This window comes from Dipodomys merriami, unplaced genomic scaffold, assembly GCF_024711535.1.
Source record: "Dipodomys merriami isolate MVZ:Mamm:240054 unplaced genomic scaffold, mDipMer1.0.p SCAF_16, whole genome shotgun sequence".
NCBI classification, from domain to species: domain Eukaryota; kingdom Metazoa; phylum Chordata; class Mammalia; order Rodentia; family Heteromyidae; genus Dipodomys; species Dipodomys merriami.
In genome coordinates this window covers 4,106,090-4,340,000 of record NW_027202937.1, presented here as the reverse complement: position 1 = coordinate 4,340,000, position 233,911 = coordinate 4,106,090, and the positions used below count along the sequence as shown (strand labels likewise).

Sequence of the window (233,911 nt, the reverse complement as noted above, 5' to 3'; positions counted from 1 at the left end):
GCCTTGAGTTCAAGGCTCTGGGTGGGGATGGGGAGAAGGAAACACTAGGAGCATTTGGAGAAGCTACCTGTTTGGGATTAAAAGGAGCACTCCTTTAGGATCATCCTGCTTCTGTGTCTTCCTCCTTCAGAATCTTCTAGAACCGAGGCGAGGCATGTCAGAGGGATCCAAACAACACATTCAGGGTAGGAAGGAGCAATCAGGGAGCGTTCAGAGCTCTGAGGAACCCCACAGCTGAAGGGGAGTGGGGGGGGGTGAGGAAGGCCCCACCCCAGCTCGAGGCAGGAGGAGGTTTAGAGGAAAAAAGACATAACCTTCCTTTTTCTAGAAATTCAAAAGCCCAAGCCATCATGGCTCCCTCCCTTCTTCCCCGCACGTCCGCATGGAATCCCCCAGCAAACGATGCCAATGTTTAGCCCTCCCCAGCCACCACCACCTCCACCGGGACCGCTTCAGTTCAGACTGGTGATGCCATCCTGGACGGGGTCCCCTCAGAACCAGCGCGTGGTGTGACCCAGTCCCACATCTACCATCCTTACTTAAGATGAGGCGCGTGTGTATGTGTGTGTGTGTGTGTGTGTGTGTGTGTGTATGCGTAGGGCGGGGCCCCTCCCCTAACATGCTAACATGGCTGTGTGTGTGTGTGTGTGCGCGCACGCACGCGCGCGGGGCTCCTCCCCTAACATGGCTGGGTCCCCTGGAAGCAGCAGAGCCTAGGACAGATTCTTCCCAGACACCTGTCCATTTATGAGGAGAGGAGAAAGGGGTGAAGGTCTGAGGTCTACAGGAGGTTGAGGTTCCCCGCACAGGGAGGGGCTCTTGGGCCAGGAAAGGGCATGTCCTCTCTGAACCTAGCTGCAGATGGAGGCCCAAGATGGGAGGCCCAGGATGGGAGGCTTTCTGTGTGAAGGAAGCCAGGCTGTCTTCTGTGCTTGGTGGGGCACATAGGCAGAGGGCTGGGTGGGGGGTGGAGGAGTCCTGTGGCACCGCACCACGGGCTATCACTAAACTCCAGGGCTGGCCCTCTTTCAATGTGTGCCCTGAGCTCCAGTGGTACTAGCAGCTGTGGGAGACACAATTGGCTTGATGCACAGCTTCCCCTGCCCCCCTCCAGGGCAGCCAGGATCCAGAAGAAAGGTGTTTCCCAAACAGAAAACAAAGACCCCCAAATAGTCCAGACTTTGCCACCTAGCAGCTGTTCAACCTGGGGCTGCTCACTCAACCTCTCTGAATTCAGTTCTGCAGGGACTGAGGTGAGCCGTAAACAAAACGAGACTCGCATATGAAAACATCCAGTGCAAGGCCTGGCAGTTACATAAGGGGCCTACTTAATGCTATTCCTTCCCTCCCTCCCTCCCTTCAGCCTCAGGCCTCAGGCTCTCTCAGCACTCACTAATAGAAACAAGCCCAGAAGCTCCAGAATGTTCCCCAGCCAGAAGGTTTGCAAAGCAGGATAACAAGAGCCACCCCCGGCTGGTGAGAGAGCGCTGGAGCTTACAAACTTGTGGGGCCTCAGATCACCCCCAAATGGGAAGCTTGTGACAGATTTCGAAAAGAATGCACGCACAGGGCAGGCTGCATAGCACTGCATAAAGATGGAGTCCAGCCCTTCTGGGGGGCTCAGGGTGGAGGCAGGGGCGTGGCCAGCCCACATTCCAAAGCACCTCTTTCTCTTCCTCTCCCAGGATGCTCCCTGTCCCGAGCTCCACCCAGGCACACCCAGGGGAGGGATCTGTGTCTGACTGCAGGGAGATACTCTGGTTGCCCAAAGCCAGCCTAGGTCACGTGGTCGCTCACCAGGAGATAGCAAGAAAAGCAGAGCATTCTGAACAGCCACCAGGGCTCCGGGGGACTTTGGGGACACCACTTCTCAGCAGAGAGACTTGAGCCCAGAAAGAGGAAGTGTCAAGCCGCCAGCTTGTTGCTGGTCCAGTATGTTTCCCTGGGTGCCTGAGGACTCCGTGGTGGAGTCCTCCTACTGCAATGTGCCATTTTGTTCTCAGAAATCCCATCTGGCGGGCTGGGAAGGTGGCTCAGTGGTAGAGCGCTTGCCTTGCATGCCTGAGGCCCTGGGTTCGATTCCTCAGCACCACATAAGCAAAAAGAAAAAAGCCGGAAGTGGCTCTGTGGCTCAAGTGGTAGAGCACTGGCCTTGAGCTGCAGAGCTGAGGGACAGTGCTCAGGCCCAGAGTTCAGGCTCCAGGACCAGACCCCAGCCCCCCCCCCCCCCCCAAAAAAAATCCCATCTGGCTATGGGTTCATTCTTTCATACGGGTCCTGACAGTGTGGGGCTCTGGAGATTCAGCTGGGGGTGGGGGGGGGGTCCTTTTCTTTTTTCTTTTTCTCTTTGTTTTCTTTTTCTTGGCTGGTCCTGGGTCTTGAACTCAGGGCTCGGGCACTGTCCCTGAGTTGTTGTTGCCCAAGGCTAGCACTCTACCACTTGAGCCCCAGTCCCACTTCTGGTGGTTAATTGGAGATAAGATTCTCATTGGAAGCTGGGAAGGTGGCTCAGTGGTAGAGTGCTTGCCTAGCCTGCATGAAGCCCTGGGTTTGATTCCTTAGTACCACATACACAGAAAAGGCCAGAAGTGGTGCTGTATCTCAAGTGGTAGAGTGCTAGCCTTGAACAAAAGAAGCTCAGGGACAGTGTCCAGGCCCTGAGTTCAAGCCTCAGGACTGCCAAAAAGAAGTCTCATAGACTTTCCTGCCCAGGCTGGCTTTGAGCCATGATCCTCAAATCTCAGCCTCCTCACTAGCAGATGTGAGCCACCAGTACCCAGCTTAGCTGGTTTCTTTTCCTTTTTTTTTTTTTTTTGTTCTGAGTCTGGAACTTGAACCTGACCCTTCCAACTCATTGGCTAGTGCTCTGCCAACGGTGGCTGACTTATTTCTAAGTGCAGCTAAGTGGGGCCTCTCAGAACTCAGAGCTCAGTCTCCCCCGTAGCTGCAGTTAAGCCTGTTTCTGGACAATGTGCTTAGGGGAAAGGTGCTGATAAATACTTGGTAATGAATAACCATCCACATCATTTCTACTAACAACACACACACTATTATGCCGACCACCACCACCACCGTCTCAGATTCACCTGCAGCTGAGTCAAGACCCTGGTTGCAACCCTCCTGGGAGGCCAGCCCCATAGTAAACTCAGCCACCCCCATTTTACCATTCACCCCACTTAGCACCTCTCCCAAGTGCTTCCCCACACCCTGCCCAAGGGAGGTTCTAAAAAACAAAAAAAAGACTTATTTAGGAAGAGCCAAACCCCAAACTTCACTGGTAAAAATGAAATCGCACCAAGGTTCTGTAAAACCCCTCCCCCTTGGTATAGAACTGAGATCAGATCAACTTCCCCAGACCGGCCCTCCTCATTTGGAGGTATACATTGGTCTATATCTGTCTTGGAGAAACAGCAAACACTTCCAGGAAGATCTGCGAGTTCAGTGTTTCGGTGTCGGCTGTACAGAGATGGCCTCGGGCGTGTCTTACACAACCAGGGGATAAAAAAGATTAAAGCGCATGCTTTCAACTGGCTCAAAAACTTATTGAAGGTTTGAAGACATTTATGATCCTGATTTATGGATGGAAGACCCTGGATCATGGACCCAAAGGAATGAGGGAGAGATTATCAGTAAAACAAAACTAAAATAAAAGAGGAAGAAGAACAAGACTCGCTGGTATGTGAGATGTTCACAAGACTCGCGTGCCTGGCCGGTGAGAGAAGCAAATTATATAACACAATCCGTGGGACCACAGGAGCTACTATAAGCTGAAATCAAGCTGGACTTACACAAGCAGTTGGGATGGCCCAAACTAGGGCTTCAGTAGAAATTTCCCAGACCACACACAAACACACAGACACACAGACACACACACAGACACACACACACACACACACACACACACACACACACGTATGCACAGTCTGGCCCATGTGCTCTGCCTTCAGCAGGGCTCTGGTGCTTCAGGGTGGTTTTTCTTGATTTTTTTTTTTCAAGTGGCTCAGTGACTAATGGGCATCTAATCTCTGAGAAAGAAAACTGAGACAGGGGCTGGGAAGGTGGCTCAGTGGTAGAGCACTCGTCTTGCATGCTCAAGGGCCTGGGTTCAATTCCTCAGCACCACATAAGCAAAAAGAAAAAAAAGCCGGAAGTGGCGCTGTAGCTCAAGTGGTAGAGTGCTAGCCTTGAGCTGAAGAGCTGAGGGACAGTGCCCAGGCCCAGAGTTCAGGCCCCATGACCGGACCCAAAAAAAAAAAAAAAAAAAGAAAAAGAAAACTGAGACCTTAAAAAAAAAATTAAGGAAAGCTAAGGATGGGCTGTAGCTCAGGGGTAGAGCACTTGCCTGGAATGTACAAAGCCCTGGGTTTGAACCACGGTAACATAAACATAGAAAGATGATAGATGAAGCCAGGCACCAGTGGCTCACGCCTATAATTCTAGCTACTCAGGAGGCTGAGATCTGAGTATTACAGTTCAAAGACAGCCTGAGAAATAAAAGTCAGTGAGACTCTCTAATTAACTACTAAAAAAAGCCCAGGCAGGAAAGTCCATGAGACTCTTATCTCCAATAAACCACTAGAAAACTGGAAGTGGTGCTGTGGTTCAATTGGTAGAGTGCTTAGCTTGAGCTGAAGAGTGAGGGACAGCGCTCAGGTCCAGAGCTCAAGCCCCATGACCAAAAAAAAAAAAAAAAAGCCTGAAGCAGAGCTGTGACTCAAGTGGTAGAGTACTAGCCTTGAGCACAAAAGCTCAGGGATACCAACCAGGTCCTGAGTTCAAGCCCCAGGACTGGGACCAAAGTAGGGAAAAAAAGGTGACAGCCAGATAAGTAAGCCCAAGATTACACTAGTTAGAGACCAAATCAAAACCAAACCTACTACCAATTCTGCTCAGGTTCTGTTGGCTTTTCTTTTCTATACCTAGGGCATGGACTTTTCTGGTTTTGCTCAAGGCTGACACTCTACTAATTGAGCTACAGCGCTGTGCCTGGCTTTTTGGTGGTTAACTGGAGATAAGACCCTCATGGACTTTTCTGCCCAGTTTGATTTTGAACTTCGATCTTCAGATCTCAGTCCCTGAGTAGGTAGGATTACAGGTGTGAGCCACGGGCTGCCCAGCTTCAAGGGAAACGTGAAAGAACTTTGAGACTTGAAAAATACCAAAACAAAGACTTTGGCCATGCTTCTGCAGTGTTCATGTGTTTGTTTTTGTGCTGCCAGGCAGGGACTCCACCACTGATGTGCAACCCCAGCTCAAAGCCTGTTGGAGAGGTCAGAGCCCTGACCCGGCACACAGCTCCTCTCAGAAGAAAGCCTGGGACAATCCTGGCTCTTCAAATGTCTACCTCCACTGCACCTGCCTGCCTGCCTGATACACAGCCATCCATTCAGAGGGCTTCATTGCTCAGCTGGGGTTTGGGCTAAGGTATGACCCAATCTCTCTCCCCCAGACACTCAAGCAAAACTCACCACAGCTGGCCTTGGCATGGGAAAGGCTCCCCGAGTCTGGTCCCCTCCAGGGGGGAGCTGAACCCCCCCCCCAGACAGCCCTCCCCTCCGTTCAACTGCTTCCAACTCCTTAAATAATTCCACTCACTCTTCAATGAATCCTTCTGGGGGAGCAAAGAGTTCAGAGAAGACCCCAGGTCTGAGTTAAGAAGGTTGGAGTCACGGCAGAGTGCCAGTGATGCCCACTGGTTACAGCAGCAACGTGGGAGGCTGAGATCAGGAGGAATACAGTTCCAGGCCAGCCACTGGAGAAAAAGTCCAAGCGACTTTTCAACTCATTCCAACAGAAGAAGCTGAGTGTGGTGGTATGCACCTGTCATTATAGCCATGATGAGATGCCCAGGGAGGAAGTGAGACCCCTATCTCAAAAATAGCCAACACAAAAAAGGGCTGAAGGCATTTTGTCCATGGTAGAATGTCTACCTGGAGAGCATAAGACCTTGAGGAAGGGAGAGAAGGAGGGAGAGAGGAAGGAATGGGCGTGGGGGGAAGCTGGAGTCACATCGGCCATTCTGGAGATGCAATCCCTTAGACCAGCTGGGTGGCACCCGGGTCCCAGTGAAAAATCACCTACTCTAATTGGCAAAGGAGAGGTGGGGAGGCGGGAGTGGCCAGGGGAACGCCTCCTGGAGGAAGTGAGATCTGAGTGGGGTCTCCAAAACCAGGTTCAACTGGGTCAAGTGGAGAGGAAGTGGGAAGGCCATCCTGGGTGGGTGGGGCCCCTGAGCTGGGGGGCGGGGCTGAGCCCCTGATGCAGTGAGAAGGTGCAAAGTTCCCTTGGAGCCCATCCACCCAAGCCGCTTACAGGGCTGCCGGAGTAGGCCCAGCACCAGCACCGTGGCCACAGCTCCTGCCACAGGGGCCGCTGTATAGATCTAAAGAGAACACAGGTTCACCCTAAAGGACAAGGCACCTGCACCCCTGAGACGGTCTGTTATAATTACCCAGTGGCCAGCCTGCCGACGTGCAGGGCATGCTCCTCTTTTATATTTTTGTCTGCCATGGAGCTTGAACTCGGGGCTGGGGCCCTGTCCCTGAGCTCTTTCACTCAAAGCTCGATACTCAATGCACCCACCTGGCGCTTTCCTTTATTGGCTAGCTCTCTACTTCACTGAGTCTCACCTCCAACCCCCAAAACTGGGCCTTGAAGGTTGGGGTGATGAACTCTGGGGGAGACAGCAGGAGGGGTAAAGAGGGCGTGGCGAAGTCAGAAGCACAGTGGACGGGGCTGGGCAGAGCACAACTCCATGGGGGAAGAAAAGCAGAAAGGAGCCAGGCGAGAGGCCGGGTCCCCATGGGAGAAAGTAAAGTCTGGCTTCCTCCAAAGTCAACAAGCCTCACCTCCCCAAAATACTAAAGGTCCAGTGGCCAGACGAGGCCCCTGCTTGTGCCGAAGGGGCCGTCTCAGCCTGTCGCTGGCTGGGTGTGGCCTGCAGAGCTGGGGCCCTGAGCAACAGAGGAAACCCTCTCCACTGGCGTGCTCTTGCTTGGAATTCTGAAACTGCATGCTCACGGCTCTCTCTCGCCCGAAAGCCTTCTCCTTTCATAAGCCGATCTGCAGCAAACGCCAGGAGAAGCTAAGTCTTAGCAGCCAAGGAGCCATTTAATATGGGGGCTTCACGGAGATCCTCTGTTAAACAGGCTTTGTGTGAGGGATCTCAGGAGCAGGTCTGGGACTGGAAGGGACGAGGAAGGGAGAAGGGGAGGGGAAGGGGGTGGGGAAGCGATCTTGCATGGGCACACCATCACTACCCCCCAGGACAAAGGACAGAGGGCTTCATGGCCAGCCCCCCCTTTTTTTTGGTCAGTCGTGGGGCTTGAACTCAGGGCCTGGGACTGTCCCAGAGTTTGTTTGTTTTTTGTTTTTCTTTTTGCTCAAAGCTAGCATTCTACCAACTTTAAGCCACAGCACCACTTCCAGTTTTCTGATGGTTACTTGGAGATAAGTGTCATGGACTTTCCTGTCCAGGCTGGCTTTGAACCATGATCCTCAGATCTTAGCCTCCTGAATAGTTAGGAAGACAGGCATGGGCCACCAGTGCCCGGCTATGGCCAGCCCTTTGAAGACTTTTTTTTCTTGCTCACTTTTAAGAAGTTGAGACCAATTTAAGCTCTTCAATTGCAGAACCCATTGGCTTCTAATATTCTCAAGGTGGTACGGCCATCAACATTACCCACTTTCATCATTCCAAAGAACGCACAGGCCCTCACCTTCCATTCCTGCCTTCCCTGGCGATGGCTTCCTCTCGACAGATTTGCTCATCCTGGCTATTTCATAGAAATGGAATCATACATGTGGCCTTTGTTTTCAGTTCACCCATTTGCAATACACACTGTACCAAGTTCCTTTTGTATGGCAAGACAGTTCTATTGTATGGCTATATCACATTTTGTTTCTTTATCAAAGATTTGTTTTGTGTGTATGTGCATGTGTATGTGCCAGTGACTTGAACTCAGGACCTGGGAGCTGTCCCTGAACTGTTTTGCTCAAGGCTAGCACTCTACCACTCGAGTCACAACTCCCTTTCTGGCTTTTTGCAGGTTAATTGGAGATTAGAGCCTCATGGTCTTTCCTGCCCAGGTTGGCCTCAAATCACAATCCTTACATCTCAGCCTCCTGAGTAGCTAGGATGACAAGTGTGAGCCACCAGCGCCTGGCCTCATCAGCAACTTTTTTTTTTTTTTTGGGGGGGGGGTCCGGTCATGTGGCCTGAACTTTGGGCCTGGGCGCTGTCCCTCAGCTCTTCAGCTCAAAGCTAGCGCTCTACCACTTGAGCCACAGCACCACTTCTAGCTTTTTTCTTTTTTGCTTATGTGGTGCTGAGGAATCGAACCCAGGGCCTCATGCATGCAAGGCAAGCACTCTACCACTGAGCCACCTTCCCAGCCCCTCATCAGCAACTTCTTAAAAGGAAAAACAAATGATGCTCTCAAAGTAAAATTCCTCTAGTCCCCTTGGGCAACTGGGACAGCATCCCTGCCCCGCCTCCCACATCCTTTCTCTCTGCAGCCATGGATATGGACCAACCTTCCCGCCCGCTACGGGTGGCTTGCCAAATACAGGAGCTCAGGCCAGCCGCCCTGAATCACACAGGCTACGACAGAACAACTCAAATGTCTCGGAAGGGAACTGGGAAAAACCCTGAATATGTGTCTTTTACAACCCCAGGTTCTGGAAGCATGAGAAGGAAGCGGTTAGGGCAGAGCTGGCTTCATGGGCATGTGACCTGCAAAGCCTCACAGGGCCCCCTAGGCTTGAGTTTAGTTGTCACTGTCACCAGCCTGAAAGTCTTCATCATTTTCAAACAAGGGGCCCCTGCCAATCATGAAGCTGGCAAGAGGCCAACTGACAGGGCACAGCTCCCCAGGAGGGGGAGGGGGGAAGGGGAGCACATAACCAGAGAGGGGCCTCAGGTCTACAGCTTCTAAATCGCCTGAGGCCACAGCTTCCTACCTGAGGCTTCGTGAGATGCTCCAATAAGACCTTCCAGAAGCGGAGCACGCTACAGCCCACATGATCGCTGGAAGTGACATGGGCTCAGACAATGGACTCAGACTGAAACTCCTTTCATCTCGTGATCACTTATAGGTTAAGCCACAAAGAAAAGGGGGGGGGACCCCACATTAGCTAAAGCAACCGGCACTGAGAACACTTTATAAACCTTCAACGGTCAACCTTTATTTGCAGTGAATCCAGGAAGTCAAATTTGCACCACTGAACAGCCAGGCTCACACCTGTAATCCTAGTCGTTCAGGAGGCTGAGCTCTGAGGATCGAGGCTCAAAGCCAGCCCGGGCAGAGAAATCCATGACACATTCTTATCTCCAATTAATCTCCAATACATCACCAAAAAAGCTGAAAGTAGAGGTGTGGCTTAAGTGACAGAGCACCAACCATGAGCGAAAAAAGCAAATCCAGAGCACAAGGCCCTAAATTCAAGCCCCAGTATGCACATGCGTGCATGTACACACACAAACACACATGCATGTACATAGGTTACGCCCAAATCTTGATGTTTGATCCAAAGAAAGCCATGAATCTACAATGCAGACATCCACAGGCTGTCAGCACCAGAAGGGACCCCAGAAACAACCCAACTCAGTTGTGTCCCTTGAGGCCAGGCTCCTCAAAACCTATCTGCTCCCCTCATGCCAAGGCCAACTCTCACTCTATGGATGAGGAAGATGGGGCTGTGATAGAGTAAGTAACGGCCAAGGCCACCAGCCAAAAGGATAGGACCAAAACCTAGAGGCTTTGGCTTCCCCTTCCAGCCTCCCAATGTTAGGAGACCAACATTCATCTATCCAGTGTCTAGCACCCTCCAAATACACTGTCCAAGTCCTGAGTGCAAGGTTTCCGATCCTTGTCTCTGTCCCTCAGAAAATGGAGTCTACTAATGTAGAGACATTTACATTCACAAAGCAGAAGACAGAGCCTGCTTTTTCCACAGTTCCATCATTTGCCAAAGTCTCAGCAGCTCCAGGGCAGGATTCTGGGCTTTGCTAGGTCCCAGTGATTTGTCTACACTGCCTTTTGTGAGGAGAGTGAGGTTTGGCACTTGTGTTTTTCATGCCAGGTACCCCTGGAACGACTCTCAAATTGCTATCCCCAAAAAGATACACACAGCCAGGCGCCTGTAGCTCATGCCTATAATCCTAGCTACTCAGGAGGCTGAGATCTGAGGATTGCAGTTCAAAGCCAGCCCGGGCAGGAAAGTCTGTGAGACTCTCATCTCCATCAGAGATAAACCATCAGAAAACCAGACGTGACGCTGTGGCTCAAGTGGTAGAGCGCTTGCCTTGAGCTGAAGCGCGCAGGAACAGCGCCCAAGCCCAGAGTTCAAGCCCCACGACCAACAAAAAAAAAAACAACTTCCTTCACCAACTTCTCAGAAACTGTCTATAGGACTGTCTACAGACTGTCTTTTTTTTTTTTTTTAATAGGTCGTACCCACTGGCTGTGCCCATTTTATAGGCTGGTGGCAGAGATTGAAGCCAAGGAGAAAAACACCTTAGGACCCAGAGCAGGGAACCCCTCACCACAGCCCACACCCCAAGCCCAGGCCGCCCCCCCCCCCCGCACCACAGCACTGCACCCTCAGCTTCTGCAAGGAGAGCAGAGGCCGAGAAGCAGGGCCCTTTCTCCAGCAGAGGCGAGGGTGTGTGGCAGGGATGAGGTCGGAGGCCATGAGACCGACTGGCTCAGCACAGAGCCCACTCCAGACACCAGGAGGGGCATCTGAAAGCGTCCCACTGACCACCCCCACCCCCCAATCCAGTGCACGGGCATAGCTCAGCAAGGAGTGGCACAAAGGCTTTCACGGCTGATGCTGCTGACATCATCATCACCATCACCATCATCATCACCACCACCACCACTGTTGCCACCAGGGTCGCCATCACCACCGTCGTGGTTATTACCTTCATCACCACCACCACCACCATCACCATCAACAGCATCATTATCATCACAATCATCACCAACAATAGCGTCAGTGTGACAGTCATCATATTCATCATCAGCATCAATAATCACCATCCAGAGCATCAACATGATCACAATCACCACTATCACCACTATCACCACTATCATTATCACCATCTGCAGCAGCAGCAGCACTAGCTTCCCTACCCTTTACAGGCACTGTCTTAAACACTTCCCATACACTAACTCGGTTGCTCTTCCCAGCAATGCTAATACCATCGCCTCTTGTACACCAGTCAAGGAGGTCTGCCTGCCCACAGCCTGTCTAGAGAGAGAGAAGACATTTCATCCAGGAGCGCAGTTCCAGAGGTGTGCCTGTAAGCCTGCCCCCTCTTGGCCCCGCCCCTGCTTGGCCACACCTCCCTCTGACGGCCAGGGGTATTTTTATTTGTTTATTTATTTATTTTTGGCCAGCCCTGAGGCTTGGACTCAGGGCCTGGGCACAGTCCCTGAGCTTCTTTTGTTCAAGGGCAGCACTCTACCACTTGAGCCACAGCACCACTTCCAGTTTTTTCTGTGTATGTGGCACTGAAGAATCGAACCCAGGGCTTCATGCGTGGTAGGCAAGCACTCTACCACTAAGCCACCTTCCCAGCCTTCTTTGGGTATTTCTGTGGATTCCGCTGAACCTCCCTGGTTGAATGTGGCAGTCGGGAGGATTACAGCACTCTGATCACCACTGGGAAACTGAGGTGCTAAGATTCAGGAGAGATCCATTAGGGCCCCACTCTTCCAGCAGCAGTTATCTGATGAGACAACTCCTGCCTGCTGGGGTCTAGAGTATCCTGAGCAAAATGCTGACCAAAGACACGATAAGAAATTAATTAATTAGTAATGATGAACAAATAAATAAGCCAAAAAGGAGAAAGGTAGGAGGAGGTGGTTAGGAAAGCCAGAACACACAGTGTAAGACTTACTTTTCCATGCTAGTAACCTTTCAACTTGAATTCTCCTGATGATTTCCCTCAGCCTACAACACCTTTCAGGTCACTTCATCTCCCTGGAAGCCCCCAGTCCCGCTGTGACTCACAAGTGTCCCAAACATCCAAAAGCCAAAGCAATCAGTGACATCCTGAAGATGACTTTTTTTTTTTTTCAGATTAACACGTACACCTACTTCTTGTTTTACCTTGGGGTGTTTTGTGTAGGGCTTGCTAGGCATTTTCGGGGTGACACGGAAGCCTCTGCACTACAGGGCATCATCTGCCCTCCACCCCCTTCCTGCTAGTAGCCTTCTTTCTCCTCTTCTTTCCCTGCCCCTCAATGTGACAACCAAAACGTCTCCAGACAGTGCCAGATTGCTCCTTGGCAGGGGCAAAATGACTCTTAGGAGATCTCCACTGCTTGAAGTTTACATTAAAAAAAAAAAAAAGTATGTGAAGCATGGAATGGGAAAATATAAATGACAGATTGTTTAAAAATAAATGTCTCCTACTTTTCCAGACCTCACAAATTTGAACACTGTCAGTGTAACTGCCATGCTTAGTTCCAGAGAGTCTGCCTAAAGCTGATGTTCCAGGGCTGGGAGCCCCTCACGTCCTTCCTCTCCCAGGCCCATCTTCCTCCTGTGCACAGCACAGGTAGGTGCTGGCTGGTTGGCAGAGTCTGGGGGCTCCCAGCTGGGAAGTACCAATATGACCTGAAAGCTATTAAGGACCAGAATCGAGGGCGCTAGCAAGCCTTGGAGGAAGCAATGGCCACACCCACAGAACACGGCCACTTCCACATCTCCAGTGTGGCCCCTCCACAGCATTCTGTAATCCCTGGATCAAAGCATGTTGACAAGAACAGAAACACATCAGAGACACCAAATCGAAAAGACTTCCCCACAGAAAAACAAGGAGAGGACAACTTGTAAAGAAAATGTTTGTTGAACTTGTTTAAATAAATAAATGAAAGATGTTGAACCATACTCGTGAAAAAAAGTGCAAATGCAAAGTAGCATGGACACCCATTTCCATCCATCAGGTTGGCAAAGATAAAAACCTGTGATAAGTCAATGGTGTTTGGGGCAAGGACGTGTCATTCACGGATGGTTTGAGCTGCTGCCACCTTGGGGGGGGGGGGAAATCCCTTCACGTATCCATCAACGTCACAAACGTGTGTGCTGTGCTTTCCCAGTCATTCTGCCTCCAGTGACTTCTACAGGGCTACTGTACATGGGCAAAATGGCACAGGCACCAGGCTATTCTCAGCAGCGGGATGGGCACTGAGCAAAGACTGGATTGGAACCAGCGAGGGGTGGGGGTTGCTTTCATCACACTTCTGCAGGGCCAGAAAAAAAGAAGACTCTATCTATCTGGGACAACTTTCAAGGTCTACAGTAGGGTAAAACAAGCAAGCCACAGATGGCATAAACTATGCCAATTATTTTTAAAATACCATGAGCCTGGGTGCTGGTGGCTCATGCCTGTAATCTTAGCTACTCAGGAGGATGAGATCTGAGGATCCCTGGTTCAAAGTTAGCTTGGGCAGGACAACCCATAAGACTCTTATCTCCAGTTAACCACCAAAAGCTGGAAGTGGAGTTGTAGCTCAAAAGGTAGAGCCTCAGCCTTGAAAAAGCCAAAGCACAGCACCTAGCCCTGAGTTCAAACCCCACTACCAGCATGCACACATGTGTGCATGTGCACACAAACAAAATTATGTATTCATATATGGAATTATATGCACAGATAATCTTTGTAGATACTCTTAAAAGATAATAGTAGTGGTTACCTCCAGAGAGAATTGGGCAGGGTATGAGGCACTTCAGAGGTTATGTAATATGCAAATTTTATACCCTGTGTAGGTACCATTCAATTGATCAGCCAATCACAAGCAAGCAAATAGGAAATTAAATCATTACTCCTGTTCTTTCATCATCTGTGTGCAAGCATGCAACACAGGCCACTTTCACTTAAATTCTGTTTTCACAAGTATCTATACTTGGCAGTTCGAATATCCTAGAAGTTTTCACTCAAAAGTAGCAAGATCACTATAGCCAAAAGAAACTCATTAGTTTCCTTCTTCAACTTCTTCTTAGCTGGGCACTGGTAGCTCATGCCTGTAATCCTAGCTACTCAGGAGGCTAAGATCTGAGGATCACGGTTCGGAGCCAGCCCAGACAGGAAAGTCTGTGAGACTCTTATCTCCAATAAACTACTTAGAAATAGCAGGAAGTGGTGCTGTAGCTCAAGTGGTAGAGCGCAAGCCTTGAGCACAGGGAGGCTCAGGGACGGAGCCCAGGCCCTGAGTTCAAGCCCCAGGACTGCCATTCCCCCCAAAAAAGAGTTCTTTTTAAAAAGCAGAGTGCCATGACTCACGCCTAGAATCCTAGTGGACTCCCTACTCAAGAGGCTGAGATCTGAGGACCAAGGTTTGAAGCCCCACGAACCAGAAAATCTATGAGACTCTTATCTCTAATTAACAATCAAAAGCCAGAAATGGACAAGTGGTAGAGCACCAACCTTGAGCTAAGGGGCAGTGCCCAGAACCTGAGTTCAAGCCCCACAACCACCCAAAAACAAAAAACAAGCAACAACAACAACAAAGGGACAGCACCCAGACCCCGAGTTCAAGCACCAATACTGGCTAAAAAAAAAAGGGAAGGTTCTTCAAAGCATTATCCTCAACGCTACCTGCCCGTCATGTGAGCATACACAGCTGCTGACCTGGTTGGCTACCATGGAGTTAACTGGACAGGGGAGCAGAATCCTTTAAGGGGTGCACTGTCAATCAGCAGCAAGGGCAGGGGACCCCCACATTCTTAGGAACACCCCAAAGCGCCTGGACTGAGGCTCACTAAGGGGCTTGGCCCTGAAACCTCCAGGAAGTGGCAGGAACCTCTGGTGAACATCCGGGTCCTCTGGCAGCTCCGCCAGCGGCTCCATTGGAATGGCTTTTTCCTCAAAGGTGCTGCCAACATCACTTTTTTTTTTGGGGGGGGGGAGAGGTCAGTCGTGGGGCTTGAACTCTGGACCTGGGTGCTGTCCCTCAACTCTTCAGCTCAAGGCTAGCACTCTACCACTTGAGCCAGAGGGCCACTCCTGGCCTCTTCTGTTTCTGTGGTACTGAGGAATTGAACCCAGGGCCTCATGCATACGAGACAAACACTACCACTGAGCCACCTCCCCAGCCCTGCCAACCTCACTTTTAAACCTACCCCCCGTCCCCTACACACACTGCCGCTTCACCATAAAATAACTCTTCCAGTTGAAGCTGTAAATCAGCATTTGTCAAGTTCTAAATTGGGCTACAGCAATATTTATTCATCAAAGGATAAATCTTCCCCACACCATCATAAAACTGCCTAATAATTTAATGTGCTATCATTCTTACCTGAAACATGTCAAATAGTACCCTGAAAGAGGTTATGTGGTTTAGAGTTGGCTGCGGTTAAGTCTATAGTGTATTAAACAGTTCATATTTTTTAATTCCCTCCGGGAAGGGAGATACTATCCAAAACAAAGCCTATACAGAGCAGTAACTTTGAAGACTCCCAAACATCTGGTTTAGGGTAAAGAAAAGCAGATTCACCACAGAATGACTCCTCTAATCAGTGAGAGAGATTATTAAAAAAAAAAAAAAGCTGGGGGGGGGGAATGGGACAGAGCTCAGGTATCTATGCCTGTGATCCTAGCTAGCTACTCAGGAGGCTGAGATCTGAGGTTGTGATTTGAAGCCAGCCCAAGTAGTAAACTCTGTGAGACTTTTGTCTCCAATTAACTACCCCTGCCCCCTCCTCCCCCCCCAACACAGAGCCAGAAGTGGTGCTGTGGCTCAAGTGGTAGAGTGCTAGCTTTGAGCAAAAGAAGCTTAAGGACAGTGCTTAGGCTCCGAGTTCAAGCCCCAGCATTGGCACAAAAAGAAAAAAAAAAGACCAACAAGACAAGATGGTGAAGTGGTAGAAGAAAAGGGTGAAAGTGCACTAAACTTGCTTGGAGCAGTAAGCTCTCCAGACTTAGTGAGCACATGGGAGCAGATGTTTACTCTTCCCACAGTAAGGACCAAATGAGCAGCAAGCATGCCCTTAGATCGAGATGTCCAGTCTGCAGTGACGCTTGGGGCTGGAAGTGCTTTGCAGTGGTGAATTTCTGGTCTATGGAGAGCTGTTTTCCAAGGGCCCTGGTATCTGGCCACTACTCTACTACTTCCACATCAGCACCCCAACATGACAAGCAACGATCTATCTCCAGACACTGCCAAATGTCTCCAGCCCAAATCAAGCGCATGCAGAGATTGCAGCTTTGTTGTTTTTTTTTTTTTTCTTTGTTAAATTGTGGGGCTTGAACTCAGGGTCCAGGCACTGTCCCTGAGCTCTTTTGCTCAAGGCTACTGCTCTACCACTTTGAGCCACAGCGCCACCACTGGTTTTTTTGAGTGGTTAACTGGAGATAAAAGTCTCAGGGAGACTTTTCTACCTGTGCTGGCATTGAACCTCAATCTTCGGATCTCAGCCTCCTGAGTAGCTAGAATTACAAGCATGAGCCACTGGTGCCCGGCTGGGAATCTTAGCTCTGCGGTCCAAAATGAAGCAGGCAAGGGGACAGGACCCCCCTTCCATCTGATGTAAGGAAAGGCAGAAATGAGAGGCTAGGACTGGTTCACACTTGCCAAACCCTCCCCACTAGAGTCTAAAGTCGGCCTGAGGCCAAAGCAGTCATGCAGACTCCCTCCTCCTGCCTCCAGGCTGCAGCTCTCCTTTCCCTTTCCATCCCTCCCCTGTCCCCCACCCCCAGCCTTCATCTGTCATTACGAAGTTACCACCCCACCCCCATTTCCTTTACCCTTTCTCCACAACCTTGTGGTTTATTCGGGCACAAGAACATGGTTTAGGCTGGCACATTGGTGGTTAATGGCAAGGTGGGTTTCGGAGCCGCAAATACTATTAATTCCATGTTCAAATGCACTCTGTCTGGGGGTGGGTGGGAGGGAGGGCAGAGCCCTCCCCACTGATCTTCTTGAAGTACTTAAGCAATCAGATACAGGAAATTGCTTTTTAATTCATGTTCGTGTCCAGTGATCTATTTCCACAAGGACACACACCAAGCCACGTAGGAGCTGTCCAGCCTTCCAGGTACCAAAACCAATGGAGAGATCATTGAGCCCTGGCTGAATTTGAATAAACGTCCATTACAAGTTTCAGCTTTGATTTTCCTGAAGAGTATAAAAAAGAGGAAGGAAAAAAAATAACCTTTACTCACTGCCACTGGTGGTTCATACTTGTAATCCTAGCTACTCAGGAGGCTGAGATCTGAGGATCATGGTTCAAAGCCAGCCAGAATAGCAAGGTCCCCATGAGACTCTTATTTCCAATTAATCACTCGAAAGCAGAAAGTGGTGCTGTGGCTTAAGTGGTAGAGGGCTAGCCTTGAGCACAAAGAGGTTCAAGGACAGCACCCAGGCCCTGAGTTCAAGCCCCACAACCAAGAAGAAGGGGAGGAGGAGAAGGAAAAAGGGGAGGGGGAGGAGGACAAGGAGGAGGAGGAGGACGAGGATGAGAATGAGAACGAGGAGGAGATATCCTTATTAAGGCAGCATTGAAATCTGGTTTAGATGAAATATATCTACCAAGAAGGCTGGTCATGTCCAACAACCGCCCCCCTCAAAAACGCGGAAAAGAAGAAGATGTGCAGCGGGGCGCTGGTGGCTCATGCCTATAATCCTCGCTACTCAGGAGGCTGAGATCTGAGGATTGAGGTTCAAACTCAGCCTGGGCAGAAAAGTCCAATAAACCACCAGAACACCCAGAAGTAGAGCTGTGGCTCAAGTAGTACAGCTTTCTCCTTGAGCTGAAGAGTTCAGGGACAGTGCCCAGGCCCAGAGTTCAAGCCCCACAACTGACAAAAAAGGAAGAAGAAGAAGGAAGAGGAGGAGGAGGAGGAGGAGGAGGAGGAGGAGGAGGAGGAGGAGGAGGAGGAGGAGGAGGAGGAGGAGGAGGAGGAGGATGACGAGGAGGAGGAGGTGGTGGTGCTTGGCCACCTCAGTGTCAAGGCCACACGCTGACCACTGACTACAACCAAACAGGTGCAACCAGCATCGTGCAAACCCACTTCTCCATCTGCTTTTTCCCTGCAGGCTGGTACCCCATCGCTTGTACCATGCCTCTAGTTCTCTGAATTCTTGAATCATTAAAAAAATAAAATGCAATCTGAAATCCAGCCAGGCATTGTAGTGCATGCAGTGTAGTCTCAGCTTCTCAGGAGGCGAAAGTAGGAAGATCTTAGTCTAAGACCAGCCTGGGCAAAAGCATGAGACCCTATCTGACAAGCCAACCAGAAGTAAAGAAGGCTTAAGAGTATGCCCCAAGTGGTAAAGTACCTGCCTAGGAAGTGTGAGGGTGAGGGCCTGATTCAAATCCTAGCACCAAGCAACAAACGAACTGATCACTCTTACTAGCACAGATGTGGCTGTGGCACCAACAGACTCATTCCAGCTATCCCTACATAGTGAACTGAACTACAGCTAAGCAGGCCCAAGAGCCAAAGTGGGCCTCTGTAAGAGGTGCTTCCTTCCTTGGGACCAGGCTGCTCTTTAAATGAGAAGCTAGTTATCCCAACTAGTGACCCCTCTGCTACCTGGCTAGCTGTCAACTCAGGCCTGGCTGGGGGTAATAGGCCATTCCTAGAAAGAGACACTTTCCAGGGAACCTCCACAATATTGGAGATGAACTACTCCATTGTGTGTGTGTGTGTGTGTGTGTGTGTGTGTGTGTGTGTGTGTGTGTGTGTGTGTGTGTGTGTGTGTGTGTGTGTGTGTGTGTGTGTGTGTGTGTGTGTGTGTGTGTGTGTGTGTGTGTGTGTGTGTGTTCTGTTCCCCAAGAGCCCAAGCATTGTTTTTCAGTTTTTTGTTTTGTTTTGTTTGCTCAAGTTTGAAGTTGGTATAGTGCTCAAGGCTGGCCCTATACCGCTTGAGCCACAGCTGCATTTATGGCTTTTTGGTGAATAACTGGAGATAAGAGTTTTACATCTTTACTGCCCTGGCTGGCTTCAAACTTCAATCCTCAGATCTGAGCCTCCTGAGTAGCTAGGATTACAGGTGTGAGCCACCAGTGCCTAGCTTCTCTTGTTTCTTTAACTCCTCAATAGGAAAATAAAATAAGATAGAGGCAGAAGTATGGGGACAGAACTCCAGTTTCCCTCCTGTCCTGGTGTCTAAGAAAAGCCAAAGAGGACGGAAGACTTACAGAACTTTCCCAGATCCTGGTTGAATAGAGCAGGAGGAAGTGAGCGGCAAGGGCTGAGCTGACATTTACTTGTGGGACTTTTGGCTGGGTGGGGGCCGGGGCACAGCTCCTGCTCGCTCCACCAGGCCTCTGAGGAAGAGGAGCCGTTTAGAACAACAAAAGCATTTAGATGTACATTTGAAGAAAGCTCTATGATTTTAAAAAGGAAAAACAATTTAAAAGGTCATGAGCCCTCTAAGTGTACCCCATGAGCTTCTCACTTCCTGTGCTCTCCTCATCGAACTTGGGTGCGTGTGTGTGTGTGTGTGTGTGTGTGTGTCAGAGAGAGAGAGAGAGAGAGAGAGAGAGAGAGTAGGGGTTTGAACGCAGGGCCTGGGTGCTGTCCTTGTGCTTTTTAGCTCAAGGTTAGCACTCTACCACTTGAGCCACAGCTCCAATTGCAGCTTTTGGCTGGTTAATTGGAGATAAGCGTCTCATGGACTTTCCTGCCTGGGCTGGCTTCAAACACGATCTTCGGATCTCAGCGGCGCGAGCCTGTGGCCCCCAGCCACACTGGTATTTCCTGAAGCCTGCGTTCACCCCAGTGGCACAGTGAGGTTTCGGTGGGAGGCCTCGCGGAAGGCCGGGATGAGACTTGGTACCGTTCTGAGCCACGGGACTGTACGAAAGCCAGAAATCACAACCGCCTGACCGCCAGGAAAGTACACACACACCCCCAAGTTCATTGCCTCCTGTCAACAGTGGGGTGCCAGGAAAACCCTTGTGGGGGAGTCTGACTTTGTGGGGAACACTCTGTGTGGGCAAGGGCCACTTAACCACCAGCTAAGAGTGGGTGGCTTAGAACCGGGAGCCAAGCACAAAAAAACTACACTGCATCCACAGACTAAGATACATCTGGTGAGGAGACGCAGCCCTGATGTGATTTACTGAGACCGTCCCAGCTCATCCCCAAGCCCCCCACACTCCAGCAGCACTGGCCTGGTCCTGCAACGCTCCGTGAGTGGGACCCCAGTGAACGTCCAGCTTAGCATAAGGGTCCGAGCAAGAAGAGACATACACAGGGACACTATTTGGCCCATTTATTACCAGTTACATAGGAATCCCCTGAGACTGAGGCCTGGGGCTTAACATCTTCCCACATAAGCATGAAGTAGATGCTCAATAAATATGATTCGGCCACACTGGGCATGGAATGCAGGAGGAAAGGAGGGAGGTCCTAAAATACTCTCCTCCTGTTAGATACCAGATTCTTCCATCTTCTACAAGTCTGCTCAGGGGATTCAGCATCCTGTCTTCTCCAGCCCCTCTAGTTCCTGACTGCCCAGGGTTAGGGCTATCCTTAACCTATTTTGTGCCTAACCCTAGCTCTCAGTGCATCTGCCTTGATTCTCTAGTCAGAGATAAAGAAATCAAACCTCGGAGTCAGGATGGTGTTGCTCAAGGTACAAGCCTGAGAACAGAGGACTGGGGTACCTCTCTATAAACATGGTTCCCTCCGGTGGCTTTGGGAAGTCACCCAGCCTTGTACCCCAGCCTGCAACTGTGTGGGTCATGAGACACGGAACTCCAAGAAGCCATTGGTCCTGTAATCTCTTGATTCTAAAGCAACACATGGCTCTCAGCACTATAAGGCAATAAACTGGCCAGGTACCCATGGATCACGTCTATAATCTCAGCCACTCATGAAGCTGAAATCTAAGGATCACAGTTCAAAGCCAGCCCAGGCAGGAAAATCCATTATCTCCAATTAACCACCTAGAAGCCGAAAGCAGAACTGTGACTCCAGTGGTGGCATGCTAGCCTGGAACATAAAAGCTCATGGATAGTGTCAGGCCCTGAACTCAAGGCCCAGAAGCGGCATAAAAAACAATAATAAAACAATGAATTAATTGGATTTTCATAGTTGAAGACTGAAAAATAAACCTCTAGGAAAAACACTATTCTGAGTAAGGGCCAGGAGTTCAGGCCTCTCATACCAGCCTGCATCCCCCAAAGAGCTTAGCAAGATCCCCCAAAACTCCATCTCTCCTACACACATGTGCATAAGCAGACATACCCCAGTAGCACCTTCCTGCCCCCCACCTCCAGCAGGCCAGCCTCAACCTCAGGCCTGGTAGGAACAAGGGACAGGGGGCTCAGCAGAGGACACCAGGATGACACGGGCATCCTCTCGGGGTCACACAGCTTCCCAGGGATCCCCTAAACATGACTATGGGCATCCACCCATTCTAAAACATCAATACTGCAGCCAAGAACGGAACAAGTTCAGAAATGATGTCCAGAATATGTTCCGGATTCAGATAGAAAGTCAAGTCTATGGCCAGGTGCTGTGGCTCACACCTGTAATCCTAGCTCCTCAGGAGGCTACAGAAAAAGCCAGAAATGGAGCTATGGCTCAAGTGGTAGAACACTAGCCTTGAGCACAAAAGCTCAGAGCCAGTGTATAGGCCTAGAGTTCAAGCTCCAGGCCTAAAACACGTGTGCGTGCGCACACACACACACACACACACACACACACACACACACACACACTGTCTATGGAGGCTTAGGAGGTCTGTCTAGTCTCTCTGGCCTTGCCCATTACAAAATGCAAATGCTAATGATACTAATAATACAAATAATTAGAACTCAATTCAACTTATTTCCATGTATACTCAGGCTGAAAGTGGATCACACCACTGGTCCTGATTTGCAAATGAAAAAAATCTAGCTATTTAATCATTTTTAAGAAAATGTTTTTGGAAAGGAGAAAAGGGGGAAAAATCCTTTGCTCTGTGCTCCACCCTCATTCAGTGAGAAGTAAAAATAAAAAAGCAAACCTTCCCCCAACACGCTGTGCTTTAATGAAAGCCGATCTTCACTCCCACCCACCCCAGCCCACTTCGTTTAAATTTAGGCAGCCACCAGGCGAACTGTACCCAACCACGTGCTCTGAAAATAAAATCTTCATCTGTAACCCCAGCACCTGGTCCAAAGAACACAGGCCAGGCCAGACCGGTAAGGCGGGGCAGTGACCCAGAGGAACCCTGCAGGTCAGCTCTCTCGGGCAGCAGCGCGGCCTGTCTGTGTCCGCCACCCCTCTGCAAAGTCACAGTGGCCAATGGAAGGACCCATCAAAGGCCAATACAATGGGGTTCCGGGGGTCCTGGCATTTAGAGGGGCAGAGGGACAGGCAAAGCGCGCACGCACACACACACACACACACACACACACACACACACACACACACACACACACACACACACACACACACACACACACACACACACACACACACACACACACACACACACAACCAGACAGAGAATGAATGGCAACCACGCTGGAGAATTTGGTTTCATATTTGGCAAAAGCAGGGAACAGGGCTGAGCCTACACTGGGCTTTAGGGAAGAGAGCTTTTATCAGATGATGTTGCTACAGGATTCAGCTAACCCCAAGTCCCTACTTTGTTCTTTCTCCTTCAACAATTGACTTGCTACATGGGATCTGGCCAGAGAAGAGGGTAATTCCTAGATAGTAAAACTCTCCCGTTTTCTAGACCTGGGTGAGAAAATGGCAGCCTACTTTAAGGGTTCCTTCAGGAGTCTCGGGCAGCTCGCCCTCACAGGAACAGGTCAGTACCCAGCTTTTCAAGTCCAAGGCGTGAGATGCACTGGCAAAAGGGGATAAAATATCCACGCTGGGCATGGTGGTATGTGCTAGTTACTCAGGAAGATCTCGAGTTCAAGGCCTGTCTGGGCAAAGTTAGCAAGACCTGATCTCAAAAACAAAATACAAGCCGGGCGCCGGTGGCTCACGCCTGTAATCCTAGCTACTCAGGAGGCTGAGATCTGAGGATCGCGGTTCAAAGCCAGCCCGGGCAGGAGAGACCGTGAGACTCCTATCTCCAATAAACCACTAGAAAACCGGAAGTGGCGCTGTACCTCAAGTGGTAGAGCGCTCGCCTTGAGCTGAAGAGCTGAGGGACAAGCGCCCAGGCCCAGAGTTCAAGCCCCACAACCACCAAAAAAAAAAGAAGAAAAAAAAAAAATACAGGACTCAAGAGGCAGAGCACTTGCCCACCATGGATGAGATTCTGGGTTCAATACCTAGTGTCAACAATATTGAGAGCCAGGCCCTTGTGGCTCAAGCCTGTAATCCCTAGCTACTCAGGAGGCTGAGATCTGAGGATCACAGTTCAAAGCCAGCCTGGGTAATCAAGTCCATGAGACTCTAACCTCCAATTAATTACCAAAAAAGCTGGAATTGGAGCTGTGGCTCAAATGGTAGAGTGCTAGCCTTGAGTGAAAAAACAAAACAAAAGTCAGCAACAGCACCTAGGCCCTGAGTTCAAGCCCTAGGACTGGCACGCGCACATGTGCACGCGCGCACACACACACACACATACACACACACACACATTTGCAACTCAAAGAGAAGAGTTGCTTAGCAACGTATCACCCCAGCTGCATAAGTGGGACTCTGTGCTCATGGGTGCCAAGGCTTGAGCCCGCACTGCAATCTGTAGGCACGGATGGACCACTGGGTCTGACTGACAGTTCCCACATCACTGTGGGGGTAGGCACCTGTAATTCCAGTCCTCTGGTCCTGTCCCCTTGCCCAGAACCTTCCAGACAAGTTTGTTCCCAGTTCCTCCTCTGTGGAGATCTGTTCTAAGGATTCCATCAAGAGTCCAGAAAGAGCCAGAGAAAGGAAGTTTAGAGAAAGCAGAAGGAAACACAGCTGGAAGCTCCCGGCCAGGGCCTGACTCACCAGCATCGGGAGCTGACTCTTCCAGACTCCCCTCAGGCTGTCCTAAAACCCACACCTTCCAGGTGTCACAGCCCTACGTCCCCGACCCTCCATGGCAAATAAAAGTCAGACATGGCAGGCACTGGTGGCTCACACCTGTAATCCTAGCTACTCGGGAGGCTGAGCCATGCTGAGAGCCTCCATGAAACTCTTATCTCCAATAAACCACCAGAAAACTGGAAGTGATGTTATGACACAAGTGGTAGAGCGCTCACCTTGAGCTGAAGAGCCGAGGGACAGCGCCCAGCCCCAGAGCTCAAGCCCCACAACCAACCAAAAAAAAAAAAAGAGTCAGATATGGCTGGGTGCCCACAGTAATCCCAGCTACTCAGGAGGCTGAGATATGAGGATCAAGGCTCAAAGCCAGTTCAGACAGAAAAGTCTGAGACTCTTATCACCACCACCACCACCATCACCACCTCACCACCACCACCACCACCACCACCACCACCACCACCATCATCATCATCATCATCATCATCATCATCATCATCATCATCATCATCATCATCATCATCATCATCATCCACCCAAAAAAAAAAAGCCAGAAATGGAGCTGTGACTCAAGTGGTACAGCACTAGCCTTGGGCAAAAAAAGCTCAGGGAAAGCCAGGTGCTGGTAGCTCACGTAATCCTAGTTACTCAGCAGGCTGAGATCTAAGGATCTTGGTTCAAAGCCAGCCTAGGCAGCAAAATCCATGAGACTCTTATCTCCAATAAACCACCAGAAAACAGGAAGTGGTGCTGTGGCTCAGGTGGTAGAATGCTAGCCTTGAGCTGTAGAGCTCAGGGACAGCGCCCAGGCCCAGAGTTCAAGTCCCACGACTGACAAAAAAAAAAGCTCAGAGACATTGCCGAAGCCGTGAGCTCAAGCCTCAAGACCAGCATCCCTCACCCCCCAAAAATAAGTGAGATAAGCCTATCAGTGATAGGCTATCCAGCCTAGATCCCCAAGGTAAGGACAGGACTGGGAATAATAAATACTTTCGATTATACTTAAAAATATGGCAGATCACGCATGCTGCCCTGCCCCTCCCCTCCCCCCCAGCCCAGCTTCCTGGTCTGCAAGGTGGAATGGCAGAGGATGGAATTTATTCAATCCCTCGGCAGCCTGGGATGACAGGAGGAGGATTTTGAGTTCCCCAAGAACTGGAAGGTCCCAAACGTTGGAAACAGAGGATGAGCACAGGGCCCTGGGGTCCCCTTCTTCTCCTCAGGCCCCCACAGCGGAAGCTGTGGCCCTCACCCACAAGTCCCTTGGGCTGTCCTCATAGATAATGTAGACCACAGAAGTACTCTAGGAAGACAATACACACACACACACTCTCTCTCTCTCTCCCCCTCCCTCCGTCCCCTCTTTCTCTCAGTGGTATCTGAGTGTAAACTCAGGGCTTTGTATTTGCTAGGTAGATACTCTACCACTTGAACCATGCCTGCCCTTTTTGCTTTAGTTATTTTGAGAACGGGGCCTCACATGCATGCCCTGTCCAGCCTGGACCTCGAGCCTCCTTCCTACACCCCCGAGTAGCTGGGGTAACAGGCACACACCACTGCCCCGGCTCAAGTTTGTTGTTTTTTTTTTTTACTTTTTTTTTTTTTTTTTTTTTTTTTGCCAGTTCTAGGGCTTGAACTCAGGGCCTGGGCGCTGTCACTGAGCTGCTTTTGCTCAAGGCGAGCGCTCTACCACTTGAGACACAGCACCACTTCCGGCTTTTTTTGTGTATGTGGTACTGAGGAATCAAACTCAGGGCTTCATGCATGCTAGGCAAGCACGCTACCACTGAGCCACATTCCTAGCCCCCTTACTTTTTTTTCTTAAGCCCCAGAATCACAGACCCCAAGATAGCGAACACAGATTTAAAAAAAAAAAAAAAGAAAAGAAAAAAAGACAAGATGCCGTTGGATTCTAAGATTAACTGATCTGCAGTCCTGGAATGATCTTGCAAACTAAAATTATACTGCATGGAGGAGAGGAGAAGGGGAGAGGAAGAAGGAGGGAATGGTAACAGGAAGTGAGCTAACAGGAGTGGGACCTCCTGAACTGCACTTCCTGGGGTGTCAAAACTATTTACTAAAACTCTGTCAGGGAATCAAATGACAAGACAGGGGCACCTGAGAGCTGGCCTACTGTACCAGTAGAGCAGACACTTAGTACATGCAGGTATCTGGCTCCAAAGAGAGTGTAAGAGAGGAAAAGCTGTGCAGGCCCGGGATGCGGAGTTCAGTACTGATCTGTGCAATGGTGATTCATTTTTTTTATACCATTGCCCAACTTCCACTAAAGCCGAGGCCGCCTTTCAACAAATCGGATTTTTCACCTGATCACTTCAGTTAAGCACATTCGCTCTGACCTTGTTTTAGGGGAGGCAGATTTTATGGGAGCCCTCAGCAGATCACACAATGACAAGAACAGACTGAGAGTGCATTCACTGGGCTGTGCAATGCATGCTGGTTTTGAAATTTCCTTTTTTTTTTTTTTGGCCAGTCCTGAGGCTTGAACTCAGGGCCTAGGCACTGTCCCTGAGCTTTTTTGCTCAAGGATTGAGCTCTACTACTTGAGCCACAGCTCCACTTTCAACTTTCAACTTTTTGGAAGTGTATTTGAGATCAGCGTTGTGGAGACTTTCCTGCCTGGGCTGGCTTCTACCCTCAAATCCTCAAACCTCAGCCTCCTGAATTGTTAGGATTACAGGCGGGAGCCAGCACGCCCGGTTCCAGCCCTCAGTTTTGAAAATAACTCTAACATAATGGGTCCAAAATTCCCAAAGTTCAATTGATTGCCTTCATCACAAAAAGTGTCACCCCCTAATTCAGCCCTGGCTCCCCACTTACTAACTCAAATTATTCCTTTCAGATTTCACAGGCCAGCATGGCTTTATCTGATAACAAATCTGTTCCATTCAACAGAAGGAAATTCAGCCAATGCTGCCAGCCCAAAAACTTCTCCTCTATTACAAATGCGTTAATGACACACTCAAGAAGCAAGGCATATTACTGACCAGTTTGGGAAGGTCATAGGTCAAAGACACCTGCTCCTCGGGGAAATAACATATATGATGGTGTGTGATACACCAGCCTGATGGCAGAATGGCAAGAAAACGGGGGGGGGGGGCACCTGGAGGGCCCCCAGAAAACATGACCAAAATGCCTCTATTGCATCCACCCAGCAACTCTGAAGGAGGGTCCACACACACACACACACACACACACACACACACACACACACACACACACACAAGGGTCCACACACACACACACACACACACACACACAAGGGTCCACACACACACACACACACACACACACACACACACACACACACTTTTTGCTATTTTATTTTTTGCCAGTCCTAGGGCTTGAACTCTGGACCTATACCCTGTCCCTGAGCTTCTTTTGCTCAAGGCGAGTGTTCTACCACTTGAGCCACTGCGCCACTTCTGGCTTTTTTAAGTAGTTTTCTGCAGATAAAAGTCTCATGGAGTTTCCTATCTGGGCTGGCTTCAAACTGCGATCCTCAGCTCTCAGCCTCCTGAGTAGCCAGGATGACAGGAGTGACCCATGGTGTCCGGCCAGCCCTCTGGCTACTCGACTCCTCCACCTGACGCTAACCGTGAAGTGAAGTAGGTCAAAGTGTTTTGCAATATCATTCTTTGTAGCAAGTATTTCTCAAATCCAGTGCGGTGAGGTTTGCACCCACCGTGTTTGAGGTACTCTGGACCGGAGTGTTTCAGCCTTCTGAGTTCTTCACATTCTGAATATTTGACCAGCATCATCCCTTGCACATTCCTCATCTGAAAACCTAATATCCAACATATTTTTTGTCTTGTAGTACTGGCGTTAGAACTCAGGTCCTTCCACTTGCTGGGCAGGCACTGTGCCACGGACTGTTTTTCAGCTAGGATCTCTTCCTACCAATCCAGGATTACAGGCGTGCACCATCATACCCAGTCAAAACAATTAATTTATTGCTATTGTTTTGTTTTGTTTTTTTGTCGGTCGTGGGGCTTGAACTCTGGGCCTGGGCACTGTCCCTCAGCTCTTCAGCTCAAGGCTAGTGCTTTACCACTTGAGCTACAGCGCCACTTCCGGTTTTCTGATGGTTTATTGGAGATAAGAGTTTCACGGAGTTTCCTGCCCAGGCTGGCTTTGAACCATGATCCTCAGATCTCAGCCTGTAATAGGCGTGAGCCACCAGCACCCGGCATGCTATTGTTATTATTATTATTATTCAGCTTTAACAGGTAGGAAGTTCTATCCCTTGTGGCAACCTAGATGAGCCTAGAGGACACACAAGGACAAATCCCCTGGGGCCTCATGTAGATGGCAAAATGAAGGAGTCCAGACTTCGCCGCGCTCCAGTGTACAAGTGAACCAGCCTCACGCCGCGCGGGCCCCGGTCTCCCCTGTCCCCCGCCTGCCCATCAGATGCTCAGACCTCAGCCCCATGAAGGCAAGAAGGAGCTCAGAAAGTGCCTTGTGTCTGCCAGGGTCAACTTTTCTTTTTCTTTTTTTTTTTTTTTTTGTCGGTCGTGGGGCTTGAACTCTGGGCCTAGGTGCTGTCCCTCAGCTCTTCAGCTCAAGGTGAGCACTCTACCACTTGAGCTACAGCGCCACTTCCGGTTTTCTGGTGGTTTATTGGAGATAGGAGTCTCACGGTCTCTCCTGCCTGGGCTGGCTTTGAACCGCAATCCTCAGATCTCAGCCTCCTGAGTAGCTAGGATTACAGGTGTGAGCCACCAGCGCCCGGCCTAGATGGTTTGTTTTTGATAGTAGGTTGTTTGGAGACTTAAAAAAAAGTCCAGAGGAAGAGAAATGAAACAGAACATAGACATTTTCTAAACTAAAACAAGAATGAGGAGGAAGCAGATCCCTTGTATGGGTTTCTCATTACATCAAGAGTCAAATTTTAGTAATGAGCCCTTGTTGTGACGTCCATTGCGACTCAGTGATCAAGAAGAAAGTACAAGCCCGCCTACAATGAAATCCTGTCCCTCCACACCCACACCAGGGTCTGTCTCTCCCCCTTACCACTGCAGGGTTGGAGCCAAGACCCAGTGCCTGATCACAACTGTAAAGGAACCCAACTATTTGTGGCTTCAGTGATGGATTCCAGGCAAATGCAAGCTTGGCATAGTTGTCTTAAACAGCACTGATGGCACACACCTGTAATCCTTGCTACTCTGGAGGCTGAGATGTGAGGATCACAGTTCAAAGTCCAGGCAGGAAAGTCCATGAGACTCTTATCTCCAATGAACCACCAAAAAGCCAGAAGCATGGCGCAAGTGGTAGAGAACCAGCACCATCCTTGAATGAAAAAGCTGAGTGACAGCATCCAAGCCTAGTTCAAACCCTAGTACCAGCACACACACACACACACACACACACACACACACACACACTCACACACTCACACACACCAGAAAAAGGAAAGACAAGTCTCTAGCTTTGAAGCATTGCTTTTATTTATTTAAAAAAAAAATTGGGGGAGGGGGGGTCGGTCATGGGGCCTGAACTCTGGGCCTGGGCACTATCCCTCAGCTCTTCAGCTCAAGGCTAGCGCTCTACCACTTGAGCCACAGTGCCACTTCTGGCTTTTTTCTTTTTGCTTATGTGGTGCTGAGGAATTGAACCCAGGGCCTCAGGCATGCAAGGCAAGTGCTCTACCACTGAGCCACCTTCCCAGCCCCCTTAGCTTTGAATGGTCTAAACTCAGGAAACAAAAAAATGAGTTCTTTTTATAAAATTAATGAATTAATTGCACACACACACACACACACACACACACACACACACAGGATCCTCACCCAAGACCTCAGCATGGGGGACACAGCAGTGTTGCACGCCACTCCTGCTGGAGCCCATGTCTGCCGGGCACCCGAAAGCTTTACAGTAAATGGTGACTCATCCGGGGCAGCCGCCCTGGGGCCCGCCGTGTGAGGAGCCCGTTTGTTCCATCCACATGAAAGAAGGGCAGGGAGACTGACTCAAACCGAGACCCCCGTGCCCCTGCTCGGCAGCCGGGCTCGGCAGCCGGCCCAGACTCAGACTGCAGCTGCCCTGCTCCTGGGGCCCGAGGTGGGGAAGGAGGAATCCACATCTCCCAGGGCCACCTTCTTCAACAGTCCCTGGGAGGGAGGGAGGGAGGGAGAGAGGGAAGAAGGGAGGGAGGGTGAGAAAGGGAAGAAGGGAGGGAGAGAGGGAGGCACACAAAACAGGGCACATGGCTCGTGTTTTGCCGGGCTCCATTATCCACCTGCTTCTTCCTGCCCACATTCTTCTCCCTGGCCCATCCACATCCGGGACTCCACACAACATCTGTGTGCAGATGCTGCTCGCCTGACCTGCCGCTTCTGCCTGCAGGCGGCCCCTCCAAGTCTGAAAGCTCAGCTCCACCTCCTGCAACCTCATCACTGGTGGCCCCCCACCCCACCCCAGGCCAGGGCTCTTGATTGTCTTTGCCAGCAGCACCCAGGGACATCGAGTCACCACATAAGAAGTTTGGGGTCACCAGCGGCGCACCCAGGAATTGTTGGGATTCGCCTTTCACCCCAGCCCACAGGAACCAGCGGCCTCCTGGACTGCTGCTGCGGCCCACTCTGGGGTGTCCATTCCCCCTATAAGGGGCCCCTCTTTCCTCACCTGTGCATCCCCAACCCCAGCCTGAGCAGAAAGGCACACACCACAGACACACACCTCACCCCACGGCCTCTGGTGATTCACAGCCTTGGCTAGTGCAGAAGCCCCACCCAGCCTCTTTCCATGGTCCTCTCTGCCTGGGAACACTCCCCCCCCCCAGCCTCCCCTTTCCCCCTCTAGGCCATAAATGCTATAAAGCTGAACAGAACAATTCAGACAGCTCTGCATTCGCTGTGGGACCCAGGGTTGTGTCTGGAGTGCACAAACTCAGGGACACTTTGACAAAAGCATCTGAAAGCATTTTAAGCCATTCACACAATAGAGAGGTTAAGCCATTTGACCTTGAGGAAACCAGGGCTTGAGTTCAAGTCATCCACTCTCAAGAAGAGGAGGTCAGCTCTTGAATTGCTTAGGCCTTCACTTGTCCCAGGATACCAGGCGTGCGGCTGACTTCCTCCTCTCTACCTCCTCAACTTGTCCACAAACCAGACTTCTGGAAAGGCCCAAATCAGGATAAATCTGAAACTGCTGAACAGAATGTTCTTTTCAAGTCTCTTGTCTTTCTCTCTGGGGTCCTCTAAGTCTGAAATGGAAGGGCACAAACTTCTTTGCTTAAACTTTGAGGGTGGGGGATTCAGCCCCTCGCAAGGCTGCTGGCTATGGTTCTGTGGGGTGCCTTGTTCAGGGGTAGGGTCTGCCTCTCCCATGGTTGCATGTGGAAGAGAATTTGCCCAAACGCCAGACCTTCTGCCGAAGAGGGGACAAGCCAAGGGGGCCCAGAGAAGCCAAGAACTCCTCTGATATAATTTGTGTCACTATCACCTCCACTTGGGCTGGAGACAAGGGGGCTAGAGAAGAGATATGAGATTTGCCCCAAACCACAAGGCCACGCAATGACTCAGATTCAGCCCCATGCGGACGCACGTCTGCCAGGACTGTCTCGCTGCCACAGCGCGGTGCCCTCCTTTCCGTTTTTTACTATCAGAACTCTGCTCCCCCATGCTTCAAAAGCCCTGCATTACCTAACAGAGGAACTTTTTTGTGTGCTATGTGGGGGGAGGGAGTAATCAAAAGCACAGGGCACCGGTGGCTGACACCTGTAATCCTAGCTACTCAGGAGGCTGAGATCTGAATCGCCAGCCTAGTTTGCTTTTTGTTTTTTTGTCGGTCACACAGTGCTTGAACTCTGGGACTGGGTGCTGTCCCTCAGTTCTTCAGCTCAAGGCTAGCTGTCTACCACTTGAGCCACAGCACCACTTCCATTTTTCTGGTGGTTTTATTGGAGATACGAGTCTCATGGACTTTCATGCCCGGGCTGGCTTTGAACCTCAATCCTCAGATCTCAACCTCCTGAGTAGCTAGGATTACAGGCATGAGCCACCGGCGCCCAACTTTGCCAGCTTAGTTTGAAGCCAGCCAGTTGGAAGCCTGCCTAAGCTAAGAAAATTGTGAACTTCAAAAAGCCAGAAGTAAGGCTGGGAAGGTGGCTCAGTGGTAGAGTGCTTGCCTTGCATGCATGAGGCCCTGGGTTCAATTCTTCTGCACCACATTAGCAGAAAAGGCAGGACATGGCACTGTGGCTCAATTGGTAGAGCAAAAAAAAAAAAAAGTTTCTTTGTTTTTTTTTGTGCTAGTACTAAGGCTTGAACTCAGGCCTTGTGCTCGTGTTTAGCTTTTTCTGCCCAAGTCTACTTTCTGCCTCTTGAGCCATATTACTACTTCTGCCTTTTTTTGTTGTTGTTATTTGTGAGGCCTGAACTCTGGGCCTGGGAGCTGTTCCTGAGCTCTTCAGCTCAAGGCTAGCGCTCTACCACTTGAGCCACAGTGCCACATCCTGCTTTTTCTGCTTATGTGGTGCAGAAAAATTGAACCCAAGGCCTCATGCATGCGAGGCAAGCACTCTACCACTGAGCCACTTCCAGTTTTCTGGTGGTTAATTGGAGATAAGAGAGTTATAGACTTTCCTGCCCTAGATGGCTATGAACTGCGATACTCAGACCTCAGCCTCCTTAGTAGCTAGGATTACAGGCGTGAGCCACCAGTGCCGGGTAAAAGAAACTTTTTAACATCTAGAACTTATACATGATATGAGACTTAATGCTAAATTCATTTTCTCCCCATTGTTAGTTTTACCAAGAGCTAATTCTTGTAAGATTACTTTTTTTCCCTATTATCACCAACTTAGCCATTTACAAATGCATTTTGTTTACTTTGATCTTCCAGTTTTCTGCTTTATCTTTACACAATTGTTTTAATAACTCCTGCTTACCTGCCTAGTTTTCTTAGAGAAACCCCGATGTTAAATGACTTTCAAAGTTGTCTGGCTCACACCTGTAATCCTAGCTACTCAGATGAGGCTGAGGTCTAAGGATCACAGTTTAAAGCCAGCCTGGGCAGGAAAGCCTGTGAGACGTTTATCTCCAATTAACCAGCAAAAAAGGCAGAAGTGGAGCGGTGGCTCAAGGGGCAGAGCACCAGCCTTGAGTGAAAAAGCTCAGGGACCGTGCCCAAGCCCTGAGTTCAAGCCTTAGGACTAGTGAAAAAAAAAAAAAAAGAAAGAAAGAAAGAAAAAACAAACTTTCAAAGTAGCTAGGTACTTGTGGCTCACACCTGTAATTCCAGCTACTTGAGAGGCTAAAAATGAGAGGATCATGATTTGACACCAGCCCAGGTAGGAAAGTCTGAAATATCCTATCTCAACCTATCGCTAGACACAGTGGCATTCACCTGTCATCCCAAGCTATACGGGAGGCTAAGATTGGTGAGATAACAGTACGAGACATCCTGGGCAGAAAAGTACAAAAAACTCTCTCCAAGAAGGTAAGTTAGACAGAGTGGTGTGCTGCTGTGTGGACTGGGCAGTTCAGATGTGTGTCAGACAGGAAGTGAGACTTTATGCTAAAAAATTAAGGAGTAACAAATAGGACTGGAGGCATGGCTCAGTGGAATTGTGCCAGCCTAACAAGCAGAAGGCTCTGAATTCAAAACTTAAGTACTATCAAAAAAAAAAAAAAAAAAGGGCTGGGAAGGTGGCTCAGTGGTAGAGCGCTTGCCTTGCAATGCATGAGGCCCTGGGTTCGATTCCCCAGCACCACATAAGCAAAAAGAAAAAAGCCAGAAGTGGCGTTGTGGCTCAAGTGGTAGAGCGCTAGCCTTGAGCTGAAGAGCTGAGGGACAGCACCCAGGCCCAGAGTTCAGGCCCCACAACCGGCCAAAAAATAAAAAAATAAAATAAAAAAGGATTTTCAGGGGCTGGGAAGGTGGCTCGGCGGTAGAGTGCTTACCTTGCATGCATGAGGCCCTGGGTTCAATTCCTCAGCACCACATAAGGAGAAAAAGCCAGAAGTGGTGCTGTGACTAAGTGGAGAGCACTAGCCTTGAGCTGAAGAGCTGAGAGACAGTGCCCAGGCCCAGAATTCAAGCTCCACGACCAACCAAAAGAAAAAAGGGCTTGCAAAGCATCCTGACATTTGATTGCGCATCGTGTTTTCCTAATTATTTCCACTATGAATTTTTTTGCCATGCTTTATGAAGTATTTTGCTGGAATTTTCATTGCCAGGGCACAAAAATTGAGACACAAACACTCTGTGGAATATTGACCTACTCATACTTGAACTTCTGTTTTGAAGTAGCCAGAGAGGACTTACCAGACTTGGTAACTTTCAATAGAAATTGTGTCACTTGTAAATAGCGATATTTTTATCACTTCCTTCCCTATACCAATCCTTCTGGTTTCTTTTGGTTCCTATACTGTGATGACACGCATCTGTTAAACTTTGTTAAATAAAAATTAGATAAGGGGCATTTTGGTTTAGTTCCTGTTTTCCAAAGCGTGCGTCCAATACTTCTGCAGTTCGTTATCTGCCTGTCCCCAGTAGAGCTTGCTATATACAAGCTCAGAAAAGCGGGCCTTCATCACATTCAACACTAAATCCCTGACTCACCTATTTTCAATTTTAGGATGCTTTATGATGCATAAGTATTTCCCATGTTTTTTCTCATTTCCATGGACAAAGTTCATTCATTCAAACACTTGTTGAGCACCAATTATATCCCAAACTCTGCACTAAATACTGGAATCCCAACCTTTACAGGTCCTATCTATTAATGTGAGTCTCTTGTTTCCAACACACTTTACCTTTCTGGGGGAAGCCTCGTCTGGTAATTTTTTAAAACTTCCTTTTACTTAGCCAAAAGGTCAAGAAGCAATTCAATACGTGTGTACGTGCGTGCACGCATGTGCACGCGCACGTGCACCAGTACTAGAGCTTGAACTCAGGGCCTGGGCACTCACTGTCCCTCAGTTTTTTTCACTCAAGGTTGGTGCTTTACCACTTGAGCCACAGCTCAAATTTCTAGCTTTTGGCTGGGTAATTGGGAGACAAAGAGTTTCTTGTATTTGTCTGCCAGGGACTTTAAACCTCCATCCTCAGACCTCAGCCTTCTGAGTGAGTAGCTAAGATTACAGGCATGAGTCACAGATTTTGTTTTGTTAAGCAACTTTTGTTGCTTTATTTCAAAGCATATAGAAAAAGTGTAAAAGATTCACTTTTCAGGAGCTTGTTAGGCAACTTTAAAATGCATCTGGAACATTAACAGACAAGAATATTATGATACAAACTTTCAAGACTCAAATGTCACCTCTTCCATGACGCCTCCCCAGCCTTCAAATCTTTCTGAGGTAGAAGAGTTTGGGACTCCCTCCTCCGAACACCTCGGACACCCCCCTTTCCATTATCAGCACACCTGTCTCAGGAAGCGCACAGTGAGTATGTGGTCAGGCGCCTGTCCCCTCAGGACAATTCCCTGGGGGACAGAGGCCTGGGGACATCACCTTGAGCACCACAGCCTATGGCTGGTTCTTGCTCAGCTCAGCATTTCCTGAGCTGTCAGGTCATTCATGTATTATCTCGTTGATGATTTGGAGCGAGTGGTTTTACATGAGATTGTGGTGTAATTTTTCTTCTGGGATCAGCAGGGCACAGGGCACAGACAGTCAGGCCCAGGTCCAAGCACACACAAATGGCTGTGGTATGGAGCTCAGGACTCCTGTCCCAGGGGTACTGGCAGGCTCCAGCTGCAGCTTGGACTCGCAGAGACATCTGGGAAGGGGACGTTCATGATGCCATGCATGATGCACACAAGCGGCCAAAACCCTGTGATGGAGGCAGGTGAGTCTCAGCCACACAGGCTCAAGAGCATCTATCTGTCACAGCTGTCTGCACTGGGCAAGCTCAAAGCCCTGGGAATAAGACTCATCATGCTATCTGCTGATAATCCGCACACACTGGGCACCAGCTCAGTGCCTCCAGCCTCCCTTCAAAGATGTCTGCTGTCCCATGTGCCAAGAAACCAAGGCCCAGAGAAGTTAAGTAATATACCCAGTCACCCAGCTAGCAAGTGGCTGAGCTGGGATACCAGACACGGTGCTGTCCCTGACAGAGGCCCAGGCAGGGCCTGGGTACCAAGCACGTTAGCAGAACAGGAACCAACCCACAAGCCTCTTAGGAGAACTGAGACTTTGAGAAGGAAACTGGACACAGGAACAAGCCAGGAGATCAGAATCCAGGCCGGAAAGGATCTGAGTCTCTACTTCCTCAGACCAGGCAGGACTGAGGGCGGAGCCTAAGGCATGGGCAGGGCTGAGCTGGAAGAAGTCATCATCAAGATGCTAAAGGCTTGGCCTTGCCTGGTAGGCGCCTCTCAGATCTACAGACTTCAAGGGGGACCAACCCCAGGCAGGCTTCCCACCACCCTGGAAAACACCAGCTGAGCTTAGAAATGGGCGGAGCGCTGGCATATGAAGAATCTTGGCCTCGGGTTTCCTTATCTGTCAGTAACTAGGCCTGGACCAGATGGCTTCGGTGTGTACTGTTGATTCTCATGTAGCAAGTCTTACTCTTTTTGGGGGGGTGGCGGTGGGGGTAGGGGAAACAGATTATTGGATTTGAACTCAGAACTTTGTGACAAAAACATTCTATCACTTGAACCATCCTCCAGCCTTTCTTGCTTTGTGTTTCAGATAGGGTTTGGCTCTTTTTTGTGACTGACCTTGAACCATGATCCTCCCATTTCTACTTTTTCATAGCTGGGATTACAGGGATATGTTACCATGCTTCACTCAAGAGTACCACTTCAGTGAGGTGTCCTGGGAGCTGTGACCTGTTTGGGGGAACAAAACATCTTTTTCCCTTTGGGGAAATGGCGAGCTTAAGGTCAAGCCAGCCGAATACTCAGCTAAGCCAGAAGACTTTGGATGGCACTGAGGGTCCCAGATATGCCTGAAGAAATCCTAGACACATATCTTCTTCTACTGCCTCAGACCTTCTGGAAAGTGTGTGGTCCCCAGTTGAAGCCAAAACAAATGATGAGGAGACTTGGGCACTGCTCTTTCAATTCACTACCTTAAAGGAAACCAGTATGACTGTTTTTTCCTTCTGGAAAGTTCTGGAGCTAGAACCCAGGGCCTTGCACACCTATAGCAAGTGCTCTAACACTGAGTCACACCCCTGGCCCCCGGGGTATGTCTTTTATTATTGCAGTATTTGGAGTGCTAGGTTCTCTGGATGCTGGGCCCTTGGTCCTCGTTGCCTGAGAAGCAGAGGAAGGGCAAGATTCATTTCCTCCCATTTATCGCTCCCTCTCATCTGCAGCTGGCAAAAAACAGACGCTGGGGCCTCCCTCCCACATGGTGCTGAGAAGCAATGCTACACTTGGACTGATGTAAATTCATGCAAAAAAGAAAGAAAAGAAAAAGAAGATGCCAGGTGTTGCTAGCTCAAGTCTGTAACCCTAGCTACTCAGGAGGGTGAGATCTGAGAATCACTGTTCAAAGGCAGCCTGGGCAGACAAATCTGAGGGATCCTCATCTCCAATTAACCATGAAAACGCCACGAGCAGGACTATGGCTCAAGTGGTAGAGCGCTAGCCTTGAGCACAAATAGTTAAGGAACAGCATCCATATCCTGAGTTCAAGCTCCAGTATGTGTATACACACACACATACACACACATTTTACAATCGCGACTCAGCTCACGTTAACAAATATGCAAAATCTGCAGAACTAAAACCAGATAGTGTTCTGTGTTTGACATTGTCGCCATATGCTAGGTTGATTTTTTTTTTTTTTTTTTTTTTTTTTTTGCCGGTCATGGAACCTGAACTCTGGGCCTGGGCGCTGTCCCTCAGCTCTTCAGCTCAAGGCTAGCGCTCTACCACTTTGAGCCACAGCACCACTTCCAGCTTTTTCTGCCTATGTGGTGCTGGGGAATCGAACCCAGGGCCTCATGCATGCAAGGCAAGCACTCTACCACTGAGCCACCTTCCTAGCCCCATGCTAGGTTGATTTACTGAGCTGTTTATGGTCTTTTTTTTTCTTTTTTTTTTGTCGGTCATGGGCTTGAACTCTGGGCCTGGACACTGTCCCTCAGCTCTTCAGCTCATCAAGGCCAGCACTCTACTACTTGAGGCACAATACCACTTCTGTCTTTTCCAGTGGTTTATTGGAGATAGACTCACGAGCTTTCCTGCCCAGGCTGGCTTTGAACCACAATCCTCAGATCTCAGCCTCCTGAGTAGCCAGGATTACAGGCATGAGGCACCAGCTCCTGGCCTGTTTATGGTCTTATCAGGCCAGGTTTTATTTAGTACTTTTCTTATTGATAGATATTTACGTTGATGTGATTAATTTCACCCTATCACAACTATATCCCACAAACACTGTGCACATGTGAGTTTTCCTAAGAATGAAACTGTTGATTCCAAGAATATGGGGATTTATCATTTAGATAAACATCACAGATCACCTTTCAACCCAATGGCATTCACCAACTCTTACCAACTCAGGAAATTCTTTTCCCTGTACACATATATCAAATGCTTCCATCTTTTCTGATCTGATGGGTAATACAGTGTCTGGTTACTACACAGTTCTAGCTTGCATATTTTTTTTAATCATAAGATTGTTCCTCTCATCCATTCAAAAGCCATTTGTACTTTTCCCCTGTAAATTTAGGTTCATGGTCTTTGCTCGATTTTCAATTAAGTTAATGACCCTTTTTCTTTATTTCTAAGAGCTCTTTGTTTGTTAAGAAAATTAGTTCCTTTTATCTTATGGGTTGCAAATATTTTCCTCTCAAATTATCAAGCACCTTTTGATTTCTGTTTATGCTGTTTAGCTCTCACAGTAAGTTCTCATTTTCATGTTGTCAAATTTTTCAGTCTTTTTGCTTTAAGGCTTTTAGACACGCCAAACTTAGAGAGGTCTCTATTGAGATGATAGGAAATTGCTAATGCTTTTAATACTTTGATATTTTTTTAATTTAAGTTTTTAGTCTTTTTTTTTTTTTTTTTTTTTTTGTCTGTTGTGGGGCTTGAACTCTGTCTGGGCCTGGGCTCAGCTCTTCAGCTCAAGGCATGCGCTCTATCACTTGAGCCACAGCTCCACTTCCACTTCCGGTTTTCTGAGTCTCATGGGCTTTCCTTGCTTGGGCTGGCTTTGAACTGTGATCCTCAGATCTTAGCCTCCTGAGTCGCTAGAATTACAGGCATGAGCCACTGGCTCACTCCTGGCTTTAGTTTCTCTTTGATAGACTTATTTTGATCTAAGGCACAAATGAGTGACCTTGCTCATTTTTTTTCTTACTAGTTAGCTACCTGGTTGTGAAGATCCTATATTTCCTCTTGCATCTGAAATACTGCCTATACTACAAATCATACAAACACACAGACACAGACACAGACAGACACACACACACACACACACACACACATCTATTTCAGAGCTCTCCTGTTCTATTACTTGTCCAGCCAATCAGCAGCCGATCAGTATCTTAATTATTCTAGTCTATAAAATGCTTACTATCTGTTAGAGCTGAACCCTCTCCATCCTTTTCTATCCCCCATACTTTTCATGCATGCTAATTTTCCACATGAACTTAGAATGGGCTTTTCTACTCTCAAAATAATCCTACTGCTAATTTTATTGTCATCACATTTTAAATGTATAGGAAAAGAGACACTTTTATAACACTGATTTCTAGCCAAGCCTACATTATCTTCGAGTCTTTTATGTCCTAGGCTTGCATTGATGTTCCATATAATTGTATTATAAACTTATAACTAGATATTTTATCCCTTTTGTTACTTACAGAAGTGAGATTTCTTTTTTTTTTCTCCCATCCTGTTGTCTGGCTGGGTATTTGTATAAGAGAATTATTAACTTTTGTGCATTAATGCACATCTAACAACCTTACTTACTTCTGATTTGTCTTTTAATTTTGCTCCCTACCTTGACTTTTTTCTTTTCCCCTGCCAATTCTGGGCTTGACCTCAGGGCCTGAGCAATGTCCCTAAGCTTCTTTTGCTGGCTGTCTTCAAACTGCAATCCCTAGATCTCAGCCTCCTGAGTAGTTAGGATTATAGGCATGAGCCACCAGAGCCTGGCTTCCTCCTACTTTTTATACTTCCTACCTTTATTTCTCTTATCTAATTATACCAGTACATCCCTGCAGGGCAGGTTATATAACTATGGTGTTTAATTGTGCTTTTAATGAGCATGCAATCCACTGCTTACCATTTAAATTTTAAGCAAAACTTTGGCCACTAGCTTGACCAAAATGTACTTTCTCATATAGAAATGATTCCTATAAAAGTTGGCATTAGATTCTGGGTACTGGTGGCTCTGGCCTGTAATCCTAGCTACTCAGGAGGCTGAGATTTGAGGACTGTATTTGAAGCCAGTCCAGTCAGGAAAGTTTGTGGGCCTCTTATCTCCAATTAACTATCAAAAAGCCAGGAATTGGGGCTGGGAAGGTGGCTCAGAGGTAGAGTGCTTGCCTTGCATGCATGAGGCCCTGGGTTCAATTCCTCAGCACCACATAAGCAGAGAAAGCCGGAAGTGGGGCTGAGGCTCAAGTGGTAGAGCGCTAGTCTACAGCTGAAAAGCTGAGGGACAGCGCACAGGCCCAGAGTTCAGGCCCCTCGACCGACCAAAAACAAAAAAACAAAAAAAAAAGCCAGGAATGGAGTTGTGGCTCAAGTGGTAGAACATAAGCCTTGAGCACAAAAGTTCAGAGACAAGCCCAGTGGCTCATGCCTGTAATCCTAGCTACTCAGGAGGCTGAGATCTGAGGCTCATAGTTCAAAGCCAGCCCAGGAAGGAAAGTCTGTGACACTCTCATCTCCAATAAACCACTCAGAAAACCGGAAGTGGCACTATGGCTCAAGTGGAAGAGTGTTCACCTTGAGCTAAAGAGCTGAGGGGCAGTGCCCAGGCCCAGAGTTCAAGCCCCATGAAGTGGGGTGGGGAACTCAGGGACAGAACTCAAGCCCCATGTTCAAGCCCCAGGACTGGCACACACACACACAAAAAGTTGTCATTAGAAACAGATACTTTAGGGGCTGGGAAGGTGGCTCAGTGGCAGAGCACTTGCCTTGTATGCTCAAGGCCCTGGGTTCGATTCCTTAGCACCACATAAGAAAAAATCCGGAAGTGCACTGTGGCTCAAGTGGTAGAGTGCTAGCCTTGAGCTGAAGAGCTGAGGGACAGTGCCCAGGCCCAGAGTTCAGGCCCCATGACCTAACGGACCCAAAAAAAAAAAAGAAAAGAAAAGAAACAGATACTTTATCTTTAACAGACCATTTCAACATCTTATTCTTCTCTATAGATCCTTTAATATGGTGACTATTTATTCATATAAATCCTAAAATTACCCCATTTGGAAACCTGTGTGACCATGGGGTTCCTTCAGTGGGCTGCTGGGCCCTGTTGGCTAATTAGATGATTAGAATTTTCATCTCGGTATTCAAAACGGAGGCCATTCTATAGTTTCTGGTGCCCACACTGTGCTTTTATCACCTTTTGTTACAATTGCTTCATAAAAAGAACCTTAAGTACTCTTTCTCTGATGCAGGACAATCTCAATAGCATCAGAATCACCTGTATCTTAATAGCTTGGAAAAAAATCCTCTTTTTTTTCCCTGTGAAGCCATCTGGTCCTAGGACCATGGGAAAGGGAGGCGCCGTCCTAACAGCGCTGGCATCTTCCTTCCACGGTAATGGCTCCTTTTGCTCTATATTCTATTCTGGTGTCTTTTTATTTTACTTTTATCTTTTAAAAAAACCAAACAAAACAATTACTCTCATGTTCCAAGAATGATTTCCAAATGGATAAGACTCTTCCAGCTTCACTTTAAGAAACAAACATTGCCTCCACCCCAAACCTTGCTAGGATGACGCTCAGATGGCCTGAGCCCTCGTGTCTGCAGCCCTATTCCCCACCGCTCCTTCATGCCACCTGACTCACATACAGAGCGGAGGATCGGGACTGCAACAAACCAGACCCACAGGCCCTCCCTGGCCTTCAGGGTCCTGCCATCTGAATGAAGGAAATGTCAGCATCGGCCCAAGACAACCAACCACTAGTCTCCGGTATCAAGGCCAGAATGCCCACGCTCCCAAGAGTACAGCGGGGAGCGATCTAGAATCATGGGGAGGAGAAGCCCCTGGGAGCCAGGAAAACCCTCGGTGGGGGCGGGGAGGAGCTGACGTGTGCCTGGCTGGGAAAAGGCGAAGGGAACAGACAGCCCGGAGTACACAGGCTTCGGAGCCTCCCTGACAGGGGTAAGCCATGGGACAGGAGGGCATGGGAGCCATGTGGGCTCGGTGCCTGAGGTGACAGGAAGGCAGGGGTGTCTTGGCCACGCCCCCTACATTCTAGGATGCCAGACTTGCATTCAAAGAAATGACCGGCTGTGCCAAGAACTCGGGTGAGCTGGGGGCGCGTAAAACCACAACCCTGTGCTGATGCCACAAGTGAAATGGAAACACACACACACACACACACACACACACACACACACACACACACACACATATCCAGGCTGTAATGACAGCCCAGCAACTGGGATCCTCCAGCTGTGTTTAGCACTATCCAATAAAAACCACCTGGCTACCCATTTCTAACCCCAGGGGACGGGAGTGCTGGCCCGTGCCTCTCCCCGTCCAAGTGCTTCAGACCACGTGCACATTTCCATGCGCAGCTGCGGGTGGAGCCCGAGATTCTGCCTTCCTTCCTAATCAGCTGCATGACCCAGCCCATCAATAGGACACTGCTGATTTGGGGACCAGACTTTGGGCCGTAAAGAGCTAGATGATTCGGAGGCTCTGGTAGCCTCATGGACAGCATAGTGAGCAAACTTGGGCTTGTCTGGAATCTATAAAGTCCAGTGCGCGAAGGAAGCAAGTCAGGTTCTATTGGTCAGTGCCAGACAGAGCAGCTTAAAGCCATTAGCAAGTGGAAAGCGCCCTCCCCCCCCCCCCAGTATTTCACAAGTACTCTCTAATTACTTTGGTGTTGCCTCTCACAGCAACCCCAAGCCAGATCTTTTTAAGTGCTGATGCCACTAATCAAGTCATAAAGCCTTAAAGCATCATATAATTAGCCTTGATAACAGAGCATAAAACAAACCTGGAATGAGCATTGGCTGGCTTTGCCTCCCAGCAGAGGCTGGCAGTCAAGCTCCCATGTAGGTCGTAGGTCAAGGGAGAATTCATTTACCCAGTGAGAGTTCCACGTGTTGGATGGGCTCCCCCGTCCCCCAGGAAATTGATCCCCCCTTCTCATGAACCATCCAAGAGGATTCTCAAAACGAAGGTGACCAGCCACAAGTGCCAGCAGTTAAGCTTCCTGTCCCCCATCTCGTAGGAAGAGGTTATCTTCTCCCCACTCCTGCTATAATCCTTTCCCCTACGTTGCTTTCTTAGGGGCCATGAGACGCTTCAAGGAAGCCATGGCTCAATTCCAAAATCAGATGGCCCGTGTTTGGAGCTGCATGCCTCTGCCGATGGAGATGCTCGAGGACAGAGCAACAATTACAAAACATCTCCAAGCCAAACACTGGAGCTCACACCTGTAAATCCTAGCTGCTCAGGAAACTGAGATCTGAGGATTATAATTTGAGGCCAGTCTGTGCACAAAAAAGTCCACGAGACATTCTTATCTCTAATTAACCGCAAAAAGCTAGGAGTGGAGGTATGGCTCAAATGGTAGAGTACCAGCCTTTCACAAAAAAGCCAATGAGAGCCCAAGGCCCTAAGTTCAAGCCCCCGTACCAAAACACAGACACACAGCACAAATAAGCATGTTCAAAGGCAGAATCAGAGCACACGTTTAGGTGACCCACAAAATTATACCACACATGCCAACTCATCAGGAAATCAAATGGCTAATGCATTCACAAACTCAGCAACCTCAGTGAACTTGAGGGGTGGGGAGAGGAGATGTGTGAACCGATGTTCATGCAGCCACCACATGGCAGATCACCAGTGATCTGGAAAATTCCTATACCTATGGCCTAACCAAGTTATAAAGCCTAAAGTATTATATCAGGATATCTAATCTACAAGAATATAACTAAGGACACAGCCCAGAGTGGGCCCTGGATGGACACAGGCAAGCACAGTGGTGTTGACAAAGCACTATGTGAGGAAAAAAAATTAACATACCTTCCAGAGGCCGTGGGTAAGTCATTCACACAATCCACACTGCAAATTGTGTGTGCGTGCACACATATGCCCACACATGCACACATGTACCAGTACTGGGTCTTGAACTCAGGGCCTGGGCACTGAACTTTTTTGCTCAAGGCTAGCACGCTACCACAGCTCCACATCCAGCTTTGTTTGGTGGTTAATTGGAGAGGAGTCTCTCACAGTTCTTCCTTCCTGGGCTGGGTTGAAACCCAATCCTCAGATCTCAGCCTCCTAAGTAGCTAGGATTACAGGTATGAACCACCAGCAGTGGGCCACCCATTGTGAATTTTATTGCTAAGACCAGAACTCAGGTTCCCCAATGACTAAATGAAGGTTCTTTCAACTAAGCCACACTTCCCCCACCTTGTTACTTCTTCACACACAACACCTTCTTTCTCTCAGGAACCTGAAGAAGCTAGGGCAAAAACAAGTCACATCCCCTCAGCAAGACTCGTGCCTAAAAGGAAGGGGTCCGTGGGTAGCTTGTTAAGAGCCTTTCGACTCTTTAATAGAACTGATGGGAAGTTCTTCTTACAGTTGGAGAGAAGACAGCCCTCACCGCGCCCCCCCCCCATCCCCCCAACCAGCCACAGCCTGTCTCATCTTGCTCTGCCCAGGGAAGGAGGATGGGCTGGTCCAGGAAACAGATAAGAAGCCACAGGCGGAGAGGAACCTGCCCACCAATGGTCTCCTCCAGTCCCCGGTCCCCACGGAGCTGCCCCGGCCCACACGAGAGGAGGAAGAGCCGGCCCAGCTGCCTCTCCAAAGCCTGCCAGGGAGAATTCTTGATCAGAGTTTTGTAGGAGGGTTTTGTTGTTTTTTGTTGTTTTTTGTTGCTGTTGTTGTTGTTGCATTGTGGTATTATTCCCTTCTTCAAAATGTGGTTTAAAAAAATTATACAAGCTATAAAACTAATTCATGTCCATCACAGAAAAACAAATCAAAAGCACATTTTCATTTTTCATCAACTTGTGTTAGTCCTAAAATGATGCAGATTCTTTACAGGAAAAAAAAAAAAATGTATCCAAAAGCTTCTTAAAAAGACCCCTGGTAAGCCGGGCGCCGGTGGCTCACGCCTGTAATCCTAGCTACTCAGGAGGCTGAGATCTGAGGATCGCGGTTCAAAGCCAGCCCAGGCAGGAGAGACCATGAGACTCCTATCTCCAATAAGCCACTAGAAAACCGGAAGTGGCGCTGTAGCTCAAGTGGTAGAGCGCTCGCCTTGAGCTGAAGAGCTGAGGGACAGCGCCCAGGCCCAGAGTTCAAGCCCCACAACTGCCCAAAAAAAAAAAAAATAAGACCCCTGGTAAACAGACCTAAACCTAGGAGTGAGGAAACCAGCATTTCAATGGCAAAGCCGAGAAATCCAAACTGTTGAAGAAACCTTCCAGCAGCTGTTCTGAATTCCTTCAGTTATGATCCAGGCCAGTCTCACACTGGACATGGCTCCCTGTCCCGAGCTGCTGGCCACCCTGACTCCACTAAAACACTCTCTGCTGCTTCAGTCCTTGGTGTGTGTGTGTGTGTGTGTGTGTGTGTGTGTGTGTGTGTGTGTGTGCGTGTGTGTGCATGTATGTGTGTATGTATGTGTGTGTGTGTGTGTGTGTGTGTGTGTGTGTGTGTGTGTGTGTAGTTCTTCCTGCAGGGGTTTTGTTTTTTTTATTTTCTATTTACATATTTTTGTGTGTGGGCTTGAACTCAGGGCCTGGGCACTGTCCCTGAGCTCTTTTGCTCAAGATAGCTCAGGCTCCTAAGTAGCCAAGACTATAGGCGTGAACACCAGCAACTGGCCCTTAGATTCTTTTGCTCAAGGCAAAAGCCCAGAGCTTCACCTCCGGTTTTTTTTTTGTTTTTTTGTTTTTTTGTTTTTTTTGGAGAGGGGAGAAGGCAATAATTAGAAGGTAAGAGTCTCATGGACTTTCCTGCCCAAGCTGGCTTTGAAGTGTGATCCTCAGATATCAGCCTCCTGAGTACTCAGGGTTACAGGCGTGAGGTACCATCACAGGCCTGATTTTTTTCAGGTGAACAGGATTGCATGAACTTCACCTACCTAGGTTAAATTCCAGGATCAGCTTCTCACATACTCCCTGACCCTAGAAAAGTCACTTCCCCTCTTTGAACTTGAACTTTCCTCATCTATGAGATAGGAACAGAAACACTTACTTCAGAGGGTTATTGTGAGATTGTTTTTTTTTTAAGTAGGAAAAGGAGTTTATTGCTAGCAAGGCTGACAGGTGACCTCCCCCCCACCCCATGGGAGAGGAAGAAAAGGCCAAGATATATTTTTTTCTTTTTTTTTTAAAGACAGAGCACTGGTGGCTCACACTACCAGAGGCTGAGATCTGAAGATGGGGATTCAAAGCCAGCCCAGACTGAGAGTCCCTGTGAGATTCATCTCCAGTGAACCGCCAAAAAGCCAGAAGTGGAACTGTAGCTCAAGAGTTAGAGTGAGCACAAAAACTAAGGGACAGTGCCCAAGGCCCTGAGTTCAAGCCCCAGTTCCAGCACAAAAAAAAAGAAAAAAGAGGGAAAGTGAGTTTCAGTATGCAAATGTGAGCTGAAATCTATAACCAAAGAGCTCCCTTCTTACTCATCTCAGAAGCAGCTCTGCCTGCCAACTTGGGGACCACAGGCCTCCTGGCCCTGGCCCTCTGTACAGCCTTCTCAGCAAAGGTAGAATCGACAAAGTCGCACACCTAGGTACCAACCCAGCCCTGAAGAGTTGAGGCCTGCTAGCACCACTCTGCCTGGGCAGGAAGCCCGGTTTCCCATATCCTATCTGTACTTGCGGTTGTTAAAGATGCATTTGTGGTAATAAAAAAAAAAATGCACACACATATACCTAGTGTCAGTACTCTGATGGGTAACATTCTGTAATCTGGGTTAAGAAAAAAAAGTTTCCAAAGCAATGACAGAAAAAAAAAATGTCTACTCTGCCTTCCGACTCCTCCTTCGCCTCTGCAGATCTCATCACGGATTCATTCAAGAGGCCTGTGTGGCGGCTTCACCTGCCACATAGCACAGGGTTTCACGGTCCAATCTGTGCCCCTAAATAATGTACTTTGGGAGTTCTAGTTGACTTTTATTAACTTAAAATATGTTTACAAAGAACAAAAAAAGCCAAATGTAGCAGCTCACATCTGTCACTCCAGAGACTTGGAAGGCTGAGATCCAAAGAATTGGGACTTGAACTCAGAGCCTGGGCACTGTCTCAGCTCGATTTGTTCAAAGCTACGGCTCTACCACAGCACCACTTCTGATTTCTGGTGATAATTAATAATTGGAGATAAAAGTCTTATGGACTTTCCTGCCCAGACCAACTACAAACCATGATCCTCAGATCTCAGCCTCCTGAGTAGCTCAGTTGAGAATCCATTTCAACCAACAGCTGGACATAGTGATGCATACTTAGGATCCCAGCTACACAAGAAGCCTAACTATGAAGATCAGAGGGAAAGGGTCATACATTGTCCAAAAAAAGAAATGGAGCCGGGCGCTGGTGGCTCACGCCTGTAATCCTAGCTACTCAGGAGGCTGAGATCTGAGGATCGCGGTTCAAAGCCAGCCCGGGCAGGAGAGACCGTGAGACTCCTATCTCCAATAAACCACCAGAAAACCGGAAGTGGCGCTGTAGCTCAAGTGGTAGAGCGCTCGCCTTGAGCTGAAGAGCTGAGGGACAGCGCCCAGGCCCAGAGTTCAAGCCCCACGACCGACAAAAAAAAAAAAAAAAAGAAATGGATTCATTACCTGACTTATGTAACTATCAACCCTCTGTATATCACCTTTGTAATAACAATAAAAAATAAATAAAACTTTTAAGAAAAAAATGAGGATCACAGTCCATACTAAGCCTGTGCAAAAAGCAAGACTCTACTCACAACAATAATGATGACCATAATAAAGTGGTAGCGTATCTGCCTGGTAAGTACAGGCTCTGAGTTCAACATTCCAATACCAAAAGATTAAAAAAGAAGTTAAAGGCAGCATGCAGTAGGGTCTTGCTTGCGTAGATCCTGCGTGCACAGATCTCACATGCCCTGGCAAAAGTCACTGGTTGCATTTTGCTGCCAGATACAGACCCAGGTGAACTCCATGCTTAGCCCACTCTCCTCCCGAGGGGCATCGGTGTCTAGGGCCGTGAACACTACTTCTGAGCATGCTCAGCACCCACCTCCTTGAGCCCACTCAAACAAGCATCCCTTGGGCATTATGTACATGGGAGTGGAAAGGCCGGGACACACGCGCACGGTACCATACCCCGCCCTGGCAGCCCATGGAGCCCATAGGATTCTGAAAGGCAGACGCCCCCCAAGGACCTGCAGTTCCCCGAATCCTAATGAAACCATGGCATTACAAACAGAGAGAGATCCTCTCCCCGCAGAATTCCTGGCTCTTCTCTTTCACGGTCTGTCAGGGACTACATCGTGGGGTTATTTAGTTCAGGCTTACACATAGCCTGTTTTCACCACCAGTGTGTGTGGCACAGCTTGCCAGGCCTCAGAGCACTGAGTGACTGAACCCGGAAGTAGCTGAGGAATGACCCCAAGGGTCTTGGGGTCTTGATCTGATTTTAGTAGAAACCTGGGCCGTACATCAGGGTCTGGTCTCTGCAGCTGAGAAATCCTGGGGGCAGAGAGCCAAGAAGTAATGAGGCAGAACCTCTATATTGGAGCTCACGCCTGTAATCCTAGCTACTCAGGAGGCTGATAGCTGAGGATCGCAGTTCAAAGCCAGCCTAGGTGGAAAAGTCTGAAAGCCTTCAACCAGCAATTAACCAGCAGAACAGTGGGCTGAGCTGAGTGCTGGTGGCTCACACTTATAATCCTAGCTGTTCAGCTAGGAGGCTGAGATCTGAGAGTCACCATTTACAGCCAGGCCAGGCATAAGATTCTTATCTCCAATTACGAATTATCACCAGAAAACTGGAAGTGGCACTCAAAGCTAGAGCCCTAGCTTTGAACAAAAAGAGCTCAGAGACAATGTCCGGGCCCTGAATTCAAGCCCCAGGACCGACTAAACAAAGGTAGGTTGGTGGCGTACCTCAATGGTAGAGTACCAGCTGAGCAAGCAAGGCCTGGAGAGTGCAAAACCCAGAGTTCAAGCTGGGGAGGAAGGGAGAAGAGGAACAGAGAGTAAAACAACTAGTGTTAGGAATAGCGAACCAGAGAAAACCCACAGTCAGAGTGGAATCCCATGTACACCCTTCTCCACGCAGCTGGCTACAATCCTCCCCTGCCCCTGCTTTTCCCCTCCGCCCAGCATGGGGATGCTTCTCCCCCTCCCCAGCCCCCACCTCAACTCCTCAGAATCCAAGCCTTGCACCCCACCACCCCTGCACTGGGGGAGCAGAGCAGGGACAACCTGCTGTCCTCCATCCATGTGCTCAGACATCTCCCTGGCTGCAAACCATGGGCGTGACCCCTCCGGTGGCAAGGGCATGACCCTAGTGCAAGAGAAATCTCATCTAGGTCTGCCCAAGTTGACAACAGAGGGGTAGAGGTTCTACAGAAAACCAGGGCTCGGGCTGGGAAGGTGGCTCAGTGGTAGAGCGCTTGCCTTGCATGCCTGAGGCCCTGGGTCCCATTCCTCAGCACCACATAAGCAAAAAGAAAAAAGCCGGAAGTGGCGCTGTGGCTCAAGTGGTAGAGCACTAGCCTTGAGCTGAAGAGCTGAGGGACAGCACCCAGGCCCAGAGTTCAGGCCCCACGACTGGACCCAAAAAAGAAAGAAAGAAAGAAAACCAGGGCTCTCCAACTCGGAAAGGTTTTGTTTTGTTTTTCTTTTGCACTGGCATTAGAAACAAACATCCAAGTCCCCAAGGGGCTCAACCTCCCCTTGACCCAGCAAGAAATACTATGTAGCTGCGAAAATTATGCATCCCAGACCAGGCCCCATGGAAAGAGGCAAATGGGATTACTGAGTGCCACCCACCCCCAATCGGGTAAAAAGAAACAAAAAGTAACACACACCAAATTACCACTTGTACACTGTGCCCACACAAACAGGCAATATAAATAGAATGAAGGTTTTTTTGTGTGTGTTTGTTTTTGTTGTGGGGCTTGAACTCTGGGCCAGGGCGCTGTCCCTCAGCTCTTCAGCTCAAGGCAAGCGCTCTACCACTTGAGCCACAGCGCCACGTCCGGTTTTCTCTGGTGGTTTATTGGAGATAAGAGTCGCACAGACTTTCCTGCCCCGGGCTGGCTTTGAACGGAGATCCTCAGATCTCAGCCTCCTGAGTCACTAGGATGACAGGCGTGAGCCACCAGCGCCCAGCTAGAATGGAGTTTTCAAAAGAACTTTCTTCCAAAAAGTTACTTTAGGTCTCCAATACAGACCTTCCTCCAAAATAAAGCTAAAGGTCAACTACTTATGACAAATGGTGGTTTAAAGCAATGCAAAGTATTAATTGTAGAAAGAATTAAAGCTCTATGACTTCCGGTCATGTAGCTATCTGCCAATGAGCGGCCTCAGCAATGGTGACCACTGGGCTTCTTTTGGAAATAGTTTGCAACTGGGTGCAGGTGGCTCATGCCTGGAATCCTAGCTACTCAGGAGGCTGAGATCTGAGGATCCCAGTTCGAAACCAGCCTGGGCAGGAGAGCCCATGAGACTCTTATCTCCAGTAAACCAACAAAAAGTCAGAAGTAGAGCTGTGGTTCAAGTGGTAGAACACCAGACTTTTGAGCAAAAGAGCTAAGGGACAGCATGTAGGCCCCAAGTTCAAGTCCCAGGATAGGTACAAAGAAAACAATTTACTCAGAGCACACGGAAGCTCAGCTCATCAGGAGTGTAAACAACAACTGCTCTTCTGCTCTAAGGCCAAGTTGGGACTTTAGAACAAAGCATAGCCCACAAGGCTAAAAAGATCCACACAAGCCCTTTCCGGAAAGATTGCCAATTCTTCCCATTAAGCCTGATATACTGCATAGGATAAATAATACAACTCAAATTAATAAATTCAGTTTATACACTCATTGTATACATTTAACAGCTAGGTACATTATGAGGTTTATTTGCTTTAAATAAATCTAAACCAAGGTAATCGAGCAGAACCTTAATTACCCAGGGCAATGAATGACTACATGAGAGATGCATTCGCTTTGATCTTGGTGGAGACAAATGACACTTGAGTCACGTGTCCTCTGGAGCCACGTATGGCGTTCCATAGCCAGTGGCTGGGCCGTGGAAGGCCCGGCCCACCAATAAATAAGGAAGCAGTAGAGTCTTGAGTAGCCTCATCTTCTGAACAACCAAGCTAGCGGCCTAGAGTCAACCAGCGTGAATTCACCTTGTTTCATTCCTGTGTAACTTCTGGTGCAGTTTGTGCCCCAGTAAACCACTGCAGGAGCCATTATTCTCCTCTCCATTTATCAGTGCATCTGCATTTTAATGGAACTCGTGATTTTCCTTCTGCACACTTGCCTTCCCGAGGCTGGGCATCCACGGGTAGCTTCGGCTGCTCGCCGTACCCCCGCCACCCCCATATCTGAAGACAGAGGAGAGAGGAAACGAAAGGAGGTGAAACTCAAAATTGGTTGGCATTGCTACCGGCAGATGAGATGTAAAGATTGGGGCTCAAGGTGGGTAGAGGGGGAAGCCCCAGCTCTTTAGAGAGGAGGCTCTCATGGGGCACCCCTCTATCAGGATCCCACATCACCCACCATTAATTACCCCTAGTCAGGCCCTGGAGGCTCACTTCTGTAATCTTGGCTACTCAGGAGGCTAAGAGCTAAGGATTGCGCTTCAAAGCCAGCCAGGGCAGGAAAGTCATGAGACCCTTATCTCCAATTAAACACCAAAAAGCCATACCTGGAGTTGTGTGGCTCAAATGGTAGAGCGGCAGCCTTGAGCAAAACAGCTCAAGGAAGGACTGGGAATATGGCTTAGTGGGAGAGTGCTTGCCTAGCATGCATGAAGCCCTGGGTTCGATTCCTCAGTACCTGTACACAGAAAAGGCCAGAAGTGGTGCTGTGGCTCAAGTGGTAGAGTATTAGCCTTGAACACAGAGAGGCTCAGGGACAGTACCCAGGCCCTGAGTTCAAGCTCCAGGACTGGCACAAAAAAAAAATATACAACTAATTGTGCCATGCTGGCCCTTTCCATGTAAACATCCAAGAATACTACCCAGCTCCCTCCTCTGTTCCTGCTGAAACCCCACAGCTCAATGGAGACCAAGCCTCAGCTCTGAGGCCTAGAACACATCTCAGACCTCCATCAGCCAAGTGGGCCTGCCCTCCTTTGAACACCGTGAGGATGGATTCATTTAGGAAAATATTTAGAAAAGAACATTAGGAGCTGCTGTTCATCAGTGCACACACCAGTCATCCTAGCTACTCAGGAGGCGGAAATCTCAGGATCACAGTTAGAAACAAACCAGGGCAGACAAATCCAAGAGACTCTTCTCTCCAATTAACCAGCAAAAGGCAGGAAGTGGAGGTGTGGCTCAAGGAATAGAGTGCCAGCTAGGTTGAAAAAAAAAAGAAAAGAAAAAGAGTGCAAGGCCCTGAGTTCAAGTCCCAGGACCAACTGGTAAAAGAAGAAGGCTGAGCCTTTTCCTCTTCAGCTCCCTCCCCCATCCACATGCACTGCTCCCAGCAGACACAGACAGAGAAGTGCGACCTAGTGAGACTCTGGGCCACTGGGCACTTCTGAAAGTGTCCCCAGTTCTCTAAGCCCAGACCCAAAGAGTCTTGGAGCAAAAAGAAGCTCATGATATTCAGCAGTCACTGAATAAGTGCTATTGCCCAATGGAATGAAAGCACGCAGAATTCTAAAAGAAAGACCATTCCCTTGATTCCTCCTGTAACCCCAGTCCTCCCAGGGAACCATTCACACACCCCCTCCCTACTTCTCTCTCCTCCCTCCCCTCCAGCCTTCTCCTTCCTGTCTGACTCCAGCCTCCCCGGCCAGGCCTGCGGGCAGGCCGGCTGCTCACCTCACCCCAAGGCTGCAGGCCAGACACATGACAGCCAAAGAGAAAGGCGTGGGGTGCAGAGGACGGGGGAGGAGGCACCGCCATGGCCGCCTCCTCTTTCTCTCTTTCCCCGGGGCCTTCGCTCTGTCAGATTTTGAAGTCTAATGAGTTTTGTTTCATAACAGTCTTAAATGAACTGGAAGAGGGAAGGGGATGACAATGATAAAAATCTTAATTAAAAAAAAAATTCCTACAGGCAAAAGAGATTTTTCCAGATCCTAAGACGTGATGAAGAGTCTCTGGAGCTGAGGCCCCGCACAGCCTCCCACACAGCTCCCCAATCACATCCACAAAGCACCTACTACGCGCCGCTGCGCTTTATACCACAGTGGATGCGCTTAAAAATCCTAGCGCACGCAGACCAGTACTAAAGAGAGGAGCACAAGTTAAAGTGTTGGGAAGGGGTTTGGATTTAGAACACAGAGAAGTCGAGGACTCAGGGAGAAGACAGGCCAGGTGCTGGTGGCTCATTTCTGTCATCCCAGCTGCTCAGGAGGCTGAGATCTGAGGATCAGTTAGAAGCCATCAGTTAGACGCTCATCTCCAATCAGCCAGCCAAAAAGCCAAAAGTGTAAGTGTGGCTCAAAAGCACCAGCCTCGAGCAAAAAAAGCTAAGAGACAGGCCCAGGCCTTGAGTTCAAACCCCAGCACAAGGGGGAGAGAGGAGAAGATAACAGCAATGGTAAGCGGAGACCAGGGAAGCCATGTAGAGACAGAGATAATCTGAAGAAAGACTTGCAAGAGGAGTCAGAACAGCAGCACGGGTGAGTATTGAGGCTCGGGAAGAGAAGGCTGATTGTGCAAAGGCCCTAAGGTAGGAACAATCCAGGAACAGCCAGAAGGCAGGAGAAGGAAGTGAGGACAGGCAGCTAACAGCAGACCTTGGTACAAAGGCAAAATAAGGGCGAGGTTTCCAGACTCGGACTTTGCTTAGTCTTAGACTTTCATCATGGCTGAGGGCTGGGGGGATGGGGGGGGGGAGGAAGGGGGGATGCAGGTGTCCCTTCCATTCTCTGCCTCCTTATCATTTCTTCTGAAAACCTCTATGTTTATCATTTAATAAACTCCCCTCAAAGCCATCTCCCACAAAGCACTGTTGGACTAACCACCACCATTCAGAAACTCAAACAGCCCAAAGAAAAACTAGCAGGTGCCACACAGACCGCACCGGCAAAAATCAAGGAGAGCATCTTGTCTCCTTCCAAGAAGAAAGGAACAGAATCTTCGTCTATCATGAACCATGAAGCTGTAGCAGATATTCAGAAATAACCAAAGATAAAGGAGAGTCTTTTTTTTTTTTTTAGGGGGGGTCCAGTCATGGGGCCTGAACTCTGGGCCTGGGTGCTGTCCCTCAGCTCTTCAGCTCAAGGCTAGCGCTCTACCACTTGAGCCACAGCGCCACTTCTGGCTTTTTTCTTTTTGCTTTTATGTGGTGCTGAGGAATCGAACCCAGGGCCTCATGCATGCAAGGCAAGCGTTCTACCACTGAGCCACTTCCCAGCCCCTCTTTTTTCTTTTTTTAAGTCAGTCATGGGGCTTGAACTCTAGGCCTGAGTGCTGTCCTTCAGCTCTTCAGCTAGCGCTCTACCAGTTGAGCTATAGCACCACTTCCGGTTTTCTGGTGGTTTATTGGAGAGATGAGTTTCACGGACTTTCATGCCTGGGCTGGCTTTGAACCGTGATCCTCAGATCTCAGCCTCCTGAGTAGCTAGAATTACAAGCGTGAGCCACCAGCGCCCAGAAGGAGAGTCGTTTTATTCAGCAATTTTTCTTTCTTGAGACAGTCCAAAAACTTCAAGCCTGTTTTGAAAAACAAAGTTGAGTCTGGTGCCAGTGGCTCACGCCTGTCAACCTAGCTACTCAGGAAGCTGAGATCTGAAGATCACAGTTCAAAGCCAGCCTGGAAAGTCCTTGAGACTCTTATCTCCAGTGAACCACCAGAAAGCTGGAAGTAGCACTGTGGCTTAAGCAGTAGAGCGCTCACCTTGAGCCGAAGAGTGCAAGGACAGTGCCCAGGCCCAGAGTTCAAACCCCATGCCTGACAAAAAAAAAAAAAAATTAGCGGTCAAGAGGAAAAAAGAAAAGGATGATGGGCAGGCAAGGAAGCGGGCAGGGAGGAGGAGACCAGGAATGGGCACCAGAAAAGGCACACAGAATAGAGAGTAGCATATAGAATAGAGCGATCAGCAATGACAGGGCAGGATGATAAAAGAAGGTTCAAGAACAGGCCTTTGTCTACACCCCACAGATTCAAGACCCAAAGTATCAGCCCTTAATCATTTCAACCCACTGCCCTATGGCTGCCCTGACATTCCAATTAGGAGGTGAGCCCTCTATTTACTTGTCTGTAGATTTTGGTTTGGAGTTTTAGATAGGAATCTTAATACCTAGCCCAGGCTGGCCTTGAACTTATGATCCTTCTGGCTTTAGGTTCCCAAGCAGTGAATACAACTCTGTGTCCTTAAGTGACAGAACTAGAGCAAGTGTGAAAGACAAAGTTGAAATTATCCTTATTTTCTAAACCATAAAGGCACAGTCCAGACAGCACCAGCCAGGCAAGCCAGGGGTGAAAGCAGGAATTCCTTGCCACGACCCCATACCAACTTCAGTACAGGCACCTGTACAACCTCACAGAAACAAGGTGTAATGTGAGCCTTCTCACCTGAGCCCCAGTGCCAACAGTAATGCCTGTCAATGACACCTGCTTCCCCAAGCTGTTCCCACCTTCAGGTCCATACCTCAGCAATGACACTGCAGAGGATAAAGCAAAAGCAAAAACAAGCCACATGCTGGTGGCTCACACTTGTAATCCCAGCTACTCAGGAGATCTGAGGACCACAGTTCAAAGCCAGCCTAGGCAGGAAAGTCCATGAGACTTTTATCACCAATTAACCACCAGGAAAACCAGACGTGGAGCAGAAAAACCAGATGTGGAGCTGTGGCTCAAAGTGGGAGAGTGCTAGCCTTGAGCAGAAAAGCTCAAGGACAGAGATCAGGCCCTGAGTTCAAGCCCCCCCCCAATCAGGGAGGGGAAGTGGGGGAAGAGTCCAATAAAGAGGATAGTGGAGAAACCCCAAAATAAGCAGAAGGAAGCAATGATAAATTAGAACCAGTATGTTAAAATGGTAGCCCTTAAATCCACAAGATCCAAATCCAGGCTGGGAAGGTGGCTCAGTGGTAGAGTACTTGCCTTGCATGCCTGAGGCCCTGGGTTCGATTCCTCAGCACCACATAAGCAAAAAGAAAAAAGCCGGAAGTGGCGCTGTGGCTCAAGTGGTAGAGCGCTAGCCTTGAGCTGAAGAGCTGAGGGACAGCGCCCAGGCCCAGAGTTCAGGCCCCATGACCAGACTCCCCCCCTCCCCCCCAAAAAAGAAGATCTAAATCCAGAACACTCAGCTCAGCTCTGAGACTGCAGAGCCATATGAGCTTGGGCAGGGGCTCACCCTCCCCTGCCTCGGATTCTTCTCCCTCACAATTCCCCATAATTATGTCTAGGAGCTCTTTAGGAGAATTAAAACCAACATCACTCAGCAGGTAAAAGAATACCTGGTAACCGGGCGCTAGTGGCCCATGCCTGTAATTCTAGCTACTCAGGAGGCTGAGATCTGAGGATCCTAGTGCAAGGAAAGTCCGTGAGACTCTTCTCCGAACCACCAGACAACCGGAAGTGGCTCTATGGCTCAAGTGGTAGAGTGCTCACCTTGAGCCGAAGAGCTGAGGGACAGCGCCCAGGCCCAGAGTCCAAGAACCACAACCAACCGGAAAAAAAAAAAAAAAAAAAAAAAAAAAGAATATCTGGTACACGGTATACATGTAAATATTTTTCAAAATATACTTGCTTAGCAAGCTCCAAGGCCCTGAGTTCAATCTCCAGTACTGTTATAAATATATAACCATAGTTTTTGTTTGTTTTTCAAAAGACAAATGTACCAGTAGAAAATGAAACATACAACTTGTGGGTGGGGACAGGAGGGAAAAACTGGGAGAGAGGGAGGGAAGGGATAACACTGTCCAAAAAGAAATGTACTCAATTAATCTGAACTATGTAACTGTAACCCCTCTGTACATCACCTTAATAATAACAATTTTAGGGCTAGGACGTTGGCTCAGTGGTAGAGTGCTTGCCTTGCATGCATGAGGCCCTGGGCTCGATTCCTCAGCACCACATGAGCAGAAAAAGCTGGAAGTGGCGCTGTGGCTCAAGTGGTAGAGCGCTAGCCTTGAGCTGAAGAGCTGAGGGACAGTGCCCAGGCCCAGCGTTCAGGCCCCACAACTGACTAATAATACTAATAATACTAATAATAATAACTTTAAATATTTTAATTTAAAAAAAAAACTTCTTGCCTGGTGTCAATGGTTCACACCTGTAATCCTAGCTACTCAGGAGGCTCAGATCTGAGGATGACAGTTCAAAGCCAGCCAGGGCAGGAAAGTCTGTGAGACTTTTTTTTTTTCTTTTTTTTTGTTTGTTGGTCATGGGGCTTGAACTCTGTGCTTGGGTGCTGTCCCTGGGCTCTTCAGCTCAAGGTGAGCACTCTACCACTTGAGCCATAGCGCCACTTCCAGTTTTCTAGTGGTTTATTGGAGATAAGAATTTCACAGACTTAGCTGGGCGCTGGTGGCTCACGCCTATAATCCTAGCTACTCAGGAGGCTGAGATCTGAGCAACATAGTTCAAAGCCAGCCGGGGCAGGAAAGTCAATGAGACTCCTATCTCCAATAAACCACCAGAAAACCGGAAGTGGCGCTGTAGCTCAAGTGGTAGAGCGCTCACCTTGAGCTGAAGAGCTGAGGGACAGCACCCAGGCCCAGAGTTCAAGCCCCACGACCGACAAAAAAAAAAAAAAAAAAAGAATTTCACAGACTTTCCTGCCCAGGCTGGCTTTGAACCACGATCCTCAGATTTCAGCCTCCTAAGTAGCTAGGATTACAGGCATGAGCCACTGGTACCGACTTTTGTAGGCTCTCATCCCCAATAAACCACCAGAAAACCTGAAGTGGCACTATGGCTCAAGTGGTAGAGTGCTCACCTTGAGCTAAGAGCTGAGGGACAGTGCCCAGGGCCCAGAGTTCAAGCCCCATGACGAACAAAACAACAACAAAAAAAACCTTTCTGAGCAATGTAAGAAATAAATGGTAAATAGCAGGGGTTTCTGGACAGTACATAAAAACATTTATTACTGACTCATATTTTCAGTTCTGAATCTTGCTGTTCCATACCTAGAAATTCATGAATAAAGTGAGAATATTTTCTGCTGAATTATTTCTAATAGCAAATGATGGGAGATGAATGATCTAAGTATCTGACAAGAGGAAAATGGCTGCGTAGATTAGAAGTCATAAAAGGGGGCTGGGGCTGGGCACAATAGCTCATGCATGTAATCCCCACTACTTGAGAGGCAGAGATTGAAGGACCAGATTGGACCAAAAGGTTAGTAAGCCTCCCTCTCAACCAATGATTGGACATGGTGGCACTTCTCTGTCACCTCCAGCAACACCCTTGGGCAGCCTCTAGAAAATAACCAAGAAAGGGGGTGAAGGCATAGTTCAAATGCACAGGGCTTGCTAGGCAAGCTGGAGGCCCTGAGTACAAACCCTAGTACTGCCAAAAAAAAAAAAAAAAGAGGGACTAAAAATATTTAAAACTACCTAATAAAGGCTTTTTTTCTTTTTGGTCGGTCATGGGTCGTGAACTCTGGGCCTGGGCGCTGTCCCTCTGCTCTTCAGTTCAAGGCGAGCGTTCTACCACTTGAGCCATAGCACCACTTCTGGTTTTCTAGTGGTTAACTGGAGATAAGAGTCTCAAGGACGGGCTGGAAAGGTGGCTCAGTGGTACAGCGTTTGCCTTGCATGCATGAGGCCCTTGGTTCGATTCCTCAGCACCACATAAGCAGAAAAAGCCGAAAGTGGGGCTGAGGCTCAAGTGGTAGAGCGCTGGTCTACAGCTGAACACCTGGAGGACAGCCCGCAGGCCCAGAGTTCAGGCCCCACAACTAACTGGCTCTGTACAGAACAGATACAAAATGTAGGTAAAATACAATAATAAACTCGCCACCTATAACTCATGCCTGTAATCCTCGCTACTCAGGAGGCTGAGATCTAAGGATCATGGTTCAAAATCAGCCTAGGCAGGAAAGTCCATGAGACTCTGATCTCCAATTAACCACCAAAAAGCTGAAAATGGAGCTGTGCCTCAAAGTGATAGAGTGCTAACCTGAGCACAAAAGATCAGGGACAGCGCCCAGGCCCTGAGTTCAAACCCTAGGACTGGCACAAAATAAACAAACACAATATAAGTGACAGCAGGGTGGAAGGACTTGAGGACACGCTCCCTCAGGAAAGGTGAGCACTGTGAGGGGAGCACAGTTCCACACCTCCCAGACACTCGCCAAGTTGATGCGAGATCCACGGGGAACACAGAAAACAGCAAGCCAAAGCTGACAGAGCTTGCACTGAGAAGATGAAAGACTAACGTTTAGAGCTCTGCGGACACCCACGATCTGAGAACCCCAGGATCCCAGAGACAAGGAGCCACACAGAAGTGAGCCTGGACTTCTGCAAACAATCTTCCCTGAAGACACTCGCTGGCACCCTAGACACGTGGATGCAGGGCCGGAAGCCACGGCTCCACGCGGAGAGAAGCTGTTTATACATGACATCTTAAGCACTGATTCTGAGACTTCTACACTAGCAGGCAAATGAAACAGAAATGTAAGTTACCAGGGAAGAGGGACCCTCATCAAACCCCTAGAAAGTAAAGATCAGCCATAACTGCTTCAAAGTCACTCAACATCCCGAACCTCTCGGCGTTTTCCATGTAAAATGTCTAGCATGCAAGCAAAATCCTGTGACCTGACATGTTACACAACAGGACTGAATCAAAAGACAAAAAAAATGCCATTACTAAAAGCAAACCCCAAAGTAGATCTAAATATTGGGCTTACCAGACAGAACATTAAAACAACAATAGTTTTGATACTCAAGATAATACAGGACATTTTAGAGAATTTCAGTGCAAATGACTGGATCCTTAAATTATTTTGGACAATTCCTTTGAGTGAAATAAAATAACTGAAATGAAGAACTGAAGATGAGTTTGGCTGCAGGAAGGAACAGAAGAAATGGCTGGGACCTGTGGGGAGAGGGCCCAATAGAAAAACATACTCATTCTGAAACACAGGAGCTTCAGACTCATGAGCTCCAAAAAGGCTCTAACACATGCATCAAGAGAGTGCGCAAAGACAGATAATGGAGCAAAGCAGAACATGACAAAGTCCCCCAAAGTCTCCAAAACCAACCCCCAAATGCTAAGCTATGATTTTTAACATCTCTCCAAACTCTAGGAGTGATATATAAATAGGGGAGGGCGGGAGGGAGAGAAGAAGGGAGGGAAAGAGAGAAGAAGGGAGAGAAGGAGAAGACTGGGAGGGAGAAAGGAAGGGAGGAAAGGAGAGGAAGATTGGGAGGGAGAAAGGAAGGGAAGGAAGGATGGAGGAAGGGAGGGGAAAGGGAAGGGAGGGGAGGAAGGGAAGGGAAGAGGAGGGAAAGGGAGGGGAGGGGAGGCTAGCCAAGTAGGAAAAAGATCAATTTTCAAGGTTACACTGACAGCTAACAGAAATGAAGAAAGCAGAGGAAATAGAATCACAAGCATAAAGGGTGGAAAGAGAATAAGAGGAAATGTTCCACATGCGCTTCATCTCTTCCAAGCCCCATGCATGTGGATGTGACCATCTCAAGAAGAGTGAAAGTTTAGGAAGAGAAAAGTGACTTTCCAAAGTCATGGAGAACATTGGAGCTCTCTGGGAGATCCTCCTACCCCCTAAACATCCCACCAATCAGGGCAGATCCACCAGCAATGAGCTGCAAACATTTGGGGAAGTTCACCAGGAAGTATTCTGTGACCACACACACACATTCTCTCTCTCTCTCTCTCTCTCTCTCTCTCTCTCTCTCTCTCTCTCTCTCTCTCTCACACACACACACACACACACACACACACACACACACACACACACACACACACACACACACACACACACACACTCAAGTGCAGGTCCAGCCAGAGGGCCTGCGCTGACCTCTCCCTGAGGCTGGTCAGAGTAAAGTATAGCTTTGCGTTCTCAGGGAGGGCATTTTTCACATCTTTTATTTTATTTACTCTCTAGCTTTCAATCTGGAAAGCCAGGGTGCTAATGAGAAGGGAAGGGATGGACAGGAAGCCGCCCAATGACTGTGCCCCAGCAGGGAAGGGCAGAGCCCTGGCCTCTTCTAACAAGATTATAACACCTAACCCGGGTGCTCCTCAGAATGACAGCTCCGTCCTGAAGCCAGAGAAAGATTCTCTGAGACTCTCCCAGCTCTCAGCCCACATTCTGCCAGGTCCTTAAAATCTACCAGGACACAGAGAGCGCGCCACTAGCCAATTCTGGACCGACAACATAGCCCGATAATCATAGTTCACGATCAATAAATACAGTGAGTGATCATTTGCAAACTTAGCATACCCGCTCCACAACGTAGCCCTTGCGTATTCTTAAGCAAGTCACTGAAAAGTCGCAAGCCTCAGTTTCCCCAAACATAACGTAGGCAGGCACCCCTCCCCCCTATCCCCACTGCTTCTTAACAACAGTGAGAAGAGAAAGTGGTTAAATTATCTGCACAAGGCCCGACACCCAAGTAAGTTCTCTAAAATAGTAGCTACTTCTATTAACTGGGTCTGGACCCCTAATTCTGATACCCTAGGGATATGCAAATTCATCTTCCCCCACCCCCCAGCCAGGCTGCTCTCTGGGATGCAAGAGATATAATCCAATCTCTGACTCACAGTGTATTGCCAAAATTCTCCTTTGAGTTCCCAAGAGAAGAATTTATTTTAATTCTCTCTAACTTGAAAAATTACACAGTCCTTCCTGCATTTTTTTGGCAGGGGGGAGAGGGTTGAAAGGGGAGTGAAATCACAACATCCAGCCAGCAGCTTTAAAAGAAAAAAAAGGTTACAAACTGAATGGGAGAAAGGCAGGCAAAGGCAGCTTGGGAGGGGGGGCGGGGGGCGGGAGATGAAGACAATCCCCCCTGAGTTTCTGCTATTATTGAATACCCCAACTCTCAAAGCAGCCTGGCCACCCCCCTCCTCCACCCCCTCCTCCACCCCCTCTTCCACGTGGGCTGAGCTCGGTTAATGAGAACCCGCGCGAGCTCTGCCTACATTACCACAACAATGATGTCCCTGTTGTATTTTTACATGCCTGCCGCTTTATCGTAGCAGAAGTAGACATATATTTTCAATAAATCCCTTCTCCTCTGGCCCCTCCCAGCTCTCCCCGGAAATGTTGTTCCTTGGCCCCCCCCACCCCCACCCCACACCATCCCAACCCCGCAGCACAATGAGTTTCACTAATCAAAACAGAAAGAAAAAGAAAAATGGAAAAATCACAGCTGCTGCAAAACAGCACCGGCTACAAGGCAAAGCCCTCTGCATTTTACTGCGAGCAACGCTGCTGCCCTCCCCCCCCCCATCACCCCCTCTCTTCTCAGAAATCTTACGTAGAGTTGCTCCAAGGGGAAGGAGGAGGGTGGGTGGGTGAAGAAATCTAATATTCCCTCTCTTTCCTATTTTGACTAAGCCAGCACAGACAGAAATATAGATAAGGCCTTGAATAACTGATTTAACAAAATGTCACTTATTAAAAGGGTTGGGGGATGGGACATCATTTGCATTGGAGAGCTCAGCTAAAGCACCGGGGCTTAAGGCTGCAAAGATGAGGGAAATATGAGGGAAAGGAAATATTTCTCTGGGCAGATCTGCCTCAGCGGCTGCGAGGTCTAGGCCTGGTAGAAAAAGAGGCCTAGATTTCTCCCTCCAACAAGAACTAAAGGGGAGAAAACAAGAGATGAGATAACAAGGGGAAAAAAATTAAACCAGCTGATTCTTATATAAGGAAGCTTTTTTTTTTTTTTCCCAGCACTCACCAGCAGCTAGGCTCGCCTGGCTAAATGCTCAGACTACAAAACTGAAAGGGCCCAGCAGCACACCCCTTCCCAGCTCCCAGTCTAGTCCACAAGGCTGACCCTAATAACCTGACAAGGAGAGTTCCAGAAGCCAAGGGCAGCAGAGGCCCAAGGTTCCACAACCTTGACCCCAAGGCAGCCCCTGGCCCCCGATGGCACCCACAGGCATCCAGAAAGTCTGCTGGCTCCCAAAGACGCCCGCACCCTTCAAAAGACAAGAGGCCCCCCTGAAACGCACTCAGGTTCCTCTTGAAAAGCCCTAGCTCGCACACATCACCCAATTAAGAAAGCAAAAAGGAAGAGCCAACCCCAAGAGCGAAGAAGCAGTCTCATTATTCTATCCTTAGGTTGACTATTAAGGGAGTTTGTTAGGTCCCAAGGTAAAAAAAAAAAAAAAAAAGGCAAAACAGGAGAACTCAAACCACACCCCTGTTAACCATCCTTGGGTAGCAACGCTGGCTTGTTCTTTTCCTTTTCTATAAAAGCTTTCAAAGACTGCACATATGAAGCAGGGAACCTCGGTTATGGCCTCGGTTATGAGACCGGGTTCCTGAGGAGGGAGCCTCCTGTGCTTTGGCCCCTTGAATCTCAAATTCTCAAGTGTGGAATGGACGCTTGAACCAATCCCAGCCAACATTTCCCAGGCCAGCCTTCCAACCCTCAGAGCTATTTCACTAAAGGGATTGCCCAGCGCTTAACCCCAAACAGAAGGTGGCTAAAAGCAGACCAGGAACAGCGGGAGAGCCTGGTGAACACTGGGACAAGAAGCTTCGGGAAGTTGGAGGAAGTGGATTGCCAGATTTTATATGTGAAAAGGAGACAGGCCTGTGTACGACGCGTTTACAAAGCACTTTCCGTACATTATGTGACTCTAAGAAGGGAGGCGACAGATGGTATCACCCTCCTGTTACAGATGCGAGACACACTCGCGGGCTCCCTTATCCAGAGCCTCGGGGCGATCTTCAGACTCCCTGTTCGCCTACCCACTTCCCCACGAGGAGCCCGTGGCTGCAGGCTGCTCAGGTCTGCCGGGCCTAGGAGATATTTTCATGAGAGGTAGCCCCGCAGGACAGGTAGCTCTTTGCCTTCATTTTATTTTTGTCAGTCGTGGGGCTTGAACTCTGGGCCTGGGCGCCGTCCCTGAGCTCTTCAGCTCAAGGTGAGTGCTCTACCACTTGAGCCACAGCACCACTTCCAGTTTTCTGGTGGCTTATTGGAGGTAAGTCTCACGTTTATTCCTGCCAGGACTGGCTTTGAACCACAATCCTCAGATCTCAGACTTAAGAATAGCTAGGTTTACAGGCATGAGCCACTAATACCAGGCTCCGAAGTGTCTTTTCTATCTTGCCAACTTATGAAATATTGAACATATACCATCCTCCATAAGTCTCTCTCTCCCTCTCTCTCTCCCTCTCTCTCTCTCTCTCTCTCTCTCTCTGTCCCTTTCTCTCTCTGTATCTCATTCACATTTCAATAACATCTTGCTGATGGTGCCTATACTTTTATCCCTTGCCCAGCTGCTTCGTTTGGCCCTGGGCACTCAATCGGACTATGCACACGACATCTCCACCTTGAGTCTCACAGCCATCCTACGGCTGTGGTACTCACATAGAACCATCTCGATTGTGCCCCTCCCTCTCGTGGTCCTCGTTCATCTTAGCAGGTAACATCACCATCTGTACTTCAGTTTCCCCGTATCCCTTCTGCCCATCCTCACCCCAACCAAAGCCAACAGCAACCCCACAATTCCACCCAGTGTGTATCTCATGCCCACCAGTGCTTCTCCAGACACCTCTGACACTTCGCCTCTCCAAATCCCCACCCCATACCAAGACTTGAACTTAGCCTCACACTTGCCAGGCAAGTGCTCTATCACTCGACTCAAGCCTTTTGCCTTTGGTTCACTTCCCAGATAGAAACTGGTGTTTTTGCCCATACCAGCCTGAGATGGAGATCTTCCTATCTCTGCCTTCTAAGTACATGGCCTTCCAAATGCTGCTTCTTCCTTTTTAATTTTCTCTTTTGGTTTTTGTTTTTGTTTTTGCCAGTCCTGGGCTTGAACTCAGGGCCTGGGCACTGTCCCTGAGCTGCTTTTGCTCAAAGCTAGTGTTCTACCACTTGAGCCATGGCACCACTTCCAGTTTTTTCTGTGTATGTGGTACTGAGGAATCGAACCCGGGGCTTCATGCATGCTAGGCAAGCACTCTACCACTAAGCCATGTTCCCAGCCCCTTTTCTATTTATCCATGCTTCTTCAGTAGCAAACGAATGCTACAAAGGAGTTTCATTGTGATGTACTGTGATCAAATTAACTCCTTTACTCTTTGATAAATCCCTTCTCTCCTTTCATCGTTTTTTAGTGGAGTTGTTTAGCTTTTGTGCTGGGGCTAGAACTTGAACTCCTGGTCTTGCACTTTCCCTTATCGTTTTCCGCTCAAGACTGGTGCTCTCCCATTTGAGCCACAGCTTCACTTCTAGCTTTTTGGTGGTTAATTAAAAAGAAGAGTCTCATGGACTTTCCTGCCCGGGCTGGCTTCGATCTGTGATCCTCAGGCCTCAGCCTCCAGAGTAGCTAGGATTCCAGGCATAAGCTACCAACATCAAGTGTTAGTGGGTTTTGTTATGCTATTTTCATTCCAAAAACTGCTTCTTTACCAGGTCTTCCACACCCCCTGCCCTATCTCACTCTCCCCTTTTCAGAAGCAATCTGCTTTAAGGGTGAGTAGGCCGTTCACTTCCAGCTCCAAACTTCCAGTGGCTTTCCACTACCATAGAAAAGAAATTCAAACTTTCCTGAGTTCCAGCGTTTCCAGACTGCCCTGCCTGTTGGGTTCCCGGGCTGCCCCGCCCCTCCCCCTCAGCTCCCAGGTCCAGGTGCTTCATTTAGCTCCTCCTCCATCTGTTGTTCCTTTTGTCATTTCATCAGGGCATTTATCACAGTTTACTAGGGAGATTTCTTTCTGCCCCTAGACTGTATGTTGGCCAGGACAGATGGATAGAAAGGGACACAGTGCCTAGCAATAAGTAGCTGCTTAATGCATGAGTGAATAAATCAGGCCTCCTTTTAGAGGAATGAATACTAGGCCTCAAACTTGCTAGGCAGGCACTCTACCACCTGAGTCAGGTACACAGTCCTTTTTGCTTTAGGTATTTTTTTTCTGGTCAGGCTAGGATTTTTTGTTGTTGTTGTTGTTGTTTGTTTTTTGAGGTCTGGTCATGGGCCTGAACTCTGGGCCTGTGCGCTGTCCCTCAGCTCTTCAGCTCAAGGCTAGTGCTCTACTACTTGAGCCACAGCGCCACTTCCGGCTTTTTTCTTTTTGCTTATGTGGGGCTGAGGAATTGAACCCAGGACCTCATGCATGCAAGGCAAGCGCTCTACCACTGAGCCACCTTCCCAGCCCAGGCTAGTAAGTTTTTGCCCAGGTTGGCTTGGATCCCAATCCTTCTACTTCTGTTTCCCTCTTCTTTTTTTTTTTTTTGGTCAGTTGTGGGGCCTGAACTCTGGGCCTGGGTGCTGTCCCTCAGCTCTTCAGCTCAAGGCAGGCACTCTACCACTGAGCCACCTTCCCAGCCCTTCTGCTTCCCTCTTAAATCAGAAGCACAGGTGAACCACCACATCCAGCTTTCTTGATGTTGTAATTGAGATGGGGGTCTAGCTTCCTACTAGGATTACAGACATGAGCCAGGATTACAGACATGAACCACTGTACCTGACCAAACAGGACTGCTCATGAACGGACATGACTGTGATCTCATTCTGTGACCCACAGCCATTCACGCTCAGAGATTCTTTTCCTCTACCCCCTCGCCCCAAAAAAATTATGTTACCACACCAACAGTCCAAGAGTTCAACATACTCCACTCCAGTTTATTGTCAGTTTATTGCCTTCTATGAGGAAAACTCCCAAACCATCCATTTCCTCATCCAAATTACTAAATTCAAAGTCCTGCAAAAAGCTACTCTAACAACTTGAAATTCTTAGAAAGTATCACACAGGCATTTTGTTGTTCTTTAAGTTAAAAGAAAAGACTTACTAAGAGAGCCACAGGGCAATTTACTTTATGAAAACTATACTACTTTTTTCTTTCTTTCTTTCTTTTCCGTCAGTTGTAAGGCTTGAACTCTGGGCCTGGGTGCTGTCCCTCAGCTCTTTAGCTCAAGGCTAGCGCTCTGCCACTTGAGCCACAGCACCACTTCCAGTTTTCTGGGTTGTTTGTTGGAGATAAAAGTCTCATGGATTTTCCTGCTTGGGTAGGCTGGCTTTGAACCGCAATCCTCAGATCTCAGCCTCCCGAGTAGCTAGGATTACAGGCATGGGCCATGGCACCTGGCTGTTGTTTAATTTTTATCACTACCAGGATTTGAACTCAGGGCCTTGAACTTGTTTAACTTGCTTGGTTGGGTCCCTACACTTGAACCATGCCTCCAGCCTAGCTCTTTGGTATTTCATTGGAGATAGGTCACCTGGATTTTTCTCCCAGACTGGCTTTCAGTTGCAACCCTCCAGATCTTAACCTTCTAAGTAGCTAGAATTATATGCATTAGCCACAGCTAATCATACAGTTTTATAAGGTCAGAAATTGCTTGGGAAGGTAGCTCAGTGGTAGAGTGCTTGCCTTGCATGCATGAGGACCTGGGTTCAATTCCTCAGCACCACACGAACAGAAAAAGCCGAAGTAGTACTGTAGCTCAAGTGGTAGACCTAGCCTTGAGCTGAAGAGCTGAGGGACCTCACCCAGGCCCAGAGTTCATGCCCCACGACCGAAGGGGAAAAAAAAATCCCACAATTCAGACAAATCCCAACTGCCTACCTCTGAATTCTCTGCAGTAAGTGGACAGGGCCACATAGAGCTTTTAGGGTCCCCTTCTCTTCCCAAAAGTTATCTGCTGCCTAGAGATAACAGATCAACTGACCAAGCATGTCACCTGTTCATCAGTTGGCTGGAGAGAAACTTCTTTTTTTTTTTTTTTTTTTTTTTTTGGTCGGTCGTGGGGCTTGAACTCTGGGCCTGGGCGCTGTCCCTCAGCTCTTCAGCTCAAGGCGAGCACTCTACCACTTGAGCTACAGCGCCACTTCCGGTTTTCTGGTGGTTTATTGGAGATAGGAGTCTCACGGTCTCTCCTGCCCGGGCTGGCTTTGAACCGCGATCCTCAGATCTCAGCCTCCTGAGTAGCTAGGATTACAGGCATGAGCCACCAGCGCCCGGCCTTTTTTTTTTTTTTTTTTTTTTTTTGTCGGTTGTGGGGCTTGAACTCTGGGCCTGGGCGCTGTCCCTCAGCTCTTCAGCTCAAGGCGAGCGCTCTACCACTTGAGCTACAGCGCCACTTCCGGTTTTCTAGTGGCTTATTGGAGATAGGAGTCTCACGGTCTCTCCTGCCTGGGCTGGCTTTGAACCGCGATCCTCAGATCTCAGCCTCCTGAGTAGCTAGGATTACAGGCGTGAGCCACCAGCACCCTGCTGGAGAGAAACTTCTAAAATGAGCTCAAATTAGTTTTTGGTGACTGGGATTGTTCTCCCCTCCTCTCTCTACTTTCATATTCTAATTGGCCAATTTTTGTCAAAGTCAGTAGGAGACTTTCCTTAGTAACTCCTTGTAGCTGATGATCAAGAGATTTTTCTGGAATGTCAAAATACAAATCCATTTTCTCCATGAGAAGGACAAAAGCAGAAGTTAATAAACTCCCTGGAGTCCATGAAGCAATCAGGCCGTTGGTCCAGGAAGATACTAACGCTCAAAATCTCTGGAGCCTTGCCTCGCCCACATTATTTCAGAGCCAGAAAGGAATTTGGGGATCGAATCATGTTGTTTTTTTTTTTTTAATTAAAAAAAAATCCAAAGTCAGGGGCCAATGGCTCATGTCTGTAAATCCCAGCTACACAGGAAGTTGAGATCTGAGGATCACAGTTTGCAGCCAGCTCAGGCAGGAAAGTCTGTGAGAGTCTACAAAACTATCTAAAAAGCCAAAAGTGAATCTGTGTCTCAAGTGGTAGAGTGCTTAGTCTTGAGCAAAAGATGAGAGATAGGGCCTAGGCCCTGAGTTCAAGCCACAGGATCTACATCAAAAACAAAAACAAAAGCAAAGCCTTTCTATGCTTACAAATTGGTACCTTCGTGGATTTTTCTAATTGGGACAGGTTCCCCAGTCTTTAGGCATCAAACCACCTTTTAAATATTCCTCATTAAGCTGGCGCTGGTGGCTCACGCATGTGATCCTAGCTACTCAGGAGGCTGAGATCTGAGAATCCTGGTTTGAAGCCAGCCCTACCAGGGATGTACATGAGCCTCTTATCTCCAATTAAACAACAAAAAAAGCCAGAAGTGGAGTTGTGGCTCAAGCTGTCCTGTGCTAGCCTTGAGCAAAAGAGCCCTGACCCTGACTTCAAGTCCCAAGGGGGGGGGGGGAGAAAGGGGGGGAATCTCATTACTTCACAAATACTGTAAATTTGAGCCAGTGATTAGGCCCAAGACAATGTTATCACTTTCTGATTCACCAACCTTACAGAGAGGATCCTTATGCCTTCCCAAGGCTTTTTGATATCATGATCAACTTACCCATCAATGTAAAAGGCAAAGAAAATTAGAAATATGCTTTGCCTTTGTGCCCACATATTTTATTATATAAGCACCAAAGAACATCAACCTGTCCCTTTCTCTACAACCTAAGCGCCAAACTCAACAAAAACCAAAGGCCCACACAGCTTAGAGGAGGCAAAATTGAGTACTTTCTACCCAGTTCACAGAACTGTTTTCACAGCAAGCTCATAAATTCTACATAGTACCATCACACATCCGAAGCCTGCTTACCAAGCAGTGAAAGGCCCACATTCACTATGAACCTGTAAAAATTAATCTTCTCAATGCTTAGAACCAAAAGGAAACGGTTCTCTTTTTTTTTTTTCTGAGATGTCAAGCTGACTTCTAAACAATCCCTTGGCAAAAATGGACATGCCTACCAGGGCGGGGTCCAAAGAGGCGTGTCACTCCCAGTATCAATTCCTATAAATCAAATCCTCACAATCACCACAATATTTTTTAAAAGAATGAATAATGATTCATGGGCTTTCAAATTTTTATTACCCCATGAACATTCTCAGTAGAAAAGAAAAAAAAAGCAACTGTAACTTGATTAATGGCCAAAGCAAGACAATAAAATAAATCTCATAAATATAAGAGGAAGGAAAAAAAAATGAATGACTGCTCTTGGCTTTGAGATTAAGAATGTAAATAATTCCACCATGGGGTCTTCACAAAGATTTCCTTTACCTTCCCTGCCTATATACCAACCAGACTCAAGATTTTCATTGGGTCCAAATAATAACGAATTTGTTTAGTAGACACTTTCATTAGGAATATATGATAAATGGCACAAATATTTAATTCCCAATCAACTCAGCTCTGAAACTGCCAAATAGCCAACCCTTACATCTTGAAATCGGATGGTGGGAAAGAAAAGGAAAAAAAAAAACACTATCCACAATAAGTAACATACAGAGAGATTTGGTTTTTCTTTCCCTTAATCCATTTTTTCCCCCTGCAAGAACTGATCGGGTGTGCAGAATTGGGGGAGGCTTACCCAACTTCCACTAACCACACTGGTGGCCATTTCCCAGTCCTACTGACCATCCCTGGGCTGGACCCTCTGGTGCTAAAATAACCCTGGCGAAGCGCAACTCCCAGAACCATCAAGGTGCCTGACAGCTAAGACCTACAGTTTCTCCTGCAAAACCCAGCAGGCAGAGAGCCAGGAAAGCAGAAGCAAGGAGAGGCAAGCATTGCTGGTTAACCAGTTAAGTGCTGAGTTCTCTGGCTTGTTACCTTTGGGCATGAAAAATCCAACTCTATCACACAGCTCCTTGCAAGAAGGCTGGGACTGACTGGGACAACTTCAAACTCCTTCTCTTCCAGCTCCTGCCTCCATGCTGGAAAAGACCACACCATCAGCTCTCAGGAGGCTGCTGCTCATTTACTGACCTCCTGGGCCAGGCCTGGCCGGCCCAATCCTCCTTGACTCCCGTGCACACACAGACAGCCCAGGCCACGCTGGTAGCAAGCACTTCAACACCTTCACTGGCCAAAGCAGCGTTTTGTCTGGCGAAAGAGTTTCCGCGAAGCTGGTTCTGGCAGCCTGGTGGAAGGCACCCCGACGAGCCAGAGGGGGGTGGCTTTTTAACCGGAGGGGGGGTAGGCGCACATGCTCGGGCCCAGGGCCGGGGAGGCCGAGGGGGCACTGCCTGCCAGGTGTTCTGAGCTTTCCAGCCACTGAGGAGTGGTGAGGTTGGATTGTAATGTCTCTTTTCTTTAAGACCACCAAGCAGTAACTTCCCACTCTTTCAAACTGAAGTTGGATGAGCCAAGGAGAGGTGGGGGAGGTGGGGGGGAGAGGCAAGTTCACCTTCTTACACGCTTCTCTCACCTGTGGGGGGGAGCACCCAACCCCCACCGAGCCCGCAGATGCACGTCAAGAAAAAAGAAGAAGAAAAAAAAACCCACCACCAAAAGGCACATCCCCAGGGTCCTGCGGTTTCTGGGCTGGAAGAATGAAGGCTTTGTAACATCACCACCTTCCACGGCCAACACACCTCCAGCCCCAGCCCCATCCTCACCCCCGGGAGCCGGGGTGGCCCGTTACAGCGCCCACCCACCCCTCCCCCGGGGGCTGGGATGCGGGGTGTGCAGCCCAAGAGAGGGAGCGGGGAAGAGGGGCAGCAGCCGGGGAGAAGGCCCCGCGGCTCCCAGGAAAGTAACCGGGGCGGCCGGGAGCCTGGTCCTCTGCCCCCCCTTCTCCCCACCCCACCCCCACCTTCTCCACCGAGCAACCCCCGGAGCCAACTCATCTCTCTCTTTTTTTTTTCCTTTTCATAATGAAACTTAATAAGCTTTCTGCCTTACCTTGGCTGTTTCTGCAACAAGTGCACGGGCAATCGGACCAGACCGGTCTCCACTCGGGGGGCGTCGTCGCGGGGGGCGAGCAGCGCTGCTGGGGAGTAATTTCAATATTAATTTATGTCAGCCGCCTTCTCAGCAGCACTACTCACTTACAGTACTGTCCTCAGCCTGTAAACAAATATCGCTCCGCCAGGAAACATACTCCCCAGATGCAAGCCCCTCTCCCCAGCAGGGAGCCTGGGCCCTCCTCACCCTCACACACACCCCAAAAATACCGTGCGCCCCACTCACACACACACACACACACACACACACAGTGGCAAGCTCAGGATTCCCAAAGCACCCACCTTGCCACCCCAGCAAGAAACTTACTCGGTCGGTCTACGCCTCCACCCTCCCTCCAGGAAATCTACTCTCCATATGCATTCAGCCTCCCCGCAGGAAATCTGGTCCCCCCTCCCCCTGCTATATACATGCACCCTTTCCCTCCCTCCCTCCCTTCCCTCCCTCCCTCTCTCTTTCCCCCTCCCCACGCGCCCTCCCCGGCCTGAAACTTACTCGCCAGCCAGCCGGCGTGCAGGCTTCTCTCTCTCTCTTTCCTCTCTCTCTCCCCCAATCCTGGAAACTTACTCCTGGCTACCAGCGCCCACCCGGCCTGCAGCCCCTGCCGGCCCCGTTCCCCCAGCCCGGCTCCCCGGCCTGCCCTCCAACCGCCTGCAACTCCAAACTCTCCGCATCCAGCCTCTCGCCCTCCCCGATAGAAATTCGCAGGGCCGGGCTGCGCGCGTGCACCCACCCTCCCCGCCAGGAAACTTACTCCCGTCTGCACGCACCGCCTCCCGGCCATCGCTCCGAGGGAAGGGGTGTGCGCGCAGGGGGGACAGGAATACAGATGGACCGCTCGCCCCTCCCCTGGTCGCAGCCCACTCGGGCCCGCGCCAGCGCTAACCTGGCCTTACCTTGTGCGTGGCTCCCCCACGCCCGCCCCCGCCCCTCAGCCCCCCGATCCGCTCCCCAGCACCCCCTCCTTCACCCATTACCCACCCCTAGCAACCGTTCCCAAGCTCCTCTCGGCCTTTTTTTAAAAAAAAAAAAAAAACCAGGATGCAAATTCCTCCCCTGTCAGCAAATCGACTGTCAAATTATTTTCTTGCAAAAGGAGAAAGGCGGGGTGTTGGGGGGTGCACAGGAGGAGAAAAAAAAGAGGGGGAGGCGGGGGAGGGGAGCGGGGCGGGGAGGGGAGGGGCGGGGAGGGGAGCCGTATCCCTCCGCAGAGCCGGCTCCGGCCGCGGGCGGGGAAGCAGGAAGTAAGGTGTCGGGCGCCCGGGCCGCGCCGCCGGCCGGGGTCCTCCCGGGGAGCCCCCCCCGCCCGCTCCCACACCACCCCCCGGCCCCCCGGGAAGCCGCGCTCCGCGGGGCGGCCGCGGGCCTTCGGCGCATTGTTCGGCCGCCTGCCCGGCGGGGGCAGCCCGGCGGGGTTGGCGCGCTGGGCGAGTGCGGGCGGCCGCACCTTTTGTCGGCGGGAGGAGGCTGGGGCCGCCGGGCCGAGCTGCGACCCCGCGCCGGGGAGCGGGGTGCGGGAGGGGGGGAACCTGTCAGCCCCAGGGCGCCGCCGGCTTGTGCGGCGTGGCCGGGAAATCGAGGCCCGGGCCGGGGCAGGATGGCTTCCTGCGTGGCCGTCCCGGTTACTGTAACGCTCGGGATCTGGGCTCTGGTTTATGTACAGATGTGCAAAGATGCCGAGGTCCAGGCGGGGAGCGGGGCCGGGGGCCGGGGGGGGGGGCTGGGGCTCCGGGGAAGGGGGCTGGGGGGGCGGGGAGCGGTCTCCATCTGCGCCGCGCCGCGGGCCGGGGCGGGAGGGAGGGCGCCTGGGAGAGGGGCCGGGGCCGGCGGCGGAGGGCGGGTGGGCGCCGGGGGAGGGGGCGCGGGTGCGGGCGCGCCGCTCGCCCCTCCTCGCGCGCCATGACTGTGGAACGTGGTGCCGGGAGGAGGCCGGCCGCCGCCCGGGGCTGCTCGGCCTCGGTGCGGAAACCCGAGCCCGCGGCGCTCCGCGCGCTGTCCCCGCCTCCTTCTCTGCGGGGGAAACCGCGGCACCCAGCCCCGGAGCCGCGGGGGGCGGGGGGGGGACAGGGCGCGGGGCGGAACGGCCGCCAGCCGGGGGCTCAAACCCCGGCAGCCCGGCCGGGCGCAGCTGACGATCGGTCCAGGTGTGGGGAACCTAGCCGGGGACCCCCCAACATTTCCCGGGGCTTCTGGCCCTAGGAAATGTAAACCAGATGTGGTTCGGCTACATCGGCCCCCTGGCACCGGGTTCGAGGGAAGGGCTCGTGGTGGGTTTTGTTGAGATTTTTTTTGCATGAGGGGAGCGCTGCACCCCGTTTTAGTGCGCCCCCCATCCATCCGTGCGCGCTGCGGACCCCGCCGCCGCCCCCTCACCCCACTCGGGCCCTGGGTGTGGACGGGGCGGGGAAGGCTCACACGGGCGCTTAAAGCATGAGGTCATGGGCGGGGGAGTCGGCTGCCAGCAGCCGCGAGGATTTCGTGTTTTTGCGGGGTAACGGCTCTCCATAGTTCCGTGATGTCAAGCCCTCCCGCCTAATTCTACCAATTCTGCGGCATCTGGACCACGGAGCCCTCCTCTCCCTCCCACCCCCCCAAAAAAGAGGGGGGACGCTGGGCTATTGCGCGTGTGGCCGGCGTCCTCCCGTACCCAGCTCTTCCCCAGAAAGCCCGGGGACTGGGCCAGTGAGGCTCACCCCAAACTCAGTCTTCAGTCATTGCTCGTCTGGATTGCGCCGGGCCAAGGCCTGCTGGTGCCACCACCACACCACCCTTCTTCCCAGGCCAGAGCCTCGCCCCCTCCTCCCAGCCTGGACACCCCTGTCATGGCCTTTAGAGTAAGGCCCGGGTCCAGTGCATTTATCCCTGCAGGGCTCCGCCTGGCTTTCCCTTCTCAAGTCCTGTTGTGCTTTCTTTGTTTAAGGAGTGGGGATCCTGAACCCTTCCCCGGCCCACCACCTCTCACCAACTCCTGCTAGGAACTCGGAGAAACCCACGTAAGGACATCCTCATCTCTCACTAAGACCGACAGCCAGGCTTGAGCGCCTCTGCTGCGGGAGGCGGGGCGGGGGGGGGGGCAGGGAGGAAGGGGGCTCACTTGAGACCTGGGGAAAGCACACAGCTTAGAAACCTCTATCCCTTCACCCCTGCCCCTCACCTAGAGCGAGCCACCGAGCAGGTGAAACCTTTTGCTCCGCAGCTCTTCCCTGGGGCAGTCAGAGAACCCGAGCAGATAAGGAAAGTAAGTAAATGGCTCCTGGGTAAATGCAGAAATTGACCTCTGAGGCTTTAGAGCTCCTGAACCGGAAATGGGGCAGAGGATTTGGGATCTGGCTCTGGGGGCTATTGTTACCACACAGCCCAGGGCAGTTTGTAACCTTCCCTTTCCATGCACGCCCATATATACACTCCCCCCTCCCCCAGCAGAGCGGAGGTCTAGCTAAATGGTTAGCCTTGGGGGATCTGAGCTCTAGCAGGTAACTTAAGCTCACTTGGTTCTGTTTCCTTGCCTGAAAATGGGACGGATTGGCGAGGCTGAGTGTCATGTTAATGTAAGGGTTAAATGAGTCAATATTATAAACCTGAGAAGAGCTAGACAGGCAAGATGTTGATTATCTGTGAATGGAGTTGCCTGCTATGCCTGCCCCCATTTCCCAAGCAATTAAGTCCCCAGAGCCTTAACTGATTCAAGCAAAAAATTATCTACAGACCCAAAAGCACGGATAAATGCAAATAAAGAGTGTAGTTGGCCAATGAGATCAACCCTTACTTAATGGGTGAGTAATTGAACTCTCCCAGTCCTGCTTGGGGAATTTTAGAATAAGAATCAGAGGGAGGATGGATGATATTAAAGTATTACCTCACATCTTTGAAATCCGAGTTGGACTGAAAAAGTCCCAATGCTGGTGCAAAGCCCACCCTCCCTCCGTGATGGTGATAGTGATGGAAGACCCCATAGGGTCTGATCCATTAGATCCTGATCTTTCATTCCGGCATGTTTCCCCAAGATTTTGGGAGGAAGTGCTGATTCTGGAGCTTGAACTCAGAGCCTCGCACTGTCAACTTTCTTGCTTGGTGTTCTTATCACTTGAACCATGCCTCTTATCCAGCTTTTTGCTGTTTAATTGTGAAGATGGAGTCTTGCTGGCTTCTAACAGATCCTCCAGGTCTCATGAGTAACTAGGATTGTAGGCATGAACCACTATCACCTGGCCTAAAACACTTTTTTTTGGCGGGGGGACGGTCATGGGGCTTGAACTCTGGGCCTAGACGCTGTCCCTGAGCTCTTCAGCTCAAGGCGAGTGCTCTACCACTTGAACCATAGCACCAGTTCCAGTTTTCTGGTGGTTAATTGGAGATAAGAATCTCACGGACTTTACTGCCTGGGCTGGCTTTGAACTGTGATCCTCAGATCTCAGGTAGGTTTACAGGTGTCAGCCACTGGCACCTGGCTAAAACACTTTTCAAAGGTAATTTTCGGACCTGGGGATGTGGCAGAGTGGCAGGAAACTGAAGTCTAAGGATTGAGATTAGGATTGACATTCAAACCCAGCCAGGGCAGGAAAGTCCAATTAATACCCACCCCATCCCCCCCCAAAAAAAGTCAAAAGTGGAGCTGTAGCTCAAGTGGTAGAGTGTTAGCCTTGAGCAAAAGAAGCTCAGAGACAGTGCCAGGCCCTGAGTTCAAGCCCCAGGACTGGCAAAAAGAAAAAAAAAATGCTGAGAAAGAAAACAAATGATGAAGCAGCTGAGTTAGTGACACAAAATGATCAGAACTTTCCTCTGCAGTAAAATTCAGCATCTATTGAACACTTTTTAGGTTCCTGGCTGTGCTGCATACTAGACATGCATTTTTATTTTAACTTAATCAGCTCCCATATCATCATCATCATTATCCTCATTTTACAGATGCAGACTGAAATGAGGCTCCAAGAAATTATATAACTCGCTTCAATTTGCAACCAGGCCAACCTGAACCCAAATCCACTCCCTTCACTACTGGCTATCTCAGTCTCTGCAACACAGGGAAAACTACTAGAATTAGGAGCTGGGCAGTTCCCAGGCCCCTCCTACTGGGAGGGCTTGGACTCACTTGTCAGGTGCTGGAGGAAATTCCCAGCTCATTGCTTGTTCCCTCAGCCCCTCTGCCAGAACTGTCAAGCTGGGTTCCTTCATTTGTTTGTAGTTAGATCTAAGACCTTTCTGGTCCCTTTCAGCCATCCAGACTGTCATTAGATTTCCCAAGAGAAAGACCATTTCTGATGTTACATGGGTTATTTACCTATCTCAGGAACAAATAAGTACTGAATGGAAATGTGACAAATTCATAGCTGGAAGAAATTGTTTTAGGGCCAGTGGGCATTCTTTCTGTATTGTGCTAAGGGTAATTGTTTCTGGAGTGAAACAGTCGAAATTATCTTTAATCTATAACCCATTTGGAAATGAAAATGTGTCCTCTTTGAGAGAAAATTTGCATTTGAGGGAAAATACAAGGCAATATATTCGGTAATTCTTAAAAGACATGGAGTCCTCCAGATTATTTTATTTTTTTTTGCCAGTTCTGGGGCTTGAACTCTGGGCCTGGGCACTGTCCCTAAGCTGCTTTTGCTCAAGGCAAGCACTCTGCCACTTGAGCCATGGCACCACTTCCAGCTTTTTCTGTGTATGTGGTACTGAGGAATTGAACCTAGTGCTTCATGCATGCTAGGCAAGCACTATACCACTAAGCCACATTCCCAGCCCTGATTCTTTCTTTTTAATGTGTGTGAAAGGTAGAGCATCTTAAGTACTGGGGAAGTTGATGGAGAAATAGAGTGAAAGAGCATGTTTGAAGACACCATACCTGCTTCTGCTTGCCCAGTGATTCAGGGGGAAGCCTGGAGAGGCAACAGGGCCAAAGGGAGGGGGTAGATCTGGGTGTGACCCGAGTCTCTGTTGCAGAAGAAGGCACAGGCATCTCAGGTAAGGAAAACCCTGGAAACAAGGGACTGTAGGATCTTTCTCCAGCCCTCGCTTCTTTGCTGTCCTTGAGTCTGTAAGAACCAAAGCGATGAAACTAAAACATTTATAGAACTGTTTTAAAACCAATAAAGCAGCATAATATACTGTCACTCCCATCAACCCAAAGTCTTCTCAGGATGGTGTTGAGAGAGTTGGCCTTACTCAAGACTGGAGGCCCAACTGGGCTTTGTTTAGTAATATGAAGAGATTGCTATCTGGGTTCGGTCATGTTCCTAGCCAGAGAAAAAACGTTTCTAGCCAGAGAGAAAACGGGTTCCAGGTTATGAAGAGGTTCTCAGTTTAAGTCATTTTTTTTGTAAATGCAGGATATTTAGTAGATTATCCAGTAGCCCTTCCCCCCACCTAGACCCCCAAAAAAGCCATCAACTAGTTTAAATCACTACTGAAAAAAAAAAAATGTTTGGGCTGGGAAGGTGGCTCAGTGCCTTGCATGCAAGAGGCCCTGGATTCCATTCCCCAGCACCACATAAGCAGAAAAAGCCGGTAGTTGCGCTATGGCTCCAGTGGTACAGTATTAGCCTTGAGCTGAAGAGCTGAGGGACAGCGCTCAGACCCAGAGTTCAGGCCCCATAATCCACAAAAAAAAAAAAAAAAAAGTTTATATGCCAAAGATAAAACTAGCAGCTCATCCATTCTCCTACCCAGCCCCCACTAATTACTAATCTACCTCTTCTTCTCCATTTAGTGGGTCAAGATAGTTCATAAAAATGGAATCATCTAACATGACTTTTTTTTTTCTTTTCTTTTTGTTGTTGTTGGTGGTGGTGGTTTTGCTTGAACGCTGGGCCTGGGTGCTGTATCTCAGCTCTTCAGCTCATGATGAGCACTCTACCACATGCACCACTTCCAGTTTTCTGGTGGTTAATTGGAGATTAAGATTCTTATGGAGGGGCTGGGAAGGTGGCTCAGTGGTAGAGTGCTTGCCTTGCATGCATGAGGCCCTGGGTTCGATTCCTCAGTACCACATAAGCAAAAAGCCAGAAGTGGCGCTGTGGCTCAAGTGGTAGAGCGCTAGCCTTGAGCTGAAGAGCTGAGGGACAGCGCCCAGGCCCAGAGTTCAGGCCCCACAACCGGACCCAAAAAAAAAAAAAAAAAAAAAAAGATTCTTATGGACTTTCCTTCCCAGGCTGGCTTTGAATCTCAATCCTCAGATCTCAGCCTCCTGAGTAGCTAGGATTACAGGCATGAGCCACCAGCACCCAGATGTGACTTTTATTTCTAACTTCTATCTCTTTTTTTTTTTTTTTTTTTTTTTTTTTTTGCCAGTCATGGTGCCTGAACTCTGGGCCTGGGCACTGTCCCTCAGCTCTTCAGCTCAAGGCTAGTGCTCTACCACTTGAGCCACAGCACCAGCTTTTTCTGCTTATGTGGTGCTGAGGAATCGAACCCAGGGCCTCATGCGTGCAAGGCAAGCACTCTACCACTGAGCCACCTTCCCAGCCCCTCTAACTTCTATCTCTTAACCAATATTCTCAAGAGGCAGCATTTTATCCGCTCTTGCTCCTTTTTTTGGGGGGGGGGAGGGTCGGTCATGGGGCTTGAACTCTGAACCTGGACACTGTCTGTGAGCTCTTCAAAGCAAGTACTCTACCACTTGAGCCACAGCACCACTTCCAGTTTTCTAGTTTCACAGCCTTTCCTTCCTGGGCTAGCCTTTCCTTCCTGGGCTGGCTTTGAACTGCGATCCTCAGATCTCAGCCTTCTGAGTAGCTAGAATTACAGGTGTAATTCCACTGGCACCAGGCTCTTCTTCCTTTTATGGCAGAATAATAATTTCATTGCAGCCAAGCACCACTGGTTCACACCTGTAATCCTAGCTACTCAGGAGGCTGAGATCTGAGGATCATAGTTCAAAGCCAGCCCAGAAAGGAAAGTCCATGAGACTCTTATCTCCATTAAACCACTCAGAAAACCCGAAGTGGCATTGTGGCTCAAGTGGTAGAGCCTAGCCTAGAGCTAAAGAGCTCTGGGACAGCACTGAGGCCCAGGGTTCAAGCCCTATGACCAACAACAACAAAAACAATTCCATTTCATGGATTATTCCTAATCTTATTTTTCTGTGTGTATATGCATGCACATGCATGTGCATGTGTGTGCCAGTTGAATTCAGGGGCTTGTACCCTGGCTTGATCTTTCATTCATGATTTCACTCTACCACTTGAGTCACTGTTCCACTCCTATTTTTTGCTGGTTAACAAGATAAGAGTTTTATGGACTTTCCTGCTCAGGCTGACTGAACCCTGATATTTGGATCTCTGCCTGCTGAATAGCTATCTGCCAGCACCTTGATCTTGGACTTCCTAGGTTCCAGATTATAAGAAAACAAATTTCTATTCTCTTATTGTTGTTTTGTTTTTGTTGGTCATGGGGCTTAAACTGGGGGGCCTGGTCAGTGTCCCTGAGCTTTTGTACTCAAGACTGGTGCTTTAGCACCAGGGCTCCACTTCTGGTTTTCTGGTGGTTAATGGGAGATAAGAGTCTGAAGGGCTTTCCTGCTTGGGTTGGCTTCAAATAGTGATCCTCCGATCTCAGCCTCTTGGGTAGCCAACAGTGCCCAGCTAAATTTCTATTTTTTATAAATTATCTCAAGCTTTACGGGGAGCTTATATACACACAATGGGCTCCATTAAAAATAAAAATAAAAAAAGCTGCCTACAGTAAGACCCAAATCATGGTAGAATCAAAAGGAAGATGAATCCTAGAAAGGCAATTTACAAATTAAGCTTTCAAAATGAATCTTGTAAGCTGGACTCTGGTGGCTCATGCCTGTAATTCTAACTGCTCAGGAGGCTCAGATCCAAGGATCATGGTTTGAAGCCAAGCCAGGAAGAAATGTTTATGAGATTCCATCTCCAAAACTAACCTGCAAAAAGCTGGTGGTAGAGCACTACCTAAGCAAACAAACCAAGCCATCTTGAGATCCTGAGCTCAAAACTGGTACTAGTGGAAAAAAGAAATCTCGTAAAACCTGCAAAAGTTTGTAGTTTGTGCTTTTCCAAAGGGAAAAAAGCAAACTGAAAGCCCAGGTGAGGCTTCTGAGTTTTTGTTTTTTCTGGTGGCTAATTGGAGATGAGTCTCATGGACTTTCCTGCCTGGGCTAGCTTTGAACCAGGATCCTCAGATCTCAGCCTACTGAGTAGCTAGAATTACAGGTGTAAGCCACCAGCATCCAGCGAAAGTCTGTTTTAAACTTGGCATAGAAGAGGTTATTCACACATAGCCCTATGGTAACTTCCCTCTCTCAGATGTTCTTGCTTTTTAAAAAACCATCTAGGTTTCATCTTAAGATCCAGAATATCATCACTAGCAATATATTCTTTATAACTGATCTTGAACAAAAGCCATTTGAAAGCCCTGGGCTGTTTGTTGTAATGGAATTTTCCTCATGTGAAAAAATAAGCACTGCTGTTATATTATTAATGGTATTTCATCCCTTTTTCCACCCCGTTGACAGTTTTAGTGTCATGTTGGTACGATTTATTCTACACAGTGATTAGAATTCTTCTATGCCACATTTCCATCTTCTTTCTCTAAATTGGAAGTGTTGGTCCAACATTTAATAAGACTTGAACTAGTTAGCTTTGTATTCAATGAGATGAGAACCACCACCATCTCTCCCCACACACACACACTTTCCAGAGTCCCTGTCCCACCCCCCAGTCTCTATGTTTGGGAGGTCCTAGTTAGTTATTTGGGCAAATGGATGGTTATTCTCAGCAGTAAAAATGAGCAAATTATGTGAAGCCACCCATACCTCAAAAAAAGCAGAGAATGACCTCTATTTGACCTTGAAGAGGAAAGTTCCCTAACAGACAAAACAAGCTGTAAGCCAGAGAGAAGGAGAAGAAGATTGCTTACTTTCTGGTTGCTTTGTTTAAACCGGCCTCCTCTCTGGTTTATAATCCTTTATGAGAACATAGTAAGAAGGAGCAGTTTAAGGTCTGTTTAGATCAGGGATGAATGGTGAAATAAACAATTAATATTTAGAAAAGGGAATCCATAGGCCTCTTTTTCCCAAATTTGTGACTAATAACTTTGGACTGTGGACTTAAGCTTCTCATGCACTTATTTCTCTTACTGTTGTTGTATACATATTGCTCACAATAAAATTAAGGCAAGTCATTGGAGTGAATCTTGTAATCATTTCTACCATGTAAATCTGGAACAGAATACAGAAGCCTCAGTTCCAGGAACTGGGAAGTGAACTCAGAACTCACATTTTATCCCAACAAAGAAGTTTTATAACTTTTGTCTTGGATGATTTATAAAACTCAATGTAGGGGGGGGCTGGGAAGGTGGCTCAGTGGTAGAGCGCTTGCCTTGCATGCATGAAGCCCTGGGTTCGATTCCTCAGCACCACATAAGCAAAAAGAAAAAAGCCAAAGTGATGCTGTGGCTCAAGTGGTAGAGCGCTAGCCTTGAGCTGAAGAGCTGAGGGACAGCGCCCAGGCCCAAAGTTCAGGCCCCACAACTGGACCCCCCAAAAAAACAAACAATATAGGGGGCTGGGCATGTGGCTTAGTGGTAGAGTGCTTGCCTCACATGCATGAAGCTTTGGGTTTGATTCCTCAGTACCACATATACAGAAAAGGCTAGAACTGGCACAGTGGCTCAAGAACAATGCTCAGGAACAGTGCTCAAGCCTAGAGTTCAAGCCCCAGGACAGGCAAAATTAATAATAATAACAACAATAATAATATAGGCCAGACCCAGTGGCTCACATCTGTGATCTCAGCTACTTAGAAGAAATCAGGAGGACAGTGGTTCTAGGTTGGCCCAGGTATAAGGTTTGTGAGACCCCATCTCAACAAACATGCTCAGAGTGGTAGCTCACAGAAACTATAGAGAAGATTGGTGTCAGGCCATCACTGGCCAAGGAGAAATGAGATTTCTTCTCTGGAAAAATAAACCAACACAACAAAGAGCTAGGAAATTCTGGTACTGGTGGCTCATGCCTGTTATCCCAACTACTCAGGAGGCTGAGATTGAAAGCTGGTGGTTCAAAGCCAACCCTGGCAGCTAAGTGTGAGATTCTTATCTGTAATTAACCACTCAAAAACCAGAAGTTGAGCTGGGGCTCACAGTGTTAGCCAGGAGCAAAAGAGCACAGGGACAGCACCCAGGTCCTGAATTTGATCCCCATGACTGACAAACAACAAAACACAAAAAATGAGGTGTGTGGCTCAAGTGGTAGAGTACAAGGCCCTGAGTTCAAACCTCAGTACTGCTGCCCCTCCCCAAAAAATAATCAGTCAATAGTCCTTTCTAGTCTATGATTCCATTATATCCCAGCCCAATGGCAGGTTGAAATGTTCTTCCTTCCCCAGGCTGAACTGCACAGTTCAACTGCTGGGCTTCCATGCAGGCTGCTGCCTTTTCTGAGATGTCCTCCCCATTGCCCATGCTTATAAATCCTACTCCACCTCAAAGGGAGTTCAAATCCTGGCTCTTTCAGCCTTTCCCACACTACCTTGGCCCCTTCTCTTTCTCCTCCCCTGCCTGGCCCTTCCCAGGTATTATTGTCTTTTCAAGCCTTCATGTTGTTTCCCAGGTACATTTTAACTTCCCAAGACAGACATACAAGCTGTCAACAACCAATAATTCATTCTGCCCTACTTTTTCAAGTAACAAGCCCCAGTTATCCAGGGTGGCCTCGAACACATGAAAATTACATTTCCTGGGGTTGGAGGCGTGGCTCGGTTGGTAGAACCCTAGACATTGAGCAAAAAGCCAGAGGTACCAAGTTTGTGTCCCAGTCTCAGACCAAAAAAAAAAAAAAAATTACATTTCCTAACTTCTCTTGCTGAATATATCGAATATGTTAATGTAACTAAACTCAGGAGAGCAAGAGAAATGTTTTCTGGAACTTCCACAAAGATTACTAAATGGGGAGGGGTGAAGATTCAGCTGCCAGGTGAACCCCTTTTGGCTTCCCACTTCCTGCTGTCTGAAGTAAAGAGGGGACAGCCAGAACTAAGGGAACTCTCTTGGGCCACAAGGAAACCTTCAAGATGGAAGCCACTGGCGAGGGATAATGGAGATGAGCACAGGACTTTGTGAAGCTGCAATTCCATCCCTGGACCAGCTCCTGTATACTTCTTTTCTGCAAAAGAATAAACCCTTTATGTTTAAATCAATGATGTTTCATGCAGACAGTGTTAAAGTCAGATCAGCTTTTTAAATCATTGTATCCCCAGCAGTGTCCAGCACAAAACATGATAAATTCTCAAAGAGCTCATTTACTAAAGCTTGAAATATTTTCCTTCTGACCCACACCAGTTCTCATACTGGTAAGTAATAGAATTCCTCTCTTAAAAAAAAAGCCGGGCGCTGGTGGCTCATGCCTGTCATCCTAGCTACTCAGGAGGCTGAGATCCAGCCTGGGCAGGAAAGTCCATGAGACTCTTTTTTTTTTTTTTTTGTCAGTCGTGGGGCTTGAACTCTGGGCCTGGGCGCTGTCCCTCAGCTCTTCAGCTCAAGACGAGCGCTCTACCACTTGAGCTACAGCGCCACTTCCGGTTTTCTGGTGGTTTATTGGAGATCAGAGTCTCACAGTCTCTCCTGCCCGGGCTGGCTTTGAACTGCGATCCTCTGATCTCAGCCTCCTGAGTAGCTAGGATGACAGGCGTGAGCCACCAGCGCCCGGCTCTCCATGAGACTCTTATCTCCAATAAACCACTAGAAAACCGGAATTGGTGCTGTGACTCAAGTGGTAGAGCACTCACCTTGAGCTGAAGAGCTCAGGGACGGACAGGGCCCAGGCCCAGAGTTCAAGGCTCACGCCAACAAAAAAATATCAGTATCTATCTATCTATCTATCTATCTATCTATCTATCTATCTATCTATCTAGATATAGCTATAGATATATACCCATTGCCAGGCACTGGTGGCTCATACCTGAAATGCTAGCTACCCAGGAGGCTAAAATCTGAGGATTGAGGTTGGAAGCCAGCCAGGAAAATCTGTGAGACTCTTATCTCTAATAAACTATTCAGAAAAAGCTGGAAGTAGTGCTGTGGTTCAACTGGTAGAGCACAAAGAGACTCAGGGACAGCACCCAGGCCCAGAGTTCAATCCCCAGGACGAGGAAAAAATATATATATATATGCATTAATCTGCACCAATCACAAAAGATAATGTGGTTCAATGTTTGGAAGTCTAGCAGAAATACCAAAGTGCTTCTGGCCATCCAATCTAGGAACCACTCTGATGATGTCCCAGCCAGTGTGGCCCCTGCTTATCTCCCATCTGTGCTGGGGGAAAACAAACATTTTCCAATGTTCCTCTATCTCCTCCCGTAAATGTCCTTTATTGAGAAAATCCTTGTTAGGAAAGATTCTTCTGTTAAGGGATTTAGTTATAGGGTTTCCAAGCTTTCAGGTAATATATCAGTTAGTATGTCTTTTGTTTCTTAATTAAGCTGGCACCAGTGACTTATATCTGTAATCCTAGCTACTCAGCAGGCTAAGAATCCAGGTTTGATGCCTGCCCACGCAGACAAATCCAAGAGATCTTCATCTCTAAATAACCAGCAAAAGGCTGGAAGTGGAGATATGGCTCAAGTGGCAGAGTGTCAGCCATGAACAATTTAAAAAGTGGTTTGAGAGTCTGTGAATGAAAAGAATTCAGTGGCACAAAGGTGACTAGATTCTGAGGTGGGGAAGAGTGGAAGAAAGATGAAACTACCAAGAATTTGAAGTGGCCAAGAGAAGCACACGGCAGAAGAAAAGCAACAAAAACGCTCATGAGGAGGTAACTGGCTCTCCAGTTTGGGAAAGGGAATCTGAAAACTGCAACAGCCATCATCTTGAACTCTGAAAGTTCTTTTCTCATGGAAGGTCTCCTGAAGGAAGCAAAGCTGAGATCTGAGCATCATGGTTCAAAGCCAGCCCAGGCAGGAAAGTCTGAATAGTTTATTGAGATGAGAGTCTCACAGACTTTCCATCCTGGTCAGGCTTCTAACGGCAATCCTCAGGTCTCAGCCTCCTGAGTAGCTAGGATTACAGGCATGAGCCACCAACACCTGCCTTAGGCATACCTTTTGATGGTCCTATATCCATCAGAAAAGGTTGGAAAGATAGCAGTAACGGCTCTTCATTTGAACTTACCACACACTTGAGGACGTGGTTTACCACCTGCAGTAGTCAGTAGTCAGTAGAAACCAAGTTCTCTTACCCTACAAAAAGAGAAGAGTGCCATAGAAAGTGACTTCATTGTTGAAATGGACTATTTGTCCATCAAAATCTACCCTGTCAATCGATATTCCACCACCTAGCTATAACCCAATCTTAACAAAGCTGCAAGAAATCATCCAAGTATACAGGAAGTTGAATCAACAAATTCTGGACCTAGATGCATAAATTAGAGTGAAAGATCATGAGTGGACAAAGAAGGTAACATATCTCCTTCAAAAACTAACTCTACAAGCCAGGTGCCAGTGGCTCACGCCTGTAATCCTAGCTACACAGGAGGCTGAGATCTGAGGATCACGGTTCAAAGCCAGCCCAGGCAGTAAAGTCTGTGAGACGCTTTTTTTTTTTTTTTGTCAGTCGTGGGGCTTGAACTCTGGGCCTGGGCACTGTTCCTCAGCTCTTCAGCTCAAGGCGAGCGCTCTACCACTTGAGCTACAGCGCCACTTCCAGTTTCCTGGTGGTTTATTGGAGATAGGAGTCTCACGGTCTCTCCTGCCCGGGCTGGCTTTGAACCGCGATCCTCAGATCTCAGCCTCCTGAGTAGCTAGGATTATAGGCGTTAGCCACCAGCGCCCGGCTTGTGAGACTCTTATCTCCAATAAACCACTAGTAAACTGGAAGTCACACTGTAGCTCAAGCAGTAGAGCGCTCGCCTTGAGCTGAAGAGTACAGGGACAGCACCCAAGCCCAGAGTTCAAGTCCCACGACTCACACACACACACAAAAAAACAAGTCTACAGTAAAGGATTTTAGTGAGAGTGAAGAGGAAGAATCATGAGCTAATAAAACTATGATAAGAATGGTTAATGAAATAAAGCAAAAGATGTTTAAAGAACTGGACATGTTCAAAGAGGATTTAAACAAGAGAATACAACCAATCACCTGAATGAACTAAAAAAGGTAATGCAAATATGAGAGAGGAATTCAATAAAGAGATGGAAAACTGGAAAAATGTCAAACTGAAATTCTAGAATTATCCAAAAAAAAAAACAAAACACCTCAACTGAAAGGCTAAGTAATAGAACTGAAGAAATTGAAAACAGAGTATCAGATGTTGAACATAAGGAAAAAGAATTGGATCCAACAAAGATATTGGAAAAGACTTAGAAGATATCTAGGGATATCTTCTAAGTGGCTGCTGAGATCTGAGGATCAAGCTTCAAAGCCAGCCTAGGCAGGAAAGGCCGTGAGACTCTTATCTCCAATTAACCACCAGAAAACCAGAAGTGGTGCTGTGGCTCAAATGGTAGAGCTCTCTCCTTGAACTGAAGAGCTCAAGAGCTCGAGGACAGCGCTCAGGCCCAGCGTTCAAGCCTCAGGACTGACCCCCCCCCCCAAAAAAAAAAAAAAGATGTCAAGGGAACAACTCAAACTCAATCAAAAGAGGAAAACAATGGATGATGGGGATAGATGAGGAAGAAGAAACAAAAACTAAAGCCATTGGGGACCTATTCAACAAAATAATGACAGAAAACTTCCCCAACCTAGAGAAAGAGTGTCATACAGATGACAGAGGCTTATGGAACTCCAACTGGGAAGGATCAGAAAAGAAATATCCCTAACCACATTACAGTGAAAACACAAAATACACAGGATAAAGAAAGAATATTGAAAGCTGCGAAAGAGAGAAGTCATATAACTCACAATGGGAAGCCTATTATAAAAGAGCAGAGTTCCCAACACAGACACTAAATGCAAGAAGGGGATAACAAAAACATAATTCAGGGTCTTAAAGACACCTGCTCACCTAGGCTACTTTACCCAATGAAGCTGATCATCAGAATTGATGGAGAATTGATTGCTTGCTACCTCCTTCCAGTAACTGTAAGGGAAGCAAAGAGGACAGACCTGTATCTAGTCTTATATTGCCTTTTCTGCTTACCCTGGGTATTCTGGGTATTTTGTTCATTTGTTGTTGTTTTATCTTCAGTAAAGTTGATTGCACTTTTTGGTCCTATTTCTTTGTGTTTTGTTTTGTTTTGTTTTTGTCCATCATGGGGCTTGAACTCTTGGCCTGGGCGCTGTCCTTGAGCTGTCCAGCTCAAGGCAAATGCTCTACCACTTGAGACACAGCACCACTTCCGGCTTTTTCTGCTTATGTGGTGCTGAGGAATAGAACCCAGGGCTTCATGCATGCAAGGCAAGCCACCTTCCCAGCCCCATGAAGAATTTTAAAATACCTTAAAATTGCCTTCTGTGAGTTGTATTGTATCTCCTAGGTGTTTGTCATTTCTTTCATTTTGTGTGTCTCTAATGAGCTCCATGAACATCCTTTCCTTCACAATTCCCTGCTTCCCCAACTCTGGGAGCTGTTGCTTGCCACCTCCTTCCATAACTGTAAGGGAAGCAAAGAGGACAGACCTGTATCTAGTCTTTGGAATGTCTTGACTCCTCTCTACTTCTGCTTGATGCCAGTAGCTTTCTAAGATGCTGCCTTGCCTCCTGGTCCAAGAATTTCTTCCTCACTCTCAGGGAGCAGATATTTCTGTAAGCTATTGTATGGTGCAGAGTAGGAATTAGGGAAGATAAGGGTTACCTGGCTTTTGCTAGCAATGTGTCCTCCTGAGTTAAATAACTTCCTCTAAGTTCATTTTCACCCAGAACTTGATTTGGAAATAATAACTTTATACATGTAATCAAGTTAAGATGAATTAATATTGGATTGGCCTGAACTGCAATATGATCTTACAAGAGGAGGAAGATTTGGACCCCAAGACAAACACACGGAGAAGAAAGCCATGTGAAGACAGACAGAGATATATGTGTGAAGCAAAGCCAATGATGCCGGGCTACTGCAGTAGAAAGGTAAGTAACTTGGGTGTTCAGGAGCCTTGAGTGTCTAAACTCCAGAAATCCCAAAAGAAAAAAAGAAGGGGAGGGGAGGGGACAAGAGGGAAGGGGAGGGAAGTCTCACATGGGGAGGGACCATGGGGAGGGGAGGGGAAGGGAGGGAAGGGGAGGGAAGCTTCAGAGGACCTGCCTTGTGCTCTGAGCTCTGCCACTGGCCATCAAGGATCCCAGGCATCATTTCTTCATAGGGTTTGGTTTCCTCACTGGTGAAATGAGGTGATAGCTCTGGTTACAGATTCTGTAAATACATGACGGGGTATCACAGGACCAGGTGGCCCTGAAGCCTCACTTGGCTATGGGGGCTACTTACAGAAGGACCTCTTTGTTACTCCAGGGATTTGGGGAAATGTCCACTTTTAATCTTTTCTTTTTTTCTTTTTGTGAGTGGATGGGTCCTGAGACTTGAACTCAGAACCTCAGCAGTGTTCCTGAGCTTTTGTGCTCAAGGCTAACGCTGTATTACTTGAGTCACAGCTCCACTTCTGGCTTTTTGGTGAAAGTCCATGAGACTTTCCTGCCCTGGCTGGCTTTGAACCTTGGTCTTAAGAGCTCAGTCTTCTGAGTGGCTAGGATTACAACCATCAGGGCCCCATTCAACTTTTATTCTTTTTCTTTTGGCCAGTTCTTGGGCTTGAACTCAGGGCCTGGGCATTGTCCCTGGGCTTCTTTTGTTTAAGACTAGCACTCTACTAGTTGAGCCAAAGCACCACTGCCGGCTTTTTCTGAGTATTTTATTGGTGATAAAAGTTTCCCAGGGCTGGGAATATGGCTTAGTGGTAGAGTGCTTGCTTAGCATGCATGAGGCCCTGGGTTCGATTCCTCAGTACCACATACACAGAAAAAGCCAGTGGCTCACACCTGTAATCCTATCTACTCAGGAGGATGAGATCTGAGGATCACAGGTCAAAACCAGCCTGGGCAGGAAAATCCATGAGATTCTATCTCCAATAAACCAGCAGAAAACCAGAAGTGGTGCTGTGGCTGATGTGCTAGAGTACTAGCCTTAAGCTAAAGAGCTGAGGGACAGCGCCCAGGCCCAGAGTTCAAGCGCCACAACCAAAAAAAAAAAAAAAAGGTCTCACACACTTTCCTACCTGCCTGGCCCCAAACTACCATGATCCTCAGATCTCAACGTCCTGAGTAGCTGGGATTACAGGCGTGAACCACCTGGCACGTGGCTGACTTACTCTTTTAATTCTTGTCATCCATGAAATCAATCAAAGGAGACAATTCAGATGAACGTTTTCCTTTACACCAATTCTATGAGACTGATATTTTAATAAACATTAAACTAATAAATGATGAGATAGCCTTGGAAAATTTTAGACACATCCTTCTGAGCATTTTTTCAGGAAATAGGCTTTAAATGGGGGAAGAAAAAAATGTAAATCTGCTTAAATAACTACATTTTACTTTAAAATTTTTTTTAAATCTCCTAAAAAAGTACATAGTGAGGGTTTCCCCCTCGTCTCCCCTTTGATCCTCCAGTCAACTTTACATCTGCTAAAGCAAGCGCTGGAAAATGTGCCTTGTGGCCGCAGCCCAGACCAGGAGGCTGATCAGAACAAGTGGCTTTTCTAACCACTTTCTTGTTTACGTGGTTTTCCTGATGGTCACAAAATACATTCGCGCATCCTGTGGGATGAAAGGGTAGGTGGCAAAGCTGGCCACCAGTGTCAGCCTCTGCTTTTCCACAGTGGAGACTGGTGGCTGACACCTGTAATCCTAGCTACTCAGGAGGCTGAGATCTTCGGATAGGGACTTGAAGCCATTGTGGGCAGAGGAATTCCAGAGACTCTGATGTCCAATTAACCAGAAAAAAAAAAGCTGCAAGTGGAGCTTTCCAAGAAGCATGTCCAACTTCCCAAGAGTTGCCCAAATGGCTAAGAAAGAGAACCCAGACCCAGAGTTCAAGACCCCATAAGGGCACCACAAAAAGAAACAAACAACAACAAAAACCACAAGACAAAACAAAACCCTTGGGCAGGGCAGGGCTGTGGGAGTAAATAGACTCCGGCAGTGCCTACCTGATTTTACGCATGCATGTTCCACTCACGGGCTGCATTCCTTCTCATTTCTCTGTCTTTGGGGATCTGCAATCTAAAAGAAGACTGAGTCATCATTGGGCCACTTCTTGTCAAGATTTAATCCCTTAATGTAAAAGAGAATTAAGCAAGAGGATTAAGAATGCTCAAATAAGATTCATTACTGAATTATTAAAAATTAAGCTCTGGTTTAAAATAACCTAAGAGGAGATGAGAAGAAAGATGGAGGGAACACAAAACCTCCTTCACATGGATCAAGTCCAGTGGGAAGTGACCAGCAGACTGAATGCTAGCCCTAAACCTCTTCATTCAGACACAGTCCATGTATCTTTCTTGTGTGTGTGTGTGTGTGTGTGTGTGTGTGTGTGCTGGTCCTGGGGCTTGAACTCAGGGTCTCACACTGTGGAATGTAAATCTCTGCTATTTATTTGTTTTTGGTTTGGTCATGTGATAGTTTGGCCAATAGACTTTTTGTAGGCTTGGCAGGGGCAAAGGCCTGGGCTGGCCTTGCCAGGTTGGGTTGGCAGCCCAGCCAAGGTAGCCAAAACGAGACACTCTTGAAGTTGACCCGAACCCAACCCAAGGCCTGAAGTGGTGCAGCCAACCCAGAAGGGACAGAAACAAATGTTGACAATCAGTACCAGAGATGCGGGACCATCTGTATACTCAGCTTTCTTGCAGCCACACCAGTTTAATGACAGATGACATCTCAGAAGCAGACTGGAGGAAAAAGTCTCTTTCTCTCTCTCTCTCTCTCTCTCTCTCTCTCTCTCTCTCTCTCTCTCTCTCTCTCTCTCTCTTAAGGTCTCTAAGAACTGCTCAGTCTCTCCCTGGGACTTCCTATTATATATATAATTGGGGAGGCAGGGGCCTGAACTCTGGGCCTGGGTGCTGTTCCTCAGCTCTTCAGCTCAAGGCTAGTACTCTACCACTTGAGCCACAGAACCACTTCCGGATTTTTCTGCTCATGTGGTGCTGGGAAATCAAACCCTCATGCATACAAGGCAAGCATTATACCACTGAGCCACCTTCTCTGCCCCTCCTATTATATATAGAAAGATTGGGTTTGGTTCTTTGTTGTTTTTTTGTTTTAGTTTTCTTTAAATGAAATCACATAAACATTTATTGCTTACTTTGTAGCGTCTGTTTTTACACACAAAGAGGTAAACTGTCCTCATTTTTTTTTTAATTTTATGTATTGATCAGTCAATTCAGCGTTACCTCACTACTTCAGAATTGTGGTTAATAACCTCATTTCTACTAATACAATTTCCCCCATCATACTATTCTTTTTCAAAATAATTCTACTCAGGAGGTTGAGACTGAGGATAATGGTTCAAAGCCAGCTCAGGTAGGAAAGTCTATGAAACTCTTACTACCAACTAACCAGCAAAAAGCTAGAGGGGAATTGTATCTCAAGTGGTAGAGTGTTAGCCTTGAATAAAAAAGCTCAGAGTCTGCCGGGCGCTGGTGGCTCACGCCTGTAATCCTAGCTACTCAGGAGGCTGAGATCTGAGGATCTCGGTTTAAAGCCAGCCCAGGCAGGAGAGACCATGAGACTCTTACCTCCAATAAACCACCAGAAAACCGGAAGTGGCGCTGTAGCTCAAGTGGTAGAGTGCTTGCCTTGAGCTGAAGAGCTGAGGGACAGTGCCCAGGCCCAGAGTTCAAGCCCCACGACCAACCAAAAAAAAAAAAAAAAAAAGCTCAGAGTCAGTGACTTCAACCCCAGGAGCGGTACAAAGTGCCAGAAGTAGAGATGTGCCTCAAGTGTTAAAGCACCAGCAAATCTTTAGCAGGAAAAATTAAAGTGATAGTACTAGGCCTTAAATTCAAGCCCCAGCACTGGCACTAAAAAAAAATAAATTAATAATAATAATAATTTCCTTGAGTGGGTAGTCAAGCAAATAAGCTTTAGAATCAGTTTATCTTCTCCCAAGGGGGGAAAAGATCTTGGCATTTTGATTTAAATTGCATTTGATTTGTTAGCTAATTGGGGGGGATTTATCCTTACCATATTGAATTGTTTAATTTAGAAATGTGATCCTCTGGGTCCTATTTATGTTCATTTGTTTGGAGCTGAAAGTACACTCTATAGTTTTTTCTCAGAAAGATCTAACTACAGAATTCTGTAAAATGCTAGAAGATATGAGGGTGGGTTTTTGTTGTTGTTGTTGTTGTTTTCAAATTCCAGGGAGCCTCAACTAGGAGTCAAAGACCTATGTACTTGTGCCACTTAACACTTGAAAAAAGTCAGGCTCAGTTTTCTCAACTGGATTTCTTTCCAACTTTGTTTTCCTGGGTCTCAGGAGAGCCCAGGAGGGAGTCCTATGGACCCCAGGGGTTCTTATTTTGTTGACATGACTGGCTAATTGGGCATGTACCCAGCAGGGATTTTTGCCACATAAAATAATACGAGCAACTAAGAAACAATGAGTATCCATACAGTGTGCTGCTAGTTGTTGTTGTTGTTGTTGTTGCTGAGATGGAGGGTGGGGGGGGGAGTGGAGGTGGGAGTGGGGAGGTACTATCCCAGCTGGTTGTTGCTCAGGCTAGTCTCTTAACTCCTGGGCTCTAGGCACTAGATCTTCCCAAGTCAACCTTCAGAGTAGCTGGGACTACAGGCACGTATCACCATGATCAGCTGCCCTACTGTCTTGCTGTGTGTGTGTGTGTGTGTGTGTGTGTGTGTGTGGTGTATGTGTGTGTGTGTTTCCTGATGTTTAACGTTCAGGACTAACATGGGGGAAAGCCCAGGTCAAATCAGAATGGATTAGTTGTTGCAGTTGTCAGGCTTCATCTTCATACTCTCAAATGCTAATTCCGGGGTTCTATGTGGGAGGGAACGAGTTCATGTTCAGGGAATACTGTCTAGTCTACTAGTGGATTCCATTCATTCATGGAATGACAAGGAATACACACACACTGAACTGCTCTAAGAGGCCTCATGGTGTGTTGGGGGTCACAAGAGAGGGGTTGGTTGGACTAGAGACTAATGTGGATGCTTGAGGTAGACTTAAGAACTGGAATCGGGGCGCCGCTGGCTCACGCCTATAATCCTAGCTACTCAGGAGGCTGAGATCTGAGGATCGTGGTTCAAAGCCAGCCTTGGCAGGAAAAGTCTGTGAGACTCTTATCTCTAATGAACCACCAGAAAACCAGAAGTGGCACTGTGGCTGAAATGGGAGAGTGCTTGTCTTTGAGCTGAAGAGCTCTGGGACAGCGCCCAGGCCCAGAGTTCAAGACCCAGGACTGACCAAAAACAAAAGAACTGGAAGGATTTATGTGGGATGGGGTTCCCCATGAGTGTGAGCAAGAGCAGACCAGAGGTACTCAACTAATGAGGGGCCCTAGGCTGCGTACAGGTAGGACATTTACCAGCATCCCATGTGAACATGAAGCTCACGTGTGACCATTGGAAGATGGAGAAAGCTATCTAAGAGGCTCCCCCAGAACACAACCACACCGCGTGAACAGCGCACAATCCCTGTTTCTCTTTCTCCTTTGCCTGCCAGAATTTCAGAGCTAAATTTAGTGCCCAATCTCAAAGACCAGTTTCCATTTATCCATTCTACTTCCCTTAATTAGACATTGTTCTTTCGTATCCTGAAAGATCTTAGCTTGCATTTCTTTAACACACTCTTGCCGGAATATCAGAAGACAGAGCTGTGGCTCAAAGGGGTAGAGCAACAGCCTGGAGCGAAAAAGCTAAGAAAGGGCACCATACACAGGGTCTGAGTGAAGTCCCAGTATCAGCAGATACGAGAAAAAGTAGTACTGTGTTCTGGTCCTTTGTCTATAGGGATGATAGACAGTCCCCATTTACCTCCATGCTGAGCATTTTCTCTGCACCAAGCCTTTCATTCAGTCCCTCTAGTGACCAGAGACAGCTCTGCAGCCTTTCACCGTTTTGTGCTCTTGATAAAGTTCTAGTCCTATTTTGGGTAATTCACCAAAAGGCTGAGATCTGGGGATTCTAGTTTGAAGCTAACCCAGGCAAGAAAGACCCCCAATGTCCAATTAACCAGCAAAAAGCCAGAAGTAGGGATGTGGCTCAAATGGTAGCACTCCAGCTTTCAGTGAAAAAGATAAGGGACAGGGCCAAAGCCCTGAGTTCAAGTTGCAGTACTGGCACATGCATGCATGCATGTGCACCCATACAAACACACACACACACACACACACACACACACACACACACACACACACACATCTTCAAAACCTCCTTGTCATGCTATAAACTTGGAAAAAAATTGTCACAGTCACCTAGTTCTCATGGATACTATATTGGACTCTTTCTAGAATCTTCCATGCAGTGTTTTCTCAGGCCATAAATAAGCTGAGAGACAGCATTAGGTCCTGAACTAAACCAATATCCACCATCTTCACCATTAACCCAAGCCAGTGATTGTTGTTGGGGAGCTCATGGCCCCCCAGATGCAAAGAGGCTTCCATATAGCCCCTTTGTGAAAGTGTCTCTCAAACTCCAGCAGAGACCACAGAAAGAACCCTGGGGCTTTGGGTACAGGAGTAGAAATATCTTTAATTTTGTACTATTTTATCAGGCTTGTCTTGTGTTTGGCTGAAGGAAAACACAGTCTGGTGAACTAAATTCTTGCCCAAACAACACAATTAACTTCCTCCTCCTCCTTTTCCTTTTCCTTCTCCTCCTTTTCCGGCTCCATAAAGCTTCTAAAAAGTAAATTTTACATCTTCATTCAACATTACTTTTGTGCCTGCTGAGACCACAACTTACAAAGCAGGCAGCAGGTGAGTTTATGTAGTGGCATCGTCTTCCTTGCAAGCTCAGACTTGATTTGGAAAGGATGCACAGCCAATCAGGGCCAGCACTGGACATCATAATTTTTTTAATTCCTCGCCAGAGAATTCCAATGCTGTTAAGTTAAAGCACAAGAGACAAGCTGGGCGCTAGTAGCTCATGCCTGTAGTTCTAGCTACTCAAGAAGCTGAGATCTGAGGATCGTGGTTCAAAGCCAGCCCAGGCAGGAAAGTCTATGACTCTTATCTCCAATAAACTAACTATTCAGAAAGCCGGAAGTGGTGCTGTGGCTCAAGTGGTAGAGTGCTACCCTTGAGCAAAAGAAGCTCAGGGTCAGTGCCCAGATTCAGAGTTTAGGTGCTAGGACCAGAAGAAAAAAAAAAAAAAGCACAAGAGCACAGAGCAAGCTTTCAGACACATTTTTATAGAACTAGTATTAATTTGATACCAGAATCTGAAAAATGCCACATTAGAAAGAAAACCACAGACCAATCTGAATCACGAATGTGGATTTTTGTTGTTGTTTGTCTGCTAGTTCATATGGGGTTAACCACTCGTACCTGTCATCCTAGCAATGTGAGAGGCTGGAACTGAGATGATCGAGGTTCCAGCCCATCATACAACCAAGAACTGGGTGAAGTGGCACATGGCTATCTTAGTTAACTATATAGGGGGCTGAGATAAGAGGATTGCAGTTCTAGGTCCTGTTGTCTGGGAATGGCAGCTGCCACTACTAGAGAGAGAGATTCACTGGCTTTGCCAGTGAGTTCACTGCTGCCCTGTGCACGGGGAGGGGTAGGGAGAGAAGAGCTCTGAACTGGAGATAAGAATTTCATGGACTTTCCTGCCTGGAGCTGGCTTCAAAACGTGATCCTCAGATCTCAGCTTCCTGAGTAGCTAGGATTACAGGTGTGAGCTACCAGCACCCAGCATGTTCAATTACCCACAGTTGGCACTCTACCATTTGAGACACATGCCTCCAGTTCAGTGTTTTGTTGAGTAGTTGGAGATGGAGTCTCTCAGACTTTTCTGGCTGTGCTGGCTTGGAACCATGATTTCAGCATCCTGAGCTATAACTGGACATACAAGCGTGAACACACAGACTTGTATATATTCTTTATAGAAAGTCATTCCCCAAACCCCACTGTTAATGATTAGGAAATGATACTGATGGGCAAAGCTCTTTTAGATAGCTCTAAGGTTGCCAATAAAATACATGACCATTTACTTAAACTTGAATTTCAGAGAATAAACAGTTTGCATTATGTTTCATGTAATATTTGAGACCTACAATAAAAAAGAATTCATGCACCAGGCACCGAAGGCTCATGCCTGTAATCCTAGCTACTCAGCAGCTAAGATCTAAGGATCATGGTTCAAAGCCAGCCCGGACAGGAAAGTCTATGAGACTCTTATCTCCAATAACCATCAGAAAACCGGAAGTGGCCCTGTGGCTCAAGTAGTAGAGGGCTAGCCTTGAGCTGAAGAGCTGAGGGACAGCGCCCAGGTCCAGAGTTCAAGCCCAGGACCACCACCAACAACGACAACAAAAAGTATTCATGCTAAGTGGAGGTGGCTCATGCCTGTAATCCTATCTACTCAGGTGGCTGAGATGTGATTGCCCAGACAGCAGAGTACATGAGACTTGTCTCCAATTAACCACCAAAAATGCAGAAATGGAGATATGGCACAGGTGGTAGAGCACCATCCTTAAATGGAAAAGGCTAAAGGATAGCTCCCAAGTCTTGGGTTCAAGTCTTAGTACACATACATACATACATACACACACACACAGAGTATTCATTATATCTGAAATTTAGATTTAACTGAATATCCTCGTTGGTACTTGCTAAATCTGACAACCCTATTTTTAGTTAGTTTGCTTTCGTTTAGCCAGCAATTACCCTGCAATCCTCCATAGTTTAATAAAGCATACTTTCAATAAGTGGCCTAATTCAGTATTGAAGTTACTCCTTATAACAATGACATATTAATTAGAAGTAATTCAAAGACAACTGTGCCTGAAGCCCTATTTTCCACTGATTTTTTTTTAACTTAGTAGGAAGTACTATCAATTATGGGGAAATTCAGGGACCCTCAAAGCTACAATTTGGTTGTACTTTGAGTCCCCAGAGAAATCTATTCTGGACTAAGCTTTGGTTCCTTAAGTCCTCTCACATGAAAAAAGCAGGCTTGGATATTGACAGCCATCTTGGTGGTTGGAGTTAGCAGCCCTACATTTATGTATCAGACTACTAGAAGGATAAGCATTTGTGTAGGTCTGAGCCATCTATAGCTTGGAAGTCTTGGTGTATGTGTGTGTCGGGGGGGGGGCGGTTGTGGGGCTTGAGCTCAGGGCCTGGGTGCTGTCTCTGAGTGCTTTTTGCCCAAGACTAGCACTCTGCCACTTTGAGCTGTAGATCCACTTCAGGTTTTTGAGTGGTTAATTGGAGATAAGAGTCTCATGGGCTTTCTGTCCTGGGCTGGCTTCAAACTGTGATCCTCAGATCTCAGCCTCCTGAGTAGCAAGGATTGTAGGCATGAACCACTGCCACCTGTTTTTATGTATTTCTAATTTTCAGGCTGGATGGGTTTAAAGCAAATGCAAACTCCATTGTTTTTTTCTTATTTACTTATTTATTTATTTTTGTCAGTTGTAAGGGCTTGAACTCAGGGCCTGGGCGCTGTCCCTCAGCTCTTCAGCTCAAGGCTATCGCACTACCACTTTAGCACAGCACCACTTCCGGTTTTCTGAGCGGTTTATTAGAGATAAGAGTCTCAAGGACTCTTTCATGCTGGAGGCTGGCTTTGAACCATGATACTCAGATCTCAGCCTCCTGAGTAGCTAGGATTACAGGCGTGAGCCACTGGCGCCTGGCTGTTTTTGTTTTTTTTCCTTTTTTTCTTTGTTTTAAAATGCGGACCTAGAGCTTGAACTCAGGTCCTGTAGCACTGAGCTTTTGTACTAAAGAATATATATATATATATATATATATATATATATATATATATATATATATATATATATATATATATATTTTGCACTAAAGAATATTGATCTACCACTGGAGCCAAAGCTCAACTTCTGGCTTTTTGGTGGTTTAAGTGGAGATGACTTTCACAGACTTTCCTGCCCACGCTGGCTTTGGATTGTTATCCTCAGATCTCAGTCTCCCGAGTGGCTAAGATTACAGGTGTGAGCCACCTGCGCCAGGCTGCAAACTTCTTTGTGAAAGAAGAGGAACTCCAAGGATAGGAAAACTCAACAGCCATCTCCGCACTGTGGAAGCCAGCCCTGCGCTGGAGCGCCCCCTGCAGGCACCTAACATAATTGCAGAGAAGCGTGTCTGATCACTGCTGCCCAGTTTGTTGCTCTACATCTCTGTCAGTCATTTCTTTTTTTTTTGTCGGTCGTGGGGCTTGAACTCTGGGCCTGGGCGCTGTCCCTCAGCTCTTCAGCTCAAGGCGAGTGCTCTACCACTTGAGCTACAGCGCCACTTCCGGTTTTCTGGTGGTTTATTGGAGATAGGAGTCTCACGGTCTCTCCTGCCCGGGCTGGCTTTGAACCGCGATCCTCAGATCTCAGCCTCCTGAGTAGCTAGGATTACAGGCGTGAGCCACCAGCGCCCGGCTTTTTCTGTCAGTCATTTCTGAAATGGCTCTGGTTGGAGATTTCTTACACCCTACCTGGAGGGGGCATCTGGAAAGGAGAATATGAGTCTGATCCCAGTGAACCAGAGAAAAGGCAGTATTGGAAATATAATAATAATGAATTCAAATTCTTGGACTGTGGCTAGTGTTTAGACCACTGGCTAGGCTGCTGGCCTTTTTTGCCTGCTTGGGGAAATGCTGTAGAACTGATGGAGGGAGGGGAGGGAGGGCAGTTCTGATGAAATAAAAAAAAGTTCCAGCTTCCTTATATGGATGCTTTGATTTCTGGGTAAGAATCCCATAGAATAGAGCCGTAGATGTGCTAGGAAAGATGAGGAAGCGAACATGTGGATTGTAAACATACATCAAGTCTTAGGAGACTCTGCAGAATAGAGCATTCTTGATTCCTTAGCCTCAGCTTTGGAAATAATTTCACAGCTAGTGTGACTCTAGAATGGGTTGTAATGCTGGGGTGCTCATACCTATAATCCTAGCTACTCAGGAGGCTGAAATCTGAGGATCGTGGTTTGAAGTCAGACCAGGCAGGAAAAGCTGTGAGACTCTTATCTCCAGTTAACCACCAGAAAACCAGAAGTAGAGCTGTAGTTCAAAGTGGTAGAGCACTAGCCTTGAGCAGAAAAGTTGAGAGACAGCCCAGGCCTTGAGTTCAGGCCCCAGGACCAAAAAAAAAAAAAGAGGTTTTTTTTGTTTGTTTTTTGGTCGGTTTTGTTGGACTTGAACTCTGGGCCTGGGCACTGCCCCTCAGCTCTTCAGCTCAAGGTAAGGGCTCTAGCACTAAAGCCACAGTGTTTTCTGATGGTTAATTGGAGATAAAGAGTTTCACTGACTTTCCTGCCTCAGATCTCAGCCTCCCAAACAGCTAGGATTACAGGTGTGAGCTATTGGTGCCTGGCTTCGGTTGTTTTTGGTTTTTTTTTGTCTTTTTTTTTAGATTAAAAATATTTATTACAAGCAGATTCATAAATTATATTTTATTATCTTCAAGTAGTCATACAAGGGGTTATGGTTGAACGTGTTGGCTTATGAGTACAATACATCTCCATCAGTGTCACTCCTTCCATCATTTTCTTCCATCTCCCCTAACTCCACCCATCCCCTCAATTTTCCTAGTTTCATAGGATATATAAGAATGGGTTTGTAGTTGGGCAGGGTGGCTTATACCAGTCATGCTACTCAGGAGGCTGAGATCAGGAGGATTATGTTTTTGTTTTTTGTTTTGTTTTTTGGTCAGTTGTGGGGCTTGAACTCTGGGCCTGGGCGCTGTCCCTCAGCTCTTCAGCTCAAGGCTAGTGCTCTACCACTTGAGCTACAGAGCTACTTCTGGTTTTCTGCTGGATTTTTGGAGATAAGAGTTTCACGGACTTTCCTGCCCTGGCTGGCTTTGAACTGTGATCCTCAGATCTCAGCCTCCTGAGTAGCTAGGATTACAGGCATGAGCCACTGGTGCCTGGCTGAAGATGATGGTTTGAGGCCAGCCTGGCAAAATATTCATGAGATTCCATTTCAACTAATAATAAGCTGGACATAATGGCACATATCTGTCATTCTAGTTTCATAGGAAGCATAGGATTATGGTACAGATGGGCCCAGGAAAAAAAGCAAAACCCTATTTAAAAAATAACAAAAGTAAAAACAGTCAGGTTACACCTGAAATCAATCCTAGCTATTAAGGAGGCTGAAATTCAGAGTGCTGAGGTTTGAAGAGGAGAAAGGTGTGAGAGATGAGAGAGTGAACCCAAGAAAGAAGAAGACAGAGGAGCAAATGGGAGCTTGCACATAAGAAGGAAGGAAGGAATCTTAAAGTACGGAGGCAGGAAATTCTACAATGTGCCAGCATCTAGCTATTGAGGATCACAATTTGAAACCAGCGTGACCAAGAAAGTCTCGGATTAACCACCAAAAAGCTAGAAGTGGAGCTGTAGCTCAAATGGTAGAGAGGCTAGCCTCAGAGACAGTGCCCAGGCCCTGACTTCAAGATAGCACTGGCTCACGCACACAGACACACACACAGACACACACACACACACTTTTTTGAAAAGGGAGAGGGAATCTGGATGCTGTTTACCTTGGCTACTAGTAAACCATGAAGGTATGATGGTTCATGTTACATTCAGACGACAGGAATAGAAGGCAATTCATTCATTCTTTTGACAAGTATTGAGGGCTCTCCATATACCAGACTTTGACAAGTACTTCAAGATCTACCGTGAGTGCTGGGCACTGTCTTTTGATCTTGGGAAGCAAAAATGAACAACTGGGATTATAAGACAAAACAAAACAACAACTACGACAACCAAAACGCCTACAGGTCCCACATGATGTTGCTCTTTCCTAGCTCCCGCTAGCAGGTGGACTACAACTCCCGTGATGCTCTCCCGGTTCACCCTAATAGGGCGCCACCTCTCGGCCGGCCGCGGACTACAACACCCAGAATGCTCTGCTCCCGCTCCTGGGTGTTGGTGCCCCTCTCCCGGCGTGGGACGCGGTAGTGGCCAGCGAGAGTGCCAGGCCCGGGCGGCCCCGTGTCCTTCGCCGGGTCAGGGACGAGGCAGTGACTGGACTTCTGGGCACTGAGCCCGAGCGCGCGCGCACAGGCGGCCGGCGTCCCAGCTGCCGGTTCGCGGCCCCCCGCACTCCTTCTCGAGCTCCTCCCGCGGCCGCCCGGACGGCCCCGGGGACTTGACGGGCCTGGGGCTGAGGTGACGGCGCGGCCTCGGGGGCCGAAGCCAGGCTGCGGCCCACGGACGGCGCCCGCGGCGGTGGCGCCGGGGCCGGAGGAGGAGGAGGAGGGGGAGGAGGAGGAGGAGGAGGAGGAGAGAAGATGGCGTCGGAGCTGGAGCCCGAGGTGCAGGCCACCGATCACAGTTTGCTGGAATGTTCCGCCGAGGAGACCGCGGGGGTGAGTGAGTGCCGGCGCGGGGCCGGTTCTGTCCGGCCCTCGAAGGCCGCGCCCCGAGGGAGGAACGGACTCCTGGAAAGCAGCCGGGCCCTGACTGGCAAAAACAGCCGGGGAGGCCGCCGCTCCTGCCCGTCGCCACCCGAGCCGCGCAGCGTTGCAGCCGCCTCTAGTCCACTTCCCCCTGCCGCCGAGCGAACCCTCGGCGCTCCCATTATCCCGCTGTCCCCGCACGCTCCGGGAGTCCCCGCACATGCGCCTTTGACCTCTAGGACCGCTGGTGCGGGAGCCGAGGGAAGGAGACGACTTCTAGGGTACCGTCTCCCCTTGTTACCTCCCTGCTTTCGGGTCCAGGGTCGGCTGGAGCGGCGCCTGCCCCGGCAAAGCACGTCACCCCAAGCGAGCCCCAACTTTGTTGGTGGGACTAACTCAAAGCACCGAGGAATCCCGACCGCGCGTCCCCTGGTTTTCCCCTGTCGGGCGTATTTTTGCTGATTTGTTGTTGCTGCTGCTGCTGGTGGTGGTTTTTGCGCTGATTTCTTTAGTGGACCACGTTGATGTACATATAGAAAGTAGTGTCTCGGCTCGTCTACCGAGCATGAAAATGTAATAGTGGAACCTGGGAGATTAAAAAGGGAAATTATAATCTTTCTAGGAGTTGGGCAGAGTTGGAAGGAGAACAGGCGTTATGTAACTTTGAGAGAGCAGCTTTGGTTCAAAGCCGTAGCACCAGCCATTGAGCCCCAGACTTAGACCATGGAAACTTCATAAGTGTCCTGGGAATCGTCTAGTATCGGTGGCAGAGTGCCTCCCTGCTTCAACAGACGCGCAGGTAGCGTTCCCCAGTAAGGACGGGAATCTCCCACCGTGATGATGAATGGACCCGAACAGCTTGGGCCAGACCACTAAGGCCTCCAGTTTAAAAAGCTCCTAGGAAGGCTGTGACCCAACAAAAAATGTGCAACGGGGGGGGGGGGGGGGGGGGGGGAGGGCACTAGTTTACTTGTTAAATCTTAAGTCTTTTTAATTTTTCCCATTTATGTTCTTGGCATTGCACAACACGGGGATTCTCAGCCCCCATCTGCCTTTCATTTATCAAAGAAATTTGAAAAAGAAAATGAAAGTGGCGTTGAGTAAGCAGGAGAAAATAGTAACAGCTGTTTTTGTTTGTTTTGCTATCCGTGTGTCTTCTAATTTGATAATTATTTGCCTCAAAGTAGTTTTTGTTGTGCAGTGTTGGGTCTGGCCCTCATTCGCACAGTTCAAGTAATCAAGTAGAGCATCTTCAGTTTGTTGAGGTTCCAGCGGAAACCAGTTATAGATATACTCCGTGGCCTCCTCTGTGCTCTGGAGGACATTGCTTTTGGTTCTTGTACACTGAAAATTTCCAGTAGATATGGTGGGGAAACTAAGGGAAATGGAGCACAGCATTATTACACTCGAACTTAACTTTTTGAGTTTTCAAGGTCGAAATCTGAGCTACTTTTTGCTCTATTTACTTTTTTTTTTTTTCCTTAACAATATTAAGTCTCTAACTCAAGGACTGCTTGGCCTTTTGGCTCATGGCTAGCACGCTACCACTTGAGCTACAGCTCTACGTTCAGCTTTATGCTGGTTAATTGGAGATAAGAGTGTCTTGGAGCCGGGCGCTGGTGGCTCACGCCTGTAATCCTAGCTACTCAGGAGGCTGAGATCTGAGGATCGTTGTTCAAAGCCAGCTGGGGCAGGAGAGACCTTGAGACTCCTATCTCCAATAAACCACCAGAAAACCGGAAGTGGCGCTGTAGCTCAAGCTCGCCTTGAGCTGAAGAGCTGAGGGACAGCGCCCAGGCCCAGAGTTCAAGTCCCAGGACCGACCAAAAAAAAAAAAAGTGCCTTGGATTTGTGTGCCCAGGCTGGCTTGGAATCTTGATCTTCAAATCTCAGCCTCCTGAATATCTAGGATTACAGGCTTGAGGCATTGGTGCCTGGTTTGTTCTGTTTACTCTTAAATGGCTTTCTCAACAAATATCAAAGTACAGTTTCCAAATAAAAGATGCAAACTAGTACTCTTCCAGCTATATAATCTAAACTGACATTACCATATATGACTATCTGATCTCCAGAACTTTCACCTTGGGCTCCAGCATAGCCCTTTATTATAAATGAAAATTTTAGAGATAACTAAAAAAAGCCATTATGCGGAATTAATTTTTAAAAAATTTTGGGGCTGGGAAGATGGCTCAGTGGTAGAGCGATTGCCTTGCATGCCTGAGGCCCTGGGTTCGATTCCTCAGCACCACATAAGCAAAAAGAAAAAAGCCGGAAGTGGCGCTGTGGCTCAAGTGGTAGAGCGCTAGCCTTGAGCTGAAGAGCTGAGGGACAGCGCCCAGGCCCAGAGTTCAGGCCCCACGACCGGACCCAAAAACAAAAAAACAAACAAACAAAAAAATTTTTTGTCGGTCCTGTGGTCTGAATTCAGGGCTTGGTGCTGTCCTGGAGCCTCTTCATGCTCAAGGCTAGCGCTCTACCACTTGAGCTACAGCACCATTTCTAGCTTTTTTGAGTAGTTTATTGGAAATATAAGTTTCACGTGGACTGGCTTCAAACCATGATTCTCAGATCTCAGCCTCCTGAATAGCTAGGATTACATGCATGAGCCACTGGCGCCTAGCTTATTGCAGAATTTAGATCTCTGTAATTGGTACTGTTTAAGACCACTTCCATGTAAAATTACCCAATGAACACTGTCATTAGCACATTTCACACATTTTATCAGGAGGAAAACCACTTTGTCGTCTTAATTATTTTAACTAGTATGCCTTTCAAATAAAAGCATTGAAGCTCACTTGATACTACTTGTGAGTTTAGGGTAGTACTCTGGTCCCCACTCTCTTTTTTCATGGTAGATTAGATTCGTTTGATTTTTTTTCCCAATGCTTCTTGATCTTTTATTTTTTTATTTTTTTATTTTTTTTTATATATTTTTTTTGGTCCAGTTGTAGAGCCTGAACTCTGGGCCTGGGCACTGTCCCTCAGCTCTTCAGCTCAAGGCTAGTGCCCTACCACTTGAGCCACAGCGCCACTTCCGGCTTTTTTTTCTTTTTGCTTATGTGGTGCCAGGAATTGAACCCAGGGCCTCAGGCATGCAAGGCAAGCGCTCTACCACTGAGCCACCTTCCCAGCCCCCTTTTTTTTTTTTTTTTTCCATTGGTTGTTGGGCCTGAATTTGGCCTGGGCACTGTCCCTCTTCAGCTCAAGGCTAGCATTCTACCACTTGAGCCACAGTGCCACTTTTGGCGTTTTCTGCATATGTGGTACTGAGGAATCAAACTCAGGGCCGCATGCATGCAAGGCAAGCATCTACCACTGAGCCACCTTCCCAACCCTTGATTGGTCATATTTTATGCCACGTTGATTATATTATGTTCCAATGGGTGATCAGCAATCAAGAAGTACATGTAGCTGGGCGCTGGTGGCTCACGCCTGTAATCCTAGCTACTCAGGAGGCTGAGATCTGAGGATTGCGGTTCAAAGCCAGCCCAGGCAGGAGAGACCGTGAGACTCCTATCTCCAATAAAACCACCAGAAAACCGGAAGTGGCGCTGTAGCTCAAGTGGTAGAGCGCTTGCCTTGAGCTGAAGAGCTAAGGGACAACGCCCAGGCCCAGAGTTCAAGCCCCACGACCAACAAAAAAAAAAAAAAAAAGAAGTACATGTACTGGCTTTCCACAGGTATAAAAGAAATGTTTTTGCACAGTTGTAAACCCAGCATTCAGGAGGCTGACGCAGAAGGATTATGTTCTAGAAGCCTGTACTACATATCAAGACACTATTTCAGAAAAAGAAAAAATAGGGGGCTGGGAAGGTGGCTCAGTGGTAGAGCACTTGCCTTGCATGCCTGAGGCCCTGGGTTCGATTCCCCAGCACCACATAAACAAAAAGAAAAAAGCCGGAAGTGGCTCTATGGCTCAAGTGGTAGAGCACTAGCCTTGAGCTGAAGAGCTGAGGGGCAGCGCCCAGGCCCAGAGTTCAGGCCCCACGACCAAACCCCCCCCCCAAAAAAAAAAAAAAAAAAAAAACGTTTTTAGGTAGTTTTATATCTATTTTGGTAATTTTTGGCTTTAAAATTTTTGAGTTTAATAGAGCTAAAACACTGTACAACTCAGTGGTTTTTAGTATATTTATAATGTTGTATAACTTATCACAATCAATTCTAGAACTTCTTGTGTCCTTTAAAAGAAATGGTACATCTAATTGTGATCCCTGTCTATGTTCCCTTAAACTCCCTGACTCTAACCAACTACTAGGTTTTGTTTGGTGGTGGTTGTGGGGTTTGAACTCTGGGCCTGGGGGCTGTCCCTGAGCTTGTCAGCTCAAGACTAGTGCTCTCCCACTTAAGCCATAGCACCACTTCTGGTTTTCTGGTGGTTAATTGGAGATAAGAGTCTCACAGACTTTCTTGCTCAAGCTGGCTTTGAACTGCGATCTTTAGATCTCAGCTTCCTGAGTAGCTAGGATTACAGACATGAGCCTCTGGTGCCCAGCTAATATGTAGTCTTTTGTGGCTGGTTATTTGGCTGTTTTCAAAATTCATCCATTTATCCATATTGTACTTCATTTTTAAATTTTTTTTTTTTTTGGGTCCAGTCGTGGGGCCTAAACTCTGGGCCTGGGCACTGTCCCTCAGCTCTTCAGCTCAAGGCTAGTGCTCTACCACTTGAGCCACAGCGCCACTTCCGGCTTTTTTCTTTTTGCTTATATGGTACTGAGGAATCAAACCCAGGGCCTCATGCATGCAAGGCAAGCGCTCTACCACTGAGCCACCTTCCCAGCTCTAAAAATTTTTTTTGATAAGTGTTAATTCCATTATATGGGTATACCAAGTTTTATACATTCACTAATTGATACTTGAGTTGTATTCATGTCCTTTTTTTTTTTTTTTTTTGCCAGTCCTGGGGCTTGAACTCAAGGCCTGGGCACTGTCCTTGAGCTTTGAGCTTCTTTTGCTCAAGGCTAGCACTATACAGTGCTTTTTCTATGTGGTACTGAGGAATCAAACCCAGGGCTTCATGCATGCTAGGCAAGCACTCTACCACTAAGCCAGATTGCCAGCCTGAGTGTCCATGTCTTGTATATATGAATATTTGTGTACAAATTTTTTTGTGTGCACACTTTTCTCTTGACTATAAACCTAGGAATGGAATTGCTGGGTCATATGTTAATAACTCTTTTGAGGAATTGCCAGACTGTTTTCCAAAGTGGCCGCATCATTTTATGTTCCTAAGCAGTATATGATGTTCCAATTTCTCCACATCCTTGCCAGCACTTGTCTGTGCTTTTGATTAGATGCATTCTGTAGGGTGTGAAGTGCTTTCTTGTGATTTTTATTTGCATTTCCCTCATGATTCATGATGTTATATCTTTTCCTGTGCTTATTGCCCATTTGTGTATCCTCTTTGCTCATTTTTCAGTTACACATTTTGGTTTTTATTGCTGAGTTTTTTAATAATTATTTTGTGGTAAACACTTTATACAACTCTTTTTTTTTTTTTTTTTTGGATCCAGTCATGGGGCCTGAACTCTGGGCCTGGGCGCTGTCCCTCAGCTCTTCAGCTCAAGGCTAGCGCTCTACCACTTGAGCCACAGTGCCACTTCTGGCTTTTTTCTTTTTGCTTATGTGGTACTGAGGAATCAAACCCAGGGCCTCATGCATGCAAGGCAAGCGCTCTACCACTGAGCCACCTTCCCAGCCCTTATACAACTCTTAATATAATTTGCCTAGCATTTTTCTTAATATAGTTCTCTAAACTTGGTTGAACACTACTAAGTGCTATTTTCTGATTAACTTGCATCTTGCTTAGCCTTATTTTAAAGCGAAACAAGTGTAAATAATATAATTTTAATTGGCTATAGAATATTAATTAGATACAGTGATAAAAAGACCAACCTCTAGGATTCTTTCATTTTTGCGTCTATGGTACTTCTTTCTGTCCCAAAGCTTAAATTCAGCATTTGGTAAACAGAAAGCTCCTAGAGACGTTGTCATAACATGTTTACCTCAGTGGAATGAGTTGACAATTTCTTTACTTCCCTTTGGGGGACTAAAAGATAGTAAGTGCACGTTACTCAGGCACTCAGATGTGATCAGTACGGGTGTATGAAATAAGGACAGATGATTATGGGGCCAAACTAGAATCTCAGTAAGTTTTCATGTTGAAAATACTCACACTCAGCATATGTTAGAGCTAATGTGAAAAGCTATATACATTTTTTGAGAGGTATGTGAGTGTTATCCTGAAAGGTAGTCACACATTTTTCTGGCCTTTTATATGAAATATGTAAACTTAATCAGGTTTAAGTTTCTGTAATGGGACCTAAATCTGTGAGATGAAATTTAAGTTTTTTGTTTTTTGGGGGGTCCAGTCGTGGGGCCTGAACTCTGGGCCTGGGCACTGTCCCTCAGCTCTTCAGCTCAAGGCTAGTGCTCTACCACTTGAGCCACAGCGCCACTTCCGGCTTTTTTCTTTTTGCTTATATGGTGCTGAGGAATTGAACCCAGGGCCTCAGGCATGCAAGGCAAGCGCTCTACCACTGAGCCACCTTCCCAGCCCCTTTGCAGGTACTTTGTAAAGGGAGACAATACTTAAAATCTTTGGATTGTCTCCTGGGAAATACTGCTTTTTGTTGTTGTTGTTGCTTTGTTGATTGTGGGGCTTGAAATCTGGACTTGACCCTGAGCACTTCAGCTCAAGGCTAGTGTTCTACCACTTGAGCCACAATGCCACTTCTGGTTTTCTGGTGGTTAATTGGAGATAAGAGACTCACAGACTTTCCTGCCAGGGCTGGCTTTGAACCGTGATTCTCCATCTCAGCCTCCTGAGTAGCTAGGATTACAGGCATGAGCTACCCAAACCCAGCTGAAATGCTGCAGTTTTAGGCAGCATTTTCTAGCTTTCTACTTAAACCAGACACAGAAGTTAGTAATATGTAGAAGATGGTTTCACCTCAAGTATAAAAGTGTACTATTCTCATTTACAAGCTTCTATTCAGTCCCTGAACTTAAATAAAAATTTTAGCTGTGTAGAGAGTTCTTCTCAAACATGGAATTGAACAGGAAGTTTATGCCACCTCATGAATATTTAAATTTAAGATCTACATGTTAGTTTTAGAAGGAAGTACGTCAGCTGAAGATTGTAGTAACAGGATGAAGAACTACTGACTTTGACCTCTGGTCTTGACATCACTTGAACACAGGTTTTCTTTAAAACAAGGATGTGATTGGACTTTAGATAACCCATAAATAAACAATAGATGTATGAGTTGTTTTGTAGTTCAGTTAACTTCATTTCAGAAGTAGGTCATTTATTTTGCATTTTCTTTCTTTCTTTCTCTTTCTTTCTTTCTCTTTCTTTCTCTTTTCTTTCTCTCTCTTCTCTCTTTCTCTCTCTCTTTCTCTCTCTCTTTCTCTCTCTCTTTCTCTCTCTCTCTCTTTCTCTCTCTCTTTCTCTCTCTCTTTCTCTCTCTCTCTCTCTTTCTCTCTCTCTCTCTCTCTTTCTCTCTCTCTTTCTCTCTCTCTTTCTCTCTCTCTTTCTTTCTCTCTTTCTTTCTCTCTTTCTCTCTCTCTTTCTCTCTCTCTTTCTCTCTCTCTTTCTCTCTCTCTTTCTCTCTTTCTTTCTTTCTCTTTCTTTCTCTCTCTCTTTCTCTCTCTTTCTCTCTCTCTCTTTCTCTCTCTCTTTCTCTCTCTCTTTCTCTCTCTCTTTCTTTCTCTCTTCTCTTTCTTCTCTCTCTCTTCTCTCTCTCTTTCTCTCTCTCTTTCTCTCTCTCTTTCTCTCTCTCTTTCTCTCTCTCTTCTCTCTCTCTCTCTCTTTCTCTCTCTCTTTCTCTCTCTCTTTCTCTCTCTCTTTCTCTCTCTCTTTCTTTCTCTCTTTCTTTCTCTCTTTCTTCTCTCTCTTTCTTTCTCTCTCTTTCTTTCTCTCTTTCTTTCTCTCTCTTTCTTTCTCTCTTTCTTTCTTTCTTTCTTTCTTTCTTTCTTTCTTTCTTTCTTTCTTTCTTTCTTTCTTTCTTTCTGGTTCTAGGCCTTGAACTCTGAGCCTGAGCTCTTCAGCTCAAGGCAAGCGCTCTACTACTTGAGCCACAGTGCCACTTCCAGTTTTCTGCTGAGTAGCTAGGATTACAGGCCTGAGCCACCGGCACCAGGCTTTATTTTACATTTTCTGATTTCAGATTTTTTCCTCTGCTGAGAGGCAGGATAACTTGTAAGTTACACAAAACATATAGAAAAATAAAACCTAGGCACTGTTGGCAGAGGAGTCAGGGATAAATGGCAGAGTGAAAGGAAAGACTTAAGGAAATGGCATGAAGGCTGACTTATCTTACGATATGGTTAGTTTTTAGAGACTGATATGAGATCCATGCTGCAGGCCTGGGTTTCCTTTTTTCTGCTCTCATGTAAGCCATATGGAAGAGCTTTCTGGGAAGTCAGTATTATGTGACAGTAGTCATTCACTTGCCACTTTTACTAAATGCTTACTGAAGCCTAGTTTTAAAGCTAGGGGAATGCGGAGGACTGAGAAAACATTTTGTAGGAAATGAAACAAATTGAGAGCTGATAAATAATTAGAAAATAGCTTTGCAAAGCAGAGAGAATTGTCAGACAGGGCAGGTGAAGACTGAATATAGGATGAAGACTGAGGACTTTGTAAGCCATGGCAGTAGACTTGACATGCTTAAGTGCAGTGGAAAACTGACATAATCCACTTAGTCTTTTACAAAAATTATCCTGGTGAGGTTAGAAAACAAAGTGCAGAGCAGGGTGAGGTGGCTTACACTTATAATACTAGCTCATGGGGAGGCTGAGTTTGGGAGGATTGCACATTAAGGCCAACTCAGGCACAAAATGTCCTTAATAAAAGTCTGGGCATAGTAGTGTTTGCTTGTATCCCATCCATGTGGAAGCATAACTAGGACCATTCAGTTCAGGCCTGATTAGTATAATTTTTTATTTATTTATTTTGTCATTCGTGAGCCTGAACTCAGCTCAAGGCTAGCGCTCTACCACTTGAGCCACAGTACCACTTCCAGCTTTTTCTGCTTATGTGGTGTTGAGGAATCGAACCCAGCGCCTCATGCATGCAAGGCAAGCACTCTACCACTGAGCAACCTTCCCAGCCCTGATTAGTCCAATTTGAGACTCTGTTTGCAATAGCAAAAGGCTGGGACGTGGCTCAAGTGTGTCAAGCACTTGCCTTGCCTAGCAAGTGGTGTGAGATCCTGAGTTCAATCCCAAGTACTAAAGAAAAACCAACAAAACCAGATTGCAGAGAGGCAACTAGTGGGGGTCCCAATTAGGACTTTATTGGATTACTAGTGATGAGGGTGAAATTTGGACCAGGTTAGTGTAGGTTACAGCTTCAGAGAAAGAAATGGATAGCTTCAGAGAAAGAAATGGATAGCTTCAGCCGGGTGCTGGTGGCTTACACCTGTAATCCTAGCTACTCAGGAGGCTGAGATCTGAGGATCGAGGTTCAGAGCCAGCCGGGGCAAAAAAGTCCGTGAGACTCTTATTTCCAATAAACCACTAGAAAACCAGAAGTGGCACTGTGGCTCAAGTGGTAGAGCGCTCACCTTGAGCTGAAGAGCTGAGGGATAGTGCCCAAGCCCAGAGTTCAAGCCACATGACCGACCAAAAAAAAGAAATGGATAGCTTCAAGAATTATTTAGAAGTCTTTTTTGCCAGTCCTGGAGCTTGAATTCAAGGCCTGGGCACTGTCCTTGAGCTTCTTTTGCTCAAAGCTGGCACTACTGGGTTGGGAAGGTGGCTCAGTGGTCGATCCCTTGCCTTGCATGCCTGAGGCCCTGGGTTTGATTCCTCAGCACCACATAAGCAAAAAAAAAAAAAAAAAAACAGAAGTGGTGCTGTGGCTCAAGTGGTAGAGCGCTAGCCTTGAGCTAAAGAGCTGAGGGACAGCGCCCATGCCCAGAGTTCAGGCCCCACGATTGGACCCCCCCCCCAAAAAAAAAAAAAAAAAGCTATCACTACTACTTGAGCCACAGCACCACTTCCAGCCTTTTCTGTGTATGTGGTACTGAGGTATTGAACCCAGGGCTTCATGCATGCTAGGCAAGCACTCTATCACTAAGCCACATTCCCAGCTCTTTTTAGAAGTCTTAACAAGACATGATGGATTGGATATGGGGTGATGAAGAAGGAAGATTTCTAGGGCTTTCTGGTTGGATGTCTAGACAGATGCTAAAATAGGGAAATAGGATGAATAACAACAGATTTTAGTGGGGGAGGGGAAACCATGATTTGAACTTTGAGTGTATTGATTGGTGCCTGTGAGATATCTTAAGTATACAGGTAATTAAATGCCAAAGTTTGAGGGAACAGAAATGTACCTTTTTGTTTGCTCTTTAGTGGGGAGAGCAAAGGTGAAAGGGCTTGGTCGGGGGAGAAACAAGGTATATCTGATAGGACAGATCTGTGGGCCATATTTGTTCGTGTGTGCACCTGTGTTTGTATATGTGTGTATGTACAGTCACTGAGAAATACCTCTATATTGGCTAATAATGTTCACTTTCTACTTTTATAGGCAAAGTTGCATGAGAATCTCTATCACAAGCAGAGTAACATTTGACCATAGCATTAAGAGAGAAGTCAAATGAGCTTATGTCTATATAAAGCTAATGTCTATATAAAGATAACTTTTTTGGCTGGGCACTGTGGCTCAGAGTTGAAGAGTACTAGCCTTGAGCAAAAAAGCTCAGGGACAGCGCCCAGGCCGTAAGTTCAATCCCCACGACTGGTAGTGGAGCATGAACTCAGGACCTGGGGGCTGTCATTGGCTTTCGCGATAGAGGCTGGGATGCTGCCACTTTTGTCACAGCTCCACTTTTGGCTTTTTTGGTCACTCTCACAGACTTTCCTGCTATGCTGGCTTTGAATTTCAGTTCTCAGACTCCTCTGTGGCTAAGACAATAGGCGTGAGCCATTGGGGCCCAGCTATAAGGATCTCTCTCTCTCCTCTCTCTCTCTCTCTCTCTCTCTCTCTCTCTCTCTCTCTCTCTCTCTCTCTCTCTCTCTCTCTCTCCTTTGCTCAAGTGCTCTAGCACTTTGAGGCACAGTGCCATATCTGGTTTTTTTGAGTGGTTAATTTGGAGCTAAGAGTCTCAAAGGGTCTTTTCTGCATTGGCTGGTTTCAAACCGAGATCCTCAGTCCTCAAGCCTCCTGAGTAGCTAAGGATTACAAGTGTGAACCACCAGTCCTGGACTTTCTTTGTTGTTTCTGATTTTTATTTTTATGCCAGTACTGGGCTTAAACTCAGGGTCTGAGTACTGTCCTTGAGTTCTTTTTGCTCACGGCTAATACTCTGCCACTTGAGCCATAGCTTCACTTCCAGGTTTAATTGGAGCTAAGAGTCTCATAGACTTTGGGCACTGGTGGCTCACTCCTGTAATCCTAGCTACTTAAAAGGCTGGGATCTGAGGAGTGCAGTCTGAAGCCAGCCCAGGAGGGAAAGTTTGTGAGACTTGTACCTTCCATAAACACCCAAAAGACTTGAAAATAGAGTTATGGCTCAATGGTAGAGTGCTAGCCTTGAATGAAAAAAGCTCAGGGGCAGCATCCAGGTGCTCGGCTCAGGTCCCAGTACCAGCATAAAAAAAAAAAAAAGAGTCTCAAAATTTCCTGCCCAGGCTGACTTTGAACCTCTTATCGTCAGATCTCAGCCTCTTGAGTAGCTAGGATTACCAGTGTACACTACCTGTACCCAGCTCTTGTGGTTATTTTTTCCTACTGTTCTAGAAGGTTGCTTTAAGAGTCATTTTGCAGAGAGCTTGTTACATTTTAATTTTATCCACACTTTAAAGTAGAATTGAAAATTTTTACTTTTATACTTAACCACCAAATATTTGGCATTTGAATAGCTTCTGATATACAATGATGTTATAAACAAAATCAATGTTCGTTCCTTCCTTCCTTCCTTTCTTTTTTGTCGGTCGGTCATGGGGCTTGAACTCTGGGCCTCAGCTCTTCAGCTCAAGGCTAGTGCTCTACCACTAGAACCACAGAGTCACCTCTGGTTTTCTGGTAAAAAAAAAAAAGAGTCTCAAAATTTCCTGCCCAGGCTGGCTTTGAACTATGATCCTCAGATCTCAGCCTCCTGAGTAGCTAGGATGACAGGCGTGAGCCACCAGCGCCCAGCACAAAATATTTCCTATTTATCATTATTTTTAGACCTAAAAGAAAGTTGGACATAACAATTTATTGACATTGCTTAAAACCATCTTTTCTGTCTCTCTTTTTTTTTTTTAAAGAAATGGCTGCAAGCAAGTGACCTCACTAAAGAAATCTATCAGCATTTAGCACACTATGTACCCAAAATCTACTGCAGGGGGCCCAACCCACTTCCCCAGAAAGAAGATATGCTGGCACAACATGTTTTGTTGGGACCAATGGAATGGTACCTTTGTGGTGAAGATCCTGCATTTGCATTTCCAAAATTTGAACAAGCAAACAAACCTTCTCATCTTTGTGGTCGCGTGTTTAAAGTAGGAGAACCTACATACTCTTGCAGGTATGCTATCATATTTTCTAAAAACTTTTTCCTTGACTTCTAATTTTGTTTTTAATCTGAAAACTTAAAACTTTGTTTTATTTGTGAAATAGAAATCAACATTTAAATAAGTTCTTACCACAGATACCTACTGTTTAACAAATAAATGTGGTTTTTGTTTTGTTTTGTTTTTGTTTTGTTTTTGAGCCAGGTCATGGGGCCTGAACTCTGGGCCTGGGCGCTGTCCTTCAGCTCTTCAGCTCTACCACTTGACCCACAGCACCACTTCCGGCTTTTTTTTCTTTTTGCTTATGTGGTGCTGAGGAATCCAACCCAGGGCCTCATGCATGCAAGGCAAGCGCTCTACCACTGAACCACTTTCCCAGCCCCTAAATGTGTTTGTTTTTTTTTTAAGTTGTTTTTCTTTTTGGTTGGTTGTGGGGCTTGAACTCTGAGCTCTTCAGCTCAAGGCTGGCGCTCTCCCTCTTGATCCACATTGCCACTTCCAGCTTTTTCTCTTTATGTGATGCTGAGGAATCGAACCCAGGGCCTCATGAAAGGGAAGCAAGCACTTTACCACGGAGCCACCTTCCCAACCTCACAAATAATTGTTAAGTGAACATTTGTGGAATGATTTTTCCAGATGAAGAATTGGTTTGTCATCAGCATTCCAGACCCTGTTGTATGCTTTCTTCCTCTCCCATAATGAGCTGCCAGCTTGAGCTCACAGTGCTCACCTCCTTGCCATCCTTAATGTTCTTCAGTTACAATGATGCTTTTGATCAAATGGCCCACATTTGGCTAGTAGGGGTCTGTCATACTAGCTTCTTAGTGCTTTTCATTAGCTTTGGGTGCTTCTTCCCTTGCTGGTATAATGCAGATATCCACAGCTATCTTTGTAATTGTACTTGCTCAACCCACATGTATAGTCATCATTTCTCTAAGGAGTTTTCTCTTCGTTGAGAATGATAATTAGAATTAAGGTCTGGATGCTACCTGTACTTATTACTACTAGGAAGACTTAACTTTGTTTAAAAAAAAAAATCTTCTTAGGTGATAATTGCATATAGAAGAGAGGAGATTTGTTAAGTGCCATGTCCCCTTTTTGGTTCTCCATTCTTATTTCCCAGAACTAAACAAAGGGGAATATATTACATATACTGGAGTAAATTTTCTTTTTCTCTATTTAGCAAGAGTTTGTCATCTTTCCTTTCAGTTTAGCTAGCTAATATCCCATTGTGTGATTCTACTATTGGTAAGAGGAATTGTTTGTTTATGCTTGTCCTGGGGTTTCAACTCAAAGCCTGGGAACTGTCCCTAAGGTTTTCTGCTCAAGGCTAGCACTCTACCACTTGAGCCACATCTTGCTTCTGCCTTTATTTTGGGTAATTAGAAATAAGAGTTTAACAGACTTTCCTACCAAGATTGGCTGTGAACCAAGAATCTCAGATCTCAGCTTCCTGAGTAGCTAAGGTTACAGGCATGAATTGTTGGCACCCAGCTGCATTAATTATGGTGTATAGTTATGGTGGCTCACACCTGTAATCCAATTAACCAGCAAAAATCTGAAAGTAGACTTGTATGTGGCTCAAGTGGCAGAGTATCAGGCTTGAGCAAAACAGCTAAAGGAAAGCACCCAGGCATTGAGTTCCAACTCTAGTATTGGCACTAAAACAAAAGAACATTTTTTTTTTTTTGCCGGTCATGGGACCTGAACTCTGGGCCTGGGCGCTGTCCCTCAGCTCTTCAGCTCAAGGCTAGCGCTCTACCACTAGAGCCACAGCGCCACTTCCGGCTTTTTCTGCTTATGTGGTGCTGAGGAATCTAACCCAGGGCCTCATGCATGCGAGGCAAACACTCTAGCACTGAGCCACCTTCCCAGCCCCAAAAGAACATTTTTTAATGTAAAATTTAAAGTAAGATAATTTGGTTAAAGCCTCTGGGTATTCCTGGTAGTCTTTTACTTTTTATTTTTTATTTAGCATGGTGAAACACTTAAATCTAGGCTGCTTTTGTGTGCTATTACCAGAATCCCTTTGTGTGTATTACTGATGTTTAGAGCTATAGTAGATCTAATTGAACTTCATAATTTACAGATAAGGAAGCTGAAGCCCAATTGTTCCAGCACTGTCCTTTTATTTCTTTTAAATAATACCTCTATTCTAGCACTTCTAGGATGGGTTCTAAACTGATGTGTTCTAAACTGAAATATTCTGTTGTGAAATAATATTATCTTACAACACTTTGATTTTTTTTCTTTAACTTTACAGAGATTGTGCAGTTGATCCAACTTGTGTTTTATGCATGGAGTGCTTTTTGGGAAGCATTCACAGAGATCATCGATACAGGGTTAGTAACATCCAAATAACAGCTGTTATTGAATTTTATACTAGAGTCTTCTTTCTTTTTAAAACCCAAGGATTGAACAAAAAATAGAGGGAGAATGATTGTAGAAGAAATGTGTACTTTGCAAAATGTAGCACAGTGGATGGATGCTGCCCTTGCAATCACAAGGCCCTAGGTTCCATTCTCAGTACCATGACAGAGGCATGCAATACAATTAAGAGAGGGCCCAGATCCAGCATATGAAACAGATCGGCATATAAAACAGATTAAAGCTGTCCTGTTTCTGCTACTGGAACTTGAAGATAGAACACGAAGCTTCAGAAGTTAGGGAACAATTATTTGTTGGAACTCTCTACAGTGATCATAAAATGATAGAGGAGGATTATTCCTATGTTGCTTATAATTCAGGAGTCCTGCTGGATCAGCCCCCTCCCCCCCCCCTTTTTTTTTTTGTTAGTTGGGAGCCTGAACTCTGGGCCTGGGTGCAGTTCTTCAGCTCTTTAGCTCAAGGCTAGCACTCTACCACTTGAGCCACAGTGCCACTTCTGGCTTTTTCTGCTTATGTGGTAAGGAATCGAACCCAGGGTCTCATGCATACAAGGCAAGCACTCTACCACTGAGCCACCTTCCCAGCCCCTCCCATTTATTTTTTATCCATCCTACCCAAATACTGATGATAATGAAGTAAAACATACAGTTGAGCCTCTTATATTCTCATATGTCTCTTTATTCTCATAAAATGCTAAGAGATTCTGTTTCTTTTAAACTGCTTTACCTATCACTTGGTAACTAGAACAAGCACATAAGCCCTAGGGTGGCATTGTCATTTTTTCAGATGGCTGCTTACCCATCTTTCGTGGCATATACCTGCAACCCTTGGGAATAATCAAAATTTATAGGATCATATTAATACACTGTGATGCAAAGTGCATGAAATATTTTTTGGTAGAATATAGTAAGACTTTTTCTAAAAATTGTTGTATCTTATTCCCATAATTAAACTCTTCCTCATGGTACTTTAAGAAAAGCAGCTGGGGAAGCCGGGCGCTGGTGGCTCACGCCTGTAATCCTAGCTACTCAGGAGGCTGAGATCTGAGGATCGCGGTTCAAAGCCAGCCCGGGCAGGAAAGACCGTGAGACTCCTATCTCCAATAAAACCACCAGAAAACCGGAAGTGGCGCTGTAGCTCAAGTGGTAGAGCGCTCGCCTTGAGCTGAAGAGCTGGGCCTGGGAGCTGTCCCTCAGCTCTTCAGCTCAAGGCTAGAGCTCTACCACTTGAGCCACAGCACCACTTCCAGCTTTTTTCTTTTTGCTTATGTGGTGCTGAGGAATCAAACCCAGGGCCTCAGGCATGCAAGGCAAGCGCTCTACCACTGAGCCATCTTCCCAGCCCCATCCACTTTTATATTTCTTGAGCCCCTGTTACTTATTCTTATAAAGAGTAGATTTTTAGAGTTTGATAAGAAGAAAAAAGCATTTCTTTGAATCAGTTATTTTCTATTATAATATCACTACCTGGTAACATACACAGCAACATTATATCAATTTAGCAAAAACCCACCAGGAAAACCCTGTGGCCTTCATGATCTTTCCTAATTCAGGAAACATGGCATTTTTAAAATAGCTGTAGTTTATTCAACACTTCAAACTTACTCATTTTGAAATTACTTGCATTTCAAAATAAACATTATAATCAGCCTACAGACTTACATTAAATAAACTTTAAAACACTGTGAGGTTTGACATTTTAATTTTTTTCCTCCAGAGAAATGAAATATGTAAGGAGCATTATTTCCTTGGGCCTGATACTCTTATTATTTACTATCTGATAGCCTTCAGTAAATGGTTATTGATAAGTTCCTTTATAATTTTTTTTCAAGATGACAACATCAGGAGGTGGAGGCTTCTGTGACTGTGGTGATACGGAAGCCTGGAAGGAGGGCGCTTTTTGTCAAAAGCATGAAACACACACTTCTGAAATTGAGGAAGAAGAGGTAAGAAGGTTTACACAAAGTTGTTTCTTTTTTTTTTTTTTTTTGTCGGTCGTGGGGCTTGAACTCTGGGCCTGGGCACTGACCCTCAGCTCTTCAGCTCAAGGCGAGCGCTCTACCACTTGAGCTACAGCGCCACTTCCGGTTTTCTGGTGGTTTATTGGAGATAGGAGTCTCACGGTCTCTCCTGCCCGGGCTGGCTTTGAACCGCGATCCTCAGATCTCAGCCTCCTGAGTAGCTAGGATTACAGGCGTGAGCCACCAGCGCCCGGCACAAAGTTGTTTCTTAAGGAAGTACTAAATGTTTAATGTAAGGCACAGATGAGCACACAGTGTTGCTACTGCTGACAGTGATCGAGTATACTTTACAAATTCTAGAAAGTCTGATTTCATTTTTGTCTGGTTTAATTTTGTTTTAACCTCATATGAGGGATTTTTCAAGTACTAATTTATTATTGAAAGGATTGTTTTTCCTGATTGTGTAGACTAGGTTAGTGTTTGCATATTTATGTTATGAATAAAACTAACGAATTAGTTGCCAATACTAATCATTGCCTCCTAGTGATGGAACCAAGTGTAGAGATAGTTCAGTGAACGTTATCTCACACCGGATGGAAATGTGGTTTCCTTTTTTGTGTGTTTTTTTTGTGTGTGTGCGTGCGCACACACACACGCCTACATGCACACTTGTAGAGTATGTGTACATAACTGGCACTTGGGTTTGAACTCAGGACCTCACTCTACCACTTAAGGTGTGCCTCCATTTCGTTTTGTTGGTTAAATGGAGATAAGTCTCAGATTTGTCAGCGTTGGCTGACTTTGAACCTCAGTCCTCAGATCTCAGCTGTTGAAAGAGTATATCCTCCAGGTACTTGACAGTTTATGAAACCTCTGAATTCTGCCATTTCAGAGTTCCATGAAGAGACATGAAATCTTCCAGGAAAAGTCTATAAAGTATTGAGAGGGACTGGGAAAGTGGCTCAGTGGTAGAGTGCTTGCCTTGCATACATGAGGCCCTGGGTTCAATTCTTCAGCACTGCATAAGCAGAAAAAGCCGGAAATGGTGGTGTGGCTCAGGTGGTAGAGCACTAGCCTTGAACTGAAGAACTCAGGGACAGCACCCAGGCCCAGAGCTCAGGCCCCACAAAAAAAAAAGTATTAAGAGATAGCAAACAGGGCTGGGAAGGTGGCTCAGTGGTAGAGCGCTTGCCTTGCATGCCTGAGGCCCTGGGTTCGATTCCTCAGCACCACATAAGCAAAAAGAAAAAAGCTGGAAGTGGCGCTGTGGCTCAAGTGGTAGAGCGCTAGCCTTGAGCTGAAGAGCTGAGCTCAGGACAGCGCTCAGGCCCAGAGTTCAGGCCCCACGACCGGACCCAAAAAAAAAAGAGATAGCAAACATACTTTCATTTTTTCCAACCTACTTGTGTTCTCTTAGAACGTAAGTGCCTTAGATTTTCCTAACATTACATTTACTATAATAAATGAGTAGATTTTGTTCAAACCTCCCATCTCTTCACTACAGGAATAATTCTTTATAATCTTAAGTTATGGATTTTTCAAAAAGTTAAAATGTTTAGGTAGGGCTTGAGGTTATGACTCAGTGGTTAAGTGTATGATTAGCATGCCTGAGGCCCTAGCCAAGCCCCAACACATGCACACACACTATTCTATACTATACTGCTCTAGTAGCACTGCTGTAGCAGCAAAAATGACCATTTTGCCAGGTACCAGTGGCTCACACTTGGAATCTAGCTACTCTGTTGACTGAGATTTGAGGATTGTGTTTCAAAGCCAGCCCAGGCAGGAAAGTAATAAACTACTGAGAAAAAACTGGAAGTGGTGTTGTAGCTCAAGGGTAGAGAGCTGGTTTTTGAGCACAAAATGGCTCAGGGACAGTGCTCAGGCCCTGAGTTTGAGCCTCAAGACAGCTAAATAAATAAATAAAATGACCAGTTTGTGATTGTCCAGTATGCTGTATTTGTTTTGTTTTGTTTTTTTTTGGTCTGGTTGTGGGGCCTGAACTCTGGGCCTGGGTGCTGTCCCTCAGCTCTTCAGCTCAAGGCTAGCGCTCTACCACTTGAGCCACAGCGCCACTTCCGGCTTTTTTTTTCCTGCTTATGTGGTGCTGAGGAATCGAACCCAGGGCCTCATGCATGCAAGGCAAGTGCTCTACCACTGAGCCAACTTTCCAGCCTGCTGTATTTGTTTTTATTATTCTTTAGAGATAAGGTCTTGGTATCAGGGTGACCTTAAACTCAGGATCCTGCTGAGTACAAGAATTATATACACCACCACACCTGGTATTAGGATGAACTTTTTTATTTTAATTAATTACATCTAGAATATTCAGTAGAAAGGAAACATCTGTCAGGCCAAGGGATTGTGTAGTTTTGACCCTGTAGTTTAGAATTCTCAAGAATTGTAGTTATTTCTTTTTGTCCAGACCATTAAGTTTCTATAAATCTTTTAGTTCTTTAGTCTCTGGATGCTTTGAATTATGGGATGTAATTTAAGAAATGAATTGATTATTTGGTGAGGCTATATTGCTGAGTTATAGTTTTCAATTTTGTTTTGGTGTAGTTTGAGTTACTATTACTACTTTTTTTTTGCACTAGTCCTATGTCTTGAACTCAATGTGCTGTCCATGAGCTTTTTATTTTTTTGGGGGGGGGGTCCGGTCATGGGGTCTGAACTCTGGGCCTGGACGCTGTCCCTCAGCTCTTCAGCTCAAGGCTAGTGCTCTACCACTTGAGCCACAGTGCCATTTCTGGCTTATTTTTCCCTGCTTATATGGCGCTAAGGAATCAAACCCAGGGCCTCATGCATGCAAGGCAAGCACTCTACCACTGAGCTAATTTCCCAGCCCCGTCCATGAGCTTTTTCGCTCAAGCTAACACTCTTACCACTTGGGCCACAGCTCTACTTCCAGCTTTTTGCTGGTTAATTGGAGATAAGAGTCTCAAGGACTTTCCTGCTTGGGCTGGCTTCAAACCACTATCCTTAGATTTCAGCCTCCTGAGTAGCTAGGAATACAGGCATGAGCCACTGGCATGTGGCTTTTATGTAATTATTAAGGAGGCACTACTGGTTATTTCTGAGCACAGCTGGTTTCACCATGTTGATGACTTCACACCGCTAGGATAAATAATAGCCTGTATGAGAAGAATTTATAGGAAAAAGGTGCTATAATAATTTGAGTTTGGTTTTGCCTGAGGAAAGTAAACCAGCCTTTATGGCCTACATTCCTTGACTTTAGAAGTGTGTCCCTTTTTTGTTGTTGTTGTTCGTCATAGAGCTTGAACAGCTTGGACTCTGTTGCTGACTCTTTTGCTCAAGGCTCTACTTCCTGTTTCTGATGGTAAATTGGAGATAGGAATCTCACAGACTTTTCCTGCCTGGGCTGGCTTTGAACTATGATCCTCAGCTCTTAGCCTCCTGAGTAGCTAGGATTATAGGTGTGAGCCACTGGTGCCTTTTTATTCCACCTTTCCATTTGTTTCCCCTAGGTTGCAAGAACACGCAAAATGGAAAGGATGGGGGAGAATGACAAAAGGGATGACATTGAATTGATCAAGATGTATTCATAAACTTATGTGTTTAATAGCAACTCCTTTGTGCAACTGCTTAAGATAATGAAATAAAAAAAATTTTAAGGAAGTGCTAACTACTGTTCCCATAATGTTGGCCCATAACTGCTTTCCTAGTTTGAGAAATAAAAGCTAGCTAGTTAGTTAAATAAATACAGTGCCTAGGCTTAAAGCATTTATATTAAAAGCTATATAAAATGGCTTTGTAACTTTGACTGAAAGATAAAGTGTAAATGTACATTTAAATATTTCCATTTTTGCATTTAGGGCTTTGTTTACTATTTTGTCGCTTGTGCAAAGTTCCCCATTAACATACATGAGCATTTTATTCTGCTGAGCGACAGTGAATGCATGAGTGGCTCTTATAATGTGACTTCTCTTTGAAACTGCCAAAATGACATAATCCCATAAAACTAAATATTGCTTTTGGAAAATATATTTTTTGGGGGGGGAATCCGGTCATGGGCCTGAACTCGGCCTGGGCGCTGACCCTCAGCTCTTCAGCTCAAGGCTAGCGCTCTACCACTTGAGCCACAGCGCCACTTCCAGCTTTTTTCTTTTTGCTTATGTGGTGCTGAGGAATCGAACCCAGGGCCTCATGCATGCAAGGCAAGCGCTCTACCACTGAGCCACCTTCCCAGCCCCTGGAAAATATTTTTTGTTTGTTTAACCTACAGATGTGGGATTAGAATATAAAGCTAGAAAAATAGTTTGGTGATAGATTTTATAGATCATGAAATACTATTCTAAAATTGTTTGATTTATTCATTAGATGTTTGTGTGCCATTGACTATTTTAATTCAGTTGATTCAAAATTGAAGTTTTGGGCTGAGAAGGTGGCTTAGCAGTAGAGTGCTTGCCTTGCATGCATGAGGCCCTGGGTTCAATTCCTCAGCACCACATAAACAGAAAAGGCCAGAAGTGGTACTGTGGCTCAAGTGGTAGAGTGCTAGCCTTGAGCTGAAGAGTTCAGGGACAGCACTCAGGCCTAGAATTCAAGCCCCATGACCAACCACCTCCCCCCCCTCCAAAAAAAAAAATTAAAGTTTTTCTGAACAAAGTGTTTTAGTAAGTTTCATTCAGAAGGTGTTGAATAATGGCTTAAATTGAAAATTGAAGCTGAGAGACTGTCCTCTATTAAGTGCTTTCAGAGGACTGGGTAGAATGAGAAATTTAAAAATTATTATGTATTTAACAAGATTTCATTCTTGTTTTTCTATCGTTTAGGATCCTCTTGTACACTTATCAGAAGATGTGATAGCAAGAACTTACAATATCTTTGCTATTGTGTTTCGGTATGCAGTAGACATATTAACCTGGGAAAAAGAAAATGAATTGCCTGCAGATTTAGAGATGGTGTAAGTATAGATAATGTATTCTTTAGGTGTATGGAATGCCTCTTAACTTTTAACTTTCAAAAAGCTAGAAATTGCACATGTTCATGGTATTTAGCAGAACGATAACTTAGATATTATAGTTTTTAAGTAAGTATAAGCCACTTAATTAGTTAAAGTTGCTCTTAATTGGATGGTTTGTCACTCCATGTGGGGCTTTTTGGTGGTTATTTGTAGTTAAGAGTCTTACACACGCCGGGCGCTGGTGGCTCACGCCTGTAATCCTAGCTACTCAGGAGGCTGAGATCTGAGGATCGCGGTTCAAAGCCAGCCCGGGCAGGAGAGACCGTGAGACTCCTATCTCCAATAAACCACCAGAAAACCGGAAGTGGCGCTGTAGCTCAAGTGGTAGAGCGCTCGCCTTGAGCTGAAGAGCTGAGGGACAGCGCCCAGGCCCAGAGTTCAAACCCCACGACCGACAAAAAAAAAAAAAAAAAAAAAAAGAGTCTTACACACTTTGCTGCTTGGGCTGGCTTCAAACCAGGATCCTTAAGATGTTAGTCTCCTAAGTAGTTAGGATTACAGGTGTGAGCCATCCGTGCCCAGCTGTAGACATATTTTGTACTATTTTAAGACTATAATTGATTTCATATATAAGCAGTTTCTTATTATATGATAAAATTGTTAAGTAACTCTATAATTATGCTTTTGTGTGATACTAGATATGCACCATCAAGACCTTGTACTTAGTATGCAAGCACTATACCAACAATTGAGCCATATCCCCAGATCTTAATAGATTTACTTTTTTTTTTTTTTATCATTTATCCTATATTGAAAAATGAATTCTTTGTTATAAGTAAGTCTGAGATTTGAATAAATTCTTGATCATGGGGTTTAAACTTAGGGCCTAGACTCTATCCCTGAGCTTTTTTGTTCAAGGCTAGTGCTATACCACTTTGAACCACAGTTCCACTTCCAGTTTTCTGGTGGTTATTTGAAGATAAGAGTTTGATGGATTTCCCTGCCCAGGCTTCAAACTGTGATCCTCAGATTTCAGCCTTCTAAGTAGCTAGGATTGCAGGCAGGAGCCATCAGCACCTGGCACAAACTAAATATTAACCATTTTGATTTCCATTGTAAAATTTATTTAGTACTGTACTTTCTTACTGTACATCTTCCTCTGATTGTGAACCAGTTGACAGCTGGTCCTGACTTTAGGTCCTACATCATTTCTCCAGCACTTCTCTGAACTCCCAGACACATTAAGTCATGATCTGTATCCAGTTCACATAGAGTTATTGTTTCAATATTTGCTTTCTCCACTAGACTATTACTGTAATGTTATGGGACATAGAGAACACAACCTATTTACTGATAGGTGCCCACTACAGGTAGCATGTTCTGTGGAACAAAGTATACTCTTAAAATTTTTTGGTGGGGCCAGTAGGGATTTGAAGTGTATTCTTTTTTTTTTTTTTTAAATTGTGAAAATACCATACAGAGGAGTTACAATTACATGGGCAAGATAATGAGTACATTATCAAGCATTGTTGCCTCCTCCTTTGTTTCCCCTTCCTATCCCTTCCCATCTCACCCCCCCCAAGTGTATTCTTAATAAATAAATCAACCTAGAACAAAATAGTGCATAGATAATCCAATAGATAATAAATAATGCAACCCATGTTTAATGTTTTGTCCCACAGAGAGCAGAGTGACACCTACTATTGCATGTTGTTTAATGATGAAGTTCACACCTATGAACAAGTTATTTATACTCTTCAGAAAGCTGTGAACTGTACACAAAAGGAAGCCATTGGCTTTGCAACTACAGTAGATCGAGACGTAAGTGATTTTATAGTATCACCTAACACATTTGAATGATTTTTGTTTTTTTGTTTTGTTGGTCATGGGGCTTGAACTTGGGTCCTAGGCACTGTACCTGAGCTCTTTTGCTTAAGGCTAGTGCTCTATCACTTTGAGCCACAGCTCTACTTTTTTTTTTTGGAGATAAGAGTCTCTTTAGGCCAGGTGCCAGTGGCTCATACCCATAATCCTAGCTACTTAGGAGGCTGAGATCTGAGGATTGCAGTTCAAAGCTAGCCCAGGCAGAAAAGACCATGAGACTCTTATCTCCAATAAAATACCGGAAAACTGGAAGTGGCGCTGTAGCTCAAGTGATACAGTGTTTACCTTGAGCTGAAGATCTGAGGGACAGTGCCCAGGCCCAGAGTTCATGCCCCATGTCTGACAAAAAGTCTCTCGGACTTTCCTGCCTGGGCTGGCTTTGAACTGTGATCCTTAGATCTCAGCCTCCTGAGTAGTTAGGATTATAGGCATGAGCCACCAGTGTCTGGCACATTGAATGTTTATTAAAATGTTTCCCCAGTAAATTTACTTAAATATTTACTAGGTTATTTGTTTTTATTTTATTTGAATATTAGCTATAAGCTACAGCCAGATAGAAAATTTAAAAAGAAATATATAGTTGTCCTCTTCTTACAGTAATAAAAAACAGTCAGATATAAAAAGAGAAATTACTGAAGCCTACTGAAATAAATGTCATATTGTTCAAAGAATTATACTTAGTAATGGCTTTAAAAGTTTAGGATAGCTTTGAAAGAAAACTTTATTATTCCTTGATGGGTAGGGTGAATGTGGTAAATACCAAAAATTGATTAGAGCTTGGTGTGGTGGCCCAAACTTTTAATCCCAGACTTGGGACACTAAGGCTGGAGGCTCCTAAGTTCAAGGTCGGCCTGAGCCATGTTAGTGAAATGTTGTTGCAGGATAGAAGATAAAAAAGTTGACTGAAGTTAAATTTTCAAATTTCAAACTTATTGATGTAAATGTTTATCAATATTAAATAGAATATTTGAATATCTTTACAGGGGCGTAGGTCTGTTCGATATGGAGACTTTCAGTATTGTGAACAAGCAAAATCAGTCATTGTGGTAAGTAGTTTAAATTATGTCTATATTTTATTAGCTTAAAATAAGCTACATATTTTAGCATTTATGAAGTATTTTTATGCCTTAATGAATATAGAACTAATATCAACTGAAAACCATGTTTAAAAATGATATATATTCCATTATTTTAATTTCTTCAGATAAGATTGATAGGACTGGGAATGTGGCTTAGTGGTAGAGTGCTTGCCTACCATGCATGAAGCCTGGAGTTCAATTCCTCAGTATCATATATACAGAAAAAGCCAGAAGTGGCACGGTGGCTCAAGTGATAGAGTGCTAGTCTTGAGCAAAAGAAGCACAAGGACAGTGCCCAGACCCTGAGTTCAAGCCCCAGGACTGGCAAAAAAAAGATAATAGAAAAATGAATATTTAATATCTTTTCTATCTTCTTATTTGGTCATCAGAAGAGTCTGAAAAGATGCTTTGCTTTTTGTTAATAAGATTTCACACTACCTTTTAGGAATTAAATTGGCCTCTAGTGTCAAGATGAGAATTGCAGGCAAGATGTTTCTTGTTAAATTATGGCAAAATGCACTGCATGTCCTGATAGCATTTATTGCATTATTTTCTTCTTTTTTTGTTGGTCTTGGGGCTTGAACTCAGTGCCTGAGCACTGTCCTTTAGCTCCTTTTGCTCAAGGCTACCTCTCTGCCACTTGAGCCACAGTGCCACTTCTTTTTTTCTGGCGGTTTATTGGAGGTAAAAGTCTCATGGACTTTCTGTTCTGGCTGGTTTTTACTCATGATCCTCACATCTTAGCCTCCTGAGTACCTAGAATTACAGGCATGGGTTACTGGCACCCAGCTAAAAGATTTTTTTATCTGTTCCATGTAACTACATTTTATATCCTTATTCTTTTTAAAAATAATTTCACATATTATAAATATAGTTAAATATACAGGCAAATACATTAATATATTCAGGTAAAAAGAAAAATTGACATGTGTGTCCACACTGTACCTTGTTTTTCCCCCTGGGTTGTTTCTTCTTAATTCCCTACAGAAAACTAAACTAGTCGGGGCTGGGAAGGTGGCTCAGTGGTAGAGTGCTTGCCTTGCATGCCTGAGGCCCTGGGTTCGATTACTTAGCACCACATAAGCAAAAAGAAAAAAGCCGGAAGTGGCGCTGTGGCTCAAGTGGTAGAGCGCTAGCCTTGAGCTGAAGGGCTGAGGGTCAGCACCCAGGCCCAGAGTTCAGGCCCCACGACTAGACCCCCAAAAAAAAAAAAGAAAACTAAACTAGTTTACCTTTTTTTTTTTTTTGCATTTTACTTATTAAATATCTGTTGACATTGTATGTATTGCTACAGCTCCACTTACTGGATTTTAGTAGTTTGTTACAGATAACAAACAGTCTCAGACTTTCCTACTCAGACTGGCTTCAAACCTCAATCCTCAGATCTCAGCCTCTTGAATAGCTAGAATTAATTTTTTTAAATTTTATTGTATTGTAAAGATGCTGTACAGAGGGTTACAGGTACATGAGTAAGGCAATGAGTGCATTTCTTGTAGATGATTGTTACCCCTTCCCTTGTTGTTGTCTCACTATCCCTCCCCTCCCCGCATAATTAAGTATTCTTAAGAACCCAAAGTGGTGGCTAACCCCTGTAACTCCAGTTACTCAAGAGGCTGATAGCAAAAAGATGGCAGTCAGAAATCAGCTTGTACAAAAAGTTTATGAAACCCTTTTTCATCTAATAGCTGAGTACGGTGGTACATGCCTGTCATCACAGTTATGGCAAGAAGCATAAAATAGAAGAAAAGCTAGACTGTCTGTTAAAAACTACCAGTGTAAAAAAAGGTTGGGGCGCTTAGCAGTTTTGTTTTTTGTTTTTTTGGGGGATCTGGTCGTGGGCCTGAACTCTGGGCCTGGGCGCTGTGCTAGCTCTTCAGCTCAAGGCTAGCGCTTTACCACTTGAGCCACAGCACCACTTCCGGCTTTTTTCTTTTTGCTTATGTGGTGCTGAGGAATCGAACCCAGGGCCTCATGCATGCAAGGCAAGCGCTCTACCACTGAGCCACCTTCCCAGACCCAAGGCAATACTGTTTTAATGATTCTGTTATGTTTTTTCTTTTGCATTTGTTACTTCATATTCTTCAATAGTATCTTCAATTTTTAAAAAGTACCCTTGTATTTATAATGCTTGGTAGGTTTGTTTAGGAATGAATAAACATGTTAGTGATACAGAATAGTCTACAAAAAGTTCTTCCTGTGCAGAAATGTAGATGACTTCAAAAGGGCATACTTCTTAGCTATGACAAGAGCCCCAGGTAGTAAAATAAAATGGAAATATAAACAGGTAATATTTATACATATTATATGTTTGTATTTATATAAACATTTGTATAAACATATTTATGTTATATAAAAATAATATATAATATATAAATGTGCTTATATAATGTGTATATTTTTATATTATACTAATATAAGTAACATATTTGTATATAACTATATAAATATAAAATGGTGTTAGCCATAATAGGTAACAATATGGAAATTCCTAAAAAATTTTAAACCACAATTACCATATGAAAGATTTGCAAGAGTTGAAAAGCATAGTCTCAAAGAAATTCATGTAATCCAAGTGTCTGTTGACAGAAGTATATAGAGGCAAAATGCAATATATATGTAGAGTATTTTTCAACATTGAAGATGAGACAGTGCTACAAGTATATCACCCTTAAATATAGACTAAAAGCTGTAAGCCAATATTGATGACAGTAATGATAACATAATTACATCTGTACAGGGAAATTAGTTAAATAAGTGTATACCTGTTAATATATTAATTTAGTGGCTGGGGAGGTTAGCTCAGTGGTAGAATGCTTGCCTTACATGCATGAGACCCTGGATTTGATTCCTCAGCACCACATAACAGAAAAGGCCAGAATCAGCACTGTGGCTCAAGTGGAGGAGCACTAGACTGGAGCTGAAGAGCTCAGGGACAGCGCTCAGGCCCAGAGTTCAAGCCCCACAACTAACCAAAAACAAAACACAAAAGAATATATTAATTTATATGAGCTGGGTACTAATGGCTCATGCCTATAATCCTAACTACTCAGGAGGCTGAGATCTGTGGATCACGGTTCAAAGCCAGCCCGGGCAGGAAACTCTGTGAGGACTCTTATCTCCAATAAACCACTAGAAAATCAGAAGTAGTGCTGTGGCTCAAGTGGTGGAGCGCTGGCCTTGAGATGAAGAGCGCAGGGAAAGCGCCCAGGCCCAGAGTTCAAGCCTCATGATTGACAAAAAAAAAAAAAAAAAATTATATGAAATGGTAACCCCTCTATACAACACTTTGATAATAACAATAAAATTGTATATTAGCTGGGTGCTAGTGTCTCATATCTGTAATTCTTGCTACTCAGGAGGCTGAGATCTGAGAATTATGGTTTGAAGCCAGCCTGGGCAGAAAAGTCCCCATGAGACTCTTATTTCCAATTAACCACTCAAAAACCAGAAGTGGTGCTGTGGCTCAAGTGGTAGAGCACTACTATCCTTGAACACAAAGAGGTTCAGACACAGTTCCTAGGCCTTGATTTTAAAGTACCACAGCCACCAAAAAGAAAAAAGAAAAAGATAGAAAGCAAGCCTGAACATCTAAACCATTTGTAAGTTGGTATGAGAGGCTTTTAAATACACAAGCAAAGTTTCAGGTGATTCAGAAGTATGCCTTATCATTGTACATGAGACCTAAGATTCCTTCTAGAAAATAATGGTTGAGCCAAGTAAGGCAAACTTTTAGAGTGGTACTTTTATTACACATACACTTGAAATTCCCCTATGGTGATGGTGTGTTTATAATAAATAAAACATTAACTTGTTTCTGCTAATAAAATAGCCTTTTTAAGTTTTTTCATCTTGTCATTTCTTTTTAAGAGAAATACCAGTAGACAGACAAAGCCACTCAAAGTCCAAGTTATGCATTCGTCTCTTGTTGCACATCAGAATTTTGGTTTGAAAGTTCTGTCTTGGCTTGGAAATATTATTGGATATTCAGGTAGGTTTATAATAGCTTGTGGTATTTGATTATCAAAAAATGATCTATCATACAACCTTCCAAAACTGTTTTTGGAAAAATTGTCAAATAGGATGATTTCTTTTATTTCATATTTTAATATTAAAAATACTCAATATTTTTATTCATAGACTATAAGAATGAAACACTTGTGTTTACCTGAATTTGTTCCACAGGGTTTTTGACATATTCACACAAAGAACTCTCTGTTCACATAATGTAGGAAGCATTTAATTAAACTACTATAAACAACTTTATATGTTAATGCAGTATAAATCTCAATGATTGACCAAAGAACCTTTTTTTCCTAATGGAGCATTCTATGGAACTCTTTATGCATTACCTTCATTATCCAGCTAAATAAATTGGATAATGCTCTTGAATTAAAACCTAATGATAAATTTAAATTATAGTGCACTAATGTTGGTACTTTTTTGTGGGTTTTTTTTGGCCAGTCCTGGGACCTGAACACTTGGTCTGGGTGCTATCTTTGAGCTTCGACTCAAGGCTGGCATTTTACCACTTGCCCACAGCACTACTTCCAGCTTATTCATGATTAATTGGAAATGAGAGTCTCACAGACTTTTCTACCCAGGATGGCTTTGAACTAAGGTCCTCAGATTTCAGCCTCCTGAGTAGCTAGGATTACAGGAGTGAGCTACTTTTACCAGGCCATCATGCTATTTCTTAAGAACATTTTAATACTATGTAATGGTTAGTCTTTAGTCCTTTACATGACAGATTTTTATTAAAGTTTCATTTTTTATTTTGTATGCTTGCAGTAGACTAAAACCAGTTATTTAAATTATAAAATATAGGATAAAGCAATGCTAAAAGTTTTGGCTATTTTAATGTTTATTCTTATGTTTGAAGAGCCTTAGAAAGCTTAGAAGATGAAAAAAGTTGTCTTCCAACACCTCTCATGTGGCAGATCCACACTAAATTTTTTTTTTTTTTTTTTTTTTTTTTTGGGTCCAGTCATGGGGCCTGAACTCTGGGCCTGGGCGCTGTCCCTCAGCTCTTCAGCTCAAGGCTAGCGCTCTACCACTTGAGCCACAGTGCCACTTCTGGCTTTTTTTCTTTTTGCTTATGTGGTGCTGGGGAATCAAACCCAGAGCCTCCGGCATGCAAGGCAAGCGCTCTACCACTGAGCCACCTTCCCAGCCCCACACTAAATTTTTTTATGTGAACAAAAAACATTCTGTTTAACATTAATAAAATATTCTGGCCTATATTAAATACAGAGGTCATGCATTTTTTAAATGTTAGCATAATTTTATATTTTACTTTTCTTAAAATATGGAGTATACAACAATTTTACCCTTCAATTGCTAAAAGAACAATAGTGTTTTGGTAGATTTTTCCTTGAATTCAGTTTATTAAAGCATAAAATGTCATTGCCTTTCTAATAGACATTTTACAAATAAGAGTTGTCAAAGGGTGGGAATAAGAGTTGGACATAAGTCGGACGCCAGTGGCTCATGCCTGTAATCCTAGATACTCAAGAGGCTGAGATCTGAGGATCACGGTTCAAAGCCAGTCCAGGCAGGAAACTCCGTGAGACTCTTATCTCCAGCAGACCACTAGAAAAACCGGAAGTGGTGCTGTGGCTCAAGTGGTAGAGTGCTCGCCTAGAGCTGAAGAGCTGAGGGATAGCACCCAAGCCCAGAGTTCAAGCCCCATGACCGACAAAACAAAAAACAAAAAAAACTTACACATATTGTTGAAATTGGAATTTTTGACTATTTTGTGAAAATAGTTTATATATCCACTTCTTCTAAATTTTACCTTCATTAAGACATGTAAAACTCCAAGGGTCCAATTAAACATACAATAAAATGTAATTTTGTTTTAGTATTTGAAATTTCTCTTATTATTACTGAATATTTTATTTAAAGATGGTCTCCGCCGGATTTTATGTCAAGTTGGATTACAAGAAGGACCTGATGGTGAAAACTCTTCTCTGGTGGATAGACTGATGCTTAGTGACTCCAAATTATGGAAAGGTGAATCTCATAACTACTCTAGTTTCTCATTTGGGAAGGTATTTAATAAATATATTTGTTCCTTTTTAAATTAGCATTTCCGGCTGAGGAGTAGGTTCAGAAAATTGCAAAGAGAAAAAAAGAAAAAAGAAAGAACCAACCCTTTAAGGGTTGGAGGATGGGGGAGGAGGATTGGGTGGGGGCCGAGGGGGAGGGTGGGAAGGGATGGGAAGGGGAAACAAAGGAGGAGGCTACAATGCTTGATAAGAAAGGTACTCATTATTGCCCATGTAATTGTAACCCCTCTGTACAGTATTTTCACAATAAAAAAAAAAAAGGGTTGGAGGCATGGCTTGGGTGGTAGAGTACCAGCCAATGATCTAATATTCTTATCTTCCTAAAGGTGCCAGGAGTGTGTATCATCAGTTGTTCATGAGCAGCCTCCTTATGGATTTGAAATACAAGAAACTATTTGCTGTTCGATTTGCAAAAGTAAGTGTTTTCTCAGTTTTGAAGATTAACAATAGAAGTTATATATGAAATACCTATAACCTGTGGTCATACCTAGGCTTCAGACTATTAGCTTCTAATATGTCAGTACATTGATTTTAAATTCCATGAAATTTCATAAATAATCTTTGTATCTGTTATTGATAAAGTTGTAGAAGCAAAACTTGTTTGTCACTTCCCATAAGGTAATAAATAAATATCTATCTGTGCAGGGTTTATTATAGGACTTGATAAATAATTAAACCTATGCCATTATGAATCAATAACATTGATTCTGTTAAGTAAAATTCATTTGAGTAAATAGCAATCATAGTTGAAACAACATGTTTATTGGATATGATTAGGGATCAAGGACTCCAGGTGGTTGACTTAAGTTCTCCTTTTAAACGGCATATGATTAAGCTAATTACTTATTCTTTGTATGCTTTGAATTAGGAGTTCTTAACCAAAGAAGCATGTAAGAATCATTTGGAGAGCTTTTTTTTTTTTTTTGGGGGGGTCCAGTCATGGGGCCAGAACTCTGGGCCTGGGTGCTGTCCCTCAGCTCTTCAGCTCAAGGCTAACGCTCTACCACTTGAGCCACAGCGCCACTTCCGGCTTTTTTCTTATGTGGTGCTGAGGAATCGAACCCAGGGCCTCAGGCATGCAAGGCAAGCGCTCTACCACTGAGCCACCTTCCCAGCCCCTCATTTGGAGAGCTTTATCAAAATACCTGTTGTGTTCTATTCTCAAAGTGTCCTGAAGCTTCACCAAGAGTGGGGTCCAAACATGCATACTTTGCAGGAGTCATCAGGTGATCCTGATGTGCATCTAGAAGTGATGGGAGTCTGGCTTCATGGTGGACAGTGTGATGTTGTTGGGGATTGCCCACAGTGTACATGACATCCCAGGATTTTAGTAGCTGTTTATTCACTATTTAGCCTGCTAAACTGCTGTTATGCCCCATTAGATTTAATATTTACACAGGATTCCACAGATTCCACAGTGATTGAAGATTTGTACAGGATTTAATTAGTAGATATCCTGCTCATCACTGTGTCACTCTGTAACATTTCTGCAGCACTTTCTTTTCATGATAGTCCTTAAACATTTGGTTGATGTGGATTAGAGGTGAATTTCCCCCTTGTTGTTTAGAATTACCAGCATTTGCAGAGGGATTTTATGGAGGATGATCACGAGCGAGCAGTGTCGGTGACTGCTCTGTCTGTCCAGTTCTTCACCGCACCTACCCTGGTGAGTAGTGATTGCCTTTCCTTTGTAACTGATAGCTGGCACTCCTTGCCTTGTTTTTGCCTTCTTAATAGAACTATGAGCGTTTGCAGAGTGATTATGTGACAGATGACCACGACAGAGAGTTTTCAGTCGCAGATCTCTCGGTTCAGATATTCACAGTTCCTTCTCTTGTAAGTACTGAAAGACTGGAACTTTGTCTTCCATTAACAGAAGTAAAGCTTTAAAGTAATAGAGAAGAGCTGTGTCTTCCTGAGAAAGGTAATAATTTACTAATAGCCCATCAAACATCATACATCTTCAACCACACTAGAACATATCCTTGAATATCAAAGAAATTATTGGGAGAACTTCATGTAAATTTTATTTAACTTTTTAATCCTTATTTTCTCATAATACTTTCTAAAACTTTATTTTTTTATTAGCATACATTAGTTGTACAAGTTGGGTTTCATTGTGACATTTCCACATATGTGAATAATGCATCTCCATCATCCTCACCCCTCTATCACTCCCTTCTCCCTTCTTCAGTCAGTTTCAGCACGTTTCATTGTTCTATTTTCATACATTCAATGAAATCTACATGGACCATATTCATCCTCATGCACCCTCTTAGCCCTCTCCAGTACCACTTCGGCCAACTTATTTTACTTTCCTGCCCTTTTTTAAAAAAAATGTGCATTAATTGCGCTAAGGGGTTTCTCTGTGTAATTCAGATATGTATGTATTATATCTTGTTCAAAACAACCCTTTTTATTGCTTTTTCCCTGAGCCTCTTATTGATCAACAGGTTTCATTGAGGTTCTTTGTACTGTCTTCATACATAATTATACTGTATTTTGAGATTATTCACCCTCAGTCTTTTTCTATCTTCCTCAGCCCTCTACATAGTCTTACAGTTAAAATCATGTTCTTTGTATATATATTTATATATATGTGTGTGTGTGTGTATGTGTGTATCTTTTAGTTCTAGCTTCCACTTGTGAGGAAAAATATGTAATATTTGGCTTTTTTTTATCTTGGTTTATCTCACTCAACATAATGTTCTCAAATTCCATCCATTATCCTGCAAATTACATAATTTTATGTTTTCCTTATGTCTCTTAATATTTCATCATATACATTTATTATATTTTCTTTGTCCATTTACCTGTTGTTGGTCACTTTGGTCCCTAGAGGTTTTGAATTGATGAGGTAGTATTTAGCTGGTTTATTTTTAACAGTATCCTTGACATTAAATACAAGGGGTAGCTAAAGTGATTGAATCACAATGATTGGCTGGTCTTCTATTAAACATTAGTAGCTGCTTCCTGAGTCATCATTATGTTTTACCATAAAAATAATTAAAAATTATACTTACTTCATTTAACAAATTTGTCAAGTACTTATTAGGCGTAGTTTTAGGCTTTAAAAATACATTGGTGTCCCAGGTACTGGTGTCTAACAACTATAATCCCAGCTACTTAGGATTCTGAGATCTGAAGATCATGGTTCAAGCCATCACAGACAAAATGTGAGAGATTAATTAACTAGCATAACTCTGGAAGTGGAGCTATGCCTCAAGTGGTAAAATGCTAGTCTTGAGCAAAGAAAGCTCAGGGACAGCACCCAGGACTGGAATTTTCTCCCTCCCCCCCCCAAAAAAAAATGGTGGACAAAACATATGATTCTTGTTCAACCAACCATAGTGGGAAAGAGTTTTATACATAGTGGAACTGTGTTACAGATATCATATGATCATTGTCTACTTTTTTTTGGTGCTGGACTGGTACATGAATCCAGGGCCTAGATCAGTTTATGACAGAATAAACTACATGTACTAGGATGTAAAGCAACATCAATATACTACTCTCAGGCAAAAATGTTGCTGAGAACAAAAAATGTCAGCTGAATAAACTGAAAAATGGCTCATTTCCCTTGACCAAATTTCTTGTCACAACAGAAAGGAAGCAGTTGTCGGCTGCTAGCCTGTGGACCTTGGAAAGAACTGCCTTAGATTATGACATGCATCTTTTACTTACCGCAAGCAGGCTACCACGTGCTTTCTTGGAGGATGGAGTCCAGGCTCCCAGTCAGCTTTTAAATTGCTGCACATGAAAATGGGGATCAGTCTTTTGCTGTGGTGGTTGAAAGGGTTTTTGGGTTTTTTTGGTCTTTTTTTTGTTTTTTTTTTTTTTTGTTTTGTTTTTTTTTTTTTTTTAGTTATTCCTCTCCTTTAGCTGCAAAGAATAAGTTTTATTGCTTGATGGGCATTTTCCATATGGACCCATTGGTCTTTTAGTTAATTAGACCTTCAGCTCCAAATCCACATTTATATCCTCGTGTAACAGAAAACCTGGGGAAACTTGCCACCATGTCACTTCTGGCTGTTTGCTGGCTAATTAGAGATGGAGTCTCTTTGATTTTTTTGCCTGAGTTAGCTAAAATGCATCTAATAAACATCTTCTGAATAAAGTATAATATGAATAAGTATACCTAGTAATAATTACAAAGACTGAGGGAAAGATAGATGAACTGCTGTGTGACAATCTTTAAAATATATCTAATGAAAAAGTACAGTATTTATAATATACTATCCTTAGGGGGAAGAAGATAAAATTATGTATGTCCACTCTTACATATTTATTATGCACTTTATCTGTATTATATGTGTGTATTTATTTGGTGCAGATCCTAATACTGTATGTATATCACCCGTGGAAGATATGTATAAGAAATGGCTGGCCGGGTGCTGGTGACTCACACCTACAATCCTAGCTACTCAGGAGGCTGAGATCTGAGGATTGCAGTTCAGAGCCAGCCAGGGCAGGAAAATTCCTGAGACTCTTATCTCTAGTTAAATGCTAGAAAACCGGAAGTGGCTTTTTTGCTCAACAGGTAGAGCACTTTGAGCTGAAGAGCTGAGGGACAACGTCCAGGCCAAAGTTCAAGCCCCACAATTGACAGAGAGAGAGAGAGGAAAGAAAGAAAGGAAAGAAAGGAAGGAAGGAAGGAAGGAAGGAAACTGCTAAAAGGGTTTATATTTGGGTGGTAGACCTCAAAGCTAGTCAGCTTTTTTACATTTGGCATCATTTATGTATATGTATTCAGAAACACATAGATATATTCATGGAAACAAAAGCAAAAATAGAAACAAAGGCAAAAATAAATCTGAACTAGGGAGTTTAAGCAGAAATACAATTTCCTGCTGGATTCTAGAAAATCAGTAACAAACTTCTATATATTCTAGAATAACTACCATATCATTATAGGCATCCAAATGTCTGTTAAGGAAATGTTGCTGCCTGGTTTAGATCCCACACCCTGAATTTTCTTTGAATAAGGAGTCTTGCTTCTGTTCCTCATTTTGTGGCATCTTTCTCACATCTATGTCATTGTTGCTTCATACATAGGGTAATTGGAGTAATTGTTACTTAAAAATACCCAGTCGTTCATCTGACTTTATACATTTATATTGGAAAAAAGTTTAAACCACTGTGCTAAACAGTGTTTCTGGATTTTTTTAGCTTTGTAGGAAATGTTTATTACCATGCACTCTGATACACTTTGTTTTAGGCTCGAATGCTTATCACAGAAGAAAACCTGATGGCCATTATCATTAAGACTTTCATGGATCATTTGAAACAACGAGATGCCCAGGGCAGATTTCAGTTTGAACGATATACTGCTTTACAAGCCTTCAAGTTTAGGAGAGTGCAGAGCCTTATTTTAGACCTCAAGTAAGTTTTTGTTTAATTATCACACTTACAGTATGTAACGCACAAAAGAAGTCAATGTATATGTTCATTGTTCCTGCTCTCTTTCTACTCAGGTATGTATTGATTAGCAAACCAACTGAGTGGTCAGATGAGCTGAGGCAAAAGTTCCTAGAAGGGTTTGATGCCTTTTTGGAATTGCTAAAATGCATGCAGGTATGTATAAATTGATACATTTCTCTTCCCTTTTTTTTGTCATTTATGACACTAAATACATCTTTTTGCTTTTCATTTTTAAAAAACTTATTTTTTTTTTTTTTTATGTGGTACTGGAGGAATTGCACCCAGGTCTTCATGCATTGTAGGCAAGCACTGTATCACTAAGCCAGCCCCTTGTTTTACATTTAAACACATTTTTTTTTTTTTTTTTTTTTTTTTTGTCGGCCGTGGGGCTTGAACTCTGGGCCTGGGCGCTGTCCCTCAGCTCTTCAGCTCAAGGCGAGCGCTCTACCACTTGAGCTACAGTGCCACTTCCGGTTTTCTGGTGGTTTATTGGAGATAGGAGTCTCACGGTCTCTCCTGCCCGGGCTGGCTTTGAACCGCGATCCTCAGATCTCAGCCTCCTGAGTAGCTAGGATTACAGGCGTGAGCCACCAGCGCCCGGCTTTAAACACATTTTTAAAGGATGAATTTGAGGGGATAGAATTTGGATCAAGAAAAACCTCTGTAATTGAAAGTTCTCAGGGTTAGAACAATTAAGATTCCAACAATGGTCTAGTCATATCTGTTCAGTGATTCTTTTTGTTACCATTAATGCTGTTTCTTTAGAAGTTGCAAGGTTTTTGTTTGTGTTGGGGGTTTTGTGGGAGTTTTACATGTTCCTACTTGGAAGAATAAAGTTATTTGAAAAACTGCGGTTAGGACTGGGAAGGTGGCTCAGTGGTAGAGCGTTTGCCTTGCATGCCTGAGGTCCTGGGTTTGATTCCTCAGCACCACATAAGCAAAAAGAAAAAAGCCAGAAGTGGCGCTGTGGCTCAAGTGGTAGAGCGCTAGCCTTGAGCTGAAGAGCTGAGGGACAGTGCCCAGGCCCAGGCCCAGAGTTCAGGCCCCACAACCGGACCCCCCCCCCAAAAAAAAAAAAAAAAAAGAAAAACTGCTGTTATTGTTTTCTTGTGCTGGGTGGGTCAAATACAGACACTGCATGTAATAAGCAAGCACTGTACCAATGAACTACACCTCAGCCTCTTTTTATTTGCTTGTTTTTGTTTTTAGTGTTTTAAATGTGATACTTACATAATAGAAAGGAGGCCTTCTTCTGTTTAGTTCTCTTTTTCTGAGATGTACCTATTGGAGTTGGAGGTTTGGCTTAGTTAATAGAACAGCAGCCAGTGAGCAAAGTGTCTGGTACCAAGTTTGAGTCCCGGTCTCACAACAAAAAGAAAAAAAGAGATGAAATATACCAGTGTACAAAACAGGATCTACAAGGAAAATGAATCTATAGTCAACCATTTTAGCTGTAACAATATAGGAGACATCTAAAAATCTGAGTAAATGCTATTATGAACCATCTGCCTTGCTTTAAGAAGAGGAATAACCAATGTTGGTCCATTTTCTTTAGAAACCATCTAGTTCAGGCTGGGAATGTGGCTTAGTGGTAGAATGTTTGCCTTGCATGCACGAAGCCCTGGGTTTGATTCCTTAGTACCACATAAATAGAAAAAAGCAGTGACACTGTGGCTTAAGTGGTAGAGTGCTAGCCTTGAGCAAACAAAGCTCAGGGAGCTGGGCACCAATAGCTCACACCTGTAATTCTAGCTACTCAGGAGGCTGAAATCTGAGGATCGTGGTTCAAAGCCAGCCCAGGTAGGAACATCCGTGAGACTCTTATCTCAGAGTTCAAGACCTACAACTGACAAAAAAAAGAAAAAGAAAAAGAAGCTCGGGGAGAGTACCCAGGTCCAAAGTTCAAGTTCCAAAACTGGCAAAAAAAAAAAAAAAAAGAAAAAGAAAACATCTAGTTTCCTGTTAGATGGTAGTTCATGGGTGTTTTATTTTACTACTTTGTTTTTTCAACGTTTGAATACTTAAGGTATTCTATATTCTCTATTGTTTAATAGTTCTGCTATACCAGGTGAGTTAAGCTAGTTCTAAGAAAGTGATACTCCTTTTGTATTAATAGCTCTTTATCTTATTCTTGAGCTTTTGGTTTTTTTTTTCATTCAGACATTGTGAAAACTTTTAACATATTAACGACTTAGATATAAAAACTGTACTATAAAGCTGGGTGCTGGTGCTCATGCCTGTAATCCTAGCTACTCAAGTCGCTGAGATATGAGAATTGTAGTTCAAAGTTAGCCCAGGCAGAAATATCCATGAGACTCTTTTATTACCAATAAACTACTCAGAAAAAGCTAGACGTGGAACTGTAGTTCAAATGGTAGAGCACTAGCCTTGAGCAAAAGAAGCTCAGGGATGGTGTCCAGGCCCTGAGTTCATGCCCCAGGACCCGCATACACGCAACACACACACACACACACGCACGCACGCACGCACACGCGCCTGTATTATAATATGTTTATAAGTTCAGTATCATTTATAAAGCCTGGTATTGCAGTTCAGTGGTAGAACATGTATTTTGCATACATAGTGCTCTGGGTTTGATCACCGTGTACACACACACACACACACACATACACAGCCTATCAGGTTTTTCCTATCTTTTTTCTTCTATTATCAGTAGAGTTAAAGAATTTGAAGGCTGGGAATGTGGCTTAGTGGTCAAGTGCTTTACTAGCATGCAAGAAGCCCTGGATTCAGTTCCTCAGAACCACATAAACAGAAAAGGCTGGAAGTGGTGCTGTGGCTCAAATAGTAGAGTGCTAGCCTTGAGGAAAAGAAGCTCAGGGACAGTGCCCAGGCCCTGAGTTCAAGCCCCCGGACTGGCAAAACAAAAAAACAAAAAAAGGAATTTGAAGGAGTACTGAAATAAAATATTGAATTATTTAATGTGTGAGACATACAGAAGAATTCCTTTAAAATCATTCATTCTAAGCTGGGCATCTGTGGCTCACACCTGTAATCTTAGCTACTCCGGAAGCTGAGATCTGAGGATCACGGTTCAAAGCCAGTCAGGGCAGAAAAGTCCGTGAGACTCATCTCTAATAAACCACCAGAAAACTGGAAGTGGCGCTGTGGCTCAAACAGTACAGTGCTCGCGCGCAGGGACAGCACCCAAGCCAAGAGTTCAAGCCCCACAACTGACCCCCCCCCAAAAAAATCATTCATTCTGCATTTACTTTTTTTAACAGCATGTTATATAAAGTCATAAAAAACTATGACTTCTCATATTGCTTGAAGCTTCCCACTAAAACTCACCTTTTAAATATATATTTTGCCCCATGCCCCATTTATGTTTTTATAATTAGTTTATGTTTTTTCTATAGTATTTCTTAGGTTTCTATATAAGAGAAAGTTTATGATTTTAATTCTTGTAAAACTTTTTACTTTAAGGGAATGGATCCAATCACACGTCAAGTTGGACAACATATTGAAATGGAGCCAGAATGGGAAGCTGCCTTTACACTGCAGATGAAACTAACACATGTCATTTCAATGATGCAAGACTGGTGTGCTTTAGATGTGAGTTTGTTCTAAGGGCCGGGGACGTGAGGACAACAGAGGGACAGACAGAATCCTAAGTACAGTATGAAGAAATCTAGGGGGAGTTTTCTAGCTTAGCTCATAGAGCAGCATTGTTTTCCCCTTCCATCCATAAATTCAATAAAAGTGTCAACATTCAATAATTCTAAAACCTTAGGGGAAAACCTTGAAAAATAGAGAAGGAAATAATCTACATTCTCTTTTTTTAATGTAAGTATATTCCTTTTTTCCATAACCATTTCTAGAATTTGGACATATAAATACAGTGGTTTATAAATTTATCCAAAGCCAGGCATTGGTAGTTCATACCTAGAACTCAGGGCTGAGGTCTGAAGATCGAGGTTTGAAGCCAGCCTGGCCAGAAAAAGTCAATGAGATCCTTATCTCTAATTAATCACCAAAAAAGTAAAAGCCAGAAGTAGAGCTGTGGCTCTAGTGCTAGCTTTAAGCAAAAGAAAAGAAGCACAGGAATTGTGTCCACTTCCTGAGTTCAAGCCCCAGAACTGGCATGAAAAAAAATGTAAGCAGGGCATTGGTGGCTCATGCCTATAATCCTAGCTACTCAGAAGGCTGAGATTTGAGTATCACAGTTCAAAGCCAGCCCGGGCAGGAAAGTCTGAAACACTTATCTCCAATAAACCACTAGAAAACTGGAAGTGGTGCTGTGGCTCAAGCGGTAGAGTGCTCACCTTGAGCTGAAGAGCGCAAGGACAGCGCCCAAGCCCAGAGTTCAAGCAAAAAAAATCTGATTCTGAGGGCAACTACTTCTATTCTGTAATGAGAAGGCCTGATGTTCCTTGAACTGTGAAAGGTCTGGAGCACAGAGTGAAGGCAGAGAGGAAGACAGGCCTGCCTGGCTTCACAGGGCCTTTGTGGCTTGGAAAGAAGTTGGAATTGTATTCTAATTAAACTGGGGCACCATCTGGAGCCTGTCAGGAGAGTGATATCTAACATATGTTTTTAAACAGGGAATTTAGTAGAGAGATGTTGGCATTACTTTGGAGTTACTGAAGAGAGAAGAAAGTGGCTACTTTGAGGGAAATTTTGAAAAGTAATTGTCAGCTTGGTAATTCACTGAACACAGAAATGTAATAAAAGAATGTTTAATAACTTCTAGATTTCCACAGCTTTATTGTCAAGAAGTACCATTCACTAGCGGGAAACACTTAATGGAAGAAGGACCAGGTTTGGGAGGGGAGGATTAACTTTGTTTTTCCCCTTGTAATTTAAAGTTCTTACTTATCATCAATATAAGTTGTGGTTGTAGGAGGTGCTTTATTCAATGTTGTAGTAACACAATCTTGTGTAACTTACACAAAACCTTTTTTTTTCTTTTTAAAGGAAAAAGTGTTAATTGAAGCTTACAAGAAATGTCTTGCTGTATTGATGCAGTGTCATGGTGGTTTCACTGATGGTGAACAGCCAATCACACTGAATATTTGTGGACATTCAGTGGAAACTATCAGATACTGTGTTTCCCAAGAAAAAGTTAGCATTCATCTCCCAGTTTCTCGTTTACTTGCAGGTAAAACAATTCCCCTAAATTTATCTTTTTTTTGGGGGGGGGAGGGGCTTGAACTCTGGGCCTGGGTACTGTCCCTGAGCTTTTCAGCTCAAGGCAAGCGCTCTACCACTTGAGCCACAGCGCCACTTCCTCAGTGCTTGTTCTCATGGGTGAAGAAAACCTCTTGCCAGGCTTGAGCAGGTGGCCGTGCAGACTGTGAATCTAGGGCTAGTGTCTGGTACAATGGCCGGGGGGGGGGGGGGGGGGGGGGAGGGTGTCTCTTTCACACGTTAAATGGAAACACAGGACTGCTATAATATGTGTAAGTTGTTTTGATAATTACAGAACTACATTGCTGTGTTTGTGTGACTTCCATTTTTACTTCTGGATGTGTCACCACTATGTGTTAGGATTTGTGATTAAGACCTATTTAAAATGTCCCTTCCATACAGACTCATTAGAATAGCCACTGAAAAACTTTATTGGTAGATATAGTTTATTTCATATCAATTGGTGTCCTGAAAGGTTCTCGAAGATAAAAATAAAAGTTGAGCCAGGTGCTGGTGGCTCACACATACAATTCTAGCTACTCAGGAGCCTGAGATTGAAGCCAGCTGGGCAGGAAAGTCTGTGAGACTATTATCTCCAATTAACCACCAGAAAACCAGAAGTGGAGCTGTGGCTCATAGTGGTAGAGCAGTATCCTTGAGCACAAAAGCATAGGGACAGTGCCCAGGCCCTGAGTTCAAGCCACGTAACCAACAAAATAAAATAAAAAATAAACTTGAGTATTTGAGTGAAAGTTAATTTATACTAATGTTTGTTCTTCCATCAGGTTTGCATGTATTATTAAGCAAGAGTGAAGTGGCATATAAATTTCCAGAACTGCTACCTCTAGTAAGTATTTCTGGCTGTTAAAAGTTAATACTTGTCAGGTGTTAGTGGTTTCACACCTGTAATCCTAGCTACTTAGGAGGGTGAGATCTGAGTATCATCCTTCAGAGCCAGCTGGGACAGGAAAGTATGTAAGACTCTTACCTCCAATTAACTACCAAAAAGCCAGAAGTGGTATTCAAGTGGTAGAGCATTGGCTTTGAGCAAAAAAAGCTCAGGGACAGCCCCAACAGCCCTGAGTTCAAGCCCCAGGACCAACATGCACAAAAAACAATAAAATAAAAGTTAATAACTATTTATTACGTTCCTTGTATGTATGAACTCAGGGCCTCTCATGTACGTGTGTGTGTGTGTGTGTGTGTGTGTGTGTGTGTGTGTGTGTGTGTGTGTGTGTGTGTGTGTGTGTGTGTGTGTGTTTTAACTTCAGATAAGGTCTTAATTTTGCCTCAGCAGGCCTTCACTGTGATCCTCCTACTCAATTCTACTGAATAGCTGGGATTACAATAATATATCACCATGCCCAACTTTTTTTTTGTCAGTCGTGGAGCCTGAACTCTGGGCCTGAGCCTGGGCTCTGGGCCTCAGGCTCTTCAGCTCAAGGCCAGCACTCTGCCACTTGAGCCACAGCCACTTCTGGCTTTTTCTGCTTCTGTGGTGCTGAGGAATGGAACCCAGGGCCTCATGCATGCAAGGCAAGCACTCTACACTGAGCCACCTTCCCAGCCCTCTTTTGTTATTATGTATGTGTCTCACTATCTTTTTGCCTAGCCTCAAATTATCCTCCCAATTTCCACCTAAGGGGTAGCTGAAATGGTAAGCATGAGCCACCATGTCTGGCTATTAATTGAAATCAGATTGAAATAAATTTGTTAGTCTGAGTTCTCCACAAAAACAGCCAATAAGGGTTCTGGTGGAGCCTCATGCAATGATCAGAACTGGCAATGGAGTTTGCAAGCTGCCTGGCACACTGGGAAGGCCCAGAAAAGACTTGATATGGCTGTCACAAGTACAAAGGCAGTGATCATGAACCTGTTTCAAGGCCTCCAGGTGTTCTTTTTATGGAGGAGAAATCACCTTACTTAGATATTTCTCACATTGGGCTAGGAAGGTGGCTCAGTGGTAGAGCGCTTGCCTTGCACGCATGAGGCCCTGGGTTCAATTCCTCAGCACCACATAAGCAAAAAGAAAAAAAAAAGGCAGAAGTGGCTCTGTGGCTCAAGTGGTAGAGTGCTAGCCTTGAGCTGAAGAGCTGAGGGACAGCGCCCAGGCCCAGAGTTCAGGCCCCACGACCTGATTCCCCCCCCCCAAAAAAAAAAAAAGATATTTCTCACATGTAAGAAACACCTTCACAGCAACATTTAGATGGTATAAAACATAAATAGAGTGCCAATAGCTTGCCCAGGTTGACACAGCATTAACAGCCAGATAGATCTGTGAATAATTTTTTTTTTGAGGGGGTGGTCCGGTCATGGGGCCTGAACTCTGGGCCTGGGCACTGTACCTCAGCACTTCAGCTCAAGGCTAGCATGCTATCACTTGAGCCAGAGGACCACTTCCAGCTTTTTTCCCCCTGCTAATGTGGTGCTCAGGAATGGAACCCAGGGCCTCATGCATGCAAGGCAAGCGCTCTACCACTGAGCCACCTTCTCAGCCCCAGATCTATAAATAATCTTAACCTGTGTTTTACAGAAACCTTTCTCTGTGAACAAACTTTCCTATGATGTTGATTTATGTGTGTGTTTTTTTTAATGTGCAGAGTGAACTTAGTCCACCCATGTTGATAGAACACCCTCTTAGATGTCTTGTTTTATGTGCTCAAGTACATGCTGGAATGTGGAGAAGAAATGGCTTCTCTCTAGTAAATCAGGTATGTTTTTAAGTCCTATGGAGGGTGTTCAATCTACCCATTAGCTTCCATGCAGGTTGTAGTGGACTCAGTCATTGAAAGTTCAGTATCTGTATTACAATCATTCAAAAAGACAGATATAATGATAAGAGGGTTTCTTAGGACTTTCATAGTTTATCCAGAAATATTCAAAAGCATGTACATATGTGTGTATTATATGTCCATATTTAATTAAATATGATGGAACATGAATCAAACTAAATGACTACCTAGGAGGAAAAGGAAAGGAATAAGGAGAAGAAAAAAAGAAAGAAGATTAATAACTTTGTAATACATTGCAAGTATATATGAGGGCAGCATAGAGAAACTCAGTGAGAGCTGCTGACAGTGAGGGATGGAGAAGGAAAAATACACTATGATAATAGGTGGGCTATAAAAGGATGGGTTGGGCTGAGGGGAGGATGAAGGCAGTTGAATGCTGTCCAAATAGAGTATTTGCAACTATTAAAATGAAACAATGAATGATGGAGGAGTTGAGATTGATTGGGTAGTATAAACATGTAGAGATTAACAGTGAAGTGTGTCCTTCCTGAACTGATTTATACTAATTAAAAAAAAAAAAACTAAAAGAGAAATGTCTAGGAATATAATTCAATAAGTAGCATTGTGATCATATAGTTTGATTCCCAATTAAATGTCAATATAATACATATGCATGTATATTATACTTATTAAAAGTAATAGTAATAGTAGTTGGGTTTTTTTTCTTGTTTTTTTGTTTTTTTGGGGTTTTTTGGGTTTTTTGGGGGTCTGGTCATGGGCCTGAACTCTGGGCTTGGACGCTGTCCCTCAGCTCTTCAGCTCAAGGCTAGCGCTCTACCACTTGAGTCACAGCGCCACTTTCCGGCTTTTTTTTTCTGCTTATATGGTGCTGAGGAATCGAACCCAGGGCCTCAGGCATGCAAGGCAAGTGCTCTACCACTGAGTCACCTTCCCAGCCCAAGTAGTTAGTTTTTGTTTTTGTTTTTCCAGTCCTGGGGCTTAAACTCAGGGCCTAGACACTGTCCCTAAGGTTCTTTTGCTCAAGGCTAGCACTTTGCCACTTGAGCCACAGCACCATTTCCTGCTTTTTCCATTTATGTGGTACTGAGGAATCAAATCCGGACCTTCATGCAAGCAAAGCCAGCACTCTACTCTAAGCCACATTTCCAGCCCCTAACAGTAGTTTTGACTTTGACTTGAAATACAGACTTGGATAGTGAATAATAAAATTCCAATTTTGGGCCAGGTATTGGTGGCTCATGCCTGTAATCCTAGCTACTCAGGAGGCTGAGATCTGAGGATCGGTTCAAATAACTGGCTCTTATCTCCAATAAACTAATCAGAAAAAGCTTGCCTAGCATGCATGAAGCCCCTGGTTTGATTTCTCAGTGCCACATAAGCAGAAAAAGCTGAAAGTGATGCTGTGCTCAAGTGGTAGAGCCCAGGCCCAGAGTTCAAACCCCAGGACCAGCAAAAAAAAAAAAAAAAAATAACAACCCCCCAAACCTCTAGTTTTATTTTTTCAATTACCTTCAGTTAAAGGATAAAATATTTCTAAATTGTATACTTCTAAATTGAAGTATAATTTTTAAAATTAAAAAAAATTTTAAACCTCATCAAGGCTTAGTATGGACTTGTCCCCCATTCTTGGAAGTGCTAGCTTTCCTGAAGTAGCAGTCTTATTTGTTGGGAGACCAGGGGACTATAAAGTGTAAACCTCAGTGACTACTGACTGGATACCTAGTTAGTATGTAATGAGGTGGTGTTGTCAGTTGAGGAGACCACACATGCATGTGCACTTCCTGTGGAAGTGGAGAGGAGGGAGCTGGAGCTATAACAGCCTATTGCCCAGTGTAATTCTTTTTTTTTTCCCTCCCCTTTTAGATTTATTATTACCATAATGTGAAATGCAGACGTGAGATGTTTGACAAAGATATAGTAATGCTTCAGGTAATGAATTAAAAACATTAACTTAATATCAGGCACTGATGGCTCATGCCTGTAATCCTAGATACTCAGGAGGCTAAGATCTGAGGATTGGGGTTTGAAGCCAGCCTGGGCAGAAAAGTCTGAGATTCTTATCTCCAATAAACTACTTAGAAAAAGCCAGACATGGCTCTGTGGCTCAAGTGGTAGAGCTCTAGCCTTGAGCACAGAGAGGCTCAGGGACAGTGCCCAGGCCCCCAGTTCAAGCCCCAAGACCTGCAAAAAGAGAAAGAAAAAAAAATTAAATTATGGTGAGTCTTGCTTTTTTCCACCAATGTTAATGACTAAAGCTTCTGTGTATACATGGCTAAGAGTTTCTGCAACATGGCTAGATTTCCTCACGTCACAGATAGAGTATGTTGAAAATAATTGGTCTTCCATACCTGCTTCCTGTCTTAGGCTCCCTGCTTTAATGAATTGTTCTACAGCCTACCAACTTGCTAAAGTCAGAAACCTGAGAGCCACCCTCTAATCATTGGTTATCCTCTAGTTATTTCATTTTAAATCCTTTAAGTTAATTTTAAGGTCCATGATACTTAACTATGTTAAGTTTCTTAAGTTTACCAGCCCCTCTTTTAAGACTGAAAACTGCACATTATTTCTTTTGCTCCCTAGATTCCCCCCTGACCCTCTTTGATTCGCCTAGCCATATTACTTCCCAGTGTTTCTTAGTATTTAGTTTGGTATCATTTTATTCACAGATCCTTCTGTGACATATTAGAACTTGGCCTGGTAACTCTTTTGTGAGGCACTGTTGGACCCTTGGGTGTTCTCTGATAGCACTTACAACCTTGGATTATTTGCTTTTCATCCCCCAAACTGTGATGGTTGTACCTCATTCCTTTATCTTGTCACTGGGCTGATGTTGTAAATACTTTTTTAAAAAAGCCAAATTTTATATATACATATATATGTGTATGTATATGTATATGTGTGTATATATATATACATATATATATACATCGATATATATATGTATATATATATACATTAAAAAAAAAATCTTAGCTTAGTTCAAGACCAGATCAGGAGTAAAAATCCATGAGACTCCCATCTCCAAAATAACGAGCAAAATCTAGGCTGGAGGTATGTAATGCTAGCTGAGCAAGCAATCCAAGCAAGCAGTAGGCTGAATTCAAATCCTGATACCAGGAAAAAAATACATATATAGTGCTTACCACAAAATACAAGAGAGCTTGGTAATAATTGAATATGATGGATGTTTAAAATACTAGAAGTCGAGTCGACATTTCTCAGTCTGTAGAGTGATTACCAGGCAGTTTGAGTCCTGATGGAAAACTTTGGAACCAAATTCACAAGAGTAAATTATTTCAAAGTATTAAAAGGAAAGTTTGGAGAAAATCTGTAATCCTTGTTAGTAGTTTTAGGTTTTGGAAGGTTTTTTGCCTTCTGTTTTGTTTTACCAACTTAGATTTTTGTCAACTAGAAGTAGGGATTGGGACTAAAAGGGTTTCCATCTTTTGGGAGGATTGTTGACCAAGGAAGCTCTTTTCTCTTGTGCAAATTAATTGTACAGTGTCCCCTTTGACCTTCCTCTTTTCCTTTATCTGAAACAAACAAAAAAAGACAGGTGTCTCCATGATGGATCCCAACCATTTCTTGATGGTTGTGCTCAGCCGCTTTGAACTTTACCATATCTTCAGTACTCCAGAGCGTGGGAAAAGGTTCAGTTCTGAGGTCACCCATAAGGTAAGCACCAGTGTCCTGAGACTACAGCATATCACCAAGAAGCACCAGGCATTCTGTGTGTGCATATGAGTCATCTGGAAGTAGGGGGCATGTACATTCTCATCACTAACTTTATCTCCTCTACTTGCAGGATGTTACTCAGCAGAACAATACTCTAATAGAGGAAATGCTCTACCTCATTATAATGCTTGTTGGTAAGTTGAGATTACGTTGCATTTTGGGGTAGCAAATAATTCAGATTTCTGAGAAGCATTTCTTGTGAGAAGGTACACTAAGTTTTAAGGGAAGGAAATTGGAACATCTTTTCCTCTCCTTGAGTTTGTGTCATATTGAGAATGACAACACTGCTTCAGAAAGAGCAGAGGGCACAGCTGCAGCAGCAGAACAGCTACCTGGAAGACTTTGGGAAAAGGGAAGAGAGGGAACAGAATTTAGCAAGCAAGGGATAGCACATGCGGAAACAACTTTCTGTCCCTTTAAATCTTAACTCTCTCTCCAAGGTTTTATGATGCCCAAGTGTCTTCTTGACGCCAATGTGATCTGAGTTAATGGAGACCTAAGCCAAAGATGTGGGTTTCATTTCTTGCCACTTGTGTTTTCAGTCCTACCTTTGTCTCCTCTCTTCCCATTCTTTTATCCCTTACCCTCTCTCCCTGCTGTTTCAACCCTTCTGTAATACATAGAGCACAGAGTCCTGGTTACTGAGAGGAGATGGCATGAAGCTGTCAGAAGGTGATATCTTGCTTGTTGCTAGATAGAAGAGGGTGGAGTGGAAGCAGTCTTGAATACTTTTGTTCTGTCTCACCATTCCAAGCCATCCTGCAAAATTGCCTCTGAGTGCTCTGAACTTGCCAGGAGCCTGCCCCCTGGACTGACTTAAAAGTGTGCTAGGAACTGCTTTCTCCCTGGTTTGTTGCCGAGCCACTTGTTTATTGTTTTCTTATGGCAGAGATGTAAACAGAGGAATATATTGTATTGGTTGAACTAGAGGTATATGCCATACAACTGTACTAATTGTGTACAATGCCCTGTTCTTTGTTTTCTTTTTTGGGGAGAAGGAGGTTACTGGAGTTTGAACTTAGGGCCTTGCACTGAGTTGCACCATACACAGCTCTACCACTTGAGCCACACTTCAAACCCACACTTTCATTTTTGACAGGAGAAAGATTTAGTCCTGGGGTTGGACAAGTAAACGCTACAGATGAAATTAAGCGGGAAATTATTCATCAGTTGAGCATCAAGCCTATGGCTCATAGTGAATTGGTGAAATCTTTACCTGAAGATGTAAGTACCTACATTTTTTAAAAAGAAAATTGTAGTAATGTCTTCCTATTAGCGCACTGTGAAAAGAGTTACTTCTTTATACTTTCCCACAGTTGTAAATTCTACAGTTTTTAGGGTGATTGTAACTCCATTTGTTCCTATGAAAAGTAATTAGAAGAAGAGAAGCCTAAAGGGATAGAAGTGGAAAGCACGTAGGACTAGAATTGTCTACAGTAAAGCCTTGAAAGAGATGGGCTGGGAAGGTGGCTCAGTGGTAGTGCACTTGCCTTGCATGCCTGAGGCCCTGGGTTTGCTTCCTCAGCACCACATAAGCAAAAAGAAAAAAAAGCCGGAAGTGGTGCTGTGGCTCAAGTGGTAGAGTGCTAGCCTTGAGCTAAAGAGCTGAGGGACAGCACCCAGGCCCAGAGTTCAGGCCCCACGACCGGACCAAAAAAAAAAAAGAGATGAGGACACTGTGAGCAAAGGAAACCTGGACCTTCGAACTAAATGTGTCCACTTGAGAGAGTAGCAGGGTTTTAGTTCCAAGATCCATTGCCTATGGAAGCTTCAGACCCTAATATTGGGGAAGGGAATGAGAACTCCCCTCACTTGCTTTGACTAACCTGAACCAAGTTTTCTAAAGCTTTTCCTAGCCAGGCATCCAAAAATCCCCTTAAAAATGAACACTGATGGGGCTGGAAAGGTGGCTCATTGGTAGAGCGCTTGCCTTGCATGCATGAGGCTCTGGGCTCGATTCCTCAGCACCACTTAAGCAAAAAGAAAAAAGCCAGAAGTGGTGCTGTGGCTCAAGTGGTAGAGCGCTAGCCTTGAGCTGAAGAGCTGAGGGACAGTGCCCACGCCCCACGACTGGACCCAAAAAAAAAAAAACAAAAACGAACACTGATTCATTTTAGTCGATGCAAAATAATAGTCACAAGGACATTGTGGATTGAATTGCAACCTATTTTTCAACTCTAAGGCCTTTCAGAAACAACTCTTAGAGTTGAGACTGTATGCTGGTGCCAGTGGCTCACACCTGTAATCTTAGCTACTCAGGAGGCTGAGATCTGAGGATCGAGGTTCAAAGCCAGCCCGAGCAGGAAAGTCCATGAGATTCTTTTTTTTTTTTTTTTTTTGGTCGGTTGTGGGGCTTGAACTCTGGGCCTGGGCGCTGTCCCTCAGCTCTTCAGCTCAAGGCAAGCGCTCTACCACTTGAGCTACAGCGCCACTTCCGGTTTTCTAGTGGTTTATTGGAGATAGGAGTCTCACGGTCTTTCCTGCCCGGGCTGGCTTTGAACCGCGATCCTCAGATCTCAGCCTCCTGAGTAGCTAGGATTACAGGCATGAGCCACCAGCGCCCGGCATCCATGAGATTCTTATCTTCAGCTACCCACTAGAAAACCAGAAGTGGCATTGTGGCTCAATTGGTAGAGCGCTAACCTTGAGCTCAAGAGCTGAGGGACAGTGAGTGCCCAAGCCCAGAGTTCAAGCCCCACGACCAACAGAAAAAAAAAAGAATTGAGCCTGTATTTTCATTGAGGCTTTTCAAAATTGTCTCCCAAATTTGAACCAAAGATCAAAACTTCAAAGCATAACATTTATTCTTCTGAGATTTCCACCTATTTTACCCTGTTTGATGGGACTATTTCTCAGATACTCAACCATTATGCTGTGTCCCCCTAACAGCATTTGTCTTCATGAACAGGACCATTGGAAGCAGTGCTTCTCAGTCAATGACAGTTTGTTCCCTGAGGAACGTTCACACTGTGTCTACTCTGTGCAGATTATGGGCTGCTGTGGTGTTGAGTGGGGACAGGCCGGGCTGCAGTATGTAGGCTAGCATCACAGCCAAGAATCATCTACAGGTGTTTTGTTTTGTTTTGTTTTGTTTTTTTTGGGTCCAGTCCTGGGGCCTGAACTCTGGGTCTGGACGCTGTCCCTCAGCTCTTCAGCTCAAGGCTAGCGCTCTACCACTTGAGCCACAGCGCCACATCTGGCTTTTTTCTTTTTTCTTATGTGGTGCTGAGGAATCGAACCCCGGGCCTCTGACATGCAAGGCATGCGCTCTACCACTGAGCCACCTTCCCAGCTCTACAGGTGTGAACTATCAAGCACTACTTTTTTTTTTTTTTTTTTTTTTTTTGGTCAGTTGTGGGGCTTAAACTCTAGGCCTGGGTGCTGTCCCTTAGCTCTTCAGCTCAAGGTGAGTGATCTCCCACTTGAGCCACAGCGCCACTTCCAGTTTTCTGATGGTTAATTAGAGATAAGAGTCTCATGGACTTTCCTGCCCAGGCTGGCTTTGAAACTCCATCCTCCGATCTCAGCCTCCTGAGTAGCTAGAATTACAGGCATGAGCCACCAGTGCCTGGCTTACTGCTTGTTTTTTTAGATGATTTCTCACTAACTTGTTTTGTCCCAGTTGGCCTTATTCTACAATCCTCCTGATATCTGCCTCTTGAAGACATCGGATTAAGGGAATGTTCCAACACACTCTTTTGTAGTTTTTTTTTTTGTTTGTTTTTGTTTTTTTTTGTCGGTCGTGGGGCTTGAACTCTGGGCCTGGGCGCTGTCCCTCAGCTCTTCAGCTCAAGGAGAGCTCTCTACCACTTGAGCTACAGCGCCACTTCCGGTTTTCTGGTGGTTTATTGGAGATAGGAGTCTCACGGTCTCTCCTGCCCGGGCTGGCTTTGAACCGCGATCCTCAGATCTCAGCCTCCTGAGTAGCTAGGATTACAGGCGTGAGCCACCAGCGCCCAGCTTCTTTTGTAGTTTTTAATTCAGAAGATGAATTGTGAATTGTTACCTAAAGAAGCAGTTATCACTTAACCTACATTTAAAGAAGAATCAAATTTAAAACAGCATTTTTAAGGTGGTGTGTGCTTTTTGTACCATGATAGCAACTGTATTTCATAAACATTTGACCAGAGAATTCGTTAATAATACTTTCTATTCACATCTTGGAAGTACTGTTTTACTGATAAAAAAGAAATTACCATGACTTTTTCACAAATGTTGTAACTATTTTATATAAATTTTTTTTATAAAAAATGAAGTAACAGGGGCTGGGAAGGTGGCTCAGTGGTAGAGTGCTTGCCTTGCATGCCTGAGGCCCTGGGTTCGATTCCTCAGCACCACATAAGCAAAAAGAAAAAAGCCGGAAGTGGCGCTGTGCCTCAAGTGGTAGAGTGCTAGCCTTGAGCTGAAGAGCTGAGGGACAGCGCCCAAGCCCAGAGTTCAGGCTCCACGACTGGACCCAAAAAAAAAAAAAAAGAAGTAACAGGTCTGGGAAGGTGGCTCAGTGGTAAAGCGCTTGTCTTGTGTGCCTGAGGCCCTGGGTTTGATTCCTCAGCACCACATAAGCAAAAAGAAAAAAAAAAGCCGGGAGTGGCGCTGTGGCTCAAGTGGTAGAGCGCTAGCCTTGAGCTGAAGAGCTGAGGGACAGCGCCCAAGCCCAGAGTTCAGGCCCCATGACCGGACCCAAAAAAAAAAAAAAAAAAAAAAACGAAGTAACAATAAATGGAAATTTCAATCAAATACAGGAGAGAATATATAAAAAATTTTTTTTGCTTTAAAAAGCTGGGCACTGGTGGCTCAGGCCTGTAATCCTAGCTACTCAGGAGGCTGAGATCTGAGGATCACAGTTCAAAGCCAGCCTAAGCAGGAAAGTTGTGAGACTTTTTTTTTTTTTTTTTGTGAAAATACTGTACAGAGGGGTTGCAATTACATGGGCAAGATAATGAGTACATTTCTTCTCAAGCATTGTAGCCTCCTCCTTTGTTTCCCCTTCCCATCCCATCATCCCCCTACCCCCTCCATGAGACTCTTATCTACAATAAACCACTAGAAAACGAAGTGGTGCTGTGGCTCAAGCAGTAGAGCGCTTTCCTTGAGCTGAAGAGCACTGGGACAGCACCCAAGGCAAATTCAAGCCCCATGACCAACCAAAAAAAATTTTTTTGTTTTTATATTTTGTGTTTTCATTGTGTTTAGAAGCTCTTACTGACATTCCGTATGGTGGTGATTTTCTTAAAGTATTGATTTGGGATGAAGAATGGACGCTTAACAAATCAGTCTCCAGCTGGGTGCCAGTCATTATACTGAGGAGCCCTCATTCTAGGAAGTGGATAGTAACCTGTGTGTTCACAGAGTGGCTGTTAGCGTTATTGGGGTGGGATACCATGTGCCAGTGCTAGCTAGTACTTCTGTTGTTAACCTGAGCTCATTTCTACTCTAGGAGAACAAGGAAACTGGCATGGAGAGTGTAATTGAAGCAGTTGCACATTTTAGGTGAGTTTGCTTCCTGTTACTTGTAGTTTTGTGGTGTTTTAATAGTTGTTTTTTCTGTTTGTTTTTTTTCAATTGTTTGTTTTTTTGATTGATGAGCTGAGAATGAATATGTTGCTTTCACTGGCATTTTCAACTTAGAATTCTAAACTAGATTTCTTATTGACATTTTTAATCTTAGGATCTAACCCTTCATTTCACCACACAGTTGCATTATGAGGGTTATCATAGCATTCACAATAGGTGTTCATACTTCATGGTTTCAATTATTGTAATTAATTTAAAGCAGTGATTTAAGTATTAAACCTGCTTTGTATTAAAGTTGCTTTCTTTGGGACCAGGCATGGTGGCACACATCTATAATCTAAGCTAGATATAGGAGGACCAGGGTTTGAGGCCAGCTCGGGCAAAAGTGAGCAAGACCCTTTCTCAACAAATGATCCAGATGTGATGGTATATGTCTGTAATCTCAGGGCTCACAGAAAGCTTTGTGGGAGGTGGAGGCAGGAGGATCACAGTCTGAGGCCAGCCCCAGGTAAAATTATAAGATCCTATTTGAAAAGTGACCTAAGTCAAAAAGTGCTAGAGGCATGGTGAAAGATCATCTGTCCAGCAATGGCAAAGCCAAATTCAAACCCCAGTACCACCCAAAACATTTGTGTCCATTTGAATGAGACAACCTAAGTGTGAGATGGCCTCTGACTGCTGCCTTCATTATTCTGTTTCCCCCAACCAGTAAGCTAGTTTAAAGTTGTTAAAGCAGTTTCTTAATCCTGCTTTTTCCTTGCTCCCATCCAACTACAGTGTCTTTACTTTTATTGATTATAAAGATAGTACATGCAAAATAACTAATAAAGAAATAAGGAAGGAAGGAAGGAAGGAAAGAAAGATGGTACATGCTTTTAGAGAAAAAGCAGAAAGGTAGGAAGAAAAAAGTCTCACCATAATCCAACCACTCAGGTGAGTTCTACTACATTTAGATAATTATTCTAAATTATTTCTATAACTTATCTATACACGTATAAGGGGGTAGGAAGATATATACTTTAACAAAAATGGGGTTATGTTTATTTTCCCTCTCTGGATTTTTCCCCCTTTTTTGTGGGGCTAGACATCAAAACTCAGGGCCTTGTGCACACTAGGCAAGCACTTTATCAGTGAGCTCCACCCAAGTAAACTTTAGTGGGGTGTTCCCATGTTTGTGGTCTTGGGGGTTTTGGGTTTGTTTTACTTGTTGGTCTGCGTGGGTCGACTTCACCCTTTACTTCTTTATAGTTGTACTTTAATAGATTGAACCTCTCACTGTTGATGGCCACTGCACTTGGCAGGTTTTCCCCATTATCAACAACAGGAATTGAATACCACTGTGCTTATGTTGGTATGAAAATGTTTCTTTGGTGGCTGGGAAGGTGGTTCAGTGGTAGAGTGCTTGCCTTGCATGCCTGAGGCCCTGGGTTCGATTCCTCAGCACCACATAAGCAAAAAAGAAAAAAGCCGGAAGTGGCTCTCTGGCTCAAGTGGTAGAGCGCTAGCCTTGAACTGAAGAGCTGAGGGACAGCGCCCAGGCCCAAAGTTCAGGCCCCACGACCAGACCCAAAAAAAATAGAAAATGTTTCTTTGGGAACTTGCTAGGTCAAAAGGAAAGCATATGTTAGGTTTTGATTTGTATCTTGAAACATCAGTTTACCCTCTGCTACTTTGCCAGTGCTTTAATATAGACACTTTTTTTTTTTCCTTGAGGGAGAGGGTGATTGATGTTGGTGATTGAATTCAATGTCTTACCATGAGCTCTACCACTGAGCTACTCCTCCAGCTTTATATGCTGACTGGCAACAAAAATGTAATATTAGTTTATTTGAATGAGTCTACCTACCAGTGAGGCTGAGCATCTTGCTAATATGCTTGTTGACAGTGGTCAGTACAACTGTTTGACCTGTCTTATGCTCCACAGCATGAGCACTGCTCCTGAGGCTTGAACTCAGGGCCTGGGCGCTGTCCTGAGCTTTTTTGCTCAAGACTAGCACTCTACTACTTGAACCACAACTCCACTTCTGGTTTTTTTGGTGGTTAATCAGAGTTATAGAGTCTCATGCACTCTGCTTCCTGGGCTAGCTTTGAATCATGATCCTGAGAGTTCAGCTTCCTGAGTAGCTAGGATTACAGGCATGAGCCACTGACATCTAGCTCTCCATAGCGTTTTTATGTGTTAGATATCTCTGGTCCTTCCTGATAAACTAAACAAACACATTTGCTATTGGACTTTTTGGTGTTTTTTGCGTAACTGACACAATGTTTTAAAGTATTTAGAATGTTTTAGAATATTTTTCTGTAGTATTTGGTTTCTTTTTATACTCTAAATGAAGGTTCTTTAAAACTCAGTATTGTTTCTGTCTTTTCTACATAAAAATAAAACTTACTGCAAACATCTTCGAGTCTCAAAATAGTGAAATTAGCATTACTTGCATTTTGATGCTTGGAGATGTAATCTGTGTTACCTATTAGGCTTTTAATTGTTGGAGTTACATGTCTATTCCATTAATTTAGTTACATGTCTATTCCATTCATTCCAAACTGGACATGCTAGATTAAAAGGATCACAGAAAGCTTTGGATTGTAGTGCCAAGTTAACCACAGAAAATAGTTTCAGTGGTTGGAGGCATGGCACTAGCCATGAGTGAAAGTAACAGGTACTGAGTTTGAGTCTTGGTCTTGGACCTAAAAAAGAAAGAAAATAGTTTCAACTGAGCATCTACCAGCAGTATATGAGAACAACTTTTGCTGTTCTAACATCTAAGATTCTCATGCGTTAGTTTGTGACTTTAATCGCAAAGGCCTTTTTTTCTTAGGAAACCTGGATTAACAGGACGAGGCATGTATGAGCTGAAACCAGAATGTGCCAGAGAGTTCAACTTGTATTTTTATCACTTTTCAAGGGCAGAGCAATCTAAGGTAATTGCAAAAATTAAATGTAGTGGGAAATGATTGGATTTGTTTTTCCTTGAAAACTTTATTGCATTTTACAGATTGAAAAAAATTTTTTAAAGATATAAACAAAAGAAAGTACAAATTACTTAGAAAACCACTGTTTAGATCTCCCACACAATGTTTTATGTACAAATAGTTATGATTTATGTAATTATATATTAATGTCTATTTATATGCAATATGTATATAAAATGTTGTCTTTTAAAAACCAATGTTTGAGGGCTGGGAAGGTGACTCAGTGGTAGAGCACTTGCCTTGCATGCCTGAGGCCCTGGGTTCAATTCCTCAGCACCACATAAGCAAAAAGAAAAAAGCCGGAAGTGGTGCTGTGGCTCAAGTGGTAGAGCGCTAGCCTTGAGTTGAAGAGCTGAGGGACAGCGCCTAGGCCCAGTGTTCAGGCCCCATGACCGGACCCAAAAAAAAACACAATTTTTGACCTGTACTATAATAACTTTTCTGTTTTCTACACATTTCAGAACAGTTACTGTTTAACATACTTTTCCACAAGGATTTATGCTGTTTTGCTAATCATTATTAGATAGTTAAATTTTGTCTTTTATTGGTTTTTAAAATATATTTTCAATGAATGGTGTTAGACATGGAACTTTTATTTATTTAGTTTTTGATGCATGTCAAAGAATCCAAACTTAATTTTTTGGTTTTAGTTTGTATATATTTTCATTGAATTTTAAAGCAACAAGAACTCATTTGAAAATCTAGTGGAGAAAAAAAATTAAGGGTGATATATGGATTTAGGGAGACCACAACACTAAAGGTAAAAATTTTCTAAAATCAAAAAGTAATGGAGTGGCTGGGAATGCGGCTTAGTGGTAGAGTTCTTGCCTAGCATAGGTGAAGCCCTGGGTTCAATTCCTCAGTACCACATAAACAGAAAAGGCTGGAAGTGGTGCTGTGGCTCAAGTGGTAGAGTGCTAGCCTTGAGCACAGAGAGGCTCAAGGACAGTGCCCAGGCCCCCTGAGTTCAAGCTCCGGGGCCTGAAAAAAAAAAAAAAAAAAGTAATAGAGCAGAAATTGATTTATGTCACTATGAGATACTGTTTTGTATTACAATTTTTGTTTAAATTACTTTCTTTTTTTAATTAGGCAGAAGAAGCTCAACGGAAATTGAAAAAGCAAAATAGGGAAGATACAGGTACTTTTGATCCTTACCTTTCTAAAAATCTCATTTGAGTTTCTTTGACCTTGCCATGCATTGTTTTCTATTTATCTCGATGGTTGTCTCTGGTGAGATAAATAGAAGTTTCCATTTTTTAAATTAATATAAAGACCACTTGTTCTGACTCACCCTGGGATTAATGGTTTTATCTCAGATCTTGAGACATTTCTAGGGAAAACAAAGGTTTTCCTTTGTACTGCTGCTGTACTATGCAGCTGTTTATGCACTTGACTGGCCTTGAGTGCTAAAGACTTCTTACAGTCTATGTGAATGAATACTCTGAATGGCAAGCCTCAGAAGTATGGAGCAGGGGAGTTTATTTAAAGGTGTTTTGTAAAGAGCAAAATAACTCTCTTTCCTAGCACTTCCACCTCCAGTCCTGCCTCCGTTCTGCCCTCTGTTTGCAAGTTTGGTTAACATTTTGCAGTCAGATGTCATGTTGTACATTATGGGAACCATCCTACAGTGGGCTGTAGAACATAATGGCTGTGCCTGGTCTGAATCTATGCTGCAAAGGGTGAGTTGGATGCAACTTCCTATTTATATTTCAGTGGTTTTCATTAAAAAAACAAAGTATTTTGATACAAAGATAAAACTTCTATACATAGAAACATTAGGACTCCAATCTACTTTATTGCCTCAATTCATAATATACTATGTTGTTATTCTTTTGGTGTCTATCAGTGAAAGTGTGTGCCAAGCAGATTTTTTTATACTACATTATGATTACCTTCATCCCATTGGCCAGTGTATCTCCCCATCATTGGTCTTGGCCTTTGCATAGATAGTACTCAGAAATAGGCATGATATGTTAGCCAATGTGTTCACTTGGGTTTCTCCCTTAATTGTCTCAAAAAGAATCTTGAGTTGATCCCTATTCATATCTTAAAATCAAACAAATGAGCCTGATGCTAGTAGCTCACACTTGTAATCCTAGCTATTCAGGACGTTGAGGTCTGAGAATCATAGTTCAAAGCCAGCACAGGCAGTAAAGCCTCTGAGACTCATCACCAATAGCCATCAAAAAAAAGCTGGCAGTGGAGCTGTGGCTCAAGTGGTAGAGTGCCAGCCTTGAGCCCAAAAATCTCAGGGATAGCACCGAGGCCCAGAGTTCAAGCTCCAAGACCAGCACAAAAAAAAGAAAAAAAAGTGAATAAATGAAACTTGGACTATTAAGTTCCTATGACAAAAAAGTAGTAAGTTTGAACCTCATTTAAATATTACTTATAACTTTAATGTAAGTCTTTCCTACATCATCTCATTGAATTGACAAAATACGCCATGGATAGATATTAACTCTTCCATTTTAGAGGTGAGACGTCCAAGTTTCAATGAGGTTCATGTAACATTCCTGTTACGATGTAGCATGAAAGTTGACATAATACCTGTGCAGCTAATAGGATGCCTACTCTGTGCCTTACTGACTGCCAGGCACAGTATTTGTAACCCTCAGAACTCTAGAGGGAAGTGGTTTATTTCTAGGTTAAAGATGATGACTTCGTCTCAGAGGGGTTCCCTGCAAGCATATAGCTTGAAAGCAGTAAAGCCAAGGATTCAAATGAAGGCAAGCCTTCCTCCACAGCTTCCATTCTTTGAATTGTCTCAGCAGGTTTAAGTATTTCATTGGGTAAGGTGTATGTATACACCCCTCCCATTTGTGAATGTATTTAAGTTGTGCTGTGGTACCTTGGAGACTCAGTGCTATGTGAGAAACCACTTGTGGGCAGTGATATATTGAGGGAAAGTGAACAGTGTTTATCTTGTACATATGTTTATTTTGTTCTGGCTAACCTAGTTCGTCTGGTCTCTGACAGCTAACTAGTTTCCATATATGGAAGAAAAGATACAGAGACACCACTCACTATCACCTTCAAAACTTGGAAGCAGGATAAAAGCAATAAAAATTCAAATAGCCCAGTGTAGTTACATGTTTCCTAAGAAGTTTCTAGGAACTTTTTGTGAGATATATTTTAAAACTACAAGCAGGGCTGGGAAGGTGGTTCAGGTGGCTCTACCTGAGAAGGTAGAGTACTTGCCTTGCATGCATGAGGCCCTGGGTTCAATTCCTCAGCACCACATAAGCAAAAAAAAAGTCAGAAGTGGCGCTGTGGCTCAAATGGTAGAGTGCTAGCCTTGAGCTGAAGAGCTGAGGGACAGCGCCCAGACCCAGAGTTCAGGCCCCACCACCGGACCCCCCCCCCCCAAAAAAAAAAACAAAAACAAAAACAAAACTACAAGCAAATTGGCATTAGAGGAAATATATTTCTATCTCAGATTATTAAGGCCTAGTTTAGTACTGAGAGATGCCTTAAGTGGTTATAATTTGGCCACTGATTATTAGATGATTTTTTTTCAAGGCTGCAATGTAGGGATGAAATAAAACTGAAAATAATGAATTGTAGGAATTGCCTAGTTATCACACCTGGTGATAACTAACTATCCTAAGTATTTGCACTTGGCATTTCATGCTGATTTTTTGTGTGTGTGTGCCAGTCCTAGGGCTTGAACTGAGGGCCTGTGTACTCCCTGAGCTTCTTTTTGCTCAAGACTTGCTCTACCACTTGAATCACGGTTCCACTCTTTTGGTAGTTTATTGGAGATAAGAGTCTCATTGACTTTCCTGCTCAGGCTGGCTTTGAATCTTGATCCTCATCTCAGTCTCCTAAGTAGCTAGAAGTATAGGCATGAGCCACCAGCACCCTGACTACTAACTGTTCTTTATTAGACTATGAACCTCCATCATTTAGTTTAATAAAAGTTAGGACTTAGAATAGTTTTTATTAAATTTAAACTTTTTATTTTTATGATAGTGAGTTCTTGTGATATTTTGTACGATTTATTTTTTACAAAAAAAATTATTTAAAAAAACCATTTTATTTGAGGTATTACACTTGATTGGGATGGCCCTACAAGAAGAAAAGCAGCACTTAGAGAATGTCATAGAAGAGCATGTGGTAACATTTACCTTCACTCAGAAGATTGCAAGTATGTATTGTACACTTTGTACTAAACAAAACATACAATAATATATCTGTAACCCCTGTTACTGGAGAAGTTCTAAATGGGTACTATTGAATGTTAGCATTTGTGGCTATATTTATTCATCTGTGTATTAAAGGTACTTTATTAGGTCCTGATATAAAAATAGGTTCTATGCATACTTAAGATGCACACTTTTTTTTTTTTTTTTTTTTTTTTTTTTTGTCGGTCGTGGGGCTTGAACTCTGGACCTGGGCACTGTCCCTCAGCTCTTCAGCTCAAGGCTAGTGCTCTTCCACTTGAGCTACAGCACTACTTCTAGTTTTCTGGTGGTTAATTGAAGATAAGAGTCTCATGGTCTTTCCTGCCCAGGCTGGCTTTGAACCAGGATCCTCAGATTTCATCCTCCTGAGTAGCTAGGATTACAGGCATGAGCCACTGGCACCTGGCCGGATTTCTACTTTTTGCCAAAATTCTACTTTTTACGGTGTTTTATTTGTTTGTTTTTTTATTGTTTTTATTTTTTCTTTAGTGGTACTGGTGATTGAAGTCAGGGCCTTACATAAGTCTTTCTTCTTGGGCCAAGACCTCACTTTCGAGTAGATGTGTGCTACTTATGTTGGCCTCAAACTATGGTCCTCCTATTTACATCTCCTAAGTGCCTGGAATTAGGCATATGCTACCACATCCTGCCTCTTGTATTTGTTTTGCTGCTCCTATTTTACCATTTTTGGTCACTGGCAGTCCAGTTAAGTTTCCGTGTCCCTTCACAAAGCCATTCTTTTCTGGCCCAAAAGATGTGTTTTCCCAGCCCACATCAGCAATCTGCCATTTTTTCAGGTTATTTATAAATTAATATGTTATGGTAGGACTATATGAATTCAGGTTAAAAGGATTATTTTGGTCACTTTATTCAGTGATATTACTTCCTAAACGACTAAGTACAGTGAAAATACAGTTTTCTCTTATGGAAATAAGAACTGGGATGTGCTAGCTGCAGTTTTGTGCCTTTTTTTTCTCTGCTTTAGAGCCTGGGGTAGCACCAAACAATTCACCTAGCATACTGGCTATGCTGGAGACATTACAGAACGCTCCCTATCTGGAGGTCCACAAAGACATGATTAGGTGGATACTAAAGGTAACAATTCCCACATTGTTTTTTTTTGTTTGTTTTTTTTGTTGGTCATGGGGCTTGAACTCTGGGCATGGGCGTTGTCCCTGCACTCTTCAGCTCAAGGTGAGCACTCTACCATTTGAGCCACAGTGTCACTTCCGGTTTGCTAGTGGTTTATTGGAGATAAGAGTCTTATGGACTTTCCTTGCCCGGGCTGGCTTTGAACCGCGATCCTCAGATCTCAGCCTCCTGAGTAGCTAGGATTACAGGCATGAGCCACCGGCGCCCGATGACATTGTTCTATTTATTTACTGTTTATTGAAATAAATAGTATGTCATGATAAAATTGCATAGCTTTGGGATAATTGATACTTTTTTCCTTGTAGATGTACAATACTATTAAGAAGATAAGGGAGAATTCATCCACCAGTCCTATGGCAGATACAGAAGGAGCCATAATGGAAGAGGTATAAATATAATAGTACTGAAAAAACACAGCAAGTGCAGTACAAATTCACTTATTTGTAATAAGTTATCAGTGGATATTCTCATACATTTGAAATTCCAGTTTTTTTAATGTTCTACTATTTATTAATCTGTATTAACAAGGTAAGATTCTTAAAATTTAATATGATAGAATAGTTTCACTTAATATTATAATTGTTTTTACTTTGGAAAAAAAATGTGCATGTAGTATATAATGGTCTAATTGAATGAAGCATAATTTCAGAGTTCCAGAGACAAAGACAAAGCTGAGCGGAAGAGAAAGGCTGAGATTGCAAGGCTGCGCAGAGAAAAGGTTATGGCCCAGATGTCTGAGATGCAGCGGCACTTCATTGATGAGAACAGAGAGCTCTTCCAGCAGACATTAGAACTTGATGCCTCCACCTCTGCTGTTCTGGATCATAGGTAAACAAAGTCATAATTGAATCTCAGGAACAAAGTTTCTTTTCCTTACAGTTGGTGTTCTTGTTTTTGTTTTTGCTTTTGCTTTTGTGTGCTGATCCTATGGCTTGAACTCAAGGCCTGAGCTCTGTCCCTGAGCTTTTGTCCACCAGGCTAACACTCAACCACTTGAGCCAAAACTCCACTTTTGGTGGTTAATTGAAGATAAGGAGTCTTATGTACTTTGATGCCTAGGCTGGCTTTGAAGCTTCATCCTTAGATCTCAGCCTCCAGAGTAACTAGGATTACAAGTGAGATCCATCACAATCTGGCTATAGGTTCTTTTTTTTTTTTTTTTGTCATTCCTGGGGCTTGAATTCAAGAACTAGGTGCTGTTCCTGACATTTATTGTTCAAGATTAACATTCTACCACTTGAGGCACAGGTATACTACCAGGTTTTTGGTGGTTAATTGAAGGTAAGTGTCTCATGAGACTTTTCCTGCCTGGACTGGCTTCAAATGATGACACTTAGGATTCAGCTGTCCAAGTAGCTAGAATTACAGGCATGAGCACCAACACCCACTTTATTTATCTACTTAATTGCCAGGCCTCTGGCTTGAACTCTGGACCTGGGAGCTGTCCCTGAGCTTCTTTGGCTCAAGGCTAGGGCTCTACCACTTGAGCCACAGTGCCACTTCCAGCTTTTTCTGTGTTGTTTATTGGAGGTAAGAGTCTCATGGACTTTCTTGCCCAGGTTGTTTTCCAACCGCGATTGTCAGATCTCAGCTTCCTGAGTAGCTAAGATTACAGGCTTGAGCCACCAGCACCTGGCAAGTACCCACTTTACAGGTACATTTTTATTTATTTTTTTTATTTTTTTTCCAGTCCTGGGGCTTGAACTCAGAGCCTAGGTGCTGTCCCTGAGCTTTCTTGGCTCAAGGCTAGCACTCTACCACTTGAGCCATAGGCGTTAGCCATCGACTCCTCACGTGAGTAGTATTTTCTACAAAAGATTTTGGCCTTCCTTAAGGAATAGATGCTTTAAGCTCAGCATCTGTCATTAGTTGCATATGGGTAGTGAGGATTAAAGAAAATGGCTCTAACACATGAGAAAATCTTCAGGCAATTAAAAATGCCCTTTGCAGGAAAATGAATGGAACTAGAAAAAATCATTTTGAGTGAGGTAAGCCAAGAGCAGAGAGACATAGCACATGGTCTCCCTGATACGTGGATGTAAAATTCAAAATGCAAGGAGATATGACAAAGTAAACAGGACTCAAGAAACAAAGGACCTCTACTTAATTTTCGTATCATTTCTAAATACATTGGTTTCTCAGTGTTATTTTCATTTTTATTTTAATAAAAATGAGGTGTATTTTATGGCATATAGATTAGAATAGTTGATATGCCCAGAATACTTTTCTTTTTCTTTTGTTTTTAATTCTGTTTTATTGTATGGGAAGGGATGGGAAGGGGAAACAAAGGAGGAGGCTATAAATGCTTGATAAGAAATATACTCATTATCTTGTCCATGTAATTATAACCCCTCTGTACAGTATTTTCACATTAAAAAAAAAAAAACGGGCTGGGAAGGTGGCTCAGTGGTAGAGCACTTGCCTTGCATAGATGAGGCCCTGGGTTTGATTCCTCAGCACCACATAAGCAAAAAGAAAAAAGCTGGAAGTGGCGCTGTGGCTCCAGTGGTAGAGCGCTAGCCTTGAGCTGAAGAGCGGAGGGACAGCGCCCAGGCCCAGTGTTCAGGCCCCACAACTGGACACCCCCCTCCAAAAAAAAAAAAAAAAAGCAAGGGCTGTACAACCAAATGTACAGGAGTATTGCAGACATGATAAAAAAAAATTCTGTTTTATTGTAAAGATGCTGTACAGAGGGGTTACAGTTACATGAGTAAGGCATTGTTACACCTTCTCTTGTGCTCCCACTATAAAGTCCCTAGACTATGTTCTTGACCTCATATATGGTATATATATGTGCACATCTGAGGGAAGCTAGGAGGGCTAGAATCAGAAGGAAACAGGAAAAAATACAACAGTGGGGCCCATTAGCTGCACTGGACATTGATGAAAATGAACTAAGCAATTCAAGGGTAGCGATGGGAGGGAGGGAATGAGAAGGAAAGAGGGAACATCTTACACTAAGCAAAAGGAAAGAAATGTACGTATCACCGATGTAGAAGAAAATAGTTGTATTGTTAAAGTTTATAGAATTTATAAACTTTATAGACCATGATAATGAGAATTTGCCTTGTGAAGGTTAAAATGTATTTGTGTCTTTAAGTATCACTATCCCACAATACTGTGCAATTTGTGAAAGTTATGTAATCAATCTCATTTTTTTTTTAATGCCTGATGGGGCTTGGGAATATGGCTTAGTGGTAGAGTATGCTTGCCTAACATGCATGAAATCCTGAGTTCAATTCCTCAGTACCATATAAACAGAAAAGGCCAGAAGTGGCACTGTGGCTCAAGTGATAGAGTGCTAACCTTGAGCAAAAGAACCTCAGATACAGTGCCCAAGCCCTGAGTTCAAGCCCCAGGACTGGCAAAAGAAAAAGTACCTGAGCTATTATATGCATACTGAGCTATGTGTATTCCCGAGCTATTGTGTTATGAGTATCTAGAAAGTCCTTAGGTTCATTGATTATATTTATAACCTTTTATATTACAGTCCTATGATTTCAGATATGACGTTTACAGCATTGGGCCCAGCACAAACTCAGGTCCCTGAACAAAGACAATTTGTTACCTGTATATTGTGTCAAGAGGAGCAAGAAGTTAATGTGGAAAATAGGGCAATGGTTTTGGCAGCCTTTGTTCAAAGATCAACTGTACTATCAAAAAACAGAAAAAAAAACATTGAGGATCCGGGTAAGTCATGACAAGGTTATTGACTGCCATTTAGTGTGGTTGGGTCACTTAGGGAGATTTTATTTATTTGATAATTACTCCATAGGGTTGGTATTATATTTAGCCAGAACATAAGCAAGAATTGTTCACTTAATAGGGAACCACATCTGAGATGCTAAGTCTGAGTCATGCAGTTGTATTCCTCCTCTCCAGTTTGTTTTCCATTTGTTTGTGCCCATGTTGACACCTGTTGAACTTCCTGAGGAAGTTGTCTGAGAAATTCCCAAAGCACCTCTTTAGTCAGAACCTTTCACTTGGAGGATGTGAATTTTCCCTCAAAGGGAAGTCTTCACAGTATGACTGAAGTACCCTATTTATGAATAATAACTTTTAATATTTTTATCTTAAAGTTATTTAAGGCCCCGTGCCAGTGGCTTATATCTGTAATCCTAGCTACTTAGGAGGCTGAGATCTGAGGATCGCAGTTTAAAGCCAGCCCAGGCAGGAAACTCCGTGAGACTCTTATCTCCAATTAACCACTAGAAAACCAGAAGTGGCGCCTGTGGCGCAAGTGGTAGAATGCTCACTTTGAGCTGAAGAGCTGAGGGACAGTGCCCAGCGCAGAGTTCCCACCCCACGACTGACCAAAAAAAAGTTATTTAAACTAGATGTTTAAAAACATTCCAAGGGCTGGGAAGGTGGCTCAGTGGTAGAGCGCATGCCTTGCATGCCAGAGGCCCTGGGTTCGATTCCTCAGCACCACATAAGCAAAAAGAAAAAAAAGCCGGAAATGGTGCTATGGCTCAAGTGGTAGAGCGCTAGCCTTGAGCTGAAGAGCTGAGGGACAGTGCCCAGGCCCAGAGTTCAGGCCCCATAACCGGACCCAAAAAAAAAAAAAAAAAAAAACATTCCAAGCCAGGCACCGGTGGCTCATACCTGTAATCTTAGCTACTCAGGAGGCTGAGATCTGAGGATCACAGTTCAAAGCCAGCCCTGGCAGGAAAGTCTGTGAGACTCTTATCTCCAGTTAACCACCAGAAAACCAGAAGTGGCACTGTGGCTCAAGTAGTAGAGCACTTGCCTTGAGCTGAAGAGCTGAGGGACAGCGCCCAGGCCCAGAGTTCAAGGCCCATGACCGACCAAAAAAAAAAACCAAAACATTCCAAGTCAAAAGTTGTTTCTCATTCATTAATTCCTGAAGAAAAAAGCTTTAGCTGGCAATAAGTGAATTTTTTACTATAAAAATTGGCACCAGCCGGATGCCAGTGGCTCACACCTATAATCCTAACTACTCAGGAGGCTGAGATCTGAGGATTATGGTTCAAAGTCAGCCGGGGTAAGGAAAGTCCATGAGACTCTTATCTCCAATAAAACCACTAGAAAACTGGAAGTGGTATTGTGGCTCAAGCAGTAGTGCTTGCCTTGAGCTGAAGAGCTCAGGGACAGTGCCCAAGCTGAGTTCAAGCCCCATGACCAACCAAAATAAAAAAAAAATTGGCACTAGAATGAAAGCTTCTAACCAGCCTCTAATCTGATCTGTCATGAGCCTAGATATTTCATTGTCACTTTGTCATATGGTAGGTATGGTTATTTCTACACAAGTCATGTGTCATTAGACAGCTGCTTGAGAGAGCATATCCCTTACTGCCAAAACATCCTTTTTTTTTTTTTAATTAGAGCATTGAAACCCAGCTTTGAATGTGTTGAAGTCAGTCTCATGACAATTACCTGTTTTTATTTTGAGCTTAGTGCCTGATGGAGAGAAGTAGACTATTTCATTGACAAAGACTGGATATGTTGTTACCCTTGGTATTCCTGGGGATTGACTTCAGGAACTCCTAGTGGACACTAAAGTCCACAGATAATCAAATCCTTAAGTCCTTATATAGTAACAAGTTTAAAAGTCCTTATTAATGATTCCACAAATTTAAAGAAATTAATTTAATTTTTTATAAGAAATTAAATGCTTGTTTTTGTTTTTTGTTTTATAATGCAGAAAAATATGATCCATTATTCATGCATCCTGACCTGTCTTGTGGAACACACACAGGTAGCTGTGGACACATTATGCATGCCCATTGTTGGCAAAGGTAATATATATTCTTCATAGTGGTCAAGAAAAGCTTATCTGAAGGCTCATAGTTGAATTTTTTTTTTTTTTTTTTGTTGGTCGTGGGGCTTGAACTCTGGGCCTGGGTGCTGTCCCTCAACTCTTCAGCTCAAGGCTAGCACTCTACCACTTGAGTCACAGCGCCACTTCCAAATTGAATTTTTTTTTTTTTTTTTTTGGGTCCGGTCGCGGGGCCTGAACTCTGGGCCTGGGCGCTGTCCCTCAGCTCTTCAGCTCAAGGCTAGCGCTCTACCACTTGAGCCACAGCGCCACTTCCGTCTTTTTTCTTTTTGCTTATGTGGTGCTGAGGAATTGAACCCAGGGCCTCAGGCATGTAAGGCAAGCGCTCTACCACTGAGCCACCTTCCCAGCCCCCCAAATTGAATTTTTAAGTAAAGGAAATTCCATTCTAGAAAAAAGAAAAAGAACTAACAATATTGAACAAAAAATATGTATTTTTGCCTAATCACAAAAAATGATTTGATATGTTAACAAATCGTTGGAAACTTTAGAATATGTCAAATTAGTGTAGCTTTGTAGCAGTCTTTTTGATCCCTCAAACAAGTAAGTGAATCTGTAACAAACTGGAAGAAGAAAGGGGTTTTGGGGGTTTTTTTGGTGGGGGGTTGCTTGTCTTGGGATGCTGTCCCAGGATTTTTGTGCTCATGGTTACTACTCTACTACTACTCTACTACTTGAGCTTCAGCTCTGCTTCCTGCTTTTTGGTGGTTAATTGAAGATAAGAGTCTCCCAACTTTCCTTCCCAGCCTGACTTTGAATCATGATCCTGAGATATCAACCTCCTAGATAGCTGGGATTACAGGCATAAGCTACCAGTGCCCAGCTAAGAAAGTTTTTATGCTTTTTTAAAGTGGGATAAATCATAAATAAGTGAGTAATGTCTTTTTCTAGATCCAAGGTGAACTGCTCTTGATTACAAAGGTGTTGGTGCTTTGTTGCTTTCAACATTGCCTTGACTCCCTGTACTAAAATGAAAAAACCTTGAACATGTTCAACCTTGCTACTTTCTGTGCTTCTGCAAAAGCAATGCCAGTACTATTCTAGAAATGTACTCATGGAGTAACCCAAACAAGTAACCCCACTAAGCCTGCAGAATTGAATGGATCAAAATAGCAGTAACAGATTTCTATCATTACTTTTTTTTTTTTTTATGGGTCAGTCATGGGGCAGGAACTCTCGGCCTGAGTACTGTCCCTCAGCTCAAGGCTAGTGCTCTACCACTTGAGCCACAGCACCACTTCCGGTTTTCTGGAGATAAGAGTTTCATGGCTTTTCCTGCCCCAGCTGGCTTTGAACCGTGATTCTCAGATCTCAGCCTCCTGAGTAGCTAGGATTATAGGCATGAGCCACTGGCACCCTGCTTCTATCATTACTTTTGAAATGCTTTTTTGCCAGTCAGTCTGCTTTTCATTTTCCTGCCTTAGAACCCCTAATATAGTTTGATTATTAAAACAACTAAAAAAAAAACATAGTGCCACTGTTTTTTTTTTTTTTTGGGGGGGGGAGGGGTCCGTTCGTGGGGCCTGAACTCTGGGACTGGGTGCTGTCCCTCAGCTCTTCAGCTCAAGGCTAGCACTCTACCACTTGAGCCACTTCCGGCTTTTTTTTTCTGCTTATGGGGTGCTGAGGAATCGAACCCAGGGCCTCAGGCATGCAAGGCAAGCACTCTACCACTGAGCCACCTTCCCAGCCCCGAAAACAAGTAATTTAAAATGTTGAAATTTGTATCTTGTTGGAATAAATAACCACTGACTTGATTCTGACACCTCATGTTCTCTCATTGTGAAGGTATTTTGATTCTGTTCAAGCTAAAGAACAGAGAAGGCAACAACGACTACGCTTGCACACAAGCTATGATGTAGAGAATGGAGAGTTCCTTTGTCCCCTTTGTGAATGCTTGAGTAATACTGTTATTCCTCTGCTGCCTCCTCCAAGGAATATTTTTAACAGGTAAATCTTCTTCTTCACACCTATTTTTAATAGTTGTTTTTCACCCATAAATAATATAGAACATAATAAAATTCTGGTATTCATGATAAACAACTATCTTTATCTGTAGGCCTCTTTCTTTCAATCTCTCTTTCATACATTTCAAAGATAGAGGCAGATAGAGCAGTTCTTAGAGGGCTGGGACCATGGCTTAGAGGTAGAGTGCTTGCCAAGCAGGCATGCTCTGTAACACATAGAAAAGGCTGGAAGTGGCACTGTAGCTCAAGTGGTAGAAGTTTAGGGACAGTGCCCAGGCCCTGAGTTCAAGACCCAGGACTGGCAAAAAAAAAAGGGAGCTGCCGGGCGCTGGTGGCTCATGCCTGTAATCCTAGCTACTCAGGAGGCTGAGATCTGAGGATCACGGTTCAAAGCCAGCCCGGGCAAGAAAGACCGTGAGACTCCTATCTCCAATAAACCACCAGAAAACCGGAAGTGGCGCTGTAGCTCAAGTGGTAGAGCGCTCACCTTGAGCTGAAGAGCTGAGGGACAACGCCCAGGCCCAGAGTTCAAGCCCCACGACTGACAAAAAAAAAAGGGGGAGCTTTCTTTGAATAATAATTATTTGCAATTTACTGGCCAAGAAATGCTTTAGGAATCAATGTTCAAAAAAAAAAAAAATGTAGCCAGTCACTGGTGGCTCACCCTTTAATCGAAGCTACTCAGGAGACTTGAGATCTGAGGATCATGGTTCCAAGCCAACCCAGGCAAGAAAGTCTGTTTCCAACAGAAAACCACAAGTGCCACTGTGGCTCAAAATGGTGGAGTGCTAACCTTGAGCACAGGAGCTCAGGGACAGTGACCACAACAACAACAAAAATTGTATTATTTAAAATGAACCAATCCTGGGGCTGGGAAGGTGGCTCAGTGGTAGAGCACTTGCCTTGCAAGCCTGAGGCCCTGGATTCGATTCCTCAGCACCATATAAGCAAAAAGAAAAAAGCCAAAAGTGGCACTGTCGCTCAAGTGGTAGAACGCTAGCCTTGAGCTGAAGAGCTGAGGGACAGCACCCAGGCCCAGAGTTCAGGCCCCACAACCGGACCCCAAAAAAATAAATAAAATAAAATGAACCAATCTTGCCATTTCCTAATTTTAGGAAGCATTTAGTTAATAGGACTATGGAACGTGTTTAACATAAGAATTTGATCTTATCCACTATTAAGACCTTAATTTCCTTTCCAGTTTAGAATTGTGCTATCTACCTTAATACATGCAAACCCTAGCTCAGCTTCTCTTATCTGAAATCCAAAATGTACCTAGCTGATGCTTGTAAAATTTCAAAATTTGAATTTTGCATTTTCAGATTGGGGAAGCTTAGCAATAAAGTCTGTACAAGTACTCCAAAATCAGAAAGTCTCTGAAATCATTGCTTCTTTTCTTGTTGCCCCCCAAAATACAGTAAAGCTCAGCCTCTACTAATTGAAATCTTTTTTGTTGTTGTTTTTGTTTTTTTGGGGGGTCCATTTGTGGAGCCTGAACTCTGGGCCTGGGCCCTGTCCCTCAGCTCTTCAGCTCAAGGCTAGTGCTCTACCACTTGAGCCACAGCACCACTTCCGGCTTTTTTCTTTTTGCTTATGTGGTGCTGAGGAATCGAACCCAGGGCCTCAGACATGCAAGGCAAGTGCTCTACCACTGAGCCACCATCCCAGCCCCTAATTGAAATTTTAATCCTTGATTTCTGTGCGGTTTCTTGGATTCAGTCCAAACCAAACTCATGTTTTGTACTATGTTTTAGAAGTCTGTTACTTACAAAGTATTCTTTTTCTCTTTTTTTTTTTTTCTTTTGTCAGTCATGGGACTTGAACTCTGGGCCTAAGCACTGTCCCTCAGCATTTCAGCTCAAGATGAGGACTCTACCACTTAAGCCACAGTGCTACTTCCGGTTTTCTGGTGGTTTATTCAAGATAACAGTCTCATGGCCTTTCCTGCCCGGGCTGGCTTTGAACTGTGATCCTCAGATCTCAGCCTCCTGAGTAGCTAGGATTACAGGCATGAGCCACCAGCGCCCGGCTACCAAGTATTCTTAAAATATTACTAAGCCAGGCACTAGTGGCTACACCTATAATCCCAGGTACTCAGTAGGCTGAGATCTGAGGATGGTTGGAAGCCATCCCAGGCAGAAAAGTCCATGATAATTTATCTCCGATTAACCAGCAAAAAAGCTAGAAGTGGAGAGGATTAGAGAACAGAAAAGCTCAGGGACAGTGCCCACACCCTGAGTTCATGCTCCAGGATGGTTGGGGGGGGGGGGGGAGTCGGGGAGGGAATGACTAGATTGTGATGTAAATTCATGCTCCTAATCCTAGTTTATAAAATGAATTTGAACTAAGAAACCAGTCATTCTTAGATTAAGGATTAAGCAAGTAAGGAGAAATGATCTTTGGTTGAATTTCACCTGTGACTTGGTAGTTTAAGTATGTTTTGTCTTACTCTTCAGAGACATTATTGCATAGTCCTAAATGAGGAGTTATAAAAATAACAGTCTTTGGAATCTGACAGAACTGAGTTTGAAGGCCAAGTTTGCCTCTTATGACCTTAAGCTCTAAATTTCAGTTTCCCCGTCTGCAAAATAGGGACAATAATACATAGGATTATACTAAACATTTACAGTAAAGCATTTATTAAGAGCTTATCAAGCCGGGCGCCAGTGGCTCACACCTGTAATCCTAGCTACTTAGGAGGCTGAGATCTGAGGATCATGGTTTAAAGCCAGCCCAGGCAGGAAAGACCATGAGACTCTTATCTCCAATAAAACACCAGAAAACTGGAAGTGGTGCTGTAGTTCAAGCTGAAGAGCGCAGGGACAGCGCCCAAGCCCAGAGTTCAAGCCCTACCACCGACAAAAAATAAAATAAAATATAAGAGCTTATCAAATAAGCAGTTAATAAATCTTGGATGTGGTAGTAAATGTGATATTTAAAAAATTGTAGTAGATTCCAATACTGAAAGAAATGCCAGGGGCTGGAAATGTGGCTTAGTGGTAGAGTGCTTGCCTAGCATGCATGGGTTTGATTCCTCAGTACCACATAAACAAAGAGCTGGAGGTAGTGCTGTGGCTCAAGAGGTAAAGTGCTAGACTTGAGCTGAAGAACTCAAGGACAGTGCCCAGGCCCCGAGTTCAAGTCCCAGGACTGGCAAAAAAATTTAAAAAAAAAAAAAATTTAAAGCCATTTTTCATATCCGTTCTGGATTGCCCTTCCCCCACTGCTGGTGATTGAACCTTCACTCTCATGCTTTTCAATCAAGTGTTCTATCCCAGTGTATATCTCTAACACACGTTCTGTTTCAGTTGTTTAGTTTGGTTTTTTTCAGTAACATTCCCTCTGACCTGTTCTCAAATCTTTGAGATGTCTAAAATATTATACTCATGATAATTTAAGAACTCTTTTCTATCTTAAACTAAGCAACAATAGTAAAGTGCTAAGTATTCTCTGTAATCTTTTCTAGGAGGTTAAATTTTTCACATCAACCAAATCTGGCTCAATGGATTAGAACAGTATCTCAGCAGATAAACGCGTTACAGGCTCTTAGGAAAGAAGAAAGTGCACCTAGTAAGTTCTGGTATCCTCTTTTCTTTTTGTCCCCTAAAGCCTGAGATCTTCCGAAAATAAGATCCAGAATAAATTTGTTTTAAAGTATTACAAACCTTGCATTAAAGTCTTTTATTTAAGCCAGAGGTAGGTATTGCCTTTAATCTTAGCAGTCAGGAGATTAAAGCAGGAGGATCTTTGAGTTCAGTCTGGGGTATATAGAATGTGTAGAGAGATCCTGCCTCAAAAAAATTTTTTTTTTATTCTTTTTTTTTTTTTTTGGTCAGTCATGGGGCCTGAACTGTGGGCCTGGGCACTGTCCCTAAGCTTGTCAGCTCAAGGTGAGCACTCTCAAGACACAGCGCCACTTCTGACTTTTTCTGTTTATGTGGTGCTAAGAAATTGAACCCAGGGCCTCATACATGCAAAGCAAGCACTCTACCACTGAGCTTCCTGCTCAGTCCCCGATTCATTGTAATTTTCTTTTGTCCTTTTTTTTTTTTAAAGCAGTACTGGAGCAGTGCCTAGGTACTGTCCCTTAGCTTTTTCAGTCAAGATTGGTGCTTTACCACTTGAACTACAGTTCTACTTCTGAGTTTTTACTGATTAATTAGAAATAATAGTCATCCAGACTTTACTGCTCCTAGCTAGCTTTGACCCACAATCTTCAGATCTGAGCCTCCTGGTGAGCTAGGATATTTTGTCTTTTTAAAATAAATTTGTCTCTTATGCATTAAATCATCTTTCTAGTTGTTTTTTTTTCTGGTTTTTTTTTTTTTCTTTTTGTCTGGTTGTGGGGTTTAAACTTGGCCTGGGTGCTGTCCCTGAGCCTGTTTGTATTCAAGGCTAGTGCTCTAACACTTGAGTTACAGTGCCACTTCTAGTTTTTGAGTGGTTTAGCTGGAGATCAGAGTCTTATGGGGACTTTTCTGCGTGGGCTGGCTTCAAACCACAAACTTCAGATCTCAGCCTCCTGAGGAGCTAGGATTACAGGTGTGAGCCACTGATGTTTGGCCATATTAATCTTTATTCTTAGAAAACATATAAGGTCTGGGAATGTGGCTTAGTGGTAGAGTGCTTGCCTAGTATGCATAAAGCCCTGGGTTGATTCCTCAGTACCACATAAACAGAAAAAGCCAGAAGTGGCGCTATGGTTCAAGTGGTAGAGCCCTAACCTTGAGCTGGGACAGTGCTCAGGCCTGAGTTCAAGCCCAGGGACTGGCAGAAAAAAAGAAGGAAAACATATAAGTGCAAGAAAAGTTTATAATAAATGCTTTTCCATTCTGCTGAAGTGCTAGAGAAAGGGAAATGTGAATGCGACTGAGTGCTAAGTGAGCTTTAATTCAGTGTCTGAGTCATTTAATCGTAGGCAGCGCCAAAAACTCCCCAAGTCAGAAGTGGCTCTGTAGCTCAAGTGGTAGAGCACTAGCCTTGAGTAGAATTGCTGAGGGACAGTGCCCAGGTCTAGAGTTAAAGCCTCATGACCAACCAAAAAAAGAAAAAACTCCCATGTCTCATCTGCCACACACTGCCCTGATGACCTGTGGGAAATTACTATGAGCAGAAACAAAATACCGTGCTCTTGGTGTAGTGGTTAGACTGTGAGAAGGAACTTTAATCAGCCAAACACCAGTATTTGTTATACTTTATTGTGAACAGTATATTATGCCTTTTTTTATAACTGGCAAGTTTTCTCAAATATACTTATTTCCTGCATGGCTAAAATATATAGAAATAATGTATAATACCGTATACTATAGAAAAATTACACAAAATGCTTGTTTTTATAGATACTGCCTCTTCAGAAAATTCAGAAAACATGAATGACTTACAGCTTCCAGAAGGATTCAGGCCCAGTTTTCACCCTAAGTGAGTATATCATTTCATTTTTTTTTTTCTCTCTCTCCATCCTGGGACTTGAACTCTGGGCCTGCGCACTGTCCCTCAGCTCTTCAGCTCAACACTAGCGCTCTACCACTTGAGCCACAGCACCACTTCTGGTTTTCTAGTGGTTAACTAGAGATAAGAGTCTCACAGACTTCTCTACCTGGGCTGGCTTTGAACCACGATCCTCAGATCTCAGCCTCCTAACTAGTTAAGATTACAGGCATGAGCTACTGGCACCCGACCTATTTCATTCCTTTTAAATTTGGCCCATTCAAAATGAAAAATAAGTCAGTGATTATAAGAAAATCATTTGGCAAGCTAGAAACCAAAGTGTAAAAAAATACTGATGTTGAATTCTGAAGCTTAAGCATTATGTAATAAAAGAATCACGTGACAGTTTGAATCTCCCTCCTGTATAGCCAATCAGCTGCACTCCCCTGATCTGCTCATGGCCACCTCAAGACACTTAAAGCCACAGTCTGGCTTCCCCCACCAAGTCCTTTATTTCCTTCTGATTTACACCTTTACGTTTATGGACTAACCAGTCTTAGTTACCAATACCCAAAAGCAGAAGGAAATGAAGTACACAGGGGTGAAGCTATTTGCTCAAAATCACAAAGCTAATAAGCAGTGGTATTGGGATCCTAATCAAGCATTCCTTTTTAACAATTGGCCATCACTAAAACAGAGTTGAAATACTCTGTTTTTGGTTTTCTGTGTGTGTATTTCAAATTTATTCTTCCCCTGAATAGTGTTGTAGGCCTGTTGGATGCCTAATTCAAGCACTTATGCCACTTAGATGATCTTTCTCTCCTGAAGTCCTCCTTCCCACACACAGCTTCTGCCCTCCTGTACCAGCCAGGACAGTACATTGCTGTCACCTTGAGATTTTCTTCAGTCATATTCCCTCTTTTGCTCACCATACATCCTTCAACAGGCTCCTCAGAAAGGATACCTGAATATTAAATTTTTTGTGGGATTTTTGTTGGTGGTGGTGGTCAGGTGTTTCATTTACTTTCATGCTGAAGATTAAACCTAGGGTCCTGCTATACCACTGAGCTCAACACCTAGTCCCAAATTTTTCTTTCTGTTTGTTTGTTTCTTTCTTTCTTTGATGCTTTCTCTAAATATTTATTGGTCCTTGGGTAGCTATTTAAAAATAGCTCATTTGGGCTGGGAATATGGTTTAGTGGTAGAGTGCTTGCCTAGCATACATGAAGCCCTGGGTTCAATTCCTCAGTAACACATAAACAGAAAAATCTGGAAGGAGTGCTGTGGCTCAAGTGGTAGAGTTCTAGCCTTGAGCAAGAAAAGCTTAGGGACAGTGCCCAGGCCCTGAGTTCAAGCCCCAGGGCTGGCAAAAAAAAAAAAAAAAAACTCATTTAACAGAAGAAAGCTAATTGGATACAGATAGGCAGATATTGATAACTTGTGAGCCTCACAGTAAGGTGATAATCTATGGCAGTGGGTATGTACTGCTGATATTCCCAGGCTGGGAAGAGAAAGTGTCAGGGTTACCACAGTTTGGTTTGTAGACTTTGCAAATGTCCCATTTTAGTTCTCTGCTTCTCTGATAATCCAGAGAGCATCTAACTCTTAACAGTTCTCTTTCTCCCCTTTCCCTTTTCCTATAGCTGTCTCTGAATACATGGTAAGTGGTTCAGTTTCAACACAGGAAATAACTGTTTAAAAAAAGCCATTTAAGCCGGGTGCTGGTGGCTCACACCTGTAATCATCCTAGCTACTCAGGAGGCTGATATCTGAGGATTGCGGTTCAAAGCCAGCCCCGGCAGGAAACACTGAGACTCCTATCTCCGATAAACCACCAGAAAACCGGAAGTGGTGCTGTAGCTCAAGTGGTAGAGAGCTCGCCTTGAGCTGAAGAGCTGAGGGACAGCGCCCAGGCCCAGAGTTCAAGCCCCACAACTGACCAAAAAAAAAAGAAAGAAAAGAAAAAGGCCATTTAAAGCTGGGCGCTGATGGTTTATGTCTGTAATCCTAGCTACTCAGGAGGCTGAGATCTCAGATCACTGTTCAAAGCCAGCCTGGGCAGGAAAGTCTGTGAGACTCTTATCACCAATAAACGACTCAGAAAAAGTCAGAAGTGAGCCAGGTGTCAGTGGCTTATGCCTGTAATCCTAGCTGAGATCTGAGGATTGTGGTTCAAAACCATCTCTGGCAGAAAAATCCATGAGACTCCTATCTCCAATTAACCACCAGAAAACTGAAAGTGTCGCTGTGGCTCAAGTGGTAGAGTGCTCACTTTGAGCTGAAGAGCTCAGGGACAGCATCCAGGCCTAGAGTTCAAAACGCAGGACAGACAAAAAAGAAAAAAAAGCCGGGCGCCGGTGGCTCACGCCTTTAATCCTAGCTACTCAGGAGGCTGAGATCTGAGGATCTCGGTTCAAAGCCAGCCTGGGCAGGAAAGTCCGTGAAGCTCTTATCTCCAATAAACCACTAGAAAACCGGAAGTGGCGCTGTAGCTCATGGTAGAGCGCTCACCTTGAGCTGAAGAGCTGAGGGACAGCGCTCAGGCCCAGAGTTCAAGCCCCACAACCAAAAAAAAAACAAAAAGAAAAGAAAAAGAAAAAAAATCCAGAAGTGGAGCTATGGCTCAAGTGGTAGAGTGCTAACCCTAGCACAAAGAGGCTCAGAGACAACACCCAGGCCCTAAGTTCAATCCCCAGGACCAGAAAAAAGAAAGCCATTTTATTACACATTGTTTTAAACTAATCCTATACATGTTTGTTGCAGGAACCCTTATTCTGAGAGCATAAAAGAAATGCTAACAACATTTGGAACTGCTACTTATAAGGTGGGACTGAAAGTTCATCCCAATGAGAGTGATCCCCGTGTGCCCATTACATGTTGGGGTAGTTGTGCCTACACTATCCAGAGCATAGGTGAGAGATTGACTCTGACATTGTACCTCTTCACATATTTAGAATCCTGGGTTTGGTTGGGGGGAATTGGGATTGTCAGCTATGGGGCTTGAACTCAGGGCCTGGACACTGTCCCTGAGCTCTTTTTGCTCAAGGTTAGTGCTCTACCACTTTGAGTCATAGCACCACTACAGGTTTTTGTATGGTTGATTTTGCCTGGGCCAGCTACAATACAAACTGCGATCCTTTCTATCTTAGCTTCCTGGGTAGCTAGGATTATGGGTGTAAGCCACCATCACCCGGCTAGAATCCTGTTTTAACTGTTTAAAGTGGACAAAAAATATAAAGAAATAATAAAAGGGCTTAATGGCAGGAAATGTCAGGTGTAGACAGAATATTAGTCTGGCAGCTTATAAACTAAATACAGCAATAGAAAACTCATGGAGGTGGTTGCTACAAATATTTACTAGTTGAGGAATCTGTTCATTTTTACTTCTCATTCAAAGATAATTGTTATGAAATGATTTTAAAGATTATCAAATCTGACAATATTGTACTTTATGCAGATTTTTTAAACTTTTTAGAAAATAGTAATAAATACAACATAAAATTGACTATATTAATCATTTTTAACCCACAGAAAGAATTTTGAGTGATGAAGATAAGCCATTATTTGGTCCTTTGCCTTGCAGACTGGTAGGTTCTGTATGGGTTCTGGTAGGTTTTGCTTCTTTTAAACATACAGACCTGAAGTCATTTTTGTAATTGAGAGTTCGTTCTTTCCAGAGTAAAACACATATTCTGTAAAGATGTTGAAGAAGTAGTATTTGTGGTTCAGCTTTTCTACATAGATTTCTAGAAGACACTATACCTCTCTTTCATACAGAGCTGTTTATTAAGCACTTAAAAAGATGCAGAAAAACTCAAAACTGTTTTCTTAAAATTTTTGTGTGTATGTACCAGTACTGGGTGGCGTTGTAGCTCAAGTGGTAAAGCGCTAGCCTTGAGCTAAAGAGCTGAGGGACAGTGCCCAAGCCCAGAGTTCAGGCCCCACGACCGGACCCAAAAAAAAAAAAAAAAAAAAAAGTCTCGTGGAAGGCTGGGAAGATGGCTCAGTGGTAGAGTGCTTGCCTTGCACACATGAGGCCCTGGGTTCGATTCCTCAGCACCACATAAGCAGAAAAAGCCAGAAGTGGCACTGTGGCTCTGAGTGGTAGCCTTGAGCTGAAGAGCTGAGGGACAGCACCCAGGACCAGAGTTCAGGCCCCACATCCGACAAAAAAAAAAAGAGTCTCAAAAAAAAAAAAAAAAAAAAAAAGAGTCTCATGGACTTTCTTGCAAGCGGTCTTTTTGAACCAGCCCTTTGAGTAGCTAGGGTTATAGGCCTGAGCCACCAAGCTCTCAGCAAGAGAGATCTTTTCTGTTTCAGAGAGATCCAGTGGCATGGTGGCAAAGAGATAGCCCTTGTGTATTCAGCATCTACTCATTCTGTTTTAGAGGCAGTTATTATAGATGTCACAGATTCATGTCCATATCCCGGAGAGATATTCCATTGTGTGTTCACCTGTGCTTTGAATGGCTCCCTAAAAGAAGAGGACTACTTTATGGATTGGCTTCTTTGATAAATATATCAATTTCTTTATTTCAGGATGACTGTCTTAGGTCAATAACAAGATTCGCAGCAGCACATTGGACAGTGGCATCACTTTCAGTGGTTCAGGGACACTTTTGTAAACTTTTTGCCTGTAAGTATCCATACATTTACAGCACATATTATGGTTATTTCTCATCTTTGACAATTCTTTTTACTAACAGTATAATTTCTTTCAGTTGTGAAGTATTTATAGGACTTTTTCTTATGAAGCTTTTTTTTTTTAATTGATCATGGGGCTTGAACTCTGGGACTAGGTGTTGTCCCTCAGCTCTTCAGCTCAAGGCAAGCACTTGCTCTGCCACTTGAGCCACAGAGCCACTTCCGGTTTTCTGGTGGTTTGTTGGAGATAAGAGTTTCACGGATTTTCCTGCCAGAACTGGCTTTGAACTGTGATCCTCAGATCTTAGTCTCCTGAATAGCTAGGATTACAGGCATGAGTCACCAGCATCCAGCTCTTATGAAGCTTTAACTCAAAAAATTCATATGTATCCTCAAAAGGATAAGTTTAAAGCTAGACTTTGTGGATTTCATTTTATATTGCCATGTGAACTATACTTCAGGTTTTTCCTTAAATCTTTAGCACTGGTGCCTAATGACGGCTATGAAGACCTTCCTTCCATTTTAGACATCGACATGTTTCACTTGCTGGTGAGTGTTGTACCATTTGTTTGATGTTCATCATATTCCATAACTCTCCTTGGGTTTGGTGAGTAGTGAAGAGATAACATCCTCCCTCACTAATTCTGTGTTTAATTCTTTTATGAGGAGCCTCAGAAAATAGTAGTTGGGTCCTGGTGTCTCAACACCTATAATCCTGGCTACTCAGGAAGCTGAGATCTGAGGATTGTTGTTCAAACCCAGCCCAGGCAGGAAAGTCTGGGAGACTCTTACCTCAATTAAGCACCTCAAAACCAGAAGTGGAGCTGTGGCTCAAGTGGTAGAGTGCCTTCTTAAGCCCAAAACCTCAGGGACAGCGCCCATGCCCTGAGTTCAAACCTCAGGACCAGCACTCACAAAAAAAAGTAAGGAACTCAGTTGACAGACTTGATCTGAGTGTTTTTGTTTGGTTGGTTGGTTTTTGTTTTTTTGTTTTTTGTTTTGTTGTTCATGGGGCTTGAACTCTAGGACTAGGTGTTGTCCCTCAGCTCTTCAGCTCAAGGCAAGCACTTGCTCTGCCACTTGAGCCACAGAGCCACTTCCAGTTTTCTGGTGGTTTACTGGAGATAAGAGTCTCACGGACTTTCTTGCCCGGGCTGGCTTTGAACTGTGATCCTCAGATCTTAGCCTTCTGAGTAGCTAGGCTTACAGCATGAGCCACTAGCGCCCAGCTTGATCTGAGTGTTTAGACATCTCTTCCCAGGAAGAAAATAGAAATGTGCTCATCTATGAGAGGAAGTGATTATATTCTGTCTAATGTTCTGGGTTTGTTGTTCAGGTGGGCTTGGTGCTCGCTTTACCTGCACTGCAGTGTCAAGATTTTTCAGGGACCAGCCTCAGCACGGGAGACCTTCACATTTTCCATCTGGTTATTATGGCACACATCGTTCAGATCTTACTTACCTCGTGTACAGGTAACTCCTGCCTTCTTGTGTCAGCATCTTGGAAGCACTTGTGTTTTCTCCATTTCAAAAAAGTATGAAGAGGAAAAAGATGTTTTGATGAGAATAATAAACTAAACAACTTGCTTTCTCTGTATATCTTCATATAGAAAGTTTTAAATTAAAATTTCTGCTGTTAAAATCCTTTATCCATTGGGCTTATGCCAAAATCCTAGCTTCTAGAGAAGCTTAATTCTGGAGGATCATGCTTTCAGCCTGGGTAGAAAAGTCTGTCCAAAATATCCAGCAAAAAGCTAAGCTGAGCCAGGTGCTGGTGCCTTATGCCTGTAGCCCTAGCTACTCTAGAAGCTGAGATCTAAGGATCACAGTTTTTTGTTTTGTTTTGTTTTTTTGTCGGTCATGGGGCTTGAACTCTGGGCCTGAGTGCTGTCCCTCAGTTCTTCAGCTCAAGGAGAGCACTTTACTGCTTGAGCCATAGCGCCACTTCTGGTTTTCTAGTGGTTTATTGGAGAAAAGAGTCTCACAGACTTTTCCTGCCCAGGCTGGCTTTGAACTGTGATCCTCCGATCTCAGCCTCCTGAGTAGCTAGGATTACAGGCGTGAGCCACTAGCGCCGGGTTTCAGGATCACGGTTTAAAGCCAGCCCAGGTAAGGAAGTCCATGAAACTCCTATCTCCAATAAACCACCAGAAAATAGGAAGTGGTGTTGTGGCTCAAGTGGTAGAGTGCTAGCCTTGAGCTGAAGAGCTGAAGGACAGTGCCCAGGGCCTGAGTTCAAGCCCCATGACTGACAAAAAAAAACTAGGCTGGAGGCATGGCTCAGAGTGCCAGTCAAGTAAGCAAGCCAAGAAAGTAGTAGGCCTCAAGTTTGTACTCCAGTAATTGCCTTGCTCAAAAAGTATTTTTCTCTTCCTTTCTTTCTTTTTTTTTTGGTGGTCGTGGGGCTTGAACTCTGGGCTTGGGTGCCATCCTTGAGCAAGGATAGCACTTTACCACTTGAGAGATAGCTCCACTTTCAAGGTTTTTTTGTTGTTGTTGTTGTTTTTTCTGTGATTAATTGGAACTGAGACTCAGACTTTCCTGCCTGGGCCTGCTTTAAACCGCAATCCTCAAATCTCAGCCTCCTGAGTAGCTAGGATTATAGGTATGACCCACCTGCACCTAGCTTGTTCCTTTTTTTTTTATTTTACAAGTTCATTAATATTTGAGTAGCATAGTAGTTTAACTTCTTTAGTGTGTGTGTGTGTGTGTGTGTGTATGCGTGTGTGCGTATGCGTGTGTGCGTATGCGTGTATGCGCATGTGCGTGCGTGCGTGCGCGTGTGTGTGTGTGTGTGTGTGTACACTCATGCATGCGCCTGCACCGGTCCTAGAACTCAGGGTCTTAGACACTATCCCTTGGCTTTTTTTTTTTTTTAAGTTGATCATTGGGCTTGAACTTGGCCTGGACACTGACCCTGAGCTCTCCAGCTCAAAGGAGCACTCTTCCACTTAAGCCACAGCGACACTTTCAGTTTTCTGTTGGTTAATTGGAGATAATAGTCTCATGAACTTTCCTTACCGGGCTGGCTTTGAACCATGATCCTCAGATCTCAGCCTCCTGAATAGGAGGCTAGGATGGCAGGCATGATCTCTGATACCCAGCAGTCCCTAGGCTTTATTGCTCAAGGCTAGAACTCTATCACTTGGGCCATAGCTCCACTTCTGGCTTTTCTTAGTGGTAAATTGGGGATGAGTCTCATAGACTTACCTGGTAATCTTCAAATCTTAGCCTCTGAGTAGCTAACTCCTTTGAATTTTATGTTTCAAACTATCACTTAGGCATTTGGTAATGCCCTGTAAATTCATCATTATTATGTTTTCATTGAAACTTCCTGTTTATCAAACTTTTTATTTTTTCTTACCAGTCCTGGAGCTTGAACTCGGGGCCTGGGCACTGTCCTTAACCTTTTTTTTGCTCAAGGCTAGCACTATACCACTTGAGCCACAGCACCACTTCCAGCTTTTTCTGTTTATGTGGCACTGAGGAATCAAACCCAGGGCTTGCTAGGCAAGCACTAAGCTACATTCCCAACCCTTATCAAGGTGGTTTTTGTTTTTTGTTTTGTCTGGTTGGTTTTTTGGAGGGGGTCAGTTGTGGGGCTTGAACTCTGTGCCTGGGTTCTGTCTTTGTGCTCTTCAGCTCAAGGCAAGCACTCTACCACTTCAGCTACAGTGCCACTTCCTGTTTTTGGTGGGTATTTTTTTTGGGGGGGGTGGGTAGGGGAGGTCTGGTCGTGGGGCCTGAACTCTGGGCCTGGGCTCTGTCCCTCAGCTCTTCAGCTCAAGGCTAGCGCTCTACCACTTGAGCCATAGCGCCACTTCCGGCTTTTTCTTTTTGCTTATGTGGTGTTGAGGAATTGAACCCAGGGCCCCATGCCATGCAAGGCAAGCATTCTACCACTGAGCCACCTTCCCAGCCCTTTCTAGTGGTTTATTGAAGATAAGAGTTTCACAGACTTTCCTGCCTGAGCTGGCTTTGAACTGTGATCCTCAGATCTCAGCCTCCTGAGTAGCTAGGTTTACAGGCGTGAGCCACAGTCGCTCGGCTTATCAACATTTTTTTAAAAAGGTATTTAGCGCCGGGAGCTGGTGGCTCACCCCTGTAATCCTAGTTACTCAGAAAGCTGAGATCTGAGACTTGCGGTTCAAAGCCAGCCTGGGCAAGGAAAGTCCATGACACTTATCTCCAGTTAACCACCAGAAAACCGGAAGTGGAACTGTCTAGCCTTGAGCTGAGGAGCTAAGGGACAGCACCCAGGCCCAGAGTTCAAGCCCCACAACCAACAACAACAAAAAAAGTATTTAGGGCTGAGAATGTGGTCTAGTAGTAGAGTACTTCCCTAGTATACCTCAAGCCTTGGGTTCCATTCCTTAGTACTACATAAACAGAAAAAAGCCAGAAGTAGTGCTGTGGCTCAAGTGGTGGTAGAGTGCTAACTTTGAGTAAATGACGCTCAGAGACAGTGCCTAGGCCCTGAGTTCAAGCCCAGGACTGGCAAAAAAAAAAAAAAATGATTTTACCTGCCTCGTGTTGGATGGCTCAGTACTATGTTCACACTTATTTATGAGACTGTTTCATGTTATATAAAAGTGTATGGATATAGATGAGAGCTTGACTGATCGGTTCTTTTGACAACAGTCATACTAGGAAAACAGTGTTACTGTTTGCTTATCTTTCAGAGGAGAATGGCATGGATCAAGAAAATACCTCTACAGAAGAAGAATTGGCGGTTCTTGCTATATATAGCACCCTTCACCGCTTCACAGGAAGGTGCGGCTACCCTCTTCCCAAAGCATCCTCCATTAGTAGTCAGGCTAACTGAGAAGAGAGTTCATTTGTCAGTTAAGAGAACTGCTATCTATGTATAAGAGAACTATGTATATAGGAATTCACTTGAGAAAACTGGAATTCTCTGAGAGAAGAATAATTTCATACCAGTCTTGCTACATGGATTTGCTATGGATCCCTTCATTTTCTCAGGGACCTGACACAGACTAGTGAATACATTAACTTTGAAAAACTGCCTTTCTGAAATATATGTTGTCTCCTTAGGAACTGAGAGATGCAAATTAAATTGGCGTTATTTCTAAGTTAATATCCAAGAGTTGCAGATATGAAGTAAAATTACTGTTCTCCAAGGGGCTGGGAAGGTAGCTTAGTGGTATAGTGCTTGCCTTGCATGTTCAAGGCCCTGGATTGGATTCCTCAGCACCACATAAACAGAAAAAGCCAGAAGTGGCACCATGGCTCAAGTGGTAGTGCGCTAGCCTTGAGCTGAAGAGCTGAAGGACAGAGCCCAGGCCCAGAGTTCAGGTGCCACAACCGATCAAAAAAAAAATTACTATTCTCCATATCATTGGATTTCTACTCCCTATTCTGTATGAGTATAGTAATTACATTTTGGTACAGCAGTCTCACTTACACTTAACTTCTTTTTTGGGGGGGTAAGGAGAGCAGTAGAGGGCCTAAGTGCTCTCCCTGAGGCTTTTTTGTTTAAGCTTAGTGCTCTACTACTTGAACCACAGCTTCACTCTTGGCTTTTTGCTAATTAATTGGTGACATGTGTCTCCAATTAACTTTGAACCACAATCCTCAGATTCAGCTTCCTGAGTAGCTAGGATTACAGGTGTGAGCCACCAGCACCTGGATATACTTAGGTTCTTAACAGTGTATGTCAAAAACTTATAAAAATTCTTATTCTTGCAAGGCAAAGTGGTGCACAGCTGTAATCCCAGCACTGAAGAGACTGAGATAGGAAGAGGATCATGAGTTTGAGGCCATCCTCACCTACATTGTGACTGTATCAAAACAACTAACAAAATGTTTGTTCTTTCACTAAATTATCCCATTTGGGGAACCCACATTAACAAAGTAATTTTTTTTTTTTTTTTTTTGTCGGTCATGGGGCCTAAACTCTGGGCCTGAGCACTGTCGCTCAGCTCTTCAGCTCAAGGCTAGCGCCCTACCACTTGAGCCAAAGTGCCACTTCTAGCTTTTTCTGCTTATGTAGTGCCTCATGCATGCAAGGCAAGCACTCTGATGCAAGGCAAGCACTCTGCCACTGAGCCACCTTCCCAGCCCCAAACAAAGTAATTTTTTAATTGTTATTGTAAAGGTAGTATACAGAGAGGGGTTACAGTTAAATAAATCAGCTAATGAATACATTTCCTTTTGAACAGTGTCACCACTTCCTTCATTTTCTCCCAGTTTTCCCTCCTGAACCCTCCCCCAACAAAGTGATTAACATATAGGAAAATGTACAGGCATATAAAAATATACATTCTGACACTGCTTGTACAAGGGAGGATTGGAAGTATTCTAAGTGTTTATATATGAGGAAATCATTTGGTGTAAATTGATGTATTCTGATGTATTAGGAACATATTTAAAATTAGGTCAGCCAGGCACTGGTGGTTCACACCTATAATCCTAGCAACTCAGCAGGCTGAGATTTGATGATCGAAGTTCGAAGCCAGCCCAGGCAGGAATGGCCGAGAGACTCTTTATCTCCAATAAACTACTCAGAAAACTGGAAGTAGTGCTGTGGCTCAAAACTGGAAGTAGTGCTGTGGCTCAAGTGGTAGAGCGTGGGGCTGGGAAGGTGGCTCAGTGGTAGAGCCCTTGACTTACATGCATGAGGCCCTAGGTTCGATTCCTCAGCACCACATAAAGGGAAAAAGCTGGAAGTGGCGCTGTGGCTCTAGTGGTAGAGTGCTATCCTTGAGCTGAAGAGCTGAGAGACAGCACCCGGGGACAGCACCCAGGCCCAGAGTTCAAGCCCTACAACCAAACCCCCCACCCCACCCCCCCACCAAAAAAAAAAAGTCAAGGAAGTGGTTCTGTGGCTCAAAGTGGTAGAGCAATAGCCTTGAGTGAAAAAGCTCAGGGACAGCACCCAGGCCCTGAATTCAAGTGCCACAAACAACAAAATTAGGTCAAATGGTGTTCTATAAAGCATGTTAATCTGAAACTTTATATAGTTACAAATATGTAAGATAAATTAGTGTGACAATAGCCAAAATAATACTAATATAAGATGCTAAAATAATTGGTGGGGTTTTATCTCAGGACCTCACACTGCTTTTTCATAATTTTTTTTTTTTGGGGTCCGGTCGTGGGCCCTGAACTCTGGGCCTGGGCGCTGTACCTCAGCTCTTCAGCTCAAGGCTAACGCTCTACCATTTGAGCCACAGTGCCACTTCCGGCTTTTTTCTTTTTGCTTATGTAGTACTAAGGAATCAAACCCAGGGCCTCAGGCATGCAAGGCAAGCGCTCTACCACTGAGCCACCTTCCCAGCCCCTTTCATAATATTTTTTATGACTATATTACTCTTGGAAATCTTAACAGTATTGGAGACTATAGCACTATTTAAACCTGACATTTTCTAAAAACCAGGGCAACTATTAGCCTGTTAACCTGCTTCTATATGCACCATCGACTTCGAATCTTGGTCACACCATGCTTTATCTAACAAGATCTTTTCTTTCTAGATACCCTAATATTGTTCTCTTTTCCAGTGCCTTGAAAGAAATATCCTCTGGCTGGCATCTGTGGAGGCGTGTTAAAGCTGGGATCATGCCATTCCTCAAGTGTTCTGCCTTGTTTTTCCATTATCTTAATGGAGTTCCACCTCCACCCGAAATGCGAGGTAACTTCTTATTTCTTTGGAAATGTAGAAAATTACCCAAGCAGTTGAGAATAAAGGTGATTAACACAATTGAAAGCTAAAACCAGGCATTGGTGGCTCACGCCTGTAATCCTAGCTACTTAGGATGCTGAGATCTTAGGGTGCTAGTTCAAAGCCAACCTGTGCAGGAAAATCCATGAGACCCTTATCTCTAATTAACCACTTAGAAAGAAACTGAAACCCAAATGTGGAACCTGTGGCTCAAGTAGTAGAGAGCTAGCCTTGAGGGGAAAAAAAAGTTTAGGCTCAGACCCAGGTCCTGAGTTCAAACCCCAAGTCTGGCACACAAAAATAGTTTACAGTACAACTAGTTGACTGTGGTAAAGTTGAATTAAAGAATGAGAGCCATTTGGAAAGGATTGTGTATGTGTATGTGTGTGTCTGTATCTGTGTGTCTGTGTCTGTGTTTGCACCTTCATTTGGATCTCAGTAAGTGTACTGTTCAACTTCTATGTTCTGCTTTGTGAAACACATTGCTTATAAAACTCTTAATTTTATTTTTAGCTGTTAGATTGTCCCGCATATATAATTTATAAATTGGGTCCCTCAGAGTTTTTTAAAGTGAAAATGAACAGCTTTAAATAATTCTTAAGTTAATGGCATTAAAATTCAGTATAACACAATTGTATATAAATCTGATTTTAAATTTAAAGTTGGTTTGCTATTCCACATTTGTTTTCCAGGTTCTCTGTTGGTTTATTTAATGAAAGTAGCATAAACCTAATGCCTGTGTTCTGACAGTGCCTGCACTGGTTGTAGGATGCATGCATGTAATCCTGCTCTTAAAAGTTTGTTGTCTGGGCTGGGAAGGTGGCTCAGTGGTAGAGCGCTTGCCTTGCATGCATGAGGCCCTGGGTTTGATTCCTCAGCACCACATAAGCAAAAAGAAAAAAGCCGGAAGTGGCGCTGTGGCTCATAGTGGTAGAGCGCTAGCTTTGAGCTGAAGAGCTGAGGGACAGCGCCCAGGCCCAGAGTTCAAGCCCCACAACCGGACCCAAAAAAAAAAAAAAAGTTTGTTGTCTGTCTTCTATGCTATTACTTGTCCAGGCAATAATAGCAATTGTGCTAAGTCCACCTCTCATGATAAACCATCTTATATTCTTGAACTGCTGTATTGTTTTCTAGGCTAGGGTGCCAATATGCCATCTGTATATTTTGATGTTCACAGTGAGGTAGATGAGCCTGAGACACCAGGAAATTGTGGCCTCACTCCATTCTGCCCATTGTCTTGTGTGCTTTGAATGAATTTCTGTTGTACTTTTTTTGAAGCTTTCCTATTGCTTCCCCCCAGAGAGAATGTACTTAACTGTTTTATATATTCTCTTTCTGTCTGCAGTTTCTGGAACAAGACACTTTGAACATTTGTGTAACTATCTTAACCTACCAACCAACCTCATATGCCTTTTTCAAGAAAATAGTGAGATAATGAATTCACTGATTGAAAGGTAATGATTATTTACCCTACTGCATTATATTGACAAGATATATGAAACTTTTTTTTTTTTTTTTTGGTCGATCATGAGGCTTGAACTCAGGGCGTGGGCACTGTCCCTCAGTTCTTTTTACTCAAGGCTAGCATTCTGCTACTTTGAGTCAAAGCTACAACTTCAGGTTTTCTGGTGGTTAATTGGAGATAAGAGTCTCAAGATTTGCCTGCCTGGGCTGGCTTTGAACCCTGATCCTCAGATCTCAGCCTTCTAAGTAGTTGAATTACAGGTGTGAGCCAGCACTTTCGTTTTTTTCATACATGACAGAATTTTCAAATAACAAGCTAGGTCTGTTTCAACACAAAATTTCTGTTATAAGAATTAAGATTTGTAGCCGGGCGCTGGTGGCTCACGCCTGTAATCCTAGCTACTCAGGAGGCTGAGATCTGAGGATCGCGGTTCAAAGCCAGCCCGGGCAGGAAAGACCATGAGACTCCTATCTCCAATAAACCACCAGAAAACTGGAAGTGGCGCTGTAGCTCAAGTGGTAGAGCGCTCGCCTTGAGCTGAAGAGCTAAGGGACAGCACTCAGGCCCAGAGTTCAAGCCCCATGACTAAACAAAAAAAAAAGAATTAAGATTTGTTAGTTAAAGCTTTTGGCTTTGGGGTTAGATTTTTGCCCAACTAGTGAATAACATGAGTAGATTCGCAGGGAAAGAACAAAATACTATCATATGTTTATCTCCTTATGTACTTACTTTTTTTATTTCTGCTTCCTGCATAATTGGAATGACACTCAGCTTATTGAGTTGATAGTGGGGTCACTAACTTTTTTTTTTTCCAGCCCTGGGGCTTGAGCTCAGGGCCTGACCACTGTCCTTGAGCTTCATTTGCTTAAGGCTAGTACTCTACCACTTGAGCCACAGTGCCACTTCTGGCTTTTTCTGTTTATGTAGTTCTGAGAAATGGAACCCAGGACTTCATTCATGCTTGACAAGCACTCTACCACTAAGCCACATTCCCAGCCTTGTACTTATGTACTATGTATAGTACATGCTTAAAACTTAAAGTATATTCGAGAAACTACAGTCTTCAGGAATTGGTCTTTCAACTGGGTCAAGTTAGTAACTTGAATTAAGATATATAGCCATTTACCCACAAAATGGACAAAATACTTTAAAAGCATTTATCTAAGTAGCTAAGATGGACCAAGGACTTGGACATTCCTCCAAAGAAGATACACAAATATACTGGTGTAGGGCAGGGTATGTGGGTTAGTGGTAGATTGCTTGCCTAGCATACATGAAGCCCTGGGTTTGATTCTTCAGTACCACATAAACAGAAAAAGCCAGAAATGGTACCTGTGGCTCAAGTGGTAGAGTAGAAAAAAGAAGCTCAGGCCCTGAGTTTATCAAGCCCCAGGACTGGCAGAAAAAAAGAAAAAGAAAAATCCACTAGTGTAATAAGTACATGAAAAGATGGAAGCTAGCATGATGGAGCATGCCTATAATTCTAGCACTCAGGAGACAGAAGCAGGAGGATGGTAGTTCCTTGGCTTCAAAAAGCCAAGCGCTACAGGAGTATATGGTTAAAATGGCAAAAAAAAAAAAATATATATATATATATATATATATATATATATATATGGAAAATATGGCATTTCTCTGTGTTTTTGAGGAGGGAAGCATATTAAAGGTTATTTTTCTTTTATTAGCTATTGAGAGGGAGGACAATCTTGTTCTAGCACTTTAAAAAAATGGTTTTTTTCCCATTTATATTAAAGTTGGTGTCATAACGGTGAAGTTAAAAGATACCTACAAGGTGAAAGAGATGCAATAAGGTAAGTTAAAAGTAATCATAGACTTATTTGGGGTGGGTGGCAGAGTCAGGGAAGATGCCCGGGATGTAAGTGCTAGATTTCCTGGAAACTGACTTCCCCACACTTGTCTTTCCAAAAACAAAAACGAAAAAACTTGTTTTGCCACTTACTGGTGGCTCATGCCTGTAATCCTATTTACTCTTGAGGCTGAGATCTGAGGATTACCTTTTGAAACCAGCCCAGGCAGGAAAACCAGTGAAGCACTATCTCCAATTAGCCACCAAAAAGCCAGAAGTGGTAGCTTCAGTGGTAGAGCTTGGTAGAGAGCTAGCCTTGAGCAAAGACACTCAGGGACAGCACTCAGGCCCTGAGTCCAATAAAACTCTAGGACTAGCACCAAAAAGGAAAAAAAAGAACCTTGCGTGCGCGCACGTGCGTGCGTGCGTGCGTGCGTGCGTGCGTGCGCTTCGGTTTTAGGTCTAGAACTCAGGGCATCATGCTATCACATGGCTTTTTTACTCAAATTTGATGCTTTTGTTTTTTGTTTTTGTCGGTCATGGGGCTTGAACCCAGGGCCTGAACACTGTTCCTGAACACTCTTTTGCTGAAGGCTAGCACTCTACCACTTTGTTCCAATTCCCCATCCCACCCCTCCAATCCCCCCCCCCAACTCCCTTCCCCCCCCCCCCCCCATGGGGCTTGAACTCTGGGCCTGGGCTCTGTCCCTGAGCTCTTCAGCTCAAGACAAGCACTCTACCACTTGAGTCACAGCAGCACCATTTCCAGTTTTCTGGTGGTTTATTGGAGATCAGAGTCTCATTGACTTTGCTGCCCGAGCTGGCTTTGAACTGTGATCCTCAGATCTCAGCCTCCTGAGTAGCAAGGATTATAGGCGTGAGCCACTGGCACCTGGCTTAGTGTGTTTTGTTTTGTTTTGTTTTTGTAGGTCCTGGGGCTTGAACTCTGGGCCTGGGCGCTGTCCCTGTGCTCTTCAGCTCAAGGCAAGCACTCTACTGCTTGAGCCACAGCAGCACTTCTGGTTTTCTGGTGGTTTATTTGAGATAAAAGAGTCTCATGGAGTTTACTGCCCGGGCTGACTTTGAACTGTAATCCTCTGATCTCAGCTTCCTGAGTAGCTAGGATGACAGGCGTGAGCCACCAGCGCCCAGCTTAGTGTATTATTTTTATCTTATTTTTTATTTATTTTTTTGGGGGGGGTCCAGTTGTGGGACCTGAACTCTGGGCCTGGGCGCTGTCCCTCAGCTCTTCAGCTCAAGGCTAGCGCTCTACCACTTGAGCCACAGCGCCACTTCCGGCTTTTTTCTTTTTGCTTATGTGGTGCTGAGGAATCAAACCAGGGACTCAGGCATGCAAGGCAAGCCCTCTACCACTGAGCCACCTTCCCAGCCCCTAGTGTATTTTTTTTGGGGGGGGATCCGGTTGTGGGGCCTGAACTCTGGGCCTGGGCGCTGTCCCTCAGCTCTTCAGCTCAAGGCTAGTGCTCTACCACTGAGCCACCTTCCCAGCCCCCTAGTGTATTATTTTTAAAGGAAGCAAGTTTTATTATATTTTGGGATGCTTTAAGTAGCATAGTTCTAGCCAGGCACTGGTGGCTTACACCTGTAATCCTAGCTACTAAGGAGGATCTGAGGATCATATTCAAAGCCAGCCCAGGCAGGAAAATCCATGAGATTTTTGTTGTTGTTGTTGTTGTTGTTGTTGGTTGTGGGGCTTGAACTCTGGGCCTGGGCACTGTCCTGAGCTCTTGCTCAAGGTGAGTGCTCTATCACTTGAGCCATGGTTCCATTTCCAGCTTTTTCTTACATGGTGCTGAGGAATTAAACCCAGGGCCTCATGCATGAAAGGCAAGCACTCTACCACTGAGCCATGCTGAGAGCCTCCATGAGACTCTTATCTCCAATAAACCACCTGAAAAACCGAAGTGGTGCTGTGGCTCAAGTGGTAGAGCACTCACCTCAAGCTGAAGAGCTGAGCGACAGCATCCAGACCTAGAGTTCAAGCCCTACAACTGTCAAAAAATAAATAGTATAGTTCCTCATCTAGGTTTTTCTTAGTTCTTTTTTTATTCTCTCAGTAACTACCTTTGAACAGTATCAAATTATGCCAAATTATTTTCTTCATTTATTTCTTTTTGTTGTTGGTGGTGGTGGTGGTGGTAGGGCTTGAACTCTGGGCTTGGGCATTGTCCCTCAGCTATTCAGCTCAAAGCAAGAGCTCTACCACTTGAGCCACAGCACCACTTCCGGCTTTTTCTACTTATGTAATAATGCTGAGGAATGGAACCCAGGGCTTCATGTATGCAAGGCAAACACTCTTAACACTGAGCCACCTTCCCAGCCCATTTATTTCTTGTATTCTACCCTGATTCTGTAGTAAAGGATCCTGTTGGGTGTAACACAATGAGTACAAACTTCCTTAAGAAAACTAGAGGATAAGTTGGGTGCAGTGGCTCACACCTGCAATCCTAGCTACTCAAGAGATCGAGACCTGCAAGATAGCAGTTTGAAGCCAGCCTAGGCAGAAATGCCTGAGAAACTCCCACCTCCAGTAAACCATCAAAATGCTAGGCTAAAGACATGGCTCAGATGATAAAACACCATCCATGAGTAAGCCAAGCAAGTATGAGTTGAAAGTATGAGTAAAGCCAAGCCATGAGTTTAAACCTCAGTATCAACAAATGAAAAATGCTGCAGAGATTTATCTACTTGGTCTGCTTTCATACATCCATAAATTACAACACTAATTTTATTAGCCTGAACATGAAATTTTAATTTTCACAAAGCAGTTAAATATTGTTGATTTGAATCTTGTAGTCAGAAAAATCTTGAATAGTAGTTCTTAGCTTGAGAATACAATACTAAAGCCACCACCTCCCAAAACTATTTTTCCTACAGTTGGTGTTCTGACTCTTAGTTGACTCTGGTATGGTTAGGAGCTACTGTCTCCTGGCTGTCAGCGGCAGTCTGTGCTGAGCAGGCAGGTGCATGCAAAGTGCCTCACACTGACAGTGGACCTCAAACCTTGGATTTGGGCCTAACATTTTTCTGAATGAGCTAGTCACATTATCAACATGGGTGGCTAACTCTAAAAAAAACATGTCTATTCTACTGTCTTCTGTTCCAGCTCATCTCACCCCTAGTAAACATATCCTATCTACGATTCCTCGAGTTCTGTGGTCTAGGTAACAGCTAAGAATGAATATCCTGGGGCTGGGAAGGTGGCTCAGTGGTAGAGCACTTGCCTTGCATGCCTGAGGCCCTGGGTTCGATTCCTCAGCACCACAAAAGCAAAAAGAAAAAAGCCGGAAGTGGCGCTATGGCCCAAGTGGTAGAGCGCTAGCCTTGAGCTGAAGAGCTGAGGGACAGCACCCAGGCTCTGAGTTCAGACCCCACGACCAGACCCAAAAAAAAAGAATGAATATCCTCATCTGCCCCTCCTCTTCTTCCTGTAGCTAATGAGCTAGTTTAAGAGGGTCAGGGGTCTGCACCATTGCTGCTGTCCTTATCACTTACTGTGAGTGCAGTCTTTGGTGTTTATTCTAGCTCATACCACATGCTAGCAGGTGATCTTAGAGTCAGCTTTTGTTTTGACTAAGGGTAACACTGTTCTTACAATATGATTTCATATTAATGGGTTGGGAAGGTGGCTCAGTGGCAGAGTGCTTGTCTTGCATGCATGAGGCCCTGGGTTCAATTCCTCAGCACCACATAAGCAGAAAAAGCTGGAAGTGGCGCTGTGGCTCAAGTGGTAGAGCACTAGCCTTGAGCTGAAGTGCTGAGGGACAGCGCCCAGGCCCAGAGTTCAGGCCCCACGTCCAGCCAAAAAAAAAACAATTTCATATTAATGGAGTTCTTTGAATTTTTACTTTTTTCTTTTAGCTATCCAAGAGAATCTAATAAACTGATAGACCTTCCAGAGGATTACAGCAGCCTCATTAATCAAGCATCCAATTTCTCGTAAGTTGAGGGATTTGGTGATGGTTCTTTGTTTTGTTTGGGTCAGGAAATGTCTAAAATAGCAGTACTTCCTGTTACTGCCTTGTGAAAACATCATTCTCCACCATGTTTCAGAGCACAGTACAGGATGAGAGGTCATGGGGGCAAATTTCATGAATGATGGGTTGGGAATGTGGCTTAGTGGTAGAGTGGTTGCCTAGCATGCTTGAAGCCCTGGGTTTAATTCTTCAGGACTACATAGACAGAAAAAGCCAGCAGTGACACTGTGGCTCAAGTGGTAGAGGGCTAGTCTTGAGCAAAAGAAGCTCAGGGACAGTGCCCAGGAATGGCAAAAAAAAAAAAAAAAGTTTGATGAATGAAGAAGGCTTATCTTAGTAACAGTTGCCCTTTTTTTTCTTGCTTTCTTGCTTTTTTTTTTTTTTTTTTTCTTTTTTTGTCAGTCATTGGGCTTGAACTGAGGGCCTGGACGCTGGCTTTGAACCACAATTCTTAGATCTCAGCCTCCTGAATAGCTAGGATTACAAGCATGAGCCACTGACACCTAGAAATAATTGCACTTTTAAAGTAATAAGAATAACTTTTAATGTATGTTTAACTGTTCAATGCACAAGTGACATTAGGAAGAATATAACACTGTAAGAAATGGAACATTACCTAGACAGTTGATGTCGCTGGGCATCTCCTCTCTGTTGCAGACAACCACTGCTCTAAGTGGCATGATGAGCATTCCTGTTCTTCTAGATGTTAACTCGTAGGTTATCTTCCTATGCAGCATGTTACTGTTTTATTTAAGTGGCATTTAACCATACATGCTTTATACCTGTGTTTCACTGCATTATTTCTAAGATTTATCTAGATCATAGAAGCTTTAAGTTTTGCTTTTGCTGCTACCTGGTGTTTCATTACATGCCACCGTTTATATTTTCATTAGTTGTTGATTTCTTGGATGTTCTCATGTGGTTTAGATGTGTGCATATGAGATGTTCCCCAGACTCTATTATGGGACCACACAGTGTATGTATTTGGCTCTTCTTAATAATGTGGTTATTTTCAGGGTGGTTTTCCACCATAAGGTCCCCAGCCCTTCTTTGGAGCAATAACTTGTTATCTTTGTCCCATGGAGGTGTCCAAAATCAGGTGGCGATAAGAGCAGAGCCCCAACTCTGTGCCTTGTGTGTGGAAGTCTTCTGTGTTCCCAGAGCTACTGCTGCCAGACAGAGTTGGAAGGGGAGGATGTAGGCGCCTGCACAGCTCACACGTACTCCTGTGGCTCTGGGGCTGGCATCTTCCTGAGGTAAGGACCTTCGGGGGCTTCTTAACTATGGCTCTGCTCAGTTTGTTCCTCTTGAACAATTGACACAGAAATGACAGCATTGCGAAGACTTTGGAGACTGCCGTTCTTCATGCTTGCTTGTAGAACATGAGTCATTGCTCACGTCTCACATTGGGTTTCTGGCCACTGTCATTTCTTCCCCCACCTCTGTCCACAGCTGATCATTCTGTTCTGTTTCCTTCATGTTTCCCTCTAATGTGACACTTCCAGCTGGACTCCTTTCTCCCCTTCTGTCATGTTCTGGCTTTTAGATTTTTGCCTCTACCCATACGCCACAAACTGGCATGTGTTTGCTGGTTCAACAGTGTACAACAACAGATAGGAATTTCTGTGTAGTAGGCATTGAGAATGGGATATTTTCCAAGTAGACCAGACTCCCCACCCTGAGGTTGGGGCTGTAGCTTAGTGGTAGTTGAATATTTAGCATTCACGTGGCCTTGAATTTCATCCTCTGCCCTTAGAGCTCATTTTCAAATGAGAGACAAATATATGAAAAAGACTGAGAAGAATTTAGGCAGGGAGGTGTGTTGGAAAAGAGGGGTCAGACAGAGGAGCTTATGAAATGGGAACCAAGGAGTAGAACTTTAGATCTGGGGATAACTCCCTAAGAATATGATCTTCCTTTTTTTTTTTTTTTTTGGTCCAGTCGTAGGGCCTGAACTTTGGGCCTGAGCGCTGTCCCTAAGCTCTTCAGCTCAAGGCTAGCGCTCTACCACTTGAGCCACAGCGCCACTTCCGGTTTTTTTCTTATGTGGTACTGAGGAATCAAACCCAGGGCCTCAGACATGCAAGGCAAGCGCTCTACCACTGAGCTACCTTCCCAGCCCCAAGAATATGATCTTCCAATGAAGAGCTAAAGAAAGGAAGGCAGCATCCAGGGAGGACCACTAGTACCCAGTTGCTGGTGTGGAGTGCCTGCCCTGTTCAAGACAGACTGGGGTCTCTGGGATGGTGTACACAAGGGAGAACTGGGCATGATGGGACCTAGTGACATGTGTGGTTGAGATGTTTAGGGTTTGAAATAGAAATGGCCTGAGTCTGAACTCCTCAGACTCTCTTCTTGGTCAACACAGGGTCGCTCTGGGCCCCAATCATTTCCTAAACAGTAAGTTCTCACTGAATATATAAGACCTCATCCCATTTGGAACTGTGTACAAATCTTAGTTACCAATGTATAATTATATGAATCTCTCTACAGAGTTCGTGAATGTCAGGTGCTATTTTTAGCCGGCAAAACCAAAGGCTGTTTTTACTCTCCTCCATACCTTGATGACTACGGGGAGACAGACCAGGGACTCAGGTAAAGGCCTGTCCTGGGTGAGCCAAGCAGGCCTGCAGTCGGCCTGGGTGTGTTACTGTGTACTTTTTTCTAAGAAGGGGACCTGGCTGCCCGCCTTGTTGTTCTTCCAGCCTTGAAATTTCATGAGGATGATGAAAGCAACTTGATTCCATTTGTCCTCTAAAGATTGGTTTGAATTGCCACATAGGCCCACACCGTCCTACCCTAAGCTGGGGAAGCTATCTGACTCACATGCTTTTCCAGAGAATACCTAGGTTCTTGGGGTTCATGATGCTCAGAGTTGTGTTTGTCTTCCTGCGAAAGAGTTAGGATCACTGGGAAGTGGTGCTGGGGCTCAAAATGGTAAAATGCTTTTGCCTTGAGCAAAAAAGCTCAGGGACAGTGCCTAGGCACTGAGTTTCAAGCCCCACAACCAACAAAAAAAAGTAAACTTTAACTGGTGACTTACGCCTGTAATCCTAACTGCTTAGGAGGCTGAAATCTGAGGATTGTTGTTCATAGCCAGCCTAGGCAGGAAAGTCCGTGAGAAAAATGGTGCTATGTTCAAAGTGGTAGAGCGTTAGCCTTAAGCAAAAGAGCTCAAGGATAGCGCCAAGGCCCTGAGTTCAAGCAAATGATTGGGGGGCGGGGGGAATTGAGGTCACAGATTCAGCATCTACAGAACAAAATTTCATGGCATCTGAGGCTTAGGCACTTCTACTCTGGAAGCTTCTAGTGGTCACACGCAAAATGCTAGCAATTCATTGAGTACTGTTAAAGAACCTGTTTTACACCTTCCCTTTTGTCCAAAAGAAATAAGAACCTGGGGCTGGGAAGGTGACTCAGTGGTACAGTGCTTGCCTTGCATGCATGAGGCCCTGGGTTCGATTCCTCAGCACCACATAAGCAGAAAAAGCCGGAAGTGGGGCTGAGGCTCAAGTGGTAGAGCGTTAGCCTTGAGGTGAAGAGCTGAGGGACAGTGCCCAGGCCCAGAGTTCAGACCCCACAATCGACAAAAAAAAAAAAAAGAACCTGTGATGTAACATGTCTGCCCAGGATTGAGTAGTCAAAACTTGAGGTCTAGAAAACCAGGCAGATAATTCGAAGATCTGTGTCCAGGTACTTGGGTGGTGGCTATGCCATCGTGCCTGGCTCTTCCTACCGCCCTGAGGAGTGTGAGCAGCTCAGGGAGACCAACAAAGCTGCACTTGGGGGTTAAATTAGACTCAGCACTCACATTTGGCTGCTGCTGAAACCTGTGGCTGGAAGATCACAGTAATTCTCCTTTCCCTCTCTCTTCTGCTCCCCTTGCCCCCGTCCTGTTTTTACATTACCCATAAAAAGAACAACACAGATTTTAGCCTCAACCCAGCCCTCCAGAACCCTCAGCTCACTTCACACTGAGTAGAGGCCAAGTTTAGGTACCTCCTCTTCTCAGCACATGTCAGCTGCTCATCAGCTCCCCATACCAAATCTTTTCTCTGTGTGTGTGTACAGCCACTTACAGAACAGAGTGTTGCAGAGGCTCTAAAACCAGTTAATTTGTACTTTTCCTCAACCAGGAAGGATTGGGGATGCTAGGTGAATAAAGCATGCATCCTGAGTAACATTTGTCTTCTTTCTAGACGAGGAAATCCCTTACATTTGTGCAAAGAACGATTTAAGAAGATTCAGAAGCTCTGGCACCAGCACAGCATCACAGAGGAAATTGGCCATGCACAAGAAGCAAATCACACACTGGTTGGCATTGACTGGCAGCATTTATAATCCCTTCACTACCCAAAACATTGGAGTTTTGTAACCTAGATGGCTTTTCAAGAACAAAAGTAGAAATATGTTCTGCTAAAGTCTAAAATAAATTCTTTATTTAAACTTCCCTTCCCAGTTTTATTTTTATAGTTTGTGGCTCCAGGACTGAGGAAAACGTTGCTGTCAGCAGATATCCTTGCACTGTTGCTCTGTCCCTCAGATGTCACTGCCTGGTTCCTAAATTCCAGAGAAGAAAGAACTTCCCTTCCTGGACGGGGCATTGTCCCTCTAGGAGTCTGACCACCATGACCTGCCAGTCTTCCACACATTTCCCATCATTGGTCCTGGTGAACTTGGGGCTGACTGGTGCTGCTTCAGCAGAGGCAGGAAACTAGGCTCTGTGGCCCATCAGGATCAGACTGTCTGGCTCCCCTCAGCGCTGGTGTTCGCCTCTGCTGCCAGGACCCTACCTCCAAAGCAAAGCCGTTGAATTTGAAGATGGGATTCCCTGCGCTGCGTGGTTCGGACGCGCTCAGGACCTGTGCAGGAGTGCCTAGGGAGGTTTTTTACAACCTGTGGAAGGTTGGCTTTTTTGGATTATTTTTCCTATTTTTGCCAAGACCTTGGCTTTGAGAGAAAAATTTGCATAAAGGGCTTTTTGGAAACAAAAGAGGAATCTCCCAGTTTTTCAGACAGTCAACTTTTCTGTTCTTTCTAAGGTTGAACCCAGAGCATCTTAACTCAGATGCTAGCACAACATATGAAGGCAGTTTTTGAGATTCCCCACCCACTGTACATGTCCTACTGCTTACCTCTGGCTCCCCTCCTATACTCCTGGGTCAGTCTGCACACCCAGGCATTTGATTCTTTTTAAAGATGTCATTCTTACTGAGAGGTGCCTTTCTAGAATGTCAGCTGCTTAGTCATATGACTCCCAATCTGATCACACAGGTACTTTTGTGTGACACGTGTGCTGGGAGCTTGAATACATCTACAGTGACACCAGACTTAGCACAAGAATTTTGAGCCTTCCCCCCACATCCCCATCCTAATGCTTGAAAGCTCACAGCCCAGGCGCTACCCCTGAGCTTTTTTTACTCAAAGCTAGAGCTCTACCACTTGAGCCACAGCTCCATTTCCAATGTTTGGGTAGTTCATTGGAGATAAGAGTCTCAGACTTAACTTCCTGGGCTGGCTTTGAACCATGATCCTCAGATCTAGTCCCTGAGTAGCTAGTATTACTGGTGTGAGCCATCAGTGCCCAGCCCATTTTGAGCTTCTCTTAGCATGGGGCAGAGTCCAGCTGAATGACACGTGGCTCTTGGATTTTTTAACAAGTAGCCCTTTGACTTGGCTTTTCTGAATCACATCTCCAAGTTCTGATCCTCTCGGCTCTGCACCATCAGACCAGTGCCAACCTGAGGATGAAGGAGCCACATCTCTCCAAGGCCGTGTGTGAGAAGCACAGCTTAGAGGCCGGATTCATTGCTTGGCACTGCTGGATTGCTACATGCAGCTCAGAGGAGGTCCACCAGGATAAAAGTGCGGATTAGAACCCATAGCTCTCCCTGTTCCTGACCTTTCATTTATCCACGTCAATCCTTAGGACAGTGAATGGCATAATGTTTATCTTCACCCTTGACACGTGCAGTTTCATTTTGGGTTTTTTTAGCTTGTAAGTTCAGCTAATTAAAGCTTTTCTCTGCTCACCTTGCTTAAACTAAAACCTTAAGACCAGGACTCTCCTGTGAGGGGACATTAGCATTTTCACAAATCATGAAAATACTGCAGCATTAGGGCCTGAGTCCACTGAGGCCTGGAGTTAGCGGGAGTTGCCCTGGATCCTCAAGATGTCAGAGAGCCTAGGGTGAGTTACCCTGAAACAACATCACACCTTTTGATTTCCTGATGTGAAGCTGCTCATCTTCCCTACCTGCTGAAGCATCTTAATTTTATGATTTGTTCCGCATGTTTTATGTTTATTGTAGAAATGTTTATATAACAAAACTTGCCTTCCATATCAGGGAAAATCATATCTGTTTAATAAATTGGCTATAACTTTTCATATCTGTGGACAACTTGTAAAATTGGGAATGTACCATATGTAAAAAGTTTAAAGATACCCAAATAAATGCTTTAGATGTTGACTTTACTCTGAGCTGGCCTGCATCTTGCTGTTTTGTTTCTCATACCTAACCGCCACAGCAGCATTCCCCATATCACCTTGCTGCAGAAAGTGGGACATCTATATTAGTGTGAAATTTAAGAGGCTTATATTATTAGTGTCAACTACAGCCACTTAGCCAAGCCATCCTGACCTTCCCCAAGAAAGCTTAGTCATTACTTCTGCTGATTAAGTTCCATATTCTTCGTCTGTGACAGCTTGTGACTGTTTTGGACCATTTCTGGCTTCAGCTCACAAGGCAATGAGGTACTCTGACGACCTGCCCCAGATGTAAGTTCTGCTGTCTGTACCCAGTGACCTTGATCCTCCACACTTTGGGCCTTTGAGACTTGAAGGAAGCTGTGTTCTGTTCATAAGGAAGTCGTTGCTTGTGAGAGTATGCGCTTCAGAATCCTCTTTAAAGGAAAGCATCCGATAAAGATTGAGTTTCCTTCCTGCTCTTTCCCACTTCCTTGTCCCTAAGGCTGTCCCAACTGACTTTGAGCCCCTCCCACCCGTTCCTTGCTCATTCCCTGCTTTGGTTTCTCAAGCAGGTTTATTGAGGTGGAGTTTACGCTCAGGGGAGGTTAGCCCTTGTTAACCTGCACTTCTGTACCTGCTGACAAGGGCAGCCAGCACAAGTGAGAGATCTTACAGTTCCGTCATCCCAGAAGGTTCCACACTGCCCCTTGTACTTGGCTTTTGTTCCTGTCCCGACTGTGGCTCCCAAGTGTGGGCTGCTGTCCCTCAGCCTCCTGCAGAGTGTTATTTAAATGAAATCTCAGGAACCTTCCAAGTCTGCCTCATGGCTGCTACCCAGGCAGGCCCTGGTAAAGGACTTAGGACGCATTTGTGACTACTGCTACAAGCATACCTATGCAGGTTTTTGTATGGCCCTAAGTGTTTGAGGAGACAGCTGCGGCGTGTGTGAGCACGGCATCCTTCCTGCTCCCAACACTGCCAGCCAGCCCTGTCTTCACCTACGAGTGGGTGAGAGGCCCTAATCGTCATGGTGCACCATTGCCCCAGCTAAGCTGCAAACCTGCTGGCCTGGCGTAACAGGTGCCCAGACTGGAGGAGCAGGGAGCATGCCAAGCAAGTGGCTAAGCTCACTAATCTGTATTGAGGTCACCTGGGATTTACCTGCCCACACTCAGCCTTGGGCATGAAGCATATTGCGAGAAGTCATAAATTGTTGAGCTGAGGCTACAAATTCCAGATTATATAGTTTCTTATGTGACCAACCAAAGCTATCACCATTGAATTTTGGCGGTGGGGGGGAGGTTGGCAGTGCTACCTTTTGAAAGGTCTCATCATGCTTGACTGGCACTCTGCCACTTTAACCACACCTCCAGCCTTGCTTTTTGCTTTTTATTTCAGAAAGGCAGCCTAGCAAACTTTTCTGCCTAGACTGCCTTCAAACTACAGTCCTGCAGATACCAGCCTCCTGAGTAAGGAGGATTGCAGGCAGGAACTGCAAGTGTTTGGAAAACTGGAAGTGTGGCAGGCAGAGGGAGGATCTCGTCTGAAGCCAAGCTAACAGGAGTCTTCATCTGAAAGTAAACTAAGGGCTGGGAATGTGGCCCAGCGGTACAGTGCTTGCTTAGCATTCATAAAGCCCTGGGTTCGGTTCCTCGGTACCACATACACAGAAGTAGTACCTGTGGCTCATGTGGTAGAGTGATAGCCCTGAGCAAAGAAGCTCAGGGACAGCACTCAGGCCCTGAGTTCAAGCCCCAGAACTGGCACACAAAAAAAAAGCAAGCGGATTAGGAGTATGACTTGGGTGGTATAGCAGGTAACGAAGTGTGAGGCTCTGAGTTTGATCTCCAGTACCACAATCTGTCAGTTCCTGGGCTAGGGACACAGCTAAGTAATACAGCACTTACCTGCCCTACTTACAGCCTAGGACTAAAGGAAAGAGCATCTTCAGGCAGTCTCTAGTACTTAACTCAGCCCAAAGCTAGGGTCAGTTGATAAAACTAAGATTTAACCAAGCTCCTTGGGAGAAATGAATACCCCACAAGCCCTAGGAAAAACCACAGTCAGGCACAAGGAAGAACCCCCTTCTGGGGTACCAATTGCTCACCTGTAAGCTACGCAGGAGGATCATGGCTTGAGGCTAGCCTAGGCAGAAAGTTCATGAGACGCCTATCTCGACAGAAAAGACTTGGGCATGGTGGCACATGCCTGTCATCCTAGCTACAGTGGGAAATGTCAAAATGTGAGATTTTTTGCCTCAAAAATAACCAGAACAAGAAGAGCTGGGGCCTCTTGAGTTCAAATGGTAGAGCAACTTCCTAGCAAGTGTGAAGCCCTAGGCTCAAACTCCAATATCCCCCAATAAAGGGAATAGACAAATGACCCGTACTGGCTACCTGAGGCCAGGTATAGTGAGTTCCTCCAGCGGGTGCTCTGTATTGGAGGCTGGATTCAGGTACTCAGATTGCTCCTCGTTGTCTAGGGTGTGCCCTGCCCCTTGGACATTCAGATCCAGACTTGGGGGGGCGGGACGGGGGGAGTGGTGATGCTTTGGCCCAGGCAGAAGGGAAAACTGCACTTGGTGCTAGGATGGGAACCCAGGGCCTCACACATATTTGGCAAGCACTTTACCCCACCCAGCCTTAGTTTCGGATTTCTTTTAATCATGAAGTTAAAATTACATTAAAATTTCCATTCTGACTCCAATTCTACTAAATGTGAGCTATTTAGATGACCCAGGAATCAACTTCTTGTAGAGGAGGGGGCAGGAGGAGAGGCTGGTAACAGTTACAACCCTCCAGGAAGGTTCTGTGTGTATGTGTGTGCGCGCTTGCGTGCACACACACATGTGCACGTTGGCACTCTGGCTTCAATGCAAAGCCTGGGTGCTGTCCCTTAGTTATTTTCAAGGCTGATGATGCTCTACCACTTGAACTACAGCTCTACTTCGACTTTTTGGTGGCTAATTGGAGACAAAGAGTCATGGACTTTCCTGCCCGGGCTGTCTTCAAACCAGGATCCTCAGACCTCAGCCTCCTGAGTGCTAGGATTACAGGCGTGAGCCACCGGTACCTAGTAAGTTGGTTCCTTTTAACAAATCCTAGGTAGAATTCAGTACCCTGTGCTACATGCTGTTGAATGGGCTAAGACGGTCATTTAACAAGTGGTTCGCGTGCAATAGAATTTTTAATATGTTACACAACAGTTGACAGCGCATTCTCACATCCAGGCCTGGAGGAACACTTTCTCGAGGCTTCTCAGCACTCCTGAGAGATGGCAGGAAGCTAGGGGCCCTTCGCTGGAGAGGGCCAATCTGGCATTTCGGGAGGGTCATTCCTTGGTCTGAGACTCAGACATCTGAATAAACATGGGACCAAAGTCTGATGGGATGTCCAGATATCTTCAACCAGATCTACGTGGGAGAATGAACCCCGGGATACTCTGCAGGCCGCACCAGGAGTCTACCTTCTCTCTACTGGAGAGACTGCAGCCCCATAGCCTGGTCCCGAGCAGAGGTAAGTGACAGGCGCTCCCCTTCCATCTTCTGCCTCTTGCCTGGCTTTGACCTCTAGCCAAGCGGGTCACTTGGTCTTATAAATGTTCCACTGGTGAAATGCTGAGCCCTGCCTTCCTCTGGTCCCCCCTGACCTGGCTGAGCTGAAATCATGCTCTCCTTGCCCTGCAAACTTGCCTGTCTTCTGCCAGAGAAACAACACTCACCCAGGTGCGAGGTCAGAAAGACAGGCTGTCCCGGAGAGTCTGCCCTCATCCAGAATCATTCAGAAATAGTGTGCTGGAAGGGACACTCCTTGAAGAGTCAGGCTCCTCAGCTGGTGTCCCCAGGAGGCCTGGTCTCCAGTGTGGACTCTCATGTGACTAACACTCCTGGACAATAATTGTAACCCAAGGCTTCCTAAGAGAAGCCACAGACAATTGATCACTCAAGAGGTGGAGGGTTGCTGGAACGTTCCAACAGCCCATAGTTTACTCTGGGAAAAGTGACTGAGGCCCTGAGAACAGAGCACAGAAGCAGACTTTTCTCTATTTTTGGTGGGTGAAAGTAATCCTCACCTCAAAAATTCTCTTGCAAAAAGCCGGGCGCCAGTGGCTCACGCCTATAATCCTAGCTACTCAGGAGGCTGAGATCTGAAGATCGTGGTTCAAAGCCAGCCCAGGCAGGAAAGTCCATGAGACTCTTATCTCTAATAAACCACCAGAAAACCAGAAGCGGTGCTGTGGCTCAAGTGGTAGCGTCTAGCCTTGAACTGAAGGACAGTGCCCAGGCCCAGAGTTCAAGCCCCATGACCGACCAAAACAAACAAAAATTCTCTTGCCCCATACTAGAACATTTCCTGTAGAACTGCCTTCCAACATCAGGCATTCATCAAACAAAATGGCCCAGGCTGTCTGTATTGGCATTAAAAATAATAATAAAAGTATTGATCGATGGTGGTTTGCACCTATAATTCTAGCTAATTGGGAGGCTGAGATCTGGAGGATCATGGTTTGAGGCCAACCTGGGCAAAAGAAAAACGTTTACTAGCCTCCATCTCCAAAGTAATCAGCGAAAAGCAGGGCTAGAGCCATGGCCCAAGTGGTAGAGCACCAGCATAGAAAGCACAAGGCCCTGAATTCAAGCCCTAATACTATCAAGGAAACAAAGACAACATGGCCATTACATTTTTTTTAGACTTCCCTGTGTTTATGGGTCCCGGGATGATGCTTTGAAGGTAGAATGAAACATTTTGGAGCTTAAAACAGGCAAACTCTAAAGGGGGAACACCCCGGATGTGGTCAGTGGAATGGGTTTCGCATGCTAAGAGGTGCGTCCTGGACTGGTCATCCTCTGTTCCCATGTCAGCGTGTCCACCATGAGGGCACACACCGGGCAGAGGGCCTGCGGGGAAGTCCACAGGACTCACTTGCCACTAGCTTTAGGGACCTGGGACTTGCAATCCCACCATCCAGAGGGTCTGTCGGACGGCCAGCCTTCCCGGGAGAAGCAGACGCTGAGTTGGACAAGGGGGGGTTCCACATTTCCTGGAGTCCGCTACTCAGTGTTCAGGAGGGGAGAGGCCCCGGGGCCGTCACCCAGCCTCGGGGGCCGGGCCTGCATCTGCGCCTTCCGCTTCCACCTGGTTGCCTTTGCCCAGCTTTTTCAAGCTCTCCAGAAAGGCCTTCCAGGTCTCGGGCACGCTCTTCTCCAGCAGCCAGCCCTCACTCTCGCACTCGGGGTCCTCTGGGTTGGACACGCCTTCCAGGGCCGTGTGCAGGTACCGCAGCCCGGCCGTGATGCTCACCTGGGAGACGGGATTGGGGGGGGGGGGGGCGGGGGAGAAGCAGACTTAGATGCTAGAGTCAGAGCTGGGAGCCACCAGCCTGTGTCTCCCATGGCCCAGGAAAATACCTAAACAAAGGGCGACACCACGATGTCGGCATTGGTGACAGCCTGACCCCCTCACCCTCGCCTGGCCCCAGTGCTCAGGGTACCAGCCTCCTCTCCAGCCTCATCTAGGAATCCCCACTTCTCCCACTCCATCCACCAGGGCTTCTGTGGGAGCCACAGCCCTCCTGTCCCCACTCAGTGCTTATACCCATCCACTGTTATCTGTCAAGAGTATTGTTGCTTGGGCTGGCCATGGTGACTCACGCCTGTAATCCTAGCTACTCAGCCGGCTGAGATCTGAGGATCACAGTTCAAAGTCAACCCAGGCAGGAACGTCCTTGAGACTCTTAGCTCCAATAAACCACCAGAACATCCGAAGTGGAGCTGTGATAGAGTTCTAGGCTGGAGCAAAAGAGCTCAGGGACAGTGCCCAGGACCTGAGTTCACACCCCAGTACTGGCATGAAAACTAAAGTCAGCTGTTTTCTGCAGGCTTTATGGTGGAGTGTGGTTTCTTTCCTTGCCTGTTGTTTGGTGAGTGTGGTGATGAATGGATTCCAGTAATGGATCATGTGGATCTGTGCGCTAGCATTCATTGTGGCAGCGGATGCCAAGAATGCCTGGCTCGGAGCCCAGCCTGGCACTTGTCTGACCATGCCCTTATTCTCCAGTTTGCAGATTGCAGATGGCACAGCCTCTCACCTCCTGTGCCCGCCCCACGCCACAGAAAACGCGGCATGCTTCTTAACCTGGTAAGCTGTTTCTGCTGTGTTCACCCATTTCCACCAAGGACCAGGTTGCACTCTGTACTTCCTGTGCGAATGGACCCAGCTGCTCTCCAGGAAGAACGGCCGACCCTTGGTGCATCTCATTTAGCCAGTACCCCAGCTCCTGGAGCACGCCCAGGGGCACAGCACCTCAGTGAGGATCTGCTCCTTTAATGCTCTGGGAACCATTTATCATAGCAGCACCTGAGGACAGCACCTGACCAAGTTTTGGATTTGGTTATTATCAGATGGAAATTTAGGAAACTATTTTGGTTTGGTTTTGTTGTTTTTTGATGCCAGTCCTAAGCCTTGAACTCAGGGCCCGGGAATTATCCTTGAGCTTTTGTGCTCAAGGCTAGTGCTCTACCACTTGGGCCACAGCATTACTTCTGGTTTTCTGAAGATAAGAGTCTCAAGGACAAGCCGGGCGCTGGTGGCTCACGCCTGTAATCCTAGCTACTCAGGAGGCTGAGATCTGAGGATCGCGGTTCAAAGCCAGCCCGGGCAAGAAAGACCATGAGACTCCTATCTCCAATAAACCACCAGAAAACCGGAAGTGGCGCTGTAGCTCAAGTGGTAGAGCGCTCGCCTTGAGCTGAAGAGCTGAGGGACAGCGCCCAGGCCCAGAGTTCAAGCCCCACGACCGACAAAAAAAAAAAAAAAAAAAAAAAAGAGTCTCAAGGACTTTCCTGCCTGGGCTGGCTTTGAACCAGGATCCTCAGATCTCAGCCTCCTGAGTAGCTAAGATTACAGGCGTGAGCCACTGGCACCAGGCTTAGTAAACTATTTTAACAGTGGGAAAAGTCACCCCTTCCAGGAGGTCCTCACAGGGAGGCTGTCCGCTCTGGCTTCTTGGCTTTCCTGAAGGAGACGTGCCGCAGTGTGAACTTCACAGTTGGTCATGGTCCTCCCTTTGGTTTGCTTTGGTTTGATTTGTGCCAATATTAGGGCTTGAACTAGTGCCTCACACTCTTGCTCAGATTTGTGCTCATAGCTGACACTACCACCTGAGCCATGCCTCCAGTTCTGGTTCATAAGTGAGATGTTATCTCCTGACTGGCTCAAGGCTAAGGTGGAATACTGTCACAGGCCTGGGCCCATGTGCCCATCATCGCTCTCTCCACTAAAGGCCTTGGGGAAGTCAAGGGGCATTCACTCTGTACCTGGGAGCCATCCTAGTGAGCCAGGCTCCTAGAAAGCAGTGAGCTGAGACACAGCCAATGGGACTCCATTGCCCACTGATTCTGTTCTCCTAGCGGGTGGGCAGGGTCTGGTCCTAAGCTAGCAGTAAACTGCTCTCATTGGACTTCCTCACCCCCTAGACTCCGCCGTGAGGAGTGAACAACCAATAGAGGGTAGTGAATGTGCTCTGCTGGTCGCTAAGTGTACAAAAGCCTTCCTGGTGATCCGCCCCCCCTAGATGTCTTGAGATGAGTGGCAGCAGCCACACCCACAGCTCCTCCTATGAAATCTCAAGGCACTGAAAGCTTGAACCTCCATGGAATCTCCTTCCACAGGAAAAAGTTTCTCTGCCTAATGTTTCTGAGCATGTGTATTTGGATTCTAGAGTCTGGATTTTCTTTGATCAAGTGTACCTACCTGTCAGGCACTGGTGGCTCATGCCTGTAATCCTAGCTACTCAGGAGGCTGAGATCTGAGGATAGTGGTTCAAAGCCAACCTGGGCAGAAAAGTCCACGAGATTCTTATCTCCAATGAAGTACCAGAAAACTGAAAGTAGTGCTGTAGCTTGAAGTGGTAAAATACTAGCCTTGGGCAAAAAAGTTTGGGAAATAGCTCAGGCCCTGAGTTCAAGCCCTACAACCAACAAAAATAAAAATAATAATAATAATAATACAGGGCCGGGAAGGTAGCTCAGTGGTAGAGCGCTTGCCTTGCATGTATGAGGCCCTGGGTTCTATTCCTCAGCACCACATAAGCAGAAAAAGCCAGAAGTGGTGCTGTGGCTCAAGTGGTCAAGCGCTAGCCTTGAGCTGAAGAGCTGAGGGACAGTGCCCAAGCCCAGAGTTCAGGCCCCACGACCACTACCAACAACAACAAAAACAGAGACCCTAGATGCCATGCACTAGTAGCTCCTGCCTATAGTCCTGGCTACTCAGGAGTCTGAGAATTGAGGTTCAAAACCAGCCCTGAAGGAAAAGTTTCTGAGATGCTTATCTCTAATAACTAAAAAGCCAAAAAGTGGAGCTATAGCTCAAGTGCCAGCCTTGAGTGGAGGAAAAAGAAAAAAAAAAAAGCTATGTGACAGAGCTCAGGCCCTGAGTTCAAGCCTTAATACTGGCACACACACAAAAAAGAAGAAGTAGTAGTTTGAATCTAGTGCTCTGAGTCTCCCAGTACCTTGTCTTCTATGGGCTTGTGGGCTGTCATTCAGCACCTAGAACAGCGCCTGGCATGTGATTGGTGTTTGAGAATTCTCCCTTCCGTGAATGAATGAATGAATCAATCAATCAATCAATTCAATTCAATGCATTCACTGGGAGCCTGCTACGTGTCAAGTTCCAAAGCTGCAGAGAGAGGAACTAAGCCTTATAGACAGCACACGAGGAAATTAATTAGCATGTCATACTGGTCAGAATCTCAAGCAGCACAAACCAAATAGCTCCCATGTACTGAAGATCCCAGTGTACACATTACTGGATGCATTGTCCCCAAAGCTCAGTGATATCACCCTCATTGGCCAGAGAGGCTAAGCACCCGGCCAAGGCCTTCTCGGAAACGGGAAGCATGGGACAAAGCTATAAGACAAGCTAAATTATAAGCCAAACATTAACTCTTTCAAAGTATGTGGGGTCGGGCTAGGAAGTTGGCTCAGTGGTAGAGTGCTTGCCTCGCAAGCATGAGGCCTTGGGTTTGATTCCTCAGCACCACATAAGCAGAAAAAAGCCGGAAGTGGTGCTGTGGCTCAGTGGTAGAGCGCTAGCCTTCAGCTGAAGAGCTGAGGGACAGCTCCCAGAGTTCAGGCCCCACAAAAAAAAAAAAAGTATGTGGGGTCATTTCTATGAGATGCCAAGAATAGATGGATGCACAGAGCACTAAGGAGAGCTGGCGGAGGGCTGACAGGGCGGTGGAACAAGGAACAACTGCTGGAGAGGCGAGTGTGTCCCTGAGTGCTAGGAATGTCCTGGCATTAGCTTGAGATGGCACTTGTGTGATATTGTGAGTGTGCTCAATGTCACTGAATTGTATGCTTTAAGTAGAAGTTTTATATTAATTTACTGAAATAAAGTAAGCTGGGAATTGGGGGCTCACACTGGTAATCCTCCCTCCTCAGGAGGCTGAAACTTGGAGGATCAAGGTTTGAAGCCAGTCCAGGTAGAAAATTCTGCAAGGCTCCATCTGGGCTGGCGGCTCAAATAATAAAGCACCAGTATTATATGCAGGAGAGCTGAATGAGAACTCAAGGCTCTGAGTTCAAACCCCAGTTCTGACCCAGAATTAAAGTGATGGAGCTGGGCATTGTGGTGCATACCTATAACCCCAGCTGAATGGGAGGCTGAGGCAGGAAGAACATGAGTAGAGACACTGAGGTTCAAGTCCAGTGCTCTGACCTACAATGAAGCCAGAGGCTGGGCTGAGGCCTGGCCCCACACCACTACACTGAGTGGACCACAGGCCCCCTCTTCCACATCCAACCGGCCTACCTCCAAGAGCCAGACCAGGAGCGTGGCGACGCCCATGGAGTTCATGAGGCTGCTATAGTAGCTCAGCAAGGCTGCCCTGCAGCCGCGCAACCAAAGGTTGAGCTCCTCGGTCTGGTGGTCGTAGCTGTAGTGTGCTGAGTTGTTGGTGAGCTGGTACTGGATGCAGGGCCGTGGTGAGCTGGGGTTACAGCAGCTGAAAGGGACGCCATCCACCAGGTACCGCCCATCCACATTGCTCTTGATGCGGCTGCAGGACAGACAGACAGCCTGAGTCAGCCTTCCCAGACTTCTCACCAGGCACCAGCTCCTCATAACTCCAGAAAACCTGCATCTTAAGCCGGGCACCAGTGGCTCACGCCTGGAATCCTAGCTACTCAGGAGGCTGAGATCTGAGGATCATGGTTCAAAGCCAGCCTGGGCAGGAAAGTCTGTGAGACTCTTATCTCCAATGAACCACCGGAAAACCGGAAGTGGTAGAGCACTCTCCTGGAGGTAGAGAGCTCAGGGACAGCGCCCAGGCCCAGAGTTCAAGTCCCATAACTGACCAAAACCAAAAACGAAACAAAAAACCCCGCATCATTACTCCCGCACTTGCTCATGCATAGCCACTGAGCGTCAGCCCGTTCTTGGCACCGCAGATGGAGGGAGGAGCACACAGCCGTATCCCTGCCTTCCTGGAATGTATGTTCTAGAAGGCAGAGGCTGGTAAACCAAGAGGCAAATAAAACCCAGAAACGGAGAAATCTTACCCTGCCACACCAAGCACCCATGGCTCATGCCTTGAACCTAGGTACTTGGGAGGCTAAAATTGGAAGGATCACACTTCGAAGTCAGCCTTGGAGGGAAAAAAAAAGTTTGCAATCCATCTCAATCCATCTCAGTCCACCTGCCACCCTGAACTATGCGGGAGGTGAGTTTGGGAGATCACAGCCAGACCAGGCAGAAAAGTCTGGAAGACTCAGCTGAGGGAATCTGAATGTTCACCTAGGAAGCCTAAATAGGTAGGTAGATTATGGCCCAGGCCAACGCTAAGCCAAAAAACAGGGCTGGAGATGTAATTCAGAGGTAGAGCACCTGTCTAGCAAAGGAGAGTCCCTGCGTTCAAAACCCAGTACTTCCATTTAAAAAAAGGATCTTTGCAGCCAGGCACCACTGTAATCCTAGCTACTCAGGAAGCTGAGATCTGAGGATCATGGTTCGAAGCCTGGGCAGGAAAGTCTGTGAGACTCTTATCTCCAATAAACTACTCAAAAAAGCCAGAAGAGACACTGTGGTTCAAGTGGTAGAGTGCTAGCCTTGAGCAAAAAAAGCTCAGGTACAGCATCCAGGTCCAGAGTTCAGGTCCCAGGACTGGGATGTTTGCATCTGTGAGGATGTGGTCTTGTTTTTGTTTGTTCATTTTGGTGTTGGTCCTGGGGCCTAAACTTAGGGCCTGGGAGCTCAGCCTTAGGTATTTCACTCAAGGCCAGCATTCTCCCACTTGACCACAGCTTTACTTCTGGCTTTGTGGTAGTTAATTGGAGATGAGTCTCTTGGACTTTCCTGACTGGCTTCAAAATGTGATCCTCCAATCCCAGTCTCCTGCAGAGCTGATCATGTGTTTCTTTAGAGAACACCACACATGGTGCAGAATTCAGAGGCGCTCCAGCAGGCCTCAGCATGGCTGTCTGGTGTCTGCATGACAAAACTTACCCAGTTGCACACCTAAGATCTATGCACGTGTTGTGTGGGTGTTGTCTAAGTGACAGAGCTATGCAAGAGTCATGCACTACTCAATAGCAGCAGACATGCACAACCCAAGATTAAAAACCATGAAACTGTTAAGTAAGGTTTTCAGTGGTGCTCACTGGCATGGTAATCACACTCTTTAAAATTCTGTCCAGGCTTAGGAAGGTGGTGGCTTAATGGTAGAGTGCTTGCCTAGTATGCATGAAGCCCTGGGTTCGATTCCTCAGTACCACATACACAGATAAAGCCAGAAATGGCACTGTGGCTCAAGTGGAAGAGTGCTAGCCTTGAGCAAAAGCAGCTCAGGGACAATGCCCAGGGCCTGAGTTCAAGCTCCAGGACCAGCAAAAATAGATACATAAATGCTGTCCATATGCTGGAGACATGGTCTGAGTGGTAGACTAACGGCCTAGCAGCATGAGGCCCTGTATTCAAACCCTAAAAAAAATAATTAAAGTTCCAAACATTTCTTTGAAACTGGCACCAGTGGCTCATGTCTTTAACCCTCTCTTTAGTAATCTGAGAACTGAAGATCACAGTTCAAAGCCAGCCCGAACAGAAAAGTCCATCTGTGAAACTCAGCTCTAATCACCAAAAAGCTGGAAGTGGAGCTGTGAATCAAGTGGTAGCGCCCCAGCCTTGAGGAAAAAGGTAAGGGACAGTGCCCAGGCCCTGAGTTCAAGCCCCAGGACCTAGACACACACACACACAACTTCATCTTTTCACTACAATGCAAGCCTCCCGTCCTGTCCCTCCGCTTCCAGGGCCCGCCATGATGATGTCACTTGTGGACAGGAAGCTTGGGCTCGGGTTCTGCAAATGTTAGGTTTCCCAAACCAATCCATGGCGTTTCTGCTGGGTTCTACCCATTCCGTACCCAAGGATGCTTGTGTTCTTCCCCTGTGCTCACTCAAGCATGGATGTTAGTTATTGTGCATGTAGCAAATATTTCCAGACAGTGAATTTCCAGAGGCCACTGTGTGTGTGTGTGTGTGTGGGGGGGGTGATCTGTCTAGGTCCCTGCAGTCGATCTCCCTCGGGGACGGGAGAGTCTCTCCTCACAACCGCACCCACACAGCTCCTACATTTGAACATTGAAAATCTAACCAGGTGCTTGTGACTCATATCTACAGTCTCAGTGATCTGCGAGGCTGACATCAGGAGGAAACCTGGCCAGCCCAGGCAGGAAAGCGAATGAGACGCCATTTGATGGAAATACAGTGAGCGTGGTAGTATATGCCTGTCATCCCAGCCACAACGGGAAGCCTAAATAGGCTGAAGGATAAGCATGCACCTGGGTAGGAATGGAGTCCTTACCTAAAAAGAACCAGTCCAAAAGGGCTGGAGATGTGGCTCAGTGGGAAAGCACCTGACTAGCAAGCGTAAGGCCCTCAGTCCAAACTCCAGTACCACCAAGAAAAATTTAAAAGGTACCTAGCTTGGTATTGTTTTAATTTCCATTTTGTACTTTATGAGCCAAGTAGAGCATCTCTCTCTCTTTTTTTTTTTTTTTTTTGGTTGGTTATGGGGCTTGAACTCAGGGCCTGGGTGCTGTTCCTGAGCGTCTTTGTGCTCAAGACTACTACTCTACCACTTGAGCCACAGCGCCACTTCCAGCTTTTGAGTGGTTAATTGGAAATAAGAGTCCTACGGGGATTTTTCTGCCCTGGCTGGCTTTGAACCGCAATCCTCAGATCTCAGCCTCCTGAGTAGCTAGGATCACAGACGTGAGCCACCTCCAGCACCAGACCAGGTGGAGCTTCGTTTGACATGGCCCATTGCCTACAGAACAGATGGCTGGGCACAAGGACACTGGGCAGGGATAAGCGCAGGATGACCCAGGGTTGACTCCTGCCCCGCCCCCTCCCCTGAAAGGCCAGTGACATTGCAGGGACCCAGTCACTTGGGAGTGGGTGGCACCAGCTGGCCAGCTGTGGGGCCTGTCCTTGAGGGCACCTGCTGTGGGCGGGTGTGGCCAACACGAATGAACTGTAGCTTGTTCCGTCTCCCAGGCAGTGCCGTGGGTGCAGGGAGAGCAGAGTCCAGTCTGGCCAGCGCCCGGGTCAGTCCTGGGCCAGGGCGGGGCAGGGAGGTCTTCAGCATGTGGCGCTGGTTTTTTTTTTTTTGTCGGTCCTGAGGCTTGAACTCTGGGCCTGGGCGCTGTCCCCTCAGTTCTTCAGATCAAGGCCAGCACTCTGCCACTTGAGCCACAGTGCCATTTCCAGTTTTCTGGTGGTTTATTGGGGCTAAGAGTCTCATGGACTTTTCTATCTGGCCTGGCTTTGAACCAAGATCCTTAGATCTCAGCCTCCTGAGTAGCTAGGATGACAGGTGTGAGCTACTGGCGCCCGGCTATGACTCTTTACTTTCTTCATGGCCAGCTGCCCTGGCCATATGTAATAGAACTGAATCTCAGGATGATCCCTCCATCTGGGACACACCTGTCATCCTAGCTACTCAGGAGGCTGAGATCTGAGGATCACGGTTCAAAGCCAGCCTGGGCAGGAAAGTCCATGAGACTCTTACCTCAAAAAAAAAAAAAAAAACTACACAAAAAAAGCCAGAAGTAGCAGTGTGGTTCAAATGGTAGAGCACTAGCCTTGAGCACAAAGAAAGCAGGGAAAGCACCCAGGCCCTAAGTTCAAGCCCCAGGAACAGCGTGTGTGAGTGCGTGCGTGTGTGCGTGCGTGCGTGTGTGTGTGTGTGTGTGCGTGCATGCGTGTGTGTGCGTGTGTGTGTGTGTGTGTGTGTGTGTGTAATGATTCCCTCCCTGCCACTCCCAAGAGCAGCCCACACACTGGCCTTCAGGCAGGGCCTCGCTCCCCGCTCTTCTTTCCTTTCTGACCGGCCAGCCGCCCCGGGCCTGCTTGAGTGCCTGCCGCCATGCCCCCTAAGTCACATTTGTGAACAGTGGGGTTCCACACTCTGTGTGAGGTGGCTGTGCTGGCATCCACCTCATGGTGGAAGGTCCCCTTCTCCACTCACAGTCCTCTGGCCAGGGCCTTGAAAACCACTAGAAGATTCTACACTAGAGGAAGTCAAAGAACCAGAGCCGCCCAGACCAGGTGGCCGCACCCCTGACCTCAGATGGAACTCTCCAGAGCTTCTGGCCTGGGCAAGGTGAGGTTTCCCCTCCCAGTCCCCGCAAGCTGGGCCTCCCCCGCCGCTCCCCCTGTCCCTCAGCCAGGGCGAACCTTGAACTCCTGCCTCACCCCCCGCGTGCCTCACGTGTCGGCCAGGCCTGGAGTGGCGAGGCGACGCTGGCAGAGCCCTGAGCGGCCTCCACCCGGGGCTGGCCTCACCCCATGCTCTCCTCGCCAGCCTCCTGAGGACAGGCCACCCGAGCTCCCCAACCACAGGCCATGTCCTCTGAGACTGTCGGGTTCAGGCCGTGGCTTAGGTCTCCCTCCCCGCTCTGCAGTGCTCCGGGCTCCCTGAATCTTTGTTGTTGGTGGTGGTGGTCATGGGGCTTGAACTGTGGGCCTGGGCACTGTCCCTCAGCTCTTCAGCTCAAGGTGAGCGCTCTACCACTTGAGCCACAGCGCCACTTCCAGTTTTCTGGTGATTCATTGGAGATAAGATTCTGGGATTACAGGTGTGAGCCACCGCGCCTGACCTCTCCATGCATCTTGCACATAGCCACCCAGGCTCTGTCAGTGTCTAGTGTTTTCCTGTTGCAGAGGAGGCTGGGAGGTCCGGGGAGTCGCCCTTCCCCAGCTGTCACTCACCTGGCCTAGGCGGGGTTGACGGGTGACTCATCACCCCTCCCACTCCTTCCCAGCAGTCTTTCCTTATTGATGTATTGATTCACCTGCTAAATTTGCTTCTTCAGGAGAAAAATCTGACAGAATGCCTTGTGCAGGCCATCTGGGGCGGGGCCTGCGCAGGACGCCGCACTAATCCTTTCGTGGTTGTTTTGTTTACTGAGTGTTGCTAATGTAGTTTAGCTGGCCTCCAACTCTAAATCTTCCTGCCTCCTTCTCTGAAATGCTGGGATTATGGGCTGTTTTACCTGGCTACAAGAAGGCTTCACCTTGCTGAAGACCCTGCAAGTCCCAACACCCCCCCACCTCCCTCCCCCCCAGCCTCAAAGAGAGCAAGTTTGAAGGCTGGGAAACAGCCGCTGCTGTAAATAGCTCACCACTTAAGGCGCTCTGCTCCGGAGGCTTTGTCTTAAGAGGTCTGGGAGGCCCTAATCCGTGTTGGAAAGAGGGCAGGCTGTGAGTAAACAAGGTGACAGCCCTGGGGGGAGGGGGGCTATTTTCCAGAGGTGTGACACCTGAGAAGCGGGGCCCACCTCCTCCAAGCTTGGCTCCTCTCCAGGGAGCCCCAGCCCTAATGTAAGTCCAAAGGAAGGTTTGAGAACCACAGACCTGTCCCCTGACGCCCGGCTCGCAAAAGGGAGATAAATGTACTTATTCTTCCGTGGAGCCTTCTGGAGAGCTGGTTCTGTCACATAAACTCATGAGCGGGGTGTGGTGGCTCACACTTATACTCCTAGCTATTTAGGATGTTGAGATCTGGAGGATCATAGTTCAAAGCCAGCCAGGACCAAAAAAGTAGAGACCCCTTTATCAAACCATAGCTTAGCACAGTAGTGAGTACCTGCCATCTAAGATGCTACACAGGAAAGCATAAATGGGAGGATTGAAGTCCAAGCTGGCCCAACCAAAAGACCCTATTTAAAAACTAACAAAAGCAAAAAGGACCGGACACTTGGACTGCTCAATGTTTAGACTCCTGCTTAGTGAGAGACTCTGAGCTGAAACTCTCACACTACCAAAAACTAACACATTAAACAGCGTTGGGAAGGCAAAAGCCAGAAACTCCTTCCTAGAAATTCAGCTAAAGGGAAAATAAGAGAAGTGAGACGGACAGGAGCAAATCAGAGCGACTGAAATGCTGGCCCAGGACGCACATTCATTCCTTGGAATAGGACGCAACCACTAAGCGGGATGGTGGCGAACGCTGTGCAAATGTTAGACGATCAGATTGCAAAATAGAACACCTGGCTGCATTTCTACTATAGTTACCCCTTGCGATTATGAAAATAGGAACAAGACTGAGTCGAATGTGGAAACAGCCATGCCTGGCTTGAATTTCTTTTTCCTGCTTGTTTTTAAATATTGTCATTATATGTTTTGTGAATTGAGGGGAGGCGGGACAAAAAAATTGAGGCACTTATTTGTGGGGCTTTGAGGCACAGAGGGAGTTGGTCTTTGTTCCAGCCTGGTGACTAGCACTGAGAGCCTCACATTTGCTCAGCTTGCTTGTTCCTAGCGGGGGCTCTATCACTGGAGACTGCCTGTTTTCTGACTCATAGGAAATAAAGGCTCTCAGACTTTTCTTCCTGGGCTGGCTTGGAACCGCAGTCCTCTAAATGTTAGCCTCCTACTAGGAAGAATTACAAGCATGAGCCACCAACTCCTGAATGAAGTCGTTTCAATTATACTAAATATTTGCTTGGAAACATGCTTGAATCCACAGGTCACTGGAGTGGAAGGACTGGTCATCTCCTCACTAGGAACAAAGGGGCGTGGGGTTGCACAAGTAAAATAAGTCAGTGCCAGGTACTGGTAATCCTAACTTATAAGAAAGAAGAGCCAGGAGCCGGTGGCTCATACCTGTAATCCCAGCTACTCAGGAGGCTGAGATCTGAGGATTGTGGTTTGCCCAAGAAGGAAAGGTTGTGGGGCTTGAACAGGGCCTGGCTTGTGTCCCTGAGCCTCTCTGTGCTCAAGGCTAGCGTGCTACCACTTCTGGCTTTTTTCTGAGTAGTTTATTGGGATAAGAGTCTTAGGGACTTTCCTGCCCAGGCTGGCTTCAGATTGTGGCTTCAAACCAGCACCTGGCCCATGAGGCTCCTCCTCCTCCTCCTCCTCCTCCTCCTCCTCCTCCTCCTCCTCCTCCTCCTCCTCCTCCTCCTCTTCTTCTCCTTCTCCTTCTTTTCCTTTTTCTCCTTCTTCTCCTTCTTCTTCTGCTTTTTTTCTTTTCTGCTAGTCCTAGGGCTTGAACTCAGGGCCTGGTCACTGTCTCTGAGCTTTGCCTCAAAGCTAACATCCTACCACTTGAGCCACAGTGCCACTTCCAGCTTTTTCTGTGTATGTGGCACTGAGGAATCAAACCTATGTCTTCATGCCTGCTAGGCAAGCACTCTACCACTAAGCCACATTTCTAGCCCCTGTGAGATCCTTGTCTCCAGTATATTACCAATTAAGTTGGAAGTGGAGGGGCTGAGAAGGTGGCTCAGTGGTAGAGTGCTTGCCTTGCATGCATGAAGCCCTGGGTTTGATTCTTCAGCACCACATAAGCAAAAAAGCTGGAAGTGGTGCTATGGCTCAAGTGGTAGAGCACTAGCCTTGAGCTGAAGAGCTGAGGGACAGCGCCCAGGACCAAAGTTCAGGCCCTACAACTGGCAAAAAAAAAAAAAAAAAAAAAAAAGCTGGAAGGAGTTGCAGTTCCAATGATAGAGCTCTAGCCTTGAGGGGAAGAAGCTCAGGGGCAGTACCCAGGTCCTGAGTTCAAGTCCCCAGGACTTGAAAAAAAAGTATGGGGGTGAGGGTGGAAATATGTCAGTGCCTGTCTCACCAGACCCTGAGTTCAAACTCCAGTATTGGTCCCCCAGAAAGAAAAAAGAGGATTGTGTTTAAATGTCATAGTAAAAATACAATTAATTTATCCTAATAAAAATATTTTAGGGGCTGGGGATGTGACTTAGTGGTAGAGTGCCTGCCTAGCATGCATGAAGCCCTGGGTTCGATTCCTCAGTACCACATAAATGGGAAAAGCCAGAAGTGGCGCTGTGGCTCAAGTGGTAGAGTGCTAGCCTTGAGCCAAAGAAGCTCAGGGACAGCGCCCAGGCCCTGAGTTCAAGCTCCAGGACTGGAATTAAAAAAATGTTAATGGCAGAGTAGGCTTGTCTAGCATGCCAAGCACCCTGGATTTGATCTCCAGCACTGGGGCGGAGGGGGGTGGGGAGAAGAGAAAAAAGAAAAGAAAGAAATAGAGCTTCAGTAAAGCTTTCTGAAGAGCAAAGAACCTTGGCAGAGGAACTGATGAACCTTTCCCTTTCCTGCGCCCCGGGCCCTGGCCGCTCTGGGCTGCTTCCTGCCCCTGGCCGCAGCCCCTCGAAGGGCAACTGAAATAAGTCTCAGCGGTGGCTTGTGCTGCGCCTGCGGGCCTGTCCCCTCGAAGGGCGGAGCCCTCCACAATCCTCTCCTCCTGAGATTTGCGGCCATAATCTCCATCCTCAGACCCTAAAACCCCCGTGGTGACCTTCACGCGCACTGCCCTTTCCACCCCAGCGGCTCAGCCAGCTCTTTGGGGCTCAGTCACATCTCCGCTTCAAGCCATCTTCTGCTGCTCATGTACCCCTCAAGTTGGAGTCCCCCTTGGGGTTCACCAGACTGCCTCAGAGGGAAAATTAACTGAGATGTCAGCCCAGGGCTGTGTAGAGCTGGACAGAAAGAAGAGGGAGAGAGAGCGCCCCAGGCTCAGGCAAGCTGTGCTGCCCTGGGGAAAAAAAAGATCCCTCCTGATACAAGATAAGAGTTCTGGTAGAATCCAAACCCAGAGCCCTCCATGGGTTTCATTTGCCATATGCCAAGAAGGCTTTAGGAATATTTCCTTGTGTTTCAAAAGTAAACACCAACTGGCATTAAATGAGCACCTACTGTATACCAGGCTCTAAGCAGAGCTAGGATCAACCTGTTCCAGAACCATCCCTTGAAAGGTGGCCAAGCAGAGGCCTCGAGTTGCCAGAGACCTGCTCAAGGTCACCAGCTCATTCATTCACACACCAGGAATTCCACAGCAGCTGGGGCTGTCCTCACCCCTGGCCCTATCCAGGGAGGAACGGTATGGACCGGATTGCACGGGATCCAGGAAAAACTCCTTGGGAGAAGGGGATGGGGTGGAGAGGTTGGGAAACCGGGGAACACACCAGGAAGTGTGAACTAGTGGGCTAACCTCACCTCTTAGGCCTGAATAAGACAAGTAGTAAATGTCTGGGCACAGCCTCCCCCCTGCAGTCTGCCCCTTCCCGAGTGGATCTCCCTCCTGGAGCCGCCTCTGAGGGCCATTTAGACAACTGCCCCCTTTCCTGTCATCTCAGCCAGATCCTAGAGGGAATCATCTACAGCTGCCATTTTCAGGAGCCCCTTCTAAGTTGTGCTGGGTCCCCATGGTCCCACATTTATTTCCCTTCCTCCCCCAGACCCCTGGGCTGGACTCACTCTTTGACCTCCTTGGAGGAAAAATCCAGGTAGCGATTACTGATCCACTGAATTTCAAACCAGTCCCGGAAGCCATTGTTGCCGCAGCACTTGAACTCGATCTGCAGCAAGTCGATGGTCTTCTTCATGAAGCAGCGGCCCGGCGTGTCTGTGTCCCGGTAGTACTTCATGCCGTTCCGCAAGCCCGTGGCCAGGGTGCTCTCGAGAGAGCCACGCAGCACGAAGCAGCAGAGGGCCACGAGGAAGAGGAGGACGTTGAAGAGGACACACACCGCCAGGTACACCTTCAGCCACGGCTTCCACTTGGCATACTTGGCAGGATCCAGGGCGTCGTAGCAGATCTTGCCAGCCAGGGAGTTGAAGACGCAGGACAGGAGCCCCACCCCAATCAAGGAGTTGGGGACAAAGTGACTCTCGGAATTATTCATCACCTCGCTCCTCTTCCGCAGTTCAATCTTCAGAAACAGCCCGAGGCTGAAGAGGATGATGCCAGCCAACACCGACAGCCAGTTCAGGAGCCACAGCCCCTGGGCCAGCTTCACCCGCTTCTTCTGATCGAACTTGACCTTGAGCAGAGCCATCTTTGTCAAGCGCGGGCCGGGTGGTCTGGCGCGCACAGCCCCTGCTCAAAGCCTCTGTGAGCTCGGGCTGGCCACTCAGGGCCTTGGAATGGGAGCCGATGGTCTGAGCTGCAGGGAGCTGTCCCGAGGGTTGCCCATGTTGGGGGCTCCCCTCCCCAACCTAGGACCCCCTGTTGACTGAGTAAGCGCTGCTAGCAAGGGCTGGTCAGGGTGTTGTTCCTTCAGCTCCCTTCCAGCTAAGCAGGGACTGCCTGAATAGGGCAGATTACAAATGGGATCCTCAAGGTTCTTGCTAATCTCTTTAACCAGCTTCATCCCATTAGATAAAGCTGTGCGGGCTCAGAACACCAAGGAGCCTCGGTGGACACGTGGAACCAGAGAGCTGTGAAGGCAGCTTCGGCAATCAAGAGCAGAACATGGGAAGCTGGCCCCAGGAACGGATTGCCCCTGGTGGACTGGCTCCGGGACAGCCTGTCCTGAAGGCCATTTCTCAGCAGTGACTTCAAAATGTAGAACTTTCTTTCTTTCTTTTTTTTTTTTGTCAGTCATGGGGCCTGAACTCTGGGCCTGGGCGCTGTTCCTCAGCTCTTCAGCTCAAGGCTAGCACTCTATCACTTGAGCCACAGTGCCACTTCTGGCTTTTCTAGCTTATGAGGAATCGAACCCAGGGCCTTATGCATGCAAGGCAAGCACTCTATCACTGAGCCACCTTCCCAGCCCCAAAATTCAGAACTTTCTGTGGGAGGAAAGGCATCAGAATCCAAATTTAAAAAGAAATGAAGCGGGCTGGGAAGGTGGCTCAGTGGTAGAGCGCTTGCCTTGCATGCATGAGGCCCTGGGTCTGATTCCTTAGCACCACATAAGCAAAAAGAAAAAAAGTGGTGAGTGTGACTCAAGTGGTAGAGCACTAGCCTTGAGCTGAAGAGCTGAGGGACAGCGCCCAGGCCCAGAGTTCAGGCCCCATGACCGGACCCCCCCCCCCAAAAAAAGAAAGAAGTGAAGCTGGCTCTGTGGCTTAGTGGTAGAGTGCTTGCCTAGCATGCATGAAGCCCTGAGTTTGATTCCTTAGTACCACAAAAACAGAAAAAGCCCAGAAGCAGTACTGTAGATCAACTGATAGAGTGCTAGCACTGAGCAAAAGAAGCTCAGGGACAGTGGCCAGGCCCTGAGTTCAAGCCCCAGGACTGTCAAAAAAAAAAAAAAAGAAAAAAAAAAGGAAAAAAAAAAAGAAAAGAAAAAGAAGAGAAGAAAGAAAGAAAGAAAGAGGAAAAAGAAAAAGAGATGGTATGGCTAGAAGTGTGGCTCAAAGTGGTAGAGGGCCTGAGCTCAAACTCCATCTCCCTTAATTAAAAAAAGAAAGAAAAGAAAAGGGAGGAAAAATTGTCATAAAAATCTTGCTTAGTGGCTTAGTGGTAGAGTGCTTGCCTAGCATGCATGAAGCCCTGGGTTTGATTCATCAGTACCATATAAATAGAAAGAAAAAGAAAAAGCTAGAAGTAGCGCTGTGGCTCAAGTGGTAGAGTGCTAGCCTTGAGCAAAAGAAGCTCAGGGACAGGCCCAGGACCTGAGTTCAAGCCCCGGGACTGACCAAAAAAAAAAAATATCCTGAGATCCTGAGCTGAAATCCTGATATTCACACACACACATACCCCACAAATCCACAATCAGAAGATCAAAAATCAGCATGGGTTCAGTTTTCTGGAAAAGCACCTGCTTAACATGTGCAAGGCCCTAGGTTTGATCTTCAGCACTATAGAGACAGAGAAAGGGAGAGGGAGGAAGGGAGGGAGAGAGGGAGGGAGAAGCAGGAGAGAGAGGAAAGAGGGGAGAAGAAAGAGGAGAAAGGGAAGGAAGGAAGGAAGAAAAAAGAGCCAGGCACCGGTGGCTCACGTCTGTAATTCTAACTACTCAGAGGGCTGATCTGAAGCCAGCCTTGGCAGGAAAGTCGTTAGACTCTTATTGCCAATAAATTACTCAGAAAAAGCTTTAAGTGGCGCTGTGGCTCAAGTGGTAGAGCGCTAGCCTTGAGCACAGAGAGGCTCAAGGACAGAGACCAGAGTTCAAGCTCCAGGACTGGCAGAAAAAAAAAAAAATCTAGGAAAATAGGCCAAAGACAGAACAAGTAATTCATGGCAAAACTTAGAAAAGTCTAATAATCTGGAAATAACCTCAGTAGTATGCAGGGAAATGCAAATTAAACAGTAGCAGCTCAAATTTGATCTATTCCCCTGAACACATGTCCAAATTCTGTCACTAAAGAGTTTAAGATAGTGAAAATGGAGATGTGCATACTCGATGAGTCTACTTTGTGTGTCTGTGTGTGCTAGTCCTGGGGCTTGACGTCACCGCCTGGGCCCTGTCCTTGAGTTTCTGCTCAAAGACTAGTGCTCTACCACTTGATCCTTACCTCCACTTCTGGCTTTTTTGGTGGGAAATCGGAGATAAGTGTCTGCCCAGGCTATCTTCAAACTGTGATTCTCAGATCTCAGCTTCCTAAGTAGCTAAAATTATAGACGTAAGCTACTGGTTGTAAGGTCCGCTCCTGGATGGCGAGCAGACTCCACCCTCCTCGCAGCAAAGTCTCCACCCAGTACCTGCGTTACCTAGGCAACTGGGACACCTGGAAGAGGTCACATCTGAATTTGATGTGGCCACACCTTTCCCCACCCATACCCTACATAAGGGCTAGCCCAGGCCCAGACTCTCCCCCTTTTTCTCTCTCTGTTCGTTTCTAGCTCTTGCTGCTCTTTTCTTGCTCTCTTGCTCTCTCTCTTTCCCAGCCACGTGGCGTGCCAACCTTGCCTGGTCCCAGCAGGTCTACCCCTTACCTGAATACCACGTGAGTGCTACTGTTCTTACCCCTCTCTCTGCTCTTTTCTCTCTCTTTCCTCTCTTCCCAGCTCTCTCTCATTCCCAGGCCTTTCCCAGCCACGTGGAGTGCCACCCTTGCCTGGTCCAAGCAGGTCTACTGAATAAACCCTTACCTGAATACCACGTGCGTGGTACAGTTTCAGTTCTTACTCGGTCACCTCTTTTTAAAAACCTAACACTGGTATCCAGTTTAGTTTGTAATTTTTTAATTATTTCTTAGAGCCAGTTTAGATTTACACAAAGTTGAAAAGAAATGCTGAGCTTTCATAAATTCCCTCACCCCAACCAGTTTCCCCTTCAGTAATAGCTTGCATTGGTGTAGTCCTGAGAGTTTTACCAAACACATAATATCCCATACCACCATGACCATATCACACAGAACATGGTTCCTCTGCTCTAAACGCCCCTGTTCTTCCTCTCACCCCACTCTCTCAGGTCTCAGGCCACCGCTGGCTCTATCTTTTCCAGGATGTTTTGCACTTTGAATTATTATATGTGTCTTCCTCCCCTGATTTTTCTCTCCACATACAATCTTTAGTCAGATGCTGGTGGCTCATGCCTGTAATCTTAGCTATTCAGGAGGCTGAGATCTGAGAATCTTGGTTCAAAGCCAGCCAGGGCAGGAAAGTCCGTGAGATTCTTATCTCTAATTAACCACCAGAAAACCAGAAAGGCACTGTATCTCAAAGTGGTAGAGGGGCTGGGAAGGTGGCTCAGCGGTAGAGTGCTTGCCTTGCATGCATGTGGCCCTGGGTTCGATTCCTCAGCACCACATAAGCAGAAAAAGCCAGAAGTGGCGCTGTGGCTCAAGTGGTAGAGCGCTAGCCTTGAGCTGAAGAGCTGAGGGACAGCACCCAGGCCCAGAGTTCAGACCCCACAACCGGCAAAAAACAAAAACAAAAACAAAAAATCAAAGTGGTAGAGTGCTAGCCTTGAGCCAAAAAGCACAAGGATAGTGCCCAGGTCCTGAGTCCAAGCCTTACAACCAACAAAAAGAAGTCTCATGGACTTTCCTGCCCAGGCTGGCTTTGAAACATGATCCTTAGGTCTCAGCCTCTTGAGTGGCTAGGATTACAGGTGTGAGCCACCCGTGCCTGGTGCCTAGCTGAGGATGCATGTGGATGAGAGAAAATCAGAAGAGGAAGACACACTTGATGAAGGAAACCAGAGGAAAAATTTAACTAGGTTTTCTAGAATAACTGGATTAGGACACACTCATCTTTCTCTCCTGACCCCAAAGTTGAGAAGCAATTAGTCCAAGCCTGTGGACGCCCCCTAGTGGCCCAACCAAGAATGGCTTTAACAGATGAGAGATGGTTACCTTGTGTCCAGCCAGCTTCCCTGAGGATGTCAAGTGATCAACAAAGGTAAGAGAAAAAACAAGCTCAGCCAGGCAGCAGTGGCTCACGCCTGTAATCCTAGCCACGCAGGAGGCTGAGATCTGAGAATCAAGGTTCAAAGCCAGTCCGCACAGGAAAGTCTGTGAGACTCTTCAATTAACCACCAGAAAACTGAAAGTGGCGCTGTGGCTCAAGTGGTAGAGCGCTCGCCTTGAGCTGAAGAGCTCAGAGATGGGACCCAGGCCCAGAGTTCAAGCCCCAAGACCAACCCCCCCCCCCCAAAAAAAGAGCAGCTTTGAAGGCTTTCAGTATCTAAACGTGGGAGAAAGGCCATGACTCACCTCCCTCCCCTCTCAAAGATGATAGCTTTTAATTCTTTGGGCCTGTTATATTACTGGGGTTTCACCTCTCCTTTCTCTATATGGTAGTCATTTGTCTCTTTAAAGTTCTTGCTCTGGGCTGGGAAGGTGGCTCAGTGGTAGAGCGCTTGCCTTGCACGCACGAGGCCCTGGGTTGGATTCCTCAGTACCACATAAGCAAAAAGAAAAAAGCTGGAAGTGGCGCTGTGGCTCAAGTGGTAGAGCACTAGCCTTGAGCTGAAGAGCTGAGGGACAGTGGTCAGGCTGTCACAACCAGACCCCCCCCCAAAAAAAAAATAATCAAGTTCTTGCTCTGACGTCCCTCCTCTTGAACTCTGGCTTTGCGGAGATGAAGGCGTGATTCCAGCACACTGGAGAGTCATGCGCAGTCCCTGCCCCTCCGGCTCTGCCAGCACATGAACGCTGGTGACTGGGACATGTCTTCAAACCATTGCCTTTCTCTCAAAAACTGTGCCCTCTCCTCACTAGCCCCTTCACGTTCCTTTCTTGCTTATATTATCTCAAAATATGCTTCATTTTCAGAAACTGCAGGAAACCCTGGAAGACTTCCCAGATGAGGGGCTTCACACCTGGTTTGTACACAATTTTGGCTGTGCACCTGGACCCACACGGTGTGGAGTGACAGAGAAGGCAGTGCCCTACAGCTGACACTTGCAATCCTAGCCACTCAGGAGGCTGAGATCTGAGGATCAAGGTTCAAAGTCTGCCAGGGCAGGAAAGTCCATGAGACTCTCACCTCTAATTAAGCAGCAGAAAGCTAAAAGTGGAGCTGTGGCTCAAGTGGTAGCGCACCAGCTTTGATTGAAAAAGGTGAAGGATAGCCCTAGTACCTAGACCCCCCCCCCAAAAAAAAAATTTCCAACTGGCTTCAGCCAGTGGAAAGCAGCAGTAAATAACAGAGGCATTTTTCAATTCCCAGGGCTCTCCCCTGGCTGGCTCTCTACCTATCATGTAGATTGGCTGCCATCTTCCACCTGTGGAGTAGTGTTCTCCCCGGCCCCTCCCTCCCTCTCCTCTTTGAGCTCAGTCCTTGTTCAACTAATAGTTTTGCCCCTTAGGGATGATGCTGGTATTGCACCATCTCTTACTGCTTTTCCTAAACTCTGCCCGCAGCTTTGTAAATACTTCCTGTATTAAGCTCTTTACAAATTACCCACTTGGAGTGTGACATCTGTTTCCTGCCAGGGCCTGGCCTGCTACAGTGTGCTTGATGAATTAGTTCAGACTGGCTGAAGCATGACCTGAGATCAAACAGTGGATGTAAGGACAGAAGGCTGCCACGTGAGTGTGGAGGGCTGTTCTCCCAGGCTAAGGGGTACTAGGGGAGTTGGAACCCCGGGGAGGCTTTACATTGTCACATACTTTAAGAAGCTGATTTTTTTGGGGGGTGAGGGGGCGGTGGTGGGGCTTGAAATCTGGGCCAGAACACTGTCCCTCAGCTCTTCAGCTCAAGGCAAGTGCTCTATCACTTGAGCCATAGCACCACTTGCGGCTTTTTCTGCTTATGTGGTGCTGAGGAATAGAACCCAGGGCCTCTTGCATTCCAGGCAAATACTCTACCACTGAGCCACCTTCCCAAACCCTAAGAAGCTGAATTTTAGCTGGGCACCTGTAGCTCAAGCCTATAATCCTAGCTACTCAGGAGGCTGAGATCTGAGGATCACGGTTCAAAGCCAGCCTGGGCAGGCAAGTCTATGGGACTCTTATGGCCAATAAACCATCAGAAAACCGGAACTGGCGCTGTGGCTCAAGCAATAGAGGACTCGCCTTGAGCTGTAGTGCTGAAGGACAGCGCCCAGGCCCAGAGTTCAAACCCTATGAATAACAACAACAACAAAAAAAAAGTGAATTTGGGCCAGGTGCAATGTGGCTCACACCTGTAACCCTAGCTACTCAGGAGATCTGAGAGTCATTGTTCAAAGCCAGCCTGGGTAGGAAAAGCCCTGGAGACTCTTATCTCCAACTAACTGCCCCCAAAAAGCCACAGGTGGAGTTGTGCTCATTAGTCTTGAGCATAAATGCTCCTGGACAGCACCCAGGCCTGAATTCAAGTCTCAGGACAGGGAGAGGGAGAGGAAATTGATAGTTACAGGCAGAATTGTTTAGAAAGACAAATTAGGAGATTATTACAATTACTACTAAAGGAGGATAACATTTTCCAACTATCAGATTGGCAAAGATCCAAAAATGACAGTACTCTATACATTGATAAGCAGCCTTCCCAAGACACTGCTAGTGGGTCTTAACTGATGAGCCTTCTCAGGAATGCAGTAGGATACTACCTACCAGTATTACAAGCATTAACTCTCCCTACTAAGGTGACTGAAATCTGAACATCAGAGCTCAAAACTGGCCCAAACAAATCTGGGTGACTCAACTCTAACCAGCAGGAAGTTGTAATTAGAGGTGTAGCTCATTGTAGAGGGCCACCCCTGTGCGGGAAAAGCTAATCAAGAGTTGGAGGGGCGGGGCTGGGAATGTAACTTAGTGGTAGAGTACTTCTCTAGCAAGCATGAAGCCCTGGATTCCTCAATACCACATAAACAGAAAAGGGTGGAAGTGGCGCTCTGACTCAAGTGGTAGAGTGCTAGCCTTGAGGACTGGCAAATAACAAGAGTTCAAGGGTCAGAGTTCAAGCTTTTGTACTGGCACAGAAAAAAGGGAAGGGGGAATAAAAAGGCTAGATTCAAGTTAAAACCAGGAAGTAAACTGAAAAAGTAGACAAGCCCCAGTGGACCACCATTTAAAAAGGTGATCTAAAATCATTAGTCCTCTGCTATTGCTTCAGATTACCGTAATAAAAGGTTCATAAAACGCGTTAGAATCATCATGAATTTATTGGATCACAAGTTAGGGGCCTCCTGTGATCTCAAGCACGAAAATACCGTAAATGTACACAACATGACAACAATATATAAACTTTTGTTAGCAGCAGCCATTCCCACGAGGAGTGTATTTGGTTAGGAGTGAAGACCAGGGGCGCCGGCTTCAGTCTAGTCGCACGGGATCTCCCGCTCCTCTTCGGGAAGAATACTCCAATTCGGGGAGGCCACACCCCGGGCCAGCCAGTTAAAATCATCCACGTCGTTCCAGTTATTTCTGCTCCGATCTAACCCGGAGCTCTGGAAGTCCTGCTCGATTCCGGGGTAGCTCCAGGTATACGGGGCGAACTGGATCCGGCTGCAGTCCTCTACGATGGCCCTGCTGGTGACCTGCAGGAAGATGCGAGTGTTCTCGGTACTGTGCACGCGGAGCTGCTGGCAGGCCACGACCAGCACGCAGTCCGTGCAATTCTCCAGGAACACGGAGGTGGACACGGGCCCGCACAGCACCCGGCAGCCGTGGGCCTGGGCCAGTCGCAAAGTGTTGGGGTTGCCCAACAGCTTGACCGTGCAGTCTCTCAGACCGCTCAATAGGACGTCGCGTTGGTGCAGCTCGGCGCCTCTTTTCTCCAAGACCTGGGACGCCAAGTTGGAGAAGCCACAGGCCCAGGTGGTCTCGGAAGCCGCCTCGTCGTCGTCCTTGGAGGACAGGGCGCTCGCGGGCGCCGGGGCCTCCGGAGCCGCCTCCACCCGCGCGGCCCCAGCGGCCGGGCTCTTCCGGGCCTTGAACGCGAATCGCTTCTCCGGCTTCAGCTTCTGGCGCCGCTGGGCCAGGGCGGCCTGCAGCTGGACCAGCGTCTCCTGGCCCTGCCGCAGGTTGTAGGGAGACAGGAACCGCACTGAATCGTTCAGGAGCTTCCGCAGCCCCTGCAGCCGCTCGGCCGCCTCCTCCAGCCGCTCGGCCGCCTCGTCGCCCCGCAGAAGCTCCTCCACGGCCGCCCGCTCGCGGGCTAAGGTGGAGGTGAAGAAGCTGCTCTTCTCCTCTTCCACTTCTTGGTTCTGCCGACTCTGCTTCCGCCTCTCCACCTCTAGCTGCCGCTCCTGCTCGCGTCTCTGAAGCCGCTCCGGCACCATGGTGTAGTCGCGCTGCACTCCCGGGTCGCTGTTGCCCACGGCGGCGGCAGAGCAACCAGCGGTCTCCATTTTATACGCGAACTGCTGCTCTCCGGCCTCTCTTCCTCCGGGCGCGCCCTCCGCAAGGCCTCCCACCAACGTGCTCTGCCATTGGTCAACCTTGATGACGTAAGGCGGTCGGCCCGGCTTTCTCCGCCGATTGGTTGCTCGGCGCCCGAGGGGCGTGGACGCGGAGGCGGGGCCGACTGACAAGGGGGGGTGGGGAGACAAAGGTCCTTGTGGATGGGTGGGGTGGGAGGCAGGCGGGGGAAGCTTTTTTTTTTTTCCCCTCTTAAAGGGGCAGGACTTATATCCGGGATTGTGGGGTGAGTTGCAGCAGCGGCAGCTGCACATGTGGGTTTGTTTATAAGAACAAGGTTAGAAACTTGCAGGCCTCCCCCTCCCCCCAGCTCCCCCTACTACCCCCCTACAGGCCGCGGATCCGCCGCGGGGAGGTTGGGAGGAATGTGTGCTTGTGGCCGGTGGGGGGGGGGGCAGGTAGTGGTGAGAAAGATGGGGGGGGGAATGGCACCTCCCGGCCCGCGCCAGGGAAGCGGCGGCTGGAACAGCTGGCTGGGGAGCCGCTTGCATGCCTCGGGGGTTTTTTTCTCTTCCTTTCCATCCCCCCTTCCCCCAATCCATTCTTGCCGCCCTCCCCCCCTCCCGTCCTTCCCGCCCTCCCCCTTCCGCGGCAGTGCGGCGCGGCCTGGGGCTCCCGGGCCCCCGCGGGCGGCTGGTGAGGCGGTCGCAGGCGGGGTCTCCGCGTGGGGGAGGCCGGGCGCCGCAGCGCAGCAGCCTTCGGGGCGTCCGGGGAGTCTAAAAACATGAGAATATACATTTGGGGGGGGCACTTGCTGCAGTCGGAGGGGGGGAGCCTCCCGCCCTCCCTCCGGCTCCGTCCACGCCCTGCGCAGCTGGGCGCCGCTGGCCTCGCGGGGCGGAGACCCCGGCCCCGGGCTGCGCGTCCCTCGGCGGGGCCGCGGGTCTCGGGGAGCGGGGCGAGGGGGGGGGCGCGGGGGGTAAACGGAGCACCGTGTGGGGAGCGGTGGGAGGGGTCTGCGCCGGAAGTGCGCGGGCTCAGCCGAGCGGGGCCCCCGCGCTGCCAACCGGCCGCCGGCGCCGCGCAGGCCGCCGCTGGCAGAAGCCCAAGGCGGCGCCGCGGCCACGCCGGCCGCGTGCGGGCCCGCGGAGCCCGGAGCCCTCGGGACCCGGCCCGCCCTTCCAGTCCCCGGGGTTCACCTCCTGCACCCCACCCCCGCCCAGCCCCCTGCGTCTTTAATGGAGGTGTTTTGTTTTTTTTTTAACTGTCCTAAGAAACCGCCGGACCCGCATCGCGCTGCGGGGAGAAAGGTGCGGGGAAGCCAGAGCCGTTGCGTGACATCGGCGTCCAGGCTGAGCCCCCCATTTTCGCCACCCACTCGCCTCCTTCCCCAACCATTAATAATAATAATTCGTAATAATACACCC

At 45.8% G+C, this 233,911-nt stretch overlaps 4 protein-coding genes across 14 annotated transcripts in view; 1 reads left to right on the top strand and 3 right to left on the bottom strand.

Annotated features, from left to right (window-relative positions):
- Trerf1 (transcriptional regulating factor 1) overlaps positions 1-73,129 on the bottom strand; it is a 166,356-nt gene extending 93,227 nt beyond the window's left edge. For 3 of the 9 annotated variants that reach the window (XM_070023733.1, XM_070023741.1, XM_070023742.1), the window contains exons 1-3: positions 72,552-72,666; positions 71,997-72,084; positions 70,923-71,026 (exon numbers count right to left, since the gene is read on the bottom strand). The gene's annotated coding sequence lies outside the window, so the exon portion shown is untranslated. Of the gene's footprint in view, positions 1-70,922; positions 71,027-71,996; positions 72,085-72,340; positions 72,449-72,551; positions 72,667-73,037 lie in introns of those variants that run through there. The other 6 variants (XM_070023737.1, XM_070023736.1, XM_070023735.1 and 3 more) reach the window with 6 other exon arrangements.
- Positions 73,130-102,390: 29,261 nt separating this feature from the next.
- Positions 102,391-203,499, top strand: Ubr2 (ubiquitin protein ligase E3 component n-recognin 2). Of its 3 annotated transcripts, none has more exons than XM_070023731.1 (47): positions 102,392-102,513; positions 114,808-115,067; positions 117,317-117,395; positions 119,273-119,386; positions 124,198-124,328; positions 126,011-126,149; positions 127,196-127,258; positions 131,159-131,279; positions 133,196-133,303; positions 133,686-133,774; positions 134,927-135,025; positions 138,578-138,741; positions 138,834-138,933; positions 142,228-142,356; positions 143,719-143,902; positions 144,717-144,778; positions 146,532-146,642; positions 148,548-148,613; positions 150,237-150,359; positions 150,490-150,553; positions 151,519-151,643; positions 155,857-155,909; positions 158,753-158,855; positions 159,996-160,044; positions 160,431-160,585; positions 162,951-163,053; positions 164,076-164,185; positions 164,548-164,628; positions 164,892-165,070; positions 167,733-167,932; positions 169,908-170,001; positions 171,831-171,992; positions 175,476-175,579; positions 177,349-177,427; positions 180,200-180,348; positions 180,968-181,023; positions 181,976-182,072; positions 182,562-182,629; positions 183,417-183,552; positions 186,762-186,852; positions 189,601-189,731; positions 191,107-191,215; positions 192,981-193,037; positions 196,916-196,993; positions 198,117-198,287; positions 199,525-199,626; positions 201,231-203,499. In XM_070023731.1, the coding sequence occupies exons 1-47, from the start codon at positions 102,436-102,438 to the stop codon at positions 201,370-201,372; spliced, it is 5,268 nt and encodes a 1,755-aa protein (XP_069879832.1). In that variant the 5' UTR covers positions 102,392-102,435; the 3' UTR covers positions 201,373-203,499. The 3 variants fall into 3 exon arrangements, with proteins under 3 accessions (XP_069879833.1, XP_069879832.1, XP_069879831.1); XM_070023730.1 differs by lacking the exon at positions 134,927-135,025 and adding an exon at positions 135,097-135,195 and having other exon boundaries at positions 102,393-102,513; XM_070023732.1 differs by lacking the exons at positions 134,927-135,025; positions 199,525-199,626 and adding an exon at positions 135,097-135,195 and having other exon boundaries at positions 102,391-102,513.
- A 5,066-nt stretch (positions 203,500-208,565) lies between these two features.
- Positions 208,566-223,858, bottom strand: Prph2 (peripherin 2). The gene is made up of 3 exons (XM_070023346.1): positions 223,278-223,858; positions 213,316-213,562; positions 208,566-208,800 (listed from the first exon to the last, which is right to left on the bottom strand). The coding sequence occupies exons 1-3, from the start codon at positions 223,856-223,858 to the stop codon at positions 208,588-208,590; spliced, it is 1,041 nt and encodes a 346-aa protein (XP_069879447.1). The 3' UTR covers positions 208,566-208,587.
- Positions 223,859-231,267: 7,409 nt separating this feature from the next.
- Positions 231,268-232,645, bottom strand: Tbcc (tubulin folding cofactor C). Its single transcript, XM_070023728.1, has one exon. The coding sequence runs from the start codon at positions 232,472-232,474 to the stop codon at positions 231,443-231,445; it is 1,032 nt and encodes a 343-aa protein (XP_069879829.1). The 5' UTR covers positions 232,475-232,645; the 3' UTR covers positions 231,268-231,442.
- Positions 232,646-233,911: the final 1,266 nt, after the last annotated feature.

Bases quoted from the DNA above. Each gene is read 5' to 3' on its own strand.
- Prph2 (XM_070023346.1), bottom strand. From the start codon at position 223,858: ATGGCTCTGCTCAAGGTCAAGTTCGATCAGAAGAAGCGGGTGAAGCTG. The intron at 213,563-223,277 runs GTGAGTCCAGCC...TCTGTCCTGCAG, and splicing joins TCCTCCAAGGAGGTCAAAGA to CCGCATCAAGAGCAATGTGG. The intron at 208,801-213,315 runs GTAGGCCGGTTG...CCCGTCTCCCAG, and splicing joins TCCTGGTCTGGCTCTTGGAG to GTGAGCATCACGGCCGGGCT.
- Tbcc (XM_070023728.1), bottom strand. From the start codon at position 232,474: ATGGAGACCGCTGGTTGCTCTGCCGCCGCCGTGGGCAACAGCGACCCG.
- Ubr2 (XM_070023731.1), top strand. From the start codon at position 102,436: ATGGCGTCGGAGCTGGAGCCCGAGGTGCAGGCCACCGATCACAGTTTG. The intron at 115,068-117,316 runs GTATGCTATCAT...TTAACTTTACAG, and splicing joins GAACCTACATACTCTTGCAG to AGATTGTGCAGTTGATCCAA. The intron at 198,288-199,524 runs GTAAGGACCTTC...ATCTCTCTACAG, and splicing joins GGGGCTGGCATCTTCCTGAG to AGTTCGTGAATGTCAGGTGC.